The sequence below is a fragment of the Miniopterus schreibersii genome (genome assembly GCF_964146895.1).
Source record: "Miniopterus schreibersii genome assembly, chromosome: 2".
Classification (NCBI taxonomy): Eukaryota; Metazoa; Chordata; class Mammalia; order Chiroptera; family Miniopteridae; genus Miniopterus; species Miniopterus schreibersii.
In genome coordinates, this window is record NC_138102.1 from 140,031,341 (window position 1) to 140,263,901 (window position 232,561).

Consider the following 232,561-nt stretch of genomic DNA (forward strand, 5'->3'; position numbering starts at 1 on the left):
CAGAACCTCAAAATCAAAAGGGTGTTTAGAGATATATTTCCAGCTTCTCATTCAATACAGAAATCCCTGGACTACATCCCTCATTGGTAGTCATCCAACATCTGCTTAAACATCTCCAGGGGCCAATCTTTGGTTCACTCAATAAACAAGAACACGGCACTGAGGGAACCACAAAGAAGGGTAGACACAGATCTTGCTGTTAAGGAGCTGATGTATTAGCATAAAGGATATATAGAGAAATAACTATACAGTAAACATGGTATGGGACGAGGTGCCATGACAGCCAGCCAACAACCTTACAAGTTAACCTATGTTCTACAAAGGATAGTTCTAATATTAAAATCCCCCCTCCCAAATCTCAGGCCTCGGTTTTCCCACTCATTTCATGGAAAATGGAACAAGATCCTTCCACACTAGGTCATGGTTCATCCAGAAGGAGGACATTTCTGTAATAACCTTAAAATTCCAGGAGGATGTGAACATGGAAAATGCTAGAATGGATGAATGGAAGCACAAATGTGGGGAGAATTGGATTAGCTGTAAGATCCTCCAGCCTCTCTCTTCTGTATTATAAAACTAGGAGTCCCTAGATGTCTACCCACCCTCCGCGTACTACCAGCAATTCCTGCCCCCTGGAAGGCCCTGCACATTCCCTACTCGCAAGATTTATCCAAATGTTTTCTGTCTGTGCTTTTCTCTCCCTTTCCTCCCTGTCACATTTTCTTCATCTTGTATCAGAATCTGTATAATTTTTTTAGTGTTCATCTATGCTTCAGTCTGTCCCTCTCATCATTTAGATTTTTGTTATCTATTATTCTTGAGGTCTTTCTGCCTCTGTCTTTGTCTCCCTTTCTTTTACTCTTTCATCGTTCTCCGTTTCTTGGTCGGTTTCCATTTTTCTGTCTCTGGCCTAGCTTTCTCCCCAGCTGCTGCAAAGCCATAAACCCTGCCGGCCCTGCAGCAGGCAGCCGCCAATCACTGGGCTCCAAGAGATGAGGGGAGGGGGCTGCGGAGATGGGGGCATGGAAATGCTGGGGAGCTGTTGCTACAAAAGGGGAGGGGAGATGCAGAAAAGAGCAGAGAGATGCCACTCCCAGAAGGCAACCACAGCTGCCTCCATGTCTGGACCCCTTTCCAGCAGGGAGCAGACACCTGGCCTCTCTTTCTGCTGTGAGGCAGGGTACCTGGGTCCCTCCCATATACTTTCCAAACCATGATTTATTTAAAACCACTGGCCACAGATCCATAAGAGATTTGCCTCCTCCTTCATTCTTAGGCCTCCCAAGAAGAGGGAGCTAAAGGATCCTAGGGGTCTGATGATGTCTGGGACAAGTGCTAACATGAACATTGGTACAATAAAATGATGGTCAGGACAGGGTGGAGTGAAAGATGTTGAGAAGCAATAAGTGTTGGAGAGACACTGAGAGGAGGGACAGTCATAATGGGCCAAGAGTGAACCACGAGGTTGGACACTCCAGGCTTCTCATCAGCTCCTTGGCCCTTCATTCCTAAAGCAGGATTGACATCCAGAATCCAGGTTGGGATTGGGCAGTTTATTTGTTTGTTTGTTTAATCCTCACCGAGGTATATTTTTGCATTGCTTTCAGAGTGGAAGGAAGGAAGGGAGGGAGAGAGAGAAAAACATCCATGTAAGAAAGACACATGGACTGGTTGCCTCCCACACGCGCCCCGACGGGGAGGGGTGGGGTGGGGGGACAAGGAACCTGCAACCCAGGTATGTGCCCTTGACTGGCCATGGAACTGGTGACCCTTCGGTGTGCAGGCTGACTCTAACCACTGAGCACACAGGCCAGGGCAGGATTGGGTGGTTTAGAGTGCTGCATAATGGGCAACTACCCAGCTCTTCTTCACAAACTTACAGGGTAGGGGGAGGGGGGGAAGGGGGGGCTAGAAGGGAAAGCAGGGAAGGGGAGGGATTAGCGAGAGACTTTAGGAGAGGAGCGCTGCAGGAGGAACATTTCCCTCCTGTAGGGCAGGAGACAGGCCCAGCAAGTGGTAATTCCTGGTGTGCCGGCGACCCCTGCTGGCTATGCACACCACTGCCTGGGAGAAGAGGGTACAGCCAGCCTGTCTGAATTCTGTGTGTTGAATGTGACAGTACTGTATGTGTGACGGTGCAGATGTGACAGCGCGTTAATGTGTGACAATGCATGTAGTGCTGCTGGTGATTATGTGGGGGCAGCCCTGGAGGAGGGCAGTAATGTGACCGAGCACAAAAGCCACAAAGTTCAGGCTCTGAACTCAGGGCTCCCGTGTGGGGAGTATCTGGGAAAGGTGAGGTCTTTGAGCCCAGGTATCTCCTCACCAGTGTCACGTATGTAGTATAGACCCACTTGGTGAGGCACTGATGGCATCAAAGTAAAAAATTTAACCCGTCCAGCTTTAGGTGGGAGAGAGAGTAAGGGCTTTGGAATTAGACTTCTCTTGGGTTAAAATTCTGGTCACCTGGTTACTAGCTGTATGACCTTGGGCAAGTTAGTTAACTTCTTTGAGCCCAATTTCCTCACCTATAAAAGCATAATAATACCTATTTCACAGGGTGAGTGTTTAGCACTGTGCCTAGAAATATTAAGCATTTAATAGGTGTTAATTTTCTGCCTCCCTCTTCCTTTTTCTACTCCCATCCCCCAAGTTGAGCAGGGATTTCAAAAGGCAAATAAACAACGGAGGATGTTGACAATGATGGTGGTGGTTTATATTTACATCACTCATACAAATCATTTTAAACATATTTTTAATACATAGCTTTTTTCCTTTTTACTAGCCAAGCACATCATGATCGTGCTTTATTGGGATAGAAATATCCTGGTGTTATGGCAGGTATCTAGAAGGATGGCCCTATGAAGTGATAACAAGGCATGACAAATCTTTCTTTATTGTGATACATTTTCATTACTTGGGTTAATCAGGAATTAGCCATTAGAACAACGGTTTAAGATAAGTACATGACAATCATCTGTGGAGATCAGAATCTCCTGATTTTCCAATGAGTATCTAATTGTTATTGCTGTTGTGAGGGGACGATTAATGCTTTGATTGAACTGGTCTTAAAACATTAGAATATGTTTTAGGAGATATGTCAAGGAGATATAATGGCAGTTAGAAACAGTATACTATGAAATTTCAAAGAAGACAGATTTGAATTCTGCCAAAGAATATTCTAACCTCTACAGCTGTCCAATGACAGGGGCAAACTGCTTATGAAGTAAAGAGCTCCCTTTTAAAAGAAGCATTGAAGCAGAATCTGGCTGACTCCCTGGCAGGCTTACCGTGAAAGGAGTTTGGGCTGCAGGGGGAGATCAGATAAGAGGCCCTCTGAGGTCCCTCCACAGATACACTCCAGTGCATAATGAATACTTAGCTTGGTAGAAGTGTTTTTCCAAATGGCATTACTGCCATACCCATAGTCATTGTTTGTCACCATGGGATGGGGAGGGGGCAGATAATAATAAGTGTATTTCTTTCCTCTCTAAGACTGTTCTTCCCAATAAAAGCCAAGGGTCCAGAATCTTTCCCTCTCTAATCACCCCACATTCTTCTTGATTTCTTCTGCGGTCTTTTTCTTTCTTTCTTTCTTGGCTTAATAGGATTCATCTTCAAGTATTTAAAGAAAACCTTACTTAAAGAAAAGACTTTCTTCATCCTTTAGTTTTCTGCCTTTAAGAAGTGGGCTGGCAATGGGTGGGGTGGAGAGGGAACAAACATTTACGGAGGTTATATTTAGTGCAGGTGTTGTGATTTTTGCATTTATTAAGAGAAACATGTATCTGTTTTTATGCAGATAAATGTGCATGTATATATTGTTTTGTAAATGTGGGTTAAATGTAATGTGTCTGCTGTTCAGGCCCCTCTGAGGGAATTTGCTATCTAGCTACCTGTGAGAGAAATCTGTGTGCAGCTCCTCTGAGGATTTCAATGCCTTCCAAGTTTACACAAATTAGCCAGGAGTTATTTTTCTTGCTTTAAGATCTTTGTACAGGATCCCAGGTTAGTCTGTCCCCATCCTAGGCACAAGGGTGTTGTCACATCAGGACTCATCTGCCTTCCACGTGTGCATCGTTGTATTTCCCATCTGTCACAGGGCATGTAGATTCCTGTGCCCAGCCTGCCCCACATGAAGCTGTATGTGTCCCACAGCCCCTCCTCCCACCTCTGTAAAGAGTCCTTGGCACCCTCCCCTCCTGGCCACCCCCACTCCCCACTTTCCATGCCAGGAGAGATCTAATTACACAGAAATTAGTACAGAGAAGGATCGTTTGCTTTTATGGCATCAGCACCAGGGCAGCTGTAAATCTGGGGCTGCTGCTGCAGCCGCCTCTGGGCACTGTGCAGGCTGTAGGGGGGCTCTCACCTCCACACCCCACTTTGCTCCATCTCTGTCCAGCTGCTTGGGCCTCTACCCCTGCCCAAGACTGCAGAGCCTTATTAGGTACCCATCTTAATAGGGGGGGGGGGGAGGCCTGGGAAAAGGGAGGGTGTGGTCAAACAAAAGACCACACTTAATAGGTGCTCAATAAATGTTCTCTGAATGATTACAGAGTTAATCCCAGCAATGCTAACTACTACCCAACTACTCAGACCAGTGGCCAAGGGATGAATATTCCTAGTAAGCACTTAATAGATAGTTCCACTTTTTAAAAAAATATGTGTCTTTACTGATCTCAGGGAGAGGGAAAGATAGAAACATCAATGATGAGAGAGAGTCATTGATCAGCTGCCTCCTGCACACCTCCTGCTGGGGATCAAGCCTAAAACCTGGGCATGAGCCTTGACTGGGAATCAAGCCTTGATCTCCTGGGTCATAGGTCAATGTTCAATCGCTGAGCCACACCAGCCAGGCTAGTCTCCACTTTCTTATGATTCCAGACGAAGTATGCAGGGCAATCAGTCATCCTGACTTCTGCTTTAGAGACCCTGAATTTCTTCTCAGGAAGCATCAGATAATGAAGGCATCCCAGGATTCAGATCTTGATTCTTCTGTTCACTAGCTAAGTGACCTTGGGTACACCACCCATCCTCAACTGATCCTTGGTTTCCTCATCTGTAAAATGGTGGTGACAAAACCTAGCTTTCAGGTTGTTGTGAGACATCAACGAGAAAGCACTGGACCAAGACAAAAGTGGTCAACTAATCATTATTATTATCACTGTTAATGTATTGCTAGTTAACACTTCCATTTTCCCATTACCTCTTATTTAGCCTTTATCCCAATCAACTCCCATTCAAATGCCACCATACAATTTGGGGCAACAGTCTATGCAGACAGGTTATGCCCAACCTAGAATGAATGCTTATTTATGTTAAGAGTCTCATCAGAAGCCAGAGGTGAGGATAGGTGATTCTAACAATCCTTGGATACCTAAAGAAACTATTTTGCGCTAGCCAATTTTGCTCAGTGGTTAGAGCATCAGCCAGTGGACTGAAGGGTCATGGGTTCAATTCCAGTCAAGGGCATTGTTTGCAGGCCTCGATCCCGGGCCAGGTTAGGGTGCATGCGGGAGGCAACCATTCAATGTTTCTCTCTCTCACCCTCCCTTCTACTCTAAGAAAAATCAATGGAAAAAATATCCTCCGGTGAGGATTAACACATACACACATAAAAAAGAAACTGTTTCACCCATAGCCAACTCTCTCCAAGAGCCTACCTTGGCAGTGATTATTTTGATCTCCATTATTTTCACGAAGGATATGAATTTGTTCCTCATGGTACTGAGGAGTCTTGTTGTATATCATTGGGTAGAAAGAATCAAGGACTTAGGGAATTAAGAGGGAAAAGGAGTTGGGGAACTGCAATGGAGAGGAGAGGCTTAAACCTATCCCAGAGCAAGGTTTAGGGTGCTTTAGAGAGTAGCAGAGACAGAAGCCAAAAGTCCAGTTTCCCAACTTCCTGCCAATACAGTCTCCAAACCCAGGGACTAGGGGTCTCCTCCCTCTTGTCCTCTCCTGCTCTGATGTCTCCAGTCTAGGGCACTTAGCCAGGAATACCTGACTTTACCCTTATGTGGATAGCCCTGCGAAGCTCTAAGCGGAGTGTAGGCCAGGAAGGGGAGAGCCAAAGAAAGGAAAGGGTATTCCCCCTTCCCTAACCCCAGTCTTCTCAGATCTCCAAGCCCCGGTTGTGCAGGACCCCCTGCTCCCACCATTTAGTGGCAGAAGCCGGCAGGAGAAAGCTGAAGCACGTCTGTGTCCGACTTCTCACCCCCTGATCTGCGTCCCAGGGAGGGTGAGGATTTGGCGTGAAGGGCAGACCGACTGGGGGATCTCTGGCCCCCGCCTTCCCCCACCCCCAACCCAACTCAGGCTGCAGTCTCTCCTCGTTGTAGCAGAGCGAGAGCAAAGGGACGGGCAGTAAAGATGAGTGATGGCGCGGAGACAAGCAGAAATACACCATCATGAAAATGCTAATGACTCCTTGCTCTCTTTCTTTATGGTTGGAGTAATACAGACTTCAATCATAAAAACAATCTCCCAACATTTTAATGGGCTCCATCATGCCCGCACTTGTCGGTATATTTGAAGAATAAATCACCCTCCCCGCTCGGAATGAATTCGCTGTCAAACTCGGCTCCCTCGGAGAAAATGGATGGGGAGCGAGAGTGGAGGGGGTTTTTTGGGGAGGGGTCCTCTCCCTCTCTAACTCCTCTCCTAAACCGGGCTTTCGATTGTTGTGCGAGGCGCCTGCATCCTGAATAGGAGGAGAGGGGCAACAAGAATTGGAGAGGAGGTGAGCCCGAAGGGAGGGTTTGTGGCAACGAGGGGCAGGGACTGAGGGACTCTACACGCCCTTTGGATGGGTGTGGACGAGAGAAAGGGGTAGGAACAGTGGCGGCGACGGACTGAAGGAGCAAAATCTTAACTGAACCGAGAGAATGCAAAAATGCAAAAAGCACGCAGATCAGCACTATTTCTGCGTTATTTGGTCGGGTTTCTTTCACACTAGGCCTCAGGCAGAGGTTGCCAGAGAGAGGGGAAAAGTTCGAGGGATCTCTTCAGGGGAAGAGGAGGCAGTGAAGGCAAGAAACAAGCCCTGAAATTCCTGCTTTGAGCTTGCATGTTTCAGCGCACTAAGCCACAGGTCCACAAGCCTGAGATCCCGCAGAGAGTCCCGTGTAATTCTCATTTCCATACAGGTGGCTGTCAGCCAATGAAAACTTGCGATGCGCATACAGCGAGCAACCAATCCCAGTTAAGGATGAGGCCAGATGCCTGGTCTAATTGCATCTTGATTGGTTGTGATGTTGCTAGGCAGAAATGGGGTCCTGGAGATTGATGCTGGCAAGATTGAAGAGACAGGTGGATATGAAAATATCTGGAAACCTAGGCTCCTGGGCTGATATTTTCCTTCCCGAGCTCCTTCATTCTTAAAGGTTTAATGGAGTCGGTGAATGACTCTCCCTTTTCTCCTCCATTTGAGTGGGACAGAGCCAAATAGTTATAACTTTCCCTCCAAACACCTCAGAGAAATCTGGCTACTTCTAAGGTCTTCTGATCTGAAAAATCCCCAGAGGAGGGGAAATGTCAACCTCACGCTCGGTTTTCCCACTAAGGAAGTTCTTTGTGAGGCCTGTTTCAAGCCTTCAGGCTGTGGTTTAGGGCCAATGTTTTCTAATATACTCAAGAAATGGCGAAATCTTGCCTCACATTCTTCCCTCAGACAGCAGAACTCCAAGAGCAAGAGACTTTCCTACCTGCTGGCCACTCCACCACGACCCAAAAGTGCCTCGCAGACCCTGGGAGGGTCAAGGCGGCCATAATCTTCCCCCAAAGGGCAGCCTAGTGCCTTTCCCAAACTCGCCGCTGCGGCGCCTTCATCTGCATGTCATTTGCATAAGCCCTGTTCCCCTGCCCACTCCCCAAGCAAAATTCACGCGCCTCTGCTCAGCCTGGGCCCTTCTCCCCGCCACCCGCCTCTGCAGTTCTCTCTCCACACCCTACCCTCTCGCCAGCCCGCTCGCCCCAACCCCGGCGCCTTCCGCGCCCGCAGTCTCCCGGCCGAAGACAGGGCGCCGGGTCCTCCCGCGGCGCCGGTGTCACAGCCTCCCCGGAGGCCGGAGGGGGGCGGAGCGGGGAGAGGCGGGGGCTGCCTCCCCTCGCTACGGACCCGCCGTTCGGAACTAGACGGTCCGCGAACAATATGCCACCATTTAAATCTGAACGCACGGCAGCCGCCGATTGTGATGTTAATTCGGGGATGATTTAGGGGGGCGGGACGGAGCGGCGGGGTGGGGGGGCTGGCCGCCTCTCTGTCAAAGTGCTGTCCCGGGGCTTAATATTTGTAATTGAAGCTGATGAGGGCTCCGTTTCTGTTTCCACTGATAAAAAAAAAAAAAAGCAGGGAGGGGAAAAGACCAACTAAATTATGGGGCTGGGAGAAAAACATGATTAATCAAAGGTTTGAACTGTCGCCGTGTTGGAGGCCCAGTAAATCTCGCCCGGCCCGGGCTGTGAAGGCCCGAGGATAAATCTGAGCCGCCGGTGTTTGCCGCCCCTTTCTGTTTGCCTCTCGGTTAGCACGTCAATTAATTCGATAATTGGATTTGAAGAGATGTCAGGAGATTATAGAGGGGGAGCCGGGAGGAGTGGGTGTGGAGGAAGAGGCCCGGGGATGGTGAGGGAAGAGGCGAGAGCCGGTGGGGTCAGGCGGTGGAGGAACCCGGAGAGCCGATCCCAGCCGCAGAGCCTTCGCCCAGCGGCCCCGGCTCGCGGCGGGCGAGGAGACCCGGGAAGGCGGCCGGGCTGTGCCTTACCCGCGGCTACTGTTCCCAGCCTGCCTCTCCACAAACAGCTCCCTCTAAGAAGCTTTCCAAAATTTTCTCTAATTCTACCCTTATGCGGTAGCCTCCTTTCCCAGTTTTGTTCTCCATTTGAAGCCGACGGATGTCCCTGCCAGAATTCACGTGCAAATATTTGTGTATTGGTTTGTAAACAAAGTTTAACTGTTCCCCGTCCCCTCCCCTGGTTCACCCCATCTGACCCAGAATTTCCTACACCCCGCAGATTCCCAGACAGGCAGGGACCTAGACTTCTTTTTGAATCCCTACACCCAGTGATCCACACAGGACTTTTGCCCTCACCACCACCCCCACTTCCTCGCCCCGACACACGCATTTAGAATTCTAACCTACAATCAAAGCTACCTTTTGCTTAAGGAAAATACCTTTACAAATAGATGATATCCACATGAAGACCGACCCAAAACCTCGGATCACCGGGGCCCTCAGCTGCAGCCTGACATAGAAGTAGATGCTTCAGAAATTCAGCCCTAAATCACAGGTGGATCCCCCCAAGGGGAGTAATTTTTTTAAGGGTTTTTTCTTTTTCCTGTTTTTGTTTTTTATTTGTTTGTTTTTGTTTTTTGTGGGGGTTGTGTGTGTGTGTGTGTTTGCTTTGGTATTTATCCTGACTGGATATTTGCGGACATGGTAAAGTTAGAGGAGAGGTGAACTTTGCCTGCCACTGTGTGGGGGTGTGTAGGGGGGGGGCGGTTCCTTTTTAGAGGATTTCCCCCCCGGTCTCTGTAGAATGTTGTGCAGGAATGGAGAAGAAGTTTGGGGGGATAGAAAAAAAAGGCATACAGGAGAATGATGCAAATGATTCTGGAAAATGAAATGCAATTGGAGGCTGGAGAAGATTGTGAGGACAGGGCATAAAAACCATCCTGCCAGATTGCCTGGTGTTAAAGGGGCTCTCGGAAAGGACACTAACAGTCACCCCAGCCACAGACTACCCTGGTGAGAGCAGAACACACAGCTACTCCTGATACACAGACAAGGGAGGCTGAGGAGGAGAGCTGAGCCAAATAACATGAGGGTACAGCAAACCAATTTTTATTTATGAGTATCAATTTAAAACACTGATGCCAGCCAACCATGCACACTTGTTCACATAATCATCATCCTTTGTCTGCATACGTGGGAGGCAAAATCCCATCTATGAAGTGACAAAATGGAGGATTTTGGCAGCTTCAATTTCTGTGTGGAGGTTCCTCGGAGTAGTAGACTTTAAAATATACATATATAGATGTTGATTTCAGAGAGAGAAAGGGAGAGCGAGAGAGAGAGACAGAAACATCAATGTTGAGAGAGTTATTGACTGGCTGCCTCCTGCACCCCACCCCACCCCCACTGGGGATCGGGCCCAAAACCTGGACATGTGCTCTGACTGGGAATCAAACGGTGGCCTCCTGGATCATAGGTCTATGCTCAACCACTGAGCCAGCATGCAGAGTAGTAGACTTTTGCATGCTCTTTCAGGTTTCCTGGTCTCAATCTCTTGCCCACATTGATCAAGCTCCACACTTAGAAATGAATTGGACCTACCATCTGCCTTTTGATCATAGTCTGGTTTTGCTTATGTGCTCTCTGAATGGATCCTTGATAATAAACATCCTGTATACTGGGAAATAATTTTATTTAAACCTAGAAATTGAAGGATGGGAATCACAAGAAGAAATCAGGTTCCGGTGTCCTTCTGCAACTCTCTCTGTACTCCCCATCAGCTAAGCCTTTCACAAAGCCATCAAGATCTTCGTATATAACCTCTCAAAAAAGAACACCCACCTTATGAATGACAATACCACAGGCTGCCCGTGATGCCACAAGGAGATCAAAGATGAGATTTACGGGATCACCACCATGTTTAGGCAGTTGAAGCTGGTGGAAAAAGCACAAGACTGGAATTCAAAAGAAAAGAATTTAAGCCCTGGTCAGGTGGCTCAGTTGGTTGGAGCGTTCTCCTGTGCACCAAAAGGTTATGGGTTTGATTCCCTGTCAGGGCACATACCTAGGTGGCAGGTTCAATCCCTGGTTGGGGCCTATACAGGAGGCAACCAATCGATGTTTGTCTTTCTCTCTCCTTCTCCTCCTCCCCCCTCCCTTCCTCTCTCTCTAAAAATCAATGAAAAACACGTCCTCCAGTGAGAATTTTTTTAAATGAAGAAAAAAATAAATAGGCTTTAAGACTGGTGCTGTCATTCTTTAGTTATGTGATCAGAAGGGGCTAAAGACCAGAGAGGAAAAATGACTTCTGCAGGTCACACAGCAAGCCAATGGCAGGGCCAGGTTTAGAACTCAGTTCTCTACTCTACCAATTCATTGTGTAGACAGCACAGTGTGGAATCAGACTTTCTGGATTCAAGTCCTGCCTTTCTGCTTACTAGCTATGTTTCAGTTTCCTCTTCTGTAAAATGGGGATAATAATCATACCTACTTCATAGGGTTGTTGTTAGGATTTAGATAATTTATGTAAAGAAATCAGCACAACATCTAGCACATAATAAGTATTCAATAATAGCTGTTTTTATTATGGTGATGGACATAGTTCTCATAACTCACCAACCTAAATGACACAAATTGGCAAAAGGTATTCGCCAATGCCTGTAAAATGCTTTGTGATTTAATCACTAGGCCTTAAGGGAAGGAGTGAACACTGCCTTTAAATTGCCTTGAAAAGACAGTAGGTTCTCTGTTTTGATGCCTCTAGAGACCACTTCTCCCCTCAAACCAGTCTCACACCTTAAAGTTGGAAAGAACTAGGTTCATATAGGAGGGGTACACCTGGCACAGTTGTACCAGGGGCTCATTATTCAGTCACTTCATTCATTCATTCATTCATTCATTCATTGAATGCCTAGTTGAAAAGCAGTATGGACATCAATCCATCAAACATATATTGAGGGCCCATTAAGTGTGGAACACTTTTATAGGCAGTTATCAAACCACAAGTCCATAACATTATTAGCTTCTCTAGTAAAGAGGAGATATAGATATAGATATAGATATAGATATATAGGTATATTGTGCATCTTTGAATCCCCAGCACCTAACACAATTCAGGCACATGGTAACTCAATAAATGTATACTGAATAAATACACAGACCCCATGAGAAATAGAAGATAAATAGAAACATAGCTCTCCCTTAATAAGCTTAAATTCTATTTGGAGAGAGAAGACATGCACACATGAAAGAGTTAGAGAACAATAAAGACAGTAATCATAGTAAGGTTGTGAATAAGTTCTAGGTAATAAAGACTTGGAAGAGCTCAAGAGAAGTGAGGGGGTGGGGGGTGGACAGAAATGCTTAACATAGCAGGAGTGGACCTGAAATAAAGAGTAGAATTTCAAATGACAGAGGAGGAAGAGAGTATTCCAGTTGCAGGATCAGCAAGAGTGATAGCATGTGGTAAGAATCTATACATGCTGTCTCTGTGTTTGAATCAGTCTGTGTTTGAAAAACAGAATCCATGTTTGCAACCATGTGTTTCTCTGACAGTGTTCCTGGCCATCAAGAAATGATGTTTGTATTTTCTATTATTTTAGATTATTCACACCTTCTTCCCCTATCTTAACCTGAAAACCATGAACCAAAACAGTACCCAGCTGCTACTGTCAGCAAAACAAACAGATTGTAAAAGCAATTATGCTATTGTCATTTCTCATTTATCTGCATCCAAGACAACTTACTCTTCCTCTTTCTCCCACATGGTCATAGCCTGAGCTAGAATTATTACTACCTAGATTATTACTGTCTCCCTTATAAACTCCTTTTTCCCAGACAGACTCCTCCCAGACAGCCTTGCCTGAAAAAGACTTTATATTTTTTCCCCAACCTCTATGGTTACTCTAAGAGAAGCATAGTAATGAGTGGAAAGAAAACAATGTGAATGAGCGGTGGCTATTAAATACCAAGTGCTCTGCACATATTGGCTTATTTAATTCTCACAATAACCCTGCCAGGTAGATTTCACAAGTCAGAAAACGGCCTCAGCCCAGCCGGATGTGGCTCAGCGGTTGAGCGTTGACCTAGGGTCCAGGCGATTGGGGTTCGATTCCCGGTCAGGGCACATGCCCGGGTTGTGGCCTCCATTCCCAGGTGGGGGGCCTGCAGGAGGCAGCCAATCAATGACTCATCATTGATGTTTCTATCTCTCTCCCTCCCTCTCTTTTCCTCTCTCTGAAATCAATAAAGATATATTTTTTAAAAAAGAAAAGAAAACGGGCTCAGAGAGTTTGCTCAGGTTCAAATAAGAGTTGATAAATATCATAATAGGAATTCAAACCCAGTCTATATGATTTCAGAGTCCATGCCCTTAGACCTGGCATGAGGGACCTCTTCTACCCTGGATGCCTATTTTAGACGGCCTTCTCCTCCTCCAGAGTGAGGATAACTTAAGGCCAAAGAGATGTGCCTACCCAGACTTCATGCTTCCCTTCTCCTAGTTGCCAGAATCCCCTGCCAAACAGCCCTAAAGCCCACTTCCAGGGCCTCTTCATTGGACCTCATCTCCTGAGAACACAGAGGAGCTGCTGGAGGGCACACCGCTAGCCCTGTTGGCCTGACTGTGGATGGAGTTTAGATATGTGGCTGCACTGAGCACGCACTTTTGTGTTAGGCCCCTCAGGTAGTGGGACAGAAATGGAAAGAAAACCTGAAGTTCAGACTAGGGGCTAGAGGAACCCCAGAATTTTAAATATAAACCTCCCAGTTGATATTGATATATTTGTCAAAATAGAAGGGTAGAACATGTTTTATTTAAGTTTGTTAGCTTTGGTTTATAACTCTTACATATTTAGGTATTTGGTATATAGGCTTATATTATTTTATCTTGCCCTAGGTTCCACAAATATTAGGAGTGGGTCAGCTCATCTCACTATAACATGCTGACTCTTTGCCTCCTTGCCTCTGTCCTTTCTGCCTAGAAATCCTCAAACTTGCCCATTAGGCAATTCACCCCTTTTCATTCTCACAGCTTCCCAAATCTACCTTTCACCTGAAACTTTTCAGCTTATTGCAGGAGGTGCTGATTTCCTCTCTCCTGCCCTTTCAGAGCTGCCAAGACTTCTCCTGCTATTCCCAGACTAAAGAGGATGTAACTAACTTACAGTGCATGCCTGTAGTCATTTTACTGTCTCTGCTATACTTCTGTTATGTCTAGGAGTCTTCAGGGTGCATATAGCACTCATCAGTGGCTGGCCGGAGCCATAACCTCTGTGGAATGATACTGGGGAAAATCCTTGTCCTTGTATAAGCTCCCAATCTAATACATAAGGCAGGGCCTTCTGACTTAGAGGGGGTAGAAAAGTAAAGACGCAACCAAGGGATCTATGACAGTTTCAGTTTCATTTAGCAGGAAGAAAATGGAGGGAGTAGAGCCCAGAAAAAATGTTAGATTCATGCAGGCTCATAGAGTACAGGACCAAATTTAGAGGACGGTCAGCCTATGTTGTGGAGCCATCTCATCAGGGTGGTTCACAGGGAGGTGCAAAAGGACTAGGTTTGGAAGCCAGTCGGCAAATGGCACCATTCAGTGACCCAGGCCAGAACACTGATCACCCTCTTTACCTCGCCCTCCTCTTCCATCCCCAACAATCGATCACTGAGGCCTGATCACTTCTTTCTAAACCTCTTGAGCTCCGCCTACTTCTCTCCATCCCCACCTCAGAGCTCAGGCCACCACCATCTCCCACCTGGATTATGACAACAGCCTCCAATTGCACTCCGTACCCCAATCCTGCCCGCCTCCACAGCCATTCTCCGCACTAGACCTAGACTGATCTTTCTAAAATGCAAATCTGAGCTTCTCATTCTTCTGTTGAAATAATTCCTTGCTGCTTTCTGGATAAAATCCAAATACCAACCAGTCTCACCTCTGCACCCTGCCACATCCACAACTGTTTATTCTGGCAACACCGAATTACTTGCCCTTTGTGGAAGAGATCACGTAATCCCTCATTTCAAAGCCTTTGTACTTACTGCTTCTTCTCTATGGGACATCCTTCTATTCCCTTTATACAGGTCCTTCAACTGTCTCATAAATGTCACTTCCTCCTGGAAGCCTTCCTTGACTACCACTTTTCAGAACTGGATTCATGTTCTTCTTATGTGCTCCCATAGCATCAAATACGTACCCTTCTTATTGTACCATGCTGAAATGATTTGCCATTTAATTCTCTGTATTCCCTGCTAGACTATAAACATTTTAAAGTCAAGGGCTCTCTTATTCACTGTTTAGTCATTCATGAAATTTCTGTTGAGAGCCTAGCATGTGCCAGGTACTGTTCTAAATGCTGAGGATATAGTGGTGAATCAGGTCCCTGCCCTGGTGGAGCTTATCTTCTAGTGGGGGGAAAGCAATAAAAATAAATAAAACTATGATAAATGCTAAAAAGAAAAATAAAGGAAGATAAGGAGATAAAGAAGGGAAGGCGATGGCTATTTAGATTGGGTGGTCAGGAAAGGCCTCTTTAAGGAGGTGATATTTGAAATGAGACCTAAATGAAATGAGAGAAATGAGCATGATTTGGAGGAAGAATGTTCCAGGCAGAGGAAACAGCAAAGGGCCTAAGTGGGAATAAGTTTGGTGTGTCTGAGGATCAGTAGGAGTCTAGTGCAGCTGAACCCTCAAAATTTTTCTGTGAGCACTGGAAAACTATTGGGAGGTTTTAAGTTGCATTATATGACCTATATTTTTAAAAGGTCACTTTAGCTATTTACTGTGTGGAAAGCAGACTGTGACAAAACAAGATTGGAATCGGGGAGGCCAGCTAAAAGGTTATTCTAGCAGTCCAGCAAGAGATGTCAGTGGCTTGGACCCAGCTAGATTTTAGAAGTGGTAAGAGGTAACTAAATGTGGGATTATATTTTCAGTGTCTAGCATGATATCTGGCTAGACATCAATAAATATTTAATGAATGGATTAAGAATTAATTAATCCAACTAAATGAGGACTCTGAGCTGGAACTGAAATCATCCATCCTTTAATAGCTGCCACTAACAAAAGATCAGTATTAGGAGATTATATATATATATATATATATATATATATATATATATATATATATATATATATGGCAAATAACCCAATAGGAAAATGGGCAAAAGACAAAAAGACATACATGAACAGGCATTTCACAGAAGAGGAAACATGATTGGCCAATAAATATATGAAAAGATGCTCAACCTCATTAATAATCAGACAAATATAAATTCAAACCACCATGAAATACCATTTTATATTCAACAGATTGATTAAATACCAAAGTTGGTAAGGATAGAGTACCAACTGAAACTCTTATATACTTTGATGGGCATAAATATTGGAAAACAATTTGACATCTAGAAAAGTTGAAGATATTAATATCCTACAATCCAGCAACTCCCTTTTATATATATCCTGAAGAAATTATTGTCCACGTACACCAGGAGACACGTACAGAAATGTTCTGAGAAGCATTGTTTGTAATGGAAAAAAGCTAGAAGCAAACCTAACTACTCACCAACAGGGGAATTAGTCAACAAATTGGTGGACTATTATATATCAATGAAAATGAATAAACTACAGCCACCTACATCAACATGAATGAATTTTAGAAACATAATGTTAAATAAAAAGAACAAGCAAAGAAGTCTAAAAACAGTATTATACCACTCTCAGAATGTGGTTTTTTTTTAAAGAGTGCCGCCCCAAATAAACAACATATGGCAAAAATATCAAGAAAAACCTTGAAATGGTTTTTCAGTATGTGGGCCCCTCAGTGGTACTGGTAATTTCTTTTCTTTTCTTGAATTAGGGGTAGTTTAATGGGTGTCCATTTTATTATTATGCTTTATGATTTATATAAAATGTCAGCTCTGGGAAGGCAAGGATTTTTGACCTGTTTTTATTCAAGGCTGTATTTCTAGCACCTAGTACAGTGCCTGGAACATAAGATCTCACTACCTGTTAAATAAATAATATTCATTACTTGCAACTTTTATATGATTCAAGTATTTCATACTTTCGTAAAAGAAGAAAAATACCCACTTTATTCATGGTGCCCCTTGATCATTCTAACTAGAAGTCATACTGCCTCTTCAACTCCTATTACCCACATAACTTATTAAATTTTACCACATATTATATATGTACATGTCTTTCTTACTGATTATAAATTTATGAAGGGATTATGCCTTCCCTTTTATTCCCACTCACAATATGTAGCACAATACCTTGCACATAGTAGATGCTCAATAAATATTGGTTGATTACTTGAAGTCACAGGAGACAATGGCAAACCAGGAAGGACAAATCTATTCTATTTATATTTAAAACTGAAAGAGAGTCCTAGCCAGTTTGGCTCAGTGGTTAGAGCAATGGCCCGAGAACTGAAGGGCCCTGGTTTTGATTCTGGCCAAGGACACGTACCTCGGTTGCAGACTTGCAACCAGTCACTGTGTCTCTCTCACATCGATGTTTCTCTCTCTCCTCTCTCTCCCTTCTACTTTCTCTGATAAGCAATGGAAAAAATAGCCTCAGGTGAGGATTTTAAAATAAAACTGAAAGAACTTAACAGTCATCTAGAGTTTTCCTACATTTTGCAGGTGTGAAACTAAATTCTATAGAGGGGAAGTGATTTTCTCAAAGTCACGTAACTAATTAGTAGGTTTCCTAAATCTAGATTCAGATTGCTAGTTTGCTGTCCTTAGTTCTTCACAATATATCACAATGACTTTTATTTTCTGTTTTGTCTGTGTGTGTTCCTTGGCTTTGGAGCCACCAAATGGCAGGGACCAAATCTGTTCACATAGATACTTAATCATGGCTTCTAGATAAATATGTAGGACCTGTACAAATTCATCATACAAATTCAGAAGAACTTAGGTTCTTCCCCAGCAAAAAAATTTGTTTGGTCATCTTTTTGCCACCAACTCTCCCACTAACCCTTCCCTCAGAAGTCTGGATACTAATGACCCTTTTCCTTCCTTCATTTACTGTTTTATTTCTCCCAGAGTAGGGTGGTTTACTCATGGCTCACAATCCTGCTGCCCTGGGGAACTGATTTAGCAAGAGAAAGTGTAAAATCCATCAGTCGGTGCCTACCAGCCCCAAGAGCTTGAAATTAACAATCACAAACAGAGGAGTTTAAGACCTAAGAATAGTCCTTATCGGCAGTGCAAAGGTACCACTTCACCTTGTTTAGCAGAGAAAGGGAATCCTAGAAGGTTAACTCTGGATGGAAACTTAGAGATCACCTGCTTCTCTCTGATTTTTCCAAGTGAGGAAACTGGAGCTTTGACAGATGAAGAAACTTGCAGTTACGCGGGTAGTTAGTAGCAAGTCTGGGACAAGACTCCCAGTCTCCTGCCTCCAAGTGAGCTATTCTTTCCATGCCATGTGCTGGCAACATGGGCATCTAGCAAAATGCATCATAAAGTAGCCTCATCTTAAACCGTCAGGAATGAAAAACAAATTATTCAAACCCTTCCTCTTCTCTCTGGCATTTTTTTTCTTTGCATTTTACTGTGTCCTAATCTCTCTCTTTTTATCCCTCCTATGTTTCTCTCTGTGAATCCCTCCCTCTGTTTGGGGTTTCGAATTGAGCTTTAGCATGCCTGCATGACTCTCCTGATTCCTCTTCACTAAACTACTGTCTTTCTAAAAGCAACATGCATAAACCAATCAAGACTCTTTCTTGGTGACCTTTGTGGAAAAGAACACAGAATTTCTGTATGAGAGGTGCTGGACCTCTTTCCTATCCTATCCAATCAATTAAAATGAGTCCCTGCCCCCCCCCCAATTTGGATTGTTAACCAATCCTAAGAAAGAAAAGATCAATCTCATTTCTTCGTCACCACTGAGCAGGGAGATGCTAACCAGTCAGAATCTGCCACTAACAGTCATTAGAAAAGCTGGCCAATCAGGCCAACCTTGTTACATGGTCTGGCAGAAAAAGACAGGAATTGATTGGAAAGGATAGTTCTGGTTCCACACCCTTTCCTTCCTGGATAGTTTTTCCCCTCATTGAAGTGAAGGCAGGACCCTTTCCCAGGCCGTTAGTAAAGAAGATCCCTAGCCTTTTGCTAATGTTCTCTTGGATCATCTTCTTTTTGTCTTCAAATTCACCCCTCTCACGTACCTCTGTCCACTTTTTGTAGTCTCAATGTTCCCTAACTGATTTAATTTCTGGCTTCAGACCTAGTAATAATAACCCCCAGGATTCTAAGCCCTCCCCACAGATCTCCAATCACCAACCATGTCAAACAACTTGTTTTGAATGATTCATGTAGGTGAAAAAGTTTATTTAAGCGATAGTTGAGCATTTTCATCCATGATTGAAAGGACCTTGTAGTAACGTCTCTGAGGAGCGGTGCAGAATTGAATTGCAATGCTAATAATAACGTTACTATTACTAGCATTTGTTAAACTCCTAGTTCCAAGCACCCTGTTAAAAGCTTCACGTTTATTATCCCAATGTTCGCTGTGGGGTAAGCCCTATTATTATTCCCAATTTACATAGGAGGCAATCCATCTAGAGGGGTTAAACAGCTTCCCCAAGGTCACACCGCGATTTAGGAAACCAGGTTTGTCTGAATCCGGAGCCCAGTGATTGGGAGTCAGGGCGAATTAAACACGGCAAAGCTGTAACAACTTCTGAGAGGAGCCAGCTTTAGCTCCTCAGAGCCCTTTCTCCAAACCTTTGGGATTGTTAGTGATACCTGAGAGGGGTCTATATTGTTGCAACAGCTGCAAAAACCGTCTGGCGGTAGCGGCCCTAAGAACTGTAAACTTTTTGCCTGGAAGGAACTGAAGCTGAGAGCTGAAAGGGGTTCCGCACGGGCGGAGCGGGGTGACCGGGACTCAGGGGACGTCCTCGCTAGTCGGCCTTCCCTTGCTCCTCGCAGCATCTGACACGGTTCCCGGCGCTGCTTGGAACTTGGTAAATACCTGTTGATTGATTCGCAAGGCTCCCGGCTTCATTTCTCACTAACCCTCCTTCCCCAAGACAACCACTGTCGCTGGAGGGAGATTTGGGACTTTCCGGGGAACTAGTGAGAATCCCCGTCGAGCTGAAATCGTGGATTTAGGAAGGGTGGGAAGTTCCCCCCCTTCTCCTTTCGCCCGCGTCTCGGATTTCTCCCCACTCCTTCCCCTCCCTTTTAGGAGCTCAGGGCCATAAAAATGCAGATGGAGGATCGGTGTGAAATAACGGGCCCATATAAATCCCTCTGCCGCCCGCCTGCAAGATGGATTGGCCGCATTGAAATTCCTCCGCGAGGATAATTAAACTCGGGGCCTCATCCGGGCAAAATTACATTCCTGTAATGGCGTCGCTCGGGGTCCCGGGAAATTGCTCCGTGGGCTTTCAGCGGCGGTTTTTATCGCCGGCCGGGGTGTGCCTGGCTGCGGCTCGCCTCTCCTCCGGGACCGTAAAGCTGCTGCCGTGATTTATCCTCCCCTTCTCCCAAATCCGATTAAATGGAGGAGCTCGGGGCCGGGGCGCCGCGGGGCCCGGGAACCGGGAGGGGGCGGCGGGAAGGACGAGGCCAAGGAGGGGAGGACAAACGGCCCCTCAGAGGCCGGCGGATTTGGCTTTATTTACAGCCGCGGCTTTCTTTTTATTTTTTATTTTTTTATGGGGGTTTGGTGAGCTTTCCTCGTCTTTCTCACGCTGCGCGCAAGCACTGTGCCTGGACGGCAGGGGTTTGGACCTGAGGGGACTGGGTAGGCCCTGGCACCCTCCTCTTCCAAAGGGGCTGCTCAGACCCTGTCTGGGAGACAGGCCTAGAAGAGGCACTGGGGGCGGGAAGTCCCGCACTTCCTCATGGGGAAAGGACAGGACAGGGAAAAGATGAGGGGTTTTCTTGGGAGCACCTCATTGGGGGACCGGTCTGCTTATCTCAGCTAGAGTAGGTGAAGCCTGGGCAGAGGCAGGGGCATGCCTGGGGTGACTTCGCAACCGCACTGCAGGTCGCTGGTACCCCTTAGCCCTTGACTGTCTCAAGACTTAGGGTCAGGGTGCTTGAGTCCCAGTCATCTTTAGCCCCTATCTTCTGGTTCGCTGATGCTCGCTTCCTCATGGCTGATCACTGGAATTAAGAAAGAGAGAGGGAAATAAAGGCAAAGCCACCAGTGGCAGCTGGGGTATTTTGCCGATTATTTCCCCATTGAACAGGTTTCCCACCCATAAGGCCAGGGTTCCAGGGGCAACAGAACGCAAGAATCCCATGTCCTCATTCTTCTCCCGCTACATTTTGGGCACTAAACCCCACCCCGATTGTATGCTATTTAACATTGAGTTTCTGGGTGATTTCTTTTTTCAATGTGACTGCGCGTGCTCGGGAAGGGGACGCGAGTCCGAGATCCCAAATGCTGTGCAGACCATACTGTAGACCACTTCATGGGTCGGCTTACACTGCGGAGTCGTCTTCATTTTTGCAGTCGGCTCCGCCTGCAGTTTCTCCTCTCCAACGCCAGGTGGAGCGGCTGGCCGGATGCCGCCACAGAGGTGGCAGGCGGCGCTGTGGAGCCCGGGCCGCCTCAACATTGCAACCACTCTATCCTTGGCGGAGCGACTCGTTGGTCTTGGCCGCGCTTGCGCCTAGCCTTCCTTTCGCTATTCCTCCCCCCCCCACCCCCACCCCCGCCCCTCTCTGTCTTCTGTCTGCCCTGGTAGCAGGTAAGGCTTGGGCCCTCGCGCCCGTTAGCGCCGCGCACGCGCGCGGGATACCCTCCCTCGCGCGGATGCACTGAGGCCCTTACCTTGCATGCTCCCACTCCGGTCCTCACGCCCTTCCTTGCCCCTGGTGTCTCCGCAACTTAAGGTCCGCTCCTTTCCCTTGCCGTTGACCTCCAACCGCGCGGGCCTGGCGCCATTTTGGATGACTCGTTGGGGGAGGGCGCCTGGGAGCTGGCGAAAGTCAAGTGTCAGAGTGCTCATTTCACCTGTTCTGACTCAACCCTTACAAACGCTCGTTTCTTACTCTCTTGCGCTTTCAGAGTTATCACAATCCCCAGATTCCCCTCCAACCTCTGCCTTCTCCTCTTATCCTGACTCCGTGTCTTCCTTATCCTGAAACCTCCTGACTTCAGGATCTCAGCAGTGGAAATAGGGGATCATTTAAAGCCTCCAACCCCTCTAGACAGCACCCCTCTATTAAAAAAGTAAACCGTGAACGTGGTAGAAGTGAACAAAGCACTCCCTTCTGGCTGTGATCTGGGAGAGCTGTTGCAGAAAGGAAGCCGGTTTCTTTGGAATCTTCGGTTGTCTCCCAGTACCGTTCTCTTCCTTTCACTCCGGTGAAGTTGGGGGGAAAACACGGGTGGTAGACTAATAGCGAGGTTCTCTGTTAGAGGCAGCAGGCCCAGAAGGGTAGGATGGGACCTGCATGGGGTAATCTGCACCTGCCAGCTTTCCTCAAGGGTTTACTGAGAGCCCCTAGACTCCGCCCTCAAGAGAAAAAAGAACATTTAAAGAAGGGAATGGTTAAGTTAGCAGTGCAATAACTTAGTTACTGATCCACATGGAGGAAGAAACCTCTGATTCTGGATGGTGCCATTGCCTGGGGTGTTGTAGGCTAACAGCTGCAGACTTGCCAAGGTTAGGTGACTGACCAGTGGAGCAGTCTGCACTTTTTGCAGGCTGCCTTAATTGCCATACTTGGTTGTGGTCTTACTACTGCCAGCACCACATTAAGCTCTTTACATAAGTTATTTAATCTTCCTAAGATCATTTTACAAATGATGATGTTGAGGTTTAATTCCTTAGGAAACACCAGTCCTCCGTTTTTTAAAGCTTGAAAGACATTTTGGATTTTGACCCAAGAAAACCTGAATAGTTCAGCACAAAGTTAGGTTAGAGTTAAATATGGGCAGAAATCAGAGTTCTGGCTGGACAGGATAAGAGTTGAAGACATCCATTGATTTAAAAATAACTTAAGATTCTGAATTGATTCAGAAGTGTAACCTAGGAAAACAGGAGTCCTGCTCATTTAAGGAAGTGTCACTTAATAGGCCTAAGTAATCAGTGAGTATTTTAACCTTTAGCATATTAGAAAACATTCACTAATGAGTGAGAAGGGTTCAAGTCCTGGCTTTACCACTACCATAATTTCAAGGCTGGTTTTTAGATAATGTTTTTAGTGTAGCTAAGAATCATTTGGGAAGCTTGTTTGAAATACAGGGTTCTTGTGCCTTAATCCCAGAGATCTTGACCAGGGGGTCTAAGGTGGGACCCAGGAATATACTTTTTTTTAAGTCCTCATCGGAGGATATTTTTTTCCATTGCTTTTCAGAGACAGTGGGGCGGGGGGGGGGGGGGGGGACGACATCGATGTGAGAAAAACATATGGGTTGGTTGCCTCCTGCATGCACCTCGACCGGGGCTGGGGATCAGGCCTGCAACTGAGGTATGTGTCCTTGGCTGGAATACAACCCAGTACCCTTCAGTCTGCTGGCCGACGCTCTAACCATTGAGCAAAACTGGGTGGGGCCAAGAACATACATTCTTAATACACCGTCCTCACCCCAGATAACTAGTTCAGGTGGGCCTCTCACTTTACTTGGAAAAACCCTGCCGTTAGATATTTAACCCACACCTCTCAGATAAGGTCAGTTCTGCCAACTTAGGCACCTACAGGTGTCAGCATTGTTTTAGATCTTGGGAATACAAAATTGAGTATCCCTTAGTGTGATGGTGAAAATGAGTACTTTAACAGTCATTGCTAATTAGTGTAATGGCAAAGTTCCTCATTGATCTTCCTCACCCCGTTAATTGATGTGGGAAATGGGGAATCAGATGCTTAAAGGTAATTAAGTAAAAAGATTGTTGGAGGCCCTTCCAGTGTCTTTATCTTCTACAAATAACTCTCAAGAGTCTTTAAAGCGCAACTTTAGGCCCGGTGAGGTCTTGAAAAGGGTTCCTTTTAAGTAGAAACTGAGGGAAACTTAGGCAAAGGACACTGAGCAAATTCCTCTGAAAGCCCCAACTCATGAGGCTATGGAAATGAATAATGGGTCTTAAAACTGGGACCAGGTGGCTACTTGCTCAGACTGGGGAAAGTCGCTTGATTATAAGGAAATCTTGACTTCAGGATTCTAATTCCATCTCTTCTAAGACTTGAGGTCAGTCACTGTGCTCTCTGGGCCATTTAAATTTTCCAGAGCCCCTTTCTGCTAATAAAAATGTCCTTTGGTGAGCAAGGACAGTCTTCACAATGCTGCTTCTATAATTCCAGCTCCCCTCATCCCCTGAAAATGTACGCCTGCACCAAGATTGTCGCCACCCCCTCCTTGGTGAGTACCTGCCTTTTCTAGGAGAGTTTTTAAGGAGGGCATCTTGTCTCTTGCAACACCTTCTTCTTCACAGCTGGGCTGGGGGAAGATCCTCTGCTATGCTAGCCTGACAGGAGAGAGTAAATATTTACCTGCCCCATATCCTTTGGAGGCCAGTTAATTCTTCTTATCCAACAATCTTAGAAGAGGATAAATGAGGATCTAGACTAAGATCAGGTTATTTCTACCCTAAAACTTTCTGTAAACTGGAACCCAGCCAGAAAAGGTAAACATGAAATAGATTGCCTAACTTGGATTGAATATTCACTGTGTACAGTATTTTGTCCTGAGTGTCGGAGAGCCATAGCTAAGAGTCCCCTCTGGGAGCTTAAATTTAGGCGGGAAGCTAACACATATAAATACACATTGGAAAAATCTTTGACTCAGAAGCACCAGCATGGAAGAAATTACAAATTATTAAATGGTGGAAGCAATTGGTTCATCCATCTGTAGTGAAAAAAGAGTGATGCTGTTGGTGGGTACCATTTATTGAACACTTAATAGGCCTGGCACTGAGTTTACCAGTTTGTATATACAATGTTATTTACTCTGAAGTCAACCCTGAGATAGATTATTCCCATTTGAAGATGAGAAAACAGGCCTAGGAAGAGTTAAGTGACTTTTTGTAAGGTCACACAGCTGATTACAGAGCTAAGATGAATCTAGATCTGTCTGATTAAAGCCCTGGCTGTTAACCACCATGTTGTCTGCCTTGGAGATACTGGCTTGAGGTTATTCAGAAAAGGCTACCAGGAGGTCGAGAACTTAGAGCGTAGAACTTTGTGCCTGTGTTCTGAAGGATGTGTTTAGGGAAAGATACTCCAGTCATTGGCTTCCTTATGGGCTAGCCAATACCAACATAAATCTCTTATTGAGTGAAGCAAATGCTTCTGAGGCTTATATTTTTTCCCATTCCCAAGGCCTGTGAAAGGGTACAGTGAGGGTAGCCCCCCAAAAAGTAGACTTCCTTCCCTTAAAGTAAAGGAGAAGCCTAGGAAGCAAGAGAGAAATGGTGAGGTTCTTTTTTTTTTTCTTTTTTTTTTTTAATCTTTATTGATTTCAGAGAGGGGAAGGGAGAGAGATAGAAACATCAATACATCAATGATGAGGGAGTCATTGATCGGCTGCCCACTGCACACCCCTGACTGGGGATCGAGCCCGCAAACCGGGCATGTGCCCTCACCGGGAATTGAACTGTGCTCTCCTGGATCCTAGGTCGATGCTCAACCACTGAGCCATGCCTAGCCAGGCCAAATGGTGAGGTTCTTGAATCTAGAATTTGCTAAAAGTAAAAGCATGATCCAAGATTCTGACTTAAGTTTGGGAGAATAAAAGGGTCATTGAATAACAACTTAGGATGGTCTGAAACTCCTCTCCACAGCTTCCTTTGACTTTCTTGCCCTTGTGTCATTCCTGCTAGGTCAGGAGCACCTCTCAGCTGAGCCGGTCACTGTCTACAGTAGTGCTGAAACGACCAGATACACTGACAGATGAGGTACCTTATAGGTGGAATTGGCCTTGTGGTTTGGGAGGGGTGGGAAGGGTTTACCTAGAAGAACCAGTAGGGGGAGTGCTAGGGGCAGTCATCACAGGAAAATTAGTAAAGGATCAAGGCCATTGGCTTTAGGGGAGACGCAGAACAGTTGAAACAGCTGATAACATATATGCTCTAGTGTTCCAGCTCTGGCACTGGTAGCACATGCCCATGTGTGCTGTTGATGACTGCCATTACTTGGCCTAATTTACTGACCAGTTGGGAACATTTAGTCCCAGAAAGATGATCTCTTCGGGGCACCAAGCACATGCTAGGGTTTTGGTCTTAAGAGAGCATACTTGAATTTTAAAGGTATTTGAAGTTTACCTCTTACATTAAAAAGTTCTTCTTGGCAGCATTTTAGGAAGTTTTCCAGAAAGTAAAAAGATTTTCTGTTTGGGGGAAAAAACATGGGATTTGACAGCATAGAGCATTTAAATGTTACAGAAGTTTACAAAGCTAAGAACGGTTTCCTAAAAATTTTACCTCCTATATGCCTCCTCTTTACAGAGCCTCAGCAGCTTGGCAGCCCCACGTCCCCTAACGTTGCTTATTTCTGGCCGCAGCTTCCATACCAGCACCATTTCAAGGGACATCGACACAGCAGCCAAGTTCATTGGGGCTGGGGCTGCCACAGTAGGGGTGGCAGGCTCTGGGGCTGGAATTGGGACTGTGTTTGGGAGCCTCATCATTGGTTATGCCAGGTAAGATGGGCCCTCCATTGGCTCTCTGATAACACTTTCCAAGGGTTTGGACAGAAATATTTGGGGATCTAGAGCTACACTATCCTATACAGTAGCCACTAGCCACATATGGCTATTTGAATTTAAATTTAATTAATTAAAAGTACACCAAGTTTAAGTTTTTGGTTTCTCAGTCACACTTGGCTGTATTTCAAGTACTCAGTAGCCACGTGTGACTAGTGGCTACTGTACTAGACAGTGCACATATACATTATTAAACAGCTTTGGTTTATAGCAGGAGTAGGCAAACTAAGGTGAGTGGACGGGCCATAACCAGATTTTTATAGCTGAGCTGAGAATGGGTTTTAATTTTTTTAAAGGGTCATGAAAAAGACAACAGAGACCATATGTGACCTGCAAAGCCTAAAATATTTACTATCTGGCCCTTTACAGAAAAAGTTTGCTACCTCTGGTCTAGGGCCCCTCTAGAGTCAGTAGGGTGGTTTCACTGCTGTTTTTCCCTATCCCTGGGAATCCTCCTCTGTCACTCCTGGAAAAACTGCCTCCACAGTCAGCCCCACTGCTCCCTGACATCTGGTGCTACTTGGTCTCCACCAACTCTGGGCAACTCACTGTTAAAACTAAATTCTCTAGAGACCCTCAAGTTCTCTTAATGTCTTTGGAAAAATAAGTTTATTTTTTAGGATTTGTGTGAAACAAGAATCCTAACTGCTTCTGTGTCCAAAATTCTGTTAAAAGCTGGTGTTGCTCTGCCTTATCTATGGAGGCTTCCAGAGGTGACAGAGTAAGGCAAATAGAAATTATATATTGACTTTCAGAGTTGGGAGGGTTTTTTTATCCTCACCCAAGGATATTTTTTCTATTGCTTTTTAGAGAGAGTGGAAGGGAGAGAGAAACATCAATGCAAGAGAGACATATAGATTGGTTGCCTCCTGCACGTGCCCAAGCCTGCAACTGAGGTACGTGCCACTTGGTCAGAATCGAACCCGGGACCCCTCAGTCTTCAGGCCAACGCTCTAACCACTGAGCCAGATTGGCTAGGGCCAGAGTTGGGATTTTTTTTATCCCATTTTAATTCATATCAGCTAAACCTTATAGACCACTTGTAGCTTTTTAAAGTCTAAAATCTTTTGACTATTTTGAAATGAGAGAAGGTAGTATTTCCCTCTGACTCCCTTGTCCTCTAGAACAGTGTTTTTCTACTTGTGGTCTTAAAGCCCTAGGGTTCTGAAGGTACACCCTCAAGTTGGTCTTAGAAGGATGAAGGGGAGCCCGGCAGGCTTGGCTCAGTGGTTGAGCTTTGACCTATGAACCAGGAGGTCGTGGTTCTATTCCCAGTCAGGGCACATACCTGGGTTGTGGTCTTGATCCCCAGCAGGGTGTGTGCAGGAGGCAGCCGATCAATGACCCTCTCATCATTGATGTTTCTCTCTCCCTCTCCCCTCCTCTCTCTGAAATCAATAAAAACATAGTTTAAAAAAAAATTTTTTTTAAAAAAAGAATGAAGGGGAGACCAAACTTTTACAATCCCCCACTTATTTTACCATTGCATTTTGGCCTTCATATGTTTCGTATTGGGGGGTTCTGCTGCTTAAAGTTTGAAAACACTGTGGTAGGCCCTCCTACTCCAGATACCTTTTCCATCCTGACTGGGCTCTGGATAGGTAAGCATCTAGGCCCAGAGGTATTAAGTTATGACAGTGGTATGGGTCACCCATTAGAGGTGATAACGTTTTGTGCCTGGGCCGTGTTATATAATTTTGGATTGTCCACACCCTTCATTTAGTCTCTGTAGAGTCCTGATGTGTTGGAGCAAGAATTTGGGCATGATAGTGTCACCCTGAGAGACTTGTTACTTAAGATGAGCTTGAGGGGATGAATTCTCTCTGAGCCCACCTTTGATGTTTGTTCTTTGTGTGGACTAGAAATTCAGTCTTTTTTCTTCCCCTTCTCCCAGGAACCCTTCTCTGAAGCAACAGCTCTTCTCCTACGCCATTCTGGGCTTTGCCCTCTCAGAGGCCATGGGGCTCTTTTGCCTGATGGTGGCCTTTCTCATCCTCTTCGCCATGTGAAGGAGCTGTCTCCACCTCCTGTAGTTCTTTCTCCCGTGTCTTGTCTGCCCTGTATGTTCCTTTTCCTATACCTCCCCAGGCAGCCTGGGGAAAGTGGTTGGCTCAGGGTTTGACAGAGGGAAGACAAATAAATACTGTATTAATAAGATGTTTCTTGAGTCTCCTGTGTATATTTCTTTTCCACAGTTGGCTGAGTGCCTTTGGTGAGAGTATAAGGCCTGAAGGGTGGTGATGATTCTAAAGTCAACATGGGTCTGGCCTCACTTGTTCATTCTGTGTCAGGAAAGCTTTATTCAAATTACGTCTCCTTTTTAATAATTTTCACCTGCCATGGTCTGTTACCTTAAATGATTAGGTCAGTGGCAACTTACAGTGCTGGCTTAAAATTATGACTAATGGGCTGTTTCCACTGTAGCTATCCTGGCTCAGGCCCTCATTGCTACCCACCTGGTCTGTTGTAGCAACCTCTGAACTAGCCTTCTGTCTGTAGTCTCTTCCCTTTAGCATTTACTTCTACCCACCACTGCCAGGTTAATCCTCCTTAAGCATAGGACTGGTTTTGCCGTTTACCAATTCAAAAACAGTCTGACCTCAACTTTCTCAGCTTTATGTTTTATTATTCCCATAACACTCTACCAAAAGTGGACTATTTGTCATTTTCCAAATATTTTCCCTGTGTTCCTGCCCTCAGATCTTCAGGCCTTGCCCTTTGTCTGGCCATCCCTGCCCTCTTTCTCTGAATCTTTGCTCACTTTTCTCTTTTTCAGACTCTCCCTGTTATCCTGAAAGGCATAGCTTAAATGCTACCTCTTTCTCCATAAACTCTTACCTGGTTTCCATTTGCCATCAGTCAAATGAGCATTAACTCCTATAAAGGACTATAGAACACACATCCTTTATAATGCTTATATGGTCTACAATAAATTACAGGTTTGTATATGCCTTATCTTCCATATTAGATTGTCAGTTTCTTGAGGCAGGAGCTAGGTCATATTCATCTTTGTATTTCTAAAAGTATCTAGCATGATGCATCTTGGCAATATCTTAGTCACATTTTTTATATTGTCTAAACCAACCACCTCACTTCATAAGTGAAACAGGCTTTGAGGGGTCAAAGGACTCCCTCAGAAACATTCCCTAGCATAGCTAGTGAACAAGGTTCATGTCTTATAGCCCAGAGTGTAAGACTGCCATATTGTTGGTCTTGTGGGACTCTCCCCAAACCTAGTGTTGCTGGTGACTGTTACTTTCCCAAGCAGAAAGCAAAATAAGCAAACAAATATTTTCCCTTAAAAATGCCTCAGTAAGGATTTTGGACAGTGGGGTTAGTATCAAGTTTGATAAAGAATTACTTGTAGCCCGGCCGGGCGTGGCTCAGCAGTTGAGCATCGACCTAGGATTCAGGAGATCAGGGTTTTTGATTCCTGGTCAGGGCATATGCCTAGGTTGCGGGCTGCAGCCGATCAATGACTCTCTCATCATTGATGTTTCTGTCTCTCTCTCTCCCCCTCCTTTCCTCTGTCTGAAATCAATAAAGATATGTTTAAATAAAAAAAGAATTATATTTTCTAAGGCTAGGGGGTCAACTTTAAATAAGCCTTATATTACATCTGCTTGAAATAACTGAGTAAATAAAGTCCTTTCAGAAATGATAATGTATATGACTACAATGTATTTTCTCTTGAAAATAAAATTAAAGCCCAGGGCAGAGACTTGACCCCAGGGAAGACAGATGCTCAGGAAACAGGTCACCCCAAATAATTTGCCTTTGCCCTTTTGCGATTGTGAGTTGATAAGAATCACATCTACAGTTGGCTTTCAAATTGCTATACTATCCCCAAATAATTATTCTGGGCTGTGGGGCTCAAAGTGGACCTCACAAAAACTCCAGCCAAGGGTATGTAGAAGGTATCTACATATTTGGAGATGAGGAATGGCGCTCCTTTTGTCTTGGTCACCCAAGTTTGAACCTCTAGTAGGAGCCTTCATTGCCTGTTCCCTTCCGGAGTCATCAGATCAGAATAATCTGTTTTCTTTCCTTGACCCTTTCTTTGGGATTGAATCTAGCTAACCCCTTAGGTGCTTGGAGAGAGCACAGCTTCGGCCCACGTGTTTGTGTTCTCTCTGAGATGGATCATGAGATGGTGCAGTAAGAAGCTTGGAAGCAAATTTCTTCAAGAGGAGTCAAGGCAACCTGGATCCTCTTTCAGGCCCCAACATATATGGCAACTCAAGTTACCAACAATTTGGAGTAGAGGAGTGCTATGTTTTAGTAGAGAGGGTCCAAGAGCAAATTTGCTGAAGATTTTTCCCATTTTGATAACATTACAGAGTGAAAACTTTCTACCTGTCCTTTATAGTTAGAGCTCATGATTTGAAATCAGGAGATATTAATTCTAATCCCTCTTATTCCACTGTCCACTGTGACATTGGGAAAATCACTAACCAATAACTTTTTCAAGGACATCAGTTTCTCCCAATATATAATAGGGATGATAATTCTCATTCCAGGAATTATTTGTGTGAAACAGTTACCTTGAGTATTTGGAAAAGATGGTTCCATCAAAGTTTAATGTATATTGATTATCATTTGCTTTCTCATTTTTCATGGAGTTCAGAGCATATTATGGGCTTTTTCTAGATAGCTTATACCTATTACTGTTATCATAGAAAAGGGAATTGACCATCCAAAATTTAAAGTCTGGCTGTAAAGCACCTGGAGAGAGAGTGCTGGGGTTCTGAAGGCAGCAAGGCTTACTTCCCTCTTACTCCTCATTTCAAGAATCAGTTGTGTTTCTTCAATACCAGGGGAGGAGTGTCCTTAGGTTTGTGCCATCCTAATCAGAAATCATCTAAATGCTGAACAGCAGCAATGAGGAACCCTGTTCCAGCCTCCCTTTCAGGATGGATTTATTTATTTGAAGCCTTCTCAGATCATCAGGATGAGAGAACTGTTAAGAAAACAACTATTGATTTAGCTTAAGTTGGTGTCCAGGAACCTAGAGTCTGCTCTACGTTCTTAACTCCAAGAGAAATGAGATGGAGTATTTGAGTTGAATTCTGAAATGGAAAAAGAAAGAGGAGTAGCATCATACTGGTGAGTACAGAATATTGTCTTAGTCCTCCAAGTTTTGAGCAATGAAACTTTGTCTTTATTGAGCCATATCTAAAGATACCATGCATTTTCCAACATGTATTCTCAGGACACACTATGGGACACTTGATGTTCTGACCATTTGATGAGGAAAAACTAAAACATGGGAAGATTTTTTAGTCCCCAGGCATTCCTTAAAATGTCTTTATTTTTGAGCATTTATCTCAAGGCATTGTGAGTACTAGTACATTGTGATCAAAGCAGTCACTTTAGAAATGGCAGAGGACATGATGGATAGAATACCAGGGATAAGGTCAGGACTCTCATCTCAAATGCTTGGCTTCTCTTAGTAGTGTAAGTGGTTAGTTAGAGATAGTTTATTCCCACATTCTCCTCTCCCCACCCCCCACACTCCAAAAGAGATCACTTCCTCTCACCTTTCAAATAAGTGCTATGGTAGGCATTATTTTTTAAATGACCACCTAAAGTGTCCTGCCCTAATCCCCAGAACCTGTGAATTGATTGGATTTTACTCTTATGGTTATGTTACATTGCAAGGCACAGTTGACTTAAGAGGAAGATTGTCTCTGTGGGCCTGTTCTAATCACATGAGCTCTTAAAAGCAAAGAGCTTTCTCGGGTGGCAGGAGAAATCAGAGAGATGTGAAGGAAGGATTCAGTGTGCCATTTCTGGCTTTAAAGATGGAAGAACCATATGCGAGGACCAGGAATTGGCCTCTAAGAGCTGAAATTGACCCCTAACCAATAGGCAGCAAGTAAATGAGGACCTCAGTCCTATAATTTTAAGAAACTGAATTCTGCCAACTGTCTGAATGAACTTGGAAATGGATTCTTTTTCAGAACCTCTAGATAAGAACCTAGTACAGTCAACACCTTGACTTTGGCTTTGTGAGACTCTAAGCAGAGAACCCAGTTAAGCCTGCCTGGATGGATGTGTTTTACTATTATTTTTTAATTACAGTTGACATTAAATATTTAAGTGACTATTGTTTTAAACCACTACGTTTGTGGTAATTAAGTGTAGTCTTCCAATCTGCAAAAGGAATGAAATTTCATCTGAATCTTGCATTGAAAGGAAACTCTAAAAGTTGACTTCTTTGACTCTCTTCCTTCTAACTTCATTGAATCTAATCTAGCTCAGAAGAGTTCAACATGAAAAGACCTTTAAGCAAAAATTGTATGCAATGGTCTTTTACTATAGCTATTTCATTTGTGTGAAGTAGATTTTTTTTTTTTTCTTGTTTTAACAGATGACAAAACTAAGACTCAGGTTCAAGAACCATGACTTAGTCCTTGAGATCATCTAGGTAGGAAGTAATAAAACAGAATAGAAAACCCATTACCAAAACTTGCTTTGTACCATATCACAAAGTATAGATCCCAAGATACCATTGGAAGAAAGGGAAAGACAAATCTGGACAGTTTTTTAGATTTCTCATGAAGGCCATTGACCTGTTTGTCTCCCCTCCCCTCCCCTCCCCTCCCCTCCCCTCCCCTCCCCTCCCCTCCCCTCCCCTCCCCTCCTCTCTTTCTTATTTCTTTTCTTTCTTTCTCTCTCTCTCTCTCTCTCTCTCTCTTTCTCCCTCTCAGGAATATTGGTAGAAGCACTACCCTTTATTTGGCAATTACTATCAGCCTAGTACTGATCTTTTTTTCAAGATATTTTATTGATTTTTTACAAAGAGAAAGGGAGAGGGAGAGAGGAACATCACTGTAGGCAAAACATCGACTGGCTGCTTCCTGCAGGCCCTCTACCAGGGATTGAGCCTGCAACCCGGGCATGTACCTCAACTGGGAACCTAACCGGCAACCTTTTGGTGCACGGAATGATGCCCAACCAACGGAGCCTCACAGGCCAAGGCTTGACCTGTTTTTCTTTTTTTAAAAATATTTTTTAATGATTTTTAGAGAGAGAGAAACATTGATTCAATCAGCTGCCTCCTGCATGCCCCCGACTGGGGATCGAGCCTGAAACCTGGGCATATGCCATGACCAGAATCAAACTGGCAACCTTTCAGTGCATGGGACGAAGCCCAAAGAACTGAGCCACAATGTCCAGGGTGACCTGTTTTTCTTATAATTACCATGCCTGTTATCTTGCAGTTAGGTAGCATTTTGTCTACCCCTGGTTTCATTTTAGTCCACTGCTCATTTCCTGGGTTTCTGGGCAGGCTCATCTTAATTGGCTCATCTCTGTCCCCAAGATAGATATTTTTAACCATTGTGGATTAGAGCCTTCCAGGAACTTTGTAGCTCCTTTTACAAAAATGAACTCTCCATATCTTGCTGGTAGCAGGGGTAGGGGATTGTGTATATGTGTAGGTATAGCATCTGAGCCTAAACAGACTTGCATCTCCCTTGTACTTCTAAGGCCTTTCCATCCACATCTCCCAACAGCTGGAACAGGGACTTTCAAGTTTCCAAAACATAGCTGCAAAGGGTAACAAACAGCTAACCCATGACTCCCTTAGCAACAGAAGAGTAGTCAGTGGGGATTTAGCTCAGAGAAAATTGGTGCAGTGCAAAAGACCCATAAAATTTTCAGAAAATAGCTTGGCCTTGTGGAGTTGACCAGATTGAAAGTCCCAGAATACTGGGTTTAAGTCACTTTTGATTAACTCCTCTTGTACTTTAAGTTCCTTTTCTTGTGTGAAATGGTCACATTTCCTTGAGATGTGCCTCCTAGAGATATCATAGAAGTAAGTAAAGTTTGATTTTTAAAATTCTTGTTGGAGACCTAGATCTTGTAAATTGTCTCTATCTCTGCTGTTTCTTAGTCACCCATTTTACCAGGAGTAACCTAACACTAGAATTCTCTGCCAGTACTAAAATTAGACTCTACAACTCTGGGGCTTCCTTTTCTCCTTTTGCTTGAGGGAAACTCAGGTGCTGCTGAAGTTCGTAAACTAAAGACTGAAGAAAAACTTTTCCCACTAGAAAACACTATTTTCATCCTATCCACCTTATCATCCTTTTACAAGAAGGAACCCAAATCTACCCGGGATTTTGATTATTTGATTCACTCATAGAAAGGGACCTGGAAAGGCCTAGGAATCCCTTGGGAATGAGAGGGAGGAATAAACAAAATTGGAATGCAGACAAGCTAGGCTCCTGATCTCTCCGGCCAGTCTCCCTTTCCCAGCCAGCCTGACTTTCTGCCACTAAAACTTTGAAGTTCTCTTTTACATTTACTCCTAAATGTGCTGACAAATCTGGACAGTTTTTTAGATTCAGGTATTGGGCACTTTTCCTGACCAGGAGTCTGGAGAAAAGGAACAGGCAAGGAGGGAGCCAATCTTTCCCTGCTGCAACAGAGAAAAGGAACAAATTCTTCACCAGGAAGATTGTGTAAACAGTGCCTTTGGCTGGAGCTGTAGAGTTGGGGAAGCAAAGAAAGGGATCTTTGTTCTCCCCTACCCCAGCCAGAGCACAATCGTAGAGCTGGGATTGTTTGCTTTGGCGAGGTACTCCCTGCCTGAAAGGACTAGGCATTCCAGAGACTGGTGAGGCCTCTGTTGGGTTTCCCTTATGGAGCTAAGGAGAGGACAACCCCCAGCCTAAATCTTTAACCTAAGGAAGTGAGCTGGGAAGCCTGGAGGCCTAAAGCATCTGGCCCATTCTTTTCTAGCTTTGTTCACCTCCTTCCCTTCCTACCTTTACCCCACTACAGGATGTTGGTTAGCCTCAATCTTCCTGCCTTTGAGGGTACTTTTGGTTCTTGTATTAATGTTCTATCCCACAAGCTATATTTTCACAGGGAGCAAGACAATCACGTGGCTCTTCTCTAAGGAATCCAACAGGAAAAAGGAGTCATCTCCATCCTGTTACTTTTAGGTTGTATATTGCACATGACCTTGATAGCTACAGTCAGCCTTTCTAAAAATCTCCAGAAATATCCCATTTTCCTTGGGTAGCATTAGTGTTTCACAAATGTAAAATAATATTTATGTAGTGCCTGCTTATGCCAGGTGTTGTGCAAATGCCATTTCATTTTTATCCTTGTGACCACCCTATTAGGTAGATACAGTTATCCTCATTTTACAAATTAGGACACTAGACATAAGCAAGATAAAATAATTTGTCCAAGGTCACACAGATGGTATATTAGTTTGTTAGGGCTGCCAAAACAAAGTATCCACAAACTGAGTGGCTTAGAAATTTGTTATCTCACAGTCCTGGAGGGTAAAAGTCGGGATCATTGTATTGGCAGAGTTGGTTCCTGCTGAGGCCTGTGAGGCAGAATCTGTTTCATGCCTAGCCCCTAGCTTTTAGTAGTTTGCTGCTAATCTTTGACATTCCTTGACTTATAGATCTATGCCTTCATATTCAAATGGCACTGTCCCTGTGTGGGTATCTGTGACCAAATTTCCGTTTTTATAAGGATACGAGTCATATGGATTAGGGACCTACCCTGCTCCAGTATGACCTTATCTATTTTTTTTAAAGCATGTTTTTTTAATCCTCACTAGAGGATATGCTTTTTATTGATTTGAAAGAGAGAGAGGAAGGAGGAGAGAGAGAGAAATATTGATTGGTTGCTTCTCCAATGTACCCTGATTGGGGATGGGACCCACAAACCAGGTGTATGCCCCGATTGGGAATCAAACCGTGACCTTTTGGTGTATGGACGACACACCAACCAACTGAGCCACACTGGCCAGGGCATGACCTTATCTTAACTAATTACATCTGCAATGACTATATTCCTAAATAAGGTTACATTTGAGTTACTGGAGGTTAGGACTGCCACTTATGAATTAAGGGAGGGGCACAATTAAACCCGTAATAAATGGTGACTTGCTATGCCAAGATTTGAACTTGGGTCCATCTGACTCCAGAGCCATTTATGTTCTTTCTACTATACAGACAGTTCCCAACTTAGGATGGGTTGACTTACATTTTTTTTACTTTGTAATGGTATGAAAGTGATGCATATTCAGTAGAAATGGTATTTGAATTTTGATCTTTTCCTGGGCTAACAATATGCAGTATGATACTTTCTTGTGATGTTGGGCAGTGGCTGCCACAGCTCTTAGTCAGCCACATGATCACGAGGGGAAACAGCAGATACTCTACAGTGTCCTGTGTTGTTGGTGTGTTTTGGATATTGTATTTCGTGTTTTTGAATCCCATCATGTCTACAAAACACCCATTTGTGTCTCCTGCTTCTGGTAAGAAGAAGGTAATTACTCTTGAGATGAAACTCATACATAAATTACATGAGATAGCACTTTATTATAAAATAGGCTTTGTGTTAGATGATTTGCACAACTGTAGGCTAATGTAAGTGTTCTGAGCCCATTTAAGGTTACCTAGGCTAAGCTATGATGTTCAGTAGGTTAGGTATATTAAATATATTTTTGACTTAAGATATTCTCAACTTATGATAGGTTTTTGGGGACAAAACCCCATCATAAGTCTAGAAGCATCTCTACTATGCTACCTCCTAAAAATCAGAAAGTTATTCAGAATATCTCCTGGTTTCCAGTATCTCCCATCTTTAATCCAAACTTTATATTACTGATGCTAGTTGTCTTTCTAAAATGTGAATTTGATCAATCATTCTACTACTTAAAATCTTTTAGTGGCTAACTGGATAAAGTCCAGAGTTTATTGTGGTAAACGGTGGCTTTCTTTCATGCCTCTTTTCAGCCTACTTTCTCACCACTCTTCTCCCATTAATCACCATAAACTCCCTTTGCTTGTACACTCCTTCAGGCCTTGCCTTTATCCATTTTTCTCCCAATTAGTTCCTTTTATAGTTATCCTCATTACAACTATTCAAACAAATAAAACGCTAGGGTCATTACTAATTCTTTCTAATTCCTTCACTCTATACATCCATCTCCACTGTCACCACCCTAGTCTAAGCCAACATCACCTTTCACCTGTACTACTGAAATAGCCTCCTATCTGGTCTCCCTGCATCTATTGACCACTCAAGAGTGAAATGATTCCTTAAAGCGAAATTTTGACTATTATTTTTCTGAATAAAACCACCAAAGGCCTACCATTGGACTTAGAGATAAATCTGAAACCCTCACAAGGCCTATAAATCTACAAGATCTGGTCCCTATCTGCCTCTCCAACTTCATCTCAAATTATATCCCCATCTCTTGGTATATTAGCTATCTATAATTGTGTAACAAATTACCCCACACTTAGTAGCTTAAAAGAACAAATATTTATTATCTCACAGTTTCTATGGGACAGGAATTTGGGACTGGCTTAGCTAGTTAATTTTGGCTCAGGATTTCCCCTGAGATTGCAGACAACATGTCAGCCGGGATACAACCCCAGCTAACTCAAGGATTGGGGCTCAAGGATTCATTTCCAAGATGTTTCACTCACATGGTTGTTGGCAAGAGGTATCATCCTTATCATGTGGGCCTCTACATAAGGCTAATGAGTGTTCTCACAGTATGGTATCTGGTTTCCCCCAAATGTCAAAGAGAACCAGGAGAAAGCTGCAGTGCCTTTTTTGGCCTATTCTCAGAAGTCACACACGATCACTTCTGCCATATTCTCTTTATTAGAAGTGTGTAAATAAGTCAATCTAGCCCACACTCAAGGGGAATGGAATTAGCCTCCACCTTTTGAAGTGAGGAGTGCCAAAGAATTTATGGATACATTTTAAAACCACACTCATTACCAGTGGTGGGTTTTTTTTTTAATTAGGGTTGATTGAGGAATAATCTACATGCAGTAAAATTCACCATTTTTACATATAAAATATGTTGATTTTGGCAGATGTGTACAATAATGTAACCATCACAGTTGAGATATAGGACATTTCTGTTACCCCAACAAATTCTCCTGTGCCCCTTTGTAGTCAGCCCCCTCCACCACACCACCATAGACCCTAGTAACCACTGATTTGATGTTCCTGTCTCTCTAGTTTTGTCTTTTCCCAGAATGTCATTAAGTGGTATCATACAGTACATAGGGTTTTGTGTCTGGCTTCCTCACTTCGCGTGCTTTTGAGACTCACTCATGTCGTTGCACGTGTTATTCCTTCCCGTTGCTGAGTGGTGGTGGGTGCTTCATCGCCTTGATGCGCTTTAATTTGTGCATTATTCACCTCTTGGTAGGGAGTTTCCAGTTTGGGGTTATTACAGTAAAGCTGCTATGAATATTCATGTACAGGTATTTGTGTGGGCATGTTTTTATTTCTTGATAAATATTCAATGAAAGGAATTAAGGCCTTGAATATGTTGCTTCTTCACACTGAATAATCCTCCACCCTCCAAATCTCATATTTATCCATTAAAGCAGCTCAGTCAAAAGCTGAAATTTGTCAATGCCCTCTAGAGTCTGTTGTTTCTTCCTCTATGTGGCTGTACATTTATTATAGCACTTACTATATCATATTGTAATTATTTATGTATATGTCTGTCTTGACCACAAGATTGTGAGGTCCAATGACATAGCAGCCGCTCAATAAATATTTTTTAAATGGATGAATGAATGAAAGAAATGTCTTACATTATTGTTTATGTTAAAGTTTATTGTTCTCTAAGGTGGGGCAACTTAAAAGCAAAAAGAAAAACAAAATACACAAAATAAAAGCAGGACCACTGTTAATATCAGATGTAAAACTAAATAGACCCTAGCCAGGTAGCTCAGTTAGTTAGAGCATCGTACCCATACTTCAAGGTCACAGGTTCGATCCCTGGTCATGGCACAGACAAGAAAACAATGAATGCATAGAGGGGATAAGTGGTGATGAAAGAAATAAAATTAAAGAAAAATGAATGCATAAATGAGTGGAACAGCAAATCGTTGTTTCTCTCTGCCCCCCTTCCTCTCTCTAAAATCAATCGATCAATAAAAATTGTTTAATATAAAAACTTCTTAAAAAACACAACTAAATAGAGGACTACTGTTAATACCAGATGTAAGTAATAAAAACTAACATTTACCAAGCACTTAGTGTGTGCCAGATGGGTAGACTCTGGTTGGGTAGGGTCTGAATTTTATACAATTTGGAGTTTATCTTTAAGAAAAAGAATGAAAAGTTACTAATACAAAATTAAGTACAGGGTCTTGGAAGTAACCTGTACAAATAAGAGCCCTGAAACTTAAGTGTCTTTAGTTTCAAGGCAAATCCACCTCTAGTGCTAGGCAGTTCTAAGGGTATTATTTAATCTTAAATAATCCTATGAAGTAGAATCTCCATTTTAAAGATGAAGATGTTGAGGCCCAAAGAGGCTGAACAAATTTCGCAAGGTCCCATTAGTAGTACTACAGGAAGGATTGGGACCCAGGATGTCTCGCTTCAGAGTTCATGCTCTTATGCACTGCTGCCTCTCCGAATTGGTGTGAAATATCTATTAACCCTAGGTTCAGATCTGGTATTCCGCATCTAAGATAACTTAAATCTTAATCCTGTCTCAATATAACAAAAGCTGTGGGGCATGCCTTTCTACAAGTACCTGGGGTATATTCTCTAGCCAGAAGCTTGTACTTCTTCAGAATTTGCTTAGTCAAAGATGAAAGAGTAACTGAATCTGAGTCTCAATAGCTCTCTTGGACACAGCTATTCTCTTTGTCTCCTAAATATGTATAGCTAAGAATCTCAAACATGGTTCTTTTTTGTGTAGCTTTGTCAGCCATTAAAAATATCATGGCCCGGTGGGGCGGGGCTCAGCAGTTGAGCATCGACCTAGGATCCAGGAGATCGAGGTTCGATTCCCAGTCAGGGCACATGCCCGGGTTGCGGGCTTGGTCCCAAGGAGGGGGCGTGCAGAAGGCAGCCAATCAATGACAACTCTCTCATCATTGATGTTTCTATCTCTCTCTCTCCCTCTCTCTTCCTCTCTCTGAAATCAATAAAGACATATTTAAATATGTATATATATAATCATGGATGCAGATTAACCAAACCTAATCTAATAATGAAACCTGATTTTTCTGCCACAAGTAAGACTAAACAATAATACTCCTATGAATGACAATCAGAAATCAGAATGATTAGAGGATTTTTTCTTCTTAATTAAAAAATAATTATGAGCCTACTTGTCTTCTTCCTCCTTCCTTTCAGGAAGGAAGCCATTAGGTGGATAATGTAGGAGTCCAGTTAGATGAGCAGTAACAGTGGCCCACTGTGGGGTGTTGGAACCTGAAAAGGTTAATGAAATTTCTGATTCTATGTGGTAGCACCATTGTGGGAGCCTGGCATGGGGTGTTGGAGCTCAAGCAGGCATTCATTGGGGGAGGGACAGGCAGCAACAGAAGACTGGTTATGTATAAGGGAGATCGATTAAATAAATAAATAGATTGTAAAGGGAGCCAGGTTTCTTATGCCAGACAAGGATCTCAAGTTGGGAAAGGAGAATATCAGAATGCATCTTGTAACATTAGGTTATAATTGAAGGTATCAGGATGAAATATATAAATATATATCATATCATATAAAAATATATATCATATATAATATTATGTCACATATAATATACTATACACACACACATACACATTTTCCCCTCTAATTCTGTTCACTGAGAGGACTTGGGAATAGTGGCACCCCATGGCAGGTCACACCTGGTTTCTAAATACCATTCTCCACTAAAAAATACTATTGCTCTTTGGAGAAAGGACTGATTCAAGGGCTTGGGAGAGAAAGTACAAGATGAACCTGAAATATCTGGTTGTACCAGGAAAGTGTGGAATGCTCAAATAATAATGGAGACATGTCAAATGGATACTAGAGTCAGCTTGAAGGGATTCCCACTGGCCAAATCTGGGACAATTTGAACATCAAACTAAACAGTAACAATAAAATATTAGAACCCACTGAATAAAACAGGAATCTATGAGTCATTATGATAGTAATAAATGGGAAGAAGAAAAAGATTTTCTCAGAAAATAACTAATAAGTGTAGAGGAATGATGGAATTAGAAAATGCCATTTAGTAACGGTCATAGAAATAATTAAGCTACAAAACATCAATAAATACTAAACACATTGGGTGAAAATTTGATGAGGTATAGGATATTTTCAGTCTCAAAGAACTTTCCCAGAAAATACTCATTAATTACAAAAGGAAAAAGAATAATTTTACAGTGGAGAAACCTGGCAGACATCACCAAAATCAAGGGATCAAAGTTAACATCATTAATGGAACAAATCAATATAATATTTAAGCTGATAGAATGCAATTAAAACATCACTTCTGGCCCTGGGCGGTTTGGCTCTGTGGTTAGAGTGTTGACCTGCGGACTGAAGGGTCCCAGGTTTGATTCCAGCCAAGGAAGTGCATGTGCCCCAGTTGCAGGCTCGATCCCCAGCCTTGCAGAGGCATGTGCAGGAGGCAACCAATCGAGGTATCTCTCTCACATCGTTGTTTTACTCTCTCTGCTTTCCACTCTCTGAAAAGCAATGGAAAAAAAATCCTTGGGTGAGAAGTAAAAAAAACAAAAACCATCACTTCTGTTATAATTCCTGACAAGAATATATAATCCGAATTTGTCTAGTCACGAGAAAATTATCAGACATACCCAACTGAGGAATATCCTACAAAATAACTGGCTGTAATCATTAAGTGTTAAGGTCATGAAAGTCAAGAAAGACCAAGAAACTTCCATACTGAAGGAGAATAAAGCAACATGATAACATGTGACTCTGGGCTGGATCCTTTTGCTCTAAAGCAGGGGTAGGGAATTCTGGCCCCCGGGCCATATACAGCCCAAGAAATCATTTGGTCTGGCCCTGCCAAGCAACCGAAGGTGGGACTCAAAATTCAATAAATCTAGGAGCTAATTTTTAAGTTGATAATTTTGTACGGCCTGCAAATGATGTTATAAATATCCAAATGGCCCTTGGCAGAAAAAAGGTTCCCCACCCCTACTCTAAAGGATGTTTTTGGGACAATTGGCAAAACCTGAAAAGGGTCTGTGGATTATATCGTAGTAATGTATCAAATACTAATTTTCTGATTCTGATGGCTCTATTGTAGTTATCTAGGAGAATGCCCTACTTGGTAGGAATCATACATTAAAGCATTCAGAGCTAATGAGACGTGTTATCAACTTACTCTCAAATGGTTGGTGGGGAGGGCAGGGAGTTAGTTATTTGTACTATTCTCCCACCTTTCCTTTAAGTTTGACATGAATTTTAAAAATTTTAAATGAATCATTTGGCTCCGGCTGGTATGGCTTTGCTCATTGAAAGGTCACTGGTTCAATTCCTGGTCAGGGCACGTGCCCAGGTTTCAGGCTCAATCCCCTGGAGGGATGTGTGCAAAAGGCAACTAATCTATGTCTCTCTCTCACATCCATGTTTCTCTCCCTCTCCTCTCTCCCTCTCCCTTCTCTCTCTAAAAAAAAATAAAAACATATTTTTAAAAAGTGAATCATTTCAAGCATACAGAAATGCACTGAGAAATATGGAGATGTCTGCTCTCAGCACTCATAATCAACATTGTACTCAATTCTAGTTGGTGCAATAAAGAAAAAAAGAAATAAAAAGCATACATTTTAGAAAGTAAGAAATAAAACTGCCTTTTTCACAGATAACATGATGGTTTATATAGAAAATCCTATGGAATCTACAAAAAAATCACTAGAACAAATCAGTGAGTTTAGCAAGGTTACACGATACAAGATTAACATGGAAAAATCAATTGTATTTATATAAATTAGCAAAAACAATCATATTGCCACCTAGCAGATTCTGTAACTGAGTCTTCAAAAAGCCATTCTACTATTCTATTAAACTAGCCACTTCAGCATGGGCAACATGGTAACACCAGTGAATTTGATGAGTGTGGGCCCACTGTTACACTTCTTTTGCTATGAAGTGAGTTCCTTGATCAGAAGCAATGCTGTGTGTAATACCAGAATGGTGGATAAGGCATTCTTTAAGTCCACTGAAGGTAGTTTTGGCAGAAGTATTTTGTGCAAGAAAAGAAAATCCGTATCCAGAGTGTCTATTCCAGTAGGACCAAAATGCTGCCTTTCCCATAATGAAAGTGGTCCAATGTAATCAACTTGCCACCAGGCTGATCACCCTAGGGAATGGTGCCATATTGGGCACTCAGCAGTGGCCATAGCCACATTGGTTTTGATGAATGGAAGTCCAGGGTGCTGAGCTCACGCATAACCTCCATCCCTGCCACCTTGGCCACTTTGTTTATGAGCCCATTGGGTGATGACAGAAGTGGCTGGGGAAAGAGGCTGACTGGTATCCACAGAATGGGTCATCCTATCCATTTGATTATTAAAATCCTCTGTTGATGTCATCCTTTAGTGAACCTTAACAAGTTACACAAATATTTCATGTTTTTTGCCCATTCAGAAAGGTCTATATACATACTTCTTCCCCAAATTTCCTTGTCACCGATTTCTACTCATGTTCCTTCCATGGTTGTGCCTATCTAGCCAAACTGTTGATCAGAAACAAATGGACAATCAGATATTTCTCCAGCAAAATGGGCTTATTTGGGAACAACAGAATTGCAATTCAGGTCATGAGGTGTAATGGCAAACCGTGTGCAAGAGAAACAAAGGAGAGGAATGCTCTTTTATGAACTGAAAGGAGCTGTTGGAAATGAAGAGTCTATTAGAGGAATCTTAATCTCATCCAGAAACACCCTCACAGACATGATTAACTAAATATCTGGGTATTCTGTGTCTCAATCAAGTTGACACATAAAATTAACAACACAAAAACCCAACAAATTCTATTTCATCAAAATAAAAACCTGTTGTTTTTCAAAGAACACTTAAGAAAATAAAAAGGCAAGCCACCGATTGGGGGAAAATATTTGCCAAACAGATATCTGAAAGTATGTAAACTATCGTAAGTAACTCTTAAAACTCAATAACAAGACAACACAGTTTTTTTAAATTAGCAAAATATTTGAGCAAACAATTTATGGAGAAGATATATGGATGGCAAATAAACTCTTGAACAGATGATTAACATCACTAGTCATTAGAGAAATGCAAATTAAAACCACATACCTATCAGAGCCAGTGGAACTTTCATACACTCCTGATAGGAATGCAAAATGATATATTCACTTTGGGAAACAGTTTGGAAGTTTCTTAATAAAATAAATACAGTAGTACTTCCCTTATCCACAGGTGAAATGTGTTCCAAGACCCCCAGCGGATGCCTGAAACCATGCACAGTACCAAACCCTATGTATATGCACTAAGTGACTAATGGTCAGGGAGTGTATACAGCAAGGATGTGCTGGACATATTTCCATGAGTGGATGGAGTGGGACCTCTCAAGATTTCATCATGCTACTCAGAATGGCACACAATTTAAAACTTATGAACTGTTTATTGCCAGAATTTTCCATTTACTATTTTGGGATTGCAGGTAAATGAAACCACAGAAAGCAAAAGTGCAGATAATGGGAGACCACTATACACATCTAACATATTCAGCAATTCCACTCCAAGGTATTTCCCAAAGAAAATGAAAGCATATGTTTATAGAAAGATTTGTATACAAACTATGGTATACTGAAACAATGGAATACCACTCAGCAATAAAAAGAAATGAGCTACTGATAAATGCACTAGTATGAATGAATCTCAAAATAATTATGCTGAGTGAAAGAAGCCAGATTAAAAACAGAATACATACTGCATTGTTTCATTTATATAAAATTCTAGTAAATACAGGCTAATCTGTAGTAATAGAAAAAAGAACAGTGGTGCCTTTGGGACAGGTTGGGGAAGGGGGTGGGTGGGAGATATTACAAAGGGACAGGAGGAAACTTTGAAGGGTGATGTATGTTTATTATGTTAATTATCTTGATTATGGTGGTGGTTTCAAAGGTGTATATATATGTAAAAATATATCAAATTGTACATTTTAAATATGTCTACTTTATTGTATGTGAATTATACTCCATTAGAGCTGTAAAAACACTTAAAAATGTAAACTGATAAGTAAAAATATTAATAAATGAACAATTTAGATACAGACACAACTCTACCTACCAGTCCTTCCCCCTCCTTATACAGATATAACCACATTACTGAAGATGCTATGTATCATTTCTGTGTCTTTATACTTTTATAACAAAAATCCATAAGCTATATATACTATAAATTATACATGTTGTTTAGCATAGTTTTATAGTTATAAATAGCACCATATTGTATGTATTCTTTTTTTAATTGATTTTAGAGAGAGAAAAACATTGATATGAGAGAGAAACATCAACCAGTTACCTCCTGCACAGGCCACAACCAGAGATTGAACCCAAAACCTGGGTATGTGCCCTGGCCCGGAATCAAACCTGCCACCTTTTGGTGTACAGGATGATGACACTCCAACCAGCTGAGCCACACCAGCCAGAGCATATGCATTCTTTTCAACTTGCTTTTTTTGTTCAAAATTATGTTTTTGAGACTTATCCATAAATGTAAATGTAACTCATTCCTTTTAACTGTGTATGGTAGTCCATTTCTGCACTGAAGGAGAGTTTTCAACAGTACTGCAATGAACATTGTGTACATGTCTCCTTAAGGGTAACTATCTCTGTAGGAGAGACTTCTCCAAGTGAAATTACTAGGTGATGGAGTACATTTGGCCCTCCGTATCCACGGGTTTCACATCCATGGATAGATTCAATCATCTGTGGATCAAAATTACTCAGAAAAGCCCTGGCCGTTGTGGCTCAGTTGGTTGAGCATTGTCCCAGGCACCATAGGGTTGCCAGTTCAATCCCCACGCAGGGCACGTGCCCAGGTTGCAGGTTCAGTCCCTGGTTGTGGTGCGTGCAGGAAGTAGCGATCGATGTTACTCCCCCCCCCAACTTCTCCCTCCCTCTCTCTAAAAAAATTTTAAAAGAATTTTTTTTAATCAATTTTTTAAAAAAGAAAAAAATTTATTCATAAATAAAATCCCAGAAAGTTCCAAAAGGCAAAACTTGAATTTGCCATATGAGCCCTGAGCATTACACTGAATCCACATGAATGAACTGATGTGTAGGCAGACCTTACTGTAACCTATATGAAAATAGTATACATAAGGGGCTGGAGCATTGGCATATTTTGATATCCACAGGGGGCCTGGAACCAGTGCCCCCCAGATAATGAGGAATGACTGTATATGTATCTTCAGCTTTATAAGGTATTGTCAAATTGTTCTTCAAAGTATCTGTTCCAAGCAGTCCCACTAGCTTTATCCTTGCTAACACTGCACTTACTAGTTTTCATCTGCCAAATGGTGTGAAATGGGATGATTAATTAATTAATTTGTTAATTAATTAACTTATTAATTTATTTTAAATATGTTTTATTTATTTCAGAGAGAGATAGAAACATCAATGATGAGAGAGAGTCATTGATTGGCTGCATCCTGCATGCCCCCTACTGGGGATGCTGCCTGAAACCTGAGTATGTACCCTGACCGGAAATCAAACCATGACCGGGAATCAAACCATGACCTCCGGGTTACATGTGTCAACAACACTCGACCACTGAGCCACTCCAGCTGGCTGGATTTCATTATTTTAATTTCCACTTCTCTGATTACTAGAAAGATTGAGCATCTTTTACATGCTTATTTTCCATTTGAGTTTCTTCCTCTATGAATCCCCCTACTTATCCTTTGCCCAGCCCTTTTTTCTATTATGTTGTTTGTGCTTTATTACTGATTTCTATGAGTTCTTTATATATTCTACACACTAATCCTTTATGTGGGTTGCATATATTTTCTAGTTAGAGACTTGTTTCTTCACTTTATTTATCTTTGGTATCTTTTTATATAGAGGATTTCAGTTTTTTCAGTCTTTTCCTTTATAGGTATGCTTTCTTAGTTTCATTTAGGAATTCTTCCCTATTCTGTGTCATAAAAATATTCTCCCACATTTTTTTCTAAAGTAATTCTGGCTCTGTTACTAACTAGCTATGTAACCTTAGGCAAGTTTCTTAATCTTTCTGGGCCTCAGAGCTCTCATCTGTAAAATGGAGGTGTAATAATGTCTACTTCATAGAGTTCTTAGAATTATTCATCGTATCAGGCAGGGACCCGAAGGAAATGGATGTCACTCTTAAGTTAGGATGATATGAGATGGGTTTATTTACAAAGGCATGGTTGAGTACAGGGGAACCACAAGGGATAGTACAATATCCTGAGGGTAATAATAGCAAAGAAGCTATTAAAACACCATAGCCAAAGGGAGGAGGAGGGTAGGCAGTGGTTATTGGACAGACTCCACATTCAGAGGAGTCACTTTAGGAGAGAGAGTGATCTTAGATCTAGGGACAGGGCAAATCTGAGGAAATTTAGCAGGGAGGAATAAATGCTCTGCCTTCACTATCCTTTTTCTTCCAAACTTCTACTGGGGTTCTGGATGGGCTGGAGCCAGAGGGCAAATGAGTCCACTGATGTTGTCCATACTGGATACTGGGAAGAAGGGGAACAGTGAATCTGGAGGAGCAAATTAAAGATATTTTCCATACATTCAACCAGACTTTACTGAGTGCCAACATGATCCAGATACTGTTCTACGCATTGAAGATGCAACAATGAACACAGTGGACTAAGTCCTTGACTTTATGAGCTTACATTCTAATGGGAAGAGACAGACAATAAATATTAGTAAATATAACATGTTAGGTAGTGATGAGTGCTAGGGAAAAAATGAAGCAAGATTAGGATAGAGTGATGAGGCGTGAGGTGTAGAGTGGTCAGGGGAGCATCTCGGAGGAGGTGTCATTTGAGCAATGATTTTAAGGAAGTAAGGGAATGAGCCATGTGCATACCTGGTAGAAAAATGCCAAGGTTTTGAAATAGGAACATGCTTGGCAATCTGAGAAAAAGTGAGAAAGTGGTGTTAGAAAATAATAAGTGAGAGGAGATGGAATACTACGCAGCTGTAAAGAAGAAGAATCTCGTACCCTTTGGGACAGTATGGAAGGACCTGGAGAATATTATGCTAAGTGAAATAAGCCAGGCAGAGAAAGACAAACATCATGATCTTGCTTATACGTGGAATCTAAAGAACTTAATAAACTGATGAACAGAACAGATTCAATGACATGGAAGCATAGATGAGTCTGACGAATGTCAGAGGGATGGAGAAGGGCGGGTGGGTGGAGGGGGAGAGAGTAACCAAAGAATTTATATGCATATATGCACAACCCAAGGACACGGACAATGGTGGGGAGAGGGACTCGGGAGGGGGATGGGATGGGGTGGAATGGGTCATTGGGGAGAAAAAGGGACATTGTAATATTTTAAACAAAAATAAAATTAAAAAAAAAAAAATGAGAGGAGAGGAATAGCTTACATCAGGGTGGTAGCAATGGAGGTGGTGATGAGTGGTGGGATCCTGGGTTTATTTTGAAGGTAAAAGATTTGCTGCCTCTGCAGGATTTGCTGATGTTGGATGTTTCAGAAAGACAGACATCAAGGATGACTCTGAAGGATTTGGCTGAAAAACAATTAGGAGTGAAATCAGCAAAAATGATGTAGAAGAACCACCCAAAATCCACTCCCATAAAAGCAAAGAGAACACTGGCAAAATTGTCAGGATCAACTTTTTAAAATTTTTGGAAGTTAACCAAAGATTTGCAACAATGAAGAGAGTGTGTATGGAAGAAAAAGGACCGAATCTCAGTAAGAACAGTGAATTATGTGGCACTTTAATTTTCTCTGTTCCCATCTTCCCCTCTCCCCAGCTCTTTGGTAACCTTGAAAACCAAAACCCTTTAATCATGGTGAAAACCAGCAGCAGGACAGCCACTAGAGGGAACAGAATCAGGTTGGAACTCCTTCAAAGCCCCATTCTCAGAAAATTATCATTTTTTGACCTGTCTGGTGGTTCCCTGGAAGATCCTACTCATGGGTATCTTGATTTGACCTGACACAGAGCTTGCCTTCTGCAAACATCCTCTTCCCTAGGGGCATTTGTTTAAAACAATGAGAGGCAATTTTTCAACATTATTGCTCCCAGTGATGGTGGGTAACAGTTGGGGTGAAAAACAGGTTAACAAAAAAAATTTTATAGGCAAATCTGGGGATTGTGATGTCCCTAAGAAGATTTGGGATGTTCTGACATTCCTGGAAACCTAGAAGGCCATGCATGCACATTCATAAAGCTGTGCGTATGGTCAGGAAAGACCTAAGAAGTCCTTTTGCCACTGACTACTAAACGTGAGGCTCTGCACAAGCATGAAGTGAAGCCTAAGGAAAATTTATAAACTGCCTGGCTGAGTGTTGAAGGCATGTCCCAATACGTATTCAGAGTCTCTTAGCAATGACTTACTGGTTTCAGACATTTAAGGAAATATTTGTCCAATAATTAGCCAACCACTAAGTTAACTGAGCAGGAAGACACACATGACAATATAGAATTATTTCAGGAAAGCCATTAAATAAACAATCATCATCAATAAGAAACAGTACCAAAATGAGATCTTGGAGAAAAAGGAGAATCTGATTTTATTGTTGCCACATTATATTATTTTAAATGTCTAGTTTTCAATGAAAAAATTATGAGATATTCAATGAAACAAGAAAATATGGATCATAAACAAGAAAAAAAATAGTCAATAGAAACTTTCCCTGAAAAAGGCCAGATAATGGACTTATTAGACAAAGGGTTTGAATCAGCCACTTAAAATACACTCAAAGGACTAAAAGAAAACATGTTTTAAGAACTTCATGAAAGAGAATAATGTCTGACCAAATAGAGAATATTAATAAAAATATAGAAATTATTTTTAAAAGAACCAAATAGAAATGCTGGTGTTGAAAAGCGTAATAACTGAAATGAAAAATTAACTAGAAGGGTTCAACAGATTTCAGAAGACAGGAGAGAAATAGTGAATTTGAAGGCAGGTCAATTGAGATTATACATTCTGAGGAAGGAGAAAAGAGAATGGAGAAAAATGAACAGAGCCTCTGCCCTGGCCAGCGTGGTTCAGTTGATTGAGCATCATCCTGTGCACCAAAGGGTTGCCAGTTCATTTCTGGTCAGGGCACATTACCCAGGTTGCGGGTTCAATCCCCAGTCGGGGTGTGTATGGGAAGCAACCGATAGATGTTTCTCCCTCACATCGATGTTTCTCTCTCTCTCCTTTCCTCTCTAAAAAAAAAAAATCAGTTAAAAAAAATGAACAGAGCCTCAGAGACCTGTGATATGCCATCAAGTGTACTACAAAAAGAGGAAAGGAGAGGAAGATACAGAAAGAATATTTGAAGAAAGATGGCTAAAAATTCCCAAATTTGATGAAAAACATTAATCTACGTATCCAAAAAGGAGACATTCAAACAGATCCACACCTACACACATCATAACCGCACTGTGAAAAGACAAAGAGTAAATCTTGAAAGCAACAAAAGAGAAGTGATTCATCATGTACAAGGTATCCTCAATATGATTTCTCATTAGAAACCATGAAGGCCAGAAGTGTGGTGACACACTCAAAGTACTGGAAGAAAAAGACTGTCAACCAAAAATCCTATGTCCAGCAAAGCTATTCTTCAACAGTGAAGGCAAAATTAAGACATCTCCAGATAAACAAAAATGGAAAGAATTCATCATTAACAAACCTGCCCCACAAGAAATATTGAACAGAGTCCTTCAGGCTTAAATAAAAGGACACCAGACAGGAACTATAATCCACATGAACAAATAAAGAATACCAAAAAAGGTACCTACATAGTCAAATATAAAAGACAGTACAAATGTAACTTTTGTTTGTAACCCTCTTTTTCTTCTATTGTATGTATAAGAATACAATTGTATAAAACAATCATTATAAATTTATGTTAATGGGCATACAATGTAGAAAGATGTAATTTTTATGACAATAACAGTATAAAAGAGGAAGGAAATAAAGTTGTATAGGAGCAAAGCTTTTTTATGCTATTGAAATTAAGTTGGCATTAATGCAAACTAGATTGTTATAAAGTAACATGTTAATTGTAATCCTCAGGGAAAATACTAAGAAAATAATTCAAAAAACATTAAAGAAAAAAAAAAGATTAAAATGGCACACTAGAATATGTCTATTTAACACAGAAGAGGGCAATAATGGTGGAATAGATGGGGAGAAATCACAAGACATACTAAAAATAAATAGCAAAATGGCAGACATAAATAATCCTTTATTAGTAACTACGTTAAATGTAAATGGCATTTTTTTTTTAATCCTCACTTGAGGATATTTATTGATTTTTAGAGAGAGTGGAAGGGAGAGAGAGGGGGAAAGACAGAGAAACATCTATGTGAGGGAGATACATTGATCAGTTTCCTCCCACACATGCCCCAACTGGAGCAGGGGATTGAACCCACAAGCCAAGTATGCACCCCTGACTGTGAATTGAATCCACCACCCTTCAGTGTGCAAGCAGACGCTCCAACCACTGAGACACTCCAGCCAGGATGTAAATGGCATTTAAAAGGCATATACAGTACTGGGATAATATATTAAAAAAACTGATTCAACTATATGCTGCCTATAAATGTCTAACATTTTAGATCCAAAGACACATTTAGGCTGATAATAAAAGTATGAAAAAAGATATATGATGCAAACACTAACCAAAACAGATCTAGAATGTCTACATTATTTAAGACAAAATATACTTTAAGACAAAAATTGTTATAGGGACAAAGAAGGACATTTAAAAATGATAAAAGTGTTGACTAATTAAGAAGATAGAGTTGGCTCTGGCCAGGTAACTCACTTGGTTAGAGCATCATCCCCATACACCAAGGTTGTGGGTTCAATCCCTGGTCAGGGAACATACAAGAAGCAACAAATGAATGTATACATAAGTGGAACAACAAATCGATGTTTCTCTCTCTCTCTCCCCCTTTCTCTCTCTCTCTATAAAAAAAAGCAATCAATAAAAATATATATTTAATGAAATTAGAAATTAATAACAGAAGGGAACTTGGAAAACTCACAAACATGTAGACATTAAACAACATGCTCCTATATAACAAAGGGTCGAAGAAGAAATTGCAAAGGAAATTAGAAAGTACTTTGAGATGAATGAAAATGAAAACATAATCTATCAAAACTTATGGAATGCAGTGAAAGCAATGCTTACAGGTAAATTTATAGCTATAAATAAGTATATTTTTAAAAAGAAATATCTCAAATCAATAAACTAAGCTTAAAAAGGGAGGGCAAGCAAATAAAAGGAAGGAAATAATAGAGATCAGAGTAGAAATAAATGAAATAGAGAATGGAAAAATAATAGAAAAAAATAAATGACACCTAAAGTTGTTTTTTTTAAACATCAACAAAATTGACAAAACTTCAGCTAGATTGATAAAAATAAAAAGAGAGAATATTCAAGTTATTAAAATTGGGAATGAAGAGGGGACACATTACCATCAGCCTTACAGAAAATACAAAGGATTATAAGGAAATATTTCTGAATAATCATATGCCAAAAACTTAGATAACCTAGATGAAATGGAAAAATTCTTAGAAAGGTACAAACTACAGAAACTGACTCAAGAAGGAATACAAAATCTAAATAGACCTATAACAAGTAAAGAGATTGAATCAATAATTTAAAAAACACACAAAAAAAACCACAGCCTGGCCAGCAAGGCTCAGCAGTTGAGCATCAGCCTATAATCCAGGAAATTGAGGTTCAATTCCCAGTCAGGGTGCATGCCTGGGCTTCAGGCTTGATCCCCAGTAGGGGCGTGAAGGAGGCAGCTGATCAATGACTTTCTCTCATCATTGATGTTTCTATCTCTCTCTCTTCCTACCTCTCTCTGAAATCAATAAAGACATATTAAAAAAAAAAATCCCACAAAGAAGAATCCTAGGACCAAAGAAAATCCTATGGCTTCACTGGTGAATTCTACCAAATGTTTCAAGAATTACCACCAATTCACACACTTCCCAAATATGGAAGAGGAAGCAGCATTTCTCAATTCATTCTATGAGGCCAGTTTTATCCTGATACCAAAACTAAGTAAAGACATCACAAGAAAGCAAAACTACAGACCAATATCTCTTATAAATATAAACACAAAAAATCTACAAAATAATTGGAAACAAAATACAGCAACATAAAAAAAATTATACACCATGACCAAATGGGATTTATCTTTAAAATGCAAGGTTGGTTTACAATATGAAAATCAATCAATGTAATATACCATATTAATGAAATAAAAGACAAAAATCATACTGTCATCTCAATAAACAAACACTCTTTCATGATAAGAACACTCAGCAATCTAAGAGTAGAAGAGAATGTCCTTAATGTGATAAAAGACATCTACAACTAATCCACAGCTAACAGCATATTTAATGGTGAAAGACTAAAATCGTTCCCCCTAAATCAAGAACAAGACAAGAATATTCACTCTTGCCTCTTCTACTCAAATTTAATTGAGGTTCTAGTTAGAGCAATTAAGAACAAGAAATAAAAGGCATCAAATTGAAAAGGAAGAAGTAAAATTATCTCTCTTTGCACATGACATGATTTCATATATAGAAAATCCTCGGGAATCCACAAGAAAATAATAAAAGTGCATAAAAAAGTACAAGATTGCAAAATACAAGATAAGTATACAAACATTAATTGTATGACTCTCATCACTGATGTTTCTATCTCTCTCTCTCTCCCTCTCCCTTCCTCTCTCTGAAATCAATAAAGATATATTTTTAAAATTATTGTAAAAAATTATTAAGGTATCTCAAAATGGATCAAAGACCTAATTATAGAAGCTAAAACTATACAAATCTTAGAAAAAAACATAGGTATAAATCTTTGTGACCTTGAATTAGGCTGTGGTTTCTTGGATATGACACCAACAGTACAAAGAAGAAAAGATAAATTGGACCTTACCAAAATTAAAAACATTTGTGCTTGAAAAGACACTGCCAGAAAGTAAAGACAGCTCACAGAATAGGAGAAAACATATGCAAATCATATATCTGTTAAGAGTTCAGTGTCTAGAATATATAAAGCATTCTTACAACTCAATAATAGAAATATAAACAACCCAGTTACAAAATGAGCAAAGGAAAGCAAATAGACATTTCTCCAAAGATGTATAAATGGCCAATAAGCACATGAAGTGATGTACAACATTATTAGGGAAATGTAAATTAAAACCACTAAGATACCACTTCACACCCACTAGTATGGCTAAAATCAGAAAGATGGACAATAAAAGTGTTGGTGTGAGGATGTGGAAAAATTGGAACCTTCATACACTTCTAGTAGTAATGTAAAATAATGCAGATGCTTTGAAAAACAGTTTCTCAAAAAGTTAAACATAGACTTACCCTATGACTCAGCAATTCCATTCCTCAGTATATATAATGAGAATCAAAAACAATGTCTACATAAAAACTTGTACATGGGTGTTCAAAGCCACATTATTCGTAATAGCCCAAAAGTGGGAACAACCCAAATGTCCATCAACTGATGAATGGATAAACAAAAATTGGTATATCCATTCAATGGAATATTATTCGACCATGAGAGGAATAAATTACTGATACATGCTACAACATGAATGAATCTTGAAAACATGCTAAATGAAAGAAGCCAGACACAAAAGACCATATATATTATTCAATTATATAAAATGTCTATAACAGACAAATTCATAGAGATAGAAAGTAGACTTGTGGTTGCTAGGAATTTATGGGGAGTAAATGGAGAGTGCTTGTGAGTATGTGGTTTCTTTTGGCAGAGATACTCTGAAATTAGATATTGGTGATAGTTGCATAACTTTATGAATATACTAAAAAATCACTGAATGATCCACTGTAAAAAAGTGAATTTTATGGTATATAAATTATATCTCAATTTAAAAAATATAGCTGGTACAATGGAGGTATCTTTTACTAAGATAGGGAAGATGAGGGAACTGCCACATGTGGAAGAGAGAGGAAGAATTTGGACATGGTAAGTTAGAAATACTGATTAGACATTCACGTGGATTTATTAAGTAGGCAGTTGGACATATTAGTCTGCAGTTTAGGGGACAGATACGGGTTAGAGATATAAACTTGGAAAAAATTAATACATACATGTAAAATACTTAGGATGCTTCCTGGAACATAGTAAGATCTATAAATGTTAGCTATTATATTTATCTTGTATGTATAGAGTAATAACCAATTATTCTAGCACAATTGTAGAATCCCTTCCTAATTTGTAATGCCACCTCTGTTGTATACAAATCTCCCATTTAGATTGAGGGTCTTTTTCTATAATTGTATTCTTTTAAGTAGAAATTGTTTTAGGGGAGAGTAGATTGGAAGCCAAGACTCCACTCAACTTTTCTCAATTTACTTCATACGAACATAAATGATTCTATGCTTCAGTGTCATCTTTGCTATCTAGAGAGAAATCACCTGGATTCTTTCTGCCTTTCAGAGGGTGCTATGAGGATAGATGAGATCCTAGGCGGGAAGTTCAGAAAGTTGAGTAATACAAAGCTGCAGAAGGAAGCTATGTGAAGGAAAAGAGATTCCATAGGATAATATTTTGAGTCAACTCTCCTTAAAATTATAAATTTTTTTAAAGTTTTTTTTAGGTTGTGATAAAAAAACCAAAAACATAAAGTTTACCATCTTGGCCCGCCAGGCATGGCTCAGCGGTTGAGCGCCAACCTAGGATCCAGGTGATCGGGGTTCGATTCCTGGTCAGGGCACATGCCCGGGTTGCGGACTGCAGCCAATCAATGACTCTCATCATTGATGTTTCTATCTCTCTCTCCCTCTCCTTTCCTCTCTCTGAAATCAATAAAGATATATTTTAAAAATAAATAAAATTTACCATCTTGGTAACCATATGAGAAAACTTTTAAAACAGTCTTTGCATTTGATGTCACCCAAAATCTCCCCAAGACAGACTGTCTCCTCATAGTTCAACTCCACCTTCTGGTTCAAAACTTACTTCTTCAAAGAGGTTTCTGAACACCAGGAGTAAATTTGCTTCCCCACTCCTAGTCACCTTCTGTCTCATTATCCTGAAACACTCTCCTGAAGTTTTTTAAAAATATGTTTTTATTGATTTTTTTACAGAGAGAGGAAGAGAGAGAGAAACATCCATGGGTTGCCTCCTGCATGCCCCCCGACAGGGGATGAAACCCAAAACCTGGGTATGTGCCCTGACTGGGCATCAAACCAGCAGCCCCTCAGTGCACCGGCCCACGCTCAACCAACTGAGCCACACAGGCCAGGACTGAACTATCTGTGTTTATTGGCTTATTAACCGTCTCTCCCTCCCCACTAAAATATAAATTATACCCGAGCAGGAACCTGGTCAGGCTTGTGTCCCCATGCATAGAACAGCGCTTTGCACATATGTCCTGTTGAGTATTTGTAAAATATTTGCTGAGTAATAAGAATAGTGCTTTTTAATTATCAAGCAGTTTCACATATATTATTTCATTTGATCATTATAAATCTTTGAGTAAAATGGGATTGCTAACTCCATTGTAGAGACTCAGAGATGCATCTCAGCCAAAGGCATAGGACTAAATGAGATAGGATCGCTGTGTTGGGAGCTTGCTTTTTTCAATATATTTACTCCAGTTCTAGGGCTAAGGGTATTTTTAAACCGCCTTGCCATTAAGGAAGTGATGACTCTGGAGGATAGTGGAAACAACATGCACATGTTTTAAAAGTTGCCAGTTCCTGCAGTTGAATCCCCCCACTCCACCCCCCCCCCACAGTCACACACACACACACACACACACACAGTGATGCTGCTCTACGTGCAAAGAAAATTCAACCACTCGATTGTTTTGGAACCCTGAATCCCCTGTGTACCTGCCTCGGGTTTTTCCTCCACTTTTTTCTTGTTAACAGCTTCAATGAGGTATAATTTTGACTCATTTTTACATTGGGCTCCTTTGAGATAATCTCCTTCCCTAGAATATTTACTTCACTTTTTGGATCTCCACTACTACAGGCACCGGTAAGGATTCCTTTTTTCTTTTCCTTCCCCCCTACATTCCGCAACCGAACACGTGTGATGTGTGTCCCGAACTCTTTCGGCCTCGCTCCCCAGACCTGCCCACTGAGAGTCTGGCCCCTACATTTTCCCGGAGCCCCGCCCCTCGGCCCCTTTCCAACTCAGGCCCGACGGATCTCGCCCTTCCTCCACCCCCGGCCCCCCCAATATCTCGCGAGAGATGAGCGCGCCTGGCCGGACGAGAGGAAAGTATCTGCTCTGCTGAGGGGGGAAAGGAGGAGCTGGAGACAGATTGTGGGACCGAGCACGGGCGGGCGGGAGGCGACGGAGCTACCAGCTGGTGAGTCCTGTTAACATTAACTAGGCCATGATGTGACGACAGTCTCCCCTTCAGCTATGGCCAGTCTCAGTGTCCCAGGCCCGGGTCTCCCCTCCCAGGCTGTGTTGGACGGGGGCGCTGAGGCGGTGGCCGGGCCCTGTCTGAGGAAGAGGGTGGGGCGTGGACTAACGCTGACCAATAAGAGAGAAGGAAGCTACGATTGGCGGTGATGAGCACTAATGGGAGATCGTCTTTACCTTATGGAGTGCCGCCCCTCTTCTCTCCCTCCTCCCGCCTCCTTCCTTTGGGGGAGAAGGCGGGGCCAGAGGCCTGAAGTGTGGGGAGAACTTGGGGGGTAAGTAGCCCCGGGGGGCACAGGGCGTGGCAAGAAGAGGGGAGTTGAATCCTGAGGGAATGGAAGTGTAGTGTGCCAAATGGAGGAAGCATGAAATGGGGTGGAATGGGGAACAGGGAGAGGTACTAAACTGGCTTTTCAAAGAGTGGGGTTAGGGGGTTGGCATTGGAAGAAGCAGGGGGTAATAGGCAGGAGGTAGGGATGAGTAGGTGAAAACATGGCATTAAGTGTGGCTGGAAAGGTAGGGAGGGGTAAATCACTGGAAATGAGAGTCATGGCATTTCGATTGAATTATAAAAAGGAATATTAGGAACTTGGTATCAGAAAAACTATAGATTTGGGGGGGAAATAAGTGAATGAGTTTAGGAAGACTTAAATACGAGTGGGTGTAGTAGCCAAAAGGCATCACTTTGAGAAGGGTATGGGGGAATCCAGAGGTGAAAGGGAAGTGTTTGAAAAGGAGACGGCTGATATATACAGGCTTTGAATCTAGGTATCAGAAGAAACTTGGGATACTGATTTAGGGCTTTTGGTGGATATGGCACCCATTCTATGACCAGCTTGCAAGAATGCTGGATAGGGGTTGAGAAGGAGGAAAAAAAGAACACTTTAATCACTTCTACTCTGATTTCCTTTTCCTCTCTCTAACTCTTCCCACATTTAATCTCTTCCTAACTCAAGGATGGGACGGAAGCAATCCCAGTTGGAGCCCCATAAGGAGTTATACGTTGCTCTGAATTGTTTATATTCTCTGACTGGGGTGTTTACTACCCAGGGCACCTCCTACCCAGATTCCCCTGTTGTTACTTTCCTAACTTTAAAGTTTGTTTTCTACTTAACGGGCGTGTTTTAGGTTCTCTGAGGGTTGTGTCATAAGTGAAGGTTTGTGGGAGTGCAGTTTTCTCGGCAAGCCCACTTGATTCCTATGTTTAAAACTTTGCAATAGCATAATTCCTGTAAAGACATCAGTCTTTATAAGCTTTCTAAGCACAGAGAAATATACTAAATTGGTTTGTTTTGTTAAATGTCTTACTTACTCATGTTCTTTGAGTTGTTAAGTGGATGGTTGCAGTTAGTTTTAGTTAGCTTATGTTATGTTTTTTAAAATGGTGTAAATAAAATGGACACATATTTCAGGAAAGTGAAAAATTTCATTTTCTTCCTTCGTGTCCAGACTCAGAAGCTAAATATGTCATAATATCTTAGTGCAAGGGTTGGGGAAATAAAACACAATTTGTACTTAAACATGGAGGATGTAAGGTAAGTAGAGACTTACGAAATGTAACATGTCTGTAAGGAAAGAAACTGAAGAAAAGTTTGGCAGCTATACTAAGTAGTCTTACCAGTTCTTAATTCTGTACAGATAAATGACAAGCCTTTGCCCTTTGTTTGATAGTTGTGTAGTATTTAATAATGAATTGAACTAATACAGCCAATTAATAACTTCTTTATTATTACATATACTTATCTTTTACATTCCTTCTCTTCTTCTTTTACTTTTGAGAAGCAAAATAATGTCTGAAATACTGTTAAAGCTGTTTTGTGAAGAGAAACCAGAATATGTTACTTTGTATTAACCTTTGGTTTTCAGCAACCATTTGAAGCTTTTTCTCCTGGCCAGGAAGTCACCCATACATATGCACCCTGAGACCAATTGATTACTGATCCTTTTAAATTACTTACTGAATTGGGTTCCAGTAGTTCACATTCAGGGCATTACTATTGGACGTTCAGACATTTTCACAGTTTGCCTGGCAGCAGCACAAAAAAATATCCAGTGAGATAGCAAAGTCCCTTGTTTTAGTCTTCTGTCCTAGAATTTGTGATGCCTTTGACTTGGGCACTGCTAAATGCAAGATTTATTTTTCTCATTAGTGTTAGCAGAAAGCTAGAGAATGCTCATCTTTAAATTTGTGAATCAAAGATTACGTCCTATGATAGATTCAGTACTGTAATTTGTATGCATTTTTGTTTATCATGGCTTTTAAATGTTAATGGATATCGTCACTATATCTCCTTTCTTTTTCCTCTCCCCACTTCCAACCCAAAATGAAAATTGTTTTTTCAACCAACTCTTAAGCTACTATTTGCCTCAAGTAAAGTCCCTGGCTCTGTCTGAACACAGCTGCTCTGAAGTTCTCACAAGTTATTGTTTTGTACATGTCAAGACTGAGTTTTTCCTAGGCTGCAGTAGGAGGGAGTCAGTGTTGCAGCAGCCTCCTATCCACGTCTGATAAGGAGGAGCCTTCTCCTTGCGAGGAAGTTTTGGGTGGAGCAAATAGCATTGCCATATAAATGTCTAATAAAGACAGCTCTTTTCTTGAGACTAGTTGGCAGGCTGGAGTATAATTGTCCCTTATTTTTTGTTAAACTAAAGTTAAGGTGCAGATGTTTCTTTGAGAAAAACAAATGCACCATTCATTAAAAAAAGAAAAGGATGAATTTCTTTTGTTGTTGGTTTCTTTGAAAATGGTACTGATTTTAGAGTTCATGAAAAGTTTTCCATATCTTTGGAGACATGTCAAAGGAAGCAAATGTTTCTCATTTTTCAGTGTTGCCTTCCTTCCCCTAACAGGCTTATTTGGGGATCAGGTATATTCATGAAATAGGAAAAGGCATCATACTTGGAATCCCCATGGGAATAGTCTTTTTTAAAAAAATACGTTTTTATTGATTTCAGAGAGAGAGGAAGGGGGGGGGGGGAGAGAGAGAAACATCAATGATGAGAGTCATTGATTGACTGCCCCCTGCACTCCCCCTACTGGGGATGGAGCCTTCAACCTGGGCATGTGCCCTGACCAGGAATTGAACTGTGACCTCCTGGTTCTTAGGTCAATGCTCAATCACTAAGCCACACAAGCTGGGGGTGAGGGGATAGTCTTTTAACTTCCAAATGCTGTAATGAAAAGATCCCCACTTCACAGATAACCCTGTTCCATTTTGGAACTCTACTTTTAGAACATTCTTTACAACTCTACTTTTAGAACATTCTTTACATTGTGCTCTTTAGTTCTGCCATCTGAAGCTACAATAAATAAACCTAATTCCTTGTCAACATGGTAGCCCTTCAAATATTTGATGATAGTTATGCCTTGTTAAGGCTTCTGTTATTGGGATAAATATACCAAGGTCTTTCAGCCATTCCTTAAATGTCATGTTTAATACAGTTCATCAACTTAGTTGCCTAAGTTTTTAGTTCTTCTTGTCTAGATCTAAATATAACATTTCAGATATAATCTGATCAGGGAAAGTGGCCTCTTTTATTTTTATTGTATTCTATACCTCTATTGTTAAAGCCTAAGATCACATTAATTTGTGTAATTGATTTTTAAAATGTAATTGAGAACTTTACATTTATCCCTGTCATCTTGTTAGTTTTGACTTATTGTTCTAGCTTGATGATGTTATGTAGCCTGTTGGGCATTCCTCATATCTTTGTATCATTGATAGATAAATTTGATAAACATGACATAAACATGACACCTATTTTTTTAAATTTATTTTTTATTGTTGACAATATTACAGATGTCGTGACACCTATGTTTTTGTTTTAGGTCACTGGTAAAAATATATAGGGGTGAAGCAATGCTATAACATCAGCACACTATCATTAGGTTGATATTAATCCATTAATCAACCTTTTGGGTAAAATTAATTTATGAATCCACCTACTGTTTTATCATCGAACCTATATTTCTTATGAAGTATTAAGAGGTGCCCTGTTGTAATCTAAATATATTCTCTTTCTGACATATGCATGAGCTCCTAGGCTAGAGACCCTGTTAAAAAAAGAAAATGAAGTTAGACATTAGTTACTGTTTTGCCATCTTATACTAATGTTTATAAATCACTGAATTACTTGCCAGTTGTTTAAAGCTATCTACTTAATAATTTATTTAATAATCTTCTTGGTAAACAATATTTCATCAGGCTATAATTTCTGGACTTTGCCTCCCCTGTCCCCTACTCCCCTATTTTTTTCAAGTATGATTTTCCCCCCCATTTCCAAGACCTCTGGTCTTGCTTCCTTTTTTTTTTTTTTTTTTTTAAGAATATAGGATGATTAACAGTGTTCCTTTATAATTGCATGGTTTTTGTCATCAGATGAAATTCTGTTTTGGAAACTATTTTAGGAAGAAACGTTATTTCTTGAACATTTTAAGTTACATATTAAAGAATTAAATTGTCTACATGCCCTGGCCAGTTTTGCTCAGTGGTTAGAGCATTGGCCCAAGGACTGAAGGGTCCTGGGTTTGATTCCTGTCAAGGGCATGTACCTCGGTTGCAGGTTCAACCCTGGCCCTGATCAGGAGCGTGCAGCAGGCAACCAATCGATGTGTCTCTCTCACATCGATGTTTCTCTCTCTCTCTCTCCCTTCCACTCTCTGAAAAGCAATGGAAAAAAATATCCTCAGGTGAGGATTAAAAAGAAAAAATTTAAATAAATAAATTGTTGTCCACATAACTATTGTATTGTAGTTTTCCATAATATCGACTTATCCGATTTAGACCTAACTTTTTATTTTCTGTTTGGAATAAAACTTGAATCACCTGTAAAAAAAAAAAATCACATATACACACACATATGTAATTGCCATTTATAACTGTAGTTTATTGGCGTGGTGGTCTAAGTTTGTCACACTATGTGCTGTAGGTGTGAAATGGTGCTACAAATAATATAGAATATCAGAAGACACCTCTAGGGACTAAGACTTTATGTTGGCAGCCAACAACTTTTCTGTGTGTTAATTTTAGACCTGATAGTTGAATTTATGTTTGAGCAATTTTTGCTGATAAATGCATTTTTAAAGCACCTTCCTCTTTTGGGGTTTTAATTTTTACTTTCGTTTTTAGAAAATTGCAAATTGTGAATGTAAATATTCGTGTGGAATAAAGTAGCATGCTGTTAGGAAATGCTTTACAGGTTCTCATCCATCTGAGATTATTCAATTATGAATTCTCCTGGAAAGTAGAGGGATGGACTTGATGACCCCTCAAGGTCCTTTCCAGTCCAAACATTCATAAATAGAAGCTCATCTCAAGGAACTTAACTATTGAAGAATCAGGAAGAAAATTGGACTCTAAAGAAAATAAAATGGTTCTACTGACCCTGTGGGAATGGATACACAAAAAGTAAGGAACATAAATGATAAGAAATAATAACTTTTGAGCCAAAAACAAAACAAAAATCAACACCAACAACAAATATTTTGCATTGGATCATTTCATGTCTTAAAATATTTTATCATGACATTTTCTCTTCAGAATTTCCCTGGTGGACACTTTCTGTTGAAAGAATGTTGTTGTTTTCTGTTAAATCATAGTATTTGACTTCCTTTCCTTCACTTGTTTGTCCTTTTGTTTAGAAACTTTTAAAATCTGAATATACTCACTACCTGTATATAACAAAGCAAAATTTAGTTCAGTTTGAAATTTAACATATACTGTTTAATGAAGTGTTATAATTCAGGAAAGGTTTTATGAAAAGATAAATTTATCTAATTTCTAAAACTTTGTAGGCAGACATCTTCTCAACTAAACCAAAGGAGAATTACTACATTAGTCTTATGAGGGATATAAGGATATAGGAGAACAAAACTCATTTCAAATACATGACTTAATTTGGTTGGCTTTTTTTCATCTTTGGTAATTTTAATCCTATATGTTCTCATATATTTGAAACCCAGCTGTGCAAAAATTTTCTCTTTTCTATTCAATACTGCATTTATCCCTAATAAATACCAATTTATAGAAGTCTAACCGGAACCAAGATTTAGCTGAAAAAGTCTCTTTTTGAGCTTGTGGCTTGGGCCTCTGTGGGAACAGTGTTGTTCTGCTGCAGGCCTACCTACTCACAAAATGCAACTTGCTTTCCTTGAGTAAAATTACTAACCCCTTATTACCTGGTATAATTCTTTTTTTTGACATAGTGGACAAAGAAGATTTATATGCTAAATTGGTCAAATCTTTGGGGCTTAAAACTTACCGTGCAATAGAAAAATTACTTTTTTTTTTTTACTTTTTTTTTTTTTTCAGATTAAAAATAGAGCATAACCACCCAGTCAGCGTAGCTCACTAGTTGAGCATTGACCTATGATCCAGGAGATCTCAGTTTGATTCCTGGTCAGGGCACATGCCCAGATTGCAGGCTCGATCCCCAGCGGGGTGTGGGGAGGTGTGCTGGGGGCAGCAGATCAATAACTCTCATCATTGATGTTTCTCTCTCTCTCTCTCTCTCTCTCTCTCCCCCCCCTCAGAAATCAGTAAAAATATATATTTTTTAAAAAGCATAACCATTCTTTTTGAAACAGGAATATGCCTTACTATGTTATAAAAACAAGATTGTTTATTGAATATAACATACGAGTGTTATAAATGATCCGTGTTGGCACCAAATTTCTTGCAAGTAATGTTTAAGCAAGCTTTATGAGAATTGAGTAATACCATGTTGGTTTTCCTTAACCAACATGGTTGGTTTTTTCTGGTACTAACATGTCTCCTGTAGCACCATTTTATTTTTATTTTTTATATGTTTTTATTGATTCTTGAGAGAGAAGAAGGGAGAGGGGGAGATAGAAACATTGATATGAGAGAGAAACATAGGTCTGCCTCCTGCACGCCCCCTACTGGGGATCAAGCCTGAAACCCAGGCATGTGCCCTGACCAAAAATTGAATGGGCAACCTTTTGGTGCACGGGACAACGCTCAACTGAGACACATCAGGCGGGCTAGCACCATTTATTTCTATTTGACATTTTTTTGTTGTTGTTAATCCTCACCTGAGGATATTTTTTCCATTGATTTTTAGAATGTGAGGGCGGGAGAGAGAGAGAGAGAGAGAAACAGAGAAACATCATGTGAGAGAGAGACACATCGATTGGTTGCCTTCTGCACTTGCCCGATCTGGGGATGGAATCTGCAAGCAGGTACCTGCCTTTGACCGGGAATTGAACCTGTGACCCTTCAGTGCATGGGCCAACACTCTAACCACTAAGCCAGGGCTTTTTTAAAAGTTTTAGTCAAGCAGTAGTTTGCTAATATTTTACACATCTATATTTGGGACTGTTGAAAGTTAATCAGTGAGCATTGGAATACGCCAAATAGATCAGTGTGTTGCCAGTATGTAGACAGTCTTAGAAAATAACTTTTTTTCTCTGGAGAATTTCTAAGTGTCTCCATGATTGCCATTGTGGGATTTTGTAGCTATTTCCTATCCAGGATTAAACTCATACTAGGGTTTAATATTAAAGTCTTATTAGGTTTGTTGTTTGCAACCTGATTAAATTAAATACATGAAAAAAAAATTTTCCCCAATTGATTTTAGAGAGCAGAAGGGAGAGGGAGAGAGAGAAACATCGATCGGCCGCCTCCTGCATGCCCCCTACTGGGGATGCAGCCGAAACCTGGGCATGTGCCCTGACCGGGAATTGAACCATGACCTCCTTCCTGGTCATGGATCGACACTCAACCGCTGAGCCACACTGGCCTGGCCAGAAATTAATTTAACCTGCTCTTTGATTGATCAATCCAGGGTACTCTCCCGTTTATGTATTTCTTAAAGTAGTAGGTCTCAAACTGCTTTTGATCTTACACCCACCCCTTTATCCTTTTAAAAATTATTGAGGACTCCTAAGAATTTTTGTTTATCTTGGTTATATCTATTGATATTTAGTATATCATAAATTAAAACAGAAAATTTAAAAACATGTATTTACTTTAAAATAACATAATTATAGTTTCCAAAAGATTTAATGGAAGAGCTTTGAATCTCTAATAAGTCTGACTTAATAGAAAACAGCTGGATTCTCATCTCTGCTTCTGCATTCAGTCTGTTACGATATGTTGCTTTAGTTAAAGTATCTGAAGAAAACCTGTGCTCACAAAGATGTGTAATAGGAAAAGGAAAGATTCTTTTTCAGATAATTATAGTCTTTATTCTTTGATACTTCACCAAATCCGAAAAGTGATAGTTTGTTAAAGGTTAGCTGTTGTGTAGAGTCTGAAACCATATCTGCGATCTTTTGATACTCTGTTACATTAAAATGCATTGGGCCCGGCAGGTTTGGTTCAGTTGGTTGAGCATAGACCCCATGCACCAAGAGATCCCCAGTTCTATTCGTGGTCAGGACACATGTCTGGGTTTCCGGCTCTATCCCCACTAGGAGGTGTGCAGGAGGCAGCCCATAGATGTTTCTCTCTCCTTCTTCCTTTCTCTCTCTAAAATCAATATTAATTATAAAACATTTAAAATGCATTGGCCTGTCTTGCCCTCTAAATAGATCTTTACCCATGTGTAATTTGAACACCCATGGACTCTCTGAAACGGTCTCAGGGATCAATAGGGATCCCTGGCCCTAGCTACTGTGGTTCAGTGTTAGAACATCGGCCTGCGCACCAAAGGGTCTCGGGTTTGGGTTCAATCCCAGTCAAGGGCATATACCTGCCTGTTCACTCCCCGCCCCCAGTTGGGGTGCATGTGGGAGGCAACCAATCTATGTCTCTCTCTTACATCGATGTTTCCCTCTCCCTTTGTCTAGCACTCGTGCTCTTTCCTCGCCCCCTCTTTCTCCCGCTCCCTCATTCTCTCTCTGAAAAGCAATGGAAAAAATATCCACAGGTGAGGATTAAAAAAATATGTATATAGGGATCCCTGGAACCGACTTGGAGAATTGCTGTCTTATAGTACCAAACTTGAAAAATACAGCTGCTTACCATATAGAAGGAATATATGCTCTCTATTTTAGTGCTTCTCAAAGGGTGTCAGAATTACCCAAGGTGCTAATTCTTGGACCCCAAAGCCAAGATAATCCAGGAGGCCAAGGAATCTGTATTTTTTACAAGGTGTCCAGGCGAATATGCTAAATATTGAGAACTATGGATCTAATTTAATCAACCTTATTTTTTTTAATATAAAATATATCTTTATTGATTTCAGAGAGAGGAAGGGAGAGGGGGAGAGAGAGATAGAAACATCAGTGATGAGAGAGTCATTGATTGGCTGCAGCCTGAAACCTGGGCGTGTGCCCTGACGGGAAATCAAACCCCTATCTCCTGGATCCTAGGTCTATACTCAATTGCTGAGCCACGCCCGGCTGGGCTCAACCTTATTTTAAGAAAACCTAATTTCTAAAATTTGAAAAGTCAAGTAAAAATAAATTAGTACTTGACTAGTCACATTATAGAAGTCCTTATTAACAAAATATACACTCTAACATTTGTCATAATTGGGATATCTTAATTAACCATGCCTTTTAATTATTAACAGTATAAGTACCAGGAGTCAGCAACTAAGGCCAGATAGTAAATATGTTAGGCTTTGTAGGAAAGAGGTCTCTGTTTAAACTACTCAACTCTGCCACTGTACTACAACAGTAGTCATAGACAACATGCAAACAATAAGTGTGGCTGTGTTCCCATTAAAACTTTATTTGTGAAACTAAAATTTGAATTTCATAGAATTTTCACGTCACAAAATATTCTTTTGATTTCTTTAACCATTTAAAAATGTAAAAACCATTCTTAGCTTGTAGGCCATATAAAAACAGGTGGCCGGCTGGATTTGGCCCATAGGCTAAAGTTTGCCAATCCTTGATTTAGACTATAACTGGATTATGAATTTAAAAATTATTATAATGAAATATACTTAATTTTAAAACTATGGACATTATTTAATTTTCCCAGACAAATAATACTCCAAGAACTTGTCGTCCCTCAAATTCATGTTTCTGGACATTTATTCATATAATAAACATAGGAAACACCTGTTGTATGTAAACTTTTGGAAATGCACAATTCAGTTAGCAGTAGTTATGCAATATGCAAATTGTTATACAACTTTAAGGAGTTATAAAATATGTGGTGTCCATTTTTATATCTTATTTGGGGTATGTGAGAACAGGTAACTTAGGATTCAGGCCAACCTCAACCTCTTGTCACATCTTTTGCCTATTTTTTTTGTAATTCTCTACGCCCGTTTTCAAGTCTGTTAGCAAAGTGCTTTAGAAAAATCTTGATATAAAACAATAAGGCTAATTAGTGTGAGGTTATATCAGTATATGTGCTTTCTAAATATTTCTTTTGGGCCCATTAATTTACCTGCTAATGAAAGAGTATATGTAAACTGTTGTTATGCTAAATAATACAGTGGAAAATGAACCCAGAATTTAGGAACAGAAATTTCAATTTCTAAATAATCTACTCCTAGTAAAACGTGAGTTTTCTTTGTTTTCTGGGAGTTCACATAACCTACATTATGGTCTAACAGTTATATGTTTATTGGAATCTTCCTTAAGTCAGTTTTCTAGATGTAATATAGATCATAGCGGCACTGAGTATCCTATGGCAAATAAAATGTTGACTCTGCTGAGGTATAGAGATTCAGTGTTTTACTCTTTGCTTAGCAGCAGCTAAATTATCTTAGACTCTGAAACTTGGTATTCGAAGTTGTGTTCTTGGAAGAGACTTGTGTATAATTTCTTTTTAATATCATAAAGTAATGGAGCCCATAGAGCTTTGATTGGATGCCTGTGTAAATTTTTTGGTTTGTTTGTAGCTGAGCTGAAAGGCATTCAGTACCTGGTAAGCTTGGTTTCAGCTCTCTTTATTCCCTTTGTGATAGATGGTTGGAGCAATTTCTAAGTGTTTAATATAAGTAATACTCATTGTTAGGGAGCATTCATGGCATTCAGAAAATGGGTCCTTGAGGCAACAAAGGACAAACTATCTTGAACTGCTTGATTTACCTTGTGTATCGATATGTTTAAGTTTCCATCATGTCTTTCTATATGAAGCTATTCACTTATAATTTAGAAAGGCTTTTTTTGGTAGTCCATTTTGAACTAAATTTGTCGATTGGTTCTGTTACTTTGTAATACAGAATGAAAAACTTTGTATGATTTGTAAATATACTGTTTAGTGCTTTAAAATAGCCCAGCAGAATCCTGGCTGGTGTGGCTGGGTGGGTTGGAGTGTCCTCCTGTACACCAAGAGGTGGCAGTTCCATCTCTGCCAGGGCATTTCCCAGAGTTGTGGGTGGGTTCTATCCCCAGGAGCAGTTGGGGCATGTGCAGGAGGCAACCTATTAATAATATTTCTCTTTCACATCGATGTTTCTCTCTCTTTCCCTTCCTCTCTCAAAAAAATCCAATTTTAAAAATGTTATTTAGAACAGTCTAGCAGATATGGGTCTCTTTTTTTGGTTTGTTAATCCTCACTTGAGGATATTTTTTCTATTGATTTTTTAGAGAGAATAGAAGGGAGGGGGAGAGACAGAGAGAAACATCAATGTGAGAGAGACACATCAGTTGATTGCCTCCTGCACGAGCCCTGACCAGGGCAGGGATTGAGTGCAGCCAAGGTACTGGCCCTTGACTGGAATTGAACTGGCAACCCTTTAGTCTGAGGGCTAGGCCCCAACCACTGAGCAAGACCAGCTAGGGCAGATATGGACCTTTTTAAAAACATATATATATATTTTTAATGTATCTTTATTGATTTCAGAGAGAAGAAGGGAGAGAAATAGAAACATCAATGATGAGAGAGAGTCATTGATTGGCTGCCTCCTGCATGCCCCCTGCTGGGGATCGAGCCTGCAACCTGGGCATGTGCCCTGACCTGGGAATCAAACCGTAATCTCCTGGATCCTAGGTTGATGCTCAACTGCTGAGCCACGCAAATTGACATTCTTTTTTATTATTAGATTACATTCTAATTTTTAAAATTTATTAAAGCAACCTGTGATAATTTGCAGAGACTTTGGAAAATACTGAAGTACAAAGAAAAAAATAAAAATCACCTGGAATGCCATTATCCATAGATAACCATTATTAACATTTGATGTTAGTTTTCTCATCTTTTTCTATGCTTATTATTTTGTTTGCTTTTTTATAGATTTGAAATTGTGCATATGCAATTTTATATCCTGCTTCCCTCCCCTTTTCCCACTTAGGGTATAGCATTTCCTCATGTCATTAAATAGCTTTCAGAAACATTCTTAATTTAAATATAATCTATTGTAAGGGAGTATCTTAATTTATATTTATACATTCTTTTTAAATATTTAATTTAATTTCTGCTTTATTTTGTCATAAATATGACTGTGATGAACATTTAAATATATAAATGGTCTGTGTTTCTGGTTTTAGCCTCAGAATAAAGTGTATTCAAAGGATATGAGGCATTTTAAGACACTGAGTATAAATACTGTGAGATTGAGTTCTAGAATGATTGTCCCAATTTGTACTCCCAAAAGTCCTATATTAAGGTGCCCTTTCTGCTGCATCCTTAATTAGCATTGTTTATACTTGAAAATATATTTTAATAGCTCTGGACTAGGTTTTGTTTTTAAGGGTCAATTAAGGGTTAACTTGGCAAATACCTCCCTCCCCATTTTTAACATTGTAACCAAAAACTATAGAGCTTCCTCTGTGGTATTTGGATTATAAGAACATTATGGAATTGGTTGAGTATAATCACATAAAGTACCTTAGGCACAAAGTAGTTCTAAATATGTATTTAAAATGTCTTCTCACCTGGCCAGTGTGGCTCAGAGGTTGAGCATCAACCTATGGTCCAGGAGATGGAGGTTTGATTCCCTGTCAGGGCATATGCCCAGGTTTTGGGCTTGATCCCCAGCAGGGGGCGTGCAGGAGGCAGCTGATCAATGACTCATCATTGATGTTTCTTTCTCTTTCTCTCCCTTCCCCTCTCTGAAATCAATTAAACAAAAAGAAAAGGCATTCTCTATGCATAGCTTTAAATACATAAATACCTGCATAGTAATTGTTTTGTGGTCCCAACAGCTTTCTGCAAAAACTCGAAGTTAAATTTCAGCAAAGTATACTTGAGTATCACCATTAGATTAAATCAATACATATTTATTGAACATCAACTGTGTTGTGAGAGGAAAGGCTTCCAGAAGCTTTAACCTAGGTATCTGTATTCTATCCCATTCCCCTTTGCTCACAGATGATACCACTATTTCCTTTTCATTCATGCAACCAAGTAATCCACTTCTCCTCACTGACACGTCACTATTTTATTTCTTTCATAGAATTATTTGCTGTTAATCTAAAATTACTTTGTTTCTTTATTGGCTTAGTATTTGTTTCTTCCTTTTAGACCATAAGCACTATGAGGGTAGAAGCCTTGTCTTTCTCATTCACTGTTGAATTCTGGAGCCTAGAGCATATGGTAGGCACTGAAGAAAATATTCAGTGAAATAATGAATTTTAAAACAGTAAATTTATTTTTTGGCCCAAAAAAGTAAATTGTGACAAGATCTTCCTTGTCAGATCTCTTACCAAGACTGATAACCCCTCTTTTTTTGTACTCTTGTCTATACTCTAGAATTTCTAGCAAAACAATATGATGAATGACTACAAAGAATAGGCGAAATAGCAAGGGATCTAATATGTAACACAGATCACCTTTGACTAATTGAACTTATAAATTAAGCCATCATTCTTACCACTTACCCGGTATGTTTCCTGCCATATGACAGCAATTCTTTGTCAAAATTTTAGTGAGGCACATGAACCTTCTTTTAGGCCTGTCTGTGTACTTCCTTGTAAAATCCAGTTTTAGCCAGAACTGCCTCGATATCTGATCACCCTCATATCTGGTCAGGTTCTCCATTCTCCATCATCTACCAGGTGATGTCTGATCACCCTGGTCTGTCTTCAGCAAGAATCCCATTAGGTTGGCTTAGCCAGAATCCTCCCTTGCCCTCTTAGTATTTTCTATCCACCAACCCCTCACCCTGGTGCTTGGCTATAAAATTCCCACTTGCCCATGCTATATTTGGCATTGAGCCCAGTTCTATACTGAGGTGTCTTTTTCCCTATTACAATAATCCTGAATAAAATCTGTTTTTACCACTTTACTGTCTAGCTCTGGTTTTTCTTCAACACAGATGAGTGATTCTTTTTTTTTTTTTGCTAAAGTCTATTGTCTTTTTATTTTTATGTCCACTTTCCCTTGCTCTTAGTAGTTCCTTAGTAATGTTTTCTGAATGAATGAATGATAGCTAGTCTGAACTCCTTCTAGATTTTTATGAATCTTTGATATTTATGGTACATGTGCCCTTCTCATTTTTTGTACCTAGTAATAGCTGCTTTTTGTTCTTAGGAACCTAAGAACAGGCCCTTGGGTGTGTTTGTACATGACTTTTATTCCTTACTGAAAGTTGGGCCATCTTATTAACATTAGTTGGTTACTAAAGAAATAATCATATTATAACAAGCTCCAGAGAACTGACTCTTTGAACCTCAGTGACAGATTCCATATTCATTTTATTTAAAAAAAAAAAAAAAAGGTAGATAGAGAGATACATATATACATAGAGAATCAATTTTTTAATTTGCACATTGACCATTTTAGGTTATACTTGTGGCCCTGACAAAACTATTTAACATAGATTTTATCAAATTACCTCAGTTATTAAAAATCATTCTCTAAATCTTGGAATTTCTTCAGTTCCCTCCCAGCATTCAGAAAACTTTCTCTTTTGAGTAAATACTAATTTTTATCATTTATGCATTCTGCTAACTCTTTAGTATTTTCCTTGGCAGATTTGTCCTCTAGGATAACCTTTTTGTGCATCCTTATTTTCTGTTCTAAGCTCTCCACTGAAAGCATTTCACTTCCCCTTGGAGAAATCTCAAAATATAAGGTGTCCCAAAATATGTATACATACACTTTGAATAATCATAAAGGCAGTATTTATTAAAATCTATTTCATTTTCAAAATTGAGCTATTAGCTGTTAAAGTATATATACATTTTGGGGAGACACTGTATATTTCCTTTGCCTGCCATTTATTGCTCAGTTCTATAAAATGCTTGAGTTTCATCCTGAAGATCAAGAAGCAGACGATAGACATGAGTGTCATGGCCAAACACGTGATCTACTTGTCAAACAGTACAATTACAAACGGACTGTGAGTTAAATTCTAGTGAATGGCAGATTTCACCTTTCCTCTCAATCTGTTTATACTACAGAGATGTGTCACTTTTTGTTTTTGAGAGGGCATCAATTTTACCTCTCATGATTAGAGGTTTTTTTAAAGTATGAAGTAGAAATAAGCAATGGCATTCATTTTATGTAGCAAATGATGCAGCAAATTGGGGATGAAGGAGAAAATTTTTTTTTGTTTTAAATGTTTTTATTTATTATTTTTGTTATTTTTTAATCCTCACCTGAGCACATGCTTTTATTGATTTTAGAAAGAGAAAGGGGGAGAGAGAAACATCGATGTGAGAGTGAAACGTCATCGATCAGTTGCCTTCCGCATGCACCCCAACCAGGGCTGGAACCCCTCAACCTGGGTATGTGCCCTGACCAGGAATCGAACCCACAATTTTGGTGTATGGGGTGATGCTCCACCCAACTGAGAAACATTGATTGGTTGACCGAACTAAACCTGCAACCTGGGCATATGCCCTGACTGGGAATCGAACTGAGCCACACCAGCTGGGATAGATTTTTTTTTAATGTCAGCTAGAAATTTTTTTTTTATGTATATATATCTTTATTGATTTATAGAGAGGAAAGGGGAGGGATAGAGAGATAGAAACATCGATGATGAGAGAGTCATTGATCGGCTGCCTCCTGCGTGCCCCTGACTGGGAATCGAGCCCGCAACCCAGGCATGTGCCCTGACCGGGAATTGAAGCCCGATCGCCTGGATCCTGGGTCAACGCTCAACTGCTGAGCCATGCCTGGCCAGGCTAGAAATTTTTTAAAGTGGTGAGACAGATCATTATTGTTGCTAAATTTAATATTTTAAAAAGACAAATCATTTTAAAGAGAAAAGTAAGAATGATGGAAAAGGGGCAAGGGATTGAGAGAATGATTTAAGAATAATTGTGGGTGTTAAAGAGGGCCTCCTTCCTCCCATTGTGATCTCCCTTTGGTGAAAATGGCAAACAAAAGCCAGCAAATTGGGAAGGAAGCAGGAAATCCTGGTTAGCGACTGTCAGATTAGGATATTTAAGAGTCATGAAAATGCATGCTTGTTACATTTTAATGCTTTCTCTCTCCCCAATTTGTCCCCCTCCTTAAATGCTTTAGAAAGTTACGATTTTTCATCTCTATTTCATAGTAAGGATGCAATTAAATAAAATTTGGAAGGCATATATTGTGACCTGATTGTACAAAACCAGGTAAAATTTTGAATTTTGTGATTTGGGGGAAACCATTCCAGAATTTATTAAATAACTTCCTATGCCAATGCTGCCCGACTGGTCAGCCAGGACCCTTTTCCTCCTCTAGGTAGGAAACTGAAAAAACTTAGCCTCAAATAACAGAACCAAAATAAAAACAGGAACCCTGTTTGGTCTTCGTATCTCCTCTATTCCTAGTAGTTTATTACTTCCTGGTTGAAAATATGCGAGAGAACCCTGTTGAAATAAAATTCTCATTTTGTGATTATATTAGGAAAGCAGATTCAGGAATTAGGAAGTGCAATTATCTCCAGCACAGCAATTGTAGGATTTTTTCTGGAGAGAAATAGCTTTTCAGAAATACTCTGAGTTATCAGCCATAATGGCCTTGGTCTTTGCATTTATTTACTTTTATTTACTTGTATTTATTTCTCACACAATGTCCTAGTTCCAGAAAGTGCTAAAAAATCATCATGTATTTAAAACAAAAAAACAAACCAGAAAATCCCCTTGTCCTGGGGCTGTGTGAAGAAAAATAAAGCTCTCATTTTCCCTGTACCCAATCATCAGCTTGAACTGGCCTCTCAGGAACACAATTTATTGAAGCAATTTATCCTGGCTAAATGTGATATAAATCTGTGTACACCTATGTACATACAGGCCCTCTCCCATTACAGCAATAATGCTGCAGCATCGGTTTCTTCATAGTTAGACCCTGTTCCTGTCACACTGAAAGGTGACTAAGAAGCCCTTTCCATTTTACGGGCACCCCACAATTTTAAACACTGATTGGTTGTGGAGTTACTGATCAGACTACTAGATATACTGTTTTCCAACCCCTGAGTGAGCCTTAAGAGAGTGAAGAGATGTTACCTAGCTACCCTGTGAGTTTTAAGCATGGTTTTCTGATTACCGGATCTAGTCTGGCACTTCAACATTTTATTTTAACGCAGGCCTGACTGAGGTTAACCTGACATTTTGGTTTATCTCCAAGATAAAAAAAAAAGTGAGATTTGGTTATAATTCTGAAGGCATATTCAAATTGTAGTTTTTCTCTTTCATCTTCTCTTGTTCACATACCTTTCTCTCCTATAGAAGGATTTTTGAAAATGTCCTTTAAGAGTTTATCCTATAAAGACTGTTTTTGTGCCCCTCCCTTTCCTTCCACCCTTTCAAAGTACTGCTTTATCTTTCTTTGCATTTCTAATTTTTAGTCACCTCTACCTCTATTTTTATTCCTAGGAGAGATTCGAGAAATTTCCCCAACACATTCATATTGGAATTATTGTTCCTTGACCAAGAATTTCTATCAGCATTGCAAGAGTTAGCTTCAATAATTAAAAAACAACAACAGTATAAACCCTGTTAAATTCTTTAGAGAAATAGAGAGGATGGATGGTGATGCCTTTTAGTGCCATTTCTTTATCCCCTGCAGCAGCACACATCTGTTGGTTGCAACCGAGCAGCCCAAGAACTCTGGCCGAGAGCAGCACAAACAGCCGGAACATATTCACCCAGTAAACCCCCAAAGAGTCGACATTTGTTTTATTGCTGCTTTTAAAAACCTAGCCATAAATAGAACCAGAGGGGGAAGGGCACCGATATTTCTCCATTTGCCACAGACGATTGGTGGGGGGAGAAGGAGGCTCCCAGTGGGGAGAGAAGGTTTTTATTTTTATTTTTTATTAATGAAAATCATTTCCCGTGCAGCCCAATAGGATGGGTGCTTTGTTTTCTTTGGCAATAATCTGGGATAAACGGCCCTTGCCAACATCTCCTAGTTTATACACCAGGGAGCCAGATTATAGCCCTGTAAAATGGAGCACCCCTCCTATAATCCCTTAATTAATTAAATGACAAATTTTGGTCTTCTCTAGTTCAGAAATATGGCTTCCGCATCGAGCGTTCAGTGGATTTATTGACATAGGAAACTGCACTGGTTGTAATTCAGCAGACTAGAGAAGTGTGTTATATACTGTAGCAGAAAGAGGGAAAATCTAGCAAAAGGTTTGAAATTCCTTGACTATTTAGGTCTAAATTTTTCTAATTAAAAATTTCAATTGAGGCACAGTAGATCATATGCCACCTGTCTAATGTGTCTCCCCAAAGTAGCCTGTGTTTACAGCTTTGATAGATGGCATTCTTGGGACACCTGTTTCTAGGCTTGATATTTTTGAAACACTTTTTTTTTTAACTCCAGCATATTTAACATAACTTTTCCCCTTACCTCCTCCTCCTCAGCTCCGCTCTGCTATATGAAATATGGGAGACGACAGACCGTTTGTGTGCAATGCCCCAGGCTGTGGACAGGTACGTTTACAATATACTTTATTGTGAATGTCTCGTTGTGAATCAAAGTGGCTGTTTTATCACTAAGGCAAAGAGTTTAAAGCCGGTATTTTACGTGATCACTGGAGGTAATCAGATCAGAGGATTTGCAGTGTGTAAATCCAAGTTATGAGGAAGTGTAGGCACTCTACCGTAATGAAATCTGCCTTGCTCTCTTTCATATTGTTATTCTACTGGTGTTTGTTTCCCAACGCAGTGTTGAGGAATACACATTGCTCTCTCCTCCTTTCTGAATCTATCCATCTAAATACAAAGCCAAGTTTAGAAATATCTTCTCTTCAATGTTCATGGATATAAAAGTCAGTTTAATATATTTGGATAGGCAGCTGAGAACGCACCCATTCAATGTTAACCCCAATTTACCAGAGTCTATTTGGATTTTTTTAAATAAGAAAAAAAAATGTTTCTTTTGACTGTTGATCCAGAAAATCATTGTTAGCAGCTAAGGCAGATATCTATCTAGAAAAGACAAATCCAACATAGAACCTGAGATGTCATAGCAATACATAAGGTGTAGGACTTCTCAGCCATTTTCCCTGCTGCCACGTTATTGTTTGCGTATGTGTACATCATGTGTCAGATATTTTTCATCATATACTTTTTTAATAAAGTAATGTTTTGAAACTGCCTTTTTTTTTTCCATTTTGTACCTTCTTAACTCTTCTTCCTAGACCCTCCCGTACTTCTGTGTTCCACAAAGGATGAAGAAAGGAATACGAAGAAAGTTTTATCTGCCTTAATGAATTGATTTTATGGAACCTGAAGGGTTGAATTTCTGTTCAGTTAGAAGTATGTCATGTGACTGTCCAGTGACACTTACTGGTGGTATATGAGATTGCAGACTAGTTCTATTAAACATTGTAAATGCTTTGACAAAATGAAGAGAGAGTTAAGTTCCAGAGATTCCTAAGAATTGGAATTTGAGAGGTGGATGAGACACGGGTGGTGACAAGGCATGTGCAGAAGGACTATTTCAAATTCCAGGAGGTGCTGAAAATTTCAGAAAAGACTGAAACAGCGTTGTATTCTGAAGTATTCAGCACTGTGGGGGTGCGTTTCCTTCCTTGTCAAAGTTTTCAGCTTTATTGGTGACTGCATGTTTTCCCCATGTGGTTTATACTTTTTTTTTTTGACAATAGAAGCCACTTGGGAAAATAGGGTAAATATGTTTCCCTTTTCAGACAGCTTTACTGGAATACATATCTGAACCTGATCCCTCCAAATTTTGTATGAATTTATTGATAAGAGTATTTAATGTGACTCTCATAATTGATACCTGGTACCTTTTTCACTTTTCTCCTTTACTTTAAAAATCTGCATTTTTGGTGAAAAGATTTTTTTTAATATTTACATTCATTTTTCTTTACTTATTGTTTATGCCACTCAATGCCTATAACCCCTCTTATATGTTGAGTGCCTAAAACCACCCAGACAAGGACTTAAAGAAATAAAAATGGATAATAAAAATAAAGGAATACACAGGAAAAGCATCTCTTAAGCTCTCTGAGGAAGAAAGATAGATCTAAGTAGCGTTTCTTCAGGCTGTCATCAGAAAAGAGTAGTTTTCACTGAAATTTGAGAGCTCCCAGAAGGGTTTTGTGTTTTGTTTCTTTGTTTCTGTTTTGCATTTTGGGCTAGAGGTATGAAATCAGTAGGTACTTTTTCCTTTGGTTCCTTATATTGTTGGGTTCTGTTTACCATAAGCCTTTTCTTCCCCTACTTTTCTCTCCCGTTTCTGAATTGTTCGTTGGTATTTTGGTTATTAGGATTAGTTATAAACTCTGGTGTAGGTCCTGAAGACTTTATTTTCCCTCAGTGAGTGCAGAACTCAGGGAGACTGCTGCCTTCTTTTGGAAGTTACTTGTTTCATGGAAAAAGGATAGAAAGTACAACTTAAGGCTTTGAAAGTAGCCTGATTTTTTTTACCTTCTTGCATGCTAAAACTTTATCGTCAGGTGAAATTGTAGTTCTTTAGTTATATTTTAGTATTCTTCCAAGTTTTTCCCAATATCTGGTAACAAAGAATGGGATCCCTGCAAGATTTACTGTTATATGAAATAGTGAAAATCTGGCAGAGAAGATAAATTTGGTACAGTGAACTACCCTTGGCCTGTCATCCAACTTCCTTATATCCCTTGAAAATGGTTTCATTCTGGAGCCACCTTGAGGCCTTCAAGCTATTTATAGTCCACTGTCATTGATTCAAATTCTTTATTCCACAAATAGTAGAATAGAATAATAAAAAGGCTATGTAAGTCCCAGGAAGGGTAACAAGGATCGTGATAATTTTTGCTAAGCAAGATTTAGAACTTAATGCTATTGAAGTCTCAAAAATCAGTGGCTTCTACCAGTTAGAGGAAGAAAGAATAAAAGCAAATTATAATTCAAGAGACTGATCCTTAAAAACCAACCAACAAACAAAAACTATAGGAATCTTGCATTATTTCAATATTAGTTGCCTGCCCAGGCTTTACCCCATGTACCCTGAAACCCAGAAAACATCTTACGCTTTAATATTAAGTTAGGAAGGTGAAAGGAAAATTCACCTAAAATAGACTAGTGGATTATGCTCTCCACCATATAATCAAAACCACCGGGCTTTCAATGGATACGTAAACATGTTTTGGTTGCTAGGTCTTTAATGGCTGTTATTTTTGGATTCTGTTCATGATCCACTTCCCAACAGTAAGTCTGATGTGACACAGCTGAGTTCTAAATATGCTGTCTGTGCTTTTTTTTAAGAAGATGGCTGCTAAAGGTTGTGTTCTCTGCATTCTTATCTGAAAAGACAGGTGATACGGTTTTTGAGCTTTCTCTCCCTTTTCTGCTGTTGAGACTCTGTTTCTCTTGAGGCCTCATCACCTTCATGAAGAGGGATTCAGGGAATGCAGTATTCCTGCTAATACCTCTCTGTGGAATGTGGCAGCAGTAGTAGTTAATAGAGCTTCCTCCTGAGACTGGGTTAGTGTTGTTAAGGCAATCGTGCCCCAGATTCCCTGTGGCAAAGGGCTGGTTGAATTTGAGTTGTGTGGGTTTTTGATAGCATGTACAGCGTTGGGGTGGGGGAGTTGGTTTACAGTTGTCTGTATGGAAAATAATACAAACAATAATTAATAATTAGAAATAATAATGCAATAATTAATAAATTATAATACACGAATACAATAATTAATACAGTGATTAATATAATACAGGAATAACCTCTGTGTTTCATATACTCATAACTGTAAGCCTACTTTTGCCCACTCTGTATTTTAAAACATTGTGACTATAAAATGGCTTTGCCTATGCGTTAGTGTTAAAATAATAGAAATATAGTTTGTGGCTGAATCAATGACAGTAGACTAAAAATCATGTAAGTTTTTAATGCTTTAGGGAGCACTTTTACTTGAAGGTGGATTATAAAGTTGTTATATGTGGAAGTAGGAAAAATTGCCATGTATCTGTCAGTAATCTGGAATTTGAGACGTTATTTCATGAGGATGCATTTAGGTAACTTACCTTTTGGATGCTTTTTGTCCAATTTTTATTATTGGGAGTCAACCAATTCCATATTTCTATACCTCCTCTCAAGCATAGACACTGGTTTACAGTACAAATTATTCATATTTAAGTAGTCCTTCTGGTTACCATAATCAAGTCATTGAGCAGAAGCTGATCATATAAGCTTATTACTTAAAATGTCTATTTCCTTAAGAACAGGAACACATTTTCTATGAAGAGATACTACTTAATGGATAGTTAGTATCATTCCATTATTAGTCATTGAGAAAGGTTTCTGTAATAACTACTCTGTATCAACTCCATTGTTTTAAGGAAAAATCCTTTGATTGTTTCTCTGTCCAGTGTGTCCCATAGGAGCTGTTACTCTTTTTCCCCCTCTGAGGAGATCTACTGCTAGATCTTGCCTTCTTCCAGGGGACATTTAGGTACAAGTTGGGGTTCTGTTCATACCTTTCTGAGACATGAAACATATAACTCATTCAGAGAACTCCAGAGCCTGTTTTCCCTTTCTAAGGCCAAGAATAGCAGTAGAGCCCTAGTTGGTGGGATTGAGGGCAGCTTCTTGTCCTCCTTATCTTGTCATATAGTAGGAATAATGTTTATGATGCTGTAGTCCTGGCTTCACTTGGCATTTAACCAACCTCCAATGCTGTTTATTGCTTCGTATCCTCTGCCTCCATGAACATTATCCCTTAAATCTCTATTGCCTTGTAATATATGAGGCAACAAATAGCTTCTATGATTGGTTAAATGCTGGCATGCTACAAAGGTATATGTTTTATTGCCTATATAACACAAATCTATAGAGATTATTCCTGTTATCCCAGCCTTCCCATTAAATGTGCCATAGTGATACTATGGGACTCTGGATTTTTAATTCTATCCCTTTGGCAAGTTTCCCTATTACCTGGCATTAGCACAAAAGAAAAGCAAGGAAGAATGGGTTGGTGCTGATTACTGATTTTTTTATGTTAAGGGAACATCATGAATTGGAGAATAACAAGGGAAGAAATGGCTCTGGTAGGTAAATGCCATTTGTGGTGGTATATGCTATCTTTACATGCTTCGACAGGTGAGGGCAGTTTCAGGCAAACAAATAAGCCGTTCTCCCTCACCCCCTGCCAAGAGTTTTAAAAAAATTCAAATTTTTATTTAATAATTCATATTTCACTCAATAATTCATCCAGTTCCCATCTGGTAAGAGTGCCTGCATGCTGTCAGGCAGCTGAAAATACACTGCATTATGCACAATTAGGCCAAATGCTAACCTTGTTTTTTTGTAATAATATGTTGATTTTGCAATAACTTTCAGTTCACTCTGAATATGCTGCAGTTTTATGTAACCTTGTGATGGAAGTAGACCACTGTTATGCATTGGGTAGATAAAATTGGGACTGGGGTAAAAAAAAATTTTTGGAGGTTTTAAGAACAAGGAATTAAATCCAAGTTTTTAAACGTCAGATCTGGCACTCTTGACACTTGTCTTTAGAAACAAGTGATTATTTTAGTTTTTCATGTTATATTTATTATTAAAAGCATAGTAGATTAAAAGCATCCTTGTTCCAATCTGTACCCACCCCCCAAAAAAACCTGTATAAACCTAATTGGAGCTATACCCAAAAAATTAAGGTAAATTTTTTTATTCACTCTTGTTTTTCTTGGATATGACTTAATATTTGGAATTGGAGCCCAGAAACTGTTCTCAGAGCATTGCTGTTAGGAAAAAAAATTCCTGTATGTTTGTATCTCAGTTCTTCCTAAATTAGGAGAGGGACGCTTTCCCTAGTCCCTTCTTTTACAAACTGCAGAGTTTATAAAGTGCCTTCTGGATTTGAGAGCCTGTCCTTTATTAATCCTTCATTTACCACCCCTGCAAAACCACATATAGATAGGTTGTTGACTTACAAGATATTGTCATCATTGTATAGAATTCTTCATTCTTTTATCAAATACTCTTCCAGCTAATGCGGCAGATAGAAGAACAGCCAGTGTGCTCCCTCTCTCTGGTTAGGGTGTTTCTTTGATGCGGATTGACTTGCTCAGCAGTTGTGTTTTGTCTGAAGCCCTTGTTAGAGCCTACTCTGTATGTGGATTCATAACACATCTGTGTGTACATCTATAGTGCTGTATAAATAATAATAAGTAATCACCAGATGGCCTATAACTGCTCCTCTGGACCTGCTGGGTCTCTTGAAGCTGTTAGTAAGTCCTCTGGCGTTTTGCTGGGGAAAACTTGTCATAGATTTATTTCTTAAAAAAATTCAAACTCACAACTGGGTGTTTAGGACCAGAGATATTGCTCTCTGTGTTGTAAATATTTAACAGGCTTTGTACAATGACAAGTAAAAGTGCCATTACTAACCACACACAGTAACTGCGGAGCTCTTCTTCCCTCCCGGCCATTTAGAAAGGAAACGAAGTGCCGATGAATTGTGCATTATGAATAAGGTGCAAGAGATGCTCTCTGGAAGCTCTTTCATAGAGGGGAAGAAAGGGAGCTTACGTTCTGCTCGAAGGATGTAACTGGGCAAACAGACGCTTTTTAACCATATGCCCGTGACTTAAATAAAACACAATGCCCCTTTTAAATTAGACTTTATGATACAAGAAAAGGTCCTTGAGCTGGAGTTTGGTCAGAGCCGGGTTTTTATCTTAATTGAGTCTTTACAACCAAATGATAAACGCCTTTGAAAGGGTTACAATTGTGTTAGTAAGCACTTAGCTAAATTTTTAGACTTTTGGTTATGTCTAAAAATCTCACATATATTGTTTGCCAAAATTGTTTATGAAGCAAAACATCTTTATTTTTGTCCTCTTTCTATCCGTTTTTTTGTTAAAAGGGTTGTGTATTTTGTTTTTTGGGAAAATTTTTTATTCTGATTTTCAGCGTATACTTTTTTGCGTTGTATTTTGCTAATCCCCTTGCTCTAGTACCTATTCCAGGGTACTTGCTCAGTATAGTAATGCATGTTTTTAAAAACCAAAATAGAAGAGATTACCTCTAAATTTTAGTGTCTTTTTGCTTTGTTTATCATGACAAGAAAAGGTTTTAAGCAGAAATTGGATATCTTAACTTTCAAGCCTAATTTTCTTTTGTTTTTTGAGGGTTGAATCTATTTAACTACAAAGGAGCTGTCCTATAAATCATAGTGCATGGCTGTTACTTTCAAGTTAGGATGTGTAGAAAGCTTTTCTCTTTTCAAAGCCCTTCTTGAAGAAATGACATACAAATTGTGAGGGAGAAATTCTGCTGTTAATAGATTGTTCTAGATAGGTTTTGCTTTTAAAATATTCTCTAACAAAATTATCAGGTTAAGGTTAGGATTTCAAGAAAGAAAGAATCACGGAGAAAAGGTGGAAGTGTTGAGGTTTATCTCTTTGTAATAGTGTCTTTGTGTTTTTACTTTGAAATTTCTTTGTGCAGTGAACTACATAAGCATCCTAAGGTTGTGCTTTGGTAAAAATCTGCACTGTTTGCAATTGTCATGTGAAAGTACATAGAGAATGAGACGAATTTTGTGAAATTATCCCATTCCCAGTCTGGCACACCATGTGCCCTGTGTGGCTCCTGATTCTGCTGGCAGATTGAAGAGCTGAACCAACTTCTGCTCTAAAGACTAAAATTGCCAGCCATCATTCCAGCTTTTAAATGTCGTAGTTCACATCGATGATGTCAGATTTTGAGCAAACATAGTTCTGTCTTTAGATCCCAGGTGGAATTTGCAATTCCCTAGGAAAGAGTTCTCCCTTTTTGCCTTTGAAAAACTGGAGTAGCTCTGCAGGGAAAGTCTGCAGAATAAATCTGCAGCCTTGCGGTGTCCTTTGAGTCATTGTAGAACGCTTGAGTGCTCTGTTTGGCATTCAGCAGATTGGCTGTCAGAATTGGAGCTCTGCTTATCAAAGACGTGTCTCTTGAAGAGCCATTTATGTTATTCCAGAGAGAATCATCCTGTGGCAAAAGGAATGCCTCCTTTTTCTTCCCAAGGGTCAGATTTTCTGTTGATACTGTGCAATTATCCCTTGATTTTCCTGAAAAATACTTCAATCTACCTAATAAAGATTGGCACCGACACAGGTTGCAGACTTGGTTACAATGACAAACTGATTTCTTAGCCATGGGGAAGGGCATCAGGGTGACGCTCATAAGTATACTTGAGGCTTAATGGTGGAGATTTTCCTGCTGAATATCTCAGTGCCCCTTATAAGCTTGGCTTCTCTTTTTCTGAGGGAGATAACATTTGCTTTAGTTTTTGCACACCGGTCACTATAAAAATACTGTGAGAATTGTCTTTTTCTCTTTTCCTCACTTCCTCAAGCCTGTTTTCTTGTTTTTAGTTACTGCCCTCTCCAGTTAGAGATCAAGCACTATAGTCTAATCTTTTACTTTTTGCCTTCTTCTTATATAGCTTGTCTTGGCTCTTATTAGCTATTGTACCTGATGGGGATTATTAACCAGCATTTTCTCTAACTTAAAAAAAAGGGGGGGGGCTGTTTTTTAGGTTAGTTTTATATTTATAGGGAAAAAATGAGTGGAAAGTAAGAACAGAGTTCCCATATATATCCCCCTCACTCTACCCCTCCTACATTATTTTACTGTAGTATATTAGGTACAACTGATGAGCCAGTATTGATATATTATTATTAGCTGAAGTTTATATTAGGGTTCACTGTTTGTGTTATACATTCTATGGGTTTTGACAAATGTATAATAACATGTATCCACCATTATGGTATGGTACAGAATAGTTTCACTACCCTAAAAATCACCCATTTATCCTACCCTTCCCTCTCTCTAACCCCTTTAACCCCTGATCTTTTTACTCTCTTCATAGTTAGAGTCATGCAGTCCTCTAATTTTTTAAAGTTGTAAAAAGATAACCATGTGACTAAAAATAGCTGAAGAAAGGGGGAGAAAAAATCAGATATGTGAGGTCACAACTCCACAGTTCCTCTAAAAGTTCAAGAATCTATCCAGAGATTTAGGTGGCCAGCCTTTCTTCTCTCTCTGATGTTAAAAGATTTGGCTTGCTTAGTAACAGTTTTACTGGTACTAGGTGTTCAAAGCAAGGACAGATGAACACTGAATTGGCTATATCCCAGGAGTCGAGGTATTAGGGCTGGGCAAAGCAAGAGGAAGTAGAGCCCTTTACCTTTGTTGAGGCTGAGAACAATAAAGTCTCTCCTCTCCCCTCCCTTATATGTGATTGAAAAAAATCAGTGCAATTTAAAGGTAAGCAGAAAAGATTCCTTATCCAAAAATAAACCCTTGTATTTCTACATTAAATAAAAATTCATGTAAATTAATGTTATTTAAAAAGCACTGGAGTGCCCTGGCCAGTATGGCTCAGTTGATTGGGCATCGTCCTGTGCAACAGAAGGTCACCAGTTCAATTCCTGGTCAGGGCACATGCCGGGGTTGTAGGCTCAATCCCTGGTGGGAGGGGGTGTAGGAGGCAGCCGATCGGTATTTCTCTCTCTCTCCCCCCTCCCCCCTTCCTCTTTCTCTAAAATCAATAAAAACATGTTTTTTTAAAGTATTCACTCTTGCCCGGCCAGTGTGGCTCAGTGGTTGAGCATCGATCTAGGATCCAGGAAATCAAGGTTTGATTCCCAGTCAGGGCACATGCCCAGGTTGTGGGCTCGACCAATGACTCTCTCATCATTGATGCTTCTGTCTCTCTCTCTCCCTCTCCTTTCCTCTCTCTGAAATCAATAAAGATATATTTTTAAAAATAAATAAGTAAATAAATAAATAAAAATAAAGGAATGGAAGTTTTCATTTGGGGTTAGGAGAGAATAGGTGAGAACTGGCTTAGGTGGAATGGCCCCAAAGCAAAGGTGATGTGGCAACTTATGAAAATGTCAAAAATAAACATTTATTTTTTAGTTTTGTTTTGGGCTATCTCAGCTTTCTTCTACTATAAGCTAGGTGAGATGCACAAATCTTAAGAGCCCCAATAAACACTAGAAGCAACTTAATTCTTTTGGACAGAGTCATTTTCTCCTTTTCTTGCTCTGGAAAATTTAGGTTGATAAAATATGGGGGAAGGAGAGTAACCTGATTTCTCTAGTTTTAGGATGCAAGTTTCCTATCTACTTAGAATTCAGACTACCTGGTATTGGGTAAGATTTCTTTTCATAGAGATATTGACTCTTTATCTACTAGATTTGGCTACATATGAGAACCTTCCAGTCTTCGCCTCAATAATAATTTAATTTTCTTATTTATTGAACCTAACTGACTCTGAGGCAAAATGAACATTAGCCTAGGGAAGGCTCTATAGCATGGTGTTCAAGATTAATATAATTAGTGCAGACCAACAACTTATGTATGCATACATTCACATGCTTAGAGGAAATGTTGTGTTTATACAATGTGCAGGAAAATTATATTCCACCCAGGGATCATACGGGGGATAAGGAAAAAACAAATTACAAAGAAAATTGTTTAACTTTATTAATGTGATAATAATAACAGCAACAATAACAGAAGCTAACTGAGCTGTTATCATGAACTGTGGAAAAGTGCTTTACTGGTATTATTTAATCCTAGAAATTCCATGAGGGAGGACATACTATCCCCATTTTACAAATGAGAAAACTGAGGCTCAGGTTAAGTAACTTGTACAAGGTCACACAATATTTTGTGATGGAACTGCAATGCAAACCCCTAGAGTCTGCAATGCCAGACTCTAGACCAGCACTTTTAACTAGTTTCAACAACTTCTTTCTCCATATACATTTAAATATGTACATCTAGCATAGGAAAAAAATGAATAAGTAGTGGTTTTTGGTATATGGGACAAATGTAATCAGTTAAAGAAGCTCTAGGTATAGTTTGCTGCTGATCTAGGCATCTGAATGCCATACCAGAGAGAGCTGGATTGACTGCTGAGCTCTGCCTGTACAAAATAAGAATTCTTACTAAAGTGAAGAGACCTCTCTGCAACTGCCTCAGCCTTAATCTATAATGTTGTTGGTTTTTTATCTGCCTGAGAATGCTACTGAAATATGGCTAACTCTGTGAGATAACACAACCATTGTTTTGTAACAGGGACATGATTTTAAGATGAGAAAGAAAACTAATTCTTAACCAACCAGCAATGTAGAAAACTGGGACCTAAAAATCAGAGCTTCAGCATCCTCCACTAAGCCCAAAGAAGCATTGTCATTCTTGTGAGTTCTAGACTGGGTCACTTCCTGATTCATATTCCCTTCTTCCCCATCTTAGTTTTATGCTTCTAAGTTCCCAAATGCAAAGGATGGGATCTAGGTATCATGCTTTGTGTAGTGCCATGTAGGAGTACAGCTTTTGTTATAGTGGCTGCTGTACTCATTGGTAACTAGAGGAAATATGACTAAGGTGGAATTAGGGTATGATTTGAAGTACTTTTAACAGTGTGATGAGATGTATATTCTACCCAGTGATTGCTAGCTTGTTTATTCTCTGACGTTTTTGACATATGATAGCTACATGGAGGGTCTTACTTGTTGAATAATAAAATTCTTCTCTACTCACATCTCACATCCTCCTCTTTTACTTCATAGCACTTATATCTGCTCTTTCCTTTTCCCTTACAAACTGTGGTATGTTAATGCAGTGGACATTTAATTTATTATTGGAAGTGAAAGATTATGTCTAAATAGATACATGGAAATATTTATGTGAAATAACTTGTGATAAAAATATGTTGAAGTACACATAAAGGATCAAAAGGGAGTCTCATAGTTGATATTTATAGTAAAGGAATTCTTTGTATGTTTTGTCTGAATGTCTTTATCTTTTACTGGAAAGTTGCTTAAAAATATATATGTTCTTTCTTGATTCTGATGATGATTCATTGTATAACTGTGGACTATGCGAAACTACCTCTGCATTCAACTGCAGGAAATATCTGACTATAGTCTTACCTTTTCTACCTCTGACCGTGAAGTCAAAGTCTTGGCTTCAGAGCTGAGAATGCCTTATTGGGCAAGGTCACAAACTACTAAAATGATGACTCTAGGTGTCCAAAGATCTCATTTATTTTACTGGATGCTTCAGTCAGGCCAGTCAGTTGTGTATATGCATATTCTTCTCTGTGTATGTCCTCTGGCAGTAGTTGCTGTAAAACTGTAAATGCAAAGGGAAAGGGGATTCAAGGCAGCAACCTATCAAACATAAGACTACAAACTTGGCTCCTGTGAGGTTATCAGACAGACAGTGACAGCTCAATAGGACGGATGGATGTTTGTTTTTAAAGGCCTACATTTTAATGCTAAGCTTCAGTTACCTCCTTTTTGTGTCTGTTATCAAGCTTGATGACCAAAAGAAAAAAATTTAACAGGCATCAGTTATTTGAATCAAATGGAAAGGGTTGTTGAGATAGTTTTAAAGATCTCAGTTGTGTTGTATAGGTGGAGTTAGCTGTATAATACCAGAGTGCGCAGATAGTACTACAGACATCTGTCACTTCTTTGAGCATCATTTTTTGACACAGTGGTAATCTGTGTGCATTAATTTTTTCACTGTATTATGGTTATAACTTCAGATATTTTAGTTTAGTTTCAAGGTATTTCTTAGGATTAAGGAAGAGACTATAGTCCACTTAGGCTGCATTGGGAGGGGATAATAAAAGTAGTTACTCTAAAATGTTCAAGGGCGTAGGTGTCTGAATATGTCTTTATAAGGCACTATATTAGATTTTTAAAATTTAGATATGCCCTCTTCAGCCTTTCCTTTCCTTTTCTTCTAAGAAAAGAAGATTACTTAGGTAGTTGCAAAAGTGAAAAGGGGAGACTTTATTTCAGCATTCTTGTACTTTATATGCATTTGAAACTACAGCCAGATAGGACCTTATGGAGGCTTGTACTTTCATTCATGCACATGTGACTTCTCAGAGGAGAGAGAGTAGTTTGCACATACGTAGCAACTCTTGGCAGCACACTGGTTAAAGGTTCGAACATATTGTACCTTGTTGGCTATTCCCTTAGTCCTAAGGGAGGCATTTTGCTCCTCCACAGACAGTAATCAGCTTGTCAGAGTCGAATGGCTTTTTGTTTTTCTTTATCTAGTAAAATGCAGTGGGCTAAGCCTTTCTGGGAAGCAATTGCTTTCTTACCGCATGAGCAGAAGGTTGTGGATGCTGTCTTTGAAACAAAAGGGAAGTGGTGATAGAAAAATCAGTGGCTAGGACATAATTGGATTGGAGCTCTGTCAGAGAGACAACAATTCTTGCTTGGAAGCTGGGCTTTCTGTTATGCTGTGCTTTTCTGTCTTAACATTAGATTAATAAGCAATGAGTACTCTACTTCAGGCTAAATTTTTCAGGTTTTTTTCTGAGCACTCTATGAGCATAAACATGCAATAAGCTATTTACTTTTACTTAGTGGTGTTCAATTTTTTAAGACTATTTTTTTAGAACTGTTTTAGGTTTATAGCAAAATTGAGAGGAAGATACAGAGATTCCCCATATATATGTATTCCTTGTCCCCACACATACATGGCCTCCCCCATTATCAACATCCCCCACCAGAGTGGTACATTTGTTACAACCAATGAACCTACACTTATAGATACATCACAATCACCCAAAGTCCATAGTTTACCTTAGGGTTTGCTCTTCATCCATTCACCTACTGAAGGATATTTTGGGCTTCCAAGTTTGGCAATTGTGAGTAAACCTGCTATAAATATCTTTGTGCAGGTTTTTGTGTGGACATAGTTTTCAACTCCTTGGTTAAGTACCAAAGAGAACAATTACTAGATTGTATGGTAAGAGTATGTTTAGTTTGGTAAGAAACTGCCAAACTGTCTTCCGAAGTGGCTATATCACTTTCCATTCCCACCAGCAATTAATGAAAGTTCCTGTTGCATCATACCTTTGCAAGCATTTGGTGTTGTCAAGGATCTGGATTTTGGCCATTTGAGTAGGTGTGTAGGGGTTATGTAGTTTTTGTTTTAATTTGTAGTTCCTTGATGACATTACCATTTGGAGCAACTTTTCATATGCTTAGCTGCCATCTGTATATCTTCTTTGGTGAGGTCTGTTAAGGTCTTGGCCCATTGTGCAATTGTTTTTTTATTGTTAATTTTTAAGAGTTCTTTGTATATTTTGGATAATAGTCCTTTATCAGATATGTCTTTTGCAAATATTTTCTCTCAGAATGTGACTTGTCTTCTCATTCTCTTAACATTGTCTTTCACAGAGAGGTTTTTAATTTTAATGAACTCTAGCTTATCAATTATTGCTTTCATGGAATCAGTGCCTTTGATGTTTCTAAAAAGTCACTGCCAAACCCAAGATTATCTAGGTTTTCTCCTGTGTTATCTTCTAGGAGTTTTACAGTACTGCATTTTAAATTTATGCCTGTGATTCATTTTGAATTAATTTTTGTGAAAGTGTAAGGTCTATGTCTGTATTAATATTTTGCATGTGGATGTCCAATTGCCCCAGCACTGTTTGTTGAAAAGATTATCTTTGCTCCTTTGTACTGACTTTCTTCCTTTGTTAAAGATATTTATGTGGGTCTATTTCTGGGCTCTCTATTCTGTTCCATTGATATTTTTGTCTGTTGTTTCACCAATACTATCCTGTCTTGATTGCTGTAGCTTTATAGAATGTCTTGAAGTTGGATAGTGTCAGTCTATCAACATTGTTCTCCTTCATTATTGTGTTGGATATTCTGTGTCTTTTGCCTCTCTATGTAAACTTTAGGATCAGTTTGTTGACACACACAATATTACTTGCTGGGATTTTGATTGGGTTTGCATTGAATCTGTAGATCAAGTTGGGGAAGAATGGGCATCTTTACAATAAATATCTATATATTTAGTTCTTTGATTTTGCTCATTAGAGTTTTGTAATTTTCTTCATATAGTCTTGTACACATTTTGTTAGATTTATACCTCAGTATTTCATTTTGGGGAGTGCTAATGTAAATAATATATTGTTTTTTAACTTCAAATTCCACTTGTTCATTGCTGATATATAAGAAAACAGTCTACTTCTGTATATTAGCCTTGTAGCCTTTGTCATAATTGCTTATAAATTTCAGGAGATTTTTTTTGTCGTTTCTTCTGGATTTTATATACAGATGATCATGTCATCTGTGAACAAAGTTTTATTTCTTCCTTCCCAAGCTGTATACCTTTAATTTCCTTTTTTGTCTCACTTACTGCATTAGCTAGGACATCCAGTACGATATTGAAAGGGAATTGTGAAAATGGGCATGTATCGTCCTTGCCTTGTTCTTGATCTTAGTAGGTAAGCTTCAAGTTTCTCATTATTAAGTATGATGTTAGCTGTAGGTTTTTTTGTAGATGCTCTTTATCAAGTTGAAATTATCCTGAATTCTTAGTTTGCTGAGAGTTTTTATCATGAATGACTGTAGGATATTGTCAAATGCTTTTTTGCATCTGTTGATATTATGGTCATGTGATTTTTCTTTTTTAGCCTTCGGATGTAATGAGTTACATTAATTAATTTTCTAATGTTGAACCAGCCTTGCATACCTGGGATAAATCTCACTTGGTTGTGGTGTGTAATTCTTTTTACACATTGTTGGATTTGATTTACTAATATTTTGTTGAGGATTTTCATATCTATGTTCATAAGAGATGTTGGTCTGTAGTTTTTTTGTAACATCTTTCTCTGGCTTTGTTATCAGGGTAATGCTGGCCTCATAGAATAAATTAGAAAGTATTCCCTGTGCTTCTGATCCTCTGGAGGAGATTGTAGAGAATAGGTATAATTTTTTCCTTAGATGTTTGGTAGAATTCACCAACCCATTTGGTCCTGGTGCTTTCTGTTTTGGAAGGTTATTGATTCAATTAATTTAATAGATACAGGCCTATTCAGATTATCTATTTCTTATGTGAATTTTGAAGGATTGTATCTCTTAAGGAATTGGTTCGTTTAATCTAGGTTATCAAGTTTGTGGAAATAGAGTTGTTCATAATATTCCTTTATTATTCTTTCAATGTCAGTGGAATCTGTACTGATTCCCCCCCTTTTATTTATGATGTTAGCAATTTGTGTCTTCCCTCTTTCTTTCTTAGTTAGCTTAGCTAGAGGTTTATTATTTTATTGATCCTTTCAAAGAACCAAGTTTTTATTTTATTCATTTTCTGTTTTTCGTTGATTTCTGCTCCAAGTTTTATTATTATTTTTTTCTGCTTACTTTGGATTTAATTTGCTTTGCTCTTTTTAGCTTCCTATGGTGGAAACTTAGGTTATTGCTTTTAGAATTTTTTTTTCTAATATAACCATTCACATCCTGGTGGGCGTGGCTCAGTGGTTGATCATTGACCTATGATCTAGGAGATTGCGGTTTGCTTCTTGGTCAGGACACATGCCCGGGTTTTGGGCTCCATCCCCAGTAAGGGGTGTGCAGGAGGCAGCTGATCAATGATTCTCTCTCATCATTGATGTTTCTATCTCTCTCTTTCCCTCTCCCTTCCCCTCTCTGAAGTCAATAAAGACATTTAAAAAAAAAAATGATTAATATACCCATTCATGTTATAAATGTCCTGTTTTGTGCATCTCACAAATTTTGATAGGTTGTATTTTTATTTTCACTTAGTTCAAGATACCTTAAAATTTCTCTTGAGATTTCTATTTCTTCTTTGACTGATGTGTTATTTAGAAATGTGTTATTTAATCTCCAAGTATTTGGGGATTTTTTCCAGCTATCTTTCTGCTATTGATTTGTAGTTTAATTCCATAATGGTCTAAGAGCAGACATTGTATGATTTCTATTCTTTTAAATTTGTTAAGGTATATTATGTGGCGTAGAATGTAGTCTGTCTTGGTGAATGTTCCTTCCATGTGAACTTGAGAAAAATGTATAATCTGCTGTTCCTGAATGAAGTATTCCATAGATGTCAATTATATCCAGTTGATTGATGATGCTGTTGAGTTCATCTGTGTTCTTACTGATTTTCTGCCTGCAGGATCTGTCCACCTCTGATAGAAGAGTGTTAAAGTCTCCAATTATAATAGTAGATTTATCTATGTCTCCTTGTAGTTCTCTCAGTTTGGCCTCATGTATTTTGATATTCTGTTGTTAGGCACATATACATTAAGGATTATTTTGTCTTCTTGGAGTGTTGACCCCTTTATCATTATGTAATGCCCTTCTTTATCCCTAATAATGTTTCTTGCTCTGAAGTCTGCTCTGTCTAAAATTAATTAAGCTACTCCCACTTTCTTTTTTAAAATATGTTTTTATTGATTTCAGGGAGAATAAGGGAGAGAGAGAGATAGAAACATCAATGATGAGAGAGAATCATTGATCAGCTGCCTCCTGCACACCCCCTACTGGTGGTTGAGCCAGAAACCTGGGCAAGTACCCTGACTGGGAATAGTATTGTGACCTCCTGGTTCATGGGTCGTCACTCAACCACTGAGCCGAGTCAGCTGGGCCCCCCTTTCTTTTGTTTACTATTACCATGGTGTATCTTTCACCATCCCATTAGTTTTTATCTATATGTTTCTTTATATTTAAAGTGAGTTTACTGTAAACAACACATAGTTGGGTCTTGTTTTTTTACCCACTCTGACAGTCTCTGTCTTTTAGTTGGTGTATTTGGACCATTGACATTTAAAGTGATTATTGATATAGTTGGATTACTATCTACTATATTTGTTACAGTCATAGTTCAGGAGGCCAGAAGTCTGAAATCAAGGTGTGGGCAGAGCTACACTCCCTCTGGAGGCTCTCAAGAGAATCCTTTCCTTACCCCTTCCAGCTTCTGCCATATCTTTGGGAGCTGTTACAGGTTGAATTGTATCCTCCAAAATTTACATGTTGAAGTCAGAGCCCCAAAGACCTTAAAATATGACTTCATTTGGATTGTCATAGATGTAATTAGTTAATATGAGGTCATACTGGAGTAAGGTGGACCCCTATCCAATATAACTGGTATCTTTGTAAAAAGCGGACTGAACATAGATGTGCACCCAGGGGAAACACCATGTAAAGGTTGGAGTTATTCTGCCACAGCCCAGGAACACCAAAGATTGCCAGCAAGCCACCAAAAACTAGGAGAGAAGCATGGAACAGATTCTCTCCCACATCCTTCAGAAGGAACCAGCTCTGCTGACACCTTGATTTCAGACTTCCGGCCTCCAGAACTGTGAGACAATAAATTTCTGTTGTTTAAGGCACCAGATTTGTAGTACTTTGTCATGGCAGCTCTAGCAAACTAATGTAGGAGCCACTATCAGCCTGCCACACTGTGGTTGAAATCTGCAATTTGCTATAGTGAGTTGTTACCAAGAAGAGGATTAGGAGTACCTGAATCTTAGTTCCTCCCTGATATACATCAGTCTGCTTAATGGCTTTTATATTTATTCTTACTCCCTTCTTTCCCTCACTAACAGATGGTGCTGTTGTAATGTGATATGAAGGTTAATAGGATCCCATTAGTACCTCCTAGTTTGTCTGCATTCTGATGTAATAGGGTGGGAGGTTGTATATCATAAGAACAATTTGTTATCATTTAGACCACAATCAAAAATCAAATATGGGTTTTCACGAATGTCTCTAGTGAGACATTTGTTCACACAAAGAATCCATTGAAAGAATAAAATCAAGGCATTTTTTCCCCCTTTGTATATTTTGCCAGATATCTCCAACTTTGAGTAAGCCTGGGGACTGGTTTCCAGAAACTAGCTCATGAATAATTTTCTCAATTCAGTCAGACCTTTATTGACCTTTGTGGATTCAATTTAATTTTAAAATTTTGAATATCTGTAATGTACTAGACATCATGCTAGATACTAGTGATAGAAAGATGTATAAGACATCAAAGTTATTCCCTATCTCGTAGGGGAGTGGGACACATAAATTTAATTAAAATGTAATATGATAGATATAACAATGTAAATATAGTTTTCAAGTACTGAGAGGTCTGGTAGACATCAGGGAAAGTTTCAGGAAGGAAATTATGCTTTAACTGGTTTTGAAAGATAAAGAGACATTTGCCAGACAGAGAAGGTAGAGAACATTCCACACATAAGAGAATAGCAGGCATGGAAGAAAGAAACAACATGATACATTCAGAGAAACAACAAGGTAGCTTGCTGTTGATGGAGCACAAATTATGATGGAGAGCAGCAGGAGATGAGGCTGGAGAGGTTAGCAGGGGCAGTTTCTGGGGAAACATGTATTGCTGCTGTATTGGATCACTATGACAGTCGAGAAGCATATGGATAAGTGTTACTGCTAGCAGCATAGATTCCATTCTTTTCCCCTGCCTGCCTGAGTTCTTCTATTCAGTGGCCAACATTCTACAACATCTCTTATGGCTAACAAGCAAACATCCAAAATTTGAGGAATTTCCCATTTGCCTGGTTTTATTTCAAAACCTTGTAAGTTAGACACAAAGATAATCAATCAGCTGAATATGTCAACAAATAAAGGGAAGAATTTTTTTCTGCATTAAATTAAAGTGGCAAGGCAGAATCAGTATACTCTACCTACAAGCTTCTGGTTTATTCAAGAGGCCTGCCAAACCATTTGAGTCTTTGCCTATTTCTTCACCTGCCTGTGACCTCTTGCTAAGGCTCTGGGCACTTAAACTTTGATAGCTTGTTTAAAACAAAAATGTATTGCTGCAGTTTGGAATTACTTGTGAGTAAGTTTGGAGCCCGAGAGATCTCTCTTTTTTTTCTCCTTCCCACCTCTCCAGCTTCAATTTTTTTTTTAATCCTCACCTGAGGATATTTTTCCATTGCTTTTTCTTTTTCTTTTAAAAATATAGCTTTGTTGATTTCAGAGAGGAAGGGAGAGGGAGAGAGAGGTAGAAACATCAGTGATGAGAGAGTCATCATTGATCACCTGCCTCCTGCACGCCCCTGACTGGGGATAGAGCTTGAAACATGGGCATGTGCCCTAACCAGGAATTGGACCACGATCTCCGGAATCCTAGGTCGATGCTCGACCTCTGAACCACGCCCAGCTGGGCTCCATTGCTTTTTCAGAGAGAGTGGAAGGAGGAGAGAGACAGAGACAGAGACAGAAATGTGAGAGAGACACATTGACTGGTTGCCTCCTGCATGTGCCCCAACCAGGGCTGGGGATCAAGTATGCAACTGAGGTACGTGCTCTTGCTGGAACTGAACCTGTCACCCTTCAGTCCACTGGCCGAGGCTCTAACCACTGAGCCAAACTGGCTAGGGCTCCAGCTTTAATTTTTCTTTTGGCTGTTACAGTACTAAATTGTATAAGCCCTTAAAGTCACTGTAGACTCTATAATGTGACTTGTGTATGCTCTGCTCAGCTCATTGTAAGCATTCAGAATCTCTTTTATTATCAAGAAGTGTTCAGAGTATTCTTTTTACATAATGAAGTTTTTAGCAGCCCAATTGAGAAAAACACAGTATAGTAGATTTTCCTAAATCTAATGGTTAAGTCCAAATTGTTCACACTGTCTTTATCTTTGGCCTTCCCACCCATATGTGAGATCCAGGGATGGCATCACTTACTGTGTAGCAAATTAGAAGATAAAAGTGTTTAATATGTTTTTTGAAGACTCTGTACTTCCTAATATTCTAATAATAATTTGAGAAGAGAGAGGAGGTTGAAAAATATAAATGGGTTATTTCAACAATAACTTAATAGGGCTGAGTGATAATCATTTTGACCCAAAAAGAGGCTTTCCTTGCTTTGTTAAGAACTAAAGCTATCCCTTTGGGAACTTTAATGGTACCTCAACTAAATGGCTACATCTGGAAAGTAGACTACTAAAAAGTCTACCATTAGGCAAAAGCAATTAGCCATGTAACTGACACAGAACCAAGCCCTGCTGAATTGCTATTAGAATCTCTCTACTGCAATGCACTGGTCCTTTAAAATTTGTTGAGCATTTAATTCTTCCAAGTAAGTAGCTGCCATCTAAGGAAAGGATAATGGATATTGTTGTTAATTCTTAAGCATAGTTCCCAAGAGTGGCCTGGAGTTTAATAAAGAGCCATCCATTAGGTATTGAGGGAAGGGCCAGCCAGAACTAAGAAAAGATGTAGCTCAACCTAAAACTCCGTACCGTAGTGAAGAATCACCTTTAACTGCCTCACTTTCAAGAGCAACATCATAAGGTACCTCTCTTCACCATTTTGCCCTTCCAAAACCCCCAAATAGTATATATATAACCATTGTTTTTAAGGAACACTGGGGCAATAGGAAATGATGATGTAGAGTAATTTATTTAGTATTATGTAAAAGTGAAAATGGAACTCTGCATTAGGGTACAACTGATAAATATTCATGAAGATATAGAATGAGATATTTCTTGCATATTTCACTTTCCAAGTTCCTTAAATAGAAAAAGAGGAAAAAATCTATATATCTTGAATATCGTCATTTATTGGTTAGGAATGGTTTCAGCTGCAGGTACCTAGCAGTTGCTTAAAACTTTGTGAACCCCTGCAACACAAGAAGTCTAGAATTGGGACTTTAGAGCAGTTAAGCAGGAGGACCTAGGTTCTTTCTAACCTCTTTTTAGCCTTTATCTTTTAGTCTCAAGTTTGTTGTCTCACAGTCAGAGGGTCTTACCTTTTCTATCTTTCCCTTAAAAAAAATTTTATTGATTGTTTTTTTAGAGAGAGAGGGTGGAGGTGGGGAGAGAGCAAGAGAGAAACATCAATTTGTTATTCCATTTATTTATGCATTCATTGTTTGACTCTTTTTTTGTTGTTGTTAATCCTCACCTGAGGATATTTTTTTCCACTGATTTTTAGAGAGAGTGGAAGGGAGGGAGGAAGGGACGGGAGAGAGAGAGAAACATCAAATGGTTGCCTCCCACATGCGCCCGGACCCAGCCTGGGGATCGAACTTGCAAACCAAATACGTGCCCTTGACTGGGAATTGAACCCACAGCCCTTTGGTGGTGGGGGGGAGGGGGGAGAGGGGTCGATGCTCTAACCACTGAGCCTCACCAGCCAGGGCCATTGGTTTATTCTTGTATGTGCCCTGACCAGGGATCACACCTGCAACCTTGTTTTATTGAGACAATGCTTTAACCTACTGAGCTACTCGGCCAACATTCTATCTTTCCCTTTTATAAGGAAACAAAAGTTTTCCCAGAGGTACAGTGTTCTACCCAGCTGCCGGTGGAGTTCTGTGTCTCATTGTCCTGAACTTTGTGACAGGTTTAATCTTAGCTGCATGGGAGTCTGGGAAACTGAGTATCTGGGTTTTTTGGCCTGTATAGTAGAAAGCAAACAAGGGAGAAGATTTGGGACACAGACAATAGTGTGGTGAAGGCCTGGGGCAGGTAGTGGGTACGGGGTGGAAGGGATTAATGGGGAGGGGAAAGGGGACATCTGTAATATTTTCAACAATAAAGATAAAATAAAAAATAAAAGAAAAGGAGAATTGGGAATGAGGGTAGGTTAAGAAACAAATGGTGCCTTCATCAAAACTATTGCCTCTTCCCTTTCTCTGCCCTTCCCCCAAGCAATCCAGCATGTAAGACAACAGTCTTTTCAGGACCAGAGAGGCCTGATAAGCCACACAGCTTTCCAGTTTTAAATTGGACACTTAATTAGGTTATGGCCTTACTGAAAAAAGTCACAAGAGAATATTATTAAAAAGCGAGAAAGGAAAAAAAACCACAAAACCAAAAACTAGAAAGAAAGAAAAAGTACAAGGAATAGAATAGAAAGTACAAGGAATCTCTTTTTCCACCTAGACAACAGTTGCACTCGCAGAATCTGTCTGATATAACTATATTGGAACTCTGGAGTCTGTTGAAGGCTTGCAACTTTCAGGGGAAGAATTGGAGGAAAATTGTGGTTGATTTTAATTGATTTCAGCTCAAGGCAGGACCAGTTATGCACCCACATCCCTAGTCAGGTAGTTGTGCATATGTTCTTGGAGCAGCTGTACACAGTGGGTAGGAGCTAGGATAGGCAAAAACAACCCTGTCCTCCAGATATCAGGGATCTGTGCTCTGATTGCTGATTGTTGCTTCTGACCACAGAGGTGTAAACAGGGGTTGGTAGCCATTTTGTGGCACCTCTCACATTGTTATAAGCCCCTCTGCCTCTGGCTGGCTACTTCTAGGAGATTTAAAGTACCTTTACCTTTTTTCTCCTTTACTTTTCACTTTTTCCCCTTTCAGGAGCCAGACATTAAAGACTAAGATATTCAAAAACAATTGCGTATGTGGGGAAAATTAGAAAGTGACTCCACATGTCCAGGGAAAAGTTCAGTAAAGACCTGAGAAGACATTGAGTATACACCTCAGGCTGAATCTTGGCACAGAGACACCCTCCAACAATCAAAAACACAAAAACAATTACAAAAACCAGCAAACCCTGGGGAAAGGGGAGAGTCTGATTTTCAGAGTTACAATTTTATTATAGTCAAATGCTCAGTGTTCAACAAAAAAATCACCCGGCATACAAAGAAACAACAAAGTATGACCCATTCAAAGGAAAAAAATTAACTGTTGTGAAAAAGACGTGATGGCAGATCTACTAGTCAAAACAACTGTCTTAAAGATGCTCAAAGAACTAAAGGAATATGTGGAAAAGTTAAGAAAACAATATGTAAACAAAACGGAAATATCAAAAAGGAAACAGAAAACCTAAAAAGAAACCAAAAAGAAATCCTGGATCTGAAAAGTACAATAACTGAAATGAAAAATTCACTAGAAAGATTCAGAGGCAGATTTGAGCAGGCAAAGGAAAGAATCAGTGAACTTGAAGACAGAATGGAAATAATGGATTGCAAGGAACAGAAAGTAAAATTTTTGGAGGCCAGAAGACAGTGGGCCAATGTATACAAAGTTCTAAAAGAAAACCTGTCAACCAAGAATCCTCTATCCAGCAAAACTACCCTCAAAAGTGAGGAAGAAATTAAGACATTCCTAGATATACAAAAGCTGAATTTGTGACCTGCCCTGCAAGAAATGCTTTAGGGAGACCTGAAAGATGAAATGAAAGGATTCTAGACAACTCAAAGCTATAGAGAGAAATAAAAGTCTTAAGAAAGGTAAATACATGGGAAATTATAAAGCTGGTATTACTGTAAAAATGGTTTGTAACGGCATTTTCTGCTTTCTACATACATTTAAAAATTATTAGTGCAAAAGCTAATATTACTGTAACTGTGATTTATAACTTCAAATCTTGTTTTTTTCATAATTTAAGAGACTAATATATTTAAAAGAATTATTGGTTTATGTTTTGGGGTCCACAGTGTGTAAAAATGTAATTTTGTGACAGCAGCAACTGAAAGGGGTGGGCAGAGAACTGTAAAAGAGCACAGTTTTTGTATTTATTGAAGTTAAGCTGGTATAAATTCAAATTAGAGTATTATAACTTTAGGTTGTTAAATGTAATCCCAATGGAAACCACAAAGAAAGTAACTATAGAATATACACAAAAGGAAATGAAGAAGAAATTTAAGCATTTCACTATAAAAAAATCAACTAAACAAAAAGAAGACAGTAATGAAGGACAAAAAGCTGCTATAGGTCATATAGAAGATAAATAGCATGATGACAATAGTACTTCTTTATCAGTAATTACTTTAAAAGCAAATGGATTAGGGAAAATCTTTTTCGGGTGGCTGCCAGAACAGGGGACTGGCGGGGGAGACTCCTGCATGAAAGAATTCCACGGAGTCACTGGCAGGCGGTGGTTGCAGGGGCCAAGATGTCCCAGCGGGGCATGAGCCTGTCCCTGGCCTCCTGGGAGGACCTAGAAACATTTTTGCAGCCTCGGGGACTCCACCACCTAAGCCAGAGGGAACATCTAAGCCTCAGCCCTGTTTCAGCTCCAGAACCAGAAAAGCAACAAAACCAGCCACAGCTCACCTCAGGACCAGCTGCATTGAATGATGGCCTCTCCTTGCCCTCAGGCCAGCCAATCGGTCTGTGGAGACCATAACCCTGAAAGGACACACCTGGAAAGCTGCTGACTATGACAAGGAGATCTTTCCCTGGGACTTCTCTTAAGATAAAACCATTAGGATGGAGGACCCAGCTCTCCCTCCTGGGAGCAGCCCCCGCCTCTGCCCCTCTCTTTCCTTCAAGCTGAAGTATAGCACTCCCATTTCAGCCTTTACAACCGCTACTTTGAAGATAAGCAAGAGCAACAAAATTTGGTAAACAATGACATCTTCCCTTTCTCCTGGCTCTTTGTAAACTTTGTAAAAGATTTCCGCCATAAAAATTCCAGGGAGTAAATTCCAGGGAATAGTTAACCAAGAAAGTTAATTAATGCCTATCTTAGCTTCTGTCTGCCGCTTTGCTAGTCCCCCATCTGTTCCCTTAGCCAAACCGAATGTGGTTTTTGCCTTTATTTTCTCCCTGCAAAGACTGTTCGGGGCTGCGAGTCTGTTTAGGGCATGAGCCCCTCGCAGGCGCCGGCATAATAAATCTCCAAATGCGCAAAAAAAATAAATAAAATTAAAAAAAAATAAAAGCAAATGGATTAAACTCTTCCATCAAAAGACAGAGATTGGCAGCCCTAGCTCTTTTGTTCAGTGGTTAGAGTTTCGGCCTGCAGACTGAAGGGTCTCTGGTTCAATTCTGGTCAAGGGCACTTACCTCAGTTGCAGGCTCAATTCCTGGCTTCAGTCTGGGGCACATGCAGGAGGTAACCAATCAGTGTGTCTATTTCACATTGGTGTTTCTCTCTCCTTCCCTTCCACTTCTCTGAGAAACAATGGAAAAAATATCTTCAGGTGAGGATAAAAAATTAAAAAAAGAGATTGGCAAAATTGATAAAAACATGTTATCTAACTATATGCCGTCTCCAAGAGACTCACTTGAGATCCAAAGATACAAACAGGTTGAAAGTGAACTGATGGCAAAGGTATCCCATGCAAATGGTTACCAAAAGAAAGCAGTGGTGGCTATACTAACAGTAGAATAAATAGCTCTTTGATTGGAATAAGTTACAAGAGACAAAGAAGGACGTTACATCTTAATAAAAGTTTTAACAGCAAAAAGATATAACAATTATAAACATTTACACTAGTGACAAACTATTAAAATATCTGAAGCAGAAACTGACAGAATTGAAGGGAGAAACAGACAGTAATAGTTGAAAACTTTAATACCTCACTCAAAATAATGGATAAAGAGACCAGACAGAAAATAAGGAAATAGAGGACTTAACACAGTAAACCAGCTAGATCTAACAGACATATATAGAACACTCTGACCAACAACAATAGCATATGAATTTTTCTCAAGTGTACAGGGGACATTTTCTGGAATACATCATATACTAGGCCACAAATTAAGTATTAATAGATTTTAAAAGATAGATATGATACATAGTGTTCTTTTCTGACCATAGTGTGTTGAAGTTAGAAATCAACAGGGAAAATTGGAAAATTCACAAATTTGTGGAAATTAAATAGTATACTCTTAAATGACCAATGGATCAAAGAAGAAATCACAAGGGAAAATAGAATATACTTAGCGATTAATAAAAACAGAAACACAACATACCAAAACTTAAGGGACACAGTGGAAGCAATGCTAAGAGAGAAATTTATAGCTATAAATGCTTACATTAAAAAATAAAAATATCTCAAATTAACAACCTAACTTTACAACTTAAAGAACTGAAAAAAAGAACAAACTTAACTCTAAGCTAGCAGAAGGAAGGAAATAAAGATTAGAGCAAAGATAAATGAAGTCGAAAATGGAAAAACAAGAGAAAATCAATGAAACCAAAAGTTGGTTCTTTGAAAAGATGAAAATTGACAAACTTTTAGCAAGATGGACTAAGGAAAAAAGAGAAGACTTAGATTATTAAAATCAGAAATTAAAGTGGGACATCACTACTGATTGTACAGAAATTAAAAGGATCATAGAGTACTGTGAGCAGTTACATACCAACAAATTGGATAATTTAGATTAAATGGCCAAATTCCTGGAAACATAAAACCTACGAAGACTAAATCATGAAGAAATAGAAAACCTGAATACACCTATAACTAGTAAAGAGATTGAATCAGTAATCAAAAATCTCCCAACAAAGAAAACTCCTGAAACCTGATGTCTTCACTGATGAAGCCTATCACACAGTTAAAGAAGAATTAATATCAATCCTTCTCAAGTTTTCTAAAAAAAAATTGAAGAGGAGGGAACACTTCCTAACTCATCTTGAGGCCAATGCCAGATAAAAACACTACGAGAAAAGAAAACTACAGACCAATATTCCTATAAATACTGATGGAAAAATCCTCAACCAAATACTAACAAACAGAATTTAGCAGCATATTAAAAGAATTATACACCATGACCAAGTGAGATTTGTTCCTGGAATGCAAGGATGGTTCAACATATGAAAATTTATCAGTGTTATACACCACATCAGCAAAATGAAGGGGAGGAAACACATAATTATCTCCATTGCATAAAAAGCATTTGACAAAATTCAGTACCCTTTTATGATAAAAAATACTCAAAATAGGAATGGAAAGAAATTATATCAACATAATAAAAGCCATGTGTGGAAAACCTATAACATACATTATACTCAAAGGTGAAAGACTGAAAGCTTTTTCTCTAAGATCAGGAACAAGGCAAAGATGCCTGCTCTCACCACTTATATTCAGCATAGTCCTGGAAGTTCTCATCAGAGCAATTAAGCCAAATTGGAAAGGAAGAACTAAAATTGTCTCTGCAGAAGATATGATCTTATATGTAGAAAACTGTAAAGATTTCACAAAAATTCGTTAGAATTAATAGACTAATTAAGCAAAGTAGGAGGATACAAAGCCAACGCACAAAAATTAGTTTCATTTCTATGCTTGAACAGAGAACAATCTGAAAAGGAAGTTACAAAAAAATTCCATTTACAATAGCATCAAAAAGAATAAAATAGCCCAGCCGGGAGTGGCTCAGCGGTTAAGCATCGACCTAGGATCCAGGCGATCAGGGTTTGATTCCCGGTCAGGGCACATGCCTGGGTTGCGGGCTGCAGCTGATGAATGACTCTCTCATCACTGATGTTTCTATCTCTCTCTCTCCCTCTCCCTTCTGCTCTCTGAAATCAATAAAAAGATATATTTAAAAAAAAAAAAAGAATAAAATAGTTGGGAATTAACTTAACCTAGGAAACTACAAAATATTACTGAAAGAAATTAAAGACAAATAAATGGAAACATCCATGTTTATGAAATAGAAGACTTAATATTATTAAAATTCAACACTACCCAGAGTGACCTACATTCAGTGCAATCCCTATCAAAATCCCAATGACATTTTTTGCGTTAATAGAAAAACCCATCCTAAAATTCATGGGGAATCTCAAGGGACCCCCAAATAGCCAAAACAATTTTGAAAAAGAGAGCAAAACTGGGGACTCACTTCTTGATTTCAAAGTTTACTGCAAAACTGCAATAATCAAATCATTGTGGTACTGACATAAAGAGAGACAGACCAATGGAATAGAATAGAGACCACCTAGATATAAACTCTCACATATATATGCTAAAATGATTTTTAGCAAGAGTAACAGGACCATTAAATAGAGAAAGGACAGTCTTTTCAACAAATGGTGCTGGGAAAACTGAATCTCCACATGCAAAAGGATGAAGTTGGACTCTTCCCTAACACCATATACAAAAACGTTAATTCAAAATGGATCAGGGGTCTAAATGTAAGACGTAAAACAATAAAACTCTTAGAAGAAAACATAGGACAAAGCTTCATGTCGTTGGATTTGACAGGGATTTCTTAGGTATGACACCAATGATGCAGCCAAGGAAAGAAAAAATAGATTGAAAAGGCAACCCACAGAATGGGGGAAAAGATTTGCAAATCATATATCTGATAAGAAACAAACATCCAGAATATATGGAGAACTTTTAAAACTCAACAACAAAAAACAACCTGATTCAAAAACGGACAAAGTAGTCCTGGCTGGTGAGTCTCAGTTGGTTGAGTGTTGTCCCATTCACCAGGAGGTCACAGGTTCGATTCCCGGTCAAGGCACATGCCCACATTGTGGGTTTGATCCCTGGTAAGATTGCATACAGGAGGCAACTGATTGATATTTCTCCCTCGCATCGATGTCTCTCTCTCCCCTTCCTCTCTCACTCTAAAAAATCAATAAAAAATAAAAAAGACAAAGTAATGGTGGCTACCAGGAGGTTGGGGGGGGGGGGTTGTTTAATGGCTACAGAGTTTTAGTTTTACAGGATGAAAATTGTTATGGGGATGGATGGTGGTGGTATTTGCACAACAGTGTAATACCACAAATCTGTGGTATTAAATACATTTAAAAATGGTTATGATGGTAAATTTATGGTACGTGTATTTTACTCTAATAAAAAAATAAAAATTAGAGAGAGAGGAAAGAGAAAGATTTGTTCTTACTACTTTACTATGATCTTAGGGAATCCCATAGAAGAAGTTGAGATGACCAAGACTTTGGCTAATTACATTGAAACTTAAAGTGAGTTTATATTTTTCAATCCCATCAAGTAATAAGCAAGATTTAAAAACAAAATACCTAACCTTTCCCAACTTAACTGATAAGAAATTGTATTTGCCACCCTCTTCCTACACTGCTCAATCTCTTCAATTTGGCCTATATTACCTTTGGAGCTCAGTTTCCTTTTTACTATGATTTATTGGGCACCTGCAAATTTATTGGCACAAGACACTACCTATGGGGCTCATGATTTTTCATATTTGTCATAAACAAGAGGAGGGAACAAGGAACCAAAATACAAATGAGTGATCAGGTGTGGCTGAATATTTAATACTTCTGCTGCTTAGAATAGTTGAATCATTGGTCCGAATGATGAATAATGCATTGATATTAATCCCAGATTATAACAATGAAGAGCCAGCAATTCAAGGTTTACTATGGTTTTAATATTCTTTTCCCACTTCTCCCCCCACATTTGTTGACATGATTGTAATATACCTTTTCCCCTTATCAGATACTGTAGAGTAAACTTTGTAAAAGGAGGAATCAGTCTTGACACAGCTTGACTCCTGTGGGATGCTGATATTCTGCCCTATAAAATCCAAGTAATTAGGATCCTAAGAGAAAATGTTTAAAAGGATGTAGTTAAAATTATTACTAGTGATTTGGGGAGTGAAAAAGAAAAAGGTTGCTGTTTATGAATTGACATTTTTTGCACAGAACATTTGAGTTGGTAATAAAATAAAGTTCAGTGATGGAATCAGATACCTGAAGAAAATGATTGACCCATAAGGCATGGCACCAGTGTCCTTTCAAACAACAGTGGTATAACTCCAGCATACAGAAATTATTCTTGGTGCCTTTCTGTAATAAAGAGAATCTGGTGTTTAACAAAAATGTAGGAAGGATACACTAATTCTCAGTTATTTGCATAACGAAATATACTTTGGAAATGGAGATGCAAAGGTATTAGATCATTCTGAAAGTGTGCCCTGTTATGATCTTAGAATCTGAAGGTGAGAAACTTTTTTTTAACAATAATTTCATACCACTATATAAAACTTGACAGGAGTTTATTGAATACCTCCTGTATACTCACCTCTGGGCCAAGCCTCAAGATGCAGAAGACAGGGAGAGTAAAGAATACGTGTAGGTTACATTTTTAACCCTCTAGCAGTTTACAGTCTACTTTAAAGGATATAACTATGAGACTGTACAGACTAAAATTCTAAGTTATGTGGTGCAAACCATTCAAGTACCATACAAGTTTAGGAAAGATAAACTACTGAAGATTAAAGTCATTAGAGAAACTTTCATAAAGCAATTGGCTTTCAGCTGGGCCTTGGAAAAAATGGTAGGATTGGGACAAACTGAGGGGAGGGGGAAGACATGCCTGAAAATAAGGGAATTGTGTGGAGACACGACATTGAAGATGAATAGACTGCATATTAGCAGAGATGCTGACCTGAATAGAAAGCATTAGTGAAAAAACAGGAGAAAATTAAAGTCACAAAAATACAAGAGGACCAGAAAACTTATATTTTACATTCCTTTAAAATCTTTGGGAATTATTTTATTTTTTATTTTTAATCCTCACCTGAAGATATTTTTTCCATTGCTTTTCAGGGAGAGTTGAAAGGAGGGAGAGAGAGACAGAGAAACAGAGAAACATCAAAGTGAAAGAAACACATCAATTGGTTGCCTCCCTCATGTGCCCCAACCAGGGCTGGGGATTGAGCCTGCAACCCAGTTTCGTGCCCTTGGCCAGAATCAAACCTGGGACCCTTCAGTCTGCAGGTCGACACTCTAACCACTCAGCCAAACCGGCTAGGGCTTGGGAATGATTTTAAACCTCTCCCACTCAGAGTCAAAAAACTCTTCCCATTGATTTTTTAAAATATATATATTTTTTATTGATTTCAAAGGGAGAGAAAGGGAGAGGGTGTGAGAGATAGAAGCATTGATTGGCTGCCTCCTGCACACCCCCTATTGGGGATAGAGCCTGCAACCCAGGCATGTGCCCTGACAGGGAATCAACCAGCCACTTCCTGGTGTATAGGATGATGCTCAACCAACTGAGCCACATTGGCTGGGCTACCACAGCTTTTTTATCCATTCATCTATTTATGGGCACTGGGTTGCTTCCATAGCTTGGCTATTATAAGTAACACTGCAGTGAACATAGGGGTACATACATTCTTTCAAATTAGTGTTTTGGGTTTCTTCATATATATACCAAGAAGTAGAATTGCTGGGTCATAAGGTAGTTCCATTTTTAACTTTTTGAGGAACCTTCATACTGTTTTCTACAGTGCCTGCACCAATCTGCATTCCCACCAACAATGTGCAAGGGTTCCCTTTTCTTTACATTCTTGCCAACACTTGTTGAATTATGGATGATAGGCATTCTGACAGGTATGAGCTAATATCTCATTGTAGTTTTTTTATATATACATATATATTTCAGAGAGAGGAAGGGAGAGGGAAAGAGAGAGATAGAAACATCAATGATGAGAGAGTCATCATTGATCATCTGCCTCCTGCATGCTTTTGACTGGGGATCGAGCCTGCAACCCGGGCATGTGCCGTGACTGGGAATTGAACCATGATCTCTTGGATCCTAGGTTGATGCTCAACTGCTGAGCCACACCTGGCTGGGCTCATTGTGGTTTTAATTTGCATTTCTTTGATAATTAGTGACATTGAGCATCTTTTCATGTCTATTGGCAATCTGTATGTCCTCTTTGTATATTCAGGTCCTTTGCCCATTTTTTAATTGGACTTTTTGGGGGTTTTGGTGTTGAGTTATATGAATTCTTTATAAATTTTGTATATTAACCCCTTATCGGATGTATCATTGGCAAATATGTTCTCCAATCCAGTGGGTAGTCTTTTCATTTTGTTGATAGTTTGCTGTGAAAAAACTTTTTAGTTTGATGTAGTCCCATTTATTTTTTCTTTTGCTTCCCTTGCCTGAGGAGGTATAGCAGCAAAAATATTACTAAGAGAAATGTCCGAGATTATACTGCCTGTTTTCTTCTAGGAGTTTTAAGGTTTTGAGTCTTACATTTAAATGTCTTTTATCCATTTTGAGTTTATTCTTGTATATGGTGTAAGAAGGTGGCCTAGTTTCATTTTTTGCATGTATCTGTCCAGTTTTCCTAACACCATTTATTGAATAGACTGTCTTTTGCCCATTGTATGTTCTTACCTCCTTTGTAAAATATTAATTGACCATATAGGCAGGCATGGGTTGATTTCTGGGCTCTCTATCCTCTTCTTTTGATCTGTATGTCTGTTTTTATGACAGTACCATCCTGTTTTGATTACTATGACCTTGTAGTATAATTTGCTATCATTTTGCATGATTCTTCCAACTTTGTTTTTTCTCAAGATTGCTGTGGCTCTTTGGGGTCTTTTGTAGTTCCATATACATTTTTGGATTATTCTAGTTCTGTGAAATATGCTATTGGTATTTTGATAGGAATTGTGATGAATCTATAGATGACTCTGGATACTATGGGCATTTTAACAATGCTAATTCTTCCTATCCATGAACATGGTATATACTTCCATTTATTCGTATCTTCTTCAATTTCTTTCTTCACTGTCTTATAATTTTCAGAGTACAGGTCTTTTATATCCTTGGTTAAATTTATTCCTAGGTATTTTACTTTTCTTCTTACGCAATTTTAAATAGGATTATTTTCTTAGTTTCCCTTTCTGATAGTTCACTCTTGCTGTCATTTTTACTTTTTCCTCTTGTCTTAATTTTTGAAATTATATTTGTTTCTTATTCTAAGCTCCTTTTATTAAGGTATTCTTAATCTTGACTAGGCCCAGCCTTTAGTTCCATAGGAAAGAGCTGGTATTTAAAATACCAACTCTCCTTCTGGATATGGATGGTGGAAGTTCTCCCACCATTGTACACATGGACAGGAGTTTTGTAAGTTGGGGTTGCTTTGTAGCACTTTAGTGAGCTATGCTAGTTGACATTTATTTATTCAGCAAATATTTATTAAACACCTACTGTGTGCAGTTCCTGTTTTAGGTGCTTGGGATCCTTCCATGAATACACAAATGATCGTTCTTGCTCTTGAAGAGCTTATATTCTACTAGCTGGCTTCACTGTTAGAACAACTACCATATAGTGTCTTTGTTCTCAAAATTCCTTCCTTTTACAATGGACTAATTTAGTTAGCTGCTAGAATCTTCTCTTTAAGATACTCAAACAGCCTTCCCAAAACAGAAAATTTCTTAATCCATAGACGAAAGAATTTACCTTAGGTACAATTGGTGGGTTTTCCCCCTTCCTTTAGTTTGCCTTCCTTCATTCCTGACAACATTTTCTGTAGAGTATTTTGGGAAGAAGTTTCCTGTTCTTATTTTTCCTCTATAAATTACCTGCTCACACATGCAGCCTATGAGCTGCTGCTGCTGTGGTTGTATTTATTTGTTGAACAGTTCTGTACTTTGAAATGATTCATTCAAGAATCGTGAAGCATTCAAAGCAGGATGTGTGACTCATTTAGTAAACAGCAGCATCTTGAAGTGCAGAGCAGGAGCCTAAGATTGACTACAGATGAAAGTTATGTTGGCTTTGAGGTGTGGGTATTTAGCCTCTTCCCTTCTTCTCCCTTCTCCTTCCCCAAACATAAATGATATCTCTTGTATTGGGAATAGAAGCACTGCAGTGAGGGTGCAAGCCTTATCAAGACTTTTGCAGATCTCCCAGTTTTTTCTTTCAGAATATATGATCAGTTGAAGTGATTAAACAGTGTTCAGAAAAAGGTCAGTTATTCTTTCTATCCTGCTCATCACCAATATCACTATGCAAGAGCTTGCTCCCCAGAGTTTCTCAGTTTTTCTCCAGCTTTTTCATACTATTTTCCTTCATCAAAATGTGCCTAAAAGTACTTGATACTGTAATAAAAGAAAGCTATTCTGTCTGTGAAGCCCTGCCAAACCCAGAAACTTTAGAGAAGGGGGGATAGTTAGGTTCAGCACAAATGACTTTTCAGACTATCACAAATATAAACTCAATTCCTTGTAGTGTTCCCTAATAGTTTAGGCATTCAGTGCTCATTTCCTAATAACTGAAGAGTCCTGATTTGTCTCCTTTCCCCAGTCTACTCTCCTAAAACAAGAAGGACGTGAATTAATCATAGGTCAGGATATAAAAGCATTTCTTTAAATGTGAGGTAAATCCACATGGAAACGAGCCGTAGGTGCCAAAAACAACATTTCAAGAATGAATTTGGCTAGGGGTTGAGTGCATATTGCACAGAAATTTCATTGGTCACAATACTCTTACCAAGGATTTAGCTTGAAACTATTACATTTCTTTTTTTCCTTTTTTTTGGTTAAATATACCTTTATTGATTTCAGAGAGAGGAAAGATGAGGAAGAGAGAGAGAAACATCAATGATGAGAGTCATTGATCTGCTTCCTCCTGCATGCCCCCGATGGGATGGAGCCCGCAGCCCGGGCATGTGCCCTGACTGGGAATTGAACCCCGATCGCCTGAATCCTAGGTCGAAGTTCAACCGCTGAGCCACGCTCGGCTGGGCGAAACTATTACATTTCTAATGCCCATACGCTTGCTCTTGGTTCAGAGTGAACAGACAAAAATTTAGCTTTAGTTTGGCCTGAGTTCTCATGTGCCCTTGAGCCTTCTTCAGTACTCTTTAGTGCTATTTCAGAAAGCTGCTGGGAGACTGGTATTAACAGGATTAGGAAAAGAACTCTCCCTAAACATTGACTTGCTTAGAATTATTTTGCAAAGAAAAACTAATTTTTACTAAAATACCTGCCTACCTTGAGATTAAAAAAGGAAAACTAGCTGAGTATGAGCTGTATGCCAGGTACTACATTAAGTGTTTCAAATAATTATTTCATTTAAAAGCTTAAGAAAAGAAGGATATGAGGGAGCCTTCTGGGGTACCTGAAATGTTTCATATCTTTTTTTTTCCTTGAAGAGACCAATAATTATTTTATTTCATTTAGTTTTCATATTTATAAAACCTTGGCTTTCTGAAGGTTAAAAATATTGTTATTCCTAGTATAAGTCTGAGGATATTATTATTATTATTATTATTATTAAAGTATAGTTGGCGTACAATGTGTTAATTTCAGGTGTACAACACAATGGTTCAACATCTATATAGACCTTACAAAGTGATTACCATGACAATTCTAGTGACCTTCTGTCACCGTACAAAGCTATCATGATGTTATTGACTGTATTCCTTGTGCTGTACATTACATCCCCATGACATACTTATTTTATAACTGGAAATTTTTACCTCTTAATCCTCTTCACCTTTTTTGCCCATCTCTCCACTCTCCTTAATATCTTGATCTGGGTTCTGATTACACAGGCATATGTTTATATAAAAATGTATTGAACTGCCCGGCTGGGCGTGGCTCAGCGGTTAAGCGTCGACCTAGGATCCAGGCGATCAGGGTTCAATTCCCAGTCAGGGCACATGCCCTGATTGCGGGCTGCAGCCAATCAATGACTCTCTCATCATTGATGTTTCTCTCTCTCTCTCCCTCTCCTTTCCTCTCTCTGAAATCAATAAAGATATATTTTTTAAAAATAAAAATGTATTGAACTATACACTTAAAATTTGTATTTTGTATGCTATACATCAATTTTTAAAAATTAAAAGTCTTAAGACTTCGTTCATTGAGATGTATTCCTGATTTGCAGTTCTCACATCCTTGTTTTTCAAACCATTCCTAACTCTACCTAACTTTATTCATTTCGTCAGTTTGCTAGTAGGTAGGATTCCAGGTTCTCCTATCACAGAAGGACAGGTGAGAATGGAACTTCCTAGAAATGGAAGGTGGTTTGACCAAAGATCTGCCATGGAAAATTGTTAATAAGAAACTATACTTTTCCTGCCCTGGCCAGTTGGTTGGGTGTTGTCCCATGCACCAAGGGGTTGCTGGTTCAATTCCCAGTTGGTTCACATTCCCAGGTTGCAGGCTCAATCCCCAGTGGGGGCGTGCAGGAGGCAGCTGATGGGTGTTTCACTCTCACATTGGTGTTTCTCTCTCCCTCTCTCTCTAAAAATCAATAAACTATAAACTCTTCTTTTAAAAAACCAAAACTATACTTTCCCTCCCTGTTCTGCAACTAACACTAGTTTTCAGATTGACTTCCTCATAGCCCTGCTACTCCATTTTATGCTTCTTAACATTTCTTTTTTTAAAAATATGTTTTTATTGATTTCAGAGAGAAGAAGGGAAAGGGAAAAACAGATAGAAACATCAGTGATGAAAGAGAATCATCCATTGGCTGCCTCCTGCATGCTCCCCACGGGGGATCAAGCCTGCAACCCTGAGCATGTGCCCTGACCAGGAATTGAACCGTGACCTCCTGGTTCAACTACTGAGCCACGCTGGTCGGGCACTTCTTAACATTTCTTAAGAAAATCTCTTTTCTCACTAATTTTTTTCTCCATTGAGGAGTAAAAATCTGAAGTAGCCAAAGTTGTTTTGATTTACTTCTGTATTATCTCTTTGTTACTAACAAGGCAGTACGTGAGAATTTCACTTCATCTGTTCCTCTCCCAATTACAGTGCCTTCTGTCTCCATCTTCCTAATTTCCCTAAGTATTTGCAGATCTTGTAATACATCAGCCATTTTATAAAGTGAGGTTGGAAGTTTTCTGCCTGTTTTTTTCCTTCCAAGTTTCAGATCCAAAAACATGTGTTGGCAGTTTGGCAAGGGTAACTAAAAAACAGCCTTTTTGTTGTTGTTTCTTTCTTCATTTCCCTGTTACCCTGTTAGGGTTTCTCAACAGAGACACAATTGACATTTTGAGTCAGATAATTCTTTGTTTTGATGAGCTGTCCTGTGCATTATAGGATATTTACCAGTATCACAGGCCTCTACCCTCTAGAAGTCAGTAGCATCTCCCCACTTGTGACAAGCAGAATGTCCCCAAACATTTACAAATGTCCCTTAGAGGGTGGAGTTGCCCCTTGTTGATAGCCCCTGCCATATAGTATAAATTGCATTTAGGGAAAATGGGTTTGGGAGGAAAGATTTAAGATTAGCATATAATTAAAATTCCTATCGGACCTTTGAGCATATTATCTAGATCAGAGCTGTTCAAAAGAAGTAAAATGCAAACCATAAATGCAATTTTAAATTTTCTAGAAGCCACATTAAAAAGTAGAAGTAAGCAAGTGAAATTAATTCTAGTATATTTTATTTAACCCATTATATATAAACTATTCTCATTTCAACATGTAATCAACATAAAGTTAATGAGATGTTTTATATTCTCATTTTCTTTTTTTGTATAAAGTCTTCAAAATCCATTTATGTTTTTACTTACAGTACGTCTAGCAACATGCCAAGTGCTCCACAGCCACTTGTGAATAGTGGCTGCCATATTGGTTAGGGCAGATCTAAAGCATCTTGGTCTCTAGATACAGTGGATATTAGCACATAATAAATACATTCCTCGCCCATTTGTGCTAAGAAACTGTCCTGATTCCTTTACTTGAGCAAATAAGATTCTATACCTGTGTTACCATACAAATCCTCTTCCAAGGCATATAAATTGACTTTCTGATCCAGTATGATTCAAATTCTTCAGCCCCCATTTTGAATGGTATCCACCCTCTCTGTCTCAGAGATAGTTAATGTCTACACGTTTGCTGAAAGTTACTGTTTGCCCTACAGCCAGAGTGAGTGTTCTCTGAGTGGCTCTTTGCCAAAGCCTTAGTCATAGGTAAAACCAAACAACAAAGGAAGACCCATTAAGGGTATTAACAAATGGGACAGCTAGATTTTTAAAGAGGCAGTTTCAAAAAGGAAATTTTGGGGAGAGCTCCTCTACTCATTTTAATTCAATAAAATAATTTTTATTTTTAAAAACCAAAATTTTCATCACGTAATAATTTTAGATATTTTAATTGAGAATTTGCTTTCAGAGGGATAGTTTCCTAGGCATGCAGTTCAAGACTAATCTAGAGAATTATTAAGAGTTTACTCTCTTTTTTTCAATTGATTTCAGAAAGAGGAAGGGAGAGAGAGAGAGAAACATCAGTGATGAGAATCATTGATTGGCTTCCTCCTGCACACCCCATATTGGGGGTGGAGCCCATAACTCGGACATGTGCCCTGACCAGGAATCAAACCGTGATATCCTGGTTCATGGGTTGACACTCAACCGCTGAGTCACGCTGTCTGGGCAAGAGTTAATTCTTAATACATGAGAGGGAATATAAGGAACAATGGAATAATAGCCAGATTGACATTCACTTTGATAAAAAGCTTTAATAAACTTTTATTCTCCCCCTCCTACTCTAGCCACACAAAAATTGTGTTAGAAATAGCAGAGAGCCCTCCCTGGCCAAATAGCTCAGTTGGTTAGAGCATCATCCCAATACGCCAAGATAGCAGGTTCGATTCCTAGTCAGGGCACATACAAGAATAAACCAGTGAGTGCATAAATAAGTAGAACAACAAATCCATGTTTCTCTCTCCTTACCTCTCTCTCTCAAATCAATATATATATTTTTTTAAATCCTTACCTGAGGATATTTTTTCCATTGCTTTTCAGAGAGAGTAGAAGGGAGAGAGAGAGAGAAACATCAGTGTGAGAAAGACAGATAGATTGGTTGCCTCCCACTCCCGCCCTGACTCGGGCGGAGCCAGTAATGGAGGTATGTGCCCTTGGCTGGAATTGAACCCAGGACCCTTCAGTCTGCAGGCTGACACTCTAGCCAGTGAGCAAAACCGGCCAGGGCTAAAATAGATTTTTTTAAAAGAAATAGCAGAGAGATAACTGGAGCCCTGCTTCTTAAAATTTGGCCCATTTGGCTCCTCTTCCTCTGAAGTACACTACCTGCTTTAGTCAGGGATTCTTAACTTCTGTGGTGTCATGATGCCCATTGTGAGTTTGGTGAAGCCCATGAACCCCTTCTCAGAATAATGTTTTAAAATTAATAAAATATAATACACAGGATTACAGAGGAAACCAATTATTTTGAAATAGTCGTCAAAAATGTTTTTTAAATATTTGATAATGTATGTACTTTTTTATTAATCCATTAAATAACAAGTTCTAATGGTGGTTCTGGTGACTCGTAATTTCAAAGTAGTGATGAGCATAAAGGATATTTTGAGATCTAATAGCTGTAATGTGATATGAAAATATGTGTAGTTGCTATTATGAATTAGGCATGTTAAATTTCAGGTAGAGTTTAGTGAGAATTAAGATGTAATTTTTTTCCTATCCATGTTCACAGTTATCAACCCCCCTGAGATGCTAATGGTGGGAGATCTCTTCAGCCACCTTTAGTTCTCTTCAGCCCCAACTTTTGATTTGGAAAAAATAAATAGCTCAAGGGAGAACAGGATGTCATAGAAGGGAATGGCGGGGAGGTGCAACAGAGAGGAGCAAGAAATAGAGGACAAATAAAACAAGTCAGGATTGCTCAACAAAGTTGTAATAGAAGGGGAGTTGCCTTTTAAAATATTTAACAATCCTAACCAGAGCAAACCCTGATGGAGGTTTAAAATCTTTCTCCCAGCCTGGCTGGCGTGGCTCAGCGATTGAGCATCGACCTATGATCCAGGAGATTGTGGTTCGATTCCTGGTCAGGGCACATGCTTGGGTTTCGGGCTTGATTCCCAGCGGGGGGAGTATAGGAGGCAGCCAATCAATGACTCTCTCATCATAGATGTTTCTCTCTCTCTCTCCCCCTCCCTCTCTCTGAAATCAATAAAAAAATATATATTTTTTAAAAAAACCCTTTCTCCCTGCCCTAGCTGCTTTGGCTCAGTGCATAGAGTGTCGGCCCGCAGACTGAAGGGTCCTGGGTTCAATTCTGACCAAGGGCACTGTACCTCGGTTGCAGACTTAATCCCGGGACTCGGTGGGGTGCAACCAATTGATGTATCTCTCTCACATCAATGTTTTTCTCTCTCTCTCCCTTCCAGTCTCTCTAAAAAGCAATGGAAAAAATATCCTAGGTTGAGGATTAAAAAAAAATAATAAAAATCTCCCAGCTCAGTTTTGAGCAAACTATATTTCTGATAATAGAAAAGGACTTTTTGTTTGTAAGTCAGCCTTCTAGATTCTACAACACTGTTCAAAATTTTCTAAGCTACTTACATGAAATTTTCTTGAAGAATTTATAAACATAGTTTTGAAAAAGATTGATATAACATTTCCAGTGTATTTTGAAAACTGTCTAATCCACTACTATTCTTATCCTTCCAAAATGATGCCTTTTCTCCATTGTAGACTAGGTTCTACTCATTTCCTTTTACCAAATACCTGGCAGTCCCAGACCCTTTACAATGACTTGTTTAACCAACAAATATTATACCCCTGAGTAACAGATTATTATTCCCTCCTTTCTCACCCCACCCCATCCTTTTTTCCTTAAGGAAAAATGTGTGATGGGAAAAGTCAATGCCTAAGGTTAACCAACAGTAGAGAACATGAAAGTTCTTGGCTAAATTTCCCCACACTTGATTCAGTTTTGTCCCAGATCCATTGGAAACCACTAAGACATTCTTCTTTTGACTGTTTTACTTCTTGGTTCTTCAAAATTTTAATTGAAATTTCCCTTTGCCCTCAGGCCTATAGACCTAACCTAGAGGGATTTTAGATCTTATGCTTGATTTAATTGTGATAGGGGCTCAGAGAAAATTTGGGAAAAGCTACTTTCAGGTAAAATAAAGGAACTTAAACAGTTTAGTGTTGCTTTCTTAACTGGATAGTAGCTGGGGTGGGGCCAACTCCTGTTTATTTCATTTACAAGCAAGAAGAGCTGTGGAGGCCCTGGCTGGGTAGCTCAGTATGCTAAGATTGCAGGTTTGATCCCAGGTCAGGACACATACAAGAATCAACCAATGAATGAATAAGTAGAACAACAAAAATTGATATTTCTCTTTCTCCTTTCCTCTGTCTCTCTAAAATCAATAAAGTAAAAAAAAAAGAGAAAGAAGAGCTGTGGAAAAGAGGGCCAAAGGTATAGTGTTCAGTGGGAAATATATATCTAATGAGGAAAGTAAAAAGAGGGAAGTAACCAATCATTTTTTTCAAAATAAAAAGACAAATAGAACCATGTTTCAGAGCCTGACTGGTGAAGGAACTGTGAAAAACTGCAGCATCCAAGCTGTTATGTGTTGTAGGCGTGTTTTAATGAAGGAACATGGCCAGCCAGCCTCAAAAGGAATTTTGAGGGTATCATTCTTTTGAATTACTGCTGTCCATCCGTTCTCTTCACCTCCCCCTTCTAAAGAACAGGTTGGAGCATAAATTACTGTCCAGTAACCCTGTCTTACTTAGTCATAAACTGAGGCAGACCTAGCCTCACCTTTTCATTGTCCTTTTACCCAAACCCCTAAGTATATAAAAATTTCTACACTATCTCCTTTTCCCTTCCCCTCATCCTGCCTACAGGCTTCTCCCTATCCTAACAAAAAAATCCTGCTTGTATTTTTATTCTGCCATTCCATAGCCAACAGCATAGTGCTGGCCCCTTTATGGCTGATGGAGCCCAGGCGGGCTGCCCAATGAGGGGAGACAGCATTTGGCCAATGGGGCTGGTGTGTGTCATTATTGCTGGCCATTGGGCCTCTGTCCTCTACAGCTCCATCCTGACTCATTAAAACCCTGAGCCAAATAGCTGAGCAGGCTCCTGCTGCAGCATTGTGGGGGCCAGGAAGTTAAATGGTTCTCCTAATCCTGCATAATTTATCTCCCTGTTAGCCCCCTCATAAATAGTCCATTTCAGCCCCACCATGGAGAGCTTAATTCTCTGAATTTCCTATTTTTGTGATGACCAACGAGTGCCCAGCCTTTCCCTTCTTCTCTCTTTATTATTATTATTAAAAATTATTTTCCCCTTGTTCACTATGAGTTTGCCTTAATGTTTTTTTCATTTTGAACCTCCTGCCTGGATCCCACTTCAGCAACAATCTGTCCATTTCTCTCATTTGGACCTAATATTAGAGCAGTTGGTGCTACAGTCTTTGCCTCCTTCTTTTTTCCCAGCTTTCTAGTGCCTCTTTTTCTCCTTCCCCATTTTCTCTTTTTAAATCTATCACCTCTCCTTTCCCATCACTTCCAATTTTTTCTCCTTTCCATTCCCTTTGTAGTCCCTCTTTCCAGTGACCAACCTTATCGCAGGATGTTTGGTAGGCCATTTTAAAAGGGCACTGAATTGCTTTTTTTTCCTTTTTTTTTTTCACATCTCCATTTCTGTTTCATTTCAGAGATTTACAAACGAGGACCACCTGGCAGTTCATAAACACAAGCATGAGATGACATTGAAATTTGGCCCAGCCCGAACTGACTCAGTCATCATTGCAGGTATTTGCTGCCCCAGAAGCCACATGCCTTGATATCACCAGACAGTTAAGATTAATACTAGGGACCAGATGTACTGGGAGCTATACTCCCCTTCTCCCATTAAGAGCCCTTATGTGATCTGCATTTAATCAGGAAAAAGGAACACTAAAAGCTCCCAAGTTTCTAGTGTGCCCTCTACACTCTGTTTTTAATACTAGCTTGGGTTCTGAGGTTTTTGAGGGTAGGTGTGTTGAGGTTTTGTCTTAGCTTTTTTCAGTCTGTTCCCTCCTTGCCTTCTTTTTATTAAGACTTTGGAAGATTTATAGACAAAAGATGCCTTTGACATTTCTCCCTACCCACAATGAAGGGATGAACAAAAGCGAGGAAGCCGACCTCGTCTGGCTGCTTCTCTTCCACTGGGTGTCAGTTTTCCCCGAGCAGGCAGATTGTCAGTTCGTAAATTCAGCTTCCCTTGTGAACCCAGACACCACTGAGGGCACGTTTCCAATGCTCAAACAAGACATTTGTCACTGGGACTTTGCTGTGCAATTTGGGTGACCTGGAACCTCTCACCAGTTGTTTTAAAGTTTGTCTTGCTTACATATACCATCTCAGGGGACCATTCTCAGCAACATCTCTCAAACCGTGCAGCAGTTCTATTGTGTCATTTTCAGCTAGACAGACATACAAACCAAAGCGGGCTTTTTCTTTTGATACCATGAGAGGATCTGATTTAACCTGAGTTGAGCAAGCTCACCTCAATATTTAACTTCTCTCCATACTTTTGTACATGAAGAAAGGGACTTGCCCTTACAGATATCCTATTCCTTATTAATTAAGCAAATATTGGCTGAATATCTACTTTGCTAGGAGCTTGCAGATTGTAATTCCTGAAAAAGGACATGAGTAGAGATCATTAATGATCCTTAAGAAAGCCTGGGGGAGCCCTGGCTGGGTAGCTCAGTTGGTTAGAGCGTCATCCGATACACCAAGGTTGCAGGTTTGATCCCCAGTCAGAGCACATACAAGAATCAACCAATGAATGCATAAATAAGTGGAACAGCAAAATTGATGTTTTTCTCTCTCTCTAACTGAAATCAATAAATTAAAAGAAAAAAGAAAGAAAAAAGCCTAGTGGAGGTTTTAGAGGGAAGTGTGAATAGGGTATAAACATATATTTAGGTAACACATACTTAAACTTATTAAGTCAGTGCATATATTCATGAAAATAATTTTAGTATTTGTAGTCTAGTACAAGTGAATAATACAGATGATAAAAATACCAAGAGAATTAATATTAAATGGAATTAATCAGAGACAGTTTATAAAAGAGATAGATTTGAGGCAAGGTTATCAAGTTGGTGAGGTGATTACAAATGGGTAGAAAGGCCTATGCTGAGTCTCCAGGAGTGGTGAGAGAAATTGATACAAAATAGTCCCACCAAGAGAAAGTGATTTTCTGTTATTCTTTGCATGCTATTCTTGAGTGCTCATCCCATTGCATGTGACTTCAGCTATCCTATCTAGGCAGGTAATTCTCATATCTGTAAATTATGACCCAGTGTCTCACATGTATTCCAACCCCTAATTGAATTGGCTTTCTGTTGTTCAAATCTTCATGTCAATGACCTAATTTATCTTTGTCCCCTAAACCAACTTCTTCTCCTTAGTTATTCAATGATGGTGTCCTCAAAATCTTGAGTTATTTTATTTTTTTCCTTCAGATTCTCTCTGTTCTATTCCATCGTGCTCTTCCTGCCACCACCCTCGTTATCGTTGGATTCCTCCATAGTCTCCTAGCTGATCTCTCTCCTTGACTAGTCTCTTATTATAATCCATCTTATCTCTTATTATAATCCATCCATCCACCAATTTTATTGAAAAGTCAATCTTGCCCAGCTGGCTTGGCTCAGCAGTAGAGTATCAACCTGTGATCCAGGAGATCAAGGTTGGATTCTGGATCAGGGCACGGGCCTGGGTTTTGGGCTCGATCCCCAGCAGAGGGTGTGCAGGAGGCAGCCAATCAATGACTCTCTATCATCATTGATGTTTCAACTCTCTCTCCCTCTCCCTTCCTTTCTTTCTGAAATCAATAAAAATACATATTTTTAAAAGCCAATTCTTCTCCACTCAAAATCTGTCATTATCTTACTTTAAGGCTATTTATACTTGGATTTTCAGGCTTTCTATAACCTAACCCCATGGTACCTGCCCAACTTTATACACAACTTATATATCTAACATGATTATCTTTTGACCTCGACATACCTTTTTCTCCTCATCTATACATGGTGCCCATACCCTGCCTCTCTCTGTGCCTTCACCCACCGTACTGCTCTAATCTTCCCAAATCTTCTCTTCTGTTTACCATCTAAAGCCATTCTTCAAGGCCCAGCTTAAGTCCTGCTTCTAGAAACCTCCTAACTACTCTGTCGTTAATTTGTCTTTATTAATTTCTGCAATAATTTTATTCTCTATGCACATGACACCAATTTTTTGTATACTGTGATGCTATCTATGTATATTAGTTTTATTTTCTCAACTAGAAAGCATTCTCTTATTCTCTAGGGCTAGAGCCATGTCTTATATTTGGGCAAAACTCCTATACTCCCATTTTTCTTGTCCCCAGATTTCCACACGAGTCTATCCCTGTAGCACCAAAACATAGAAAGTATTCAGTAAACACTTGTTGATTGCTTCAGAATCATCAGAGCAGGTTAAGGTTTTTCTTATATGTTTTCTTATACATTGTTCAGGAATGGGAGAAGTTTGTATGAGCCTCAGATCAGAGATCCAAAGGCCCTCTTCTGCCATAGCCATGCCCTTAGCTGCCCCATCCTGGTTCACTTGAGTTGTAATTTTTTGTGTGTGCTTACTAAAGTTCTCTCTAAGCATAAAGGATGATATTACTTCTACTCACCCAAGGATGGAGGAAAAGTGGCTTTATCGTTGGCCAACCAAAGCTGCCAGAGAAGCTTTTAAAACTATTTTGGGAGGTAGTGGCAACTTTTCCAAACACTCTGATTCAGAAGAGGTTTTGTTTAAATTTTTTTTTTAATTATACTGTTTCCATGGAAAATCCCACTGGACTATTCCCAATTGATCATGGTAGAAGGAGCGATTTTAACCCCAGGTCTCACTCCTTAAAATATTATTTAAACATTGTTCTATTTCTATCATTCAATCTAGTGGTTTGGGGTGTGAGATGAATCCATGAGGTAACTATCATGTCAAGGAAAACCATCTAATAAAGTTAGGATCAGGGAACAAGATTCAACTGACGTACGAGAAAAACTAGAAAAGCAAAGTGGGGAGAGAGAAGTTCAAATCTAAAATTCAAATTGCTTGAAAAGTTGCCATGGTACAGAGAGCCTTCCTCTTCCCAGGGGCAGAGGCACTGTGTTGAGGAAAGATTTGTGCAGCCCCTGAGAGGATATTTTGGCTGGCAAATCTAAATCCAAATATCCTGGTTTCCGGAATTTGCTCTGGGCCCAGGTCTCTGTTCTATTGTTTGCCGTTTCCTTTTCTAGCTCATGATCTTGCTGTCTTGTTCCCTGACCCCTAGATTTGCCTAGAATGCCTTTAGAAGGTAACAGATCCTTACCTCAGTGCCCACTGGGAGATAATGCACTGTCCCTAATTTGATAGTGTTAGCAAGCAAACAACCACCTGATCCTCAATTTCTTCTCCTCACCAGACTTTAACATTCCTCTGCTTATACCTCCTCATTTCAGACCTAGCAGGGAGTAAGTTTAAAGAGAAAATGTTGCTTAACTGTACTTGATTTTCAAATCTGGGGATTTCACAAACTCCACCTGGGTGGGTGGTTTGGTTTTGTTTGGTGGTGAGGGAGGTGAAACCAACTTCTGGGAGAAAGGTGGTTACATGGATAGTCACACAACAAAACATTGTTCGTCTTCCCTCTGCTGGCCTTGAGGCAACACAGCACAGACACCCTCTGGTGGCCTAGCACCGGCCTTCACCTACTAGAGCTCCATAAAAGCAAATTTGCCCAAACACCAGACTCTCTCCAAAATGGATGACTAAAATGTGTTCTCTATATACTGACAAGTTTTAATTTCAGGTCAAAACTAAAATAGAATTTCCTTTTCTTTTCATGTCTACAGATCAGACTCCTACTCCAACTAGATTCCTGAAGAACTGTGAGGAGGTGGGGCTCTTCAATGAACTAGCTAGCTCCTTTGAACATGAATTCAAGAAAGCTGCAGATGAGGATGAAAAAAAGGTAAGAGGCAGGACTTACTGAAAAACTGGTGGTGTTCAGATCTAGGCTATTCTCATTGTTCCCTGGGATAATTTGCTTAGTTGGTTAGAGCACAAAATTACAGGCTTGGTTCTACAGAAACAGAGAATACCCACCAATCCTAGTCAGCCATCCAGACAATGCATCAGTGCAAGTTTGTCTTCACCAAAAATCAGTCTTCTTGGAATTCCAGTAGAGCATTAGTTTAGTAATCTGTTTGTTAAAATTGTTTGGTTTGAGTGTAGCTGACATGGCTCAGCAGTTGAACATTGATCTGTGATCCAGGAGATTGCGGTTTGATTCCCTGTCGGGGCACATGCCTGGGTTGAGGGCTCAATCCCCAGTCAGGGGCGTGCAGGAGGCAGGCGATCAATGACGACTCTCTCATCATTGATGTTTCTCTCTCTCTCTCCCCCTCTCCCTTCCTCTCTCTGAAATCAGTAAAGACTTTTTTAAAAATTATTTGTTTTTAATATTTTGAAGATATTAAAAGATTATAAGTTAATCATATTTTGTTAGATAAGTGGGGGTTTTTTGCCAAATCCCACTCTTTTCTGAGACTTCTCACCTGGACTGTTTTTACTTAACCAGCCAATCAATAAATATTTATTGAATTTAGACTCTTCTTTGTTTCATTTTTTCCACATCTTTTCCAACACTAGTTGTTTGTTGATTTACTGATGATAACCATTCTGACAGGTGTGAAATGATAGCTCATTGTGGTTTTAACTTACATTTCTCTCATGATTAGTGACCCTGAACATCTTTTCAAATGTCTGTTGGCCATCTGTGTATCCTCTTTGAAGAAGTACCTAATCAGGTCCTCTGTCCATATTTAATTGGATTTTTTTTGGTGTTGAGTTATATGAGCTCTTTATAAATTTTGGATATTAACCCCTTGTTGGATATATCGTTGGCAAATACCTTCTCCCATTCAATAGGTTAGCATTTTGCTTTGTTGATGGTTTCTTTTGCTGTGCAAAAACTATTTAGTTTGATGTATTCCCATCTGTTTATTTTTTCTTTTGTGTCCCTCACCCGAGGAGATATATCAGAAAAAATATTGCTAAGAGAAATGTCAGAGATTTTACTGCCTATGCTTTCTCTTTTGGCAGAGGGGGTTGTACCAAATTACTTTATTTGAAGGAATGTATGAATGAAAGAACATAAGTGGATGACTTAGTACAAGTTACAGAAAAAGTAAAGGTAACTCCAACATGCATGTACCACTTTGGTGGACCAAGCAAGTCACCTCCATGGCTATGGGAAGCCAGCCTAAGGCTTAGCTCTCTTCATTGTCTCCCAGGGTGTGCTTGTCAAAACTGCTATGCCAGTTTCAGGGGCCTCCAACCTGCGCAAGTTGGTTACATGGTCACCCAAGTCTTCTGTGGTTTTACTTGCTCATTCAGGTAGTGAGTCTCAATGAGGTCAAACAAATGAGGGTCATTTTTGTCAGTGGCCAGTTTGTACAATATCAGTAGTGACTAACTCACACTTTTTTCCAAGTGTAACACACTCCATTGCATTCAGCCCATTCTCCCAGTCACCATGGTCTGGTTTCTGGATATTCTGCAGGAAGATTCAGCCACCTAGTTGGTTCTGCAGCTTTATCAGTTTCTCAGCATATTCCCTTTCTTCATGAGATTGGTGAAGAAAATGTTTGGCAAAGTTCTTCAAAGCCCCATCATCACAGTCAAGTAGTAAGACATGGATAGGTAGAGGTAAGAAGCATAGAGCTCCAGGTTGATCTGGCAGTTGATGGAGGCCTCCGAGTCCTGGTGGTAGTTCTGACACACCTGCAAGGTGGACACGGTCGTCATGGTTGGTGGCTAAGGAGAGGCAGAAGCCTGGCACTGGAGGGGTAGTGTGGGCGCCTTGGGGCCCAGGGTGCTATGAGGAGGTGACGGAAGGCTGGATCTGGGTGGCTGGCTGGGATGGGGGTTGAACACCGGTTCTGTCCAAGCACTGGGTTTGTTTGTATGTTTTTTTGTTAATCCTCACCTGAGGATATTTTTTTCCATTGATTCTTAGAGTGGGAAGGAGGGAGGGATGGGAAGAGAGAGAGAGAAACATTGATGTGAGAGAGACACATTGATTGGTTGCTTCCCGCATGGCCGGGCTGAGGATCAAACCTGTGACCCTTTTGGTGCTTAGGCCGATGCTCTAACCACTGAGGAGCACTGGCCAGGGCTCCAAGCACTGTTGAAGCAAGAAACCACGGTGATTCTCAGCAAAGACTGTCCTGCCTATGTTTTCTTTTTAATTTATTTGAGAGAGAGAAACATCAATTTGTTATTCCACTTATTTGTGCATTCATTGGTTGATTTTTGTATGTACCCTGACCAGAAATCAAATCCACAACCTTGACTATCGGGACAATGCTCTAACCAACTGAGCAACTTGGCCAGGGCCCTGCCTGTGTTTTCTTAAAGAAGGATGTTCTTTTTTTTTTTTTTTAATATATTTTTATTGATTTCAGAGAGAGGAAGGGAAAGGGAGAGAGATAGAAACATCAGTGATGAGAGTCATTGACCAGCTGCCTCCTGCACGCCCCCAGATGGGGATCAAGCCCACAACCCGGGCATGTGCCCTGACTAGGAATCGAACCGGGATCTCCTGGATCCTAGGTCGATGCTCAGCCCCTGAGCCACGCCCAGCCAGGCAAGAAGGATGTTCTTAATGCCTTCCAAAGGAGAACAACCAGGATGGTGAAAGAACTAGAAATTATGTCACTTTGGGAATATTTTAAAGAAATAGAGGTAGTTTTGCTTGGAAAAGAGAAGATTTAATGTGAACAAAAGTTCAGTCTTCAGTATTTGAAGAGTTTTCTTGTAAAAGAAGGGTCAAACTTATTTTGTATGGCTCAGAGGTAGAAATATGGCCAACAGGTGGAAGCTGTCACAATGCGTATTCAGTTATATGTAGGTCACTTAGTATAGATATTGTAGAGGATTGAAATGCTGGGATGCCTTCACTCCTCAGGTGCTATGATTCTGATTTTAGGCTTTATATTCCAAATTGCTAGAAAATCCTTCAATTTGAAAGACCAGAGGAAATAGTTCAAGAAGCAGAGTCAAATAAAAATAGTTCCCATGGTATAAGGGATTTTGGGGGAAAGGAAACTAGAAAGGTCAAAGTTTATTCTACTTTAGAATTAGAATTCTGAGTTATTAGTCACTATTTAAAATCAGGTCTGTGTTCCATAAGAATTCAGAAAAATTCCAATATATGATCTCAAAACATATACACGTTAACCATATGTACCTTCCCTAATTGCATGATGCTGTGAGACATGAAATCCCGTCAGAATATAGAAAAGCCAGAATATAAGAAAAAATATCCAGGAAAGCTGTTTCCTTCTAAGGAGTATATATGATTTTTCCATACAGCTTAAATTGTAAGAATGCAAAATAAAATGTCCTTATAACTGGAGGTCTTTCCAAATTCCATAGCTTTCTATGAGCTGCTTTTCATGCTATCTTCCTCAAACTGAAAGAAAGACCAATTGAGTGGCATGTATTTGTAGTTCTACTTTCAAAATGCAGAACTAACCTTATCATCATTCTTTTTCTTTGGATGCCCAGGTCTCTCATTTTTCAGTTTCTTCATCCTATATGGTATAATTTCTCCCTCCCCCAAAACAAAGAAATCAGTCAGTTAAGCAAGCTAAATTACCAAAAAAAAAAATCAAATTATTTCCACCAGGAAGTGAGGGATTTTAAACCAAACTCATTATAGACAAATTTAAGAAAATGATCCTCCCTTGAAAAGCTTCAGGTCTTTCCATTGCCATTTTCATTCAGTTGACACTTCTGAGACGCTATTCATAGTTGGTCGGGCCTTTACTCATTGCGTATCTCTTGATGTTTCTTCCTGCCTATACAGAGGTGGTCTTCATGTTGCCCTGATGAGAAGCACAGACGCAATGTAAGATTATCTCCAGGAGTATTTTATGAGTCCACACTTTTCTGAACCACAGCTTTTTTAGGAGATGCCCCGACAGAATTTTAAACTTGTGGTTGAGAGGCCTCTCCTTCCCACCACCCTCTGACTTCAGGGATCCCAGGATTAGCTCAGTTGGGCCTGACATCTTAGCAGTGTAGAAAAAGTGAGGGCAGAAATGAAACCATCTTTGCCGTTGCTCGCCTCCATCATATTGGAGAAAAAGAACCATTACCACTTTCTCTAATGTGGTAGACACCAGATTACCTTCAGTTTGCTCAACTACCAAGAACCTTTTTAGGGATTAAGGTAGCAAGGGGAGAATTAGAAACAAATTACTCTTTCACCAAGAATTCTAGGATATGGGAAGAGTAGAACAAAGGATCCATGTTGTCATAAAACTGAACTGCAGTGCCAGCAGTTCATGCCTCTGTCATGGTGCAGTCTCAGGACTGTCATCTCGGATTGTTTATTGTTCCCTGCAAAACAGTTTATGGCTCTGAGGTTCTGTGAGGTGATGGCACCACTGCTAGGAAAGTACTCTGTTTTCTTTTTTAATTTTTTTTATGTCTTTATTGATTTTAGAGAGAGGAAGGGAGAGAGAGAGAGAAACATCAATGATGAGAGTCATTGATTGGCTGCCTCCTGAACACCCCCTACTGGGGATTGAACCCGCAACCTGGGCATGTGCTCTGACCAGGAATTGAACCTCTATCTCCTGGGTCATAGGAGAAAAGTGAAGCCTAGGTTTTATGTACAACTTTGGCCAAATCCTTTCACTTCTCAGGCTTTTGCTTCCCTGACTATAAAATGGAGATAACGCCTGCTTCACCAAAGGTGAATACTTAGAAAGATTCCAAAAGGGAAAAAATAATTATAATGCTTATAAAGATCCTAAAAAGAAAAAAACCACTGAGCCACACTGGCTGGGAAGTACTCCCTTTTCTTTCTGGTTTGCTCCAGTCCTACTTCTAGGACCAAGTTCTAATTTTTCTCACTGATCAAGTAATTAGTCTTTCCTTTCTTTGTTACCCTGAAGCCCTATCTTTCTAACTTGTAAGCTCTAGCATCAAATTTTGGGATGAACTCACTATCAAACATGGGGCATTCCCCAGAAAAGGTCTTTCTTAAGTTGTTTTCAGTACTTTAATAGTCAATTTGTCTTCATTTGCTTTTGATAATTGGGTAATCTAGTCATTCTGGTTGGCAGAGAAATTGTTCACAGTTCTCCAGTGGCCAATAGAACAGGTTGGGGAAAGGCAAGCACTGGATTCAGGAATCATTTTACTTTCCTGAAAAATAATATCATAATACTTGGATGGATTTAAATGACAGCTTTTTTTCCCTTTCAGAATCTTTCTAAGTATTCACCCTTGGTGAAGCAGGTGTTATCTCCATTTTATAGTGAGGGAAGCAGAAGCCTGAGAAGTGAAATGATTTGGCCAAAGTTGTACATAAAACCTAGGCTTCACATTTCTTTGACTTGCAACTCATTGCTTCAACCAAGGACCTAACTTCTTAGAAGTATATTCCCTCATCTTTTAACTGGGAGCTACAGATTCAACCAGCAGGAAATCATGGGGTTAAATGATGCTCATTTCTCTCTTTTAACAGGCTGCTACAGGGCCCCTTGACATGTCTCTGCCTTCCACACCAGACATTAAAATCAAAGAAGAGGAGCCAGTGGAGGTAGACTCATCCCCACCTGACAGTCCTGCCTCCAGCCCCTGCTCCCCGCCACTCAAGGACAAGGTAAAATTCTCTACCAAAAGTCATCCCAAATGTTCATTAACAGATTACATTTTGATTTATTAGTTGTATAAATAATGTGTGAGACAGGAGGATGGAGTATATTCAAATAAATGTTAATCATTCAGAAGATTTATATAAATTACACCTACTCTATGACCCAGCAGCTCTACTTCTAAGTCTATGTGGAAATGAAATTAGTGTGTATGCCCATCCAAAGAAGTGTATAAGAATGTTCATAACATTTTTATTGATAATAGTGAAAAAAACTGGAAATGGTTCATCAACAAGAAAATGAATAAAGTGTAGTATATTTATAAAATGGAATACTACATGGCATTAAAAAAGAATGAACTAATGACATACACAGCAAATGAATGAATCTCACAAACGTTAGATTTGAACAATAACAAAAAAATTCAGACACAGAAGTATACTATATTATTTTATTTACATCAGGTTAAAGAAAAGGCAAAATTATTTGATGGTGATAGAACTCAGAATGTTTAACCTCTTGTGAGGAAAGATATGGATTGGGAAGGGATGCAGGAGAACCTTCTGGAGTGCTGGAAATGGGCTCTGTGTTGATTTTACATATGTAAAAAGTTACTTAGTTGTATCTTTTAGATTAATGCACTTTACTGTATGTATGTTGTACCTCAATAAGTGAGAAAGAAAATTGCATAGTTTATAAACTGGACATTAAACAATTTGGAAAAAAGTCTTCACAGAGGGAAGTCATCTAGTGACTTAAAGGGAGTATATGCTAGGATTCTGAATATTTTTTTAAAGGAAACTTGACAGAATGGTATTTTTTTATAAATTTATTGAAATATAGTACATGTATGTACAGAAAAGTTCATAAATTGTAATTATACAGGTCTCTGAATTTTCACAAAGTGTACAGATTTTGTAACTAGCACCCAGATATTATCAGGACCTCAGAAGCCCCCTCATGCCTCCTTCAGTCAATACTGTCCTACCAGCAATTATTAATTTTAATATCCACTTTGAGTAAGTGCATCTACACTTCACTTTACTTCCTTCCAAATTTGGTTTGATAACTTCCCCAAACCACTCCCTTCATAAACATTACAACCCCCTCCCCACCAAAAACCCCACAAACATTACAACCTTCCCTTCTCTTTCTCCTTTTCATCAGTAACCAGGTCCTAGAAGCTGTCTGGAGATTTTTTCATGGCCAGTGTGTCCTCTGGTAACCTAAGATCCTAATAAGTTAACAGTGGAAAGCAGTTTGTTTTATTACAATATGATCATTATTTAAACTTCCATAGCCCTTTTTTAAAGAAGATATTGTGTTGTCTTGTCACCAGTCTTATACCTGCCTTTTCCCATTAGAGATCACAGGACACCAAATTTAAAATGACAGTATCAAGTTTAGAATGACAGTATCTAGATTGTGAAAAATTATAACAATTTTTTAAACTTATATGATACTACAATGCTTCTACAGAGATTTCAAGTGATTTTTCAACTGTCATTCATATAGCCATCATCCCTGATGAAAGGGAGATGGCCAAGGTCTTAACTCAGCATTTTTACTGAATGGATAAGTGAGGTATGGTCCATGACCATGGAGCCACATGACTTACTCTTTCCAATAAATTTGTACTAGATTTTACCAGCTTTGTATTTCCTTATAAGTGGCCCCTTAAAGCACTTTGTGATCTGTTGGTCTCTTCTCCCCAGGAGGTTGCCCCAAAGCCTGTTGTGATCTCTACCCCAACGCCTACCATTGTACGCCCTGGGTCCCTGCCTCTCCACTTGGGCTATGATCCACTTCACCCAACCCTTCCCTCCCCAACCTCTGTCATCACACAGGCTCCACCATCCAACAGGCAACTGGGGTAAGTAAAGAGCAGAGAGAAATAATGAAGCCTGAAACTTTTTCTACTTTGTAAAATTATTTGATAAAACAGGGACTATTTGAATACTCAAGAAAATGAGTCACTGTGATTGTCTCTCAAAATAAAAATTTTCCCCCCATAAATAGATTCCTTTCCCTTTTGAATAGACCAGCAAGTATTTATTTGAGGATAATACTTCATTAATTTGGAGGTTTAATACTTCTTTGATCTAAAAGAAGAAGCCTTAAAACATTAGGACGTTCATCATAATGGTAGAGACCGCACAGGAAATTATATTTAGTTCTTGGCCTCAATCTGTAGACATTTATTGGAGCACTACTGAACGAGGGGCTGAAACCCATTAAGTCATCTTTTTATAGTGTTTCCTTCAGTTCCAGTTAGGATTCTTGATCTTTGCTACCCCTAATTTTATTTGTCTTCACTCCTGGCACAGCCTGTACAGATTTCATAATGGGATGACTTGACAACATGTACCTAGCTAGATACCCACTGAGTTAAGAGGTTATTGTCAGAATTCAGCCTTTTGAAGCTTACTGTTCTGTGGACCCACTAAGAAAAATACAAAGGGACATCTTTTTGGACAGGGTAGAGCAAAATGTGGAAAGGAACAAGAGAAACTTACTCATATTTGGGTATCATATGACATGATTCATCTTTGCAAAATGACAACTTTTGTCCAAGTCTCCCTCACCTAAGGCAAGACAGAATTTATACATGGCAGTGATAGAGATGTTTATTTAATTGTTCAAAACTATTTTTTAAAATATGTTTTTATTGATGAGAGAGAAGAAGCGAGAGGGAAAGAGAGAAAAACATCAATGTGAGAGGAACATTGATTGTTTGCCTCCCGTACACACCCCAACCAGGGATTGAACCTGCAACGTGGGCACGTGCCCTGACTGGGAATCAAACCAGCAACTTTTTGGTGCACAGCATGACGCTCAACCAACTGAGCTACACTGTCCAGGGCAATTGTTCAAAACTCTTAATAGGATTTGCTGCCCACCCATTTGAGTTCAGTGGTGTTTGTTTAATTTGCCAGGTATAAAGATCTTGTAGCATTCCCTGCTTTTTTCACCTTCATGAGGGTGTCAAGATTTTACAATGCTGCCCTTTAACTTCCCTAACTAGGGAAGACTGGAAAATCTGCTATATTAGAGAAGGAAGATCCATAGGCAAAAGGGTCTGTATTATGAGCATTTCACTTCATGTGTCCTCCAGGTCCCCCACTGGCTCCCTTCCTCTTGTCATGCATCTTGCTAATGGACAGACCATGCCTGTGCTGCCAGGGCCTCCAGTACAGATGCCTTCTGTTATATCGGTAAGCACTGTAGTTGGGACATTCAACCCTACCAACACACAATCCCTCCCTTCCACCTGAATGCTCATAAATACACACAAGCCCCAGGGAAATGTGGGCTCTGGTCTGTATGGCAGACCAGTTGAGCATGGCAGCCTGCTCAAACACTTAACTAACCTCTGCCAATTCAGTACTGTGGGATACTAGACAAAGACTCATCTGGACAATTGGCTCCTGGTCTAGGAATTGATCTTGCCAGCCTGCTGATTGGTTGATTTCATTTGGCACTTAGCACCTCCCAAATTGCCTACCACTTTCCTCAGTATACACCCCCAACCCTTCCCATAGAAATTGTCATAGCACTGAAGGATTCGATTCAGTGCTATGGGGGGGACGTATTTCCCAGGATCCCTGTATGCCCTACGGGCAAGTTGCACAGAACAGGCCCTGATGTGCCAATCTTAAAATCATTGCATTTTGGGAAGCTGTTGCCCCACTAATACTATTATGTTCCCTTCTGGTTTTTCTTCCTTCTCTTGATCCAGCTGGCCAGGCCTGTGTCTATGGTGCCCAACATTCCTGGTATCCCTGGCCCACCAGTTAACAGCAGTGGTTCCATTTCTCCCTCTGGCCACCCTATGCCATCAGAAGCCAAGATGGTGAGTACATTCCAGCCTGGAGCAACATTGGCCCTTTCTGAAAGAAGTGGTATCAGCCTAAGTTTTCTAAGTGAGCTAATAAGCAAGGGAACCTTCTGGGACTTGGCAGAGCTAAAGATACCCTGTTGTGAGGCCTATAGGGAAAGAGACCCTGATTTAGGACTCCCGTCTCCTCTCTTCTACCTTTAGAGCTTGGTACATAGACCATGGCAGTGAAGAGGCAGCACAGATTGTTTGGAGTGGAACACTTGCTGTTTCAGTTCCAGGGTGACAGATGGAGGGTGGATGAGTGGGCAAGAGAGCTGGCCAAGAGGTGAATAGCTGCGTAACCAGCACCTGGCCAGCTTCCAGGAGAGAGCTTTCATCTGGACTCTATTGCTTCAGCAACCTCCACCCTCCAACTGTGCCAAGGATGATAGCCAGGGAATAGAGTAGACATTTTAGGGATCCAGGTGCACACTCTCTCTCCCTGTCATTTTCTTTTAATTCGTCTGTTAAAGGAAAATTGGTGTGGAAATTTTAGCTGTCTGTAAGATCAGTAGTAAAATCCAAGCCCACTCTTCCCACCCTTGATAGAATCTCACCTTTGACAACCTTTTTTTAAAATCTTTTCCCACAGAGACTAAAAGCCACCCTAACCCACCAAGTTTCCTCAATTAATGGTGGTTGTGGAATGGTGGCGGGTACAGCCAGCACCATGGTGACAGCCCGTCCTGAGCAGAGCCAGATCCTCATCCAGCACCCTGATGCCCCATCCCCTGCCCAGCCACAGGTGAGTTGGGCCCTAGGATGGGGGAACCAGCTATGTCACCATTGCTCTTTATGTCCTATGTTTTTCAAGGAGCAAAAAAATTAGAGAAGAATGGATTTCAGCTTTCTGGACACTTTCCTGTGCTCTGGTTCTTGTTGACAGTTTGACAGTAGCAAAATGTACCATTTTTTATTCACCCTTGTGTTATACTTACATGTAAACAGACTAGATAACTGTCACAGAGGAGGTCTAATTTTGGTTTTGTTTTTTATCTATATGTGAATGATGTATGTGCACCAGACAAAGGAGGTTCTCCTAGTCTCTTTCCATCTATTAAGTGTTTAAAAAACATACCAAAAAAAACCCACTTACTTGATTACATTTTACAGCAAAAATCAGATAGTAATATATTAATAATATGTGATATCACAGTATTAAGATGGCTCAGTAAACAAACACAAAAATACACCTTTTCCTTATCAATTTAATCTCTTAAGAAAGAGCAGTCCCATTAGATGCCCAATTCTTTTCTCAAGGAGGCCTCAGTTTTAGTAAATTTCTTTGAAAACTAAATAGGCCTCAGTTTTGTATTATCTATACTGGACAGGTGACAACAACCTGAGATCAGTTTCTAGAGTTGCATTCTTTGCCCAGCCCCTTTTCCTGATGTCACCACCTGCTTCATCATTTACCACCACATGTTCTAACATTTAATAGCCATATGCTGCCTTAAAGCTTGGCCAACAACAAAAACCTTCATTGGAGTTTTCTTGTTGGAAGCTAAGCCTGCCCACCCTCATGTATCCCCTTCCAATGCCAGTCCCTGGAGATGGTAGAGTAGCAGCCCCTTGCCCAGTTGTGTTGCTTTGCCTCTTGTTGTTGTTGTTGTTAATCCTCACCTGAGGATATTTTTTTCCATTGCTTTTCAGAGGGAATGGAAGGGAGGGAAAGAGAAAAAAACATTGATATGAGAGAGACACATCCACTGGTTGAGCTTTGCCTCTTGAGGAAATGACATGACCTCCTTTTTAGTCACCACTGATTCCTTCTCATTCTTCCCTTTCTCTCAGCCTGTTCTTTCACATCCATTCCCTGAGTTGCCTATGAGAGAACAGGAACCTATCATTTCCTTTTCCCATCCTTGGTAAAGCACCAGTCTTTACATGTGTTCCTTTGAGCTCAGGACAAAGAGGAAATTTTGAATCTCAAGAGAATTAGTATAAACTTCCCTTGGTATAGTGAGAAGCAATGACCTAAAACCTCTAGCTCATTAAATTGAATTTGAAATTTCCTCCCCATTTTTTTCTTTTGGGAGAGATATTAGTCTAAATAAATAAAATTATCTCTTGGTTATCTTAATGAAGAACATGATTCAGCAGGGCCTGAAGCAGAGTATAAGATTCTGTTTTTTATAAGATCATGCTTATTCTCATGCAACTTGTGTGAGTTCTGGCATTTGGGAGCTGCTAATACAGATATTCTGTACTAGCCACAGATCTAGAACAGCTTTATTTTTGGCATTGTTTTGTATTTATAGTTTGTTTTCTACAGATCATTTACCTTTCTACATTTTAATTTTTGCTATTATAAAATTGGTCTATCTTCTCAGGACACAAACCAGCTAACAGAAAGGCAAGATGATCCAAAAGTGCTTTAGTGTCCAGGGACATCAGCCTGAAGTTTAAAGACAAAAGATAATCCTGTATCACCGATTTGTAAAGGGATTAAAAATGCTCCTCTCTTTAAGAAAGAACAAACAGAACAACACAAACAGGATGGGGGAAGGGTTGATGAGGATGATTAATAACTGATTATAAATAAAAATATATTAATCCATAGTTTTCCATAATAATTCTCACTAGTAGTAAAATCTTTTTCCCCCCCTGAAACTCGTAGCATCCAGTTGTTTGTACATATTGCTGTCCAAATCAGTGATTTGTAAACTTTTTATTCTGGTCTTGGTAAAAGTTCCCGATACCCTCCTTTATGCTTTCCATTCCTACAAGATTCCCTATTCTTAAGAAACAAAAAGTGATCCTAGTTTCATTTTGTCTGTCTGTCTCAGAAATAATCAGTTTCCAACTGAACTCTGTCTGGTTGTCTAAGTATGGGACTGAGAGGACTGGAAGGAAATGGGAGGCAGAATGAGGAACAACTACAAAAGAGAAGCTAAGGGACATAGTGATGAGACTTGCTGTGGTTACAGACTGGTACATCCCTTTACCAGATCTTACTAATATACCTATCGTCAGGTTTAATTTGGAAAGGATTGACGTTCCTTTCAAGTAACTCCTTTTCACTCCTGGGCAACAGGTCTCACCAGCCCAGCCCACTCCTAGTACAGGAGGGCGACGGCGGCGCACAGTGGATGAAGACCCAGATGAGCGGCGGCAGCGCTTTCTGGAACGCAACCGGGCTGCCGCCTCTCGCTGCCGTCAAAAGCGGAAGCTATGGGTGTCCTCCCTAGAGAAGAAGGCAGAGGAACTCACGTCTCAGAACATTCAGCTGAGTGTGAGTGGGTCCTGGATGATTATTGGGATTGTTGAGTCTTGAAAGTAGGGTTGAATGAGAAAAAAGTAGGACAATCTAATAGCAAATGGTAATTCTTTAAGTTAGGACAGATCCAGAAGATGTTCCAGGAAGAATGCAGGAAGACTGTCTTATAGTCAGAATTGAAATCTCTTCCCCAGGGATTGGAAAATACATCATCTACTCCAAAATCTGCTACTAGAATGAGTCATGAATAGACCCATTTGGTTGAAGGGAATTAGATTAAGCATCCCAGGATGCTCTTTTAAGTCATCAGTAAATCAGACTGGGGTCATGGAAAACCCAAAGGGAAATGCATTTGCCCCAGATAATATAGCTTAATAAAAGAAAGAAAGAAAAAGCCACATAAGCATAAATAGAACAGTTATAATCCATATATTTTCTTGAATATTATTTTCCCTTCTTCTGATTACTTAAAATATTTCATTACAAGGAAATACATACACACAAAGAGGTATAGAATGAAAACAAAGACCCTCTTCAGTATGCCTTTCCAGACTTTTCTTCCCTGTAGGAAAGTTTAATGTTACCTCCCAGAAATATATGTATTTCTTTCTATCTTATTTTTAATTACAGTAGTACACTTTTTTTTTTAAGAGAGGGAGAAACATTGATTTGTTGTTCCACTTATTTATGCATTCATTGGTTGATTCTTGTTTGTGCCCTGACCGGGGATCACGCCCACAACCTTGGTATATCTGGATGACACTCTAACCAACTGAGCCACCTGGCCAGGGCCCAGATGTACGTGTATTTCTAAATATTATTTTCATTTATAGTTTTTGTAGGGGAGTCAGGGAGGGATTATGTGTTTGTTTTGACATAAATAGGTTAACAGTATCTCCTGGAGATCTATCCATGTATATAGAAGACCTACCTCATTTATTTATTTATTAAATATATTTTTATTGATTTCAGAAAGAGGAAGGAAGAGGGAGAGAGAGATAGAAACATCAATGATGAGAGAGTCATTGATCGGCTGCCTCCTGCACGCCCCCGACTGGGGATGGAGCCCACAACCCGGGCATGTGCCCTGACCAGGAATCGAACCCTGACCACCTGGATCCTAGATCGACGCTCAACCACTGAGCCACGCCCGTCCAGGCCCTACCACATTTTTTTAAATAGCTGTATAGTAGTACATCCTATAGTGTGATTATATTATAAGGTATGGATATTTATAATGTTTCTAATCTTTTGCTAGGATAGCAGTGCTGCAGTGAACATTGTATGCACTTGAGTAGGTAGTTCTGTTAAATAGACTCATGGAAGTAGATTTTCTTAGTCAAAGGACATATGCATTATTAATTTTGGTATATTCATGTTTATCCTATATAGGAATAATTTTCTATTGTAAATCCCTACTTTACACTGTAAGCAACTCCTGTCATTGAACTCAAGACTACTATCCCTGAGCTATCTTATCTTAAGCCTTTCTGGATCAGAAGTCTCCAGATTCTGAAGACTAAATCAGGCAGCACTCTGTCGTCAGTTTGAGAGATAGTCACTGGGGGTTAAAGAGTGAAGGATGAATTTTCTTGATACTCTTTTCTTCCCTCTCTCCTCAGAATGAAGTCACGTTACTTCGCAATGAGGTGGCTCAGTTGAAACAGCTACTGTTAGCTCATAAAGACTGCCCAGTCACTGCACTACAGAAAAAGACCCAAGGCTATTTAGGTGAGTGGCTCACAACCTAAGCAAGGTCAGTCAGTCAGTAAACAATGTACTGAGTGTCTCAACTGTTTATAATTTTAACTCCATTCTGAATGTTCTGGGGGGTCCAGACTGAAGAGGGAGCAGCCTTTATGCAACAACCAGTCCTACAAAAAAATTTTTTTGGAGAAAAATACAGAATTATCCCAATTACCTCTCACAGATAAAGGGTGGCTGTGTTTATTGGGAGCCTACTTTGTGTTAGGCACTCTACCATCTTTCCATTTCTCTTATGAAATAGATATATTATGTCTACACCTGGGAAAACTGCACTCGGATTAGTCACCTACCTGAAGTTATGTAGCTGGTGAAGTGGCAGAGCCAGGACTCACATCCAGGTCTTTCTTATTTTAAAGACAGTGCCTTGGCCTCAAAGAGGAAATAAACAGCAGATGACACAGTGGGGTTTGTTAAGCATCATGATTTGGAGATATATTTTACCTTTCTAATGATGGGCTGATGTTGGTTTTGGTTCGTAATCTATGAGCACACATAAAATAGTACAAGAAGGAAATGGTCACAAGAGTTTTGTTCGGGACAAGCTCAATCCTAAAATCAAAATAACTGCAAACAATGTTCTTACAGATGATAAAAGCTAATAAATCATTTTCCTTTACAGATTAAATAAATTCATAGGAATGTTGGCTATCAAATTTTGATATATTGAATTATTTTTCCACTGTCTATCATATCACAGATGTGTTCCCATAGAAAATGAGTAACCACATCACCAATTTTAAAGATCTCTATTTAAATTATAATTTTAATATGTACTTCAGGGCACATTCATTTACTAAGCAGATGTTGACTGAGCCTGTTCTGTGTCAGGCACTGTTTTACATTCTGAGGATATAATTGGGAACCAAATAGATTAGATTAAACTCCCTGCCCTTGAGGGGCTTATCTTTTGAGAAAGACAATAAACGAGATAAATAGGTACAATATATGGCATATTAGATAAGAGTAAATGCTTGGAAGAAAAAAATAAAACAGAAGAGAAATATGAAGTGTTGGCAGCAGGGTTGAAATTTTAGCTGAGGTGCTTTTGAATAAAGACCTTAAGGAAGTGAGGGAGCTAGCCATGTGCTTATGTGGGAGAAAAATACTGCAGGAGGAAGAGCAAATGCAAAGACCCAAAGTGGGAGTGTGCCTGGCACATTCTAGGAACATCAAGGAGGCTGTGTGACTGGATTGGAGAGAATAGGCCTGGAGAGTAGTTGGAGATGAGGTAGGGAAGGTAAAGGGAGCATCTTTGTGTAGGGCATCATCAGTCATGGTGAGGACCTCAGCTTTTACCCTACACTGGGACCATCAGAGGGTTTTCAGCAGAGCTGTGACATGACTGGCCTGACTTACATTGGAACAGGTTCACTCTGTCAGTGCAGGGGTGCACAGGCAGAAGCAGGCAGTCTCCACTCCAGAGGCCATTGCAGTTATGCACAAGAGATGTTGGCGCCTTGGACCAGGATGGTGGTAGTGAAGGTAGTGAGAAGGAGTTGAATTCCAGATATTTTGAAGTTAGAGTGACAGGGTTTGATAATAGGCCAAATGGGACAGTATATGTGAGAACAAGAAGAATAAAAAATCACACCAAAGTTTTTGGCCCAAACAACCACAAGAATGGATTTGCCATTAAGTAAAGTAGGGGAAAGTATAGGAGGAAATGAACTGGGAGGTATATTTGGAGCTCAGTTTTGGACAAGCTGAGTTTAAGAAGCCTGTTAGTGTTGAAGGTGGAGTCAAGCAGGCAGCTGGTTATATGGGTCTGCAGTTCAGAGGAAAGATTGGAAGATATGACTATGGGAGTCAGTAGCATATAGTTAGTTTTTAATGCCATGGAAACTGGATGAAATGTTATTGTCAGGGGAGGGCCCATAGATAGAAAAAGAGAAGTCCCAGAACTGAGCCCTGGGGTACTGCAACATTTGAGGTCAGAGAGATGAGAAGGAACCCACAAAAGTGACTGAGAATGAGCGGCCTAGAAGGTAGGAAAACCAGCTGAGTAGCTTAGTGTGGTGTTTTGCATACCAAGATGAGAAAGTGTTTTAAGGTGTTTGATCAACCATTTCAAGTACTTTTCGTGGGCTTAAAGGAAGACAAGGACTTAGTATCAATTGGTATGAAGTCTATATACAGTAAGTTTCGTACTCAATCCCTATAAGAACTCTGACATGTAGTCAATCCATTAAACTACTTATTTGTTACAGCAAAAACACATTTAGTTCCTGCTGTGTGATGCAGACATGATGGTAGGTCCTTAACACAGGACAAATGAAACACAGTCTCTACCTCTGAGAGACCCATGGAGTTATGAGGAGATAAACATGTCAACCTGTTAGTAGAGTAAGCATAGATATCCCTGTTAAAGAACCCTTAGACTGGGAGCTTCCTAAAGACAGGGCTACTGTTTTGTTTTGTTTGTTTTATTTTTTGTTTTGTTTGTTTGGTTTTTTAAAATTTATTTTTACTGTTGAAAGTATTACAGGTATCCCATTTTTTCCCCCCTTGACCCCCTCTACCTCGCTCCCACCCCCTCCCCAGGCCTTCACCCCATTATTGTCTTTGTCCATGGGTTATGCATATATGCATATAACTTCTTTGGTTAATCTCTTCCCACCCTCCACCCCCCCTTCCCTCTTCCCTCTGAGATACGACCATCTGTTGCATGCTTCAGTGTCTCTGGGTCTATTTTGTCAGATTATTTTGTTTATTAGCTTCTCTTAAAGAAGACCCTTCAGCATTTCATGTAATACTGGTTTGGTGGTGATGAACTCCTTTAGCTTTTTCTTATCTGTGAAGCTCTTTATTCACCTTCAGTTCTAAATGATAGCTTTGCTGGGTAGAGTAATCTTGGTTGTAGGTTCTTGTTTTTCATCACTTTTAATATTTCTTGCCACTCCCTTCTGTCCTGCATAGTTTCTGTTGAGAAATCAGCTGACATTCGTATGGGTGCTCCCTAGTAGGTAACTGCTTTTCTCTTGCTGCTTTTAAGATTCTCTCTTCGTCTTTAACCATTCACATTTTAATTATGATGTGTCTTGGTGTGGGCCTCTTTGGGTTCCTCTTGTTTGGGACTCTCTGTGTTTCCTGGACTTATAAGTCTATTTCTTTGACCAGATAGGGGAAGTTTTCTGTCATTATTTTTTCAAACAGGCTTTCGATTTCTAGCTCTTTCTTTTCCTTCTGGTATCCCCATTATGTGAATGTTGAGCTGCTTGAAGTTTTCCCAGAGATTGCTTACACTATCTTCATATTTCTGGATTCCTTTTTCTTTTTGCTCTTCTGGGTGTGTTTTGCTCCTCGTATTCCAAATTGCTGATTTGATTCTCAGCATCCTCTACTCTAGTGTTTATTCCCTGTAAATTATTCTTCATTTCAGTTCATGTAGCCTTTATTTCTGATTGGTACTTTACTATGTCATTGATGATCTCACTAGTTTCCTTAATAGTCTTACTAAGATCCTTGAGCATCCTTATAACCATTATTTTGAACTCTGTATATAGTAGCTTGCTTGGCTCCATTTCATTTAGTTCTTTTTCTGGAAATTTCTTCTGTTCTTTCCTTTGTAACATGTTTCTTTGCCTCCACATTTTGGCTGCTTTCTGGTGTTTGTTTCTATGTATTAGGCAGTGCTGCTATGTTGCCTGGAATTGGTAGAGTGGCTTTGTGTAGTAAGTGTCCTATAGGGTCCAGTGACTCAGCCTCCCCAGTCACCTGAGCTGGGACTTCTAGGTGTTCCCCTGTGTGGGCTGTGTGCACTGTCCTGTTGTAGTTGAGCCTTGGTTGCTGTTGGTGTCACTGAGAGGAACTGACCCCCCAGGCCAGTCAGTTGTGAAGACCAGCTGCAGCTACAGCCAAAGAGCTGGTGTGCTAGAGACACCCCTATAGAGCAGGATTTGCTTCAGTGGAGCTTTGGTGTTCACTGAGTCCACCCCTTGAGTGTGTCACTTGTGGATGTTGTAGGGTTGTAATCCAGCGTGGTCGAGTCTGACCACCAGGTGCACTGTCTCAGGGGCCTCCCAGCAGGTACAAAGTCAGCTTCTGCCTGTGCCTTGCCCAGGCCACACAGCAAACCGTAGATGCTGCTACTTGGGCTTAGAGGTGTCCAGGAGAGGCCAAACTATGAAGTAACGCAGGCTGCTGCTAGTGCCAAGGCTGGTGCCACTTATTGAGAGGTATGGGGCATGCTGAGGCCAGCTGCTGCTTGTTTGAGAGATTTTAGGAAAGTCTTAAGCATGAGATTAGAGAGGCCACTTGCATAGAAAAACCACTGGAAATGGCTTGGATGAGCTTGCAAGTAGGGAGGGGCAGGGTTTCCGGGAATCACCAGGGAGGAGCCAAAGGTGTCAGTCAGGTTGCTGGAGATTCAACTATGGCACCTGCCTGCTGGCTCTGTCAGGGGAATGTTGGTCAGAGGAGCAATGGCCTCTGGCAGTTGTTCTGTCTGGGAGAAAGCTGCCCCTCCAGCTGTTGCCTGGATCCAGACAAGTTAGTTCCTCCCCAAATGTCTTAGGTTCCTGTCAAGCTGCTGCCCAGCACTGGAGCTCAGAGGGAGTGCATCTGAGTGAGTCCATGCACCAGCCCTGTAAGAGGAGCTGCCTGGGATTCCCACAGCCTCCAAGTCCCTCAGTGACAGTCCCCACTGGTTTTACAGAAGTTGTGGGACTTCTCTTCCCAGCACTGGAACCCTGGGCTTGGGGGCCTGATGTGGGGTTGGGGGGCCTGGTATGGGGCTAGGATTTCTGCTCCTCTGGGAAACCTCCATCGCTGAGATAACCCTCTTGGTTTTAAACCCCAGCACCTGGGTGTAGGACAGCAGCCACGTCTCCGCATTTCAGCCCAGATTCCACCCCACCTCTCCACCCCTCCTGCCAATCTCATTGCTTCTTCGGTTCTCTGGTTGTAGGGTTTCTGTTCAGCTAGATTTCAGGAGGTTTTGAGTGATGGTGGTTCTGCATTTTAGTTGTAATTTTGATGTGGTTGTGGGAGGCGGCGGGTATCTCTGTTACCTATGCCATCTTGTCTCTCCTACTATTTTATTCTTTCTGTACCCCAGTGCTTGGCACATGGACGATGCTCAGTAAATATTTGATGAATAAATGAGTGTGTGCTCTGAAAACACAAGCAGTAAAGTAGTTAATTTCCTGAACACAGCAAAGGATTCACAGAATCCTAAAGAAGACTCTGGCATTCTTCAGGTCAAAAACACAGCTAACTGTCCCTCATTCTACACATCTCTGTTTAAGCAGCCATAGAAGCTGTCTGCTATTTGAGAAAACTCCATGACTGATGAGCAATATGGAGTTATCTTTGTATGCAGCTCAGATATTTGTGTTTAGTAAAATGCTATTGTCAGTTTAGGTGGAGTGGCATAACTCATAATATATATTTTAAATCAGTAATACCTAGCTAATTAATAGTCTTTGGGGTTTGTTGTGTTAAGCGAACCTCGGCCAAGGACTGATCATTATACATTATTTTATTGTAGCTTGATATTTATCAGGCTTACCTGTAGTGCAACTACATGTTAAAGGAATATAAAAAAGAATGGAATGATTCAATTCCTGTGGGAACTAATCAGAGAGATACCTAAAAATAAATCTATTTTAAATCACCTTTGAAAACATGACTAAGAGGAAGAATGTTCCCATAAGGGTAATGAACTACATACAAAGACCTAGAAGCCAGACAGTGTAATTAACATGTTGGGGATTTGCTTCATTGGGATAGGTAGGTTAATTTGTTCTAGTTCCTGCTTCCCTTCTCACAGCTTACTGTTTCCTAGCTTATTCGTAGTTTAGAAGCCAAGATTCTGGGAAGTTTCTCCCCGCCGCCCCCCAAAAAAGATAGGCTTCCTTTTCCTTTGGTCTGCTTTAGAATTGCGGCAAAAGGTAGTCCCACTTGTTTCCCCAGTCTGTTTTCTAACCACTTGCTCTCTGCTATTTGCCCTCCTTCCTTTGCAGAAAGCCCCAAGGAAAGCTCGGAGCCGACGGGTTCTCCAGCCCCTGTGATTCAGCACAGCTCAGCAACAGCACCTAGCAATGGCCTCAGTGTTCGCTCTGCAGCTGAAGCTGTGGCCACCTCAGTCCTCACTCAGATGGCCAGCCAAAGGACAGAACTGAGCATGCCAATACAGTCGCATGTGATTATGACGCCACAGTCCCAGTCTGCAGGCAGATGATGCCTCCCCTGGTGGAGAGGTCCCCAGCCAGAGCTCGCCCGTTCAAGAACCAAGAGAGATGTCATCTTATCCCCTCTCATCTGCCTTGGACATGGCAATATGGGGAAAAAACTGTGTGTTGTGAGTAAAGGACAGATGTGGGGCTTTTCTCTTCAGCCACATGGTCGTGTATGTTGACACCTGTACTAGGGGCCTCCCAGCTCCAGAGCTACAAGATCATCCCCTAAGGGGAGGTTTCTGGTGTCCTCACAGCCAAAGGCCTTTCCAGATGGTCTGAACAATCAACCACCTGTGCCCACGCACCTGTACTTCTCTCTTTTAACACTAACCCTTGCACTTCTAGGTTTCAGGTTTCCCAGTTTCCTCTCTTCCCACTAAGTCATAACTGTTACCTTCTTGTTCCTTAGCAGCATGTCACTTCCTGCTAGTTAGAGGGAGCTAGAATTGATGACTTATCACCTGCTGACCTATTCCCCAGCCACCTCATGGACTCAGGACTTTGTGTCCCAGTAGCTGCTTGCTTATCCCTTTTTACCCATCCAAAATTCTAGTCAAAATATGCACTTAGGGAGAATGTAAAGTTACCTTTTATGAGCTTTTTTTTTTTCAATCCTCACCTGAGGATATTTTTTCCATTGCTTTTCAGAGAGAGTAGAAGGGAGAGAGAGAGAGAAACATCGACCTGAGAGACATTGATTGGTTGCTCTGGCATGTGCTCCGACCAGTGCCAGGGATCAAGCCTGCAACCGAGGTTCGTATCCTTGGCGAGTATTGAACCCCAGGCCCTTCAGTCCACAGGCTGACGCTCTAACCACTGAGCAAACCGGCTGGGACTAAAGTTACCTTTGCTGTATGAAGTAGCAATATTTTCCAGCTCTTCCATAAACTTGAGTCCTTCTCCCTACCTTCTACCAAAACAAACAAAAACCAAAAAAAGCAGAAAGAAACAAAACCCCAAGAGTTCTAGTGCTTTTTAATCTATTTCCAGAGTTATTTGGATACCACCTTTCGTCTTTTGACTTTTCCTAGTCTAATGTTGGGGTCTTTTCCACTTCCCACTAAGCCTTGGCAACCTCATCGTGTGGCCTTATTAGATATGGCTTGGTAGTGAGAAGGGGAAGAGCCCAGGACCTGATTGGCTGACTCCTCCTCTCCCCGCTCCGTCCTTCTTCAGCCTAATCATCAGGTCAGGCAGGAAAGCTCATTCCATCAGGTTAATGGATTTATTATGTTTTATAAGAGTTTACTGACCAAAATATACATATTCCTTTTGGTCAACTTTCCGCTTCTGCGTCTCCCTCTTCATTCCCCGTCCGTATTGCTGCCTCTCTCTTTCATAGCTAGTTCAGATGCTGCCCCAGGGAGGCTGTCACATAGCTCCCTCACTGTCCCCCAACTCTTAGCCTCACATATCTGTCCTTTCTGAGCTAGGGTCTTATATTCACAAGTGTCCCACACCCTCTGGATGTACCATCTTTCTCTTTCAGCATGCTCCTAGCCCAGCCACTAGGTCTCCCTTCAGCTCCTTTTGCTCTCTGCCCCCTAGATGCAGTGCTTCTCTATAGGCCAAGCCCCAAGACTCTGAGGCATCATAGCCAGGGTCTCGTGGGAGGTTTGTTGAGCATAAGGTTGGATGGGGGGAAGCGGGGGAGGGGCAGGTGCAGTACTAATCTCAGCAGAAGAGCCCTGCTTGAGAGAGAAACAGGGCTAGCCTACCTGGGAAATTGGTGACTATTGCTCTCAACCATTCTTTGAAGAGCTAGATTAGAGGGGGAGAAATTCATCCCTCTGGTCTTTTTTCCCCATGAAGACTTCTCATCTTCCTTTGGCTCTGAACTATGCAGTTTCTACCAGGGCCATAGGAAGCAATCCAAAGCCAGGGGCCTGTGGCTAGATATGTCAGCTTTAATAGCTCTTCAGTATGAAACCCTTCCAATTGTCCCAGAGCCACCTTCTGCCGTCTGCTGAAGCCAAGAATGTCCTTTTCTCCATCTCTCCTACCTCCGTCTTATACATACAGAATAACTCCCAGCTTCCTTTATTATTTTGTCTTCCAAAATTGGCTGTCATAGGGGAATGAGGAAATGTTCTAAGCTACGAGATTGCCGTCTCCTCAGAGTGATAAACTGGTGAGCCAGTCAAAATGACATGTTCTACTGCATTTGTTTTTAATTTCCCCTCCTGCTTTTCAGAGCCGGTGCTGAACAAGCCACACCTGGTGAAGAGAAAGGAGAGAAAACATGGTTTTCTCATCCTCTGCCACCCGGGACCCAACAGGAACAGCCCCTGAGGTGACTCAGATTAGCAAATGGCATGGCAGATGGTCAGGATGCAGGTTTCCACCTCCAGGGACTCCACTTGCCTTTAAAATTCACAGCCATAACTTGTGCTCAGGACCCTTCTTTCAGACGGCTGCTCCCTGGGCTTTTCTCTTGCTTTAGTTTTGTTTCATTTTTTATTTTCTTGATTTCCCACTAGCAGCCTTGCCCTTAAGCTTGACTGAGTTTATGGCTCCTAAGGAGCCTTCATAAGACCCTTCACTATTTTTCTTCCCCTTCAGTCAAGTGTGTTTCAAGTGAAGAATCCACTTGTTAGTGCACACAGGCCCTGCCTCACTGCTGGGCCCTGGAGGAGGCTGAGTCCTGCCCACCTGTCCCTGAGTAGGTTAGCTAATTCACACACAGGGTCTCAGTTTCTTAACCCCCATTCTGATTCTCATTTTCATCAATGGGAAGTTAGCATTGGGTACCTAAATGGGGGCATTGACACAGTCTCAGTAGTAAAGCAGCAGTGACATGAGGAAGGGGCAGGATGAGCCTCCAGACAGCTCTTCAGTTGGTCCTCAGTCTCACTAAGAAGGCAGAACAATTGCTTACCATGAAGCCTCCCTTATAGTCAAGGGGAGCATCATTGACCTTATTGCTCCAGCTGTGTGGCCACTCTCCCTTGCTCTTTGCCTTCCAGACTCATCTGGACCAGAATCAGATATCATGGAGGGTATCATTTAGCCCTTGTTAAGGGCCATGGCCTTTCTAGGGACCTAAGAAAGACACTTCTGAAAGGCACTGGGAGTGTGGACCCTTGGGGCTCTTCAAGTGAACACAGGATGCAGGCCTCTCACTTCACTCCAAAGACAGCTGTTGGATACCCAGGGCGATAGAGAAAGGGGCCAGAACCAGGTCTGGTGTGCCGACTTCTGCCCCATTCCCTTGAAAATGTGCTTAGACTTGAAAAACCTAAGAAAGCTTCCCCTACAACTAGCAGAAATGGGAAGAGTAGGTAGGACCTTTTTTACATACTCTTTCCCTGTTGGTTGTATACCCCAAATCTGGCTTGCTTCAGCCTCCACTCCTCTTCTTGGTCCTAAGGCTAGACCAAAATCTTCCGGTGGTGATAAAGAAGGTGACCTAACAATCTCACCTTGCTGCCTTCCTTTGCGTCGTGGTGGTGTTCTTGGCTCCTTTCCTGATTCACTGCCCTCCAGCACCACACATCCTGATAGATGGGGTGCTTAGTCATAATCATGCCGTCTACAGTCTGAACCACCAAGCAGACATCAGGATCCTCCTCTGGCTTCTGAGGCTCCCATGTTCCACACTGAGAGGCTCCTTTAAAGGTGCTAGCCCTGAGACAGCTCTCCCCCCATAGTTCTCCCTTTCCCTCATAACTTCCTTTCCATCCCCAAATCATTATTTTCCATTAATATTGTACATTGTATACACAGGAAGGAAATGTATTTTTTTATTTCATAACCAATCTGTTTAGAATCCAGCCCTCCCAGCTATATCACATATGCCTTTGTTGATGTGCTCTTCGTGCTTTCTTTAGACTTGACAGGGGCGGAGGGAGGAACAAGACAAGTGAGGATCCTCGACCTCCACACCCTAATCATCCCCTCAGAGTGCGGAACTGATTCTCTGTTTCTGTTTACAACACACACGTGCACACGGACATAAATCCCTCTCCCCCTCCCCTAGGGTGCCAGCCCAGCAGGAATGAGCATAGGTGGCTGCTGGCCACCATTCCCACCCTCTGTACCAGTTCATTCATCTCTCTGGGAAAAGAATGAGAAAAGGCTGAGGAGAGTAGGGAAGGTTAATGCAGCTTATGTCCTTTGTAGAGGCAAGTTTGTGTTGTAGCTGCTAGGGTTTGTTTTTTAATGGGGGCTGGTAGCACCGAGATATCTTACCAGCATTAGCTACTACTGGTGAGTGAGGTTTTAGCGATAAGAAATGGCTATGAGCACTAGTTTCATTGACTTTCCCTTAGGGCAGCTGTTCTCAGAACATGGTCCAGGACTAGCAACACCAGCAGCACTGGGGTCTGGGAAATTGTGAGAAATGCACATTTGGGCCCCACCCCTGACCCATCGAATCAGAAATTCTGGGATTGGGCTCTAACAAGCATCCCGAGTGATTCTATGCACACTAACATTTGAGAACCATCGCCCTAGGGGCAAGCTGGGAAGTTCTTGTAGGGTTTCAAGACTCTTTTAAGTACCATCGTCTGCCTTAGCGCTAACATACGTATTTTTCCATTTCCTCCAGTCCCTCTCTCCATTCCCATTAAAACAACAATCACATCATTCATCTCAAAATCTAGGTTTGTCTTCAACCTACTTATCCCTAAAACCCTGCATCGTTCTGGACAGGTGTTGTCCCATATTCCCTTGCAAACTGGTCACTCCACACTCTGTTACAGGAAGGACCAGCTGGAGTTTTAGCTGTTGTGTTCACACACACATACACACACACACACACCCCTTCAGGCAGGGAGACAAGCCTCCAGCCCCAGCAGTGGAGGCTGCAGCCTCCTGATATAGTACTTATTGAAAAGAAAGCAGTGTGTATCTATGGTTATATCTCTGCTCATCTGTATATCTTTGACATGTAGCAAAACCTCTCTATCTCATCAAGGAACTGCATTGTGGGTCTGAGTCTCCCAGTCCCCAGTGGCAGACTTTGACAGATGGGAGCGTGCAGTGCTACAGGCTATTTTGTTACAAACCATCGTCTCCCTTTCCCCTCCACCCCATTCAGCATGACCCCTGTGAGCAGGCTCACAATCTCCCGGGACGGGGCTGAGGCAGAGGCTTTGCTCTGTTCTCCCTAACCGTCCCTTCTTCCTTCCCCCTTGCCACTTAGCAGTTATCCCCACAGCCATGCCTTCTCCCTCTTTCCCTTGCCCTGACATATATTGTGCCTTATTTATGCTGCAAATATAACATTAAACTATTGAGAGAACCACTGTTATGTCTGATGCTTCAATACTCTGATCTACAAGTCCTACTATCCACTCTTTCTGGGAACTCATTGGGCTTTCATGTCTGTGATCTTCCTCACTCTCCCATTTCTTAGGACAGAAGGAGCTGGGATTCATATCCTTCCTCTTTATGCAGTGAAGACACAGTCTAGAGAAGGTGGGTGGTTTATATAAATTACATAACACAACTGAAGGCACAGGGACTAGGGCTCAGATCTGTGACAAGGGCCCTCAGCATCATGGGAGCGCTCACTAGAGGACTTGTGTGCTTTATGTGGATGGGGGATGGGATGGTGTTTGAAAGTAAGCATCCTCTTACCTTTCAGTGTTTTATCCCCACTCCCCTCCCAACAACTTTTTTTTAACTTGCTTTTTTTTTTCTCTTTTTAAATGTTTAATTGATTTTTTAGAGGGAGGGAGAGGGATAGAGAGAAACATCGATGAGAGACAAACATCATCATTCGGTTGCCTCCTGCACGCCCCCCATCCCCCTTCTGGGGATCAAGCCCCCAATCCGGACAACCTGGGCATATGCCCTGACCGGGAATCGAACTGGTGATCTCTTGGTTCTGGGGTCGATGCTCAACCACTTGAGCAACACTTGCGGGGCCCAACAATTTTTTTAATACAAAAATAAGTCCTACCTTCAAGAAGTTTCCAACATGACTGGGAGATGCAGAGACCAAAAGAGAAGTTTTCTATGATTCTGTAAGTTCTATGGTTAGGCAGGGGTGGGGGTGGGGCATTGATTAGAAGCAGGTAAGAGAGTTCTCAAGAAAAGAGGTAATGCTTAGGAACCACATGGAGTAAGAAGGTGTAGGGTGGTCACCAGTGATTGGATTTGTGTATTCCTTAATAATTATCACAAGTGAGGAGAGTGGGCCAGGCTGGAGAACTTGACCAGGAGATGGCAGGTGTCTCTGAGGGTTTCCCAATAGGACAGAAATTATCTAAGAAACTGTTTGTGGCTGATGTTTGGTATAATTGACACAAAGAGGGAGACTAAGTCTCAGGAGTAGGAAAGGCAGTTGTGGTCTTCACTGTGGTCAGGAATACATGGGGGCCCAGAGAAGGGGGAGAAAGGAAGTTACTGAAAGCCAAATACTAATGCCAAGCTTAAGAGGTTTGGGAGGTGGGGATGAGACTGAAGGCCGGGCAGTTTTCCATGTTAGCAGAATTAATCCATTCCAACTACTAACCAAAGGAGAGACCAGTCACCTCTATCCTGAACATAGGAAGCCAGCTAGATCAGCTCCTTTCCTGATGCAGCCTCAGCTCAGATAGTGTTGTACTTGGTGATCAGAGAAATAGCAGAGGGGGAGCAGCAGGGTGGTAAACACGAAATGCCTGCTCTGCACTAAGTGGAAAGCTAGGTGTTTTGCGTCACTTACTGCTCACAGCAATCTCTTGATAACAGGAGTAGTTGCCTCATTTTATTGAAGAAGTGAGGTTAAGGTTAAGTAATACTTGCCCCAAGGCACACAGCAAAGTGCCAAGAGCTGGGATTAAAACTGAGTTCTGTCTGACCCCAGAGCTGCTCCTTGCCATGCCCCACCTCTGCTCCTCTGGACTTCTGTGAGAGAAGAACACAAGGACCTCACTGTGGGGAAGGATCCATTTCCCACAGAAGAACCATCTACCTATGGTCTTAATACTCCGCTTTAAGAAGTAGTGAAACTACAAGGTGCAATAGTGAATGTCAGGTTCTGTGCTGGGGACCAGTGTGAGACAAAGCTCACAGAATGTCTCACCTAGCTTAGGCTGCATTAATAGAAATTAGTATCTAGAGCATCTTGATCAAAACCAGCTCTAATCTAGCTGCCCAAAGTGCAGATTGGTTTACAAATGCCTCACTTTAAAGAGGGGGGACGCTTCCCCTTGAACAAAAAGAGACTAATATAGAGTAGAAGAATGAAATGTCTTCAAACCTGCGAAAGGCTCACATACGTGAAAGAATGGAGAGATGTTCTGTGAGACTTAATGAGGCAAAACTAAGACCCCCTGGTGGAGGCCACAGGAGACGGAAACAGCTCAGTGCAAGGATAAATCTGCAAAGACTCAGGAGACGGTAAGTTCCCAGGATTTGGGTGTGTCAAGCTCCACACAGCTAAAGTTCTGAGGACACTTGCTCTGTGTTAGATCCTGTACTGAATGGGTGACCAAAAGCATCTCAAATAATGCTCACCCTAGGAAGTAGTTTCTTTTCGTGTTGCTGTGTTCTAGGTGCAGAAACTGCAGTTTCAAGAGGTAGGCAGCTTGCCAAGGCTGATCACAGGCTCTTTACATCATGGCACCTCTCCAGGAAGGCTATGGAAACACTGGGTCCGGGGGTGGGGAGGGTTGCTGAGGAAGGAATCGTAGGATCAGAAGGGAAAGGGCACCAGGTGACTTGGAAGGACCCCTTCCTGAGAGGCAGGTATTTCCTAAGGCTGGATTCTAGTCTCCTGCCCCAGTAGGTCAGAGCCAGACAGAGGCGGGGGTGACTAGAGTGAGGTGGACAAAATCATAGTCCAACCTAGCATTCTGCCCCTTCCTTTCTGGAACTCTAGAATCAGCTTCATGAACCTCCAACCACCAGGCCCTTCTAAGAGCTCTATTCCAGAAAAAGGAAATGGCTGGACCTGACAGTATGGAGCTGTGGCCACAGGGTGGCAGCAGTGCCTCAGCTGCAGAGGATGTCTCCCTAGACCAAGGTGAGGCAGGTTCCAAGTAGTTGCCCTTTAGTGAAGATGGGGTCCATCTACAAAGATTTGAAGCAATCCCCACTTTCTGTGAGATCCCCACTTTCTTTTAGTTTCCTTCTGCATCTCACTTCTCTATCCACAGGTAAATCTCATAGTAGTGACTCCATTTGTAACCCTCCAAGAGGCACATATGCAGGGATATGAATGGACTGGTGACCCTGACTGCAGCCAGTTAGGGGAGGAACCAGGCTGGGTCACCCCAGCCACCTCTGACTCTGGCTCTTCCCCCCACTCCCTCTGTTCCAGGACACAATACCTAGCCCTTCCTGACAGAACTTTCTTTATGCTTTTATTTTCAAGTTAGAAAAGAGGTGATCAATTGGAGCTCTCCAACCTGTTGAGGGATTGGGGGTTCTTAAAGGGCCCCCAGGGCCTGGCTCTGACAAAGCATCTGCAATTAATGATGCTTTTTGAGCTCTGGAGACAGGATTTATGCATCTAATAAAGTCTGTAACTCCAGGCTTAGGGGATGGGGCTGGAGGCTGAGAGCAGGAAGTCCCTGAGGGGCCATGGGAGGGGATCCCAGGGGTTCTTAAATGGAGCCGTGCATTTCCATTGCCTGCTCTAGATTCCCCCTCAGGCTGCTATAGGGATGGGGGACAGGGGGACAGCAGGTATAAGAGGCAGAGGTGGCCGTAGGAAGGCAGATGACAGCATGGATTCCAGGCAGTCAGCAGTGCTGCTGGTGGTGCTGCTTTTAATAACAGACTGGGGCCACGCTGAAGGACCAGGGGGCCAGGATGGAGATCAGATCTTCACGGTGAGTTAGCACCCCCCTCCCCACATCACCATTTCCCTCTACCTCAGTTTGAGACTTGTGCTCTAGGTTCAAACATTCTAGTGGCCAGGGTCTTCACTGAGTCCTCACATTTGAGGAAATAGCTACTCAGCCTCCTACAACTTGTCACTGGAAGCCACATCCTCCCCTAGCAACCTGAATGTCTATCTTTGCCAATATTTCCTCTTGGGTGTCCCTGTAACACAGGAGGAAGACACCGGACCCCGCGCACTGCAGGATGCTGAGACCCCTGTTTCACTCTGGCTCTCCCTGCTCCAGGCCATGCAGAGACCAGGCCGGAGCCCAGCTTTCCAGTTTCAGCCCCAGAGGTGAGTCTGAGAGGGACACAGGCAAGGCAGGGGCCAGAGGGAGAGGAGAGGGAGGGGGCTGGAGAAGGGGGTACAGGAAGGACCTACAGCTGAAGATGGATCTCTTCTAAGGTTTGGCAGAAATACCCGAGGCTCCTGGAACAATGAACGGCTGAGTACCCGAGCTGGGGAGGGGCTGAGCTCCCCCTTCTGGAGTCTGGCTGCCCCTCAGCGCTTTGGGAAGAAGTGACATGTCATCTCTTGATATGTTTGCATGCAAGGCCCACACTCAAAAGTGCAATGTGTCCCCCTCCAAATAAAGCTGTCTGGCTTCTGAATCAGGTGTCTGTGTCTAAGACTTGAAAGGGCTGGGAGGGAGCCCAGAGCAAGAACCACAGCCCCTCCACCTCCATCAAACTCTCCAGGAACACAGGTGATGGGGTTCCCGGAAGTCACTGCACCCAGACTCCTTCCACCAGAAAGGCAGGCATGGGGACATGTGAAGAACAAGGTAGGAAGGGACAAAGGGGAGGTGATCTGGCACTAACCTCCTCTGCCATCAACTAGTCAGGGAAACAGAAAAAGCAGATTTTAAGAATCCAAGGAGCAGCATTTATTCTGGGCTCTAAGGGACAGTGCCCGATTTCATTCTCCTCCATCGTTAATAGTAACATGAGGACAGATCCTGGGCCACTATGGCACTGTGGTCCCCGGCTCCTGGGCCCATGCCCTCCTCAGCCTGCAGGGAGGCAGTCTATGTCAGAGGTAGAGATGGCACCTCCAGGAGGTACCAGAGTTGGGCAGATGCCGGGGCCGAGGGCAGGAAGAGCAGGGAGCAAGGATGTACATCCATGAGTCCAGCTGGAGCTTTACTTGCTGCCTGCCATGATCTTGAGGTACTGCAGGGCACGGCGAGCAGCTTCGCCACGAGCTGCCTCCCTGGTGGCTGCAGAGCCATGACACACAGTGGTCGGCTGTGTGGACAGCTCCACCAGGCACTGGCAGAGGCCACTCAGGCTCAGCTCCTCTGGAGACCAAGAGAGAGGAGGGAGGCAGTGTTGGGTGGGAAGGCAGCACCGGGAGGGGTGAGCCACACCATCATGATGCCCCCACCCCGACTCCTTATACCCATCTGTACTTGCTCTGGTCCAGTCCCCACCATCCCCCGGTCCCCCAACTAGCCATACCAATATCCAGGTAGCTGACATGGAAGGCCTGCTCCTCAGACAGCTCACTGAGGACACTGCAGCAGGCAGGGCCCAGAGCACCTAAGGAGCCTAGGGAGCAGCTGCGGAGAGACAGGATCTTCTCTCCCACCGAATTTCGCAGAGAATCCCAGGTGCAGCCTGGGCCCCGGTTCCGAAGTCCATCTAGGCGGGAGCCCACACCCTGTCAAGATGAAAATAGTGAGAAAGATGCGGCATTGGGCTGGGAGACGCGGCACTTAATAGACATTTAATGTCCAAGGAGACAATAACCCAAAGAATGGGACCTCCAGCTTGCCTCCCCTCAGTCAATCCCTATTTGGCCCTCTCACTACTGGACCCTGGACTGGATCGCCAGACAGCCTTCCTCATCCCAGGAACAAAAGCTTACAGGGCCCCTGCCCTGGGCCACCTCCCCCATGGCACTCACCAGGTAGGCCTAAAGCAGAAGCTTAGAGGGGGCCCCAAGAATCCTGGTTCTGATAGGACAATGGACAGAAGCAGGCCTGAGACCCAGAAAGACTCATTCACGAGTCACAGGACCAAGTGCCCAGTGCTGTGGCCTGGCATGGAACATGGCCCACGAACCACTCACAATGGAGAAGTGATCATCGTCAGGCTCTGCCTCATTGCCATCCCGGGCATCCAGAGGCACCGTGTGCACGCGAAGCAGCATTTTGGCCGCAGCATTTCGCTTTGCCAGCTTTTTGGAAGTGCCACTGCCTGTGTGTAGGGAGAGGGTTACGGGATTAGAACTCCCAGTAGACCCAGTGCTTTCCACCTAGCTCAAGCCTGGATTGAGAGTCCCCTTAGAAGATATCGATTAGAAAGGAGAGCTCAGGACCTGCCATGTACCTGAGAACCTGGTTGGCCAGAAGAGGGGGAAAGATAGGGTACAAGGAAGAAGCTAAGAGAAGGAGCCAAGCTGGGGGGTCTCAGCCAGAAGAGCAGGGCTGTAGCAGAGAAGCTAGGAGCTGCCTGTGGCCAGGACTGGAGTGCTGGGGGACAATAGCTGCAAGAACTCCCTTCTGCCCAGTTACCAATCTCAATGAAACGCTCCACTCGGCAGGTCATGGTGAACTCTTTGCGGTGGGCTGGCCCAGACTCCTGAGTCACCGTGTACTCAGGCAACCGCCAGCCCTTCTGCACCACCAGCTCCTTGGAAGGGAGAAATAAGGGGGCACAAGCTGAGTGAAAAGAGTCCAAACATCCTCTCCCTTCTACCCTAGGAGCCTCAGATTCCAGGTTAGAGGAGGAAAAAATTGGGTGGAAAAAGCCCTCAGAATAGGGCAAACTCCCCCCATAACCTTCCCTCATGGCCTCTGGTTCAAGGGAGGACAGGCATGCACAGGAAATGAGGAGGGAGCACACCTGCAGAGCACCAACAGGGTTGCACTCAGACTGCTGAGGAGAGACAGGGGGCTGCACCTCCATGGGGGGGCTCCTGAAGGAAAAAGGGCCCAGGGCCAAAGCTGAGGGGGCTAGTTTCTTCTGCCACTGCCCAGGAGTCCTAAGCCTTGTTTTGGTTTCCCCCACTCCAAACTTCTAGCCTGCTTCCTTCCCCCTCCCCTGCAAGTGAGGTCTCCTCCAGGTCCCTGGCCCATTTCAATTTCCTGGAACACATGCTCAACACCTCACCAGGACAGTTGGAGAGGGGCTGTATATCCAGTCTCTGAAAGCACTGGATGGGACTCAAACACAGGGCCATCATGGGGCCAACTCAGAAGAAAATAGGGCCTGCAAGACCCTTAAACATGGGTCAAACATCACCCACATGGCCATTTAAAAATCATTAATTACCACTTGTCCCAAGAGCTTACCAGCTGGTGCAAATTCTTCACACTCTGGTTCCCAACTATTCCAGCCTCTGTTTACTCTCAGACTTCCACATGCATGACCAGCCTGGGTTTAAGGGCTGGGGGCCAGGAGCCAGGACCCCTTCCTCCCCCCCTCAGGCAGTCAGAAGACACAAGATACCTGGTTGGGACAGCAAATGGAACAGGAGTAGCAGCCGCTGCTGCAGTAAAAACTGGACCGTTCTCAGGCAGTGAAGAGTCTAGGAGAGAAAAAGAACTTCCCGAGGGGAAGGGGGCTTTTGATTCACACCCTTGTGGGGCAGGGACAGTGGAAGGGTGGGGGACCCAGGTCCTCCTGACCTGCCCATCCCCTAAGAAAATTCCTTCCCATTCAAGTCAAGCACTTGGGGAAGCTCAACCACCAGCTCTTCCTCCTGGGATCTCTTTCTACCCAAGAACTATGGGAGCAACAAACTCCAACCTCAGTGCAGAAGAGGAAAGGACATCTTGCTAGACAGAGAAGGCAACTCCCTCCAGCCTCAGCCTCCACCCCTCTCCCTCCTTAGCCCTGAACCCCAAACCACAGCCACAATCCCTCAGTGGAGCTGGCCATTCCCCCCAGAAACAGGAGCTCTGGAAGCATCCTGCTCAGGTCCAGAGGAAACTCAGGAAGAGGCCAAATCAAGGTGGCTAAGTGTCACCAGGTCAGGCCTGCTGGGCAGAGGGGCTGGTGCAGGGGCCTGGGTTCCTGGCAGGGCCTCTAGGATGCCTCAGCTGTTCCTCCCTCACCTGCTGTCCTCCAGGGCCGGCTCCAGCATGCTCCCCCCTTTGAGGTGTTTGAGGGCCACCTCAGCTGCCTTGTGCTTGGCTGCCTTCTTGCTGGGGCCCTGACCTGAGAGAGGGGGTGTGGGCAATACTGGAGGTCACTGGAAGGACGGATGAGAAACCAGCATCCCACAGCCTCTCTCCTCACAGCTACAGGGAATCAACCAAGCCCCTACTCATTGACCTCTCCTTGTCCAAGACTGGAAGTGTTATACTAATTGCTGGAAGGAGGGCCCTTATCTTTCCATGAGCTCCCCAAATCAAGCCATGCCAGACGGAACTGCTCCTGAGCTCAGACACCTTGGGTGGAGATTCTTTCTGCCTTACTTTCCTCTGGGAAGCACTTTCTCTCAGTAAATAGAGATGGCTGGAAAAACAGAAGGTAGGTTCTAGAGTCAAAGCCTGGCTCTATCACTTACTAAGCACATGACCATGAACCAGTCATTGAATCCCTCTAAGCCTCAGTCTCCTCACAGTCAACGTGAGGATACTACCAACTACATCACTGGATTAGACTGAGGTGTATGATTAAACAGGAATTTGGTTATGCACCTACAACAGAGCCCAGCACAGTCGGCACTCATTCCCCCAAATACTTCGCTGAGATTTCGGTTTATCTCCTCTTACGTTTTCCTCTAGGATGTTGACAATCTGCCAGATCACTGTGGCAATCCTGCTTGCTCCTCTAACTCTCCCAACTCCTACCATCTCCTCACAGACCTGTTCTCCCAAACCAGTCAGTGGCCTTTCCCGCTGAAACCTCTCCCTCCCTCACTGCTCTTGGAGAAGAGGACTGTGAAGAGACTCCAGGAAATAAAGCCAATGGGGCCCTGTGAATGCACACCCCAGCCAGGCTGGCCCAAGCCTTCCTCACCAGTGCAGCTGGTGTCGCCAACGGTGACCCGAAAGGTGAAATTAGGCTGGTGGGCTTGGCCCTCGGCTTTGAGAAGGTCGTACACGGGCGTCTTCCCTATTCTGGTCCCATACTCCTGCAGAAGGCTGATCGGGGTCTTGCCCGGGTTGGCTGCCAGCATTTGCTCTATACTGAGGGGAGGGGCATAGACCCTCATCACACCTCCCCTCTCTGCACCCACCTGGCCAAGCACTGCTATATCAAACCCAGGCACACTATGGGGATCACAGGGTCCAGGGGACCCCAGGCAATACAGCAGTCATAGGCTGGGTTGAAGGTACAGTACAGATGCAGGCTGGGAAAGCACGGTCCACTGCCCCAGGGCAAGCGGGGAATGCACTGTTCCTGTCTCAGTTAAGACCGAGGATCCTGTACCCGAGTGCAGGTTAGAAGTGCATGTCCCCTAACACAGTGCAGGCCAAGAACCTAGTACCCACCAAATGCACTGAATGTCGGGGGCATAAAGCCCAACGCCCAAGTGCAGTCTGGGAACCGGGCCAGCCCCAAACTGGAGCTCGAGGCAGTGGCCACTGCTCGGGTGAATGCCGGGAACCACGGCCCACTACCCCAGTGCTTGCCGGGAACAACCCTCAGGCCAGATGCATGCTGGGGCCGCGCCGCTACCCCTCCGCACCACGCCACGCTCTTCGCCCTGCAGTGGTCGATAGGAGGCCGCTCACCTGGGCAGCCCGCTGCCTGTGGTAGTGCCGGAGCCCTGCTCCTCTTCACTCATTCCCTCCTCCGTCCCCGCGGGCGCCACCGTGACTTCAGCCTCCACGCGCCCCGATACACCGCCGACAAGCTAGGGCCGGGGCCAAGCCCGGAGTCGCGGCCGGTCGGGCCCGCCGTGGGGCATTCTGGGATATGGAGTCCTCCCGCCCACCCAACTCCATGAGTCTCCATCAGGAGGGGAGCTATCCGCCCCACAACCCTCTGCGTGGTTCACCCTGGCAAGCAGCACCGCCTTCTGGGAGGAGCGGACCCCTTCACCATCGCTCCCCGACCTGAGGGTGGTTTTTTTGTTTGTTTGTTTTAAATACTGTCCCGCCTCCTTCCTTCAGTGTCTCCACTCCCCTTGGCAGGGGCTCTGGACATGCGTAGTAGCAGCGTGGAAGCGGCTGGGGGCGGGGTGGTAAGGGCTAACTCGAGCGGTGGGGTGGGGGGTGGAGGGCTTCGAATACCGAGAGAACTACAGAACCCAGAAGCTCGAGTGTCATATTTGTCGCAGCTGGAGAGGCAGGATCAAACACGCACAGGAAGCTTACTGGCGTAATTGGTTATGGCCGATTGCGCTTACTTGCTCTAGGTGGGTTACGATTGGTTGCTTCACGTAGAGGGGCAGGGGCAAGGAAAGAGTCAGCCCCTTTGACCCCGCCTCTTTCTTGAGAAAAGGTTGTGATTGGCCTAATGGTGAGATTGCTGTGGGATCCTGACTCCCTGCAGTCTGCGAGGGTAGGCCTTACCTGGACGCGGGAGTGGACTGTTTTCTGCCGCTCTGAGCACTGGGGCAGTTTCACGTCCAAGTCCATCACAGACAGTTCACCTTCAGCACTCAGCCTAAGCCCCTAGGTTCGGGCCTTCGTCTCACAGAACTTGCTTATTTTTCTTAGGTTGTCCTTCACCTCTCTTCCCATTTAATTCTGCCCTGAAGCCTGTCGGGTTTCCGCTTCTTTTTTAAAAGCTTTTAGAATGACCCTAGTGAACCTTTCTGTAGCTGGCCAGGAGACCCTTCTGGAGCCTGAGAATCAAGGGACAACAGGATTGGAAGGACTAAGGCACGTGGTGGTCTCATTCCCTCTGCCGTGGGCCTTGGGCCACTTAGTTGAGAGCAAAGGGAAGATTTTGGCTTCTTACGATAGATAATCGATGGATCTGGCTTTCAGAGCTCCATTGCCTCCTCCCCAAAGTCTCACGACGATGAGGGAAAATCTTGTGACCTTGCAGAGAAAGAGATCACGAAAAATATCTGATTCTAACGAGTGTTCTGAGAGTGGGTCAGGGAAGAGATATGACTTGCTCTGAGCCTGCGGTGGAGGTCCAGAGGAATCTTGAAATAATGAGGGGTCATCCAGGAACATGGAAGGGGGAGGGCATTGAGCTGAGTGGGTTCCCATTGGGTGGAACTGGAGTGGTGACAATTAGGGGAAGGAAAGCTGGCAAAATTGGTATGACAGGGGGAACAACGCTAGCGCGCGGGGGGTGGGGTGAAGTGGGATGGTTTCCCATATGAGGGGCTACTGCCTCGGGATATAGGGGGGAGTTTATAAGACCGGTCTTAGGGGGCTCCTACGGAATCAGCATAAGGCCCGTGATGGGACTGCCAGCAGGAAGGTGAGGGGCCCAGACGGGCCGGGGACAAGCCTGGAGTGCGCCGGATGGCAGCTGCAGGCTCCTTTAAGAGGCCGGCGGCTCCAGCGTAGCATCCCTCGCTCAGGGCGTGTCCGTCCCGGGGGGCCAAGGGCGGGGGCCTGGGAAGGAGCGGGAGTTCAAGCGGAGTGGGGACGGGGCTAGGGGTTGGGGGGTGGGGGGAAAAATCGGGGGCTGACACCCGTGCACCGCACGAGCATCTCCTGTGACGGCGCCCCGGGTCCAGTCGAGGGCAGCGGGGGGAGGAGAGAAGGAGGAGGAGAAGGAGGAGGAGGCGGGAGCAGCATCCGGAGCCGAGCTGCAGCAGCGCCGCCTTTTGTGCTGCGGCCGCGGAGCCCCCGAGGTGAGAGCCGGGCCGAGTTGAGGGGGTTGGGGGGCAGGGATGGGTCCGGGTCCTGGGATCCGGGTGGTGAGGGAGGGTCGGGATGCAGATGTGGCTGCGTGGGGGAGGGTGCAGCGGGGATGCTGAGGATGTGGGGATGGAGGAACTGTGGACCTGGACCCGACGCCTGTGGGGATGGAAAGGAGAGGAACGGAGCAGAGGGAGGCTGCGGCCCAGTTTAGAGATGAAGAGCCTCAAGAACTGAAAAGGACTGTATGGGGTGCGGGTGGGGGTGGGAGGATGATTGGGGAACAGACTTAAGGACAGCGGGCAAGAGACCATCCTCCTCTCCTCCCACTCATCCTCAAGAAGGGGAGGAGGGAAAGAGGAGGAGGAGTTTTCGCCCCTAAGAGGAAAGGAAAGGGAGGACGGACAAGGCCTGGTGTGCCTACCCACCCCCACCCCCACACAGATACACACTTAGCAGGCTGCACCTGAGGATTATAGGCAACGAGCACCTGTTCCTGGATGCCCAGGCAATGGTCCCCCTCCCCTTCTACTGAAACCCCTAATCCCCTCCAGCTGTGGCATTCACCTCCATCCAGCTGTTGCATCCTCCCCTCCCCCATTCATACATATGTAGCTTTCTCCCTCTCTCTCCATCTCCCCTGGCTTCCCTAACCCATTTCCCCAGCCCAGGCCTTTCATGAACCTTCTCTGTTTTCCCCACACACTCCTCAAAACTCCTTGGCTTAAAAATACATAAGAATCCTTTCCACAGAGTTGAGACTCTGGATAACCATGGCTGAGGGGAGGGAAGAGAAGGGGTCAGAAGCTTTAATAGATAATGGAAGGAAATAGTGAGGTGTCCCTTAGAATTTAGGGAGTAGTCCTGCCTTTTAGCTCCAATCCTTGTTCCCTTTGGGAGCGGAGTGGGTGAGTGGTCCTCCACCAGGAGAAAGTACCCATGAGGTCTCTCCCCCACCCACAGTTCTCTCAAGCCAGTTATTGCATCTCTCTAAACAACATGCAGTTCCCTTCCAGCCTTCAAGATGAAGCCCATAGCTCTGGGAAGGCAAGCAGTAAGGATTCAGGAAGGAAAGCACCCAAGTGTGCCCTGGGCCTTCCTATGCAGACACTAAAGTTCCTCTGAGTTTGTGGGGCCTACTCTCTTCTATCTCACACTTAAGGGTGGTGAAAGCAGCTTTCCTCTCAAGCCTGCCACTCACCTACTCACTCACATTGGAGACTGAGGCGATGCTGGGAAGATCCACCTCCTGCGCACATGAAAATGCACAACTAAATATCCATCCCCTAATTAAACCCAGTTATGGGCCCAGGAGGCAAGAAGTTTTAGTAAGGAAGTGGCTCAGGAATTTCTGGGTGTCCTTACAGCTGAAGATGGCAGAACCCCTCTAAAAACCAACTGCTGTTTCCCAGTCCTTCCCCAGGAAGTGGAGATGATGATGTGGTAGTCCGGCTTTGCCAGGAAGAAAGTCCTAAATTCTAGTACCCTCCACCCAGGACTCACCTAATGGGAAAATGGCTCAGTGTGCAGTCCTGTGTCTCCCCTGCCTAGGCTGGAGAGAAAGAAGGGATTAGGGATCAACCCCTTCAGAAGTCCTTCCTGGGGCCAAGGAGCAAAGTGTGAAGATGATGGCGGCAGGAAACACAGGGAACTCATGAGGGGTTGGCCAGAGACTGGTCTGTCCGCTTCACTTGCTCCCAGAAGGACTAGGGTCATGTGTGTGTTAGGGGAAGGTGATGAGGAGGCAGGGACTCTTGCAGAAGAGACCAAAGATCATCCAGGATAAAGAGCCCTCGTCCTTTGCTTTCTTTTTAACTTGCTTTTCTTTTTCTCCCCTCCTGTTTGTCCATGTCCCTTGTCCCTTTCCACCTGTACCTTCCTTACTGCTTCTTGCTTTGCCAAGGAGGAAAAGGAAAAGAAGGGATGGGAATCACATGTATAAAACCCCTACTAGTGCTTGTCAGACACTTTCCACATGGCTAATGCTTATAGGGGGTTTGTTGGTGCCAGGTACTGGGCCAAGAATTTTATTTGGATTATCTCAGTAATGCTCATAACAAGACTAAGAGTTAGGTAGTGTTATCATCTCTATTTTAGGAATGAGGAAACTAAAACAAGTAATCTGTTCAAAGTGAAAAAGTATGTGGCTAGGGCTTAGTATCTTTCTGAACCAGAGCCTGTGTTCTTACCCACCATATTATATACTGCATACCACTGTGTGACATAGGTACCACCATCCCCACTTAGAGATGAAGGAACCAAGGTTTGTTAAGAAGTCTCATATTCCAGGTTGCCCAAATGGTCAGGAGCAGAGACAGGATGTCAACCAGTCCTCCCTGATTCTCAGGTCATCCACTCTCCCTCTATAGCACACTGTCTCAAGCTAGGTGACAGAAATGGGTAGACACACTGTAATTTTTATCTCTTTTTCAATTTAAAATAGGTTTTTAAATTTCTTATTATAAAGCAATTTAAAGTCATTTCTGAAATATTAGAAAATACAGATAAGCCACAAGAAGAAAAACACCCACAATTCCACCTACCTAGAGTATGGTACACTTTGGTATCTATCCTTCAAGTTCTTTTAAAATGCACTTTCAGCTATTTGTTAAAATATGCTGAACTTCTTCCAGGTTCTCCTGAGCCCTGAGCAGGACAGACCCTTTCTGAGCCCTATGGCCCATCATATCTTGCTCCTACCCTCTCTTTCCCCTCAGACTTTAAAAGGCAGGGCTGAGGGGTGATCTTGGACTATGTTGGCCAGGGTGGGGTGCAGAGAAAATTAGGCCTTGCCCCTTAGAACAGAGGGGGGAGGATGGCAGGATTTGCAGAGGAAGGACAAAGGATCTGGTAGAGGAATGATGGGACTCAACACAACACTGCCATTGTGACCTGGTCCATCTGGAACCTGAAATTGAGATTTGTCTTGGGGAAGTAGAAGGTTGGAGACCAAGTCTTCCTTTTTCTGCGAGAAAGACATGGCCTTCCAGACTCTACAAAGACAGACTTGGTGTCCAGCCAACCAGGAAGGCAAGCCAGGAGCCAGGGACTGCGTTCAGGGCATTCCTTACATCGTCTTACTTAACCCTCCTCCCCCATGAGGTAGAGTTGGGAGCCTTGGAGGGGTTGCATTTCTTAATTTGTGGCAAAACTGAGTTTCTAGTTCTGATCTGTCCAAATCCAAGGCTGGTTCTTTTTTTCCTAAACAGTACATCCTCCCACTCCCCCAGCACCTTCACTCCTACCCTGCTGGAAGATGTGGCCGCTAGGAGTCTTGGTGTTTGACCTGTATGAAGCTGAGGGCCTGGGTTTAGGGGCGATCTCCAGTTTTCCCCAGGTTCTCAGAAGGCATTTCCCCTCATGAGGGCACTGAGAAAAGCTGTATTTTTCATCTGAGAAGAACCCTGGGGCCAGGACATGGATTCTGTAAGACACAAAACAAAAACAAGCTGCAGCCAAATGGCCAGAAGGGGTCAGTCCTTCATCCTCTAAGGATCTCAAAGCCTGCAGAGGTGAAACTAGCATTCCAAAGTCTTGGGTCTCCTTTCCTCATGAAGGCTTTCCTTCCCACCCCCACTCAAGAGAGAAGGGGAATCTTCCTCCTTTTCCTGAGTGCCAAGTGAAGTCCAGAACAAGTGGCTAGTGCTCAGTGTGAATTCCCAAGATTTAGACAGAAGGCTTGGCCCCTCAACTGAGCCTCCAAGACAGCCAGACAAGCAGCTTGGCATTGAGATTCTGCTGTTAAAACAGGAGGCTAGAAAGAATTCAAAAGTTTCCCTTGCCACAGGCCTCCAGCATCTTATGCTGGAGAACCTAGGAGAAATTAAAGGGGGAGGAGGGTATTCCATGCCCCCCCCACACTGCTCCCGCTCCACTTCTACAGCCTCCTGAAGGAGGGGTACTCTGGGAACCAGCACCAAAGCAGAGAATCTGGTAGCTGAAACGGAATTAGGGCCTCCCAGGGTGTTCAAAGAGCCTCTTACCCCGAAGATGTATAGCTTAGGGACCACTTTGTCCCCTCACCCAGTCTGGAGCAGAGCTCTGCACAGTAAGCACTTGATAAATATGGTGGACAGAATGACAGAGATTACCCACCTGCTCCTGCCCCTCCCCAGTGCTCTGCATAATTGATGGCTGGGGAGACAATATCCCTCCCCCAGGGTGACCGAATGTCTGGGCCAGGGGCTCCTAGCCATATCCCTCCAAAGCCCTGGCTCCAAGGCCCAGCTGGGGGGCAGTGGAGCACAGCTGGCAGGTCAGAGTGAAAGGAAACGTGTGTGTGTGTTGGGAGAGAGAAATCTCCAGTTTACTACAGCTCCCTTGGGCCTCAACTCCCCCCCCCCCTTCAGGTCAATCTGGAAGAGTTGTCATTAGCCTAAGAACAGGGTAAGTGTGGATTGAGCCTGGCTAGATTCCCTTCCTTTCCCTTGGTCCCATCTTTTTCTTCAGCTGCTCCCACTGCTCTAAAAGACAAACAGGTGAGATGGCTCCTCTCCCTCTCTCCCCAGCTGCTGGCCCTGGATACCAGAGGGCCCTCTGGGGAAGCCTGGTGAACTGGAGAGAGGCTGGGTAGCATGTCACCCTTTCTATGCCTGAACCTCTTAGTTGCCAAACACCAGATGAAGGCTGAAAACAGGCTCAGCTTCTAAACAAAACGAATTGGGAAGGGCACAGATTATCGTGTTATTCAGTCCCTTTTCCTCTCCTTTTTTTCAGTGCCCTCTCTGCTTTTCAAAATCAGTTTTTCAATCCATCCTTCTCAGGTTTCTCTCCTGGGCTTCACGCTGTTTCGGTCGCTGTATCTCTCAGCTTGTTCCTTCCCCTCTGGCTGTGCTTGTCGGCCTGTATTTATTCTCCCTATCTCCCGAGTTCCTGCTTTTTCTGTTACACTGAACCTCACTGCCAACCTAAGTCCGCTCTCCAGCATCAGTCCCTCTCCCTCCACTTGCGCCGGGCCAGAGATCTGCATGAGGGGTCGAAGGAGATATGGGCGGGAGGGGAGCGCGGAGGCGGCGGAGGCTGGGACGGTGGTCCCCTCTGCCGCCACCGCAGCCATCACGGCCACCAGCACGTGGGCCAGCCCAGATCGGGGGCGGGGTCAAGGCACAGCCCCACCCCCGACCGTCGCTGCTCACGTGACACTGGGCTAATCTTGTCCCGGTGACTTCACGCGCGGTCTCCGGCCCAGTCGTCATGGTTACGCCGCAGCGCGCAGCTCTTTCCTCAACCCGCTGTATCCCCGCCCCTTCCCCACCCGGACTCCGTCCTCCCGCCGCCGGGCCCCCCCCCCAGCCCCGCGCCACGTGATGGCCCGGAAGGAGGTCGGGAAGGGGGAGGGGGTGCTGGGCCTGTAACCCCTTCCTCTCCACCTCGAAGGACCCTCACTTGGGCTTCTAGCAGGCCAGCTAGTGGCCCTGGCTCCTCCTTGAGCGCCGGTCCCGTCGTCCCGCCGCCCGCCTTGCTGGCCTGCCCGGGGAGCTCCCGAGGGCCACGCGTGTGTTCTCAGGGGTCCGGAAGGGAAGCCCTGTTTGAAGGGCGCTGGCGACAGCCCTCCGGTCCTCCAGAGAAATTCTGCGCTGTATTGGCACGTTACACTTGGCCTGTGTTTGTCATTTGCATTATAGTGTACATCTAACCTCTTGAAGCCTCTGGTATCTCGTGGGATATGTTGGCGATTAGGAGGCTGGACCTGACTGTGAATTCAGCTTTCTGAGCCTCATTTTCTCAGCATATAAAGGGACCAATGATAATATTTACTGGGTGGTTCTGAGGAATGAAGGAGCTAGTACGTAGGTAGTGTAGTTACGGTCCTTAAGACGTTCCTCTAGGGTGAATAGAGAGAGCAGTGGCCCCATCTTACTAAGCACCTGCCTGCACACCAGGTGCTGTTTGAAGCCCTGGGATCCTAAATGCGAAATCATAGCTCTCAAAAGGAGTCAGGCACCCTATCACACTGTGCGTCCAGGGTAAAGGGAGCCATGATAGGAAGCACAGGGGCTGTACCAGAGCAGCAGGGACAGGGAGGAAGACTTCCAGGATGAGGGGAGATTGGAGGGCAAAAGATTCGGTTTAAGAGCACACCTGAGGACCGAGCTCGAGTTTCTCCCTAGCTAAGGCTTCCTGAGCAGGTTATTTAATAATACCTGTGCCAAATGAGCAAAGGATGCCTACCTTAGAGTTTTGAGCATAAAATGAGCTAATGTACCTATAACAGAGGCTAACATACATAGTAAGGCATAAGAGTTAACCATTCTCAACTCAATTCCGTGTGGCCTCAGTGGGAAATGAAGCTGGGAAGGGGCTACAGCTCAGAGGTGAGGCAGCTGGACCAAAGGCAATGGAGCTACTAAAGGGCTTGAAGCAGAAGAGGGGGTGCTAGCCAACTTGTAGTTTAGACAGATCATTCTAACCCTGACTAGGTGGCCCGGTTAGTTGGAGCATTGACCCATACACCAAAAAAGGTTGTGGGTTTGATTCCTGGTCAAGACATATACCTGGGTTACAGGCTCAATTCTCCATCGGGGTGCATATGGACGGCAACCGATTGATGTTTCTCTCTCCCTCCCTCCCTCCCTCCCTCTCTCTCTCTCTCTCTCTCTCTTTCAAATCAATAAACATCCTCAGGTGAGGATTAAAAAAAAATTGTTCTAGCCCGGCCAGGCGTGGCTCAGCAGTTGAGCATCAACCTAGGATCTAGGAGATTGGGGTTCGATTCCTGGTCAGGGCACATGCCCGGGTTGCAGGCCAGGCAGCCAATCAATGACTCTCTCATCATTGATGTTTTTATCTCTCTCTCTCCCTCCTTTCCTCTCTCTGAAATCAATAAAGATATGTTTATTAAATAAATAAATAAATAAATAAATAATTGTTCTAAAGGCTGGTGGAGAGTGGAGAATGGAGTGGGGGACTTTGGAAGAACTTGGAAACCATTTAAGAGGCAGTTGTCCTGGGTGAGGTGACATAGCTAAAGACCTGAATTAACCCTTTGCAGTCGTATTAAATTTGGACATGGGTGTCGTACTGGTCGGAATTAAGAGCTTTCAGAGAAATTATGAACTGATACATGAATGGAGTTAAGATTCGTACGGTTCCTTGCTGTGCTGGCTGAGAGCAGACATACGACCGGAATGGTAAAAAAGCTTCGGTGGCTGAAAGTAGACAAACGACCGCAAAGGGTTAAGATAGTAAAGTGGGACTAGGAAAGAGAGAATAGAATGGCATTGGATCAGAGCTTTTCAAACATGCCAGGCATCCAGTGAGCCCTTTCTATGTGTAGATTCCTGACACCCCTCTCCTGATGTGATTTGGAGGTTCTGATGCAGGGGCTTGAGGAACAATGAACAATTAGAGGACTCCTGTCCTCAGGAATCCTCACATCTCAGGATTTAGTAACTGACTATATGTGGAAGGGGGTGGGAGATTAGAATGACCTGTGTCAAGCTCTGGACAAGTTTGGTATAAAGTGCAGAATTGGTTGTGCCTGAATGATAGCTATTTTACCCTTTGTACAGTTGGAGAAACTGAGGCTCAAATACAGTTTGCCTGAGGTCACACAGCCAGTAAGTGGCAGAAGCAAGGCTAGGACTCAGATTTCTTAATGGCTGCTTTTTAAATAGCATCCAGCTATGAATTGGGACAAATCTTCGTCATCTGGAAAGCTGGGTCTTGGTTTGGGGATCTGGGGATGGGGCAATAGAGAAAGAGGAGACGGGGTCTTCTCTAACTGAACCCTGGGGAAGGAGCTAGACTGATGGGGTGGGGCTAAGCAGGAAGAAGCAGTAGGCTTCAGCTTGTCCTGACACAGCTTCTGCATTCCCATTGAATGGTTCTGCCTTGTTCCCCAATTATGCTGGGGAGATAGTGGAGCTGATTGGTTACAGCTTTCACTCACCTTGAAGAGGCCCAGGTGTGTACCTCTGAGCATCCTCATGGGAGACCAGATGTGAACCCTGAGTGTGCCTCAGGATGACTCTCACCTGAGTTTAGTGTTCCTGCTACTGCCTCAGCTGTATCATGTGTAAGAACATAAGTGTGAGGCCCAGGTGCATCACCTGTATGCAGGAGGCCCAGGAATGTCACCTGAGAGTGCTTACTTAAGGGGCACTGAGTGTTATTACCACGACACCTGTGTGTGCTTCAGTGCAAGGGAGCCCTAGGTGTGTTACTTTTGGGTGCCTAAGGTTGAGACTCAAAGTAAAAGGTGTATATTAGAGACCCTTATATGATGTGTGTGTGCACGTGAGCCTCAAGTGAAAGAAATACGTGCTCCTGAGACAAATTACAGTAATCTTACAGGGAGAAGGAACTAGTCTGTTAACATACTTGAATTTGAGATATATTTTGCCAGTATGTACCTGAGCAGGGCTGTTACCTGTGTCTACCTGAGAATGATAATCAGGTATATTACCTGTATACCTGAGTGTCATTCTCAGACTTATGTTACTAGTAGAGTTTGGTGGAAGCCTGTGCATCAGGTTTCCTAAGATGGGTCCCAGGTGAAGCTTGCAGAGGGATGGGTACCTGTGAGGCTCAGGTATTATTTCCAGTAGGGAGCCCAGCTCCCCAACCTGTGCCTCTGCCTCTAGGGTGAGCACTCTGAACTGGTATACTTGTGGCTTTGACCATTTCTCCCTCCTTTGTTCCCACAGGGCCTACTGTTCAGCACCACACTGGGGCTAAGGCCATGGCCTGCCTCCATGAGACCCGCACACCCTCCCCTTCCTTTGGAGGTTTTGTGTCCACCTTAAGCGAGGCGTCCATGCGTAAGCTGGACCCAGACACTTCTGACTGCACCCCTGAGAAAGACCTGACGCCTACCCAATGTGTACTTCGAGACGTAGTGCCACTGGGTGGGCAGGGCGGGGGTGGGCCCAGCCCCTCCCCAGGTGGAGAGCCACCTCCTGAGCCTTTTGCCAACAGTGTCCTGCAGCTACATGAGCAGGATGCAGGGGTCCCCGGGGGAGCCACTGGGTCCCCTGAGAGTCGGGTGCCCAGAGTTCGAGCTGATGAGGTGCGGCTGCAGTGCCAGAGTGGCAGTGGCTTCCTGGAAGGCCTTTTTGGCTGTCTGCGGCCTGTGTGGACCATGATCGGCAAAGCCTACTCAACGGAGCACAAGCAGCAGCAGGAAGGTAGGCTTTGTCCTCTGTCTTCTGCAGGCCCTCTGTGTTTCCCTGAGCCCAAGATCTGTTGGACATCCCCATCTGAGTCACCTGATGACCCTCTCTCCTGAGAGCCTGGCCCAAGCTCCTTATCCATTCATTAGCTACAGGCTTCCCAGCTTCTTCTTAGGCCACCCATTCATTGCCTTCCCTGTTCCCTAGTCTTCTTGACCTATTTTGGCTACTTTTCTGCCTCACCCTCGAGTCATTTCAGCCAACCCAATCCTCTCCCTTGTGCCTGACCATCACAAGGCCCTGAGTGTGGTTCTCTGTGAGCCTTGTGGCACTGTGCCTCCTGTCCACAGACCTTTGGGAGGTACCCTTTGAGGAAATCCTGGACCTGCAGTGGGTGGGCTCAGGGGCCCAGGGTGCTGTCTTCCTGGGGCGTTTCCATGGGGAGGAGGTGGCTGTGAAGAAGGTGCGGGACCTGAAGGAGACTGACATCAAGCACCTGCGAAAGCTGAAGCACCCCAACATCATCACTTTCAAGTAAGGTTCAGGGTAGGGTGGTTGGCAATACTATGCTGAGGGCAGGGTCCTACTTGGGCAGCAGGGATCTACCCCTTTTTATTTTTATATATATATATTTTATCCTCCCCCAAGAATATGTTTTTACTGGTTTGAGAGAAACATCAATGTGAGAGAGAAACATTGATCGGTTGCCTCCTGGACATGCCCCGACCAGGGATTGAGCCTGTAACCTGGGTATGTGCCCCTACCAGGAATCAAAACCTGACACCCTTTGGTGCACAGGATGATGCTCCAACCACTGAGCCACACTGGACAGGGCTACCCTACCCTTCTAAAAGGAAACACCCAAAGGCATGGGTGGGAATGGGATTCTAGGTATGAATACTGGGCTGGCTTCATACTACCATGTTTGGCCCCCAGGGGTGTGTGCACCCAGGCTCCCTGCTATTGCATCCTTATGGAGTTCTGCGCCCAGGGCCAGCTGTATGAGGTACTGCGAGCTGGCCGCCCTGTCACCCCCTCCTTGCTGGTTGACTGGTCCATGGGCATCGCTGGTGGCATGAACTACCTGCACCTGCACAAGATTATCCATAGAGACCTCAAGTCCCCCAAGTGAGTAAGCAAGCAAGGAGACAGATTGCATGGTCTCCTGTAGGTAACCCCAGCCAAATGTGTGGCCATCTCCCTGCTTCCGGACCCTGTCCTAAGTCCATGTGGCCATCTCAGAACAATCCCCCCCCCCCCCAGTGACAGTTCTATCTCAGGAGGGCTGTGGTAAGCCCTCGCCTCTGGGTGTCCCAAATGGTTTAAGAGTTGCTGCAGCTAGATGAGGTGTGTGGAGGGGCCTGGACCCCAGCTGACTACATTCTTTATCAGCATGCTAATCACGTATGACGACGTGGTGAAGATCTCGGATTTTGGCACTTCCAAGGAGTTGAGTGACAAGAGCACCAAGATGTCCTTTGCAGGAACAGTAGCCTGGATGGCCCCTGAAGTGATTCGTAATGAGCCTGTGTCTGAGAAGGTCGACATCTGGTGAGGGCCAGGCTGAGGACTGAGAATAGAAAGTGGCCAGCATAAGAAGGGTGGGAGGGAGGAGGGCTTCCAGTGTCTGAGTACAAGTGAGATGCATCTGTAGCAAGCAGGTCCTCTGGAGGGATCACCTCCCAAGTGACATCCCCTCGTATCCCCAGGTCCTTTGGTGTGGTGCTATGGGAACTACTGACTGGTGAGATCCCCTACAAAGATGTAGATTCCTCAGCCATTATCTGGGGTGTGGGAAGCAACAGTCTCCATCTGCCTGTGCCCTCCAGCTGCCCAGACGGCTTCAAAATCCTGCTTCGCCAGTGCTGGTAAGAGTGGCCTGGCAAAGCTGGGAAGCTAAGGGGTATTGTTGGTTAGCCAGCACGCAGAACCCAGGCATCCAGAGCCAGAATCCTGAACAGGGAAAAGGGGACAGAGTTCCCAGATATGGCTCTTGTAGACCCCAACATTCAGAATGAATCCAGGGAACAATGTAGAAATGAGAGGTGGAGGATTGACCAGTAATCTGCAGGGGTGCATTAGATTCAAATACAGGCTTTCTGTGACCTTGGGCAAGCACTATGATCCTTAGAACACAGGAGGGAAGAGCCCTGGACCCTTGTTTGGAACCTACACCCCAAAGGCAGGCTGAACATTTCCCAAAGTGTTTCTTTTAATGGAGTCGTTTGGAAAAAGGTTTTGTTTTGGCAGGCAAGTTGAAAAATAAGAGTTAACTTTGATATGCTAACAGATTATAACATTTCTTAGAGATAGTTGACCAAGAAATTCTTTTGTCAGAGTACATTCTAGGATTGAATTCTCCAGAACACAGAAAGGATGCCATAGTTCCTTCCTGGTTGTCCCTCAAATTCCTCTCTCCCCCTACCTCTTTCCCTCCAGGAACAGCAAACCACGAAATCGTCCATCATTCCGACAGATCCTGCTACATCTCGACATCGCCTCCGCAGATGTCCTTTCCACACCCCAGGAGACATACTTTAAATCCCAGGTGTGCTGTGGGTAGGAAATTGAACACCTCAGCTCCCTCTCTTTGAGGGGAGGCTGGGAAGAATGGTTGATTGGGATGGAATAGAAAAGCTTTTGGAGGGCTGAGACCCAATGTTGATCATGCCCCACTCCCATGTTCCTCACCTCTCGTCTCTCCACCCTCAGGCAGAGTGGCGTGAAGAGGTAAAGCTGCACTTTGAAAAAATTAAGTCAGAAGGGACCTGTCTGCATCGCCTAGAAGAGGAGCTGGTGATGCGGAGGAGGGAGGAGCTCAGGTGTGTGCCTATGTTTGGAAAGGTGATTTTCAGGAACAGCAGCGACTGTGGACCAGTTCCCAGAGACTGGGATAAATTATGGCACCAAATGAACCCAGCTCACCTTGGGGACCCTTCTGCCCATTTCAGACATGCCTTGGACATCAGGGAACACTATGAACGGAAGCTGGAGAGAGCCAATAACCTGTACATGGAACTTAATGCCCTTATGTTGCAGCTGGAGCTCAAGGAGCGGGAGCTCCTCAGGTAATCTAACCATATGGCCCTTATGCACCCCTCAATCCCATATTCATGGAGCTGCGCCTGACTCAGATCCTACTGAGCCTGGGTCCCCCTTCCTGGTCATATGTCCAACTGAAGTGGTGTCTGTCTTTAGGAGGGAACAAGCTTTAGAGCGGAGGTGCCCAGGTCTGCTGAAATCACACCCTTCCCGAGGCCTCCTACATGGGAACACAATGGAGAAGCTCATCAAGAAGAGGAATGTTCCACAGAAGCTGTCACCCCATAGCAAAAGGTGAGACCAGAGTTAAGTGCTGAGATTCAAAATTGGCAAGAGGAATGGATGCAGAAGCAGGGGTACGGAATCAAGGATGCCAGGAAGACTGGTACTGTATTTAGATGGGGAGAGATGTGCTTTTTGTACTCCCCAAGGTTAGGGAGTGCTTTCAGTTGATAAATGTTAATCTCAAACTTGTCCTTTCCCTCTCCCACCAGGCCAGATATCCTCAAGACTGAGTCTTTGCTACCAAAACTAGATGCAGCCCTGAGTGGGGTGGGTCTTCCTGGGTGTCCTAAGGGTCCCCCCTCACCAGGAAGGAATCGCCGTGGCAAGACCCGTCATCGCAAAGCCAGCGCCAAGGGCAGCTGTGGGGACCTGCCTGGGCTTCGTGCAGCTGTGCCACCCCATGAACCTGGGGGACCAGGAAGCCCAGGGGTGCTAGGAGGGGGACCCTCTGCCTGGGAGGCCTGCCCTCCAGCCCTCCGTGGGCTCCATCATGACCTCCTGCTACGAAAGATGTCCTCTTCATCCCCAGATCTGCTGTCAGCAGCACTTGGAGCCCGGGGCCGGGGAGCCACAGGGGGAGTTGGGGACCCTGGCTCACCACCTCCAGCCAGGGGTGACACCCCCCCAAGTGAGGGCTCAGCACCTGGATCCACCAGCCCAGATTCACCTGGGGGAGCCAAAGGGGAGCCACCTCCACCAGTAGGGCCTGGTGATGGTGTGGGGCTGCTGGGAACTGGAAGGGAAGGGACGGCGGGACGGGGAGGAAGCCGGGCTGGGTCCCAGCACTTGACCCCAGCTGCACTGCTGTACAGGGCTGCTGTCACCAGAAGTCAGGTAAAGTATGAGACGGTTTTTGAGTCACTCCCCCTCCCCCCCAGGTCCATGTCCATTAACTCATCTCCCACATCAAGCTCTTGATCTTAAGCCATTCCCTACTTAATGCTTTTTAATTATGTTCCCTTTCCCTGGGCCCATTACCTCTTCCTACTTTTGACCAGGTCTATTCCTCTCTCCTGCAGAAACGTGGGATATCATCAGAGGAAGAGGAAGGAGAGGTAGACAGTGAAGTAGAGCTGACATCAAGCCAGAGGTGAGTAATGGAGTACAAGTAATGGCATTCTATTGCTTCCTGGGCTGCAAGGAGTGCAGTCAGGCTGTAGCCATCTCTCCGACACATAGGTGGCCTCAGGGCCTGAACATGCGCCAGTCACTATCTACCTTCAGCTCAGAGAATCCATCAGATGGGGAGGAAGGCACAGCTAGTGAGCCATCCCCCAGCGGCACACCTGACGTTGGCAGTACCAACACTGATGAGCGGCCAGATGAGCGGTCTGATGACATGTGCTCCCAGGGATCAGAAATCCCAATGGACCAACCTCCTTCAGAGGTAGTTTCTGGCCCTGAACCCAGCTCCTTGCCCATCCAGCACCAGGACATTCTCAGGGGGAAGCAGGTGAGTAACAACAGCCAGGTTATTAGACAGGGAAAGGTATCTGGTCATTTGAGAGCTACTGGGTAGATAGGTTCAGAGGCCAGGACATAGGTATTTAGCATTCAAGTCACTCCATTATCTGAGCCTTTTCCCACCAATACGAGAGCAAACGTGTGTGGAACATGAGGCCTACAGTATGGAAAGTTAGTGTAGTAGGTTTGCTTACATAGTAGCTAGAAATTGCAGCCAGGGGGAATCCTGAAATTAGGAGTATCATGCCTTGGAAAATGGTCTGAGCAACACAATCTGGAGGCAGTAAAATCAGTAAGTTGCTGGCTAGTGAAACAAAGATTTCAGTGAAGGATCCTGAAGGAATTAATCTATGACGCCAAGAGATGCTAAGCCTCACACTTCATTGCATATCTACTCTTTACAGGGCCCTCCCAATTCTGAGGACTCAGACTGTGACAGCACTGAACTGGACAACTCCAACAGTGGTGAAGCCTTGCAGCCCCCAGCTTCCCTCCCTCCATGAAAGCCACTCTTATTCCTGTACATAGAAATATTTATATAAATAATATATATGCGCCACATAATCAACAGAGAAAGATGGGGCTATCCTAGCCTTAAGTCAGGCTCAAGGGAGACTGACCAATTCACCTGATAAAACTCTAGGGACACTGGCAGCTGTGGATATGAAGAACAAGGACTGCCCTAGAGCTGTGGGTAAGGGCAAACTGGCCCCTCCCTGCTTCACCCGGTTATGTTCAAGAAGCAGTCTGGCAGAAGAAAAGCCAGACTTGCCTCCTATGATCCTCTATACCCTTTCCTCCCAAACACCAGGGAGAAGGAAAGGAAGCCAGTTAACTGCACTTTTTTGTTTTCCGTTTACTGTTTACATATTTTGCACTTGGGAGGAGGGAGGCTAAGGCTGGGTCCTCCCTTCTGAGATTTCTCAGGTGCAACGTAACTAATTTCTTTGTCCCTCCTTTTCTCTACCCAAGCCCTGGCTTAGGGTCTAGGGGGAGGTTAGAAGATTGTGATAGCATGTGATGGCTCAGGCTGAAGAACTGGGGTGTTAAGTCCCTGCTTTTATCTTGGTGCCTGATTGGGTGCAGACTGTCCTATTGTAATCCCTGTGAAAAACCTTGAAATATAACCACTCCATGCAGGCCCAGCTGTTGAGGGTTTTCTTGGTGAACGAATGAGGTAGCACACATGGTTAAATAGGAGGCTTGGGCTCCAGAAATTATCTGAGGACTGTGGACAAGTTACTTCCTCCTTTTATGCTTTTCTCTCCAAATGAACATCACTTAAAGCTCTAACCTTCTAAACTTGTCTACATAAATATTTGGAAGCAGGTAAAACTCACTCTGAAGGACTTTAGTAGGAGGACACAAGATCTTAAAATGGAGAAGAGGACTATATAAATGAACAGTTTTTAAAAACAAGATACTGATGTTTTTAGCTTGGACAAGGGTACAGACATTCCCAGCAACCTGAATCCCACCCAGTCAGACATACTTCCAACAGCTTCCATGTGTATGCATGTGCATCCTTTCCCACACCCCCAACCCCTGGTGGAATAAATTGCCTACTCTTTACAGATAAATCCTAGGAAACCGTAACCCCAACCTTTGGAATCAAGGGCACAGCCAGCTTGCTATAGCTATTAGGTCACTTTTCAATGCAGGCTCAAGGGAAAATCCAATCAAGGGCTACAAAAAAAGATGGAGTGGTAAAACAGAAAATATCTTAACTGGAATAAAGGCTTATATTCAAAACCCAAGCAGGGTCCTTGTCCTTTGAGGGATAAAAGGTGCAAAAATAACAGCAAGACAACAGGAATAAAACCCACATGAATCACTGTGGCATCCAGTTTCTATTCACAAAGAAAAAGCTCCAGTCCATCTTTTAATTTTTTTTGAAAAATTCCTGACATTACAGAACTAAACTGAAATGTATTAATATTCCACTCTTACATTTCCATGACAAACAAAAAAATTCATGAGCCAAAAAAAAAAAAAAAAAAAAAAACCAACAGGGAGAAGCTTATAAAACTAAATATGGATCTCAGCATTAACAGCTGAACAGAGAAAGGAATTAAAACGCTTTAATTAAAAAATCACGAGTGGATGATAAAGTGTGTAGAAACTGAAAATTTACAAACTATTTAAAACCTGGAATCGCTGACTGTTCAGAAACTACACAGATGGATCATGGGTGGTGGTGAACAGCAGAAAGGGATTATGGATGAATCTGCATTGTTCTAGCTGCTCCCCATGCCACCCGTCTCCGAAGAAAGCCTGTAACACAAAACAAGAACTCAGTTAGTTTTGAGTGCCCAACTGTACCTCACCTCCAAATCTTTCAACCTGGCAGGTGAACTGTGAAGAAGTTTATGTGAAACATAATCAGTGGCTCAATATCAAGGGCGAAATACTAACGTTTTCTGGATTTACTAGTTCCATGTACCTGTAACCCCTGCAATCCAAGCTTCACAAGGGCAAATCACCTCAGAATCAAACTGAGGACTTCGGTTACCAAGTGTGGGTGCACCTCCAACTATGTTCTTTGGAACCTTTGTGGGAAATGTCCAACACTTTATGAAACTACACCACACAGTAAAGTATCCTCTTTGAGAGTCACAAAACACAGAAGCAGTATTTCTTTACTGCTGAGCTTATTTCCACTCCTCCTAAGATACTGATAGAATAGTTTAGGAAACATTTATCTGAAAGCTTCACAAAGCTAGTGCTGAGACAGCTTTTTATTCTAGAACAGTCCCAGGTTTCTCTATCAATATGAAGCGATAATGCAGTTTTACCCGGCCAGATGTGGCTCAGCAGTTGAGCATTAACCTAGGATCCAGGAAATCTCGGTTCGATTCCCAGTGAGGGCACATGCCCAGGTTGCAGGCTCAATCCCCAGTTGGGGGCATGCACGAGGTAGCCGATCAATGTTGACTCATCATTGATGCTTCAACTCTCTCCCTCCCTCCCTCCCTCTCTCTGAAATCAATAAAGATATATTTTTTAAAAAGATAATCCCTTAAACACTAAGGGATGTCATAGAGGGAACAGCAAGTATGGGTCAAGAATTATACTCAACCTATAGTTTTCAGGGTTAATTTTCAGAACTTAAAACTGGAAGGCAAAACAACCCATTTCAGCAACTCTCTAGCCTACTCTAGAAGCTCCCAAATCTGTTTTGTTTTGAATGTATTTATTGATTTCAGAGAGAAGGAAAGGGAGAAAGAGATAGAAACATCAATGATGAGACTAGAGTCATTGATCGGCTGCCTCCTACATGCCCCCTGCTGGGGCTTGAGCCCAAAACCGGGCAGGTGCCCTGACTAGGAATGGAACCTTAATCTCCTGGATCCTAGCATAAGCCAATGCTCAACTGCTAAGCCACGCCAGCTGGGCCAAATCTGTGGTCATTAACATACCTGGGTATAATGCATTTATTTGAAAACAATCATTTGAAGCCTTGGAATCCAATTTTGGGTTTTAAAGGAAAACTATGTAGGCATTTGGCTTGCTTCACTGATATTAGGTAGCCAGCAAGAGTTAGCTTCCATTTTGAATAGAGTTAAATATATTACCACTAAAGTTTCAGTTCATAAACTTATTTCATAAAGACTTTAAAATGACTGGCATAACCTATTTATGGTCTCTCATCAAGGGAGCATGAATACTTCCCCATCTGTATCTCTTCCACAACAATTAAAGCCAACAGCTGGCCAGAGGGGCAAGAAAAACAAGGGCCAAGAAATAGTTGGGTCTTTCAACTACAAACTAATTTTAAGTCAGAAGTGGTATTTCTACCTGGGAGTAAAAGGAAATATTTTGTTTTTATAGAGGGTAGATTCCTGCCAATAGCAAAATGGGATAATCTAGGGTAATGCAAACAACAGGCCCTGAGGGAAGTGCTAGAAACAGTTTAGATCTAGGACCTAAAAAATTAGGTTAATGCAAGAAGGTGGCGGCACTTTGTCACCAAAAAGAGCTTAGAAACGAATGTCCAGAATTTATGAATACAACCTGAGCAGGAATTGAAGAGGGGGCAGGTGTAGAGGGGTAAAGGAGATGAGGGCCTGGCCGGGCATGGCTCAGCGGTTGAGCGTCGACCTGGAATCCAGGCGATCCGGGTTCATTTCCCGGTCAGGGCACATGTCCGGGTTGTGGGCTCGATCAATGACTCTCTCATCATTGATGTCTCTCTCTCCCTCTCCCTTTCCTTTCCTCTCTGAGATCAATAAAGATATATTAAAAAAAAAAAAAAGGAGATGGGGAAACCCACCCAGAAATACTATGTTAAGGACTCTAGGTGATGGTAGTCAGCCCTTAAACATCTAGATTCCTTCCCAGCAATCCTCCTTCAGGGAGAACTCATTAGGTGAAGAGGCCTTCCAATCAAGAACCAGATAAAATAAAAACTAGGTCTCTGGGGGGACAGGATATGAGCAAGATTAAGTTCATACAAAAAGAGCTTATCTAAGGGAGAGCTGGACTATGTGATAAAGGAGCAGCTAGCAACTAACAAGAAAAAGCCTATCTGGGCAATGAACTAACACCTGCCCCTCTAGTGTCCATGTACTCTTGGGACATGTAAATGAATTTGTAGGCCTAATCTGGGATGAAGGTGCCACACCACCAATGTAACATTGCAATACTCATAAGCAATTAGTTTTAACACTATAAAATATACCAAAGGGAATGTAGGAAAAGGTCATCAGGAAGAAAACCTCTACAGTGGTTCTCTAATGCCTTGGGAAGAACACTATCCTTTCATTATCCTAGCAATATGTATGCAGGTAGAACAGAAGATGCCTTTTGCCATTCTACCTACAGTGTTTCTATCCTTTTATGGAGAAGAAACTGTGGTCTTGGATAAGAAAAATATAAGGCTTCAGGGAGATTAAGTAAACCTTGAGTTGTTAGTTCTCACTAGTCATCCAAGTGATTTGCAAATTTAAATTTTCCCAGGGTCTCAATTTTTTAAATGATAAACAAGTGGGTTGATGAATTACAGCTGATATTAATGGTTCCTTGCAAATTTAAGTCTATAATTCCCTATTCATTATAAATAAGAGGGTTGGTGGGGAGAAAAAAGGGTCAGCAAGGAATAGAAAAAAGGATAAAGGGACTTAGTCTAGTAAATCAGGGTTGATTTAGGATGATTGGACAGAATCCTGTCATATTTTGGGTGATGTCACAGGTTGGTTGGTTGAGATTTACCCAATGTCATAGGAAGAGAAGTAATGCTAGTTTAGAGGAATGCAGACAAGCTGGCAAACTTTGAGACTTAAAACAAACTTGCCTCCCCAGTCTGGGTAAAGAAGTAATTTCTTTGTATGTATGCCCTGTAAAAGATCCTCAGAGTAACCACTCACCAGTGGAAACAAGTCTGGGATGGCCACCCCTCCCTGTTATTGCTGCTGTTGGCAAGGTAAGGGATCTGGGAAGTCAGAGAAACTATTCTTCACTAAAGCAGCTTCTTGCCAATTATGGAAGACCCTCGGGATTTAATCTGCCACAGGCCCATCTCCCTTTGTGGGGAATGACAAAGGACTACAAAATTAACCAGGGATACAAAGAGGTCCAGTCAGTTTTATAGACTCCCTAGCCAAGTTCCCACCCCTTTACCCTTCACAGCACACAGTCAACTAAGGTTCTTACTGTGGCAACTTTATTACAACTAGAAACACAAATCTGGCCAACAAGGCCAGCTGATAACTTAACCATTAAATAATTAAAAAAAAAAAAAAAAAAGTTAACGGAGAAGCTTTTATTCATTAACACAGAGCCTAACACATTGTTATATTGCAAGGCAGAATAAAACTACAAAAAAGTAACAGAATGAGAAAGAGCAAGAACTGTGGCTCTAGATAAAGTATTCAACACGTCAGACTCTGAAACAGGCACTCAGCTGAAATGGCCTAAACCTAAACACCCCTTACCATTACCCCTCCCCCACCCTGTTATCCCCCCAAATAGTAAAAAGGAAATGTAACAAGCTCACAATTGTTTGGTTCTCACCAATGTTAACAAAGGAAAACAAAATGAACCAAGAATTACTTGAGGAGGTGCCTCAAGATATGCAATCAGTACGGGGAGAATCTCTGTTTCTCGCCTTTCAGTTTGTTAGTTACACATGGCACGGCAGAGGTGGTGGTGGTGGTAGCTGAAGCCCCGGTACCCTTAGCAGCAGACACAACATTTAGAGCCAGGAGAGGGATGGGTTTCATGCCAAGCAGACTGGAGACACAAGGGGCGGTCGGAAGAGGGTTGGGGAGGCTGGAGGGTGCGTCGGAGGTCCCCGCTGTGGCGAGCGAGGGGGTGGTGGTGGAGGAGGAAGAAGAAGAAGAAGGGGTGGAGGGTTGAGAGAGGTTGATGCTGAGGTGATCAGGGATCGTGACGGAGGCTGTCTGGGAGGAGGGTTTAGCGTTTTCTAAACTGTAACAGAGGAAAAAAGGAACAAAAAAAAAACGGGTGGGTGGAAGGGAAGACCACAAAAGGGAAAAAGTACAGGACAAAAACCGCTTCAGTTATCAGTAAGTGCTTCTGGTTGCAAATTAGGAAGACCTAATACCAACTTGTGATAAGCTTTCTTTTAGTTTGTATCCCACCCTCTAAAGATGTATACCTGCCAAATTTCATTCCACAGTGCTATTTAAAACTGCTACAGTGAAGGTAAAGCTGATAAGACTGAGAAAGGAAACACATTTCCATGTATGACACATTCATCCAACCCAGAGGTCAGAAAGAAAGTTTCAAGTAGAAAATCAAAGCACCCAATCTCCAACAAACGTTTCACCCACAAATCACTTATGATGCTTTGGATATTAATCCACAGAATTAAAAAAATTTTTTTTCTCCCTGTAATTAATATGAAAGTTTGCTTCCATCTCCACAGCAAACTAACCAATATTAGGATGGACAGGGCAAAGAGACCAAAATAGGTCAATGACTTATTTCAAACCTGAAAGAATGTAGCATTTTCAAAGGAAAATGCTGAGAACAGAAGCACAGATAAGACCTAGGGAAGCTTCCTTTTTGGTGAGGGATTGTGGTTAAAAAAATAAAGCTCTTTGTGACTGACTATACTTGTAATAACAGATCTTACAGAACTGGAAGAAACTCAAGCACTACCAAAAAATTCATGTTCAAAAAGTAAAAATACTGCTTCTACTCCTAAATAAGCTCCAAATAAGAGTAATGCCTGCACATGTCTAAGTCAGAACTGCTGAAGTCTGTGACCCCATAAGATGAATTCTTCAAGGCCAAGGAGGCTCCTCTTAAGACTCCATTTTGTTTACGTAAATTCAGAACAGCTGCAATCCATGAAGAGGGGATAAAAGGAGGAATTCAGATTGCCAGAACCAGGGCAAAAAATGCTTACAATCCATTACTGAAAGCACAGAAATCATTCTTGCCTAGTATTAATGATAAAACCAGTGTTTTTTGCACTCAAACCGATCAAAGATGAAAAAGTGAAAAGTAAGTTTTGTGCACACAGAGTCCTTGCTTTGTTAACTGAAGAGCTTCAAAAAATTTTGACCCAAATCCATAGCCTGGACAGTTTCATTAAATAGGATGATCATCAAGAGTGACTAAATCAGGGAGCTAGAGTGAAGTTCTGCTTCCATACAATGTTATAACTGACCTAATATAGAGATCAGGCAAGCACATTACACTTAAACACTATCATAATATTTATGGCAAGCCTATCCAAGAAAATAATTTCCAACTTCAAAGGACATGATTCCTGCCACTTAGCCACCACCCGCAACTAGAAACAAGAGGACAAAACCCTTGTAAACAGCTTATGTGAAAAGTTTACTACCATTTCACTCTGAACGTTAAGAATCTGGTGTGCCTGATAGCTGAAGAAGAAAACAGATCAAACACAGAAAAGTCTTTTCTACATAAAGATTAGTAAATACCTCAAGGCATAAAATGACTGAGGTAAGAACCACAACTGGGGAACTGATAATTTTTTTTTTTTTTTTTAAATATATCTTTATTGATTACAGAGAGAGGAAAGGAGAGGGAGAGAGAGAGGTAGAAACATCAATGATGAGAGAGTCATTGATCAAGCCCACAACCCGGGCATATGCCCTGACCAGGAATCAAACACCCGATCTCCTGGATCCTGGGTCGACGCTCAACCACTGAGCCACACCCGGCCAGGCTAAATTCTTAACCAGTGGATAAAGACCATGGAATTACATGATCAGTGTAAGCATAATATAAAACTCATACTTATGAATTCCTTTCCCTTGCACTATGATTCAAAACTTTAATGCACAACAGAGACCGAATAGTTAGAGGTAAGTAACAACTAGATAAAGGCTACACATAAAAGGGATGGCTAAGCTCCTTGGGAAATGGGCTAACACTGGTTTAAAATGTTAGTAAGCAATGAGAGTGTGACTTAAGCACTAATGGTTGAAAAAGCAAGAAATATGTATTTTTAAAATGCCTTGTAGGATGCCCATTGGACTGTAAATAGTCCTGTTACAATCATTTGTTTAGTAACATTAGCTACCTTCGGATAAGGAAAATAAAACTCCAGGAAGTCATTATTGGATGAGATAATTTGGGGGGGGGTGGGGGGGTGGACACACTAGGCATTTCTGAAATATTCCAAAACCTGTGCCTCCGCTTTCCCACAGGCTCTGAACAACGAACCACATTTCCAATTTGGGAAAAATTGATGTTTTCAGAATAAATGGCAATGGATGCTTCCAAGAAATTCCTTGCTATCACATTACTTCATTATCCTTACTTTAATTAAGGGTACTTTGGAGCCTAAGCCCAATCAGTGAAAGAAATACTGGTCTATATGACATGTACAGCAAGAGACCCACATTTGGTTCTAAGTATGGGTGGCTCCAGCCAGAGCACCTGACCTACTAATAATGAAGACATACTCCCCAAAACACCAAAAGTCAAATCCAAGCATTCTATCCTCCCTCCCCCAACCCCATGCAAACTTACTACAATCTGGTTTTTCTACTGCACTAAGGATGGCTAAAAACAGGGCTAGACTTAAACTTTCCCCATCTCTATATATCCCTACTCCCATTCCCAAATAATCCCACATTTAGTAACGCATTTTAGCTTTCCCCAACACACACATTACTTGTGTGCTGACATCGATGAGACAAAAACAGTAGGGAACCCTTACCTGACATTGATTAGGTATTGAGCCAGGCTAATGCTGGCAGCAGATCCAGTGATGGTAACCTGCCTATCAGTAGATCCTTCCACTGGGTTCGCAATTTTGATCTGCGCCCCAGACATCTGACGGATCTCATTGATTTTGGCGCCTTGACGCCCGATTATGCAGCCAATCAACTTTAGGAAGAAAAACAAGAATGCACACCAAATTAAGAATAGCATGGCAAGGTCCAAGAATTCCATCCCACCCATTCAACCTTCTATAGCTTGGGCCCATGAACAAGGCAGTAGAAACTGCTACTATCTGCATCCTAAATTCTCTACTGATATACTACTCCTGATTGAGTTACAGATTGCTCTCAACTCCTGCCTATTCTTTTGTCTGACCACTACAGGTGAGAGCCAACTAAGCCGACTGATTACCTAGGAGCAGGGCTAGGGCTCATTTTCTTAAGAGTAAATCCAAAGACAAAATAAAACAGAGCCAAGATAATAAGAAACCTAATTTGTCGTAATAAAACTAAAAATAAAGATAAAGGTATCTTTGGTTTTTGGGGTAACAAAGATGCCTAAAACTCATCCTGTCATGAATACCACTTTACTATATTGACGAGGATTCTAGCTAATTTCTAATGCGTTTGCCTTGAGAAAAGAAGTAAAAAACTGGTCTATATTTGCACTGTCCAGTACTGTAGGTACTAGTAAGATGTGATTATTGAACCCGTCAAGTGTGGCATGGCTAGCAAGATTGAGAAATTGAATGTATTCTTCTTCTTAAGTAGACATATTTGGCTAGTGAGTACCATATTGAATAGCACAGATACAACATCCAAAGACCACTGCGCTTTAAGGACAAGGCTTCGGATTCTACAAGAAACAAAGGCAAATGGGAATTCCTACTTGAGAAAAATTCTGCCTGATGAATACTCAACAAGTTTTACCAACTTTCTCCCATCAATCTTTATTCCAGATACTGTAAAGTTTTTAATTTGCTATCTAAACCCATTTTCTTTCCCAGGGCCTTAAAAGTGACATGACACTGCTCAGCCTTCTATTCTTTAAAACCAATTATCTTATTTTCATCCCATTCAACTCAACTAACTATACTTACATCATTTGGAATGGTGAGTTCATGAGAAGTAGTCTGAGCAGATGCATCCAAACCTGCTAAAAGACAGAAGAGAGCAAGGAAGTTCAATGCACAGCATACAAACCCCAACTGACTTGCACATTAACCTAACAGAAGGAAACAAACTGGAAACCCAGCATTGGCTGTTGGGATTCATCACTAACTTGGAAACCTCAAAGAGTAGAGAGGGGTAGAGGGGTGTAGAAATAATGCTGGAAAGGTTCCTCTGTACACTCAGGAAAGCTGATTTCATGCCATTTCCTGCAAAGCCCAGCCTATTAAGGTGTTGGAAGCAAGGGGAAAGGGTGTGTGGTATCCTTAAACAGGACCAAAATCTAACCAAGCCCTTCTGCACTTCTCCCTTTCTTAGAATTTCCTGCTGTTGTGTTCCAATTTTATCTCACCTGATGCTCACTAGCACCAGTGCCAATATTGTGCCTGTTATTGGGTACCATGGACTCTTGGCACACATGCAGAGTTGCTTTAAATATACCTGTATCAGATTAACAGTGCCCGCCCCCCCCCCCCCCCCCACCACACACAGACTATCTTAACCTACACTCCAAGGTCAGAGAGAATGAAATGGCAGTCAGGTGACGGAAATTCATTTCTCCACATTTATTCCCTGTCTTTTGCTCAATTGCTCATTAACTTGTTCTGGATTTTATTTTGTTTTCCAAAGAAAAAGAAAAAAAAAAAATCTGATCAGCAAACACCCATACCCATCTATAATGGCACCTGGACTGGACCAGGGCAGCTAGCTAACTCTCAAGGCTAGCCCTGCTCTCAGCTGCGGTTGCTAAACTCAACACTTTAGAAGGGGGATGGCCAGATCCATCAAGGGACACACAGGGGCACCAGGCCCACCCTTTTGCTCTCTCAGCTTCTTTCTGCCATGTGCATGTTGCTGGTATGTCATGGGCAGTGAAACAAGACTCCCACCAGTTTATTAATATAACAGTAGAATACTACAGATTTTTTTTTTAATCATTACCCCAATAGCCTTTCACCTCTGGAGAGCTGGATTCAATGCCTGTTAAGATACAAGTGAAAATGAGTTTGGTGGTCTCATCCTAACCCTATCGGACAAGTTATTCCTTATACAGAAAAAAAGCCCAAAACAAAACAAAACAAAAAACAAAAAACACTACACAATTTGGCACAAATGGATTGTCTACCCAGGTCTGTGAAAGCTGGTGGAAAGAAAGGGGGTGCCAATCAGATCAAAGGGGTAGCAGTGAGAATGGGTTAGAAGAAATGTCATCCTACCCTTTGCCTGACAAGCATCCCCTAACTTCACCCCAAACCTTCCAGGGCCTTTTTTTCTTTTCTTTTAGAATAACTCATCCCAAATGAAAACCAAGTTAAACACATTACCTCCTTCGGTTTAGCCACAGAAGATAGGCAAGTTTAAACCAGCAGGATGCTGGGTAACGAAGTTTGTCTTAAACAGATGTCAAACTGAGACCTTGGGGCTGGCCTCTGTCTTGCACTACACCTTACAAAAATAAATACTGAGGTATCCATACCACTGAATCCGGTGTTGCCATGCGTCATGGGAAAATGAGACTGTTGCATTGCCAACTGGTGCAGCTTGGTCAACTGCAGGGAGGAAATAGGAGAGGTTGTCATTAGAAGAGTAACAGAGCCAGGGCTCAAGCACATTCAATTTTGAAAACACAGAGCTCCTGATCCCCAAAGTTGACTCTACTACTCAAACTATGACAGAGGATAGGAATGGGGCTTCCATCCCAATCCTGGGGATGGGGAGAATATGAAGGGTTAGAACAGGAATCAGTACAAGAGAATGAATGCATTCTGGGTGTGTGAAAAGAAAAGCAGCAGCACCCGCCCAACAACCATCCCCTTGTGGGCTATTTAATGAAGGTGTTTGCAGCCATTGCCAATGTTGCCTCAGGGACAAGCACAGACAGGGTAGGTAAATAAACTGTGCAATGGTGCTAGGGAAAACACACCATGCAGGATTGTCAGTATTGGGAGAAGGGAAAATGAGGGGGATGCAAGGAGACTGTAAGGAGGAGAGAGATTAAGATGAAACTGAGTGAGTTTTAGCCATCCCCCACTACTAGTTTCTACAGCTTTTCTTCATCTATATATACAGTCTTGGCTGTTGTAAAATAACCCCTTTTCAAGTAGTATACTTCCCCTCCTGGGAACTACCACTAATCCAGAGCCAAACTCAACTTCCCTAGCCTAATGCTCAGCACCTAAAAGGGTTAGTAAGGATAGAGGAAAAGGGGAAAAAGAAACGCCTTTAAACAAAGCCTGAATACAAGGAAGCTTCTATTGAGTTGAATATCCAAGTATTGAGCTTCCTATCCCTCCTTGTGTAAATAAGCCCTGTTCCCACCCCCCAGATGCTTTTAAAATTATCACCTCAAATTGAGGAATACCCAAAGGCAAACCCATTTCCCACTGCCCCATGGAAAGGATTCCATAAGGAGATGCACAGTCCACTGTCAATTTAAATTGTGCCCGGAAATAACAAATGACAGAATACCACGAACATTTCTTTTAGACAAGTTAAACTGGAATGCAAGGAAAGTAGAACCTAATATTCTGCCAGATTATAATTTCCAGGGATTAAATGTCAAAAGACAAAGAAAGTGCCATGCCACTATGATTAAAGATTATTTAAGGGCTGAAATATGGGATTTGCCTTGTGAGGAAAACAACTTAGCACTGCAATTGTTTTAAGACCCAACTCACTTCTGCCTACATGGAAGAAAGGAGTAAGACAATTTTGGATGGGAAAGGGAAGAAGTGAAAACAAAACTTACATCTGGCTGTGGAATGGCATACTGTCCTTGAATGGTATAGGCCTACAAAAGGAGGAAAACAGTTCCTATTAAAAACCAATCACGGACAGCCACCCAGTTGGGAGAAAAAGACAGCTTTCGACTAGCCAAGAAGCCAGAGTTGAACTAGAGAATGGGGAGGCCAGGGATTGAGGCAGTAAATACTATCTCACAAATACAGTCAGACCGGAGTTGACCTTCTTTGAACCCTAGATATGACTTATTCTGGGAAGCCTATAAAGGGAACCATAGCCATGTTCCCTGTAATCAAAGGCAAAATACACATCAGTTTCTTAAGGAAAATGTGAGAAGTGGGATTAAGCACTGTCCCCCTTCTTTCTCCATGTACAGATAGCCTTGGAGGAAAACGGTCTCTTCCCTAAAACCACCCCAACCCCTCTAACCAATTATGGTGATGTGAGTGATTTGTGTTTGCACAAACCTACATGGCATGTTTTGAAACACTTCCTTTTCCCTATCTTATTTTTCTCTACATCTACCTATAGACCTTAAATGCACTGAATCTAGCTGAGTCCCTAAATACTAGGGAGCTGGCTGAAGAACACACACACAAAAAAATCACTGTGTTCTAAGTCCTGCCTTCTCCCACCTCCCCCTCCATAAAAGGCACTTGCAGCTCCCACTATGCCCTCCTCCCCCCACACCATAAACTCAGAAAAAGGAGCTGGGTCTTCAGGGCAATGGGGCGGGGGACAAGAAGGAGCAGGAAGGGCAGGGAAGGAAGGAGTGGCTGGCTAAAAGGATGTGAGGCTTCTCACATCAGTGGCCAGTACACCCCCAAAAGTGCACCCAGGTGGGGGTGGGAAGGTGAAAATGGGGGAGGAGTGGGAGATGGGGAAGAGGGGTTGAACAAAAAGAAAAAAAAAGAGAGTTGGTGTTACCATCTGGTGGGCTACGCGGTCTGTGTGAAATGAGGTGTGGGGGGGGTCAGTCCAGGTCCCCGTGGACAGGTGGTGTCCACAGCACAAAAATCACCAGCGCCACTGGCCCCCCGCGTGTTGGCAGTCTCGGCTGAGGCGGAAGGATTGAGTGAGCCTTGGAGACTGAACATCCCCTCTCACCTCTAGAGGTGGTCCCTCCAGGTCAGGGTTGAGGCACATGGACGGGGTGGTGTGGGGAAAGCTCGCACTGTCGCTGCCTGTGCTGTACCTGTCCTGTGGATAAATAGAGGATTTCAGTCTCCAGGGCTGTCAATCCGGCACCTTGTCACCAGCATGAAATTCACACAAAAAAAGTTGTTTAATTTTTTCTTTTCCTTTAAAAAGTAGCTCACAACACAATTTGAAACGAGCTGCAATAAGTCAATTAAAAAAAAAAAAAAAGTTACCTAGAGGCAGATTTCACACTGCACAATTGGGCTATTTTTAGTAAGAATGAAGGGGTAGGGCAACAGAGCTGATGGCAGCTCCTGGTCAGTGGGGGATTAAGTTGAACCCCTATAAAGCCCACTTTATCACAAAGGAACAAAAGACACAGGTCCATTTGTGGACATTGCATGAACTGGTCCATTAAAAAGGCCTGTGGGAATAATCCATGACGGCCACTCTTGGAAGAAGCTGCAAGCTTTTAGAGGGTGGTCAACTGAATAAAGGGGAGGGAGGGAAAGCAAAGAGGTCAGAAGGGGGAAGTGGGTAAGGGAGGGAAAGGGAAATGAAGAATTGTAAATAGAAAGGATTGCTGTGGCACAGCATGGGAGTCTTTATAATCCCAAAGGGGAGTAGAAGAATCCAGAAGAGCAGGAACTTGGAGTTCCTGGGGAGAAGGGAAAAAACTCCTAAAGCTAAGCCTTGCTACACTGACACTGGCTGGGTCTTTGCTTATCCTGCCCCTAACCAAACTGACTGAAAGCCCTTTGATCAAACCAGTTTGTATAAGGTTAGTGTTAAAAGCAAGGTACTCAACTGTTTCAAGGTAACACTGTGACATGATTAACTTCTTGTGAAAATTCCCAAAACTACATGACAGACTAAGACCCCAAAAGCTTGTTCAGTTTTATGCCAACTCAACAGAATGTGAATGAGACAGACTTCAAGTTTATGCTTCCCCAGTTCATATATAAGATGGGACTAAATAATTGTGCTTGTAAACAGGACAGCCCCAAGTGGGTAAAGGAATTTTGAGTAAAGCACTTGTTTAGGCAGGTACCAAAATGAAGGTCACTATTCCAACCTGAAACCCAGTATTTTAAAAACTGACCTACCTACTCCTCAAATGCTAACCAACAAAGCATAAAACTACCATGGTGATCAGTGCTTGTTACAAAAATCTAACTTCATAATAAACCATCCATGTGCCAAGGATCCTGTGTTTAGGTGGATGAAGGAGAAAAAGCCAAAAGGGGTGCTTTGGTGTTCTTACTCAAACACCAAAGGTCACAGCACCATTGCCCAACATGCTCTTCCCCTTCTATTCTTGCACACTGAACGCCTGCCCCAGCTGATTTGTTATGCCATGTGGGTTCAAACCAGTCTTTATGAGGTTAAGAACCTGGGGGACAATACACTGGAGTTTGGGGGTAAAGGGGTAGGAGTAGGGGAGGTGAGGTGGGGGGAAGGGGAAGTTTGTAGGACACTCAAGTTCTGGACCCCCAATTTTGAGACCACCATCCAGAATCTCCTTCAGAGGTCCAACTCTTTGCTACCTTTATTCAGACCTCTAAAGAATACCCCACATAAAAAAACATGGATGGGGTGGGGATAGGGAGAGTAGTGACACCGAGGCAATTAAACCCTTTCTTCTAAGCCAACCCACCTTAAATTACCAAGTAAACGACCTCTTCGAGTGCCTACAAAACTCCCATTGCCTGCTAAAAATTAAATCAGGGCTTGGCATTCATAGCTTTCTCCAGTACAAAAAATAAAACTAAAAGCATGTCAAACTATGGCCAGAGTACAGCTTTCAGCAAGCATGCAGAGTGGCCTGATGTGCTGCTGGCAAAGTGGACATTTCAAACATAATCCTTGTTCATATCTAGCCCAGCAATAAGAATTTTCTTACCTGACCACCTGCAAAGATGACCGGAGAACTGGACGGCTTGGGCCGGTACGGGATGGTCACGCCCTTCGGGGGGGACTGGGAGAGAGTCAGAGGGGAAAAAAACAAAAAGAGATAAGGTTTCAAAGCTGCTTCAGCTGTGTGGCTTAAGCTCACACAGGTCAGTTAAATTAAAAACTGTATTTCCATCCCCTCACCTACCAATGTTGTCTCTGGCTAGATCTAATCTGAAATCATCTGTAGTTATTTGCCTTTAAAGTAGCAAGATGGTCCGTGGACTACACAGCTCACACTAATTCTCATCAAGGCAGATTCCCCTGTAATAATTTAGGCATTATTTCCATGTTTTCAAAGTCTAACGAACATGAAAAACCTCTACGTGTACATATGTACATTTTGGTTGGTGACTTTTAGGATCTTAATTTTGGCCTGAATAGGTAATTAAGCCAAAATATAAAATACAGCACCTAAATGTTACATCTACGGTAATACAGACCCTGTCCGCAAGTAGTTCAAAGCCTCAATCAGTATTTTTCTAAACTGGACTTGGTAATTCTACTTTCCTTTGTCACCAATCTGGGTCCAACTCCAGATGACAATTCTAAAAAGGTTTAATGTCCCTTAATTTTGCTATTCTTGCTTTAATTAAATAACACATACTACGACCTCATAAGTCATTCATAAACACCATTATGGATACATTTTTTTCCTATACAACTAACACTCTGAATATAATCCTGCCACAAAACACAGAAATTTAAAGAATGTGTCAAAGTTGAATGTACCAAAATTCTGTAATCCAAAAGGCAACTTAACTTAGCTTCTCAGGAACCCAGATACATCTTTTATCCACTCAGTCCAAGCAGTGAATCTTCCCTTATCAATCCCACTAGAATTGCTATAACCCAAAAGATCACTGCTGCTTAGCAGTTCCTATTTTTTTGCTCAGACTGTAAGAAAAGCCAAAGCTAGGGGAAGGAAAATATGAACTCAGGGAACTTCTTCCCCGCCCCCACTGGAGGCTTCTAATAGCTTCACCTAATTCTAGTCTTACTAAATATAGATTAATCTATCTCCCCTAGAATCACCCTCCCCCCATTCTCAGCATGAGCCTGAGGGCTTACCTCCAACATGACCACGCAGATCTGTTTCACACACTCAATGATGGATTGCGGAATGCCAGCAATAGTGATGGCCCGCTCAGTTGAGTTGGGGAGCATATCCCCTGCCACCTGGACCTGAGCCCCTGTACTCTGGGGTAAAAAGAAATTTAAAAGTCAGAGAAAAACAGCTCTTGCTTACTCTTCTAATTCCTCCCAGTAGCAACTTCAAAAATCTAGAGATCAATAGACACTTACCCCACCTCCTACCTTACCCTTTTTAACTTCCCTTCCCACTCTTCTCTTATTCCAGATAGGACTGTTTAATCACAGTTATAAATAAGTTAGCCTCTGAAAGCCAAGAATAAGCCTGAATAACATTCTAAATTTAACCTGTGCTCAAGAAAAAGGCCCTTTTAGACAGTTTCCTTTAAGGTAATGTTAACTGTGGGCCATCAAACAAAATCCCCACAAGTATCACCCACTTTTCATTTTTATTAATCAAATGTTTATATTAAGTGCCAGGCACCATTCCAGGTGCTAGGAATATATCAATGAACAAAACCAAAATCCTTGTTCTTGGGGCATGTACAACAGGCTCCCCAAAACCCCAAATCATTTTTCTTTAGGAGTCATTCAAATTTCATCCCAACATCCAATTCAGTAACTCCCAGTCAAAAGCTTCCATAATTCAATGTAACTTCCATAATTTAAAAGAGAGCAAGATTACCACTACATCCCAATATACCTTCCCATCTTCCCCCCACTATTTAGAAATTTGGCCAAGGAAAATATTTGCTACTATTATATAACAAATTGTAAACTCTTTAGACATGAAAAAGAATTATGCAGATTCATGAAAAAGTTGCCAAATTAACTAAAAATGGAAAACAGGTAATATGAAAGAGTTGGAAATTTGGGTTAACTTGTTCAGTCTGATTTATTCTTAAAATATATGGTTTAAGAAAAATAAATTGTACAATACTTTTCATCCCAATATAATCAAATTGCAATCTTCTAGGACTGTTATTTTAATAATAATCTTCACCTCAACAAATGCTAACTTTTCTAGTCATACTTATAGCTAAGAGAAAAAGCCGCATTTACAATACTTAATTCAAAAAGGAGCACAAAAGTACCAACCTCTCGTATTTCCTTGATCTTGCAACCACCTTTCCCAATGAGAGAGCCACACTGACTAGCAGGGACCACCAGCCTCAGGGTGACTGGGGGTCTACTGGCAGCTGTGCTATTGGTCATAGAGCTGCTGATGTCCTACAAGGAGAAATTAGACCACCACAATATAACAAATTTTATTTTTATTAATCCTCACCTGAGGATATTGTTTTCCATTGCTTTTCAGAAGAGTGGAAGGGGGGGTGGGGATGGGAGGACAGATAGACACATTGATTGGTTTTCTTCCACATTGGGGCGGGGGATCAAGCCTGCAACCGAGGTACGTGCCCCTTGGCCAGAATCAAACCTGGGACGCTTCAGTCTGCAGGCCGATGCTTTAACCACTGAGCCAAACGGGCTAGGGCCAGAATATAGCAAGTTTTAAGCAAATCCCTGGGAACTCATAGCTGCCATAAAAGAACCACTTACCCTTAATAAGGGACATATATATATACATATATATATATATATAAAACAATCCACCATTAACAAATGACCAAAAATGTTGCCCTCAAAACTATTTCTGAAAAGATAAAAATATCTACAAACTTCCCCAGAATTGGCCCTATATATACTACTTTTATTCACCCTGGGGGAAGTGTTCTTGGTAGAGGAAGAAAAACAATGATTAGTTTTGGAAATTAAGAGTTGACTGGCCAAAGGAAAACATGATAGAAGTCAAAATTAAATAAAATTAAGAGGTGAGCCCGGCCAAGCACAGCTCAGCAATTGAGCGTCGACCTAGGATCCAGGCGATTGGGGTTCAATTCCTGGTCAGGGCACATGCCTGGCTTGTGGGCTTGATCAATGACTCCTATCACTGATGTTTCTATCTCTCTCTCTCCCTCCCTCTCCTTTCCTCTCTCTGAAATCAATAAACATATATTAAAAAAAAAAATTATTAAAAGGTGAAACAATGCAATCCCAAATGCAAATAACCAATTCTGTCCTCTTAAAAACTTAGAAAGATTAAGTAGTATATTTTCTAGATACTGTTTTTTCAATTTCTTGGTAATACTACCATTGTACAGATAGTGAAACTGAATCTGAGTCCTTGCCCCAATCACATCTAAAAAGTTGTAATTTGAAATTAAACTGTATTGGCTCCAAAGCCCAGTCTTTCCTGTAACAATGCTGTATCCAAAAAGTCATGGTTTTATCCTAGTTAAATTTAGCCTTCTGAAGATTAGCTGGTTTAAGTATCACTGCTCAGCCTTAACCTCTATATAGTAGCTAGATCTGGGAACTGATTATAAACATAAATCTTAAAGTCAAGGACATTTCTCTTATTTGACTCAAGTATGAACAGTAGACTTTCTTAATGTTTTTTAAGACACGAGTTCTGGATTAGCAGTGTCTTACAGGTCAAAAGGTACATTTCTGATCTTCACAAGGGTAAGATTTCAGCCACCATTAAGTATCCAAGGACCAATCAAGCAGCAGCCAGAAGCTCTCCTCTGCTTGTGGTGTCAATTAGAGATTAGCAGTATTACTGGAGGAGAGAGGGGAAGCCAAGCCTTAAGACATAGGGTGATGGTTAATGGCTGTTCAGCACCTCCGAAGGGTGAGGTTGCTTAACAAAACAAACTTCCTTTTGCCAAAAAGCCTAAAATCTGTATTTTGCTTGATAACCTATAAAACATATTCCTTCTCTCAAAGTACAGTTCCGACACAGAATTATTAGACTGACTTTTAAAAAAAATATAACTGCACCCAAGGTTGGAAGATAGGTGTACTTATGGGCTATATTAGTGTTCAGCAGGGCCCCTAATAAAAGCACATTAATCTAGTTCACTCAACTATGTATGAATCAAGGACATAAAGTTTAGCAATGCAGTGATGGCATACCTTAAAAACTGGTGGTCAAGAAATAAAAATAGCCTGCCTGGGCGTGGCTCAGCAGCTGAGCATCAACCAAAGATCCAGGGGATTGTAGTTCTATTCCCGGTCAGGGCACATGCCTGGGTTGCAGGCTCGATCCCTAGTTAGGGGCGTGCAGGAGGCAGCCGATCAATGACTCTCTCTCATCACTGATGTTTCTAGCTCTCCTTTCTCCCTCTCCCTTCCTCTCTCTAAAATCAATAAAGACATATTTAAAAAAATAAAATAAAAAAATAAAAGATGCTGCTTTTTCACACAATTTTTTTTTTTTACAGTGAGTCCCTGGTAATAGTCAAACTATTCGTTTTAAAACTCAAGTGACTTATATTTTAAACTATAAATAATCAAAATTTTGGGGATGCTGAAGGGGAGCAAAGAACCCATCTACAGTTTTTATAATCCACAATGTCCTTGAATTTAAAAAGTCCTTTGAAAAATCACTAATCTATCTAGAAGCAATTGAAAATGAAGAATGGGACCAGCCGGGAGTGGCTCAGCAGTTGAGCATCAACAAAAGATCCAGGAGATTGTGGTTCGATTCCGGTCAGGGCACATGCCTGGGTTGCAGGCTCGATCCCCAGTCAGGGGAGTGCAGGAAGCAGCCGATCAATTAACTCTCATCATTGATGTTTCTCTCTCTCTCTCTCCCACTCCCCCTTCATATCTCTGAAATCAATAGATATATGTATATTAAAAAAATGAAGAATGGGGATGAGGGAGGAGGGAGAACAACAAACCTCTTCCAGTTTGTCAATGATCATAGCAAAGGCTTTGAAGATGGCATTAGTGGGTCCAGCCAAAGTGATAATTCTCTCAGGACAATTCCCTTCTGAGATGTTGATACGTGCACCACTCTGGATAAGAAACAGAATCAAGAGGTTAAATAGACGAAAAATCTGAGCATATAGATATATAGACCCTCCTAAATAAAATAGGCAAAAAGCTGCCTACATACATGATCTTGATACAAGGCAATGTCCACATCATTTCAAAGACTGTTCTATGTTTGCCCTCAGACTGCAGAAGTTGCCTTAAGCTCTGGCCGGGTAGCTCAGTTGGTTAGAGCATTGTCCTGATAGACCAAGGTTGTGGGTTTGATCCCCAGTCAGGGAGAATACAAGCAGCAACCAATGAATGCATAAATAAGTGGAACAACAAATTCATGTTTCTCTCTTTCAAAATCAGTAAGTTAAAAAGAAAAAGTTGCCTGAAGTTTTGAATAAATTGAGACTTACTAGAACTACATTTCCCAGCATACTATTTGTGATCACCAATAACCAAGCAAGAAAAATACCAATTTCTTCTCGAGACCTTCCCCCTTCTTATCTCTCCTTAAACAGAATTTCTGCTTTTAAGTTTATAACTTCCCAAGGTAACAGCTCCCCAAATCCTCCCATAACTCACCTCCTCGCGCATCTTCTTAACTGACTCTCCTTTCTGTAAGAGGAAAAATCAAGAGTGAGTTCAAACTGCTATTTCAACCCAGACTGACTAAATAGTAATTAGAGTTGAAGTGAAACTATCTTACCTTTCCGATGATACTGCCAACTTCCTGCAATGGAGAAAACGAGTGTCAAATAAGAGGAAACTCGAAGTGTTCATTATCACGTAAAGGAATTTTTAACTGTCCAAAGTAATGAAAAAACTGAGAATTCTTGGGAAGGAGAGTGAGCGGGATTATTCTTCTTTGCTCTAAATTTAAGTAAAGCTCTCAAAGAATAAGAAATGTAACACAGGAGTGATTAAATGCTATCTTTGTGTTCAATGTAAGTTATTAAATATATATATATCTTACCCCCCCCCCCCCCGTAAAGTTTCCCAAAATTGATTGGGCAGGAGAAATCTACCTATCACAAACTATAACAACCTCTATCACAAAAATCTTACCATCCAGGTATGACATAGTAGTTGGCTCTAGGCTCTAGTTAAGCCTTTCCTGCTCAGTGGAGCTTCCCAGTGAAGTCTGTTCATTTTCCCACTACGCTCTCATCTACTCTGCTAGAGAAGAGTGCTAAAGCCAGACACCCCACAGTGCTAATCTGATGAGCTCCAAGATACATGCCCTCTCTTCCTGGCCCCTCCCCTAACAGTTACTATGATCCAATTTCCCAAGCTGGTGCATACCTTTCCATGCATAAGTAGCCGGATGGTGAGAGTGACATTTAATCCACCTTCAATCACACCGGTGTCCATGTCGAGCAGTATTCTGGGGAGCTGGACTTTGAGTGGTCAAGTCTTTGGTCACTGGTGGAGGGGGTGATGAAAGCCAAAAACTGAAATGCAAACATGACCAAATGAAAGGAGGAAAACAGGAGAACTATTTCCCTGTTATGTTCACCATTATCAATGTTTTCAAGCAGACTCTTCCTTAAATGACAGCCTCTCAGTTGGCAGGCTTGTATACATCCAGCACAACTGCAGTAACATCACCCATTAACAGCTCAGGTTCTGTTAAAGAGTATGGAAGGCGACTTTCCAGTCGGCTCTCATTAATGGTCAGGTTTCTGCTGACTCTCAGGATGAGGAAGATTCCTTCAATTGGCAATGGTTCTAAGGGGAACTGCTGAAAGTGCATCAGTCGTCCTTCAGCAGAATTAGGCTTCAATAGGATACCAAAAAAACACCTGAAGTCATGAGGGCAAACCTCAAACTAACCAACTACAGAGAGGGAAAATGACCTTCTGCTTCCCAGTTAAGGAGCAGCTCAGGCTGAAGGCTAAAGAGGACACACGTAAATTTTCTCACTGGTAGCAATTTCTAGGTAAAGAAATTGAGATGAATCTCTCATTAAAAGTTCAAATGTTGATAGATGACACCAAATAATTTTTAAAAGATTTAAATCAACAACCTCACTAAAAAAGACATTATCTGAAATGCCCTCCTTGTAGACTGGTGTTCCTTATTCCACTTTAGGAAATAACTCAATGCATTAACTACAGCCTTCTCCCAACCCAAGTTGATAGTCACTCAGATTTGAAAATTTTTCTTGCTTCTGTGTATTAACTTTTGTTACCACTCAGTCTTTATTCCAGTCTCTTAAATTTTCTTCCAAACAATACAATCAAAATAAAACTGGTACTGCTAAAAATTTATTGTGTAGTTGTTCTGAGCAACAACAGTAACAAGTCTTTCCTACCAAGGAAACCCTTTCCCCACCTACCCTCAATTTCTTAATATTTCTGTTTTAGAACAGATTACGTGGAGATAACTTGTTTTGGATATACCTTTGCCTACAATACTGCCTCAGGACCTAACAGTGGCAGCTTTAAAAAGGCTCTCTCCAAAGTTGTTAAATTTCTCCAGTGACATTTCTAGTATCCCTCCCTTCAAAACTCAACCACGCGCTCTTCTCTTAACATCTAGTTTTCCCTTCATAAACTAGCCACCACTTTGCTCTAACTCAAAGCCCTTACCCTAAATACTTAAAGGTGTTTAAGTGGCTGCCAGACCATTCTGTATATGGCAAGCTACTCCACAGCTATCTCCGCGTGTGATTATTTAAAAGATGGGCTTTTCATCCCCAAAGCACCCTTCCTCCATTTTCAGAATAATTAATTGCTGGCAAAATCCCAGAATTCAACACTTTTCAATCATAGAAAAACAAGAGTGTTGGGGGGAGGGGGTGAGAGGGGGCAGATTTAGGTCTGTAAAAATGACTTTCTTTTTTTAATAAGATATTGTAACAAATTGACAGTTTAATTCCTTACCCCCACTCATAGGAAGCGCTTTACACATACCACAATAAAATAAGTTTTAAAGGGAAAGAAAACGGAAAACCTATTTGAAGCCATTTCTTGAGGTAAGGCACAAAGATGCATTTCTAACTAAATCATCCAAAAATTTCTCTCTTGACTAGGTCAATATAAGTACACAATCCCAACAATCCAGCTCTTAATCCGGCAGTCCATTACTCCTTCTATAAATAGCTCGGTCTGAGTCTATATCGGCAGGCATTTTGTAATTTCAAAATTCGTTACCCGAGAGAACGTCCTGAACAACTCGGTAACTGGGAGGGCCCGTCTACCCTTTCTTTAACTCCGCAGCCCCCCCTACTCTTGGTCATCCTAGCATTTTCCGCTTAAAAAATGCCCCCCCCCATCCCCCGACTAGAAGAGGAAAAAAATAAACGGTTCGGTCGGGGGGGGGCGCTGCGACCCAGGGGGAGGGGCCCGACTAGCAGCGCCTCTACGCGTGGCTGCGCCAGCGCCTGACCCCCGCGGGGAGCCGCGCTCACCCGCCCGGCCAGCAAGCCGGCCATCGCCTTCCCCCACCCCCCTCAACCAACAAATCCACCGCCGCCCCCCCAACCGCGCGCGCGCCCTCCTTAACTCCTGCGCAGCCGCCACCGGGAAAAGGCGGGGGGAGGGGGGCAAGGCCTTGCGCGAGGCCTACTAGGCCGCGCCGGAGCCAGGACCTCGCGTGAACGGCCAGCCTGGCTGAGTGAGAGGGTAGGCGCTCACGCGAGACTACGCGAGGCCGGGGCTCGTGACGAGGGCCGGCGCCCGCTAAGAAAGATGGCTAGAGGGGAAACAGTGCTATAGCCAGGGGCGGAGGGAGAATTTTGAAGCTTACCTGCAGGCGCGAGGCGACTGAGGGGAAAAGGGGAGCGGGCGGGAAGGGGAAGGGCGGGAGGCCGGGGGCGGAACAATAGGGGCGGGCGGGAAGGCGAGGGGGGCCCCGCGGGCGGGCGGAGGAGGAAGGGGGGGGTGGAGGAGGAGGAGGAGGAAGGGGGAAAGAGACCCCGGGGCGGGTGGAGGGCGGCGGAGGGCGGGCGGGCGGGCGGAGGGCGGGCGGGCGGGAGAGGGCGCAGGCTGCGGCTGCTCCGGCTGCTGCCTCTGCTGGTCTGGGAGGGGGACGGGGCGGAGCGGCCCGCTTTCAACCCCGCGCACCCTCCGACCCCGGAAGCGCTAACCGCCCCGGGGCCGCCGAGGCGACAGCGTCGTCCAAACCTTCCCCACGCAATACGGACGGCCTCCCAATAGCCTAGAGCGGCTCCGTGGACACCGTCAGCACCAGAGAGACAACAGTTGGTAGTACATGGCGAAGTCTATGATAGAGCGGCAGCAAGGGGGCAGGGCGGAAACTAGTGTCCCCTAGTGGCCTAGTTGGAAAGTCCAGGCGTAAGTGCGGAGAGAGCAGCGGACAAGGATAAAGGAGAGGAGGGAAAAAGACATGGCTGAGTACATCCATCTCAGATGAGAAGAAACGGGAGAAAACTCGGTAATCTATAATGATACTCAAAAACAGAGAAAAAAACGAATTTTCCACAATGAAGATAACTTTTATGCCAACTCCTTACTCTAAAAATTGCTAACCAGAAGGAAAGATTTAAACATTTATCCTCTCTTCTTAGGAAGAACTGCAACTCATTCTTAGAGTTTTGAAAACTTTTTCAAAAGAGTACTAGCCCCGGCAGGTTTGGCTCAGTGGTTAAAGAGCGTCGTCCTGCGGACTTAAGGGTCCTGGGTTTGATTTTGGCCAACGCCACCTACCTCGGTTTGCAGGCTTGATCCCTGGCCCTGGACTGGTCTGTGTGGATACTTCGCTCTGTCTCTCTCTCTCTCCCTTCCACTCTCTCTGAAAAGCAATGGGGGAAAAATATCCTCAGGTGAGGATTTTTAAAAAGAGTTCTAGCTAATAAATGTAGAAGAAACGAAAGGGTTAGAAAAATCACCATTCATTCTGCAACCCAAAATGAAATAATTGGCTCAGGAAAGTGTTATAAATCACCAAAACTTGAAGCAAAAGGGAACAGGATATTATCATGGTGCCAAATATTACCACACAGATTATTTGCAAATCGCACAGGAAAGGAAAAAAAAGATAACTAAAAATGGAGTGATCTGATAGTCAACACCTTAGCCAAGTAATCAAACTTTGTATCACTAATAGTAGGGCAACTTTGACATTATGTGGTCCTTGATGAGATGCAATAAGTATGTAGCATCACCTATTAAGTATTATTCTCAAAGTGTTTAATCTTAATCTAATCAAGCCTTTAGACCTATCTTGCCATTTACAGGATATTTACATGGAATAACAAATTAAACACATCACACTATAAAGAGGTAATCAGCAAATCCAGAATGTGGGACATTCTACAAGATAACTAGACTGGTTTCTTCAAAAAGGCAATGTAATAGAAAAATGGATGAGTAAGAGGAGGGGAGGAGAACGAGAAATTTAAAAGGCAGTAATACTCTAATGTAATGTATAGATCTTGTTTGGATCTGGCTTATAAAAAATTCCTATCTAAGATATTTTGGAGACAATTGAGGAAATTCAAACATGAATAAAATACTTGCTAATATAAGGAAGTATTGTTAATCTTCTTAACTACAATAATGGAATTGTGGTTATGTAGGAGAAATACTACTTAAGAGGTGCATGATGAAATATTTAAGGGTGAAGAGTTATGATGTATGTAACTGACTTTCAAGTGGTTCACATAGGTATATCAAAGCAAATACGGTTAAACGTTAGCAGATAGCAATTTTGAGTGTAGGTGGCAGGTTTATGGGTGATCATTGTACTATTTAAACTTTTATTTATTTATTTATTTATTTAATATATCTTTATTGGTTTCAGAAAGAGGAAGGGAGAGGGAGAGAGGGAAACATCAATGATGAGAGAGTCATTGCTCGGCTGCCTCCCGCACGCCCCCCCGCTGGGGACCAAGCCCGCAACCCGGGCATGTGCCCTGACCAGAAATTGAACCGGGATATCCTGGATCCTAGGTCAATGCTCAACTGCTGAGCCACGCCCAGCCAGGCCTGTTTAAACTTTTAAAAAATTTCTCCATTAATAAAAATTGGAAAAAAATATGTGGAATGGAACAAGATTGGCAAAATGTTGATAATTACTGAAGCTAGGTGATGGGAATATAGGAGTCTACTAAACTGCTTTCTCCACTCTTGTAAATTCCCACATTAAAACTTCATTTAAAAAAAACAGAGAAGAGCCCTGGAAGGGAATAAGACAAAATAAGGAGAATGAAATTGAAAGAGACAGCACATACAGGGTTATTATTGAACCTTGTTCAATTTCTTTGGGTGTTAGTTCTGGCCTTAATATTAATCAAGTTTTATTGAGCAACCCCAATTCAGTGGAGTCATTTTAAGAGGAATCGTTTCCTGAAGTGGATAAAAGGAACTCCAGTGCCTTTCGTCTCATCCCCCCCCCCCCAAGTGAGGGAGTGGGCATTAAAAGCAAAGTGAAATAGAAATTTTAAAAAGACTGTCATTTGGCAAAGGCAAGAGGCAGACCAAATATTGAAAAGAGAGGAAACAAAGTAGGACAATGTTAGGACACCCAGAAAAAAAGCAAAATAAGAAACAGGCTTACTGTGAGGCTTAGGCTGAAGGTCAGATTAATCTCAAGATTTTCAGTTGGGTTATTTATACTCGAGGAGTTCTGAGAGCCAGGGTGAAAGTGAGTGGCTATCTCTAATGTGGGGGACAAAACAAAGATCAAATTAAAAGTTGATAAAATGGCATCATCCTCTACTAACAGTAACATGGCTACTATTGGGGGCTGGCTTACAATTGCAGCCAGCTTTGAAACAGAAAGATGGGATGCACCTAATAGTAATAGCTGATAATTTCATGAATCACTAAATTCTTCTCAAAAGGGGAATCAAGCTAGTCAAGTGAGTGAATTTGCCCAGGGCCACAAAGCAACCTGATAGAGGGAGATTCCAAAGGCAGCAAACTAAAGACATCCCATGACTCGCAGTCCCCAAAGCTGAAATGTCAATTTGTATTTTAGATCTCATGGGTTTCCTATCGTTTCCCATTCTCAATTGTGTGGAAATCTTGCTATACTTGGTTTCTAGTAAGAAAAGAATGGCATGGACACAGGGTGGTAAAGACGTAAGATAAAAAACACAGGAGAACCATCATCTTGAAGGTCTTAAACTGATTTACAAAACAGAGGGCACAAACCCACTGTGCTCAGGAGCCAGGCAAGTAAGGTAACTGGGAGGAGCTGGCTGAAAGAAAGGCAACAGGAAGTTGAAAGGACAGTGAGAAGACTGGAACCATCTGTAAGGAATGACCACTACTCAGGGCCATATTTCTGCCTTTAGAAATGTGGGCCCACTGTTGCTAGAGTTTCCAGCTTGAAATCTGAACCTTTATTGAAAATGTCTGATATTTAACACAGAGTAGTCCCTGAAAAAAAGTCTTGCCGTAGTTGGTTTGGTTCAGTGGTTAGAGTGTCGGCTCACCGACTGAAGGGTCCTGGGTTCGATTTGGACCAAGAGCACGTACCTCAGTTGCAGGCTCAATCCCTGGCCCTGGTCGGGGTCAGGGATGTGTGTGCAGGAGGCAACCAATTGATGTGTCCCTCTCACATCGATGTTTCTCTCTCTCCCTTCCATTGTCTCTGAAAAGCAATGGAAAAAATACCCTTGGGTGAGGATTTTTTTTAAAAGTCTCATAGTCAGATATAGCCATAGGCATCCAATTTTCAATCTCTGGCAAAGATATATGTACTAAAATGTTCACTGTAGCAGTTAAGTGTATAGTAATACTAGAAACAATCTAAAATTCCAGCAATAAGATTGGTTGAATAAATTGAATGCTGTTAAAACAATGTTATCTACATAAAATCTACACACACAGACAGAGATATGGAATCAACTCTAAGATAATTAAATGAGAAAATGCTGGGTTCAAAAGAGGCCCTGTACTGTTCTCCCATTTGATATAAAATAGGAGGGGGCCTGGCTGGGCGTGGCTCAGCAGTTGAACATCAACCTAGAATCCAGGAGACCGTGGTTCGATTCCCAGTCAGGGCACATGCCCAGATGTGGGCTTGATCCCCGGGGGGGGGGGGGGGCAGGAGGCAGCTGATCAATGACTCTCTCATCACTGATGCTTCTATCACTCTCTCTCCCTCTGCCTTCCTCTCTCTGAAATCAATAAAGATATATTTTTAAAAATAAAATAAAATAGGAGGGAGGGCAATAGGAACAATGTGAAGTAGAAATAAAAGGGGTGGGGTTGGGGTGCAGAATAGCTCTAGTTTACAAAAGAATCTGTAGTCCTGGCTGCCTTTGGGGAGGAAGCTGAGAATCTGAGATGAGAAGAAAACCTTACTTTTTACTAAACATCCTATTAAAAATGTTACAATTTTCTCCCAAATACATGTATTACTTTCAGCTTTTAAGAAGTTAAACTTTTGAGATACAATAGTAACTAAACAACAGCAAGGGGCTCTGTATATGGCCTAGAAACGCCAGGAAGGGGAGATGTGCTCCCCACAAGTAGAAGTAGAGAAAATCAGCCCTGGCTGGGTGGCTCAGTTGGTTGGAGCACTGTCCCATACACCAAAAGGTTGCAGGTTCAACCCTGTCAGGGTGGGTATGGGAGGCACAATATTTCTCCCTCACATCAAGATTTATCTCTCTACCTCTCTCTCTCAAATCAGTAAAAACATATCCTTGAGTGAGGATTAAAAAAGGAAGTGGAGAAAATCAGTGGATTTTCTTACTCATTTCTTCGTTTTTCTTTGTATTTTCTCACTGTCCTTATTTCTGGTTGGTTTGTCAACATCTGTTTCTCTTCACCTCACAATCCCCTGTGCCCATATCTCCCTTCTCCTCCTCAAAAAAGAAGAGCTGATAAAAAAATAAATGAAAACTGGAAAGAATCATTAGAATGGTCCCCAAATTCAAGACACTGGAAAAGCAGGCCTTGGCCTAGGATTTCCCAATAAAATTAGAAGCTGGCTCTAAAATAAGAGAACTTGCCCTGGCCAGCGAGGCTCAGTGGTTAGTGTTGGCCTGCGCATTGAAGGGTCACAGGTCCTGATCAAGGGCATGTACCTGGGTTGCGGGTTTGATCCCTAGCCCCGGTTGGGGTGCATGTGGGAGGCAACCAATTGTTGTGTCTCTCTCACATTGATATCTCTTCTCTTCCTCCCCTCTCTCCTTTCTACCCTCTCTGAAAATCAATGGAAAAAATATCCTCAGGTGAGGAGTAAAATATAGGAAGGCCTCAAGCATTTATTTCATATAACCTGCCCCAAGGACATTGATGTAATGCAGCCAACTAAAAACACTCCTTCCCAGTTCAAGCCCTCACTCAATCCCTAAGCCCTGTGGACCACACCTCAGAAACATCTCTTAAGTCCACTCCTTTCTTTAGCCCCATCTCCCCCACTCCAGCCTCATTTCCTCCTGCATCCAGGCTCCAGAATGGGAACTCAGGCTAAGGAACTCCTGAACTTTCATCCTACACCTTTTTACAACTCTGTGCCTCTGTAAAACTACTTCTTTTGCCTAAAATCCATTGGGTTAAGAGCACAGACTCAAACCACTGTGCCTGATTTTGAATCCTGACAAGTTTTCTTCAACTATAAAATGGGAATAATAGTACTTAACTTATAGAGTTGCAGTGAGGATTACACATTATAAATGTAAAGGACTCAGTGCCTGGCACATAATAAATGCTTGATGTTAGCTGAGATGACTTACCAACTGAAAAACTATCATCCTGAGGCCCAGCCCAGACTGAGTTCATTTTGCCAGGGGCACTGTCACTCCTTCCTTTGCTCCTTCATTGATCCATGTCTCTATTGTGGTCCTTTTTACTGTACTATAACCTACCTATTCACATATTCACATCTGTCTGCTCCATTAGATCTTGCAGGTTATAAAAGGCAGGGACTCTTACCCACTTTTGTAGCTTCAGCACCCAGAATACAGTATTTCCTCAATAAACAATTTTCCAGAAAATCATTCTGGGATACCTGTAATTCCCAAATATAATATGGAGCTTTCTAATTATGTACCTAAGCACATTCCCTTCCTAGCTCCTCTCTGCCATCCACTTGGTAAATGCACTTTTATTTTTTTCTCCACTTATATTTTTCACACTCAAGGCTCAAGAGGTAGTTGAAAAGTTGAAATGTTACTTTTCCTGTGATTTTTTTTAATAACAGTCATTTTTTATTTTGTAGTAAGTATATTAGTTTCCTATTGCTGATGTAATATATTACCACACATTTTGTGGCTTACACCACCAAAAATTTATTCTCTTACAATTCTGGAAGTGAGAAGTCTGAAATGAGTGTTATGGGACTAAAATCAAAGTGTTAAAAGGGTTGGTTCCTTCTGGATACTCTAGAAGAGAATCTGTTTCCTTGCCTTTTCCAGTTTTGCATTCCTTTGCTGCCTGCATTCCTTTGCTGTTGGCCCCATTCCATCTTCAAAGCCAGCAATGGCCTGTCCAGTCTCTCACATCATATCTCTCTGACTGTGAAGTCGTCTTTGACTCCTTCCCTCCCCAGTTATTTCTAGGTTTATATCCCTCTGGCATTTCTGTAGCATCTGTCTTTATTAATGAGTTCTCTTAGATGTCTTTTTCCTCTACTCAACAGATCTTTGAGAATCTGATGTGTAGTCCTGTGCATGGCACAGAGTGAACCAGTGGCCCTCAGTTCTAGCTGTGCATCAGAATCACACACACAGTTTCTTAAAAATACTGATTTGTAGGACCCCATCCTTAAAGAGTCTTATTTAGTAGATTTAGGGCAAAGTCCTAAATTACTCTCTTACAGCTGATGAGCAGCCACAGCTGAGAACCTCTATAGCAGATACAAAAACTTATGCTAAAGGCTAATATCCATTCATTAAAGGGAAGACAGTAAAGATTCATTCTACTAAGCCTGAATTCTGAAGCTTCCTCCCACTTAAGAGACAGAGACAGTATGTGTCTTGCTCACTGATACTCTGGTTACTTACTGTAAAACTGATACACTTTAAAAAGTCTGTGGAAGGGCAGCAAAAGTAGTAAAATGTGCTGGGCCCAACCAAGGTAATGGCACATGTGAACAGAGATCAGGACAAAAAGCTTTATTTGGACTGAGAGTTGGAGAATAAGGGGAGGACCTGAGATCGCATACTGAGCTAAGGAATAAAGATTAGGTTCCAAAATGGCAGTCAGAACTCATCAACAAACGGACTCCACTTTCTAGCTGCCCTGCAGTTAGTACAATCAATTAAAGGCATGCTGGGAAATGTATTTGCCATTAAATCACCAAGCGTGCCACAATGTAAAAAAAAAAAAAAAAGCCTGGCCGGGCATGGCTCAGCAATTGAGCATTGACCTGGGATCCAGGAATCGCGGTTTGATTCCTGGTTAGAGGACATGCCTGGGTTGCAGTCTCGATCCCCAGTCTGGGGTGTGCAGGAGGCAGCCGATCAATGACTCTCTCATCATTAATGTTTCTATCTCTCTCTCTCTCTCCCTCTCCCTTCCTCACCCTGAAATCAATAAAGATATATATACATATTTTAAATAGTTTGTTCTTTGTTTTTTTCCCCTCTCATAATTAAGTTTCCACAACACCTCCCCAACTACAAATATTACAAAAGAAAGTATAAAATCACATTTTCTAGATCTTAGACTTATCTTCAGCATTTAGCTCAAAAGTTTCACCATCTTCAAAAAATAGTTCTGCAAAACTCATTGGCTAAAAGTTCTATCCAAGCACCGAGAAGATGGCCTATGCTAGCCCATGGCAATTCTTTTCCCATTTCCCCTAACCAGTTAGGGCTGAACAGCAGAGTGAGGCTCAGATTGGGGGAGAAGGGGAGAGGGATGCAAAGGCTAATTTCCCCCAGTACAAGATGGCATCTGAAGCTTGATGGGAGAGCAGAACTGGAGAAACTTGAGGGAAGGGTCCAGACCCTGTATTCAGTCAGAGTCACTGCTGGAAGAGGAGGAGGAGGAGGAATGCTGCAAGGGGAAAGGGGAAAGGAGATAGCATCAGATCCAAATGACATTTAATCACTCCATGGGACATTCTTTGGTTCCCTCCCCCTCCCCCCAGGTACCTAAGAAGGTCAGTAGTCTTAAACCAGACTGTCCCTTAAATAGCAAAAGCAAGGATTTCCTTCAGCAGTGAGGATACAGGACTGGATTAAATCACCCTAATTCATTGCACAGAATTTAACATACTGCATTTAGAGCAAGTTTTCCAACTTTCTTTACCAGAGTCAATGCCTAGGCAAGGAATAAATTAGGGGCACAAGCATAATATAGTGCTAGGAAATAGCTGCTTCCATATAAATGCTTATTGATTCACTGCATGGAAAGTTCCTAGTGGCTATGAATCTAAGAAAGCAAATAGAAACAGCAGCTGTGTATGCATCTATCTCTACTTTTTCCTAAGCCCCAGTTGGGAGAAAGTGAAGAAGGTGGGAGAGAAGTTTGGGAGACTCCTAGCCAAGGTTCTTTACATGCATACTCCCATCAACAACTGTCATTAAAAACATTTTTCAGCCCTGGCCAGGTAGCTCAGTTGGTTAGAGCGTCATCCCGGTACACTAAGGTTTCCAGTTCGATTCTGTCAGGGCACATATAAGAAGCAAGCAACCAAGGAATGCATGGATGGGTGGAACAAAGAATCGATGTTTCTCTCTGTCTCTCTCTCTTCCTCTCTCTAAGATCAATAAATAAAATATTATTTAAAAACAAAACAAGCCCACTGGTATGGCTCAGTGGTTGAGCATTGGCCTATAAACCAGGAGGTCAAGGTTCAATTGCTGGTCAGGGCACATGCCTTGGTTTTGGGCTCCATCCCCAGTAGGGGGCACGCAAGAGGCAGCCAATCAAGGATTCTCTTTCATCATTGATGTTTCTCTCTCTCTCTTCTCCCTTACTCTCTCCGAAATCAATCAATCAATAAATAAAAACATTTTTTAGTCTCTCCAGGGTAATTTCTCCCCTATTCAATCTCACCTTTCCTTCTCAGACTTCTACCAAAGATCCAGAACTAGGAATTAGCACCCAAAGCCATAAGGAAATATATACTAAGCAGTAAAATGTTAATTAAGGCCTCCTCAAGATCCAGGTTGGTTCAATCCTCTAGAATGAGGATACTTAGCCTTGGGCTGAGCATGAAACTTAGGTTTTGTTCGAGGCTGAGAATCACTAGTCCTCAATTTCCCTACTGGATGGCAGGGCAAAAAAGCCTATATAATTAACATGACACCCTGAAGAGAAAGAAAGTCCAGGAACTAGGGCAGATTATTATTTGTTAATTATCATATAAGACTTTGTTTTGTCAAAAGACTGGCCCTATTGCCTTGGCAGGTGTGACTCAATTGGTTGGAGTATCATCCCACATAACAAAAGGTCAGATGGGTTTTTTTTCTTCTTGTTGTTTTTTAAATTGATTTTTAGAGAGAGAAGAAGGGAGAGGGAGAGAGAGGGAGAATCATCTTTTTTTTTTTAATCCTCACCTGAGGATATTTTTCCCATTGCTTTTTAGACAGAGTGGAAGAGAGAGAGAGAGAGAGAGAGAGAGAAAGAAACGACATGAGAGAGAGAAATATCGATGTGAGAGAGACACATCAATTGGTTGCCTCCCACACTCACTCCGACTGGGCTCTAGGATCGAGCCTGCAATCAAGGTATGGGACCCTTCAGTCCCCAGGCCAACTGACACTCTAACCACTGAGCCAAATCAGCTAGAGCAAAGTTGCATGTTTGATTCCCAGTCGGGGCACATAATGAAGGCAACCAATCCATAGTCTCTCTCACCACTCTCACCTCTCTCTCTCTCTCAAATCAATAGCATGTCCTTGGGTGAGGGTTAAAAAAAATAACTGACCCTATTAATGGACATTTTGACTACCTCAGAATGTCCAATTTGTTAAAACATGCACCTGAGAGAGAGGGAGGGGGGCAAGAATTCTGAGAAAAACAGACAGGAAGTATTTTTGTTTTTTTAATCCTCTCCAAGGATATTTTTTTCGATTGATTTTTAGAGAGAGAGTAGAAGGGAGAGAGGAGGGAGGAGAAAGAGAAGCATTGACTTGAGAGAGACACATCAATTGGTTGCCTCTCACACGTGCCCTGACCAGTGCAGAATTGAACCTGCAACTGAGGTACATGCCCTTGACCAGTAATCAAACCCAGGACCCTTTGGTCTGCAGGCCGACACTCTACCCACTGAATCAAATCAGCCAGGGCACAAAAAGTGCTTCTGATTCTGATATCCACTCTAAGGCTTACCCAGCCCCTCACAGACAGAAAGCCCAATTTGCCTAATATTTCAAGATTATCAGATTCTTCCCAGTGGGAATCCTTTATAAAAAGGAAGAACCATCACTCTAGCTGGTGTGGTTCAGTAGTTAGTGTCCAGCCGAGCATCGATGGGTCTCGGTCAAGGGCACGTACCTTGGTTGCAGGTTCAATCCCAGCCCCGGTTGGGGCTCGTGCAGGAGGCAACCAATCAATGTGTATCTCTCACATCAATGTTTCGCTCTCTCTCCTCCTCCTCACTCCCTCCTACTCTCTCTAAAAATCAATGGGAAAAATATCCTCAGGTGAGGATTAACAAAAAAAGAAGAACCATCTACCAGAGCAACACAATCACTGCCCCATGTCCTCAGACTGTGAATCCCCCTTGGCACCCCTTCTTGCCTAGTCTCTCTGAAGGGGCACCTCTTCCTAACCAAGCTCAAGAGAGCACTGACCTTGCCATGCTTGTGGTGTTTGTGCATCTTTTTATGAGCTTTTTTCATTTTCTTCCGCATCTTCTTGTCCATCACCATTCCTGGTCCTACCATGCCGGGAGCCAAGGGATTCACAGGAGGCATGCCAGGAGCAGGTGGTGGGTATGGAGGGGGGTAGGGACCTGATGGTTGGTATCCTGGATAAGCTGGTTGTGGCATAGGATGAGGGGGCCCAACTGGGGGGAAAGCTGGATTCCCCTGGGGCGCTCCTGGGGGAGTGGGAAAGGAGCCTGGAGGAAAGGCAGGATTGATAGGCGGTGGATAGGCAGGATTGACAGGCGGTGGATGGGCAGGATTGGAACCTCCAGGGTACCCAACATTAGGGGGATACGTATTTGGCCCTGGCTGCCCTGGTGGAAGAAGCAAAGAATAAATTAAGATTAGGATTGCCCAGAGCCTCTAACAACAAAGAACAAAAAGGAGATACGGTTTCTTACTTAATACTTAAAGGGAAATGGAAAAGTGAGGAAGAATGGAAGGTAGGGGAAACAAACCCGCATAAGAGAGAAAAGGTCACATCCCTCTTAGGCTGGGAAGAGAGGGAGACCGTGAGCTCTAAGGAAAGACAAGGGCACGGGTCAGCTATAGTCTAAGGACTTGGCTTTTGCTGGTGAGGGGAGAAGTGGACGAAAAACACAGAAACTTCCTGTCGTGGGGCCCATTTGAAAAGGGTTTGGGGTGTGAGAAGAGAGCAACCCCCCAAACACCTACCAGCATTGGGATTCCACATCGTCAGGTGTTTCCTCCAGCCTTAGGAAAAAGAAATGAAGGCAAAAAGTTGACGGCCCAGAGGTGGTGAGGGGATTTAGAAACCGAGCCCCACCTCAACGCCTCCAGCTCTACCGTAGGCTCTGAGAAACTACCATGACCTTCCACCTTTCCTTCGCCCTCAACACCTATTTTATTTCTAGTTCCCTAACTACAGGAACCTAGCTCCCTGGGCCGCTCCACCTTCCACTACCTCTGGCCTCAGCTGGAGGTTTCTAACTCCGCAAGAGGGGCAGAGTCAGAGAATCTCGCTTTCCCCATCACTCATCTCTCTTTCCGTGACTGAGTCCGTGACTTTAACCACCCACAGATTAAGGAAGGATTTTAAACAACTTTACCACCCCCCGAGGAGGAGGACAGGGGACAGCACCCCCACCCCAGGCGAAGAGAAGAACCCTCCTCGAGGTCAAACCAGGAAGATGAAGGCGAAACCAGGAAGGGGGCTCAGAAAAGATCCTCAAATGCTTACATATGTAGATCCACACCCTTGCCCATTAAAAAGGTCAGTTGGAGACCCTGACTTCCCGCTGCGAAGGGACCCGTGACTCAGGAACGGGAAAGGGAGAAAATTGGGGAATCCTGATGCCCGATCACCTTTACACCACCTCCTGGGCTCCACTGGTCCTTCTCAATCTCTGCTCACTTCCTGGTTCCCTCCCCCCACCACCGGTTTTGGCACCGGCCTCTGCTACCACCTAATTGGTAAGTATGTGGTCATTCGGCATCATGATTGGGAGACATCCTCGTCAATCACTCTAGTCCCTGCTAGGCTAGACGGCTACGGTTGCAGTAGGGGCGGAGCCGGGCCCTTTTATGGAGATGAGGGTGCGGAGGCACCGGCGAGCCGGAAATCCCTAGGTGTGGGGCCGGGAGAAACCGGTTAGGAGAGGGCGGAGCCAGTTTCTGGGCTAAGCCCTAAACCAACCCGGAGGAAATTGAGCGCCTAACCTCCGACCTTCTCGTCCAGTGGGTGCAACACTCTTATAATGTGACTACAGTATACGTGGTAAGTGTTGTAACACAGATATACACAGAGCGCTGAGGGACGAGGGGGAAACTGCTAAATCTCAGCCCCAAGTCTCAAGATTGCCACCTCCCCCCTGGTCTCCGTTAGAAGTAAAGAAACATTCTTGCCGGAAATACAGACATTGCCTAATCTCCCCTAGGATGCCTACCTCAATTGCGTAGCTCCGCCATCCGTCAAATTGCAGAAACTAGAAACCACCGCAGGCTAAGAGAAGGGCCCTCCTCCAGGCGAAACCAGGAAGGTGGCTCAGGAAAGATCCTCAAATGCTTACATATGTAGACACACACCCTTGCCTATTAAAAAGGGCAAATGGAGATTCTGACTCTCAGCTATAAAAATGCATAAACCAGAAATGAAGGAGGTCATTCTTTTTTTAATTTTTTTATTTTTTTAATATATCTTTATTGATTTCAGAGAGAGGAAGGGAGAGGGAGAGGGAGAGAGAAACATCAATGATGAGAGAGCCACTGATCTGCCGCCTCCTACCTGGGCATGTGCCCTGACTGGGAATTGAACCGAGATCTCCTGGATCCTGGTCAATGCTCAACCGCTGAGCCACGCGGCGCGGGGCAAGGAGGTCATTCTTGAAGGCTCTCTCCTCACTTCTCCTCAGCCCTGCTCCAACACCACTGCACTGTGGAATCCCTGGGCTTCTCATCTTCCTTGCTCCCGACCTACCATCATCTCTCTACTGGATTGCTTCAATGGCCTCTTTTTTGTTTGTTTGTTTTTAACAACACAACAAGCTTGATTAATGAACCATGAACCCAGAAGTTAAAAAATACTCATTCTTCTTAAGCATATTTAAGAACATTTTATAAAAATAGGTCTCAACTGATATAATTCTAATTTCAAAGAATTGTATAGTACATACCATATTCTCTGACCACAGTGTAAAATATAAATACAAATATACACCTGGAAATTTTAAAACAAACATACAAAAAGCCTTCCAAATAACTCTAGGTCAAAGATTAAACCATGATGGAAATTAAATACTTTGAACTAAGCCATAATGAAAATGTTACATCCCAAATTTGTGGGATAAAAAATATATATAAAGAAGATAAATTTTATACTGAGTTTGCCATCTTGAACTAAAGACCTTAATAGATTTATTAAATACTTTTTATTTTGAAATATTTTTGAACTCAAAAGTTGCAAAAATAGTAGAATTCCCATGTACCCTTTATCTAGCTTCCCCCAATGATAGTATTTTGTAAAACCACAGTACATTTTGATATATTTTTATCAAGTTTGTGCTATTTGAGATGAATTAGGACATTTTCTAGTTTTTTAGCTCTAGGGAAATTTATACCTGCATTATTTCTTTCTTGAAAGATTATTGAGTTTGAAAGAAATTATTGATTTTTTTTATTTTTTAAAATTACATTTAATTTTTATTGTTGTAATTATTACAGATGTCCCTCATTTCTCCCCCTCCCCTTTGCCTCCCTCCACCCAGACCCCTCCCTCTGGCCCTCACCACATTGTTTTCTGTGTCCATGGGCTATGCATATATGCTCTTTGGCTAGTTTCTTCTCCTTCTTTCATCCCATCTGCCCCACCCACCTCCCCTCTGACATCTGTCAGTCTGTACCATGTAACCATGTCTCTGGTTCTATTTTCTTCATCAGTTTATTTTTGTTCATTAGATTCCACATATAAGTGAGATCATATGGTATTTGTCTTTCTCTGACTGGTTTATTTTCTCAGCATAATAATCTCCATGTCCATCCATGCTGTCGTAAAAGATAAGAGTTCCTTCCTTTTTACAGCTGCATAGTATTCCATTACTTAAATGCCCCACAGCTTTTTTATCCACTCATCTACCAATGGGCACTCGGGCTGTTTCCAGATCTCGGCTATTGTAAACTGTGCTGCTATGAACATAGGGCATATATTCCTTCTGATTGGTGTTTTGGGATTCTTAGGCTATATTCCCAGTAGTAGGATCACTGGATCAAAAGGCAGTTCCATTTTTAATTTTTTGAGGAAACTCCATACTGTTTTCCACAATGGCTGCACCAGTCTGCATTCCCACCAACAGGGGTTCTCTTTTCTCCACATCCTCTCCAGCACTTGTTTGTTGATTTATTGATGGTAGCCATTCTGGCAGGTGGGAGGTGATATCTCATTGCAGGGTGGTGTTTTTTTAAAATCCTCACCTGAGGATATTTTTTCCATTGCTTTTCAGAGAGAGTGGAAGGGGGAGAGAGAGAGAGTGAGAAACATCAATGTGAGAGAGATACACTCACTGGTTGCTTCCTACTCGCACCCCAACCGGGGCTGGGGATTGAGCCTGCAACTGAGGTACGTACGGACCCCTGGCCAGAATCGAACATGGAACCCTTCAATCTGCAGGCTGATGCTCAAACCACTGAGCAAAACTGGCTAGGGCTCTCATTGAGGTTTTAATTTGCATCTTTCTGATGATTGGTGACCTTGAGCATTTTTCATATTTCTATTAGCCATCTGTATGTTCCCTTTGGAGAAGTGTTTATTAGGTCCTTTGCCCATTTTCTGATTGGATTGTTTGTCTTCCTGGTGTTGAGTTGTATGAGTTCTTTATATATTTTGGAAATTAACCCCATATCAGATATATCATTGGCAAATATGTTCTCCCACATGGTGAGTTCCCTTTTCATTTTATGATAATTTCTTTTGCTGTGCAGATGCTTTTTAGTTTGATGTAGTCCCATTTGTTTATTTTTTCTTTTGTTTCTCTTTCCCTAAGAGATATATTGGAAAAATTTTGCTACGAGAGGTGTCTGAGATTTTACTATGTCTTCTTCTAGGATTTTTAGGTTTTGCAACTTACATCTAAGTCTTTTATCCATTTTGATTTTATTCTTGTGTATAGTGTAAGTTGGTGGTCTAGTTTTTTGTTTTTGTTTTTACATGTCCCTGTCCAATTTTCCCAGGACCTGGATTAAAATCCTGGCTTTGCCACTCACTGTGAGACCTTGAATAAGTTATTTAAGCTCTTGGGCCATCAGTTCCTTCATCTTTAAAATACAGCTTAGCCCTCCATATTCACAGGTTTTGCATAGGGTGGTTGCGATGAAATAATTATGTATCTGTCACATAATAAACAGTCACTATATGCTAGTATCACTATAATGATTCTCATTAATATTAAGAATTATTACTATTTGACCAGAATGATTTTAACCTCTGTGCAGAATCCTCATAAGTTGCCAATATCTTCCATATCTCTCTTTACCTTCCTTCTAGTTGAAAAATTCTTCCTCAGATTTAAACTCAGGTCATTGAAAAGCATTTCAATAATGCTTTTAAAGCTCACTTCAGGTCTGCCAGCATGGCTCAGCGGTTGAGCATCAACCTATGATCCAGGAGATTGAGGTTTGATTCTGTTAGGGCACATGCCTGTGTTGCCAGCTCGACCCCCAGCAGGGGGCATGCAGGAGGCAGCCGAACAATGGCTCTGAGCATCGATATTTCTGTCTCTCATCTTCCTCTCTCTTCCTCTCTCTGAAATCAGTAAAAATATATATTTTTAAAAAAACAACCTCACTTCAGCTCATTCATTAAACCAGTAATTATTTATCATGCTTCTGTCATGTATTCACTGAACAAATATTTCTCAAGCTAGCCAGGTACTGTTCTAAGCACTGGAGAAAGAATAAAAACACAATAGAAAAATCCTTGTTTTTATGGAGGTAATATCCTTGTGGGAGAGGCAGAATATAAATATTTATTTATTTATATATTTATATAATAAAATGTCAGAAAGTGATGTAGAAATATGAATGAAGTAAGGAGAGATGCTGTGATGCAAGTATTTATAGATCTTTGTAAGCAGTGGAAGAGAGTTCAGATCTTATACTAAGTGTGAATGGAAGCCTCTGAAGGATTTTTAGCACAAGCATTACATGATTTTTCATTTTTAAAAATCATTCTTTAAATCTGTGTTCATAGAAGCATTATTCATAATAGCCCACAGGTAGAAACAACCTAATGTCCATAAACAGATGAATGGAAGAACAAAATGTGGTATATAAGTACAATGAAATAATATTCAGCCTTAAAAAGAAAGGAGCCTGGAAGGGAGTGGCTCGTCAGTTGAGCATCGACCTAGGATCCAGGAGATTGCAGTTCAATTCCTGGTCAGGGCACATGCCTGGGTTGTGGGCTCGATTCCCAGTGGGGAGGGGGGGGTAGGAGGCAGCCGATCAATGACGACTCTCTCATCATTGGTGTTTCTCTCTCTCTCTCTCCCTTTCCCTTCTTCTCTCTGAAATCAATAAAGATATATTTTTTAAAAAAAAAGAAAAAAGGAAATCCTGCCCTGGCCAGTGTGGCTCAGTTGGTTGGAGTGTTGTCCTGTACACCAGAAGGTGATAGGTTCAATTCCCTGTCAGGACACATACCCAGGTTGCCTGTTCGATCCCCACTTGGGGAGGGTGCTGGAAGCAGCAAATCAATGTATCTCTCTCACATCAATGTGTTTCTCTGTCTCTTTCTCCCTTTCTCTCCCCTCTTCTCTCTAAAAATCAATTAAAAATTAAATTTAAAAGAAGAAAAAACTTTTTAAAAAGAAAGGAAATCCTATCACATGCTACAAACAATATGGATGAACCTTGACAACATTATTTTAAGTGAATTAAGTCAGGCACAAAAAGAGAAATTCTGTATGATTCCACTTATATGAAGTACCTAGAGTAATCGGATTCATAGAGTCAGAGAGTAATTGCCAGGGACCGGAGGTAGGGGATAGTGGAGAGTTACTGTTTAATGGGCACAGAGTTTCAGTTTGGAAAGACGAAAAAAGTTCTGGAGAGGGATGGTGGTGATGGTTGCACAACAATATGAATATACTTAATACCACTGCACTGTATGCTTAAAAATGGTTAAAATGGTTAAAAAATAAATGCTAGCTACTGTTTGGTGAAAAAACAAGATAGGGAAAGGTGGTTAAAGTGGAAGCAGGGAGCCCAGTTAGGAGGCTGTGTTGTAGGGAAGGATGGTGGTGGTTTGAATAGAAGTTGTGGAGATGATCAGGAGTGGTTAGGCGCAGGGTATTTTGATAAGGTAGAGCTTAGGAGATTTGGACTGGATATAGAGTGTAAAAGAAACAGAGAAATCAAGGATGAATCCAAGGATACTGAACAAGTGAGAAATAATAGTGCCATTTACTGAAATAAAGAAGATTGGGGGGGAGCAAATTTGTACATTTGGATAAGTTTATGATGTCTGTCAGATATCCAAGCAGGGAGGTTGAAAAGGCAGTTTGATTTGGCAGTCTGGAGCTCAGGGAGGGGTCTGGTCTGAAGAGAAAAAAATCAAGAGTCATCAAGGTTTGTAAAGCCAAAAAGCTAGGTGAGGCCCGGCCAGTGTGTCTCAGCAGGTGAGCATCCACCTAGGATCCAGGAGATCAAGGTTTGATTACCTGGGCACATGCCCAGGTTGCGGGCTCAGTCCCCAGTGGGGGGTGTGCAGAAGGCAGCCAATCAATGACTCTCTCATCATTGATGTTTCTCTCTCTCTCTCTGAAATCAATAAAGATATATATATGTGTATATATATATATATGTATGTATGTATATATATATAGAGAGAGATATAGATATATAATTTTAACAAAAAGCTAGGTGAGGTCAGCTGGGGGCAATTGTGACCTGAGTAGAAAAGAGAGCCCACCACTTGGCCTCAGGCCTGCCAATGTTTAGAAAGTAAGAAGAGAAGAGGTGGAAGAAAAGGGCACAGAATGAGTGGCCAGTGAGGAAAAGAAAAATCAGAAGAAAGTATAAAAAAAGGAGTCAAGGAGGAAGCTATCAAATGTGGCAAATGCTGCTGATAAGTTATGAATGATGCGGACTGAAAATTGGCTATTAGATTTTGAAAGGATGGTGAATTTTTTAGAGCAGTTTTAATTACATTCCAGAGAAGAAATTTTGCCTGAAACAAATTAAGGAGAGAATGAGAAGTGAGAAAGTAGAAACAGCAAATAAAAGCAATTCTAACAGCGAGCATTGGTAAATAAGAAAGCAGAGAAGTAGAGCAGTAATCATAGCAGGATGAGCAGCCTTTTTAAAGTGGGAGACTTTAAAGCATGTTTGTAAACTGATGGAAATAATCCAGTACAGAGAAAAAAATGATGTTGCTGGAGAAAGAAGGGATAATTGAAGGAGCAAAGTTCCTAAGTGACCATGAAGAGAGGAGTTCCAATTTACAGGTGAAGGCGCTGACCTCAGATAGGACAGTTCATTTAGTACCAGAGAAATGGTTGCGAGAACGAGCTCTGAAGCCAGGCTACTTTCCTTGTAACCTTAGGCAAAGTACTTCATTTTTTTAAAACATGTTTTTACTGACTTCAGAGAGAGGAAGGGGGAAGGAGAGAGATAGAAACATCAATGATGAGAGTCATTGATTGGCTGCCTCCTGCATGCCCTCTACTGGGGATCGAGCCTACAACCCGGGCATGTGCCCTGACAGGGAATCGAACTGTGACCTCCTGGTTCATAGGTTGACGCTCAACCACTAAACCATGCTGGCTGGGCTTGGGCAAAATACTTCAAAAGAAACTCCCATGTTTCAGTTTCCCCATCTGTAAAATAAAGGATAATAATAATACCTAGTTCATTAATACATGTAAAGGACTCAGAACACCACTGGACATATAGTAACCCCTATGTATGCTGTTATTATTGTAATAGGAGGGAAATCAGAGTCTACAGGCCCAAATGCAAGTTCATTGGTAGATTTAGTGATGGGAAGATGTGACTATTCTTTGCTGATTGCTCCTGATTTCTTTACTTCAGTGAAATAAGAAGCAAAGTTATCAGTTGAGAATGAGGTGGGGTGGGAGAATATTTCCTGGTGATAGTAAATTTGTTTACATGCTTTTCCTAAATTCCTATAAATAATTCATGAGAATTAAAGAAAAGTTGGAAAATACAGAAAAGTACAAAGAAAAAGCAAACTACTTTTGAGGTCCCATCTCCCATCACCCAAACAGGATCATTATTGTTACTATTTTGGTGTTTTTCACCGAATCTTTTTTTCTGGGTATAGACTTCTTAAGTTAATAAGTAAGTATAGTTGATCCTTGAACAATATGAGTTTGAACGGTGCAGGTCCACTTACACATGGATTTTTTTTCAATAAACATCTCTACCGTTTCCGACTCACAGTTGGGAGTCCGCGGATGCGAAGGGCCAATTGTATGCATTGACCTATGCCATTTTTATATAGGACTTGAGCATCTTCAGATATGGGTATACACAGGGGGTCCTGGAACCAATCCTTCATGAATATCAAGGGACAACTTAGCAGAAGTTAAAAAGTTATTAAGTTGACCTAGCTGTTTTTGCTCAGTGGTTAGAGCGTCCTGGGTTTGATGCCGGCCCAGGCCACGTACCTCAGTTGCAGGCTCCACCCTGGCCCTGGTCAGGGTGCGTGCGAGAGGCAATAAATCCATGTGTCTCTCACATTGAATTTTTTTTCTCTCTCTCTCCCTTCCACCCTCTCTGAAAAGCAATGGAGAAAATGTCCTTGGATGAGAATAAAAAACAAAAACAACAGCAGCAACAACAACAACAAAAGTTATGTGATTTTCAACTGTGCGGTGGTCGGTGCCCCGAAACCCCATGTTGTTCAAGAGTCAACTGTATTTAATTTTAATAGAGAAAACATGCAAATATTTCAGAATTCAAGAGGTAAAAATAAAGGTGTTAGGGGCAGAGATGTTGATCATGCTCTGTTGACCGTGATTGTTAGCTACAGAAATATTTATCATGTTCTGTTAACTGTGATTGTTCTGTTCTAACTAGGAAAAGCACTTTCTAACCTGGCTGGGAGTTGTACAACCCGGGGCATGGGAATTATCCATGGAATGTGGTCCATCTTCCTATTCCAAGAACTGCCCAGTATCATGGAAAGATTAACAACCTTGTTCCCAAAATGATGGAATCCTGGAGGCACCTGCCCTTTGCAACCCCCAGCCCACATTGCCTTTAATCTGGTCCTGGAGGCGCCTGTCCTAGAGTCCCTGAGGTGTCCATACTTTGCAACCCCCAGCCCACCTTGCCTACTTCCCTGTGCCTGTAATTCCTACTTTCCCATGTAATCTTTGTCTTTCTATCCAATATAAGCAGCTGGCTTATGGCAGGCAGCAGAGCAGATTATCGTGAATGACCATTACTGTTCTCCCATATTGCTGGCAATATTGGAATAAATGCTCATATACGGTTCAACCCTGTCTCTGTTTAATTGGTTCAAATGGTGACAGGCAGCCCAGACTTACTGTTGTCCGATTTCAAAGGTAGATAGTAAAAAAATCAATCTTCTTCCCACGATCCACCACCTCTGTCTTCAGCCACACAGTTTTTCTCCTGTTAGTCCACCTCTATTCATAGATTTATGTTTTCAAGCTTCTAAAGAGCTTATTTACATACATATTGCCTCTCCATGAGCATAGAATCACTAATCATGGCAACACCAACCAGGCAAACCCTGGATTTGGTGAAGTAATCCTATTTTATCATAGAATCATAGAATTATAGGGTTGGAAATGACAGAGAATCATTCATGCAGCTTCCTGAGAATATTAAATAAAAAAAACTTTTCTAACAGTTCACAGTTAGGAGAGCCAAGATGATAATCTAGGTTTTCTGGCTTCTATGTTAGTGATGTCTTCAATACGATATATTGCAATATGCTTAAGATTACTGCAAGTAAACATTGTAATGGTTACCATAACTTTCCCTTCGTTCCTTGTATTTATGACCTCTCTGAAGTTTTGGAGATGGAGTTATTGTTTTGTTTTTTTAATAAGCTTTATTTTTTAGAACAGTTTCAGATTTATAGAAAAATCAATACAGAGTTTTTGTATTTCCTACACCCAGTTCCCCTATTACTAACATCTTACATTAGTATGGTATGTTTGTCACCTTAATGAACCAATATTGACTTATGATTATTAACTTTATTCAGATTTCTTTAGTTTTTACCCAATGTCCTTTTTCTGTTCCAAGATATCACAATACACTTAGTTACCATGTCTCCTAAGGCTCCTCCTCGTTGTGATAGTTTCTCAGACTTACTTTGTTCTTGATTATCTTGATACTTTTGAGGAGTACTGAATGGGTATTTTGTAAAATGTCCCTCTATTGGGGTTGGTTTGTTTTTCTTGTGATTATAGGTTTATTTTTTATTTAACATAACCCTATGCTTGTGAGCATAAGTCTGTATATTCTTTTCATGTGACATTATTTCTAATAATTTATGACATCTTCATAAACATTGCTTTTAATTATGAAAATCCCTGCTCTGTTACTTAATATCTGTGTGACCTTAGACACATTCCTAAACTTCTCTGAACCCTTGGTTTCCTCCTCTGTAAATGGTGCTCAGAGGATTATCATGAAACAGGCAAGCAGACTGTTGCACAGAGGCAAAACACACTGCAAAGTTATGTTTAAAGATTATTTAGGGAATGGTGTTTAACCCAGATTGGGGGGAAAGATGCAGCCAAGAGGCAATTTCAGTAATTGAGGCTGCCAGACGTAGAAGGAAGGAAAGGGGGATGGTGCCCAGAAGCAGGCCCTGCCCACGCAGCTTCAGTGGGGCCTGAGAACTAACTAGATATAGGTGGGACAAGCTGGTGCCACAAGAGGGGACAAGAACATTTTCCTTTTTGGGGTTTTCTAGGACCAAGAGAAACTTAGTGTCCTTGAGAGTCAAGGAAGAAGGAAAGGCAGGCCTGTTGGCGAGAAGGAGGAGGGAGCTTGGATTTTGATGTGTTTAGTTTCAGGTGGTGGCTGCCTATCCAAGCGATGAAGTCTTGTAGGGATTTAGAGACCTGGGTCTGAAGGAAGGTGAAATCTCAGGGCTTGAGAGTAGATGAGCTCTCCAGAGGCTAATCCTGGAATTCTAGAACAACCAAGCTAGAAAGGGGCTAGAGATCATCTCAACGCTCAATCACAACTGCTATCATTTGCAAAGTGTTTCCTAAGGCCAGGTGTTGTATAAGACCTGCCACCTTTTCTTCACCCTGAATTGACCCTGCAAGCAGGGTGTTTTTCTCCACACTTTACATAAGATAAAACTGAGATTCCAAGGGTTAAGTAACTTGCCTGAGGACATAGAGCTAGATGGTCACTGAACAGGAAGCAATCCTGTGGTAGTGAAGCCAGGGCTCCCCCATTGTTCTTCTGGGATTAGACAAAAAGTCCTCCAACCCCTTATTTGGCAAATGAGGGACCTGAGCCCTAGGAAAAAGGAAGTAAGGGCATTTGGATAGTTAGAAACTGAGCCAGGGCTGTAAACCAGGCACCTGTAATTGGACTGGGCACCCAGTACTAAAGGGGCCTGGAGTGGGAAAGAAAAGCCAGTAGAGAAAACACAAAAAAAGAAATGAAGGAAAAATTTCTCAGTTCTTCACATCAACTTTTCTCTCTTCCCGCCACCCCCTCCCCACTTTTGCTACTCAGGCTATTTGCAGTTTCCTGCTGCCCCCCATCATACACCTCACTAGGCTGGGAACGCGCCTGCGCCCGCACTCCTGGGAAACTCCCGCGCACTCAAGGCTCAAGCATCCTGTGCTGTGAGGCCGGCACGCTCAAGCCACAGCAGAGGACACCACCTCCCAGGACATTGTAGAGGACCCCAACAAAGTGAATTGTGGGTCTCTGAGCACCTTTAGAGCAGCAATGTCATCGTATTCACTCCTCTTTCCCCAATGCCCTTCATGGGATCTCACCAAAGAAAGGCTTATGGGAGAGAAGGAAAAGAAGAGTGCCAGGAAGAACCCAGGATCACAAGAAGGGAGGATGACCGAAGGGCATGGTGTCAGGAAAGCTGGCTTTATCTGTTTCCTTTGCACACCTATCTTCCGTCACTGGTAAGAACTATAGTGGACTGGATGCCCACAGAAGGATCCAAGCACTTGGCAAATAAGAAAGGCAGTGGTGAGGCAGAGCAAACAGGCACAGGATCACCATATGTATGTTTGCACATACATAGATTACACATAAACTGCATATTTACAGATGAGAAATGGTACCCGCAGGTTGAGAATCCTGGAACAAGGGCCTTGCTGAATGCTGAAGTGGCAGATTCTCAGCTGAGGCCTCCAAGGGAGAATGGCAGTGGGAAGGAGTTGAGAGACAGTCTTCTGGACAGAGAGGTGGGCAGCTATGTGCACAGCCCTCTGGGAAGAGGTGGGCCTCCTGAGGATAGGCCAGGGCAGCCAGGCGCTGCTGTACACACTCAGCTGTCAGCCGTGCTTCTGGGTCTGCATCCCAACAGTCCTCTAGGAGCTCTCTAAGAACACCAGGGTCCTGGGAATAATGACCAGGAGGCAAGCTTGACCTCAGAACCCTGAGTGGCCCCCCTGAACAGTCCCCAGGGTTAAAAGGCGTCCACCACTCCCCAGTTTTCAACACTCCTCTTCCAATCCTTCCTGGAGCAACCTTCCTCTGCCCCTCATTGAAATCCAGCCCTCTGCATCTTGTTGCCTAAAACAGATTCTCTGGGTGCCTTCCAAAGGGACCACCTTTTCCTCTGAGGAGCTAATTCCAGTTAATGGCTTAACGTATTAATGGGAAATTGCTCTCCTTCCTTTCAGGCAAACAGGGTCTTCTGCAAAAAAATCTCTGGGCCTCTGTTATCTAACACAGCAAATACTTGTGCAGTGGAAATTTCAGGCCAGGTATTTCAGACCGGGTAGCAGGGAAGGGGTTTCCTGTTAAAACTATTTGTACAGATTCCTGAAATTTCACTTTTAGGCTACTGCTCTAAATTTTATACCTAGACTGGCTTTACTGGGTCATGTTAGAAACATAGATGTGTAGAACAGAATGAAGAATTATTGGATTGAAGGTTGGATGCCAGTGTATCAGGAGAGAAGCCATCTTGAGGGCAGTGCTCAGGGCAGAAACAAAGCCAAGGAGGACTTTCTGAAGCAGGGGACTGAAGAATGGGGCTAACTGATGGTGGGGAGAAGAAAGACACAATGGGCAAGACTGAGCAAGGGGAAGGTGTGAGTCTCAGCAATGGGCTGTGTGAAACTTATGGCGCAAGAGGATGAACTGAGGTACAGAGAAAGTTTGCCCAGCTTCAGCTGAACATGAGCCAGGAATGGTGGGAGAAGAAGAGATAGGAGTAGAAGGACTGTTTCTGGCAGACAAGCCCTTGAAGCTCATGCCCAGACTCTCCAGGTTCCCAGCCCATCAGCCTGTGGCCTCTTACTGTGGCAAAGCAGTGCCAGGTGGGAGGAATGTAGGGGCGCCTTCTCTCCTCCACTGCCAAGGTCCACAGCTCACAGGTGGTGGGGGTGCTGCCCAGTTCTGCCTCATAGGCCAGTTGGAAGGGTGGTGGTCTGTTGTCTGGGGAAAAGCACATAGGGCTAGGTGTCAGCTAGTACTAGGGGTGCATTCCTTGTAGAAACACCAAGGGGGAGAAAGGCAGAACTTCCTGGGTCAGGAGGTAGGTGGATCTGGAATGGGTGGGTGAGGCACCGGGGAGGAGAGGGAACTGTCACCCCCATCTTTACCAGGCCACAAATCTGGGCAGCGACTCAGGATCTCCCACAGGAGCAGAGCCAGAGAATAAACATCAGCTCGCCGGAGTGCTGTGCCCCAGTCCTGTAGGTCCAGAGTTTTGTCCAAGAGCTCCGGGGCCATGTACCTTTGGGTGCCAGCCTGGAGAGAGGTGTGAGGACCAAGAATCATCTCCTTGGCAACCTTCACCACAACACTGGTCCATGCAACATCCCCGCAACCACAGCTCAGCAATGTCCCCAAAGCTACAGGCACTGCTGCACTGTTGCTACAGCAATGGGTACATCTTCATCAGCACCACCACCATCATCCTAGGCCTCATCTTTATCCAGAGTACTCACCTCCATGATGGCAGCTGGGCCTTGGGGTTGAGTAGGGGCCCAGGTGGGGGGCTGAGTGAGGCCAGGCAGCACCAAGGCGAGGCCCAGATCTCCAATGGCACATGACCCATCCTCCCTAATGAGCACATTCTGGCTGCTTAGATCTCGGTGGGCAATACCTGGCTTATATTGGCCTGTGGGAGAAGCCAAGGTTGAAGGGCAGGGATCTTCTTCCTTTCTCTTTTGACCCAATCCTTCCCCTCCAAGCTAAGGGAGAATCAGAAACATAGCAGTGTGGCTCCTGACTCCCATGGCTTCCTGCTCTCAGCTCACCCACCATCCTGCCAGCACTCCTCATGGAGAAACGCCAGGCCCTGTACCAGGGACAGTGCCATCCGCAGGGAACTTCCCCAGTCACTGGTGTGCTGGGTCAAGTAGTGGCACAGGGAACCCTGGGGAAAAGTAGAGAGAAGAGGAAGACACACAAAGCTGGAGGTGGCTGATCCACCCCAGAAAGCAGAGATCAATTGACAGACATCTCCTTGCATCTTTCAGCAGACTGTCAACACTGACACAGCTAGGCCAAAATAACAGACAATAGAGGAGTGAGAACATGCATAGTCAGATTGACAGGAAAAACAGTAACTCTTGTTCAGGTGTCCTGAGCATTTACTGTGGGCCAGGCCTCCTGCAATCCACATAACAACTCTAGGACGTAGGTACTCCTGTCACTCCTGTTTTACAGATGAGGAGCTTGACAGAGAGCTAACTAAGCTTGCTGGAAGTCACTTGGTGAAAGAGAAGTAGAGCTTGAACCCAAGCAGTCTGATTCTAGCATCACTCACTATTAACCACCTTATACTGCCTCATAGGACTTCGGACAAAGGCAGAAACAGGAGAGGCAGGATGAGCTACGCTGGGGCACCCCTCATGAACCACCTGGCTTGAGGTGTCAGGCCTGTATGATAGAAGTGGCCAATGAATAGAGCTGTTGGGTAGGAGAGGAGCTGTTGGAGAGAAAGTGGGAATTGTTGGGAAAGGAGCAAGCGTCTTGCATTTGACAAACACTGAGTACCTTCAGTTTGCCAGGAAAGTTAAACAAGGAAACAAAACCAAAAAGACAGTAATTTTTGAGCTGGACAGTAGGGCACATGGTCAAAGAGGGGACTTCCCAGAATTCAAGATTTCAGAGGTGGAGGAGCTGTAGGTACTGATGAAGTCTGAAGTCTTTAGTAGGCCCACAAGGCCAAGTATGGTCTGGCCCCTGCCCAGCTCTTCCTCTTCATCCTTATTGCTCATGTTCCTCCCCTCAAGTCACATCTCCTCATTCTTCTTTTGTAGTGCCTTGGCCCTCTCTTTCAGCACCTAACACTCTTGACATTTTACACTTATTTTTGTGTTTATTTCACCCACTTCTCTCTCCCCTACTACTCCATAAAATCTGTAAAAGCAGGGAGGGACTGGGTGTGTTTTTTCTAGCACTCAGCACAGTGCCTGACACACAATTCATAAATATTTGTTGAATGAATATATGAATAAATTTGAAAGGCTATGCCTCAAGGTATTTTATTTTTAAATCCTCACCTAAGGATATTCCTTCCATTGATTTTCAGAGAGAATAGGAGGGAGGGAGGGACGGAAGGAGGAAGGGAGGGAGGGAGGGAGGGAGGGAGGGAGGGAGGGAGGGGGAGGGAGAGAGAGAGAGAAACATCAATGCAAGAGAGACACATTGATTGGTTGCCTCCCGCATGCACCCTGAGAGGAGCGGGAGTCAAGCCTGCAATCCAGGTATATGCCCTTGACTGGGAATTGAACCCAAGACCCTTCAGTTAGGGGCTGACACTCTAACCACTGAGCAACACTGGCCAGGGCTCAAGGTATTTCTTTAACAATGATTTTCTTTAAGGTACAGAATATAAATTACTTTGATTTCTCCCTTTCCTTATCTATTTTATGAGTTAAAAGTATTAGCAGGTATTTCTTATGTAATAAAAAAGAAAAAAACAAGAAAAATCATTTTTAATGTTTTAGAGAAGAGGAACTATGAAGCAGAAGAATAAGCATGGACAGGGCCCAGCTGCCATCCAGCTCCCCTGCCACCACCACCACCTCCAGCCCCATTCACACACAGGCAAACACACACACACACACACACACACACACACGTACATTTCTTGGTCCTCACCTTGGGGTGCAGTTCCAATACCAGCAGGGGCCCACAGTGCAGGGGCCCAGGGCCCCCCCTGCTGGCAGTGATAAAGCGGACAATGTGGTCGTGCTGTAGACCTGGCAGCTCATACAACGCTCTCTCAGCTCGGAACTGGGCCACAGCCCTCAGGGGGAAGGCCTTGATGGCTACCAGCTCGCCTTGCAGCTGCCCAGCCCACACCACTGCGTGATGTCCTTCCCGGATTACCTGGTAGGATATGGTGTTGGGTGTGGGCCTCAGCTAGTACCAGCACCAGGCTTCCCCACCAGCACATCCTCTGGGAGTGCCTAGAGTACCCTTTCCTCCCTCCCTGGGCACCTGGGAGAAGCACAGCTCAGGCAGCTCAGGCAGCTCAGGCAGCTCAGGCAGCTCAGGCAGCTCCGCACTCCAGTCCCTGTCTGAGTCTGGCTCTGGCTCTGGCCCACCTCTCACTCTGCAGGCCTTTCGCTGTAGCAGAGCTGAGATAGAGAAGAATCTTAGGGTCAAAATGCACAGGCATGGAGACTGAGAAGCTGGTTTTGTGGGAGGGAATGGGAGTCAGATTGTAGAGATCTCAGAACCAAGAGGTCAGGGAAATCTGGAGAGGGGTCAAAGCTTTGGGGCAGTGTCTTAGGGTGACAAGGGAGAGATGGGGCAGATTAGTACCCAAGATGATGCTTCCCAGCAGCAGCAGGAGGAGAAACAGCCCCAGGAGCACCAGCACCATCCAGATGGACTCGCCTGGGCATTAAGGCAAGAATGCAGGCTGGATGAGCCCTGCCCCAAATCCAGTCTCTGCTCCTCTCTCCCTCCTCAGAGATCTTGCTTCTCGACCCACCCCCACCCTGGTCACAAGCCCCTTTATCTCCCAGTCACCAGGGCAACCAATTTCTCAAGGCCAAGAAGAGTGAAGCTTGGGACGGGGGTAGGGTGAGAACTGGCCCTGGTTCTACCTCTCATCCTAACCTGGGCCCCAGCCTCCACCCAGGTTCAGCACCCCAGGGGGCTACCTGAGATAGTCTGGGGACCCTGGGAACCAGGAGTCCCAGAGCTGCCCAGAGGAGACAGATGGCTGTAATTGGCATTGCAGAAGTCAGTGCCACAGGAGCAGGTGAAGAGAGTGGAGTTCGGGCTGGGCTGAGCTCGGGGGCTCGGGTCACAGCGGGGGGACTCACAGCCTGGCTCATCACTGTCTCGGCATCCTGATAGGGTGGGATTAGGAAAAGAGGAGAGAAAGAGAGAAAGGGATTAAGAGAGAGAAGAAGAAAAAGAAATCGAGAGAGATGGAGAGTGAGAGAGAATATAATGGAATCTGGGAAGAGAGAGGATATATCCCTTCTCAGAGGCATCTCTTCTATCTCATTTGGGCTTTTCTTTTCCTCCACACATTCCATTTCTCCTCCTCTCCCTCAGCTGCCACCCCCACCCCAGGATGTACCTGTCTCCCACCCTGGCTATCACCTGCCAGTACTTTGCATTCACCTTGCATCTCCACCTGTGCCTGGTCTTGGGTCAGGTTCCAGATCCCAAAGCAGCAGCGGCTATAGAGGCAGCGGATAATCCTGGGGGGACCTGGTCCTGCATCTAGCAGCTTCCCCAGTGTCTTTGTGCTTCCCCGCACTCTGGGGGCCTCAAAGAACACACAGGTCCGCCTGCTTGGGGGTGCTGTGGCCCAGGGTAGGGAAGGGGTGGGGTTCAAGATGAGAGTGAATGCAAGGACAAAAACAGCAGCCAAAAATAGAGACAAAACATGTTTCATATCCCAGGGCCAGCATGGTAAAGCCATAGGAGGAAACAGTGTCAGCAGAAGCCTGGAACCTGACCACCTCCATGGGGACACATGGCTCTACCCTTGACCCTCACTCACCCACCAACCCCACTCACCACTCTTCCAAAGGGGTGGATGCTGCTTCAAGTGCCCCTTCCTCAATGGGTGAATGGAAAGACCCTGCCCCTCCCTCTAGACACTTACCTTGCACAGCTTTGGGAAGCAGTGCCCAAAGCCCCAGAGTACCCATCATTTTGAAGGAAGCAGCAGCAGGAGGTGGGAAGCATAAGCCAGGACAGCTGCCCCTGGCCAGAGCTTCCTTCAGACACAGGGCACTGTGGGGCCTCTGATCCCTCAGTCCCCAACTCCGCCCTCCTCCCTCTTTCAAGTCTCTGTGGGGGAGACGGCTGCTGTGGGGGAGAGGATGGGTGTGGGGAAAATCAAGGAGAGAGAGGGAGGAGCAGAGAACCAATCTCATATCCTCCTCTATTCAGCCACCTCCTCTCCTCTGCAAGTGGGAGGAGGGGGCCTTGGAGGCCCAGCTGAGAACCCAGTGATGCCTAACTTCAAACCTCTGCCCTTTGCTGACCCTGGAGAAAAGTACTGGATCCTGTCAGCTAGGAAACCAAAGTGAGGTCAAGTGCACAAAGCCATTCAGCTGTGCCCAAGATTCCTTCTAATCCCTAACTAACCCTTTTCAGGTCTCAGATTCACAGCTCCCTGGGCAGAGAGAGGCTCTAGAGTTGACCTCATTTTTCAAATTCAAGAATCAGAAATCAGTTATATAAAATTTCTCAGATTAAAAAAAAATCACATTGCCCAGCAGGCGCAGCTCAGTGGTTGAGCATTGACCTATGATCCAGGAGATCACAGTTCAATTCCCTAGTCAGGGCACATGCCTGAGTTGCAGGCTCAATCCCCAGTAGGGGGCATGCAGGAGGCAGCTGATCAGTGACTCTCCCATCATTGTTTTTATCTCTCTCCCTCTCCCTTCCTTCTCTCTGAAATCAATAAAAATATTTTTAAAAATCCACATTGAAAATGGTATAATGGTAAATTTTATGTTGCTAGAATATAAAAAATCACTTTATGAATCACACACTGAACAAATCATTATTAATGAGAAGGTGACAAACTTCTATTGAGCACGTATGTGCTAGAACACAGCTAGGGCTATGGATTTTACAACCACCTCATCTAGTTCTCCCATTAAACTATTTATTATTATCTTCACTTTATAGATAAGAAAGCTGAATTCAGGTAACTTGCACAAGGTGATTTGAACCTAGGTAAGTCTGACTCCAGAGCCCAGGCCCTGTTCTTTGCATTATTCTATAATGCCTGAAAACAAATACAAAACTCAGCAATAAAAATTATTTCCATTTAATACAGCATTTGAATATTTGAATTTGTATTAAGAAAAAATACACCGTTACATGCCAGCAGGCCATTAACTAGAAAGGTAAGGTACAGTTCAAACTATCACCACCAGAGGTCAGCAGACATAGGAGAAACTGGGGGGAGGAGGCAGCAAGAGGCTCTTCCGATGACTAATATCCATAGTACACCTCTGTATCTATTTTTTTTAAATATTGATTTGAGAGGAGAGAGACATCCATTTGTTGTTCTACTTATTTATGCATTCATTGGTTGATTCTTGTCTGTGCCCTGACCGGAGATTGAACTCGCAACCGTGGTGTATCAGAGCGATGCTCTAGCCAACTGAACTACTCAGCCAGGGCCACCTCCTATATCTATTAAGCTGCAGGGACTGTAGAAATGTGAAAGGAGCCTGGCTGGGTGTGGCTCAGCAGTTGCGCATCGACTTAGGATCCAGGAGATAGCGGTTTCATTCCTGGTCAGGGCACACGTCGGGGTCACAGGCTCAATCCCCAATCAGGGGTGTGCAGGAGGCAGCTGATCAATGATGACTCTCTTATAATTGATGTTTCTATCTCTCTCCCTCTCCCTTCCTCTCTCTGAAATCAATAAAGATATATTTTTTAAAAATGTGAAAGGAGGGAACAGGGTGTGTAGAGGAAATGTCAGCATGGAGATGGAAGGAGAGACAATAGCTTATGCTATAGAAACACAGGAGTCCAACTCCACAGGCTCATAAACTACAGAAATCGTTTCCACAGGTGTAACTAGCTGGCTCCCACAGGAATTAGAGTGAGGGGGACCAGTTCCCTATTTCCCGAGTTTTCTGTCTCCCTGGTGGCTGTCTGGAAACCCTTTCTGGGAATAGTCTGGCTTACACAAGGGATGAAGGTCTGAATATTGATTCTTTGATTCTGGATACTTTCTTCTGGGGAGCCTGAATGAAAGGAGAGTAAAAGCTCTAGTAGTTGTGAAGCCAAAGCTAGAGTAATAATGAGAGCTAGAGGCAGATGGACAGCTGCCCATTTTTAGGGGGGAGTCTGCAGGACTCTGCTGAGATGACTGGAATGTACTTAGTTACAGCTATCTTCCTTCACCAGCTTCCAGATCAGATAAGTCTTGGACAGGAGGGAGTTGAAGGTCAAATAACTTCTTGTGTCTGGAGTGTCTCAGGAGACTATCTCCGCCAGAGGGGAGTGAGGTAAGGATCAGGCAGGAAGGCAGAGCCTCCTCACCTAAAGCCTTGGATAATTACTTGTCTCAAAGATAAACATTCCATTCGGGTCTATGGGAAGTATACCTGCTCTGGGCAGAGTTTAGAGTTGAGATGGTGATAGAAGGGGTAACAATCTGAGAGCTAAGGGATTAGGAAGGTCCTGAGAAAGGACCTCAGCATAGGAATAAAAGCTTCCTGAATAAAAGCTTCATCAGAATCAGGATTAAAGTCTGCAATGGCCCAATAATTGACCTTTGACCCCACTGACTACAAGGCTAAAGTGAGTTGTTTATTCAACTCAGAAAATATCTATTAGGTCCCAGTCTTAAGGTATTTCATAGGTGCTGGGCCTGCAATGACATATGATTCCTGCCTTTCAAGAACTCATAGTCTAGAAATGCAAGAAGAAAAATCAATAAGCAACCAGAAAATTATGTATCAGACCAGGAGTATGAACAAGCAGCTAAATAAGCAGAAAGATCAAATAAGCTAATTCTGTCCAGGGCATAAGAGACAAGGGAAGAAAGGTGCCCAGAGGATTTCAGAGAGAAAGGAATCTTTAAATTTTCCCAAAGGTAAACACACTGAAAATAAGCAAAAGGAGAGTAACTGCTATAGGTAAAGGGAACAGCAAGAATAAATGCACAGAGATATGAACACAAAGTGTATGCATTGGGGGTAGAGGGTGTGAGCAGGAGAAAGGTGTATAAGATATAAAGCAGAAAATCACCCTAGAGATAGACTGGGACCAGGTTGGAAAGGTTTTTAATTCTCTATCAAGGAGCTTAAACTTTTCCTAAGAGCAAAGGATTTTAGGCAAGGGTCTGGTAGCAATGTGGAAGATGGATGACTGGGGCTCAAACTAGAAGTAAAATCAAGTTACAAGATCTAAGAGTAGCCAAGGTGAGTACCAGGACAGTGGAAACTTTAAAAAAAAAAAAAGAGAGAGAGAGATGCATTGTATTGGATAGGATTGGTAATGAAATGAATGTTGGGAGATGAAAGGGAGAATTAAAGGATGATCCTGAGAGGTCAAGTATAAAGGTTCAAGGGGTAGTAATACTGTTAAATGAGATGGGGAACACAAGGGTTATTTCCCCTTTTTACATGTTGAATTTGAGTTATCTGTGGGATATCCAAATGAAAAATGTCCAATAAGCAGGCTACCAGGTTGAGAGAAAATTCAGGGCTTAAGATTTGGATGTACAGCTCAGTCAGTGTGGCTCAGTGGCTGAGTGCCAATCTATGAACCAGGA

The 232,561-nt window shown here is 42.3% G+C and overlaps 8 protein-coding genes, 1 long non-coding RNA gene and 1 pseudogene across 32 annotated transcripts; 5 read left to right on the forward strand and 5 right to left on the reverse strand.

Moving 5' to 3' along the window:
- The first annotated feature begins 19,496 nt into the window (after positions 1 to 19,496).
- ATP5MC2 (ATP synthase membrane subunit c locus 2) lies at positions 19,497 to 28,569 on the forward strand. 2 transcript variants are annotated; one of them, XM_081129920.1, is made up of 5 exons: positions 19,497 to 19,717; positions 24,015 to 24,072; positions 25,532 to 25,606; positions 26,156 to 26,349; positions 28,307 to 28,569. In XM_081129920.1, exons 2-5 carry the CDS (start codon positions 24,034 to 24,036, stop codon positions 28,419 to 28,421), a joined length of 423 nt encoding a protein of 140 aa, XP_080986046.1. In that variant the 5' UTR covers positions 19,497 to 19,717; positions 24,015 to 24,033; the 3' UTR covers positions 28,422 to 28,569. The 2 variants fall into 2 exon arrangements, with proteins under 2 accessions (XP_080986046.1, XP_080986045.1); XM_081129919.1 differs by lacking the exon at positions 19,497 to 19,717 and adding an exon at positions 21,406 to 21,457.
- A 29,071-nt stretch (positions 28,570 to 57,640) lies between these two features.
- Positions 57,641 to 149,095, forward strand: LOC308553742 (cyclic AMP-dependent transcription factor ATF-7). 2 transcript variants are annotated; one of them, XM_081129921.1, is made up of 12 exons: positions 57,641 to 57,772; positions 76,511 to 76,579; positions 118,775 to 118,871; positions 122,978 to 123,096; positions 128,671 to 128,808; positions 130,516 to 130,673; positions 131,916 to 132,015; positions 132,540 to 132,653; positions 133,273 to 133,425; positions 135,718 to 135,915; positions 137,523 to 137,631; positions 143,631 to 149,095. In XM_081129921.1, exons 2-12 carry the CDS (start codon positions 76,532 to 76,534, stop codon positions 143,846 to 143,848), a joined length of 1,452 nt encoding a protein of 483 aa, XP_080986047.1. In that variant the 5' UTR covers positions 57,641 to 57,772; positions 76,511 to 76,531; the 3' UTR covers positions 143,849 to 149,095. The 2 variants fall into 2 exon arrangements, with proteins under 2 accessions (XP_080986047.1, XP_080986048.1); XM_081129922.1 differs by lacking the exon at positions 57,641 to 57,772 and adding an exon at positions 57,997 to 58,104 and having other exon boundaries at positions 76,510 to 76,579.
- Positions 124,397 to 124,934, reverse strand: LOC308553743 (ferritin heavy chain pseudogene; annotated as a pseudogene). Its single transcript has one exon. The product of its transcript is annotated as a ferritin heavy chain pseudogene (transcript).
- Positions 143,891 to 153,276, forward strand: NPFF (neuropeptide FF-amide peptide precursor). Its single transcript, XM_081129923.1, has 4 exons — positions 143,891 to 143,968; positions 149,206 to 152,614; positions 152,840 to 152,961; positions 153,073 to 153,276. The coding sequence occupies exons 2-4, from the start codon at positions 152,447 to 152,449 to the stop codon at positions 153,188 to 153,190; spliced, it is 408 nt and encodes a 135-aa protein (XP_080986049.1). The 5' UTR covers positions 143,891 to 143,968; positions 149,206 to 152,446; the 3' UTR covers positions 153,191 to 153,276.
- Positions 153,277 to 153,532: 256 nt separating this feature from the next.
- Positions 153,533 to 158,704, reverse strand: TARBP2 (TARBP2 subunit of RISC loading complex). Of its 6 annotated transcripts, none has more exons than XM_081128463.1 (9): positions 158,360 to 158,704; positions 157,641 to 157,810; positions 156,731 to 156,833; positions 156,123 to 156,218; positions 155,517 to 155,589; positions 155,186 to 155,303; positions 154,741 to 154,868; positions 154,128 to 154,329; positions 153,533 to 153,967 (listed from the first exon to the last, which is right to left on the reverse strand). In XM_081128463.1, the coding sequence occupies exons 1-9, from the start codon at positions 158,410 to 158,412 to the stop codon at positions 153,810 to 153,812; spliced, it is 1,101 nt and encodes a 366-aa protein (XP_080984589.1). In that variant the 5' UTR covers positions 158,413 to 158,704; the 3' UTR covers positions 153,533 to 153,809. The 6 variants fall into 6 exon arrangements, with proteins under 6 accessions (XP_080984589.1, XP_080984594.1, XP_080984590.1 ...); XM_081128468.1 differs by having other exon boundaries at positions 156,123 to 156,201; positions 158,360 to 158,523; XM_081128464.1 differs by lacking the exon at positions 156,731 to 156,833 and having other exon boundaries at positions 156,123 to 156,201; positions 158,360 to 158,623.
- Positions 158,705 to 160,135: 1,431 nt separating this feature from the next.
- MAP3K12 (mitogen-activated protein kinase kinase kinase 12) lies at positions 160,136 to 175,439 on the forward strand. Of its 3 annotated transcripts, XM_081128584.1 has the most exons (14): positions 160,136 to 160,389; positions 169,045 to 169,524; positions 169,860 to 170,043; positions 170,446 to 170,637; positions 170,902 to 171,060; positions 171,219 to 171,377; positions 171,949 to 172,057; positions 172,222 to 172,331; positions 172,461 to 172,577; positions 172,708 to 172,845; positions 173,046 to 173,670; positions 173,856 to 173,926; positions 174,016 to 174,289; positions 174,705 to 175,439. In XM_081128584.1, exons 2-14 carry the CDS (start codon positions 169,080 to 169,082, stop codon positions 174,801 to 174,803), a joined length of 2,682 nt encoding a protein of 893 aa, XP_080984710.1. In that variant the 5' UTR covers positions 160,136 to 160,389; positions 169,045 to 169,079; the 3' UTR covers positions 174,804 to 175,439. The 3 variants fall into 3 exon arrangements, with proteins under 3 accessions (XP_080984710.1, XP_080984709.1, XP_080984711.1); XM_081128583.1 differs by having other exon boundaries at positions 160,309 to 160,389; positions 172,222 to 172,577; XM_081128585.1 differs by lacking the exon at positions 171,219 to 171,377 and having other exon boundaries at positions 160,309 to 160,389.
- A 677-nt stretch (positions 175,440 to 176,116) lies between these two features.
- On the reverse strand, positions 176,117 to 199,559 carry PCBP2 (poly(rC) binding protein 2). 13 transcript variants are annotated; one of them, XM_081128596.1, is made up of 15 exons: positions 199,152 to 199,485; positions 196,704 to 196,852; positions 196,108 to 196,131; positions 195,984 to 196,016; positions 195,317 to 195,433; positions 192,666 to 192,797; positions 191,547 to 191,675; positions 190,426 to 190,500; positions 188,490 to 188,582; positions 187,390 to 187,431; positions 186,118 to 186,190; positions 185,583 to 185,621; positions 184,571 to 184,626; positions 183,467 to 183,636; positions 176,117 to 176,574 (listed from the first exon to the last, which is right to left on the reverse strand). In XM_081128596.1, exons 2-15 carry the CDS (start codon positions 196,770 to 196,772, stop codon positions 176,538 to 176,540), a joined length of 1,089 nt encoding a protein of 362 aa, XP_080984722.1. In that variant the 5' UTR covers positions 196,773 to 196,852; positions 199,152 to 199,485; the 3' UTR covers positions 176,117 to 176,537. The 13 variants fall into 13 exon arrangements, with proteins under 13 accessions (XP_080984722.1, XP_080984723.1, XP_080984724.1 ...); XM_081128597.1 differs by having other exon boundaries at positions 184,571 to 184,623; positions 199,152 to 199,425; XM_081128586.1 differs by lacking the exon at positions 176,117 to 176,574 and adding an exon at positions 180,042 to 180,729 and having other exon boundaries at positions 199,152 to 199,426.
- A 6,016-nt stretch (positions 199,560 to 205,575) lies between these two features.
- Positions 205,576 to 211,544, reverse strand: PRR13 (proline rich 13). 2 transcript variants are annotated; one of them, XM_081128599.1, is made up of 4 exons: positions 211,474 to 211,544; positions 210,823 to 210,861; positions 210,073 to 210,461; positions 205,576 to 207,325 (listed from the first exon to the last, which is right to left on the reverse strand). In XM_081128599.1, the coding sequence occupies exons 2-4, from the start codon at positions 210,839 to 210,841 to the stop codon at positions 207,284 to 207,286; spliced, it is 450 nt and encodes a 149-aa protein (XP_080984725.1). In that variant the 5' UTR covers positions 210,842 to 210,861; positions 211,474 to 211,544; the 3' UTR covers positions 205,576 to 207,283. The 2 variants fall into 2 exon arrangements, with proteins under 2 accessions (XP_080984725.1, XP_080984726.1); XM_081128600.1 differs by having other exon boundaries at positions 211,349 to 211,539.
- A 132-nt stretch (positions 211,545 to 211,676) lies between these two features.
- Positions 211,677 to 220,123, forward strand: LOC308553071. The gene is made up of 3 exons (XR_013998183.1): positions 211,677 to 211,885; positions 219,408 to 219,588; positions 219,703 to 220,123. It is a non-coding gene; the product is annotated as an uncharacterized lncRNA (long non-coding RNA).
- A 3,995-nt stretch (positions 220,124 to 224,118) lies between these two features.
- AMHR2 (anti-Mullerian hormone receptor type 2) lies at positions 224,119 to 228,962 on the reverse strand (the record flags this gene model as incomplete). Its single annotated transcript, XM_081128605.1, has 10 exons — positions 224,119 to 224,252; positions 224,427 to 224,574; positions 224,775 to 224,947; positions 225,091 to 225,205; positions 226,939 to 227,169; positions 227,281 to 227,420; positions 227,608 to 227,682; positions 227,952 to 228,143; positions 228,424 to 228,606; positions 228,914 to 228,962. 10 exons carry the CDS (start codon positions 228,960 to 228,962, stop codon positions 224,119 to 224,121), a joined length of 1,440 nt encoding a protein of 479 aa, XP_080984731.1.
- Positions 228,963 to 232,561: the final 3,599 nt, after the last annotated feature.

Coding starts and splice junctions, on each gene's coding strand:
- TARBP2 (XM_081128463.1), bottom strand. CDS start 158,412: ATGAGTGAAGAGGAGCAGGGCTCCGGCACTACCACAGGCAGCGGGCTG. Junction 157,811..158,359: donor ACAGGCAGCGGGCTGCCCAG/GTGAGCGGCCTC, acceptor CCCTCCCCTCAG/TATAGAGCAAATGCTGGCAG. Junction 154,869..155,185: donor GGAGCGTTTCATTGAGATTG/GTAACTGGGCAG, acceptor CCCTACACACAG/GCAGTGGCACTTCCAAAAAG.
- PCBP2 (XM_081128586.1), bottom strand. CDS start 196,772: ATGGACACCGGTGTGATTGAAGGTGGATTAAATGTCACTCTCACCATC. Junction 190,501..191,546: donor TCTGCGTGGTCATGTTGGAG/GTAAGCCCTCAG, acceptor ACTCTCTCCCAG/TCCCCCCCGAAGGGCGTGAC. Junction 185,622..186,117: donor TGGCAACACCGGATTCAGTG/GTATGGATACCT, acceptor GTATCTTAACAG/GCATTGAATCCAGCTCTCCA.
- ATP5MC2 (XM_081129920.1), top strand. CDS start 24,034: ATGTACGCCTGCACCAAGATTGTCGCCACCCCCTCCTTG. Junction 24,073..25,531: donor TTGTCGCCACCCCCTCCTTG/GTGAGTACCTGC, acceptor CATTCCTGCTAG/GTCAGGAGCACCTCTCAGCT. Junction 25,607..26,155: donor CAGATACACTGACAGATGAG/GTACCTTATAGG, acceptor TCCTCTTTACAG/AGCCTCAGCAGCTTGGCAGC.
- NPFF (XM_081129923.1), top strand. CDS start 152,447: ATGGGGGACAGGGGGACAGCAGGTATAAGAGGCAGAGGTGGCCGTAGG. Junction 152,615..152,839: donor ATGGAGATCAGATCTTCACG/GTGAGTTAGCAC, acceptor CCTGTAACACAG/GAGGAAGACACCGGACCCCG. Junction 152,962..153,072: donor TTCCAGTTTCAGCCCCAGAG/GTGAGTCTGAGA, acceptor ATCTCTTCTAAG/GTTTGGCAGAAATACCCGAG.
- PRR13 (XM_081128599.1), bottom strand. Junction 207,326..210,072: donor AACACCACAAGCATGGCAAG/GTCAGTGCTCTC, acceptor TTCCCCTTGCAG/CATTCCTCCTCCTCCTCCTC.
- MAP3K12 (XM_081128583.1), top strand. CDS start 169,080: ATGGCCTGCCTCCATGAGACCCGCACACCCTCCCCTTCCTTTGGAGGT. Junction 172,578..172,707: donor AAGGAGCGGGAGCTCCTCAG/GTAATCTAACCA, acceptor GTCTGTCTTTAG/GAGGGAACAAGCTTTAGAGC. Junction 174,290..174,704: donor ACATTCTCAGGGGGAAGCAG/GTGAGTAACAAC, acceptor TACTCTTTACAG/GGCCCTCCCAATTCTGAGGA.
- LOC308553742 (XM_081129921.1), top strand. CDS start 76,532: ATGGGAGACGACAGACCGTTTGTGTGCAATGCCCCAGGCTGTGGACAG. Junction 130,674..131,915: donor CCATCCAACAGGCAACTGGG/GTAAGTAAAGAG, acceptor TGTGTCCTCCAG/GTCCCCCACTGGCTCCCTTC. Junction 135,916..137,522: donor CTCAGAACATTCAGCTGAGT/GTGAGTGGGTCC, acceptor CTCTCTCCTCAG/AATGAAGTCACGTTACTTCG.